At 48.5% G+C, this 286,091-nt stretch overlaps 6 protein-coding genes and 1 pseudogene across 10 annotated transcripts; 3 read left to right on the top strand and 4 right to left on the bottom strand.

Moving 5' to 3' along the window:
• Positions 1-1,165: 1,165 nt before the first annotated feature.
• FIBCD1 (fibrinogen C domain containing 1) lies at positions 1,166-37,884 on the top strand. Of its 3 annotated transcripts, none has more exons than XM_063714097.1 (8): positions 1,166-1,580; positions 2,059-2,273; positions 11,729-12,208; positions 17,405-17,564; positions 17,921-18,057; positions 29,879-29,975; positions 34,921-35,100; positions 36,007-37,884. In XM_063714097.1, the coding sequence occupies exons 2-8, from the start codon at positions 2,202-2,204 to the stop codon at positions 36,264-36,266; spliced, it is 1,386 nt and encodes a 461-aa protein (XP_063570167.1). In that variant the 5' UTR covers positions 1,166-1,580; positions 2,059-2,201; the 3' UTR covers positions 36,267-37,884. The 3 variants fall into 3 exon arrangements, with proteins under 3 accessions (XP_063570167.1, XP_063570166.1, XP_063570168.1); XM_063714096.1 differs by having other exon boundaries at positions 1,166-1,800; positions 2,161-2,273; XM_063714098.1 differs by lacking the exon at positions 1,166-1,580 and adding an exon at positions 1,589-1,800.
• Positions 37,885-45,064: 7,180 nt separating this feature from the next.
• On the top strand, positions 45,065-46,961 carry QRFP (pyroglutamylated RFamide peptide). The gene has a single exon (XM_063714099.1). The coding sequence runs from the start codon at positions 46,300-46,302 to the stop codon at positions 46,708-46,710; it is 411 nt and encodes a 136-aa protein (XP_063570169.1). The 5' UTR covers positions 45,065-46,299; the 3' UTR covers positions 46,711-46,961.
• Positions 46,962-52,478: 5,517 nt separating this feature from the next.
• Positions 52,479-227,362, bottom strand: ABL1 (ABL proto-oncogene 1, non-receptor tyrosine kinase). 2 transcript variants are annotated; one of them, XM_024252104.3, is made up of 11 exons: positions 227,227-227,362; positions 85,910-86,083; positions 85,051-85,346; positions 77,117-77,389; positions 67,987-68,071; positions 67,163-67,340; positions 65,153-65,337; positions 61,627-61,779; positions 60,028-60,117; positions 59,521-59,685; positions 52,479-56,204 (listed from the first exon to the last, which is right to left on the bottom strand). In XM_024252104.3, the coding sequence occupies exons 1-11, from the start codon at positions 227,360-227,362 to the stop codon at positions 54,490-54,492; spliced, it is 3,450 nt and encodes a 1,149-aa protein (XP_024107872.2). In that variant the 3' UTR covers positions 52,479-54,489. The 2 variants fall into 2 exon arrangements, with proteins under 2 accessions (XP_024107872.2, XP_024107873.2); XM_024252105.3 differs by lacking the exon at positions 227,227-227,362 and adding an exon at positions 104,835-105,110.
• On the top strand, positions 216,704-221,047 carry LOC112134951 (large ribosomal subunit protein eL37-like; annotated as a pseudogene).
• Positions 227,363-227,958: 596 nt separating the features above from the next.
• LOC129048029 (uncharacterized) lies at positions 227,959-228,057 on the bottom strand. Its single transcript, XM_055078509.1, has one exon. The coding sequence runs from the start codon at positions 228,055-228,057 to the stop codon at positions 227,959-227,961; it is 99 nt and encodes a 32-aa protein (XP_054934484.1).
• An 8,011-nt stretch (positions 228,058-236,068) lies between these two features.
• EXOSC2 (exosome component 2) lies at positions 236,069-248,057 on the bottom strand. 2 transcript variants are annotated; one of them, XM_009244965.3, is made up of 10 exons: positions 247,674-248,057; positions 246,002-246,103; positions 243,951-243,996; positions 243,317-243,406; positions 242,193-242,258; positions 240,667-240,735; positions 239,860-239,967; positions 239,292-239,468; positions 238,421-238,549; positions 236,069-237,905 (listed from the first exon to the last, which is right to left on the bottom strand). In XM_009244965.3, exons 1-10 carry the CDS (start codon positions 247,793-247,795, stop codon positions 237,825-237,827), a joined length of 990 nt encoding a protein of 329 aa, XP_009243240.3. In that variant the 5' UTR covers positions 247,796-248,057; the 3' UTR covers positions 236,069-237,824. The 2 variants fall into 2 exon arrangements, with proteins under 2 accessions (XP_009243240.3, XP_002820352.3); XM_002820306.5 differs by lacking the exon at positions 239,860-239,967.
• Positions 248,058-257,282: 9,225 nt separating this feature from the next.
• On the bottom strand, positions 257,283-276,129 carry PRDM12 (PR/SET domain 12). Its single transcript, XM_024252622.3, has 5 exons — positions 274,965-276,129; positions 273,026-273,216; positions 271,496-271,651; positions 261,635-261,746; positions 257,283-259,044 (listed from the first exon to the last, which is right to left on the bottom strand). Exons 1-5 carry the CDS (start codon positions 275,185-275,187, stop codon positions 258,629-258,631), a joined length of 1,098 nt encoding a protein of 365 aa, XP_024108390.1. The 5' UTR covers positions 275,188-276,129; the 3' UTR covers positions 257,283-258,628.
• Between the last annotated feature and the right edge of the window lie 9,962 nt (positions 276,130-286,091).

Genomic DNA, 286,091 nt, shown 5'->3' with positions numbered 1-286,091 from the left:
CCAATAGGCAAGTCCTTGTTTATGAGGAAACTGAGGCTTGGGGATGACGTGGAATCTGCCCAAGGTCACAGCAGGAACATCTGAGCCTTGCCCTGCTCAGGTGCTGTGATGCACTGTGACAGAGCCCTTCTGAAGCGTGTGCGGTTAACCCTTCGGCTTACATGGGGAAACTGAGGCTCGGAGAGGTATGTTGCTTGCCCTCAGCCACACAGCCAGGGCCCTGTGCCCTCCACCACATCCTTCTTCCCAAGTCTGAGGGCCCTCTAGATCACCTGCTGACCCTCTTAATTCATAGGAAAGGCCGGCGGGCGAGAAAGAGCCAGAGGCCAGAATTGGAACCTGGATCTCCTGACTCCCAGCCATTGCTGTGGGATCCTCTCCAACTCCCGGGCTGCCTCAGTCCGGGAAGCCGGGATCGGGCCGCAGGTGAGGCCAGCGGTCGTCCTGGAAGGAAAAGGCGGCTGGGGACAAACAGCTGGTGGTTTGTGAACCTAGCGCCTGGCGGGTGGCAGTCTCCTCGGATGGCACCGGGCCACAGGGTCCCCCGCTCCGGGGCCCAGGAAGTGCCCCAGCCCAGGCTGGACGCGGCCCCCACCCCCAGCAGTCTGCCCCGCCAGTGCCGGACGCGTAGAGGGATCGGGAGAGGGACGAAGATGGGGCGACAGACTGGCAGCCAGTGGGGGAGAGACGGAGACGGTGCCAGGGAACAGCGCGGCGGCCAAGGCGCCCCGGGAGCCGGAAAACAGCTTTGGGGAGAAGCGGGGGCGGGAAACGGGGGTGTCTGTCTGGAGCTGGGGGAGCAGAAAAAGATGGGGACGCAGAAAGGGGCGGAGGAGGGGCGGCCGGCGGGCTCGGCGGGGCGGCGGGAGGGGAGCGTGGCGTCGGGCAGGGAGCGTGGCGTCGGGCAGTGTGGGAGCCTCCCGGTCGGAAGCCGTAATAGCAGCTCGTTCGCCGCGCAGATTAAGGACTTTCTCAATTACCTCCGAAGGCCGCTCCCGGCGGATTAAATGCTTTTAAAAGTGCTGCTGGTGGGAAGGGGCAACTAAGAAGCCCCCTCCTGGCACAAATTCCCTCCCGGCGGAGGAGAAGGCGGGGGCTGGGACCGCGCGAGGCGCGCCCGGGAGCGCGGGCGACCGGCCGGGAGCGCGGCCGAGCGCGGAGCAGCTGGTACTCGCGACCACAGCGCCGGCGGCTGTGGCAGTGGTGGGGACCCCCACTTCGCCCACGGGCCGCCCGGGCAGGGGGGCGTCGGGTGGGCTCTCCGACCGCGGGCGCGAGGGCACGGGTCTGCGGATGCGGACTGGGACGCCCCCAAGACCAGGCTCACGCGTCGGGGTCCGAAGCAGGGAGGTCCCCGGGGGCTGGAGACCCCACAGCTGGGCGCACTTGCCCCAGGACCTGGACCCAGACCTCGGGGGCCCGCAGGGGGCGCACCCCCCCGAAACTGCCCCCGGCGCAGCCTGGGTCTTGGGGCAAGCCCTGCGTCCTGAGCCGGGAGGGAGCCGGAAGGAGCGCCACGCCACTCCCCGGAGACGCCGAACCGGCCGGCGGGGGCGCCCTCGGGGCCCGCCCCGCGCATGGTGAGTTGTGCGACTCCGGCCCGGGAGGAAGTTTGTGCAGAGGCGCCGCCGAGGGGCTCTCAGGCCCCTCCGGGAGCCAGCAGGAGCCGGGCCGCCCGCGGCTGTTTGCTGCCCTCCGGCCGGCCGCGGTATCTGGGGGCCAGTTCGGCCTCCTTTCTCTTGGCCTTTTCGGAGGCGGAGTTCAGTATCCAAGTCCGCGGGTGTGAGCGCGCGCGCGTGTGTGAGTGTGTCGGGGGAGGCCGAGGGGAGCAATAAAAAGCAAAGAGAGTCCGAGACCAGAAAAGATGCGGAGATTGAGAAGGAGGGAGGAGGGACGAGGGAGGAGGGAGAGGAGCGCGCCGGGGAGGCGCGGGAGCCGGGAGCGGGGACGGCGCGCAGCGCGAGCGGCGGGCGTTGGGCTGGCGGCTTTCGCGCTCTCGCTCCTGCTCCCGCCCGCACACAGCGGCGCGCTCATCCTCACACGCCCGTCCGCTCCCAGGCCGCCCCGGCGCGGGGCACAGAAGCGGGGACCCGGCGGACAGAGCGCGCCCCGCGCCCGCGCCCACGCCCACGCCCACCCCGCCGCCTTTGCGCTCCGCAGCGGCGCGCCTCGCCCGGCGCCCCCGCCAGTCCTGCCGGAAGATGGTCAACGACCGGTGGAAGACCATGGGCGGCGCTGCCCAACTTGAGGACCGGCCGCGCGACAAGCCGCAGGTACGCTCGGGCGCTGGGACACGGGGCCTGGGCGGCTGGCCAGGCGGTGGCCGCTCGGGCCGGCGGGGCGGGCACCCATTGCGGGGGCTGGAGTTTGGGGCGCACCCCTTCGAGGCTCCGGAGGCCCGGGCCGGGATGGGGACCCTCCGCTCCTCCTCCCCTAGTGGAGGCTTGAACTCGAGGTTCGGTGGGGGCGGCACCCCTGCAGGAGCCACGCGCGCTGCGGGCCAGGTCTCCTGCGTCCCCGCACCCCCAGCGGCCCCCTGGTGCACGCGGGTGCAGAGGGAGGCGGGGACTTACAGTTAGCTGTGTGTCCACAGACAAATCAGCCCCCTTGCTGAGTCTCCGTTTCCTCACCTCTACAATGGGCGTCTTAACTACCCACAAAATCTCCACTCTGGGCGCTACCCTGTGCCAGGCACCTGGTCCTGAACCTGACCGCCTGAATCTCCTCTGCATCCTTCCCTTTAGCCAGGGCCCTGCATACAGTAGGGGATCAATAAAGATTCATCTCCTGCAGGAACGCTGGGTATTGTGATTTTCTGACTTTAAGACAAGGAAAGCAGGGCTCAGAGATGGTTGGCTCCTGCCTGAGGCCACGCAGCTCTGACGGGATTTGAACCCTTGTCTGTGTGCTCCAGGGCTGATTCATGCCTGCCTTCCTGCTGCCTCTTCAGGGGCAGTGGAGGTGGGGCTTGGAGGGTGCCCAGGGCTGTGCGGTGGAAGTGGGTGAGGGCAGAACACCTGGGCTGGCCAGCAAGGGGGCTGGAGTCCCGAAGCCGAGGCGGAGGGGAGCCCCAGGGCTGCCCCGGGCTGGGCTGCCAAGGGACTGGGGCAGGCAGGCGAAAATGAGGAGGCCGCTCGCTCGTCAAGGAGAGGAAAGAATAGGGCTGCCCATTTTAAATTTTAAATTTCTCCCAGACAGATGTCATTGGGGAAGGAACAGTTCGTGCTTGCAGCTGCAGGAGGGGGTGGCACGGGCAGCCCTTGGTGGTCCCTTCCTCTCAGGAGCTGCAAGCTGCTCATTCTTCCTGGTGTGACACTGCCGTGGCACAAGGGCCCAGCCCTCTACGGTTTGCAAAGCCCCTTCCCATTCATCGGCACTACCTCACTTCTCCAAGCAGGCTGGGGGCCAGTGCGTTCCCATGTCACAGACCAGGGATCAGAGAGGTTGGGAACATGTCCAAGTCACACAGCATGTTGGCAAGAGAGTAGGGATTCAAACTCTGATCTAACCACACACCTATCCCACTGCTTCTCAGGGGTGATCGCGCCCCTCTTTTAGGTCAGGTCTGCACCTAAGCCACCGCCAAATAACAAGTCCCCTCCTGCTGAGATCTGACTTCTCCCCCTTAGCAAGAACTGTCTTAACTTCTAGACCTGTCCTCCAAGGCCATCCCTAGCCTGGCATACTGTGCCTTCCCATTGGTCCCTTACAGGCAGTGACTGTTTGTTATTTGCCAACCCTGGGCCCCACACCATGCCGCCCCATTTCCAGATCTTTTCTGTGTCATCTTGTTTGCTTCCCCAGCCTTACACAAACACACACACACACACACACACACACACACACACCCCTTCACTCAGGGACACCCTACATATACTCAAAATCAAGCTCAAATGCTGCCACCTCCTCCAGGAAGCCTTCCCTGATGCCCTGTGGCTGTGTCTCTAAGTTCTAGTAGTGTTTAGCCTGTGCCACTCAGCTGCCTTGTCCTGGGCCCCTCCTGCATCAGGAGATCCCTTTGGACACACCCTCCTCTGGAGCCCATCTCTGCTTCTCTCCCTGGGCCCAAGCCCCATTCCTTCCAGGCAGCTCAGGTCAGGCATTGAGAGTGTTTGCTGAATGGAACTGCGTGATGCTTTGTCAGGAGACGGCCAGCAGGCACTGGTCTGTCTCAAGGGGAGGTGCCTTCTGGGGAATGTGTTTGAAATTTGGCTTCAAGGCCTCCAGGCTGGGCCCCGCCTTCCTCTGCTGCTCCCTGGGGGCACAGCTTTCAGCCCCCACACAGCCCAGCTCTCTGCCCCTTGGCATTGGAGGAAGCTCGAGGGCTGTTGCTCCAAGAGCCTGGGCCAATAGCAAGCACCCGCCTCTCCTCCCCGCCCGTTTGGTGACCCAGCATGTAGACAGGCTGTTCCCTGTGCCAGCTCTGGGCTTGTTTGAAGCTTCAGACAAGAGGCAAGGCCTTTCCTGTGGCCACTGTCAGAAGAAAAAGAGAGCGCTGCTTGCCCTGGTTCCCTTGGGCCTGCCGTCCCCTGGGCCAGCCTTGTCTCCTCCCGTGTGGCCAGGTTCGTCTCACCCACTGACATGCTGTGTGGCCCTGGGTAAGTTACTCTTCCTCTCTGGGCCTGGGCTTCACCATCTGTAAAGTGGGAACAGCAATCTTCGCTTCCTCCTCATTTCGCAAGGGCTGTTATGGGGGCCACGTGAGATACTGGTGTGTTTTGCAAACTGTAAAGCACTGTGTACTCATGAGGAGAATGCCTCTTGCAGCAGCCTGTCCCTTCTACAGGCTGGCTGTGTCCCGGTCTCCTCTCTGTCCACCAGGAAACGCCATCTGAACATCTGGCTCCTACCAGAGGGGCCTGGCCGAGGTTCTTTAACGGGGATTTTCCTCTGGGAGCATAATGCCGACGCCGCACTCCAAGCACCAGTAGGTCACAGGCCACAACTAAGACTCGTTTCTTAGTCACAGCCACCCTAGGAGCTTGGTGGCAGGGATGATGAACCCATATGACAGATGAGGAAACTGAGACTAAGAGCTGGAACTGGGACTCGAACCTGGGTCTTCTTGGACAGCAGACAAGGGCCTCTGTGGGAGAATGGAAGGAAGGGAGGATGGAAGGAAGAGAGGCTGGCCGCCCTTTCTTGGTTCAGCCCACTCAGCCCCAGTTGGGACCCCAGTGTCCAGGCTGTGTGGTTCTCAGGGTACCGAAATCACCTGCTGTGAGTGGGTATAGCCCAGGTCCAGAGGTCCTAAAGGAACTTTGTCAGAGCGCAGCCATTTCTGGGGACCACCTTGGGCCCCATCTGTCCCAGCCCTATCCAGCCTCAGCTACTCTTTGTCGGGCGACCTTGGACAAGTTGCCAACTTGGACTTTGTTAACGCGTCCTCCCTCTCCCTACAGAAGGAGGAGCCTCTCACACCCTTGGGGCAGGGTGAAACGGTATTTGCCAGGAGTTTGGAGTTTGTCAGATGAAAGGATCTAGAAATAGACATGATTCTTCTGGTCTTGGAGCTTGGGGCAGGAAGTCACTCTGCAACCGTTTCCTCTGGTCAGAGGGGCTTGTTTCTGAGCTGTCTCCAAGCCACCCTACAGGGAGGTCAACTTCCAACCCATCCCAGGCAAGATCTCTTGACGCTTTCAAAATTTCTAAGAACATTTCAGAAAGGAAGAAAGAAAATCTCTTCGGGAAGTTCTTCCTGATGTCTAACCTAAATCCCTGCTGCATTAAATTTACTCAGTGACTATTTAGGGAGGCCCTACCTCATGCTAGGAGGTATAGTCTGGTGGATACAGTCTGTGCCTCAGAGAGCTTAGAGTCTCATGGGGGGAACAAACTCACAGGTCAGGGGCGATTACAAACCATCATGGGTGCTAGAAAGAAGATCCATGCCTCTTTCTTCTTGTTCCCTGGGGTTTGGGTTGAGGTCACTGTGCTAGGCTCGGGGTTTCCCGAGCCCGTCCTTCTGAGCTCACTGTTTAGCTGGGGAGTGGTGTGGCTGAGGAGATAGAATGGACAGGAGCAGGTGACTGTCCAGATGTTGGGTGAGGGAGGGAGGCCTGGGGAGGTGACTGTCCAGATGTTGGGTGAGGGAGGGAGGCCTGGGGAGGTGCCAGCTTTGCGGGTGCAGCAGGTGGGGTTGGTGCCATCCCCGAGTGAAAAATAGGAGGGCTCAGGTTTGGGGTGGAGAGACGCTGCTTTGGGCCTCAGTGGGCTTGAGGCCCCGGTGGGCCCTCTGGGAGGCCAGAGCTGTATGTCGGGGGGAGGGTGGGCAAGACCCTTATAGGAAACATCTGGAGAAGCCCCCTCCGTGGTTCAGAGCAAATGCTCCCAGGGAGTGAGACAGCTGGGGGGCTTGGAGCCTCTGGGAGGGGCAGAGGCCGGGAGCTCTGTGGGGCGCTCTTGTCCCCTTGGATACCTTCAGCCCCTCCTGCGCCCCTCCCTGTGTCCTGAGACTCCAGATGGCCCTCGGCAGGGTTCTGCTGAACGGTCCCCAGCGGGATGGCGGTTCCCGCTCAGGTCTCACAGAACAAGCCTGCAGACCCCCTTCCTAAGTCTTTGGGACCCCAGAATGGTGAGCAGAGCCACCAGCTCTTCACCCCCAGGTGAGTCTCTGGGACCCTCCCTCTGCCAGGGCCAGGGCTGAGTTCAGCCCTTCCTGGGAACCATGTGCCCAGCCATGTGCCAGCTGGGAGCATAGTGGGCTCCTGGGAACACAGGAGGTATTCCCCCGAGGCTCTGGCCTGAGGCAGGGCCCAGTCCCCTCAACCCACAGAGCCCGTAAGCCCCCCACCCAGGCTCTGTGCAAGCCTTTGCTGGATCCAGAGCCCACAGGACGCCGCCACCTCCAACTTTCCATTTCCCAGTGCAAAGCCCCAGGATGTGTTTTTGTCATGCAGAACAGCTGCCTGCGTTGGGCTGGGTGCTCTTAGGAGATGGGGGTGGGTGGCAGGAGGGGCGCTCACCTGGGTCTAACCTGGCCTGGTCTCCCCTGGAGGGAAACTTTCTTCTTCCTCCTTTCAACTGTGGAGTGTGGTCCCAGTCTCCCCAGGGGACTCCTGCCAGGCAGCTCTCTCAGGAGGTGAGGAGGAAGGGAGGTGTGCCAGCTTAGCAGAGCGCCTTGGCATCAAATCCCTTCCTCCTGAGCACCCCCCGCCCGCCGCTTCCCCAGAACTCCCAAGGCTGGGGCCTCAGAGAAGGTAGCCTGGACAGAGGTCACCCTGTAACTGAGGCACCCTCGGGGGCTGCCTGCCACCCTCCTGGCATGAGTCTGATCCTCCTTTTGGCCAAGGCTTCTTAGGCAGCCGTGAACCCTGGGTGGGCACTGGGGGTCACTCGAGGAGCCAAGCTGGGTCCCTCCAGCTGGAAGCTCGTGCGAGTGGTCAGTGGCAGAAGTGGGCTTTGAACCCGGGGCTCCCGGCTCAGGCCCCGGTCTCTCTCCTGCCACTTGCCCGGGATGCCCTGTCTTGGGAGCTGGGGGCTCTGTGTGCATCCTCCCCATTCCGCAGCCCCCAGGGAGTGCACCCGGCTCGGCCACACCAGGACGGATGAATCAGCTCCAGCCTCAGGCATACCAGTTGGGCTGCTGAGCGCCCAGAGCCCCCCTTATTATCTCGGGCAGATTTCTTCGCAAGGCACGTAAACGGCAGCCCATAAAAGGGAACAGTACTTCATCTTTAAGGTGATCTCTGAAGACTAATTCTCCTCTGCCGAGTGCCCTGTTTCATCTCCAAGCTCCGCTGTCCCCTGCCTCTAGGGGACCCCCTGCGGCTTCCTCGAGCCCCTCCCCATTTCGGTGCCCTCTGCCTTCCCACCAGGGAGGGGCTTGGGTGGGAGGAGGGTGCAAGATAGGGCAGGGGTGTGGGAGACGCAGAGGGGAGACGGCTGACCTCTCTGCCACGCCAGCCCCAGCCTCTCCCGCCAGGGGACCTTAATGCCACACAGTCTGATGATGCGGTCCTGAGCTGCTCGGGGCAAGGTGTCTCCTGACGGGCTCCAGAAGAGTGCATGACAGGGACTTAGCTGCTGACACAGAGCTGTCTATCAAATCCAGCCATACTTTAGGCAGGGAAGGAAATCATAGAACGGCCCAGTTAGTGGCCCTGGCACAGAGGCAATTCCGGAGTGCCCCAGCCCTGGGTCCAGGTGGCGGCTCCAGTGCGCCTCCCCCATGTGACTTTGGATGAGGGTCTTGTTCTCTGAGCCTCAGTTTTCTAATCTGCATAGTGAATTCAATGATAGCATCAACTGCATGGGGTTACTTGGATAATTCAGTGATGGGAACATGGTCCACGACCAAGGAATGGCAGTGATGGTGCAGTGCCCACCTGACCTGCAGGTGGCTGGGGGCTGGGGATGGCCTGAAGCTTGCCCATTCTGTGCCAGGCTATCAGAGGTGGGCACAGGGTCAGAGGCAGCCCTGCCTTGGGGCCCAGGGCCCAGCCGGGGTCATGAGCCTCTGCCCATGCCAGCTCCTTCCTTCTGTCCATCTGCCCGTCCATCCAGCAGCGGCTGTAGGGGCTGCTCTGTGCCAGGTGGTGAGCAGGTCCCTACCTGTGGAGGGGCTCACAGTCCAGGGCAGGTTTCCTGAACTTGAGATTCACTAGTCCCTGAATCCTCAGAAGCTGTGCCCACAGCTCTCACAAGACACCCCAAAAAAATCAGACAAAGTCAAGAATCACAGTCTGTGGACCGGACATGGTGGCTTGTGCCTGTAATCTCAGCACTTTGGGAGGCCAAGGTGTGAGGACTGCTTGAGCCCAGGTGTTTGAGGTCAGCCTGGGCAAAGTAAGGAGTCCCTATCACTACAAAATTAAAAAAAAAAAAAAATTAGCCGGGCATGGTGGTGCGTGCCTGTAGTCCCAGCTACTCAAGAGGCTGAGACGGGAGGGTTGCTTGAGTCAAGGAGTCTGAGGCTGCATTGAGCTAGGATTGTGCCACTGCGCTCCAGCCTGGGCGACAGAGTGAGTCCTTGTCTCTTAAAAAAAAGTATCCCAGTAATCCAAGTCCATAGTACAGGAACTCCCCAAGAACAGGAGCTGGGGCTGACTGGTGCCCTGATACATCCTCAGGAACTGGCCCAGAGCCTGGTCATGGGGAGATCTAGTGAATGTGGAATAGATGATTGAATGAATGAGTGAGTAAATGAAGTCGAAGGCCGCAACAATCTGTCTTGTAAGCACCCTAACGGGGGGAGCACAGAGGAGGAGCCCCTCCAAGCTGCGGGGAGTGGAGTAGAAACAGTCAAGGAAGGCTTCCTGGAGGAAGTGACAGCTAGTTGAGCCCTGAAAGAAGAGACTACATTAGGTCAGTGGAAAAGGAGGAGGGGAAGCAGATACTCCTGGCCGGCCAAGGGAGCAGTTTGTGCAGAGCTGGTGGAGAGGAACTGTGCATTTGGGTCTGGCTGGAGTAAATTGTCTTGATGCGTGGAGCCCAGAATGGACGTGGCCCCCAAGAGAACCGGGCAGGCATGGAGCACTGAGTCCTGGCAGCCGCATGACAATAGGGACAGGCCAAGGAACTCTCTTCCACATCCTGACAACAAAGCAGATCTCTTTCGCGGGGGTCTGCATGTCCAGGCGCATGTCCCCTCCACCCGGTCCTCTTCGGGTGCCAAGTAGGTCATCCAGCAGGTCCTCGTGGAATTTGAATTTACAAAAACGATTCTTTCCTCTGCCTCATCTTCTAGGTAGTAAGACACAATGATGTAAGAGGCATCTATCTCTGTTCAACGTATCACTAAGAAAGCAAGCAAGCTGTCAATTACAATTGTAAGATGTCCCCCCCATGTTGGAGATGCTAAAACGTGAAAAAAAGAGAACGTGCGTCCCAGCATTGACGACACACAGAAATAACACTTTGGGTGGAAAAAAAATGTCCTCCAGATGCTGTGTGCACACTGATCATGGGATAATAAAAGCCACTAATATTTATTGCACGAGCACAACGTGCCAGGCACGGCTCCAAGCGCTTTAATATACGAAGTCATTTCAAGACAAGTCTCAAATTCGGAAAGTTGAAAATGTGGGGAAAATGTGTCTGAGAGTTGAGGAAATTCAATCATAGGAGGGGCCTGGCCCGGGGACGAAGGCAGGAGGCTCGCGGCCTAATCCCAGTTCTGCTTTTATTTGCTGTGTGACTCTGGAAGAGCCCCTTGCCCTCTCTGGGCCTCAGTTTTCCCTTGTGTGTAATGCTCTGGGGCCATGAGCGAGTCTGCCCAGTGAATCTGGGCCTCCGAGAGCGTATGCGGCCACACTCTGGCACCTCTGTTCACCACAAGCTGTTCCTCGGCCTTGGCTTCTGGCCAACACAGTTTTTTATTGCGCCTGCCCTTTGTTTCCGGTTTTTTTTTTTTTGTTATTTTTTGAGACGGAGTCTAGCTCTGTCTCCAGGCTGGAGTTCAGTGTCATGGTCTCGGCTCACTGTAACCTCCGCCTCCCAAGTTCAAGGGATTCTCGTGCCTCAGCCTCCCAAGTAGCTGGGATTTACAGGCATGTGCCACCATGCCCAGTTAATTTTTGTATTTTTAGTAGAGATGGGGTTTCACCTTGTTGGCCAGGATGGTCTCGATCTCCTGACCTTGTGATCTGCCCACCTTGGCCTCCCAAGTGCTGGGCTTACAGGCATGAGCTACCTCGCCCGGCCCTGTTCCTGGTTTTGAGATATGGCTTGTTCTGGAGTGACAGCCACCTGTTGCCTCGGCCCTGCTCCTCCTTGGAGGGCAGCAGGCCTCTTCTCCAGAGTGGCCTTAGGGCTACCTGGCCCAGCGGGTTGGCGTTTTCTCTGCCAGGGGCCTGCTCTGTGAAGAGGTAGAGGAAGGGGAGAGGACGGGGCGGGGTATGGGGAGGAGGTGCCTAGGAGCCCCCATGTGCCCTGGGGACTGGAGAACAGCGGGACAGAACACGGGATGTGGCTGCTACAGTTGGAAGGGACCTTCCGTGATGGGTGCCCACTACCCCAGGGCACTCGTTTCCAGAGACAGCACGAGACTGTCTCTAGCATCGCTGCTGTTGCATCACAGCTCTCTCTGACCCGTGTATAGAGAGGTGGGTGTCTCTATATTGCTCTGTTTTACAGGCAAGGAAACTGAGGCTCAGAGAGGTGAGGCCCCTGGCCCAGGGTCACACTGTGGGAAATGCAGCTTGGAGGCCTGAGGCCTGAGCCCTGGCCCATCTGGCTGCAGAGGTGGGATCTCCACCTCCAGCCCTTACTGGGTGGTGTGGGCTCCACGGGGGCCACACGGCCGCACACACAGGTGACCATGGGTCCCTGGGCTGTCACCGTGCAGGGCATGGGGGGAGGTGGGCAGCAGGGGCAGCGAGAGGAAAGGCTTGGCATTCTGCTTGTGTCTTTGTGTCTTTCTGCCTCGGTTTTTATTTCCCATCCAATCCGTCTCCATCTCCCTGCAACTCCCCGCGTCTCCCCGCGTCTCCCCGCGTCTCCCTGTGTCTCCGTATGTCTCCACCTCCCCTCTGGGGCTCTGTCTCTCTCCACTTTCTCCCTGAGGCGCTCACTGTGTCCCTCTCACTGCATCTGTGGGTGTCCCTGTCTCTCCGTCTCCCCTTGGACTGTGTCTCAGTACCTGTCTCATCTCAGTCTTTCTGTGCCACGCCTTCGCCCAGCCCCCAAGAAGGGGGTCCTCTGACCCCAGTTATGTCTCTAATGCTGGCCCCTTCTCTCTCCCGTCCGTCTGTCTGTCTGTGTCTGTGCGTCCCGGGCGGGCCTGCAGCGGCCGAGCTGTGGCTACATGCTGTGCACCGTGCTGCTGGCCCTGGCTGTGCTGCTGGCCGTAGCCGTCACCGGTGCCGTGCTCTTCCTGAACCACACCCACGTGCCGGGCACGGCGCCCCCGCCTGTCGTCAGCACTGGGGCTGCAGGCGCCAACGGTGCCCTGGTCACTGTGGAGAGGGCGGACAGCTCGCGCCTCAGCATCCTCATCGACCCGCGCTGCCCCGACCTCACCGATAGCTTCGCACGCCTGGAGAGCGCCCAGGCCTCGGTGCTGCAGGCGCTGACCGAGCACCAGGCCCAGCCACAGCTGGTGGGCGACCAGGAGCAGGAGCTGCTGGACACGCTGGCCGACCAGCTGCCCCGGCTGCTGGCCCGAGCTTCGGAGCTGCAGACGGAGTGCATGGGGCTGCGGAAGGGGCATGGCACGCTGGGCCAGGGCCTCAGCGCCCTGCAGAGTGAGCAGGGCCGCCTCATCCAGGTAGGGCTGGGGTCTGCGTCTTGCTGGAGGCGAGGGGTTGGTGCTGCCATATGCCAGGCGCCTGATGTCCACGGCCTCACTTAATCCCCAAGTGCCCCAGACAAGGGGCTATTGCTGTTCCCATCTACAGACAAGCACATGAAGCTCAGGGAGGCGCAGTCACTCATCCAGGGCCGCACAGCTACTGGGAGCCAGGATTCAAACCCTGTTTCTTTCCCGGTGACCCGGGTAATTGTACAGCACCCCACCGCATTTGGCAGTCAGTCAAATCCAGGGCTTGAGGCTTCCCCAGTGCTCCAAGGTACAGCTGAGGCAGGGCATTGCCCCCCATCAGGAGCAAATCGAGGCTCAGAGAGGGGATGTGACTTGCTAAAGGGCATGTGGCTGATCAGTGCTACCCCATCAGAGAGAGCTGCACCCCATCTCTTCACGCCCCTCCCAGTTCACTACCGTGCAATACCCACAGCTTCCCAGGAACAGAGAGACCAGTCCAGGCAGCCCAGCCAGACCCCTAGCCTGTCCCAAACCACCTCCACCCTCCCCACCCCTGCCCCCAGCCAAGCCAGGCTCCAGCCAGCTCCAGCCAGCTCCAGGTGGGTCTGGGTGAAGGCTTTCCAGCTTCGGCTCTGAGACCATGCTGGAAGCACCACCCACAAGAAGTTCCTCCTTCATAGGATGAGGGATTTGGGATCATCTCATTTGCCTCCACCATTTTCCAGGACAGAAAATGGTGGCCCAGAAATGGGTGGTGATTTTTCCTGGGTGCCGTGGCCAGGTCAGACCTGGAATCCAGCCCCCGCTGGAGCCCTGCCCAGCCCCTGGCCCTGTGCCACGTTCTCCCAGTGACTCAGATCCCTGAAGGCTAGGAGCCAAGCCCCTGCCCCCACGGGCGCCCCAGCCCCATCCGCCCTCCTGCCCCCAGCAGCCACTGAGAGATCCAGGCATTTGGTCACTCAGCCGCTCATGAGCAATGGGCCCTTTCCCTCCCTTTGAAGGCAGCAGCTGGAGAAATTACAGTCCTCATCACCCTGTCTGGGTGACTGATGGGAAGGTGGCTTCCCCCTCCCGGGGTAGAGGGATGTTTAGACCGCCTTCCGGCTGCCCCTCTGTGTGCAACTTCCCCAGGCCTCATCAGCAGGGCTGGGGGCTGGGGGTACCTCCTGACTTTCTGGCTGACCTGGGACCCCCACCTCACTCCAAATCGCTCAGCCCCTGGTCAGCTCAGGCCCAGTTCATGAAGGCCCACCCTTAGAGCTGGGGTGGGGGATTTAGAAGGAGGGACCCAGAGTCCTGCCTTCCCAATAGCCTGCACAGAGGTTCAGAGTGTTCCCGCAAGACTAACAGCCTTTCTGAGCCCAGGAGTGCCGGCTCACCTGACATATTTACTTCCCCAAAAATGTTTGATTTGACTCATTCCCCACAGACTGGATGATTCAAGAGACAGTGTGTCTTTATGTTTCATTCAGAGGCAGCGAGCCATGCTCCTAACTTCTCCCTTCCAAGCTTCCCAGACCCTCAGCTGATCAGCACAGACGTGGGTTTCTCAAAGCTGTGCCTGTAGGCACCCTGAGTTGGAATCGCCAGAGCTGCTTGTTAAAAGGCAGCCTCCCGGCATGGCCAGGTGCAGTGGCTCATGCCGTAATCCCAGCACTTTGGGAAGCCGAGGTGGGCAGATCACTTGAGGTCAGGAGTTCAAAACCAGCCTGGCCAACATGGTGAAACCCCGTCTCGACTAAAAATACAAAAATTAGCCGGGCGGGCACCTGTAATCCCAGCTACTCAGGAGGCTGAGGCAGGAAAATTGCTCGAACCCGGAAGGCAGAGGTTGCAGTGAGCTGAGATCACGCCACTGCACTCCAGCCTGAGCAACAGAGCGAGACTCTGTCTCAAAAAAAGGAAAAGGCAAGTTCCTGGGCCTCATCCCCAACCCCCTGCAGCCCCCAGTTGGGGGTGATTCTCATGTGTAGTCCCTGAAGCCTGCTGGTCATGGCTGAGCTGAGCCATTCTGGCCTGAGGGTTTGAGTCCGCAGAGCTGGGATCCAGTCCAGGCCCCATCTGTGCCAGCTGTGGGATACCGGGCAGGTTGCATCCCCTCTCTGGGCTGGGTCTTCTCACCCATGAAATGTGCATAACACAGTCTATGCTGAGGGGATATTGGAGCGCCTGGCTACAGGGCTTGGCTGGCTCTGTCACATGGGGGATACTCACCATCTGCACCATCAACATCTCCTTATTATTATAGTAGAAATTGTTTGTGAGCTGAAATTTAAATCTATAGGGAGCCACCATGCCACTATTGAAAACTCCCTTTTCTTTTTTCTTTTTTCTTTTTTTTTTTCTCTTTTTTTTGAGACGGTCTTACTCCGTCACCCATGCTAGAGAGCAGTGGCGCGATCAGGGCTTACTGCAACCTCCACCTCCTGGGCTCAGACAATCCTCCCACCTCAGCCTTCTAAGTAGCAGGCACTACAAGTGTGCACCACCATGTCTAGCTAATTTTTTTGATTAAAATTTTTTATAGAGAGGTCTTGCTATGGTGCTCAGGCTGGTCTCAAACTCCTGGCCTCAAGCAGTCCACCCACCTCGGCCTCCCCACGCGCTAAGATTACTGTGTTGGGCCGAAAATCCCTTTTCTGGTAGGAGTGATAGGCCTACACCATGTGCTGGGCTCTGTGTTAATAGGCACTTTGCAGCCTGATAATGCCAGGAGGTTGGTACATTTGTTATCCCATTTTATTTTATTTTAATTCATTTATTTATTTTTTTGAGACATGGTTGTCTCACTCTGTCACCCAGCTGGAGTGCAGTGGTTCGATCTCAGCTCACTGCAACCTCCGCCTCCCGGGTTCAAGCAATTGTCCTGCCTCAGCCTCCTGAGTGGCTGGGACTACAGGCACATACCACCACGCCCAGCTAATTTTTTTGTATTTTTAGTAGAGACAGAGTTTCACCGTGTTGGCCAGGCTGGTCTCAAACTCCTGGCCTTAGGTGATCCACCTGACTTGGCCTCCCAAAGTGCTAGGAATACAGGTGTGAGTCACCGCGCCCGGCCTTGTTATCCCATTTTATGGAGAGGCAGACTGAGGCTCTGAGTGGCAGGTGCCTGTGCAAGCTCGCTCACACAGCTAAGCAGTGCCGGGGACAGCAGCTCTGACGCCGCTACCTCTAAGCGCTGCCCAGCCCTCCCCTGATGCTCCTGTGCAGCTCAGTGAGCAGGGACTCACTTCCCCATTAATTCGGGCATGTTTATATGTACATTTTCAACTTTAATCATCTGCTGGCTTAAACAGAGGTCTTCCCTGCCCGTTAGCAAGAGGGAGGAGGCCATGCCTAAGTTTTTTTTAGTGCGTTGTGGCTGTGTTGACTCAGATAAATGGGCAGCACCAGTGTGACTTAACCAAGTGATCTTTGCCGCACACACATCGCAGGGCGCCCCCCACCTACCGTCTTCCCTCCCGGCCCGGTTGGGGTATGCTGCCTGTGTCCCTCTGTGGGGCGTGCCCAATGGAGCTCGTCTTCAGGACGCTGCCGTGAAACCCAAACGCTCTGCCTGCCCATCTCTGCTCCTCTCTCCCCTGGCCTCAGCCCTCACTGAGTCACCTGCTCAGCAGAGGGGAAACTGACAGGGAAACTAAAAGCTTTGGAGGGCCCCTGCCTCTGGACGAGCTGAGAATCATATTTTGTGAACTGCCGGCACTGTGTATTTCCGTTTTCCTTCCATGAATGGGCTATTATCTGGCAAGTGACATGTTAGGTGTATAAAGACCCGGCCGGCTCCACGCTCGCTGGCTGGCCGGCTGTAGCTTACCCACCACCCCTCACCCTCCACATGGTCCTGCAGCCTCCTGAAGCCCAGGGTGAGGGCAAGAGACCTCAGACCCTTCAGGCACCCAACAGAGGCAGAGGTGCTGGGGGACAGCATTGCGCTTGCCAAGCTCCAACCCCAGGGCTGTGATGGAGGGAGGGGTGGGGGTGAAGGATGGAGAACAACGGCTGAGCTCCCCAGCCCAGGCTCTCCTGAATCCCCCCACTCAGAGAAACAGGGCTCATTATCCTGGGTTACAAGGAAGTGGAGACATGAAGAGATTCGGATACTGTTCCAGGGTCACACAGCTAGTGAATGGGGGAGGGACTGGAGTCAAAACACAGACAGTCAACACCAGAGCCTGGGTCCAAACCACCGCCCTGTCCTCACCCTGATCCTGGTCTCCTACACAAGAACACAGCCCCGGGCCCCTTTCCTGCCAGCCCGCCCTAGGGAAGTGTCCTGAGTCCTGGTCCCTGCCCCCAGTGCCATCCTTCACTCTCAGGGATCTCTCTTTCGGGGCCTCAGTTTCTCCATTTGTCACAAGCGATGACAACCTTAAGTCCCCCCTCTTTGCAGCGCGGTGGGGGACCCAGTGAGGTCATGGACATCGGAGAGCCCCAGAAACTCAGAGTGATGTTTGCATGGGGAGTGGGGGTGGGATGGGGGAGCCTTGTTGGTCCAGAAGCCTGGGGGGCTGTGCAAAGGCTCCTGTAGCCTCCCCAGCCTCAGAGCACCCCTCTGCCAAGTGCAGATCAATCACTCCTTCCTCAGCAGCCTTGCTCGGGATCAGAGGAGGAAGCGGTGGGGATGTCTGGTAGCCTAGAAGGTGCTGTGGGAACTTGGTGTGCTGAGTACCCGGTCGGTCCTTGCCGCTGTGCTGGGCACCTCCCACGTGTTGTCACCGGTCCCCATATCAGTTTGGCCAGGGCAGGGGAGACAAGGCGTGGTGAGGACATTCGCCCCTGGTCATATAACTGGCAAGTGGATGTGCTGGGCTGAAGCTGGATTTGCCCAGCGCCAGGCGCTCTCTCCCCGCCTGGCACGGCCTCCTCCAGTTTACTCTTCCCTGGGCCGAAGAGATGGCCGAAGAACGCAGCCTGGGGCAGCAGGGGTGGCAGGTGCCTGCTGGAGCTTCCTTCCCCTCCGGCCTGCTTCCCGGCCCTCCCAGCCCTTGAGGCCCCAAAGCACAGGCTCCATCATAGCCTGGCTGGCCCCTCAGACCACCTTGGACAGGGACCCAAGGGGCAGGGCAGGGCGGGGCCTGCCATTGAGCCAGGAGCCCACCTCTGCCTCAGGAGAGGGCCCACTCTGGCCAGTGACCTGCTATGTGCGCCACCCCACCCCCAACAGAGCCCCTGCCCCCTCAGCTCCCCCACTGTGTTCCGCAGCTTCTCTCTGAGAGCCAGGGCCACATGGCTCACCTGGTGAACTCTGTTGGCGACATCCTGGATGCCCTGCAGAGGGACCGGGGGCTGGGCCGGCCCCGCAACAAGGCCGACCTTCAGAGAGCGCCTGCCCGGGGAGTCCGGCCCCGGGGCTGTGCCACTGGTGAGTGGGGCAGGGGCTGCCTTCCTCCGGTGACTCGGGTCCCAGCTCTAGGGAGCGGGGAAGTGGGGTGAGGGTTCCCCAGCCGTGAGACTTCCAGGGCCCGACCCTGCTTCCATGTGGCCCGCGCTGAAGCCCTCTCGGTCCGTTCTCCAGATGAGGAAAGTAAGTCCCAGAGAGGGTGATTCTCTCACCCAGCCAGAGAAGGGAGTGGCAGAGCCAAGGTCGGACTCCAAGGCCGGTGCTCTCTGAACCCCATGGGACCCCACATGTGTTATCGATGGGCAGACAGTTTGGCCAGGGGGCTGGGCAGGAATGCGCTGGGGCCGCAGCCACCCTGACGGCCTTGCCTGCCTCAGGCTCCCGGCCCCGAGACTGTCTGGACGTCCTCCTAAGCGGACAGCAGGATGACGGCGTCTACTCTGTCTTTCCCACCCACTACCCGGCGGGCTTCCAGGTGTACTGTGACATGCGCACGGACGGCGGCGGCTGGACGGTGAGTGTCCCAGGCTGGGCGGGTGGCAGGGCAGGCACCAGGGACCATGAGGCTGTGTACCTGAACCCGGGCATTCCGAGCAGCCTCCCACCCAGCCCTCCACCGTGGATCTGTGGACTGGCCCTGCCCCAGTGCCCTTCTGCCTGGCCTGACCCCACCCCTACAGAAGAGGGGAACAGGGGACTCCGTGAGCTGACCCTGGGGTACCTACTCTGGAGCGGACATTAGGCAGGAGCCACCTGAGATCCCCAGCTGTGGCTCTTCCAGCAAGGGGGGATTCTAGGCAAGTCGGGGTTTGGGCCTAGGACAACATGTGGCAGCAGGCACCTGTTACTAACGTGGGTTCCAGGGCTGATGTGTGCGGGCGCCTGGCTTTTTGAACTACCCAATACACGGCGCATGTGCAGAAGAGAAAGGAGGAGTGTGGCTGCTAGGAGCAGAGACCCCCCCACGGCTACGGGCTGACAGGAGCTGTCTGATTCCTGCACCTCCTGGTCCCTACCTGGGTGGGAAACAGGAGCGCGATGTCCCAACTGCCAGTCACAGGGCAGGGGCGGGACCACATGAGGTGCTGGGAGAATGGGGCAGAGGCCCTGGTTTGAAGACCAGGAGGACTGGCTCTTTAAGGCTTCTCAGCCTCACATTTCATTTCAGTTGGACAGACATTTTTGAGCACCTACTGTATACTGCGTTCCGGGGAAGCACAGAGATGGGGAAGCCCCTGTCCCAGTCTTCCCAAGGAATTTACACGCCGGGGGGCACTGGGGGCGGAAGAAGTCACTGTAGCAGAGGGGAGGGTAAAGCTTCCTGGAGAAGGGGGCATTTCTCATCAGCCGTTAAAGCGGGGAGGGTTTCTGAGTGCGGGCCGGAAGGAGAGGGTATTCCAGGAGGAGGGGGCAACCTAATGCGGCTACCAGGGAACATTCGGGGAGAAGGGCCCGAGGGATTTGTGGTACGTGATGAGATGAGGCTGGAATGGTCCAGCCCCAGGCTGCAGGTTGGGACACACACTCGGAAGCTACTGGGGGTGTTGAAGAGAGGAAGACGGGATGGGGACTGTGCTTCAGGAGAGGTGACTTGGCGATGTGCATCCTTGGGCAGTGGGGAGAGGGACGGGGAGGAGGTGTTTCGAGCGTTCAGTCCACAGGTCTATGATGGGACCCCGACAGCAGATGTCAGAGAAGCGGGGAGCCTGGAGGTTCCATGCTCTGGCCCCGTCATCCACAGGCTGCCCCAGGCGTGGCTCTGAGTCCTGCTGTGTGACCTGGGGCAACTTACCTCGGTTCTCTGAGCCCCCGTTTCCTCGGCTGTGAAATGGGGATGCCCGCCTACATCCTTAGAGCTCTTAACTGCAAGCACAAGAAAGTGGGGGGCTCAGCTGAGAAGGAGTGTGCTGGAGAGAGACTGGGAGGCCGGAGATGCCAGTCAGGGCCGCTCAGCCAGGAACAGAGACCCCAGACCAGGCCAGGGGGTGGCCCGGTGAGAACCCCACCGCCCCAGGGCTGCTGCCACTGAGTGCAGGCCGCATCTCGCCCGGGATCTTGGTGTTGACTATTTTTGGTGTATTGATGTCTAGGCCCGCAAACATCTGGGGGAGGGGCTTAACATCAGACGAAACAAGTGACCGAGGAACAGGAGACAGGGAAGCCTCTCGGCGGGGAGCTTTTGGGGGAGGCAGGGGTGCAGGCAGCCTGGGTCAGTTTTGAAAGGGGTCAGCGGTCCCCAGCAGAGGCAGGACGCGGGGAGGCCCACACAGGCGAGCGGTGGAGAGACGAGTCCTCCAGCAAGGCAGAGCCTGCTGTGATAGGAGCCAGTGTGAGAGCAGAGAGAATCCCCACAAGACCCCAAAGACAGACACATCTCTAAACCTGTCTTCAAGCTCCAGAGGAGAGCTTTTAAAAATGTACTGGAGCTGCGTCTGGGGGATAAAAGCTCTTTTGTTTTCCTAACTCCAAGAACGTCTGAGTTATGGCATTTGCTTCTGGGAACCCCTTGGCGGGCGGAACAGTGAGAAGGCACCAGCCGAACCCAGAAATCAGAGTTCAGGGTCAGGACAGGCTTAATGAAAGATCAGGACGCTGGAGCGGGCCATGTGTCTTCCACTCCGGTGGACGTGAAGCCGATCTCCCGGGAAGTCAATCAGGGTTTGGGCTGGGAGGCGGGTCATTCCGACGGCCTCAGCTTCAGGGGCGATTGGAGAGGAGCTGATGAGGAACTTCCCCCAAGCCCTGGCGCTCAGACACCCGGTTCCGGGGGCCCTAGGAGAGAGGCCATTCTCATCTGAGAAGTGCTTGCCTGGCCAGTGAGCGTTAATATCCATTTGGGCCTCCATCAGAAGCAATCTTTTCCCAGGAACCGCTCGACATCTGTCAGGATCACCCCCCTGCCACACGGAATCTCTCAGAAACTCAATTTTTGTTTGGGAAGGAGCTGGCTGCTGCCTCTCCATCCCCAGATACCATCCATCCTCATTAGAGTCCCTGTCCGAACTGCCAGGCCTTGAGTGCCAATGCCACCTGATCCTTCCTGGAGGACAGGGCACCTGGAACTGTGCCCTGAGACCCTGGGGCTGGACACTCACCAGAGCCTGCTTCCTGGAGAGACCTGCGTGGGCGAGGGTGGAACTCAGCAGCCCTGTCCCCAGGGCCACTTTACAGTTCATACACCCCTGTCCCCCACCCCTGGCGTCACGCCAGCGCCTTCAATCCCTGGAAGCAGGCAGGGAAGCCTCAGAGAAGGCCAGGGATGTGCCCAAGGTCACCCAGCAGCCTCCAGGCCACCCACAGTGGCACAGGCTTATTCTCGTGTTCAAACATTGAGTGCCCAAAGCAAGCCAGGGCCAGGGCGGTCAGCAGCGACTAGACAGGTCAGCGAGCTCCCAGCCTGGTGGACAGAAGGACAAGGAAGCCGACTTGTGCCCTGGGGAGCCCCAGGGCTCAGAGGAGAGACCCCTGTTCCAGTGTGGGGGGTGGGAGGAGACGGTGTGGCTTGTTTGGGGGCCACGGTGGCTTGGTGCTACTGGCCTATCTAGTTTAAGGAGGTTTGGGTCCAGGACAAGGCAGGGGAGGTGGCAGGTGATCCTCAGGCCCCATCATCACCCCCATCACAGGTCCTGCCCTTCCGTGGCAGGAGTCCCAGGGGCAGGGACCACACCCTCCTGTGGCAATGTTAGCTCAGGGCGGGCACCGCACCTGCACACCCGCGGCGCTCTCTAAATGCTTGCCGGATGATGGCTGTTCGCACCCTTTGGCTGTGTAGCTTTACCTCTGTAAGTCTCCCTTTGTTTCATCTGTAAAATGGGTACTATATAGAGCTGCTCTGCAGATGTGGACAAAGTCAGAACCCTTCACAGGCTGCTCACCTGTGAGGAGTAAGCAGGGAGCAGGGCTGGGAGGGAGTCAGTGCTGAGCCCTGGGGATTCCCTGTGAACACAGGCTCTGGCTCTGCCTTGTAGCATCTTATAATCAAGGGGAGGCGGAGTGGTAAAAAGAAGGGCCGGATGTCCTTGTTCAGAAGGTGCCGAGTGGGATAAAGCCAGCCATTGCCAGCCCACACCCCCTACCCCCAGCGCCCCTGGCTGTGTGAGATGCGAGGGTCACATCCCTTCTTGGAGGGCCCCTTGCTCATCTGTCCAGTGGGGCGGCCCTCTTGCCTGCCTTGCAGGGCCTGGGGAACGGGGTGGCTGTGCCCAGAACCTGCTGCAGGTGTGCGGAAGGAGGGCCCCTGCTCGGCCTCATCACCTGGGCTCCCCGCCCCCACCCAGCCTCCCTGCCCTGCTGCACAGTCTTGTCCCCACCGCAATCTGCCGGGGGCAATGCTGCCCCCCAGGCCTGACTGCCAAGCCCTCAACATTGCATAGTCACTGGCCGGGGTCACACATGCTGGGTCCAGATCAACATGTCCTTCAGCAGGGACTTGGAGTGGCCATGATAGGACCTTATACCCACCTGCTCAGATCCCAGGCACAGCCAACGTCCCCCAACACCACGGTGCCAAGTGGCCCAAACCCTGTTCTGTGCGGCCCCGTACTCCGCCAGGTGCTTCCTGTGTGCGAGGTGAGCCAGCTCACGTCTGCCTGTAATTGGATCCCCTGGAAAGGAGCCCCTACTTCCCCCCACCTGAGCTCTCCAGGCCGGGAGGAAAATCCTGCCCTCACATGGAGAACATCAGAGGAGCCCGACAGCAGGCTCAGGCTCGGGGAGGGATGAAGAGCTCCCGGGGCCTCCCCAGGTGCCAGCCTGGACCCCTGTGCCGGGGAGGCTGAGCAGCAGGACCTCGGGGTCCAATAGATGAGATGTTAGCTCCTTCCTACTTGGGCCGTAGCTGCGGCCAGCCCTCTTTGTCCCAGAGGCAGTGGTGGCAGGGGATCTGCTGTGACATTGGTGGGCCACAGTGTCCCCACGCTGCTGCCTGGCCCACACCCTGCCTGGGGAATGGTCCTCGGAGCACACACACACATTCATAATGGCGAGGTGACTGGTGACCGGGGACAACACCCTCACATTTCCTTCGTTCATCGCGCAGAGAAAGCATGCTTCCGTGGGGAGCAGTTTGGATTTTTCAGACTTTTAACGGAAACGGGACAATGCACGTGCAGGGCCCAGCCCCGTGCCCGACGTGGCTCAGCACCCGAGAAACAGCAGCTTGGCAGTGCTGTGCCAAGAGCCGGCAGGCGCCGACTGCCAAGCCTGGGAATGACGGCAGGGCGCCAAGCCCGGGGGTACCATTTTCAGTCAAAAACAAGGAGTGGGTCCGATTTCCTTCTGGGCTCAGCAGCTGGCTCTGAAGGGAGGGTGGTGATGTTGGTTAGACCTACTGTGCGCCGTCTGTTTACGCATTGACTTGATTGCGTCTTCCCCACTGGCCCTGCAGGGGCTTACGCAGAGAGAAACAGGCTCAGAAAGGTTCTGCGACCTGTCCGAGGTCACGTGGCCTGTGAGAGGCTGAGTCAGGATTCGAACTCAGCTCTGCCTTGTTCCTGACTGAGCCCAGAGGCCTCCCTGGGGGCACTGCCCAGAGGTGTCCAGAAAGGAGTTAAGGAAAAGCCAGACTCCTGGGAATGCCGCAGAGCCGCCCCAGGGCTGCCTTTGAAGGGCTGCCGTAGCTCACACATCCAAGTTCTTTGTTCTTTAAAAACATGAATCCTCCTCTGCCAGGACCCCTCTGCCCCCCTCCCAGAATCACCTGATCAGAAAGCCCGGGAGGCTGGGGGAGGCTGGGGGAGGCCACAGCTCCACAACCAACACAGTCCTGTCTGTAACTGGTTTCTGCAGCAGTTTCATCACCGTCTAGGAAAAACCGTAGTTGCTGCTTCCAGGGGGCTGTTCTAAGGCATTGGAGACCCTCTCTCCCAATCTCATAGGGTTTGGACCCACCCATCCCCCATTCCTTGGGTTTCAGCTCATCTGACCAGCTGGCAAGGCTCTGCTTAATGTGCCGTTCAGCCAGGCGTGTCCTCCTCCAGGGAGCCCTCCCAGATAACCACCTCCAGCTGCCCCAGCAGAGGGACTCACTCCTCCTCAGGGTTCCCAGCAAGCTCTGTTAAATGCTGTGCACCAGCACATTTAATTCTCGTCAGAACTTTGTGGGTTGAGGCTTTTATAATCCTAGCTTTACAGATGACGAAACTGAAGCCTGGGGTTTGGAGGAATGTGCCAGGGTGGGAGCTGCTCTGCCCTATGGCTGCTGGCTTGTGCGTCTGTCTCTCATGGGGCTGTGAGCTTTGAGGGCCAAGGTCATCCCTGTGAGCCCGAGCATACACGGGGTGCTGTGCAGGAGCCCTTGTTTTGCAGGGGAGAAGCCACGTATCCTGTTGGCTGGAGTCTGGGTAGAACTCAGGTCTTCTGGGTGCCAGCCCAGGGAGCTCCCTGGGACTGAGCGTGCACTCTCATCCCCACTCCTCTGACCATCTCAGCCCTGCGCACCCAGGTTGCCCACTCCTCCAAGCCTCAGTCTTCTCATCTGCCTAATGGGAGCACCAGTCGTCCTTCTAGGGCTGTGGTGGGGAAGGCCGTGGTCATCTTCTAAGGCACTGGCCGGATGCTAGGGTGACCACAGAGCCCAGCTCCGTGCTCAGGACGCTAGCTGCATGTTCTGGGCACAGTGGCAAAGCAGCAGCTGGTTGGTCAGGGTCTGTTTGCAGAAGCAGCCCTGGGCGGGATGCAACCTGCGGAGCGTGAGGCTGCAGCGGCCCAGAGGCATCTCCGCCTCCCTTGGTCCCCAGGCCCCATCTGACAACACAGGGCCGTCCGTGGCTGCTGCTGTCTTCCTTCCTCCGCATCCAGAGCCATCACTCCTTCCTTTGAACCCGCCCAGCACCATCTGCAGGACCATGTGGACCCAGCTCTCCCTTGGCAGAGCCCCTCTAAGCGGCACTTCCAAGATGCGCCGGGCGGCGGGCTTCTGAGAATCCGCACCAAGAAAACACTCTCTGTCTGTCTTCCCACTCGTGGCATCTGCCCGAGGCCGCGGCCGCGGTGAGTGTTTCTACTCACTCGATCGTTTTCCAGCCGGGACCCAAGAGAGACGCCGCCCGGAGCTGGACCAATTCATATTTTGGCCTGAAAATGAATCAGTAATTTTTGTTTCCCTACCTTTTGCTCCCCGCCTCCATTTTGTGTTGTTTTGTTTTGTTTTAAGACGGAGTCTCACTCTGTTGCCCAGGCTGGAGTGCAGTGGTGCGATCTCGGCTCACTGCAACCTCCGCCTCCCGGGTTCAAGCGATTCTCCTGCCTCAGCCTGCCAAGTAGCTGGGATTACAGGCGCATGCCACCACGCCCAGCTAATTTTTGTATTTTTAGTAGAGATGGGGTTTCACCATGTTGGTCAGGCTGGTCTCAAACTCCTGACCTCAAGTGATCCACCCGCCTCAGCCTCCCAAAGTGCTGGGATTACAGGCGTGAGCCACCGTGCCCGGACTCCCCACCCCTTTTTGCCCAGTGGGGATTCACGTTTGGTGGGTGGGGCAGAAAGAAGGGAAGTGGATGCCTGGATCCTTTCCTTACTTCCTCCCTCTGTCCTCCCATCCCGCTGGTCCTCGCTGTGTAATTAAAGCCCTCTGTGCTTGGCCACATCCAGGCATCTGGCGTCACCAAGGTCCAGTGTCGCTGAAGCTGTTTGCCAGAAATACAAAGCCACAGCTGCAGTTTATCCTGGGCTCAGAGTCAGACTAAACATTCCCCCACGCAGGGGAAGCTGGGAGAACCCACCTGACGATCTGGGCTGTGCTCAGCACTTGCACTAGTCAGGCCACGTTGGGCTGTCATTGGCTCGAGGTCGGGGCAGGGTTTCCAAGCCTGAGATCCTAGCACAGGGCCCGGCACAGGCAGTCACTCGGGGTGTGAACCAAGAAATCAGGACAGCCGGCGGCAAAGGCTGTCAGCGGTTCCCAAACTGCGGGCGTACTCCGTGGGCCACTGGCAAAATCAGCTCAATGGGTTTGATCAACATTATTTTTTCAGTCAAATAGAGTGGAGTAGAACATGATAGAAAATATCAGTGCACTCAGGCCGGGCGCGGTGGCTCACGCCTATAATCCCAGCACTTTGGGAGGCCAAGGCGGGTGGATCACGAGGTCAGGAATTCAAGACCATCCTGGCCAAGATGGTGAAACCCCGTCTCTACTAAAAATACAAAAAAAATTAGCCGGGCGTGGTGGTGGGCGCCTGTAATCCCAGCTACTCAGGAGGCTGAGGCAGATAATTGCTTGAACCTGGGAGGCAGAGGTTGCAGTGAGCTGAGATCGTGCCACTGCACTGCCTGGGCAACAGAGCGAGACTCTGTGTCAAAAAAAAAAAGAAAAAAGAAAATATCTATGCACGTCCTTCTGCATTAAGCTAAGGCTGGAGTCTGGATGCGTGGACCTGTGTGGTGACATCAGCTGCATCTCTCTGGGACATGGTCGGTCTGCAGGTCATTTCTCCAAGGCCAGACCACAGATGTGTCTTGGTGCCTCAAGAGCGGGTCCGCAATCCGTCACTGCACACGTTAAAAGTGCCCACGTTGGCCGACAGTTGCTGCAGTTTATTTTTTTATTTTTTTGAGACAGAGTCTCGTTCCTGTCACCCAGGTTGGAGTGCAGTGGCGCGATTTCGGCTCACTGCAATCACGTCTCCCGGGTTCAAGTGATTCTCCTGCCTCAGCCTCCCAAGTAGCTGGGACTACAGGCACCTGCCACCACGCCCAGCTAATTTTTGTATTTTTAGTAGAGACGAGGGTTTCACCATGTTGGCCAGGCTGGTCTCGAACTCCTGACCTCAGGTGATCTGCCTGCCTTGGCCTCCCAAAGTGCTGGGATTACAGGCATGAGCTACCGCTCCTGGCCAATTGCTGCAGTTTCTAAGTGGGCGTTGATTCGGGCTACATGAACAGGAGTGCTGGACATGTGTGATTTCAGTGTCCTTCCTCGGGCAGAGGCAAAGGCAGGGGGCCAGGTGTGCTCACCCCAATTGATCGGCACCAAGGAGGAGCCCCGGGGGGATGGTGGGGTCACTGTAACTGGCACCCAGACTGGGAGGGCAGTGGGAAAGAGGGGACCGAGGACTGTGGGTGCAGGGACCAGCTCTTGGCACCAGAAGCCTGGGTAGAGGGGCATACTCAAGGCTACAGCCATCCTGGTCAGTGGACCTGCCACCAAGCGTGAGTGTGGACATGGTGTCAGGACATTAGCCTTCGGGCGCTGGTGGCAAGGGTAGGTCCAGACTGTCATGGGACTGAGGGCACAAGATGTAGTCGGCCCCCGCTTTTTGCCGCTCACGGCCGCCTGGCCGCTGGCCAGTGTCCGAGCCTCAGCCCTGTAAGGGTGGGGTGCCTGGGCTCGGGGAAAGGGTTTGGGGAGGGACATGGGCACGCAGAGAGCACGCAGCCCCCGCGCTGAGTCTCGACTGCCCGTCATCCCATCAGCCGGGGTGCAGGGGCAGGAACGGCCCCTCCCGCCACATCCTGAGGAGTCAGGGCAGGGCTGGGGTATGGCGAGTTACGTAAATGGCAGCATTGGTTCCAGGCGTCCCAGTGGTGGGAGTGAGTGCTGGAGGCAGAGCCTGGGGGATCCTCTCGGAGGCTGTGGTCTGGGCTACCGGGGCTTCTTGCTCTCATTCTGGATGGTCCCGCTGAGCCTTTTGGAAGATGCACAGCCGGGCATCTGTACATCAGCTCACCCGCCCCTGGTTGGGCACGCCCGCTGGCTGCTGGGGTGTCCCCACTAACCCCACTGTGGCCTAGTTCCCCGCAATTCCTGCCCCTGCAGCAGGCAGACACAGGGCCCAGGACCCTGCCACTCCTCCAGGGCTACCCTGCTGGGCAGACCTGCTCTGTCCCCACCCACCGAGTCTGTCCTGCCTCTCGCCCGGTTGGGGTCCCCTGAGCACGGGTGTCTCCTCTGTTCTTTTGCCCTAAGGTGCCCAAAGGCAGAACCGTGACCTCGTACCCGCTGACTTGGCTTTTGCAGCTGGTGCCTGGCAGGAGATGCTCGGTGGAACATCTGTTGAATGAGAGGCTGGGACAGACCCCTCGGGAGGGCTGGGGGAGAGTGGAGACCAGAGTCCGGGAGAGGAGCAGGGGAGGCAGGAGCCCTTGCCCAGGCCTGGGCCATCCAGCTGGCACTTGCTGAACACCTACTATGTGCCAGGCCTGAGCTTATTCTCGGTGGATGGTCATAGCCTGGGAGGAAGGCGTGGCTATGATCTCTGCTTTACAGACGTGGGTGCTGGGGCCCGGAGAGGTGTGGGGACTCGCCAGGGCTCTTTGAGGCAAAGCTGGGGCCCTGGAACCCAGATCCACAACCCCTGGGCTCCCCTGCCTTCAGGAACTCCTTTATGGAACTCCCTCAGCACTGAGCCATGCCCAGGTCCCCAGTCCCCAGGGCAGAGGCCCAGCCGACGGCCAATGCCAGCCAGGCATCCCAGGGGGCTTTGGGCCTGCCGGTCCCTCTAGCTCCCCTCCTCCTGCGGAAACAGGCTCCTACTGCCCGCTGCCTTCTCAGGGGAGCGCCTGAGCTTCTGCCAGGATTAGGCCTTTGAAAAGGTGCGTGCTCAGGGTCCCAATATGCGGCCATCAATACGGCTCTCCACCGCTCCTCAGATCTCCCTGAGCCTGATCGAATTTCCTTCCGCCCCGAGCCAGTCACTCCTGAGGACTTTCAGATTTCAGAGCTGGGCCAGGTTTGAGGCAGCAAAGCACGAAAAAGGAGGTGTCATCTCCCTCCAGCTCCCTGACGTCAGAGCTGCCCAAACGCCGTGACGGACACGTCCCCGAGGGCTCAAAGCAGGGCTCAGAGCATCAGCAAACGCTCACATGGCAGACGCCTCGGGTCAGACCAGGCACCCGGGCAGTTCCGAGCGACTGAAATCAGGCTGCTTAGTAATGAAACTGGCAGCTCGCCGGTGCCGCAGCCAGATCTCTAACACATCAGACTCTGACACAGATGGAGGCCGGCCGGGCCACTGAGCTGCCTCGGAGAATAAAGCAGGAAAAGGCTTGTTAAACAGAAAGAGGGCTGGGAGGGCTGGGGAGGCCAGCCGGGACGGATTGTCAGCGGATCCTGTAAATACTCCAGGCAGTCTGGCCCGGACCAGCGTGGTACTTATTTCAAAGCAATTTAACCGATGGGATTCCTGACTCCCAAATCAAGAATGTTATTAAAATGAAGAACAGAGGCAGCCCCAGCGCTCGTTGGTACCCAAGTCACACCCCGCCAGCTGTGGGCTCCTCGTCCTCCCCTGAGCCACCACCTGGACTCCGGTTTCCCAGCACCCCGACCCCTGTGCAGGCTTGTTTTGGGGAAGGGGAGCTTATTGAGGGACAGGGCTCTGGAGGCCAAGCCTGGGGTGTGTTGGGGGTGCTCTCGGTTCTTAAAAACTGGAGGATAGACTTTTGTTCAGTTTTGTTTTGACCTGGAAAAAGATATTAAGACCCTGCCCCCGCTTTATTTGACCATTGGGGAAACTGAGGCCCAGAGCAAAGTGCTGGAGATGCCCCCAAAGCCGGCCTTCCTCCACCCCACCGAGATTCCTTTTTTTTGAGACAGAGTTTTGCTCTGTCACCCAGGCTGGAGTGCAGTGGCATGATCTCGGCTCACTGCAACCTCCGCCTCCCGGGATCAAGCAATTCTCCTGCCTCAGCCTCCCCAGTAGCTGGGATGACAGGCGCCCGCCACCAAGCCTGGCTAGTTTTTGTATTTTCAGTAGAGATGGGGTTTCACCATGTTGACCAGGCTGGTCTGGAACTCCTGACCTCAGGTGATCCACCCACCTTGGCCTCCCAAAGTTCTGGGATTACAGGCGTGAGTCACCGTGCCCAGCCCACCTGCCCTTTTTTTTTGAGGTAGAGCCCAGGCTGGAGTACAGTGGCACGATCACAGCTCACTGCAGCCTCAACCTCCCGGGCTCAAGGGATCCTCCTGCCTCAGCCTCTCAAGTAGCTAGGATTACAGGCATCCACCATCACACCTGGCTAATTTTTTAAATTTTTTGTAGAGATAGGGTCTCACTATGTTGTCTCGAACTCCTGGGCTCAGCCTTCCTTGCTGGGATTCCAGGCATGAGCCACCATGCCCAGCCTGGAATTCCTCCCTGAGGAGCCATTTTGGGGGCCTGTGGGCATTTGGTCAATCCCACCTTGAGCCACCACGAGGCTCTGGAGCCCCTGCTGTTTTCCAGGCCCCTGGCCGGGGGCTGTTGCGGGAAGTGGGCAGCCAGGCCCCTGCCCTCCCGAGAGGGCAGGTCGGGAGCAAGGTGAGGGGAGTCTCTGGGCGGGGTGGGTCCGGGTGGGCTGTGAGTCCTGGGATGGTCGGTGCCAATGCCCCTTCCCCATCTTCCCTTTGCAGGTGTTTCAGCGCCGGGAGGACGGCTCCGTGAACTTCTTCCGGGGCTGGGACGCGTACCGAGACGGCTTCGGCAGGCTCACCGGGGAGCACTGGCTAGGTGAGCAGCCCGCCCACCACCCGGCCCAGGTGGGCCTCCTCCCCATGCCTTCCGGACACAGTTGGGTCCCAGCTGCTCCCTGAATGGGTTTGGGCTGGGTTGCCCTGGCCTCGGCACACCTGAGCCAGCTCACAGGTGTCATGCATGAAGGTGACAGGCATTCAGAAGGAATGAGGCCAGACATTGCCAACGGAAGTGTCGGCGTGGGTGGGCTCCCACTGCTCATAAAGGCTGAGGGTCCCACAGGCCCTTGGAGGCTGGTTCCTGCCGGGGTCGCCCTGGGACCTGCTGGCTGTCCTGAATCAAGCAAGCTTGGGCAGGTGGTCAGCAACATCCCAGGCAGCAGGAGGACAGAGGAGGACCCGGCACCACCGTGCCCAAGGGTGCCAGGGACACCAGGCATGGAACTCCCAAGAGTGGCCACTGGTGCTCCCAGCCAGGGCTCCTGTTTGGGCCTGGAGGCAACTGCACGCCTTCCTGCCACTGGGACACAGTCCCTGCCAGGCACAAAGTAGGAGCTCAGAAGGTTCTGTCAATATCATTACTTACGTTTAAATTCACTCAGTATTTTAAAATTTTTGAAAGTCCTTAACATTTCTTTTTTTTTTTTTAACATTTCACTATCTAAACAAAATATTCTAAACAAAACTTCATTTACCTAAACAAAATATTTATCTTAACAAAACATCCTAAAAGAATCACAACTTTGAGGTCCTGTCTACCTATATATATTTGGGAAGTGGCTATGGCTTGAAGTGAGGTGGATTTTTCTGGTTGTTCTTGAGATGTTATTTACAAGCAACAAAATTCCCTGTGTGGAAGTGTATGACCCCATGGTTTTTAGTATATTCAGAATATTGCAACCATCGCCACTGGGTCCAGAACCTTTTCTTCACTCCAGAAGGAAACCCTGTACCCCCGGGAGCAGTCACTCCCTTGCAGATTTTGAATATACATGAAACGCACAGGTGCTGGGGGACGTGTGCCCCGAGTGTCATCTGGGCAGCCTCGAATGCCCCACAGTGTCCTCCTGCACTTAAGCCCCCTGGGTGCGTGTGGACATCCAGGGAGTTCCATGAGCTGTGGGGGCGGGGGCGGGGGGCTGCGGCGGAGGGGGCGCCTTGGGTGGGAGGGAGGGAGAGGGTGAGAAGGGTGAGGACATCCTGGGAGTTCCCCAGTGCGGGGCAGAGCTGGTGGTGGAAGGAGAGGGTGAGACAGGTGTGGACATCTGAGGAACTCCCCTGCGAGCCAGCGGGGTCAGAGCTGGTAGGGGGAGCTTGGGCGGGAAGGAGAGGGTGGGTCGGCGTGGCTGGCGGGAAGCATCACCTGAGAGGCTGAGAGCACAGGTCTGGGCACCAGCCGGGGTCAGGAGGGCTCCAGGCCTGTAAGGATGTTCAGTGACACCCCTGGAAGACGGGGGGTCGGGGGCCCCAAAGGCAGGGTTGGGGTGGCGAGGCAGAGCCGCCCCTCTGTGTGCATGGAGGCCCCTGGGCAAGATCTGCCACCCATGCCCCCTCCTTACCCCGGCCCACGAGGGCAGGGCCCTCTCCGACCTGCCGTGCCCTGGTACCCAGGGGTTGCCAACAACAGGGAAGGTCACACTCTGTGTGGACTTCATGGCCACACCCCATGCTGACCCCCGACCCACTGAGCACCCAGCTACATGCTTGCCATACATTGTCCCCAAAGCCTCACACCCACCTAGTTGGGGGCCCTGCTGTCGTCCCCTCCTTTTAGAGATGAGGAAGTTGAGGCTCAGGAAAGGGAGGTCCCTTGTCCCAAGCCTGCGTGTGTTGGGGTCGGGGGAGCCCCAGCAGGGTCTACACACTGGCGCCCAGCCAAGCTCACCTCATCCCCGAACCTGGTGGGTGCAAGGAGGGGAGATGGGGAGACCCTGCCTCAGGCTCCCCAAGCTGGGGGTAAAGATAAGGACAAGGCGGCAGGGCCGAGGCATGCCCTCACCACCACCCACCCCCTGGAGCAGCGGTGATGCCGGTGCTCATGGTATCTTAATTGAAATCTATCAACAGCTGCAGATGATGCGGGAGGAAGCGTTTAAGCAGGTCCTGATTCCAGCATCCTGCAGACGAGCCCTGACAGGAATGTCAACAGCGCCGGTCCCTCCTCTACCGCACCACCCTCCCCATCCCCTCTCAATGAGTGCTTTGTCTTTTCCTATTGAGTCAGGGAAGCTCTTTATATATTAAGATTATCGATCATTTGTCCAACACATGATAGGTATTAACTTCTGGCCATTTTTCAGCTTTTTCTTTTTCTTTTTTGGGCTCATGTTATTATTCATTTCCTAGAAATTTAAGATGTTTATGCACTCAGTTCTGCCACCCTTTTCTTCGTATTTTTTCTGGGTTTTAGCCCCTGCTTTCCTTTCCTTCCCTTCCTAGTTTTATTTTTTTTTTAAGTCTCCTCTATTTTTTCTTCTATTTTTCTTTCTTTTTTTCTTTTTTTTTTTTTTGAGGCGGAGTCTCGCTCTGTAGTTCAGGCTGGAGTACAGTGGCATGATCTCAGCTCACTGCAACCTCCACCTCCCGGGTTCAAGTGATTCTCCTGCCTCAGCCTCCCAAGTAGCTGGGACTACAGGCGCCCGCCACCACGCCCAGCTAATTTTTGTATTGTTAGTAGAGACAAGGTTTTCACCATATTGGCTAGGCTGGTCTCGAACTCCTGACCTCGTGATCTGCCCATCTTGGCCTCCCAAAGTGCTGGAATTGCAGGCGTGAGCCACCGTGCCTGGCCTTTTCTTCTGTTTTTCTAGTGTCGTTTTAGGTTGACAGCTTTAGTCCAGCCGGAAGTCCACTGGAGTGGACATGTGAAGTTTAGGGTCTTAGTGGTTTCCTGTCTGTTTCAAGCCATCAACCCTCTTTCTTGCTCTCTGCGATTTGAGCTGGGAGCTGGTGAAGGAGTTGGATCAGGGGCCCAGGGAATCTGGGAAGAACAGCTAACGTGGCTGGGGGCGGTCCTGGAAGGCCAGGGAGAGCTGGGAGAGCTGGAGAAAGCCAAAGAGCAAGGGCAGGGAGGCAACGGAGGGAGGAGGTGGCGTGGACTGGAGGAAAGACAGAGCGGAGCCCAGGCCCCCGGTCCCCACCCACCCCTCCCTCGGGCGTCCTGCCTAGCAGCCCCCGGGACACCGCTCATGAATTGTCACTCAACCCAGAGGAGTGGCTAATGGTGGTCTTTGGGCCCCAGTGGCCAATTAGTGGTGGGAAAAGGAATCTTCCAGTATCCCCGGGGTGCCGGTCTCCCTCTCTCCCTATTCCTGCATTGTCTGATTTGTTCTGGGTAAGGTCTGAATAGCAGCGGGGATTCGGGGCCCTTCTGCCTGGGTTCAAATCCCAGCAATGCCACTCAGCAGCCGCGTGACCTGGGCCAGCTCCTTAACCTCCCTGGGCCTCATTTTCCTCCCCTGTAAAATAGGGACTAACAGGCACTCCTTCCCCGGGGCCTTGGGAAGCAGCAGTCAGCACCTGGATAATGTGTGCAGTGGGCCAGCCCTGCCAGAAGAGCTGCCCAGGGATTCTGTAATTAAATCGGACTCACTCTAATTCCACTGGATTCACTCATCTGCACCAAGGGCTGAGAACGGTGCTGGGCCCCTGCGAGTGCCATCCAGGTGGTGGCTGTTGTCATGATTACCTCCCGCCTGCCATTTGTGTATGACGTTCCCCTGGCCCCTCACATCAGCCCTGTGCTAGCCGAGCTGGGGCCCAGAGAGGGAGAGCGGCTGCCCTGAGACTCAGCAGCAGGAGAGTCAGGGAGGTGGGGACCCTGGGTGAGACCCTAGGCTCTCAAAGCCCATGCCCTGGCAGGTCCTTGGGGAAGAACGTGGGTCGTGCGGTCAGCTTTGCTGCAACTCCTCCCACAGCGGCTGCTCCTGGTCCCTGGATCTGGTGACTGGGACCAAACGCTTCTTGTCCAGGCGGGATGGGGGAGGATCTGCACAGCCTCCGGCCGGCACACACTGACCCCGGGAGGTGCGGAACCACGGACAGGCAGGCAGGAGGGAGAAGCAGATGGAATACCACTCGCTGCTACTAACTTGTAAATCATTTCATTAAATGCCCTCTTAATCAAGAGTAACCACACCAGCAGTGAAGCGTCTTGGGTGTCTGAGCACATGTGTGTGTATAGTAGGGGAGGCCTGGCATGAGACCCTGGGATGGGCAGGGCAGAGTTGAGGTGGGGCGGGGACAGCAGGAGGGAGAGAGTGGGATTGGGGGCGCAGAGCCGGCCTAGAGGGGTGAGGGTGCCGCCTGCTGCCTCCCATTCACTAAGCGAGCGCTGGGGGAGCACCATTGTGCTGGGCCCCACCCCAGGCACTGGGGTCCGCAGTGGCTAGGTTGGACACGCCACTCTCACGGGAATTCCACACTGGTGGGGAAACTGACAAGACAGGCAGCCGGGACCCTGAAAGATAAACACCCACAGGGGCACATGTGTTGGCAGAGGAGGTCCTCAACGCCGACGGGAGGTCAGGCAGCCTTCCAGAAATGAACAGAAGGTAACCAAGTGAGGAGGAGTAGGGACAAGCATCCCTGGCAGAGGGAACAGCATGTGCAAAGGCCCAGAGGCCAGGTTTAGGAAAATGCGAACACCGGATCCTGTCTGGCTCTGGCTGGAGTCTGGGTAAGGGTGCTGTCACCCCCACCTCCTCCCGCCTCCTGCAGTCTTCCCGCCAGCTCAGAGCCCCAACGTTTGAAAAGCATCACAGCTCCACTTAAAGGGAACAGAGAAAACCAAACATGAAAACTGTCGGTCCTCAGTGGCTCGCCCAACAAAGAAGGAAGTAGCCCAGGGCTGATTGCACGCACTTGGTGGTTGTCCCTTTCTGTTCCCAACTGCATGAGCTCAGCTGTCATTTATCATTTCTCTCTGGGGAGTCGCTTCCTATGCCCCTCAGCTTCTCCCACCATTTCCCCCCCAACTTTAGGGCTCAAGAGGATCCACGCCCTGACCACACAGGCTGCCTACGAGCTGCACGTGGACCTGGAGGACTTCGAGAATGGCACGGCCTATGCCCGCTACGGGAGTTTCGGTGTGGGCTTGTTCTCCGTGGACCCTGAGGAAGACGGGTACCCGCTCACCGTGGCTGACTATTCCGGCACTGCAGGTGAGGCTCCAGCTGCGGCAGGGATGGGGAAAGGGGGGCGGCCTGGGAGGACGGAGGACGGAGGAGGTCCTGCCCTCCAAAATGATCAAGGCTAATGGATTTTTCCCCCTTTGAAAGTAATCAGGTTTTTGAAAAATAACAAACATTGATAAACTACCAACCCCACATCACAATCAGAGGCCTGAAACCAATCTAAATTTTTTTTAAGTAATAAATTTTTCAAATTGGAAGAGTGAACAAGACAGAAAAGGGAAAATTTTCTTCCTTACCAAGGATTCCTCAATCCTTGTCTTCATCAATTGATTAAGTTGCATGTCATAAAAAATGAGCTTCTGTGAATCTACTGTTCGTTTTTCATAATAGTGTTAATTATGCCCTTCGGCCCTCTGGGATCAGGTCAAGGCTACTTGCCTCCACCTCCAAGTCCTGCTTGGTCCTCACCCCTGCAAGGCGAAACCAGCAGAGCCTGGAGTGTTTTCCCGTTTTGCAGATGAAGAAACTGAGCCCAGAGCCAGGAATCAGGAGACCCAGGGTTCGGGTTCGCTGGGTCTCTAAAGTATAGTGGCTGGACCCCCCTGAGCTGGGTTCCCCCTCTCAGGCCGAGGAGGAGGAGGCAGGAGAGGGAATGTGGAAAAGTCGGGGGAGGGATAGAGACCACCTAGACCCAGGGGCAGCCCCAGGCACGCCTGAGGAAGGACTGCGTGCATGTGAGTGCATGGACACACCCGGGTGTGGAAGGGCGGGTGTGCTTGCACGGGTGCACACCAATGTATGTGTGAGCACGTGCGTACGTGTATGCACTCATGTCCAGGTTCACGTGCAGTGTCTCGGTGTCTGCTCACACATGCAATACCAGTGGGCGTCCCCGTGCCCCCCGTGCCCACACCTCTGTGCACCCCTGCGCAGGCGACTCCCTCCTGAAGCACAGCGGCATGAGGTTCACCACCAAGGACCGTGACAGCGACCACTCAGAGAACAATTGCGCGGCCTTCTACCGCGGCGCCTGGTGGTACCGCAACTGCCACACGTCAAACCTCAATGGGCAGTACCTGCGCGGTGCACACGCCTCCTATGCCGACGGCGTGGAGTGGTCCTCCTGGACCGGCTGGCAGTACTCACTCAAGTTCTCTGAGATGAAGATCCGGCCGGTCCGGGAGGACCGCTAGACCGGTGCACCTTGCCCTTGGCCCTGCTGGTCCTCATCGCCCCATCCCCGACCCCACCTCACTCCTTCGTGAATGTTCTCCACCCACCTGTGCCTGGCGGACCCACTCTCCAATAGGGAGGGGCCGGGCCATCCCTGACACGAAGCTCCCCTGGGCTGGTGAAGTCACACATCACCTTCTGACCGTCCCCACCCCCTCCATTTGGCAGCTAACTGATCTCTTGCCTCTGCTGATGGGGGCTGGCAAACTTGACGACGCCAACTCCTGCCTGCCCCCACTGTAGCTCCTGTGCTGTTTGCCGTCCCCTAGCCAGGATGGTGGAGTCTGCCCCAGGCAGCCCTCTGCTCTGCCCAGCCAAACACCCAGCGTTATGGGGACAGAGAGCAGGGGGCAGACAGCTCCCGGGGAGCCCTCTTAGCAGATTGTGGGGAATGTCAGGTCTCTCTGAGGTCAGGTCTGAGGCCAGTATCCTCCAGCCCTCCCAATGCCAACCCCCACCCCCATTTCCCTGGTGCCCAGAGAACCCACCTCTCCCCCAAGGGCCTCAGCCTGGCTGTGGGCTGGGTGGCCCCATCCTACCATGCCCGGAGGCCAGGACGGGGAGCTGCTGCCTTTGGGGACCCAGGCTCCAAGGCCGAGACCAGTTCCCTGGAGGCCACCACCCTGTGCCCCGGCAGGCCTGGGGTCTGCATTCCCCTTACCTGCTGTGCCCACCTGCTCTGTCTCAAATGAGGCCCAACCCATTCCCCCCCCAGCTCCCAGCCGTCCTCCCACCTGGGGCAGCCGGGGCTGCCATCCCATTTCTCCTGCCTCTGGAAGGTGGGTGGGGCCCTGCACCGTGGGTCTGGGCTGTGCTAATGGGAAGCTCTTGGTTTTCTGGGCTGGGGCCTAGGCAGGGCTGGGATGAGGCTTGTACCACCCCACCACCAATTTCCCAGGTACTCCAGGGTCCTGAGGCCTCCCAGGAGGGCCTTGGGGGTGGTGGCCCCCTCCCTGAGGTGGCTGTCTCCACAAGGAGGCCAACCCCTGCCATTGACTGTGGCCACCTGGACCCAGGCCAGGCCCGGCCCAGCAAGTAGTCAAGGAACAGGGACCACCTCACCGGGCAAATGGGGTCGGGGGGATTGGGGCACCAGACCAGGCACCACCTGGACACTTTCTTGTTGAATCCTCCCAACACCCAGCACGCTGTCATCCCCACTCCTTGTGTGCGCACACGCAGAGGTGAGACCCGCAGGCTCCCAGGACCAGCAGCCACAAGGGCAGGGCTGGAGCCGGGTCCTCAGCTGTCTGCTCAGCAGCCCTGGACCCGCGTGTGTTGCGTCAGGCCCAGACGCAGGGCGGTTTTTCCAAGGCCTCCTGATGGGGGGCCTCCGAGAGGGCTGGAGTCAGCCTTGGGGAGCTGCCTAGCAGCCTCTCCTCAGGCAGGAGGGGAGGTGGCTTCCTCCAAAGGACACCCGACGGCAGGTGCCTGGCGGGGGTGGGGTTCCGTTCTCCCTTCCCCTCCCACCGAAGTTTGTGCTTAAAAAACAATAAATCTGACTTGGCACCACTAGGGGGATGGTGGGACAGGCCGTGTGACCTGGCTGTCTGTCCCAGTGCCACCAGGTCATCCACATGCGCAGATGTCTGCAGCCCTTCCTTCTGCCGTGGGCCCAACCTGCCCTGCGTGCTGGACAGGACCTGGTCCCTGCCCTCTCGGTCCTCAGCTGGACGCAGATACAGCCAAGAATCAGGCAGTGGCAGCCTAGTGTGGCCGGGGTGGTGGATGGAGCAGGCCAGGTGCGGGGCCACGAGGAGCAAGATGTGGGTAAAATGACCACACGAGATTCAAAGGGAAATCCCTCCTCGGCTCCTCTTCCCACCATCTAGAAGCTAAGGGAGCCCACCCAGACCACCTGGGTTCCCAGGGCACTCTGTCACATTGCAGGGGCTGGGTGGGACCCGAGTTCTCATCCCAGGAGCCCCCCACTGACAGGCCCCAGGCAGGAGCTACCAGCCTCCCCATGCCAGTGACTGCGCCGGCGACTGCTTAGAAAGTGCCAGCGCTTTCTGATGTGTCATCAAACAAACTCCTGGTGAGTGTGAAGTTAATGGACTCACAGATGTGTGGGTGCAGCAGGAGGCACCGGGGCCCTCATGCCAGGGCTTGGCTGCGGAACAGTTGCACCATGGCTGGAGCCTGGCAAGGGGCCGGGGACAGGTGGAGGTGGCCTTTGGGAGCCTGTGGTCTAGGTCCAGGCAGCATCTGTCCTCAGTGGCTGGCTGCACTGGAGATGCCTGTCCTTTCTAGAGCCCTGTTACTGCCCTAGAGCACCAGGCCCTGTCCCAGACCAGGAGAGGGCACACGGCCCTACCAAGCACCGGCTGAATGGGCACAGAGCTTGACATGGTGGGGAGGGCCCAGGCCAGTGCACTGGCCCCACCCTCCCCAGGGGCACCTTCAAAGGCTGGCACTGGGGAAAAACGGTCCCTGCGCACCTGCTCCGGCCCACAGCCTCTCACCCTAGCCCTGCAGAGCCTACAGTCTGATACCAGTGCAAATGGCTGTCATCTGAGACAGGAGGATGGGGATGCTGGGAGAGCCCTGGGCGAGGGACAGCTCGAGATCTGTGGGCTGAGTGACCAGGCCAAGGGCTAGCGTGTGCACAGGGTTGCCTGGGACCCACAGGCCCCAAACCCTGTCCCCCGGGGCCCAGTTTGAGGGTGGATGCCTGCGGCCCTCCATCCCACAATGCCGCCTGACTGAGCCTCCTCCTGCTGCTTCACTTGAGGGGAGTAAGCTGAGTGGGAGGGGTCTCTGCATCGCCACACTGGGACCTGGAGGCGGTGCACCTGCGCTGTTGCCTCTCCACGTGCACAGGTAGGTTTTGTGGCTCAGCCAGTGGCCTTCCTCGTTTCCCCTAAACTTCACACACATCTCAGAGAGTTACACCAAAGGCCACCCAGCTAACTGCCTGAGCACCAGGGTCCAGAGGATGGAAGGAACCTTGGTTTCCATGCTGGTGACCTCAGCACATTCAGCTGGAGAACAGCAAAGCAACAGAGCTGTGAGCCGTTCTCAAACGGCTTTCCCCTGCACCTGCGTGTAAATCGGTTTTATAATGTTTGTCTTTGGGACAAAAGCTGTATCGCCAGTGCCCACCTCCTCCTGGTCCCCCTAACCCTTCCTGCCACCTGTCCTCATCCACATAGGCCTCTGGCTGGCTTGGCTGGGGCCAGAGCCCTGGAAGCTGGGAGCCAGGGTCTCTGGAGGCCCTGTCACCCATGGGCGTGTCTGAGCAGGCAGAGATTTGGAGGATTGTTGAACCATCTCAAACCATGAGGACGCTGGCTCCAGGGAGGGGAAGAAAGAGGAGAGGTACCGTTTGTCTGTGTGAGATGGGGGGACCGGGGACATGAAGAATGCCCGTGGCCAGAGATGACCCAGGAGCAATGCACCAGCAGGAGGACCCAGCAGGGGACACACAGAACCCAGAACAAGGAGACAGGAAGTGGCTTTGGCCTCAGTGGACCAGGCTTCCCCAGGGCCTCCATTTCTTCATCTGCTTTCAGAGACAAGGGTGTCCCCAAACTGTGTGGCCCAAGCAGCCGGCAGGACTTGGCAAACCCAGAGGGCTGAGGTCGGGCCTCAGTGGGATTTGTAGGGAGTGTCGGGAGCTCTGGCCCAAGGCTGGCCACGTTGGACCCCCCTTGCGCTGACAGGTGTGTCTGACTTGGGCCACACAGCGCTGGCCAGGGCTGCAGAGGGAGCTCAGAGGGCCAGCACAGCGACTGGTGGAGGAAGCCTGGTATGGGAGTGTCGCTAGGCGAGGCTGTGGGCACTTGGTGTCTGTGCGTTCTGTCTTTAATAAAGTCTCGTGGTGACCCAGCTCCGGTCTCTGCCTCCAGCCTGACTCCACACCTCATGTCAGAGCTTGAGTGGATCAGATACCCACGTGTTCCAGGACTGCCTCTTGCTCTGTCTCCCCTGAACTCCTCTCATCATTATTTTTAGAGGTGGTCTTGTTCTGTCACCCAGGCTGGAGAGCAGTGGCACAATCACTGCCCACTGCGGCGAACTCCTGGGCTCAAGCGATCCTCCCACCTCAGCCTCCTGAGTAGCTGAGACTACAGGTGCGCACTACCACACCCAGCAATTTTTTTTTCTACTTTTTGTAGAGACGGGGTCTTAGCTATGTTGCCCAGGCTGGTTTTGAACTCCTGGGTTCAAGCCACTCTCCCGCCTCGGCCTCCCAAATTGCTGGGATTGCAGGCATGAGCCACTGCACCCAGCCACCATTTTCATTAGAGCAGCCAAAAGGCAGATAGCTCTGGACCCACCGGGGCTGCTCAAGACCCTCTGACTGGGCCAGTCCTGGGCTTTGCAAAGATGGCCTGGGCCTGGTCAGGCGGACGCAGGGCCTGCCTCCTGCACAAGCTGCGCCCAGCGGGGTTGGTCCTCCCGGGGTCTGGGCTCTGGAGGATGAACCCAGGGCCTGCTCCATCGGTGCATCCCTCCCGGGTCCCCGGGGTGATAAACTATCCCGTGGATCCCTCCTGTGGCTGGGGCTAGAGTTCCAAGGAACTGAGACAGTTGATTGAATCAACAGTCCCCAATGGCTATTTATTCATAAAACCAATTTGAGGCTTATGGATAAAACAATCCCCAGAGTTTATTTAATAAAATCCAATATTTATCGAGTGCCTGTGTTGGAGGTGCCGCACAGGGCCAGCAGAAAGAGCGGCAGTGGCCTTGCCCTGTGCTCGGCCTGTCTGGCACCTGTCAGGGGCGGGCAGCCAGGGAGTCTCACACCCGCCTGTGCGGCCGGAGGTTTCCAAGTCCGGGTTCACAGAACACGAATCCCACTCTTCCCTCCACCGTGGACTTTCACTCAGCCAGCACAGTGCCCGCTGCTCTGACAGCTTGAGGGGGCAGAGGTGGGGGTGCCAGAAGAGGGAGGGCGAGGGGGGCAGAGGAGGGACGGGCAGAGGTGGGGGGGCAGAGGAGGGAGGGGCAGAGGTGGGGGGGCAGAGGTGGGAGGCCAGAGTGGGTGGTAGAGGTGGGGGCAGAGGAGGGAGGGGCAGAGGAGGGAAGAGCAGAGGAGGAAGGGGCAGAGGCGAGGGGGCAGAGGAGGGAAGGGCAGAGGTGGGGGGACAGAGGTGGGGAGCAGAGGAGGGAGGGGCAGAGGTGGGGGGCAGAGGCGAGGGGGCAGAGGAGGGAAGGGCAGAGGTGGGGGAACAGAGGTGGGGAGCAGAGGAGGGAGGGGCAGAGGTGGGTGGACAGAGGTGGGGAGCAGAGGAGGGAGGGGCAGAGGTGGGGGGACAGAGGTGGGAAGGGCAGATGTGGGAGGGGGCAGAGGTGAGAGGGGCAGAGGTGGAGACGCCTGGGGAGGGGACTCCTGAGCCAGGCTGAGGAAGTCACAGATGATGGCCACCTGCCTCCTCACGTGCCACACCCACGCCAGGTGCAGGTGTGCCCAACTCAGCCCCTTTCCCGCAACCACCAGACCAGCCTGAGGCAGCTCCTGGAAAGGTTCAAGGACTCAGTCACAGAGGTCCTCAGACAAGGGTTCATGCATTTATGCGAGAAATGGTGCCCAACAGCATGGGAAGCGGCTTCCCAGGGCAGGAGGGGTTCGGCCAGCAGAACCGGAGCGGCAGTTGCCAACGGCCCAGGGGACCCGGGCTTAGATGGGGGCCACCACCCTGCACCCTCCCCAGCAGCAGCAGTGAACACCGCCTGAGCGGGCACCATGCCACCCTGACAACCCCACCCCACCACACGGGCACTGCTGTCATGCCCAGCCAGGCGGAGAATCGGAAGCTCAGTGAGGTGGAGGCTGGCTGTGGCTGAGCCGGGCATGGAACCCAGTTCGGGAGTGCCATGTGGTTAAAGGGGACTGGGAGGGAGGGGTCTGCGAGGCCAGGGCCTGGGCTTAGCACAAGCAGGCATTGCCACTCCAGTCCCAGCCTCCTCACTTTGAGAATCCCAAGCAGGGGCTGCTGGTCAGCTTGGCCATGCAGGGACCTGGCCTGGACCCGTGTCGGGACAGCTTCCGAGGGAACCCCACAGGCTTCGAGGGTGGCCCACTGACTCCACCCCCCAGAGCGGCTTCCTGTACCACCAGCCCCACCACCCTCGCGCCTCACCTCCCTACATTTACCCGACAGCAGGAAAAGCCTCCAGCGCTGGAAGCCTCCCTGATGGGTACTGCCACTCTTGGACTGATCTAGCCCCGGCCACCCTGTGCATCCAGGCAGCCCAGACCCTGCCCATCTTGGCTGGTGGTGGCAGAAACAGTGGCACAGTTGTCACCCCCAATTGCTCAAGAGGTGGGGGAACCCAGATGCTTCCAGGGGCCCAGGAAGGGCATCTGAAAGCAATTTTTCCGTCCAGGAGTTCCAGGGGTGGAGGGGACCCGGCAAGCCCCTGGAGTCGGCAGGTTTGGTGCCAAATCCAATGCCTGACTGGGCTCCAGGCACCCCCAGTCTGAAGGGGGCAGGCGGGGACCTGAGGCTGGGGAACATGTGGGCCATGTGGGGACCCCTATCCTCACCCCAGTATTGCTCCCACCCCAGACCAGCCCCTCACATGTAGGATGTTCTGTGGACACCTCTCAGAGCCACAGACCTCAGTCCTGAAAAAGGACTCGGCCCCAGTGGTTTCAAAGCAGAACCTTTTCTGGGAGCCCAACGTGTCAAACACAGGAAAGTGGGGCTTGGCCTGAGGGGCAGAGGGGTGGCCTGTAGGGGAGAGGGGTGCCTGTGGGACAGAGGGGTGCCTGCGGGGTTGGACCCCATGTTGCCTTCCCCAACTTCCATGGCCATTCCTGAGGAATTCGGCAAAGCACAGCTTGGGAACTTGAACCTCATTTTACACCACAGGAGCACTGAGGCACCCAGAGGGCAGGCATCCGGTCCAGGCTCATAGCACAGTAGGGACCCACCCTGGGCGGCACCCCATGGATAACTGGCACCCGCTGTCAGAATCAACCAGCACTAACCAGGGAGACAGGACACCACACCTCCCGTCTCACGAGCACACACACGTACACACATGTGCACATACTCATGTGGGTGCATACACACACACACACGCACACACAGGACAGGGGCACCTCAGGCCATCGGAGGCAGCCCTGGCCTGGGGGATGGAAGCTGGTTCTGGCCAGCACAACTCAGTCATCGGCTTCAATCCGCAGACCCTCTGCCCGAACCTGGGCACTCAGCCCCAAAGGGGGATCGAGATTCCAGCGCCTTCCTCAGGTCTCTGGGGAAGTGTCCACAGGCTCTCTATTCCCATGACTTCTGACCCCCCAGTACCCCGGATGCAGGGGTAGTCGGCTGGGTGAGGGCCCCTGGACTGGGGGAGCCCCTCTGTGCTCAGTTCCCGACAGTGGTGGGGTGGGGCCACCTCATCACCCCCCCGCCTGCTCTCAGTGGAGGAGAATCTCTGCCCGGCGAGGAGCAGAGGCTGGGTCCTCCCGCTGGCTTCCCAGAGGTGACCCTCGGTGACAGTGGGGGGCCACCCAGGGCATGGGGCCACAGGCAAATGCTCCACTGCTGTCTTGGGCATCTGCTGTGCCCCCTTGGTTGGTTCCTGGGTAACAGGCCGCTGAGGGTTCCACCTGCCAGGGAAGTGCACCTGGCTTAGCCGCGCAGCCCCGTGCCTGTGAAACACGGGCCTCATGGGTTTCTGTGGCTTTCCTGCCCATGAGAGCCATCCTGCTAGCTGGGCAGTAGGTGTGTCGGGTAGATGTCCACCCACCCTATGTCCTCTCTGGAGCGTGAGGTGCCAACCCAACAAAGGCAGGACCCTTAGGGTGAAGGGTGGGCTTGGAACCCCCGCCAAGGGACTCGAGGGTCTGTGCCTGCAATTTGCAGTTAATGATGCTGTCCGCTCTCCTCCAAAGGGCAGCCCGCCTGCCCTCTCATCAGACTACATCCTGTGTTAGATTTTATCAACGCAGTCAGCACTGCCCCCCTTCACCACCGGCGTCCCCAATGGAATCCCAGGGTCAGGAATGCGCAGCAGGCAGTCGGCACAGCAGCAAGCGCACCTCGGGCCATATAAAGCAGGGAGAACCCAGGGGCCATGTCTCCTGGACGAGGACCCAGAGCAGCTCTGCCCAGCCCAGCCCCGGAGCCCAGCGATCCACCAGCCAGCCCTCCTGGGAGCAGTCCCAGCCACACGGTGAGCACAGCCGCCCTGTCCCCAGCAGGAACCCCAGCTCAGACCCTGCCCAGGCAGAAGCTGGGCATGGGCAGTCAGAGGGCACACAGAAGCACAGGGAGGGAGGGCCCAGAGAGGGGACACCAGTGCCTCCCCTGCCAACAGCCCAGGGCAGCACAGATTGGTCACGGCAGCCCTGCCAGGGCTGGGACCCAGCCTCACCCCTGTGCTTTTCCTGCCGCTTCCTGGCTGTGGGGCCTGAAGCCCTGACTCTGCTGGGGCCGCCTGTCCAGTGAAGAGCATCCCCAGTTTCTAGCAGATTCTTGAAGGGGTGCATGAACCCCTAAAAGGGGTGAAGGGCCATTCCAGGGCCTGCTCTGTGTCAGGGTGTCTCCTTTCTAGACACCCAGAGGCCACTCCCGGGTGGATTTATCCACCAGGATGCAACGGTCCCCGGTCCACATTGCAGTCAGCAAAGTGCTTCCTATGGGGAGGAGGGAATGGGGCTGGGCCCCTGCAGAAAGCCACCTCGTGGAAGCCCCCACTCTGCCTGTGCCCTGATGGAAAGGTTTTCCTGGCAGCACGTGAGGGAGGTCACTCCATCCCTGGGGGACGAGAGCTTAGAAGAACTGGATTTGGGTAGAAAGTGGGGTTGCATTTATTATTTTTTTAAAAGCTTCCTGGCTGAGCTCGCTTCTTTGAAATGTGTTCAAGGGAGCCATTTCTGGAAAGGGGTCTGGGGACTCCTGTACTGTCTTCTCCGGGACCGGTGCTCTCTATTCTAGCCTCAGTTTGACTCAGCAGAGGCCAAGCCAGCTCCAGCTCCCCCGTGGTCATTGTCAAAAAGGCTTCCTTTGCCAGACAAGGGAGCAAGTGTTACCAAGGCAGTTTCATTCCAGGAGGCTGGGTTTCAGATCCCCCGAGTGCCATGTGGAGTAGAGTAGGGAGTTAGGGCACGCCTTCCTGAGTCAAGCCCAGTTAGATCTGGGATTGAACTCTAGCTCTGGCACTGATAAGGCCATGAGATCTGGGGCAAGTCACCTCAGCTGTTTGAGCCCGACGCCACCCCTGTGAAACAGGAGGGTTGGGAGGACCTAGCAGATATGTATGCTTCTTGAAGAAGCCGTCCGGCCATTAGAATCAAGAATTCAGAGCCTCCACTTTCTGGCTGTGTGGCCTGTGCACAACCTCAGTTTTTCTGAAAGTTTTGTTGCCTGAAAAAGTGGGACTGGCAGGACCTACCAAGCAGGAGTACTATGAAGATGAAGTACAATCACGTGTGAGCTCTTAGCTCAGAGCCTGGCAGACCTACGGTGCCCAGGCCCCAGCGGCATCCACACGCTTCTTCCCAGGTGGGTGTCCAAATTAGGCCAGGACCATCCAATCTGTTTCTGGCTTTCAGGAGCAACTCGTTCCAAGGTGAAAGAGGCATTAGCAGGATGTCCCAGCTAAACAGCATAGCTAGACCCATTTATTATCAAGTTGAAAACTAAGGGAGATGGATGCTTTTAACTTTCCACTCCATGGCTCTGCAATGATATGGCCATTTTATAATAAGAGAAAAATGAGCATAAATTCGCTGACTGTCCCAGGGCCGCCTGGGCACTGCTCTGCCATCCAGCAGCGGTGGATTTACAGTGCTAAGCTGCCCAGGCAGGCAGATTGTGGGGACTGCAGAAGAATCGGCCTAATTGGTACGATCACCTCCTGATCCTGCTAATAAAACAGTGGCCTAGTCCCAGCACTGCTTGGAAGCCAGGCTCAGCTGAGCCCCCTGCTCACATCTGTGATGGCGGCCTGTCCCAGGGAAACATTTTGGTGAGTTGCACTTGGCCACATGTGCAGCCTGTAACTCTGCCTCTCTTTCCTCTGGGTCAGATGGTACGGCCTTACCCCCTGGTCTACCTCCTCTTCCTGCCGCTGGGCACCTGCTTTCCTCTACTGGACAGAAGAGAGCCCACAGACAACACCGGTGGCCTCGGAGCCGGAGAATGCTGGGCTGACCTGGCCACGGGGCCCCGACCCCACTCTGTATGGGGCTCCTCTCGGTGGCTGAGAGCTTCACAGCCACAGGCCCTGCTTGTCATAGCCAGGGGGCTGCAGACTTCGGGCAGAGAGCATGCTGGCTGCAGATTCCGCTTCGGGAGGCAGGACGAAGGCAGTGAGGCCACCGGCTTCCTCCCTGCTGCGGGGGAGAAGGCCAGCGGCCCGTTACGGAACCTGGCTGAGGAGCTCAATGGTTACAGCAGGAAGAAAGGCGGCTTCAGCTTCCGCTTCGGTCGGCGGTGAAGGGCCAGACGCCTTGGAAGGATTTGCTTCTTGGACTCACCCCCATTGTCTTCACTCCTGCCTTCTCCCCCAGTCTCAAAGACCACGACATCCAGATGATGTAGGCATGGTTACGATCAATGATCCACGGTAGGACAGGTTAGGTGTGTGCTTACTTTTGATTTCCAACTGCTGAAGCAAAAAACTAGGCAGTGTCAAAAAGGAGGCTGTCTTGGAGCCTCGGTCGTCCCAGCCTCTCTCTTCCCCTGGGGCTCTGACTCCGAGCAGCCCCCAGGCCCCAGCAGCACGGAGCTGAGGCTGTGGCTGGGCCATGAGTGTGAATAGCAGAGCGAGGCAGCAGGCTGAGTGCTTATAGTTGGGTAATCAAAGTTGTGACAGTCTCTATAGAGACGACTGCGGGTGACATCAGAGTGCAAATGAGTGCATTCCACTGGGTACAGAGGATAGTTCTGAAAGTTAAAAATGGGAAAAAAGAACCCGATCCCCTTCTCCATGCTATGAGCACAAGATCCCCCTGGCAAGAAGCCCCTGCTGTGGTTTGCCTCTCCCTCTGACCGCAGCCCTTCTCCGCGGCCCAGTGTTAGCCTGGCCAGGAGTCTCCTGGGAGATGCATTGGGAAGGAATCCGTTTTTGCTATAGCAAGGTTGCATTTCACATGTTCAAAATCAGAGTATGTCGTGTGTACCTTTTCAAATAAAAGTTGTGACAACTGCAAAACCATACTGGAATGCTGGCTTCTCCCATAGTCTGAGTTCTGGGTGCCTTGCCTTTAGGGAGATGGAGCTCCTGTTGACTGGACCCAAACACCCCTCCTCTAGATCCCCGTAACTGGCAGTCGGTCAAAGGGGCTGAGGAACACAGTACATGTGCTTTTCACTTCCACTCGGCTGCTCCTTCCCAGGTTTCCTAAGAGCAAGGAACATTCGGAAAACAACTCCTCTGCCCCGGGGAGAGCCCACGCTCAGCCGGGAGTGGCTGCAGGCCTGGGGCCAGGCAAAGCATCCATTTCAAACGTGCCTTTGGTGTCTCCTGCATCCCATCCCGTGTCAGAGGCGGCGGTCGGATGCTGCTCACTACTGGGCTGGCTTCCGCTGCTGAGATGAGAACTTACATTGATGTTACTATGGCAACCCCTCCCCTCCTCCTCTAGAGCTGCAGCTTGCCCCTGTTCACAATTGAATAATTTCCCATTGAGCTGTCACAATTAATTGGTGGATTTTTATTAGCCTTTTAGAACCACACTGGGCTGGGCCCAGCTTGGCACCTTGGAGTATTTCACAGTGTTTTCCATGCTATTAGTGACTTATACTCCTCAGTAGCAGCTCTCAATCCTTGGCAGCCAGAAAGCCACTTCATTAAGGGGTGACAGATCTGAGCCACAAAGAACCAACCTGACTGGGGAGCAGAATGGGTGCTGAGATGGGAGAGAACACTGGAGTCAGAACATCACCCAGTATGAAAGCAGCCGCCTTCTCCAGGAGCTCCTCACCGCTTCCCCACCGCTTCCCACACAGAAACTAGCCCCCCAGGCTTGGTGCATGTGCCCTGAGTCTTAGGGCTGCTGTGATGGGGACAAGACAATGATTCCTGAGGCTGGTGGGGGTCGGGGGGGGCACATTGTTCTCTTGGGCTCTGCCACTGTCTGAGGACGGAGCGGTTCAGGATGCCTCCTGCAAAGGGATGTCATCACCGCTTGCTAACACGACACTGATGGGGACGGACACATCCCCGGGGTCCTTGCTGTAAGGATGGCCCTGGCACAGGGTGAACGGACAGATTCATTCACCGCAGGTGTGCTCACGCACCCCATTCTGCTTGGCTCAAGGGAGGGGGAGCCACTAAGCTAGATCTATCCCTCCCTTGGCTCATTCACGCAAAGCAGCCAGAGATGTGCTCGCCAGAGACCGGGTGAAACACAGCAGGCTGAAGGCAAAGGGACGCCCTGACGCAAGGTCCCCTGGCCACTCGTCACTTGCCAACTTCTGCACCCTGAGCAAGGAGCCACCCACGGCCAGTACTTTATAGAGAACACCAAGGCTGAGCCATCCTGCACTTTCCACAGGCTCTTTGGGGATGCACTGGCTGGTTGTTAATTTAGCAGGATTAGATTAACCTTGATGGAGAAACCTGAGATAAAGAACACGGGGGTGGGGGATGCCTTCAAAGCAGTGGATATGCTGTCATTATGCTTTTATCATTTTAAAAAACCCAACAAAGCTATTCTTTCCAGTTTGCTTGTACACTTGAGCTCAATAGCCCTGAAAATCCGAACAATCAAGCTGCTAAGGGCACTGCTGTCAAATCAACTCCCGCTGGGCTTGGCTAAGCCTCCTCTTTAATCCCGTGCCCCTCTGCCAAGCCCACCGTGTCTGTCAAGGTCTTTGGGCCTCTCATGCCACCCCAGCGCCCCCTCGGCCCTCGGAGGGGCTCTCTCCTCCACAGGTAAGATTACCCCTCTCCAGGAGGGTGAAGGTGAGACTCCAGAAAACATTTATTTTGGAATCAGAGAGATGAAGCTCCCCTGAGCGGTGCTGGCTCACTCCGCCTGGCCCGGCAGTTCCAACTCCTCCAGCCCAGAGCACTTGCAAGCTGCCAGCATCTGCTCGTTACATTTATCCAAGACACAAGGCGGTCTTCATCTTGGTGTGTAGATCTAAAGGTATTTAGCTATCAAGATGAATGGAAAATATTTGTCTTTTCCTGTATGTTTGAAATATTAATAAAAATATTTAAGAAAAAACTCCAAACAAAACAGGCTCCTGGGGATAGTCAGCCATAGACAGCTGCTGTAGTAATCAAGAGGGAAGCCACCTCGTCCTAACTTTGCCCCAGTGCCAAAGATGCTGCTTGACAGATTTCACTGAAGACCCCTAACCTGACACGGTACTTTCCAGCTTCTGGGCAGGGAGCGGGGGCATGCCCTGTGCTGCTGGTGCTCCTCCAATCGGCAGCTCCTTGGCCCCTCGGAAATGCCCTCCCAGAAAAAGAGCTCAGAGATTTCCCTGATCACAGCAGTGATATCAACTGGAGTGTGGGGGCAGGGGAGCAAGACATTAGGTGACCCCCAGGGACGAGGGCAGTGCTGACAGGGACACCGTGGTCAGCCTGGTCTCACCTAATGTCTTCTTGTACGAGGACGTTTAGAGTTTGCTTCCCCAGGGCACTCCGTTTAGGAAGGCCTCCTGAAATGATGTCTGCGGCCCAAGGAGATGGGCTGGCTGTAATACTTGGCTGCTTCTCTTCCACTGTGGAGGGAGGAATCCGGCCCTGGGCACAGTTCTCTCCTGGTCCTGTTGGGGCTGTCTGCACTGTCTACTAATTAGGCTGCCGTGGTAGGCACCAGCTGGTACATGTTGTGTGACCTTGGCCGAGCTGCTTGACATCTCTGAGCCTCTCAAGCTTCCTTACCTGTCAGAGGAGGACAGTAACAAAAACTTTCTCATTAAAAAAAGTGGTGGGCTTGGCCGGGCGCGATGGCTCACACCTGTAATCCCAGCACTTTGGGAGGCTGAGGCGGGTGGATCTCAAGGTCAGGAGATCAAGACCATCCTGGCTAACATGGTGAAACCCCGTCTCTACTAAAAATACAAAAAATTAGCCGGGAGTGGTGTCGGGCGCCTGTAGTCCCAGCTACTTGGGAGGCTGAGGCAGGAGAATGGTATGAACCCGGGAGGCGGAGCTTGCAGTGAGCTGAGATCGCGCCACTGCACTACAGCCTGGGCGACAGTGCGAGACTCTGTCTTAAAAAAAAAAAAAAAAAAGTGGTGGGCTGGGCGCGCTGGCTCACGCCTGTAATCTCAGCACTTTGGGAGGCCAAGGTGGGCGGATCATGAGGTCAAGAGATCGAGACCATCCTGACCAACATGGTGAAACTCCGTCTCTACTAAAAATACAAAAATTAGCCGGGTCTGGTGGTGCACACCTGTAGTCCCAGCTACTCGGGAGGCTGAGGCAGGAGAATCGCTTGAACCCAGGAGGCAAAGGTTGCAGTGAGCAGAGATTGTGCCATTGCACTCCAGCCTGGGAGACAAGAGAGAAACTCTGCAGACAAAAAAAAAAAAAAGAAAAAAGAAAAAAAAATTTTTTCTTGAGACAGGGTCTCACTCTGGAGCTGGAATCCAGTGGCACGATCATAGCTCACTGCAGCCTCCACCTCCTGGGCTCAAGCAATCCTCCCACCTCAGCCTCCTGAGTAGCTGGACTACAGGCACATGCCACCATACCCAGCTTGTTTTTGTATTTTTTGTAGAGATGGGGTCTATGTTGCCCAGGCTGGTCTTGAACTCCCAGCCTCAAGCAATCCACCCACCTCAGACTCCCAAAGTGTTGGGATTACAGGCATGAGCCACCTTGCCTGGCCTTTTAAGAAAATGTCTAATACCTTAGGCTGGTGTTTTGTAAATAATAAAAATGGACCTTGAAGGCAGGACTCGAAATGACCTGGAAACTGCTGGGTGTGTGCACACAGGTGCATTTTTCTGGGGCTGGGATCCAGTTTTCATTAGGTTCTCAGGAGGTTTTGTGACCTAGAAAAGGTTAAGAAACCACTGTCTTAGAATGGCTAGACTAAACTAAGCTCTATAAGCTCGGGTGACACCTATGAAAGATCCCCATTTGGGAGATGAGAGGCGTCTTCCTCCACACTGGCCCAGTGTGACCAACTGGCCTCACGTGCAGGAGCCGACTCGGGACACGCAGCCTCAGCGCTTAGCGCTGGGAGGGCGGGGTGACCGTCCACATCTGACACGAGGAAGCGGCCGCCAGCTGTGGCTGTCACCAGAGTTGCCCTATGTCTTCATTCAGACCTGGGAGAAGTAGCCATTCAAAGGACAGCCCTGAGAAGCCCCAGGCTTGGTGATCTGGTGGCCAGCTATGGTTCAACCGGCAAGGAAATTGGGGGCCCCAGCCTGGTTTTGTCCCTGTGAAATGAGGGGGAGAATCTGGTGCCTGGCACTGCTCGCACTGGGCTCCACCAGCCCCGGCCCGGCTGGAGTTCCACCTGTCACCCGCCGCACAGCAGTCTCACTCCAGGTCTCTCAAGTGGAGCTTCACCAAGCTGTGATTTTCATATGCTCTGCTGAGCACGATCTGCACCCCGGACAAACCTGCTGGCCTGATCAGTATCATTATCAGAGGGTGCTACTCACTTCCCAACCGCCCCTTTCCAAGTTGTCAGCTCGGTGGGGACTGAGCTGGGAAAGGGCAGTGGGGCTCAGTCTGGGATGGCCTTCCCAGGCCCTGAAGGCCAGCACACCTCCGCTCCTCCTCATCCACACAAAGATCTAAGACACCTGGCTCAAGGAACATGCATGAGTAAGGGCACCTGGGGGCTTAGGGCGGAAAGGTGGAGAGAGAACAGGCGCACGTGGGGAGGGATTTGCCCTCAGCCAGCAAGAAGCACAGGACGTGACCTCCTCACTGCACTTCCACGTCGCTGCGACAGCCTGACACCGCCAGTCAGATGTGGCTTGCATGGTGGCACAGCCCACTCCCAGTGATGCCGGTGGGGCCAGGCTGCCGGCAGGTAAGTGCCAAGGGTACAGGAAGGGTCCGAGCATAGCAGGGCAAGTGCCTGAAAGATGGCTGTGGGCACCCAGGCCGCAGAGGCCCTGGGCAGCTGGGGGCAACCTGCCACCGTTCTGCTCTGTAAGACCTGATGCCAGGCCACAACCCCATCGGGAAACCAGAACCCACTACATCCCGGCCCCGCCACCACACAGGCTCAGAACAACAGGGCAGGATCACAGGCCGAGGCAATCTGCCAAGGATTCTAATGTAAACACTGATTTATTTAAAAAATACTACAGACGACAGATTTGGATTCAAAAAAAAAAACACAGAGAATCATATACAGAAACAAAATGCACTGGACCCAGAGAAGCAGAGGAGCAGCCACCACGGGCCCCGAGGGAGCAGGGCAGGACGCTATGCACACGCCACTTATAAAAGAGCGTCTATAAAAGATGCATACCAAGAGATACGTGTAAAATATAGTGGCACGTCACGTTAACAAAAGGAAGGGACCAGTACCTCATGGAGACAGGCAGTCGGGGGACCTGGGTGGGCGCTTTGCTCTGTCTTCAAGGCCGCTGTCGGTGACTAGTGCCTCCCTCAGGCTGCGTCACAGCCGTCGGGGGCAAAGAGGTGATGTGCTGTAAGAACCGCATAAAACGATCCAGAGGAAACCATTTCTAACAGAAAAATAAAGTACAAGTTTAGGTGATGAGCGTAAACCTAGGGCCTGTGTGAGGCTGCTGGCATGAGGCGGTATGAGGGGGCGGGAAGGTGGCTTCTCCCGGCGTGAAGCCTCAGGGGTGGCCACCTGCCCACTGCTCTTGGAGTTAGCTGCTCTGTCAAGGTCCAGGAGACCCCGGGTCCCTGCCCAGAGTCACAGCCCCCCTACCTGGGCTCCAGCCTGGGGCAGCCTCGGGGAGAAGATGGCAGGCGTGCTGTGTGAAATACTCGAGGCTTTCAGGGGCTCCGTTTGTGGTTTTCCGAACACTCCCTGATGACCCCCACAGAACATGAGGCTATGTCACTCATGGTAATTAAATAAGACATTCGCCCAGTTCAAGAGTGCAGCCAGGACCAGGACTGGCCAGGCCCTCTCCTCCCACCTGTGCACAGGTGCCCGGTGGCAGCTCTGTTCTCTCTCAGGGCGGCTACACAGAGGCAGGACTTTGAAATGCTTCAAGAACTCAGAAAAGTGAAGACTGTCTTGTTCCAAAGGAAAGGGCCCTGTAAGAATCTACTTTGTCTTAGAGGAGCAGGGGAGGGGAAGGGCCCTTTCAGGGCACCCAGATGTGTGAAAGGAAGGTTCACTCTGGGCCCTTGCAGACCTGCCTGGGCCCAGTCTGGGGCTATTTGGCACCAGCTGTTCACCCCACTAGCCACTGCCTCCCTTGTCCCCTGCCTCCATTCTGCTGGGGGAAGGATGTCGGCAGTGACAGTGACCTGCCACCCTTGAGACTCAAGCTTTCTTGCCAGGATTCACAGTGCACGTCACAAGAGAGCAAGAGCTGGGTTCTGGGGATGTGGAGAGGACAGATGGAAAGGACATGCCCCGTGCCTCGATCCTTTTCAGCTCCCACCTGCCCAGGACCCAAAGGCTGGTTGGCTTTAGCACCCTGTTTTCCACCCAAATCAAGAGCTGTCCTGCACGTGAGGAGATGGCGAATGCACCCCGCCCCGGGCAGCATCAGAGGGCAGAGTGACCAGCCGTGTGCATGCCTGTGCGTGCCCTTCCCGAAATGCGGTTCTTGAAACATGTCTTCAGCACAGGACGGGCAAGGCCAGGGAGTGCGGGCAGAGGGCCTGATGCACAAGGCCTCAGTTCAGGCTTCCATTCTTGGAGAAGTGGAAGAAGAAGGCCCAGCCAGGGGAGGAGGGGCTCCAGAGAGAAAAAAATGAAAAGGACACTCCACATCAGCCGTTCCCACCTGGCCTGAAGAGCTGAGTCTGGAGCACTAGGTGGGAGTGGGGCTGGCGGGTCCTGGCATGCCGACTGCAGTCCACGGAGCAGGAACTCCACAGATAAAACTCGAGGACAGAGATGGAGCAGGGAGCCCGGGCGGGGAGGAGGAAGGTGTGGGAGGGCAGGTGGTGCAAGCGTAGGTAGTAGAGCTGGACTCCACAGGGCCCTCAGCTCTGCCTGGCGCAGAGCTCCTGAGCCAAGGTGCTGACTCACTAGTCCCTTGTCAGCCACCGTCACGGGTATGGGCGAGCCCGCGTGTGCTGCAGGCAGCTCCGGCGGGCCTGACACCTGACCCCTGACTGCTGCTACCTCTGCACTATGTCACTGATTTCCTTCACCGAACTGAGGAGCTTGCTGAAGTCCTGAGTGGCCGCCGGACCACTGCCTGCTGTCGCCGGGCAGATCTGAAGCTCCCGGAGATGATTCTCCAGTTTGTTGATGGCCTCTCGGAAGGCAAACTTGTTCCTCATTTGCTGGATGGAATCCACGTAGCTCACACAGAATGTGTAGAGGTTTTTGCCTGCCTCGAGCACTGCGCTGTGGCTGGCCATCTGCTCGGAGTTCCTAGAGATGGCGAGGCACAGCGCCTCGGTGCTGTCCAGGACCACGCCCTTAGTGATGGCGCCACTGGCGATCCGCTCTGGAGGCTGGCGGGTTTTCCGAAGAGACACTCGGGTCGATATGAGAGGGATGAAGGCGGTGGAAGATGGCTGGTCCCCTGCCAGGGCCGAGGATGCTGATGGCAACGTGGAGGGAACAGGGGCTGGGCTGATGGGGGTCCCCGATGGCTTGGCGGACTGTGGCTTTGGAGTGGCTGGGAGCACGGGCTTTTTGAGGCTCTCTCCCGGCTGGCTGGGCTTGGCAGCGTCACTGTTCACAGCATCAACCAGACTTGTGGCTTTTGTCTTTGCGCCCAGGACCGCCTCCCCGGCCACCTCCTGGCTCGGGCTCTGCAAGGGCTTTCCTCCAGCCTTCCCTGCAGAGGCTGCTGGTGGGGGCGGCGGGGCAGGTTTGAGCCTGGACAATTTCCCCTTGTCCCTCCCTGGCGACTCAGAGGAGTGCTTGTGCCTCCTCACTCTGGACTCCTCGGCGGGGCCCTTGCTGGTGCCCCCTGGTGCACCTGAGCCTGCTTTGCTGGTGGGGGTCACTGGCTCAGCTGCAGCAGGGGTCCCTAAGGCACTGCCCTTTCCAGCTTCTTCCTTGTAGGGGAGGCCCGAGGCAGAGGCCACGGTGACCTGCCGCCGGAGGGGTTTTGGAGTCAGGTTGGGTGGGCTGGAACCCGGGCTGGACTCCATGATGTCTTTGAAGACCTCATCAGCAGCTTCCTCGTTCTTTTTCACCAGCCTGGGGGGGGGCGTTACTGTGCCTCGGGTCACCTGGTCAGACCTGTTCTCCCCTGCCCTCTTCCGAGGCAGAGCCGGCTTCTCACTTTTGTGCCCTCCAAATGTGGACGAGTCAAACTGTCTTCCCGTGGACTGCAAGTCCCGAGGCAGCGTGACTGACCTCCACTCCGTGTCCTTGGCCCCGTGGGGAACGCAGGAAGCGGAGCAGGAGCGCAGGAAGCGCTTGCTGGAGCTGCCACCACCCTCTTCCTCGCCAGTGGCTAGGCGGCTGCTGGTCAGCGTGCTGGACTTCTTCCACAGGTGGGGAGACCGGAAGCCTGAGCCCCCGGACTCCCGGAGGGCTCCATTGGGGACCCCAGCCCCATTGCTGGGCTTTGGGGACTTGGCTGGGTCAGCTGTGTCCAAGGGGGTGAAAGCCAGAGCCCCGTTGCTGATGTCTCGGCCCTCTTCCTCGCCGGCTCCTCTGCGCTCCGGCTGGCCGTCCATCTCCCGGAAGGAGCTGCTGCGTTTGGGAGGGGTTGGGGCTGTCTTCTTCTTCTTCTTGATCAAGGCGCTGAACAAGTTGGTCTTTTTGTCTTTGGGGAGAAGGCGCTCATCTTCATTCAGGCCACCCTCCGGGGGACCTCGCTCTTTTCGAGGGAGCAATGGAGACACGGCAGGCTCATGGTCCAGAGGATCTGAAACGCAAGGGGAAGAGCTGACAACTCCAGACAACTCTAGAGGCTGAGACAGGAGAATCGCTTGAACCCGAGAGGCAGAGTGCCACTGCTGCACTCCAGTCCGGGAGACAGAGTGAGACTCCATCTCAAATCAAACAAACAAACAAAAAAATTGTCAAAGGTCATCCCTTCTTATCTCCTGTGCATAATGGCCCATTGTCCCTTCCCCACTGTGGGACACAGCCCCTTATTCCCAGAGCTCCTCGTAGGCCTCTCGGCTAGCTGGCTGGCAGGACAGCTACAGGTTTTGACCCTTTGCTTGGCCTTGTCATCGTTTTTATACTCACTAGAGAGTGATGTGGGTGGGTGGCGGGGCTGCTGCCTTAAAGTAAACCAGTGCAGGGATGAAGAGGCCAGGGCCATCCAGCTTTTTGTTCCCATCTTCAGGGAAAGAGATCTAAGTGTTGTTTTTTGTTTTTTGTTTTTTTTGAGTTGGAGTCTTGCTTGTTGCCTAAGCTGGAGTGAAGTGGCGCAATCTCAGCTCACTGCAACCTCCGCCTCCCAGGTTCAAACGGTTCTCCTGCCTCAGCCTCCCAAGTAGCTAGGATTATAGGCACCCGCTACCACGCCTGGCTAATTTTGTATTTTTAGTAGAGATAGGGTTTCACCATGTTGGTCAGGCTGGTCTCAAACTCCTGACCTCAGGTGACCCACCTGCCTTGGCCTCCCAAAGTGCTGGGATTACAGGCATGAGCCACTGAACCCGGCCCAAAGCCTTTCCTAATGACAATCCTAACAGCAATGATGGCTTTATTGAGAGAAGCGTGACACGTGCTTCACCTTTACAACATCGTCTGCATTTTCACAACAGCGCTGTAGCCCAGTTGGGACTTGCCTGGCCTCAGGGATGGTGGCATCAGAGCCAGTTATCAGATCCAGGCTGTCTGAGCCCAGACGTTTGGGTGCTCCTCTGAGGAGCATGGGGTGGGGGCAGCCCCCAGCTTGTGCCACAGGAGCCTGACCTTGTGATTCACCCACCTCAGCCACCTAAAGTGCTGGGATTACAGGTGTGAGCCACCACGCCCGGCCAACAGTTTTTTAATGGACACTCTTTAAATATGAATCATAGCTCTTAAGAAATCTTTCTGGTAGCCAGGCGCGGTGGCTCAAGCCTGTCATCCCAGCACTTTGGGAGGCTGAGGCGGGTGGATCATGAGGTCAAGAAATTGAGACCATCCTGGCCAACATAGTGAAACCCCGTGTCTACTAAAAAATACAAAAATTAGCTGGGTGTGGTGGCACACGCCTGTAGTCCCAGCTACTCAGGAGGATGAGGCAGGAGAATCGCTTGAACCTGGGAGGTGGAGGTTGCAGTGAGCCGGGATCATGCCACTGCACTCCAGCCTGGCAACAGAGTGAGACTCCATCTCAAAAAAAAAAAAAAAAGAGGAAATCTTTTTGGTGTTGCCAAGCTCCTGCCAGTGAGTAACAGAATTCTCCCTCAGAGGTCAGCTTGCAAGAAGAGGTTTTCTGTTGGCACCTGTAACTCAGAACAGAGGTACCAGTGTGCATTTATCAGAACCCAAGGCAGCACGCGGGACATCTGAATCAGGGAACACCAAAGCCCTCCCAAAACTTTAATCTAGTAGAAGGAGGCCAGGAGAGTGAAATTGCAATGAATTATGCACCACTCAGTTTCAGCACTGAGCAGTTAATTGACACCCTCGGCTCACCAAGAGATCACTATCAAAATACCCCTCAGATGAAACTGACGGGCATAAATGAACATGACTGCTGATCACTGGGTTCTTAATAAGCACAGCGTTCCCACAGAGGCCTCTCCTCCTACTGCTCAGCCACCTGAAATCAGGAAAACTGACAGGAGGAGGAAGGGTGGAAGATTCTGGAGAGTCTATACGCCATAACCTCCAAGTGGGTGAGCGAGATGACCCAGCGGAGCGGGAAGTATTGCTAATTTGGACTTATTTAGCATGCAAGCCTTTTAAATGTGCGTTTTGGCACATAACATACACACTATACTCCTACAGTAGTGGACGTACGTACTTTATATACCATATATATGGGCTGCATGTTCAGTTTTTTTTTTTGTTTTTTTTTTACTAATGAGAGTATGTGATAAAGAAAACTCAGGTTTATAGATTCTGCTGTCAGTAAACATCCCACCATAAATCTTGAAGAAGTAGGGATTTGTCCAGTCCCTTCACATGTACCCAGTCTGCGGTCCATTAGAATGGAGTCCACCATTGGCATCCCCAGGATCCTCTACGAACCCAGATGCTTAGCCTACCCCCCACCTCCAATATGGTTTGGCTGAGTCCCCACCCAAATCTCACCTTGAATTGTAATAAGCCCCACGTGTCAAGGGCGGTGTCAGGTGGAGATCAATGAATCATGGGGAGGTTTCTCCCACATTCTCGTGGTAGTGAATAAGTCTCACGAGATCTGATGGTTTTATAAAGCAGACTTCCCCTGCACAAGCTCTCTTGCCTGCCGCCAAGTAAGACGTGACCTTGCTCCTCATTCGCCTTCGGCCATGATTGTGAGGCCTCCCCAGCCATGTGGAACTGTGAGTCGGTGAACCGCTTTCCTTTATAAATTACCCAGTCTTGGGTATACCTTTATTAGCAGCATGAAAACAGACTAATACACCCCTCAATGCTTTTGTTCAGCTGGTCTGCAGCAGAACCTGGACTGCTGGTTCTGGGGGTCAACCACGAACATAGAACAGAGCCTGGCCTGTAGTAGGCACACTACATAAATGTTGGCAATTATTATTTTTGCTAGTGTCTTGAGACCCCTCCTGAGCTGACCCCAACTCCCTTGCTCGCCTAGGCAATGGCACCAGAAAGATGCTCTTCCCAGAGACCACCAGGACACAGGCTCTGTCCACGGGAGTGTCCTGGTTCCACCTGGCTGCAGCGAGCTTGTCACATCAGTGCCTTCACCGTGAGCTGCTCGTCACGCAGCCTGGTGCTTACTATTGTTGAATCTGCTCTGAGACAGCAACCACAGATGCCGCGGGTAACAGGTGGGAGATGGGCTAGCTCCTCGGCAGGCTTCAGAAGCACCTCTGCCTACAGGACTGAACTCACTGCTAGAGCCTATGCTCCTCGGGGACTCTCAGAGGGAGGGGACAGGAGGCAGGTGGGGAGAGGAGAACCTTCCTCCTTCCGAAGCTGAACCATTGACAAAGGCCGTGGCTGCCCTTCTGTGCGGGCTCCATTCACAGCTTCCCGTTGGCCTATGATGGCCTGAATGTAGCCTCTGGCAGGGAGGGGAAGAGCAGCGGGGTTGGGGGAAGCAGGGGACTTACCGCTCTCTCCCTGGCCCTTGGAGTGAGGCATCTCAGGCACGTCAGTAGCATCTCTGTGCTCCACAGCTCTCCTGGAGGTCCTTGTCTTGGTGGGCAGCTCTGGGGCCTGCAGCAAGGCACTCACAGCCCCACGGACGCCTTGTTTCCCCAGCTCCTTTTCCACTTCTAAGAATCATACAGAGACAGAAACAAAAATCCAGCAGCCATCAGTACTGGCATTGGCTTGGTGTGGTGGTTCTCTTTCTTTGTAAGATAACAGTGCTCATCTGCATACAACTAAAGAAAAGGCACGTGGATGCGGGAGAAACAGCCCTTAGCATTTCTTAGAACTCTGCAGGGCTGCAGCAGACAAGAAAGCACAACACTCCACAACTCTGCCCAGCTTTCTGGTCTCAGGACAGGCTGGTCTGTGAACTTTCACCAGGAAGTGAACTGAATGACCCAGGCTGCAGTCCCACACGGCCGCCCTTTCACCCCACTGCAGGTACCCCGGGATGGGTACTTTACCGTCTGAGATACTGGATTCCTGGAACATTGTTTCAAAGGCTTGGTGGATTTCAGCAAAGGAGGGCCGGTCAGAGGGATTCCACTGCCAACCTGGACAGATGAAACCCAAGTCAGATCATCCATGAGATCTGGCTAGCAATACGGGGCTAGCAGTTCTCAAGGAAAAGTCTAGAATGAAAGCAACATTCCAATCCTGCTAACCATCTTTTGCTGCAACAAGTTACAATGATGAATGTCATCATGTCCTGTTATAGACATTAAGAATCTGAAAAGACGTTAGATGCTGGCAGGAATATGGACTGTAAAACCCCAGAGACAGTGACAGCAAGAACTGCATTTACAAATATATTGTTCCCAGCCCCGCTCTAGTAGGTGTAGAAAATTACTAAGCCAAACAGCTCACCTTCTATCTTGTTCTTTCTTCATGGTTATCAAAGTCTGAAGTAAAGAAATTCTCATGAAAATGAGACTCACATGAGGACTAAACAGACTGACAAAGCCTAGTACTGGGGACCATGAACAGTCACTCCCATACGCGTCTGACTGGAGCATACAATGGCACAACCTTTTTTAACAGTTTGGTAAAATGTATCAAAATTTAAAACCCAAGCAGTTCTTTGAACCAACGGTTCAACTTTTAGAAATACCAGCCAAAGTGCCCAGAGATTCGTGTACATGAATATTTGTTTCTGCTTTGTTTATAAGGGCAAAAACCAAACAAATGTGTAAAACAACCATATGCACATCAAAAGAGGACCGGATGAATGAGTGAAATCATTTAATGGAGTACTGGGCAGCTATATATAAATAAGAGGTGGGGAGAGGGAGAGATCTGAATATATGGACATGGAAAGACATGTGTGGGAAAACAGTGTAAGAAATGGCCATATAAATACCTTATAAGATATATGAAAACATCCTGTGTGTGCATAGTATAGATAACATATATGTAATTAGTATAAAACAACCAGATAAAAATCACCTCGCGGCTGGGCGTGGTGGCTCATGCCTGTAATCCCAGCACTTTGGGAGGCCGAGGCGGGCAGATCACCTGAGGTCGGGAGTTGGAGACCAGCCTGACTAACATGGAGAAACCCCATCTCTACTAAAAATACAAAATTAGCCGGGCGTGGTGGCGCATGACTGTAATCCCAGCTACTTGGGAGGCTGAGGCAGGAGAATCGCTTGAACCAGGGAGGTGGAGGTTGAAGTGGGCCAACATTGCACCACTGTACTCCAGCCTGGGCGACAAGAGCGAAACTCCGTCTCAAAAAAAAAAAAAAAAAATCACCTCATGAGCTTAGCTACTATAGCAGAATGTCTGTCTGTGAAGGCAGGGCCCAGGAATCTGTATTTAGGAATACACCCAAGGTTTGGTATCTATCAATACCATTTTTGCTTTAAAAGACAAGTCACGTACATACTATTTATCTGTAAATAAAGGTCAATAGGTATCAAATGGCTACATTAGCTGCTTCTGAAGAACTGGAATGGAGAGAGCTCATGGAAAAACTTTTAACTTTGTGTACACACTCCTGCACAGTTGAATTTCCTGGAATGCCCACATATACTCGTGAGAACAGGTTGAGGAAGGCTTACATGCTCGCATGAGTTCATAGACCTTCTCTGGGCAGCCTTCTGGGCGCTCCATGCGGTAGTCCTTCTCTAGCAGCTCATACACCTGGGACAGGTCAATTCCCGGGTAAGGGGACATGCCATAGGTAGCAATTTCCCAAAGCAAGACTCCAAATGCTGAAAGAAAACCGAAAGAGAAAGGCTGTTCAAGATGTGTAGCATTTCACTACACTAAATTTAAAATCAGTTACCTCTGCAGCAGACCTCAGAAGGGATGGCCCCAGCAGCAGCCCAGGCTGTGACATTTTACCAGGCTCTTTATCATCAGAAGACCAGGACAAGGCCGGGTGCGGTGGCTCACGCCTGTAATCCCAGCACTTTGGGAGGCTGAAGTGGGAGGATCATTTGAGGTGAGGAATTCAAGACCACCCTGGCCAACATGGCGAAACCCCATCTCTACTAAAAATACAAAAATTAAGGGCCAGGTGCGGTGGCTCACATCTGTAATCCCAGCACTTTGAGAGGCCAAGGTGGGAGGATCACGAGGTCAGGAGATCGAGACCATCCTGGCTAACATGGTGAAACCCTGTCTCTACTAAAAATACAAAAAAATTAGCCAGGCGTGGTGGTGGGTGCCTGTAGTCCCAGCTACTCAGGAGGCTGAGGCAGGAGAATGGCGTGAACCTGGGAGGCGGAGCTTGCAGTGAGCCAAGATCGTGCCACTGCACTCCAGGCTGGGCGACAGAGCGAGACTCCATCTCAAAAAAAAAAAAATTTAGCCAGGTGTGGTGGTGTACGCCAGTAGTCCTGGCTACTTTGGAGGCTGAGGCAGGAGAACTGCTTGAACCCAGGAGACAGAGGTTGTAGTGAGCTGATATTGCTCCACTGTACTCCAGCCTGGGCGACAGAGCAAGACCCCGTCTCAAAAATAAAAAAAAAAAAAAAAGGAGACCAGGACAGAACAAGACTCAGTAAACTTACCCCACAAACATGCTGGAGGAGGGCAGATGATGAGTTTCAGACTCTGTGGGGTCTTTTAGGTAATGTGACCATCTTGCTGGGGTATGTGGTAGAAGCAACCTGGCGCCGAAGTCAGCTGGCCATGTTAACTCATAGCTCTGTGACCAACCAGCTCTGTGCCTAACTGGCCACCACTGCTTTCTGGGTGCACAAGACTATCTCCAAAGCCCCTTCTAACTCTAAACATTTCATAAAAATCTTATGACATCTTTGAAAGTTTTGAAATCTCAGATTATTGCCTTAAAATTCCATTTCCCATTAAAGGATAAGATTCCTTAGAGAAACGGGTGATTCAGGCCTGGGGCACAGAATGAACCTGCAATATCTTGTCATTTGAGGGCATGGATGTCGCAGAAAACGACAAAGTTAATGTCAAAATGACTAGGAGCTAATGTGAAGTTCCCACTGGCCAAAGATGAGACAATCTGAATATCAACAGGGAAAATAACTGCAGTGGACTGAAACACATCAAGTATATATAATCTGACAGTTCATAATACCACCAATGACAACAAAAACCTAATTGGCCGCCACTGAAGGATATTAAGAAACTAACTTGTGTACTTTGGGAGGCCGAGGCGGGTGGATCACGAAGTCAGGAGATCGAGACCACCCTGGCTAACGCAGTGAAACCCCGTCTCTACTAAAAATAGAAAAAAAATTGGCCGAGTGTGGTGGCGGGCGCCTGTAGTCTCAGCTACTTGGGAGGCTGAGGCAGGAGAATGGTGTGAACCCAGGAGGCGGAGCTTGCAGTGAGCCGAGATCATGCCACTGCACTCCAGCCTGGGCGACAGAGGGAGACTCCATCTCAAAAAAAAAAAAAAAAAAAAGAAACCAACTTGTGGCAGGGCATGGTGGCTCACGCCTGTAATCCCAGCACGTTGGGAGGCAAGGCAGGCAGACTGCCTGAGCTCAGAAGTTCATGGCCAGCCTGGACAACATGGTGAAACCCCATCTTTACTAAAAATACGAAAACATTGAGCCAGGCGTGGTGGCAGGCACCTGTAATCCCAGCTACTTGGGAGGCTGAGACAGAAGAATTGCTTGAATCTGGGAGGCGGAGGTTGCAGTGAGCCGAGATCATGCTACTGAACTCCAGCCTGTACTTTGCACCCCAGACAAAGCAAGACTCTGTCTCCAAAAAAAAAAAAAAAAAAAAGAAAGAAAAGAAAAGTAATTTGTTATTTTAAAAACTGGTAAATAAAAACAAAGAAGCAGGAATTGATCCTGCTCTTCCTATATGAACTGTACCACTGAGTAACCAAACAGATGAACAGATGAGGAACTGTTTCTCCTCATACAAGTTTCCACTAATAATAGGAATGACAGTATTAGAGAATTCCTATCTGGCAATACCTAGCAAACTACTGGATCTAGGCACTGTATATCAGTAACTGCTAAAAATTACTCAAAAAAAACCCACAAAAAAAACAATAGCAAATCAAGCATTTTGGGGCCGGGCGTGGTGGCTCACGCCTGTAATCCCAGCACTTTGGGAGGCCGAGGTGGGCGGATCACGAAGTCAGGAGTTGGAGACCATCCTCGCCAACATGGTAAAACCCCGCCTCTACTAAAAATACAAAAATTAGCCGGGGGTGGTGGCATGCGCCTATAATCCCAGCTACTCAGGAGGCTAAGGCAGGAGAATCGCTTCAAACCAGAAGGCAGAGGTTGCAGTGAGCCAAGATGGTGCCACTGCACTCCAGCCTGGGCAACAAGAGCGAAACTCCATCGGAAGGAGAAGGAGAAGAGAGGAGGGGAGGGGGAAGGGAGGAAAGGAAGGAAGGAAATAAATGAAGCATTTTGTATCTACTGATGGAAGGGCACACCATCTCCTCTGATCCACTCTTACTAAAAGAGAAACAGTCAAACCTGAATGTGATGAGGCCGTCCAGATCCAGCCACCCATTACTAGGAACACTGAAGTCAGAGGAACATATTAAATCACACCATGGGAGACAATGAGCAAAACCCAGAACATAAGAAACTCTAAGGATGGTTTCTTCAATAAACAGCAAGGGAAATAAAGATACGGAGAGGGGGCTTATAGAGGAGACTTAACAGACAGATCAGCAGATACACTGTGCATCATATTTGGACCTCAGGCCAAATACACAGTTAAAAAAAAAAAAAGAGTGGCTGGGCACGGTGGCTCACACCTGTAATCCCAGCACTTTGGGAGGCCAAGGCAGGCAGATTACCTGAGGTCAGGAGTTCTAGACCAGCCTGGCCAACATGGTGAAACCCCATCTCTACTAAAAATACCAAAAATTAGCCGGGCGTGGTGGCGGGTGCCTATAATCCCAGCTACTCAAGATGCTGAGACAGGAGAATCGCTTGAACCCGGGAGGGAGAGGCTGCAATGAGCCAAGATTGCACCACTGCACTCCAGCCTGGGTGACAGAGTGAGACTCCGTCTCAAAAAAAAACAAAAAGAAAGGAAGAAAAGAAAGGGAAGAGCAAGAAAGAGGCAGGACAAAAACCCTCTTGTAGTCAGGAAGGACCACTTCAGTGCAGCAGCAGCCCTTACCCCAGACGTCAGACTTGATGGAGAACTTGTTGTAGGCCAGGCTCTCGGGTGCAGTCCATTTGATGGGGAACTTGGCTCCAGCATGGGCTGTGTAGGTGTCCCCTGTCATCAACCTGCTCAGGCCAAAATCAGCTACCTTCACCAAGTGGTTCTCCCCTACCAGGCAGTTTCGGGCAGCAAGATCTCTAAGAAAGGAAAATGTTCACCCATGAGAGCTCCTGGCCAACATTCCACTTCACAAATCCACCACTGCCGAGCAAAGGTGCAATGCTGACAATGGGAAGATTGAGTCCAGTGCCCTGGAAGTTTGTATTAATGCCCACGGCAATTAACACAGTGCCAGCCTCTCAGCAAACACACCCTGAGATCCCAACATAGGAAGAGGCTGGTGCTGGGAGCGGGCTCCCTGGCCTCATGACCTGGAGCAAGTTAATTACCCTGGGACTCAGTTACCTCATCCGTAAAATGAAGACGATAATAACGGCAACCCCCTCTTAGGGTTGCTGTGAGTGTAATTAATTAATATGCTAAGTGCTTTGATTGATGTGTCGAGAATAGTAAGTGCAGTTATTGCTACTCTACGCCAGGCACAGAGACAAACACTTAGCCCAGTCCTTGATTGCAAGAAACTTCTATCAGAGTGCATCTCTACTGGTCCTATCCAGACTTGATGAGACAAAATAAAACAAAGCCCATGGCATTCTTTACCCAAACTGTGTTTCCTACTTCCCTCTTTCTTCCTGAGGTGTACCCAAATGTATCCTAAAAAACTCTCTCCTGTATAATCTTCCTCTCACTTCCTGATTCTCCCAGGGAGGTAGGAGTCTAATCTTTGGTTCATGAACATTAACCATGAAATCACAAGGCAAATGGGAAGAGAGGAAGGAGAGGGGGCAGCAGCTTGAGGCGATGGCTGCATGAGATAGCCTGATCGTCAGCAACGAGAGTGAAATTAAATACAGAAGAGTTGTGCCTAAGAGGATTTTGGTAAAGCATTTTAAGTTCGCTTGAATGAAGAAGGAACGGACCCGGCCGTGCCAGGCAAACCAGAAGTCAGGCAATCTCAATTTGCAGCATCAGAGGGTTCACTTTCCTGAAAGCCAGGAGTATCCGGATCAGGCTCTCGTGGAGCATAGAAAATCTGTCTTACAAGGAGCTGCCAGCATTTCACACATGCTACTCTTATTCCTTGCTATGAAATCTCATGTAGAGGTTTCATACTTGAGCTAATTGGGTAGGAAAGGTCACAGTGGTGGTGTGGAGAAATCTTGTATAAAAGACACCAGCAAAGCCCATCAGGCTCTGTCCTGCACAGGCCGTCGCTTTGCTGGGAAGCCATTTCCACCAGCAAAGAATTTGAAGACCAAGATAATTGTGGCACATTTGAAGGTCAAAACACTTCAGGGTTTAAAACAGCAAAGACGCTTAATTTAGACCTCCACATACACAATTCTGACAATTGTGAAAACATCCCTGAACCAGAGGACAGCAAGTTAAATGGAGAATGAAAAGATAATAAAGAGAAAGCAGGAAAAAACCCCCACACACTAAAAAACAAAAGCCATGTACTGGTTGTTCCCATGAGTTTGTGTAAAAGCAATGCCAGCGGCTCCCAGGAAGAGGCCATTACTGCTGGGCGCTGGCCCCGGAGGAACAGTGAGTGCTCTGTTTCAGAGGGGGCTGTGATTATTAGGAAGGATGCCTTTTATGAACTTCATTTAATATTCCACTTAGCCCAAAATGGTTCAAAAATGAAATATTTCTTACTCCGGGGATTAGCTGCTCCACTGGTCCGGAGACTAGGCCTGGCTGAATTGAGCCCTGGACGCATGCCCAAAGCTAGCTTTGCCAGGAGCCTAGTGTTTCCCTTTGTTCCAAGGTCCAATGTGTTGCCAGCACTGAGGTTAGAAGCTGCGCCCTGAGACCTCCTAGGCTGGGGCTTTTTATAAAAGGCTGCCCGGCTCCACGCCCTGTGACTCTGTGGCGCAGGCTGCCTGGCCAGGCCCCTACCTGTGGATGAAGTTTTTCTTCTCCAGGTACTCCATGGCTGACGAGATCTGAGTGGCCATGTACAGCAGCACCACGGCGTTCACCTCCTGCCGGTTGCACTCCCTCAGGTAGTCCAGGAGGTTCCCGTAGGTCATGAACTCAGTGATGATATAGAACGGGGGCTCCCGCGTGCAGACCCCTGCCAACAAGACACTGAGGACTTTAACACGTGGTTCCACTCCCGAGTGAACAAACAACTGTCTAAAGAAAAAGCCTTCTGAGGGATTCTGACTCTGCTCCTCAGTCCTGGGCCCAACTTCCAACATGGTCCCAAGCACCTGCGTCCTGAGACTGTGCTCATGTGGGAGGGACATGGCCAGGCTCTTTTCTTCTTCTCAAGCCAGTGAACTTGAATTTACGCAGGGAGAGGCTGCCACAGAATTCAGAAGCAGACCTGGCCCCACCTCAAATGACCTTCACCACCGTCAGTTTACCCCCGAATGGTTATGTCTGATGGTTATGTGTCTACTTACGGAATCACTTCAGTGAGAAAACTCTGGAAAATGCCCAAGTTTCAGAAACTAATTTCAGATTTGCATTTGACTGCTTTTAGGTATCCACTTAAAATAATCACATTCTCCCTCTCATACATACATGTGCCTATGTGCACACACGCACACACCCATCCCATACAGGCCTCATTTTACCCATGGCTGAACGTCGGCAGAGCACAAATGTTCCAATGAGGTTTTGTGCAGTGAGCCGCCCGTGCTTCTTCCCCAGCGCCTGTGTCACCCTGGAGGCGTGGTGCGAGACCCTCTCTTCAGAGCCCCGGGCTTACTCACCAAGGAGCTGCACCAGGTTAGGGTGTTTGATCTCTTTCATGACTGCAGCTTCTTTCAAGAACTCTTCCACCTCCATGGTGTCCTCCTGCAGAAGGAAAAAACGAGGGTGAAATTATTTCAGGAAGTGCTTTTCAGTGGGTAAGTACTTGAATGGTTAATGCAAAATGGAGCTTCAGCGCACACTCGTCCTGGGCTGCGTTTTGTGACAGCCACATTGTTGCAGACAGGTTCCATGACAGCTGACCAGCAACCTGATGGCAGAAAGAATTTTCCCCTTTGGGGCCAAACTTTTCAATTCTCCCCCAGGGCAACAGGGCAAAGCTGGCTTGCATGTGCCGACAACCTGCTTCTGGTGCCTGCTAGGCAGGCCACATGTGCTTTCCCACCTCTTGGAGCTCATGGGGGTGTGGGAGAGCTATACGGGCAAACACCACAAACGTGGCACACTTTCCCCAGGGAACCTGGTTTCCAAGGGGTGCTAACACACTCAGCCTAAAAAACATCACCTGAAGAATCTGAAATGTACCTGATTTAAGGGAAGAGACCCTGATGACAAGAAAGAGATATTGCATCACAAAGAAGAACATGTCTCAAAATATAGTAGCAACAGAGGATGCTGAACTGTTCTGGCACGTGGTCGTGGGCTCTTAATGAAGCAGTCATCACTGTCTGTCAGGTCAATTACTCAAAGTCTAAAATAATCCTCACCAGCAGCTCCCCTACCAACAAATTCATAAGGATCATCAGTACATGTCACATTTTAACAAGTCCACGGTATCTAAATGCCAAGGGGGAGAAAAAGATAGGAGCATGGGCTCAGCACAGACAGGTCGTGACTTCTACAGGTCTTCTCATCTTTTCATTCTGGGGTCAAGTCTGAAGTGCGTGGCACTGAGCCCTGGGGAGAGCCCCATGACACAGAGCCTTGACCTTGGCCTACATCACTAAGCCTCTTTTTGACTTAAAAAATGCTACTGTCTACTGAACCGACCATCAGAACAAGAAGCAGGTGGGTGTTAAATGATATGGTCTGTTTGCTGCGAAAACCTGGCTACAAAGGCCAAAGGAGGAAGCGAGATGCCTCCAAGTTTCAACAGAGTTTGGAGAGAACGACTGTGCAGGGGAACAGAGAGTGAATGGCTTAAAAATTAGGTTCCCCAAAGAGGAAGGCTTGATCAGCTTTCTGTTAAACGTAGAACCTTGTATGTTCCGGCCCCTTTGGGAGACACAGTGTCCTGATGGTCCTGCTTGCTGTGGCTGCCCCAGTTCCCCACCCTGCTGTGGGGGAGGCTTCCAGAGGACGGGCCAACCTTTACTTAACAGCCTTCTTGCTTTGGCCAATCCTGTTTACATGTGAAGCGTGACCAATGAGGCTATGTGTCAGCCCATTATCTCTTAGCTCAGGACTCCGTGAGGCTGAAACTTGGAAACAATTTATTGCTCTTTAAAAATGGTGAGCTGCTCTTAATGTCAATTAAACCTCGTTGGTAGTCACCGTGCCAAGCTGTCCGAGGGGGAAAGAGCTCACCCCTGTCGCCACATTGGCCGTTTAATTCTTCTGAGCCCTCTTTGCTCCTTAACGTGCTCAGCAGACCATGCTGTTTTTGGCATGGAGTGCTCTGATTTACCAGGGTGACATGCTAATGTCAAAGGCTGGACAGTGAATGCCTGCCAGCATCCGGGGATTCAACGCTGCTCACGTACAGGACTGGGGCTTTAAGAATCTTGTTTGATCAACAATATGGTTAAAAAGTAGCTCTCAAAGGAAGCTTTCGAAGCAAGTGGGGTTTTTCTGTTTTGAAGACCACATAATAAACCACATACAATGAAATCATTTCATAAATATCATTTGCTTTTATAGCTACTGACCCTCTTCTAAAAGACCCATGTAATAATCCTGAGAGGCATGTACATGCAAAAGGAACATGGCTTTCAAAGGCAGCCCTCTTCTCATCTGTCTCTCTTACATACACACAAACACACACGGGAGGAAAGTACAAATAATTCCTTTTCTTACAGAAAAATCAATGTGAATTTGTCTCCCCCTGCAGCAATCAGACCTTGTTCAATTTATAATTTTAACTATTAACTACAGCTGGCCGAGTGCGGTGGCTCACGCCTGTAATCCCAACACTTTGGGAGGCCAAGGTGGATCACCTGAGTTCCAGAACAACCTGGTCAACATGGTGAAACCCCATCTCTACTAAAAATACAAAAAGTAGCTAGGCGTGGTGGCGCATGCCTGTAGTTCCAGCTACTCGGGAGGCTGACGCAGGAGAATCACTTGAATTCGGGAGGAGGAGGTTGCAGTGAGCCGAGATCGCACCACTGCACTTCAGCCTGGGTGACAGAGTGAGACTTCATCTCAAAATAGAAAACCAAAACAACAACAACAAAACAGCCTACGTTTGTAGTTGTGTTAAACTGGAAATATCCCTGATGCAATTCTGTGACATTCCTTTACTTTCATTAAAAAATTTCCTATCATTTTGCTGAAGAAAATCCTCTTTATATAGTAAAATAAAACTAACTCGGATGAATGAGGGTGAAGGAAACACTTTGAGTGAAAGCTATGAATTTTCAGCCTGGTCTCGTCTTGTGCTTGTTAGGGAGGGAGATGGGTCAACTGGCCTCTTTGCACGAACTGACGAGGCTGGCCCAGATGCAGATGAACATTCTGGGCGGTACAGCGGAGCGGTTAAGAGAATGACTTGTGGATTATACTGACCTAGCTCTGCTGCTGTGTGACCATGGTAAGTTACTCACCCTCTCTGAATCTGTTTTCTCATCTGCACAACAGAGAGAATGTCAGTATCTCCCTTGTGCACAGAGTGCCAAGAGCAGTTCCTGGAATGAGGCCAGCACTCACTCAGCAGTGCTTGCTTTTACTACTATTAAGGCAGTTTATCTCTATTCCTGAGTAGACTGAACAGATAGCTCGTAGAAAACAAAGGCTGGTTCTTTAATGAATACTAGGGTTGTTTATCTTCTCATAGATACATTCTCCCAGACTCAACATCTCACAGGTATTTTCTTTTTTTTGAGACAGAGTCTTGCTCTGTCACCCAGGCTAGAGTGCAGTGGCGCGATCTCGGCTCACTGCAAGCTCCGCCTCCCGGGTTCATGCCATTCTCCTGCCTCAGCCTCCAGAGTAGCTGGGACTACAGGCGCCCACCACCATGCACAGCTAATTTTTTGTATTTTTAGTAGAGACGGGGTTTCACCATGTCAACCAGGATGGTCTTGATCTCCTGACCTTGTGATCCGCCCTCCTCGGCCTCCCAGAGTGCTGGGATTACAGGCGTAAGCCACCGCACCCGGCCCTCACAGGTATTTTCTAATCAGTTTCCTCCTTTTTGCTCACCCCCGAGCATAGGTATTCTACAGCATGAAAAAGAGCACTGTTTTTAAAAATGGCTTGGCCTCTCTGGGAGGCCGAGGCAGGCAGGTAACTTGAGGCCAGGAGTTCGAGACCAGCCTGGCCACATGGTGAAACTGCGTCTCTACTAAAAATGCAAAAATTAGCCAGGCATGGTGGCAGGAGCCTGTAATGCCAGCTACTCAGGAGGCCGAGGCAGAAGAATTGCTTGAACCCAGGAGGACGTTGCAGTGAACCGAGATCATGCCACTGCACTCTAGCCTTAGCTACTGGGCAAAACTCTGTCTGAAAAAAAAAAAAGAAAAAAAGAAAAAAGAAATGGCTTGGCCTTCCAGCAGTTTCTGTGTAGCAGGCTTTCAATATCTCGCTCTCAGCAGGGACCCCCTCCCTGAGCAGGGCCATTATCTACAGATAGATCAGTTTCCACATCTGTTTCTGGTTAACCAAATGCTAGGTGAGAGAGGTTACAGGCACAGTGAAACACCACAGGGATTATCCTTACTTCCAATATTCCTTCACCCATCAGATGAATCAGGATCAACACGGCTAAATACATCGAAGAGACTGCCGGGTGTGGTGGCTCATGCCTGTAATCCCAGCACTTTGGGAGGCCAAGGAGGGCGGATCATGAGGTCAGGAGATCGAGACCATCCTGGCTAACACGGTGAAACCCTGTCTCTACTAAAAATACAAAAAAATTAGCCGGCGTGGTGGCGGGCGCCTGTAGTCCCAGCTACTCAGGAGGCTGAGGCAGGAGAATTGCTTGAACCCGGGAGGCGGAGCTTGCAGTGAGCCGAGATCGCGCCACTGTACTCCAGCCTGGGTGACAGAGTGAGACTCTGTCTCAAAAAAAAAAAAAAAAAAAAGAAGAAAAAAAAAAAACCAAAACATTGGAGGGACAGAGTTAGACTGAGGAAGGCGATTCACACTCCAGAGGTGGGACTTGAAGCTCGAGAGGAAAGCCCATGAGAGACCACCTCGCAGAGGAGCCCCCAGACGCATCTCCCTGGTCAGAGGAGAACCCACTGCAAGGAATGCCTGTCTTGCAAGAGCAAGTGCAACCTGGCAACAGTAGGCTCCGAGCCCTCCTTGTGCGGCCAGAGAGCCACTGCGTACAACTGCCAAGGGTACAACTGTCCTTCTTCTCGGCTTCTTTCTGGAGCTCCCCAGGTAACACCCATTTCCTGGGAGAAATAAAACCGAAACACACTGTGCTGGGTAGAGGAAACAGGCACTCTCTCAACACCACTGGGGAGTGCAGATTGATGACACAAACTCCTTGGAAGGTACTTTGGCAGTATGGTCAAGGCCATAAATGCACATGGTCCCTGATCCAGTAGTTTCTGGAAGCTGACCCACCAGGATAGTTTCACATACATGCAAATGAGGGGAATCCCTGTGCTGCTGTTTAGAACAGCAAAATACTGGAAATAAGACAAAGGCCCACTGAACATTGGTACATGTTAAAATATATCCATACAAAAACAAGACAACCTTATGTATATCGATAAGGAACAACTGCCAAGACACATGATGTGGACAACAGAAGACAGAGATCCGTGCCTATGGGATGCTGTCACCTGGTTAAAAAAAGGTTCACATATGAGGACTCAGGAAAGACACAGAACTCGAGGGTGGGACAACCTATTCAAAAAAACATATCCTGTACATTATTTTCCACTGTTTCAGTAGTAAATTTGTCAGTTAGCTCATGAGTCAATCTAAATGCCACAGCTAGATCACCAGCGGTCTTTTCCAAATTCTATTACTTAGAGAACTGATTCATAGAAAAAAAAACACTGATGTACAAACTTTGAATACAGTTCATTTAAAAATTGCAGCCTCTTAGCTGGGCACAGTGGCACAAGCCTGTGATCCCTGCTACTCAGGAGGCTGAGGTGGGAGGACTGCTTGAGCCAGGAGTTTGAGGCCAGCTGGGCAACATAGTGAGACCCCGTTCCCCCACCTCAAAAAAATTAGAGCTTCTTGTACTTGACTGTTGGTTTTCTTAAGCACGTCCTCCCTTTAACACAGATAGCAAGACTATGTCCTGCCCAATACTGTCAAAATTCAAGGGTGCAGTTCCCAATGAGCCTTTGCTGTAATTCCAGTTTCCCATCTGCAGGGGTCAGCCTAGTGTCCTCCTTTTTTCCTGTTCTCTTCTGTCTTCCTTCTGCCTGGAAGGTACACCCAAGGCTGCTTTACTTGTTCACTATGGAGTCATGGTTAAAAGTAGGCCTTTGCTCCCCCTGCTGGCAAAGGAGGACTCTGGCTCTGCCCTTGGAGAAGCCAGCGATAGGAAACAGGCTGGATGGGAGGAAACTGAGGCCCAAAAATCGGCTGAGGGAAGGATGCTTGGGCGAGGCTGCAAGGATTTTTCAAGGGTTTTGAAGAGGAAGGTAGATCGTAGCCACAACCTGTAAAGGAAGTAAATGGGAGAGTGGGGGAAAAGGTGATTTATTTTTTAAAGGCCTAACTGTGGCTTATGTAAATTTTTTATGGTGTTTGAGAAATAAGAACCTGGGTTCAATTTAAAAAAAGAAGAGCTGAGCTTTGGAGCTGAGTGCCCCGGTTCAAATCCTGATGCTGCCACTCCTGGCTGTGTGATGCCAGGTCGGTCACTTAACCTCTCTCTCTTCCATTTTCTCAGTATTCAAATGCTGATACAGGGTGAATGTCCCTTAACTGAACGGCTTGGGACTACAAGTGTTTCAGAGCTCAGATCTCTGCAGATTTGGGAATATCCACACTATATTACCAGATGAGCACTCCAAATATGAAAATCCAAAATCTGAAATGTTCCAGTATGCATTTCCTCTGAGCTGCATGCTGGTGCTCAAAAAGTTTTGGATTTGGGAGCATTTAGGATTTGGGATTTTAGGGTTCGGGATGCTCAACCTGGAAGGATCTTAAGGTTGTGAGGATTCAATGAGATGCGACATGTAGTAAGCACAGAGGTCTCTGCCAGGCACACAGCAAGGGCACAATGAAAGCTGAATGTTAGCCACTGCCATGATTTAGGATCCACTCAAGGATTTCAGCATTTTTTTTTTTTTTTTTGGAGACAGGGTCTCACTCTGCTGCCCAGGCAGGAGTGCAGTGGTGCGATTACAGCTCACTGCAGCCTCAACCTCCCGGGCTCAGGTAATCCTCCCATGTCAGCCTCCCAAATAGCTAGGACTACAGATGCACCACCAAGCCTGGCTAATTTTTTTGGTATTTTTTGTAGAGGCAGAGTTTTGCCATGTTGCCCAGGCTGGTCTTTAACTCCTGGACTCAAGCAATCCACCACCCTTGGCCTTCCAAAGTGCTGGGATTACAGGCGTAAGCCATCGTGCCTGGCAATTTCAGCTTCTATAGCAAAGGTAAATGTCCAATATTTACACTCATCTTATTTGACAAATAGGCAACATACTGCAGGGATGTTTCTGCACACGGCCAGGAGGAAGGAGGGCTAATTTATTTAGCAGTTGCTTAGTACCGTATTTTCAGGTAACACACTTCCAGAAAGGGACATACTGCCTTTTCCCTAATTAGATACCACTCCGGGTGACTGCCCACAGAAATCCACGCAATGACATCCTGTAATTCTTTACCAACTGTGAGATCGTAAGTTAATTAGGCTCTTGGGAAAAATTATTACAAGTATAATTAAAAGCAGAGTAACACATTATTAGTAAAGCACATTCTGAAAGGCATCCACTTTAGATTCAGTGATATAAGAAACCCACCCCACAAACCACACAGGTCTCCAGTAGGTACCCTCCTCTGGAGTCTCCTCCTTCACTTGTTCAGAAAACAATACCACAGCACCATCTACTGAAGTAGCGTTTCCTCAAATGTCAAGTTGTACAACCTGATCTTGGAAGTTTTCAGACAAGCTTTTACTGGTTGAAATCTAGTGTATTTTGCGCTTGGAATCTTCCTTCATTTTACAAATCCTGGTAAAAGTGTGCTGAAATCTAGGCCTTTCTCAGTTTGCTGAGTTGGTCAAGGCCCCATTTCTTGGGTCTAGTCTTCAACCCTGTGCAACCCAAGGAGATGGGGCACCTGCACAGCCCCCCGTCCCTCCTTCGTTCACCCCCTGGTGGTGTCCCGAGGACTGCTGCGCTGCAATCCTTCTTCCTCCTACTACCTGGACCACCCCATGTCTCAGGTGAAGAACTCTGTCCCATTCATCTTCTAATCCCAGGGTTGAGCCCAGGAACCGTCAAATAGAAGTGAAGAACTTGATAAATATTTATCAAGTCCAGGGCCGGCGTGGTGGCTCATGACTATAATTCCAGCACTCTAGGAGGCTGAGGTAGGCAGATCACTTGAGGTCAGGAGTTCGAGACCAGCCTGGCCAACATAGCAAAACCCCATCTCTACTAAAAATACAAACATTAGCTGGGTGTGGTGGCGGATGCCTGTAATCCCAGCTACTCGTGAGGCTGAGGAAGGAGAATCGCCAATTTGGGGAGGTGGAGGTTGCAGTGAGCTGAGATCATGCCACTGCACTCTAGCCTAGGCAACAGAGTAAGACTCCATCTCAAAAAAAGAAAAGAAAAAGTCCTATCTGAGAAATATCCAGGGTCCTTAGGGTAACCCCAAACCATGCCCCCACCCCAGTGCCAGTCCTGCCTCAAAGACAGGCACGTGTTGAATAAGAGCAACCTTTGGTTTCTAGGACTAAAGAATGTGATCTTTTCTCTAAAGCAGCCACTTTATACCAGCCAGAAATCATACTTCCCATTTCACTATGCCTTTGGGTGAAGGCATCAGGTCAGTCAGAGAGTCCCTAAAAGGGAGGCATGTGGCTGCACCAGTCTCAATGTGTGCACCTGACTTCTGAGACACATGCACAAACTAAGCTTTATTTTTCCCAGAGGTGGATGTTTCAGTTCTTTTCTAATAGCTCTAAAAAGGGGCTCCCTCTCTTGATTTCTGTGCACAGGTCAAGGTAATCAAAGTTCATTTAAAACAAGTGGATATAATGTAAGTCAACACTAGGGGACACCCTCGCCACAGGGAATAGCCTGGATCACATTTTGAAGAATGCAAAGGGCTGAAAATGAAAACTTCCTTCCCTTGGCGTCCTAAGGGTTTCAAAGAACTTCAAAAGAAGAAAAAAACCTGCCTGGAAACTACAAACACTATTCATTAGTGGAGAGGGTAAAGTCCCAGTTAACAAGAAAGACCAGACTGTATCTGAGTTGGTCAAAAGCGAGTTTCCTGGACGCCTTTCTAGCGGGGACACTTCCACCTCTGCCTGCAGGAGTCTGGGCAGCTGCAGAATTGGAACCCACTGGGGATGCCCAGGGCACCTGCCTTCCAAATCAGCCCACAAAAATCCACAGAAGAGTCAAATGTATTTTGGTTAAATCTTCTTTCAAAACTCAGAGATCTTTTTTTCCTCCTTAACTCTTAGGTAGGAAGTGATTTCCATGCTGCACGAACAGCATGGAAATCCACGGCTTTAAAAACCTTGCCGTAGAATGAGAAAACCTCTCCAAATGACTAATCTTTTTACACCAAAACCCCTACGCGCTTGTCAGCTCTCACCATATGTGGAAACACACTCGGACGATGAGAATGATTCTACTCCTACAAAGACACAAGGATGATGTAAGACGGAAAAGTCAATTCCGTGGCACCAATGAAGCCCTCGGACAGCAGGCGGGAGGTAGACTTCCGGGCAGATGCATCGCCTAATGCCAGCAGACGCCTTGCCCCACGTACCCTGGGCGGCCCCTGGTGGTCCCAGCCTACCTTCAAGGTCTTCACGGCCACCGTCAGGCTGTATTTCTTCCACACGCCCTCGTACACCTCCCCATACTGGCCCCCGCCCAGCTTGTGCTTCATGGTGATGTCCGTGCGTTCCATCTCCCACTTGTCGTAGTTGGGCGACACACCGTAGACAGTGGGCTTGTTGCGCTTGGGGGCTGGATAATGGAGCGTGGTGATGAGCCCATCGGCCACTGTTGAATGATGATGAACCAGCTCGGCCAGGGTGTTGAAGCGGCTCTCGGAGGAGACGTAGAGCTGAAGGAAACAGGGAACAGCCTTCAGCCCACAGAAACAGGCAAGCTCAAAGAGATCACGTGAGCCAGTTTGGCTGAGCCTTAATTCACTGCACAGCAAAATCTCACATAAGCAGCTCTCCACACAGGACAGAGTGTTTAGAAGACCACTTCTGCTGTCTTTCTCTACGTGTGTTCTAAGTTACTCGCTCAAGCAGAAAGACACAATAAAAGGCCTCAGGGCCTCTACCTGCTGCTGCTCCCTCTGCCTGAAATCTCCTACTCCCTCATCTTCCGTGCCCAGTTCTCGCTTCCCGTTCCAAGGCCAGTTTTAACGTCCATGAAGTCTTCCCCAACCACCCAATCTAAAGTCATCACACGGCATGAGTCATCCTACCACCTGTCTTATTTCTCAGCAATGGACCCACTAGTAGCTCATAATTTCCTGTTTATCTGCTTAATTACTGTCTGTCTCCACCTAAGAGCATGGAAGCTTCATGAAAATAGAACCCTACGCTGTTTCCATTCCAATGTTGAGAACCGGAAATCAACATGTAATAAGTATTCAATAAATAACTGTTGATTAAATTAACACACGGTAGAACTTGGTGGGTAGTTGCTGGTAGGAAAAGCAAAGAATTCATTTAATTTATAATTTAAAGGGGATAAACCTAGAATGAAATAGTGACCAGAAGATGAAAACCACTAAACACATCCAACACGAGGAAGCAAAAGGAAGGATTTACGACACTAGAGCATTCGGTCCCCGTGTGAGAGCTACAGCAGGTGAGGACCTAGGGTCAAACCCTGCATGTAGAGTTTGCATCTGGACACAACAGAGACGGAGAGGAAGAAGGAACAGGCTGGCAGAAAGCAACAATGCAGCAGGTGCCAGCTACCTGTTTTCTTCTCTTTTCATTGGTGTGGCAAGGGAATACTTCCTTACCAAAAACAATTCCACATGAAAATCCACATAAAACATCTGGACTCCAGGCACATAACTGCATCTACTGGCTTGCTCAGGGCAGCCAACCATCACTGAAGGTAGAAAGAAGACTTAAGATCATGACTAGGCGTTCAGAAGACTTGCCCAAACTGCAAAGACGTGGGAAGAAGGAGCAGATTTGGGACAGGGGTGATGCTTGGGACGAGAGGGAGAAAAGAGAACAGGATCAGGCTTCAGCTGTAACTGTAATATCTTATTACTTAAAAAAAAGAAAAGGGAAGAAAAAGCCTGAAATACACACAGCAAGGCCAAGGCCTTTGGCTGTGGGTTATGTCAGGCACCATTACTATATGTCTGTAATAGTAAATAAGAAAAATATTTTTAAAAGAAGGTAGCAAAGAAATATACAAGTTAGTCCCATTGACAACCCTCAAGAAGGTAAAAAGGATTTGTCAACAGGAAGGTTTTTCTTTCTTTTGTTTTGCTCAGGGAGGTAACACAAGTGAATTCCTAAAACACGCAAGCCAAAGGCACACATTTTGGGGTTACACTCTTTTGGTAACAATCTTACTAAAATAAAATTCTGAGAAATGCAAAACTTGTCTAGAAAGATTGCTCCGCTCTGGGGAACTTGCTCCTGGTTTAAGGACTGTGGCCTGGGGACACTGACTTATTCCTCTGCAAGACAGGGCCTCTGAATGGCAAGACTTTCCAGGACGTGGAGGCCCCGCTTTTATTCTTGAGAGCACTGAAGAGAAGCCTCTGAGTGAACTGCTCTAGGGACACACACCATGAGTCATGCTCAGACCCACGAACGTGCACACAGGAATGCGTCGGGGAGCGGAAGTCGGCACTGCTGAGGGCTGCCGTTAGCTTCATAACCACACAGTGACGTCCACTCCTTCAGTGCTAGTCACCAACACAAGTGCTGTACACAAAGAAAACGGAGCAGGACCTGGGGTCAGCTCCCAATCCCCGACCCTCTGGAAAAGTCTGTCAGCTGTCCGATTACTTCAGAGCAGGTGGCAAGTGCTCCAACCCCTGTTCTCAGGTTAGCTCAGCTGATGGTGTGCTCCCTACCAAGGACTCTAGAGACGCGAGAAAAGCCATTCCAAGAGGACATTCCTGGAATCAGAGCACCACTCCCACCTTGGAAATCACTGGCACAGTACAGAGTCAAAGAGCCCGTGTGGCCTGCTGGGCTCCAGGGCAGGGCACCTGGGAGCAAGTCTCACTATCCCTCTCTCCCGTCGGAGCAGGAAGCACACAGGCCTCGAAGGAGTGCTCCCCAACTGGCAGATCGGGTTCCTTCACTCCAGCGTGGAATGCTAATGGCTCCCCTAAGTCCTAGTTTATGCAGAATTTCTTCTTGGGCTCATTTGATTCCCCCATTGGCTACTGTGTTAGAGACTTCAGTTACAGGAGGTTTCACTGAATGGCCCAACTTTATCCTTTTCAATAATTAAATTTATAGACCTTGTGACTTAGTTCATTTTTCAACATAAAACTTACATACTGACACTTACTAAATATTAAAACCATTCTCCCCCAAAGGCACTGCATATTCGGTTCACAGCCATCTTCCCCGTGTCCCACTAACAGTCAAGGCTGGCGCTTCCTTCTGATTAGTTCTAGGTTTTGAGCAGCATTTGTTGGGGAACTGTGTAATCATCAGGAATTCATGGCATGTTCAGGGAAGAAAGTAAAGTTAGTGTCATGAATGGCATGTCATTACGCTATGCACCTGGTTCCATTAACACTCAGGTGCTCAGTCAGGGCTGCTGCCTCTCCCTAATCATGCACGAACCTGAAGGATAGGACTTGTCAAAGAAACTCTTAGAAATAGCATTTTGCCGGGAGCAGTGGCTCACGCCTGTAATCCCAACACTTTGGGAGGCCGAGGCGGGCAGATCACGAGGTCAGGCGTTTGAAACCAGCCTGGCCAACATGGTGAAACCCCATCTCTACTAAAAATACAAAAATTAGCCGAGCGTGCTGGTGGGCACCTGTAGTCTCAGCTACTTGAGAGACTGAGGCAGGAGAATCGCTTGAACCCGGCAGGCGCAGGTTGCAATGAACCGAGATTGTGCCACTGTACTCCAGCCTGGGTGACAAGAGTGAGACTCTGTCTAAAAAAAAAAAAAAAAAAAGAAAAGAAACAGCATTTCTTTTGGCAGCCACACTGACAGGCCTAACGGAGCTTAGACTTGTGCAACCTTTGGCTGCTTTGGGCCCGGGAGTCCCACCTCAGACATACTGTTTACAGGTTGCTCAGCCAGGAAGCAAGTTCCCCTGAGAGCTGCTCACACACCAGCAGGAAGGCAAGTCTCGCAGTACACAAGAACAGTCCAAAGCTCCTCCTCCAGAGCAGGTTAGCCACGTGCTCGGCTTTTCACCAGGAGGCCTACGCCTGCTGAGCCACTGTCAGGGCAGGTAAACCTTAAACATCCAAGAGGCTGTGTAAATGGTCCCTTCCTGCAACTCTGCTGAAGCTTAGGGCCTTGGATCTGTCACTTCAGCACACCATGAAAATAAATGTCAACTGGGCAAATTTCTTTCAAAAAAAGGAAAGACTCTATTAAGGACTAGAAGGAATCGAGGAACTGACAGGGGCATCTCACAGAAGTCAATGAGGTGTGGACACATTCAGAACTAAGAACTTTACACAGGAGGTGGTGAAGAAAAATCAATCTTCAATTCCGCTATGTCAACAGAGGGTTACAACTTTGGGAAAGTATCAGAAAAATGACAATCAAATCCCAGGGTATCCTGAGATTTTTGAGACTGTCAAGGATCCTAGGAAACGGCAATGGCTCAGTTTAGTATTGGCCCCTTCAAGAGTCCAGCTTATAACTCCCAGTCCCCAGCTCTGGGCCCCGAGCTGGTGGTCCTCGGCTGATGACCCACAAGGGCTGCTGAAAAGCTCAGAACACGAGGAGAGAGGCAAATAAGAGCCAAGAGGGGGAGGCAGAAAGAAATCCTTTGGGGCCTTACAGAAGAATCTTCAAAATTCAGTTGTTTTCTAAAGATGAGCTATTTTAAAAATAAGAACCAAACTTATTCAACCCCAGCCTATTCCTCCTATCAGTCTTAAATTTTCCCCTTAGAAATCCAAAAAGGATTGCATCAAAGTTCTGCTATGTGAGCAGCATTTTTCAGCGGCGAGCCACACGGTCACACGCATAGCTGTGGGAGCTCCCTCTAACGATGTTCACTCATTCCAGCGATACGATCCTACCCAACACACCCCCTCGAGTGCGGCCCTCACAGGAAGGAACCTCCACAGACGGTCTGCTGGATGACGCTGTGGGCTCAGAAGTCCCCAGGTGCCCAAACAGCTGATGGGAGAGTCTGTGCCAGGTGGGGAGGGAGGAGGCAAGACGCCAAGGGAAGTGTGATGTGTTGCCCGATGGTGGACACTACCTGGTCACGTGAGCTCCCTGTGCTCTACCTGGAATGAAACAAACCCACCTGGCACATACTAGCTTTTAGACAGAGGCATCTTAGGCAGATTCTCCCTCTTTGGATGAATCTCAAATTCTGCAAATCACGTATCCCATATGCAGGCCTTTCCTTGCCCCTTTGAACAGTATTTTAGACCAACCCCTAGCTAATGAGCTGTCACACTAGATCATGCCTGCCTGCATCTGTTCCAAGGTTGCTGATTAAACAGCTCTAGGGAAAAGAAACCATTATCCTGTTCGGTGCAAACCTCAAGTGATTATCTCGGTGCAGCATGACTTGCCTTGGATAAATAGCACAGATGGGAAGCAAGCTGTCTGCTCCAGAAAATCACCACCCATGGGCGGTGCACCCTGGTGTTCTGATTCACTAGAAAGGTACCTTGTGGTCTGAAGGCTCTTTCAAAGGGCCCAATGCCCTGAAGTACATCCCTCAGAATGGAAGAACGCAGCTCCACCTCTGGGATAAGAACAATAACCCAAAAAGCAAGCTGACAGGCCCATGTCTAGTCACACAGGGATAACAGGCTCTGTTGTCCGTCATGCACACTGCAGTGATGGTACTAAAGAATTCTGCAGTGGTGGAAAGCATCAGATATGGGCAATAGGACTTCAGCCAGAAGACTTTGGGATGTGAAGAAAAATAAGAACATTAAAAAGGAAGTATATGTATGTTCATATGGTACAAGTGAATGTGTGAAGACAGCCAAAAAAAAAAAAAAAAAGTTAAAAAGGTAAGTGGGGACTGGCCTGTAAGATACCACATGGTATAAAGCTATAGCAATTACAAGTTTGGTACTGGCATACAGATAGACAGACCAATGGAAGAGAACAGAGAGGTCAACAGGCCTAGGTACACATATACACTTGGTATATTTCTAACATGTAGAAAAAAGATGAATTTACTAATTGGCATAAAGATGACTCAAAATATGCCACATGCATATTCAACATAATGAGATGCCATTCTTTACCAGTCAGAGTGACAAAGATGTTTTTACACATCTAATAATAAACTGTTGGTGTGGGTTAAGGGGAAACAAGCCCTTTCATGGATTGTTTGTGGGAGAACAAATTTGTATAATTTCTATAGAGGGTGACCTCTATACCTTCAATCAGTTCTACCAACTTATCTGCATCCACTTACACCCACACAAAGAAGCACGTGCAATGCATTTTCAAACCAGGCCATGGGCCACTAGTCAGTCTATGAAATAAATTTAGTGGATTACAACCAGAATTTTTTAAAAAATGAAATAGAACAGAATGAAATACAAACTATCAGAGTGCGTTACATACAGTAACGGTAGGTAAGACTTCATAAAACTTTTGTTATATTGTGAGGGCTGGGTGGTGATGTAAAATGAGTTTTTCTTACAGCAAACCCAGATTTTTAAAAAGGTTTGAAAGCCACCTCATATCAGCATTATTTACAATAACTAAAGATTGGAAACAACCTAAAAGTCAACCAGCAGGGGACTACTAAGTGACAGTTCATCCATGATACACAGTCACTGGTAAGAATGAGGCAGCTCTAAACCTGTTGCCATAAAACAATCTCAAAGGTGTATTATCACACGGGAGACGCATGATGCAGAACAGCCTGGAGCATGTATCATTTGTGTGCCTTTTTGAATATAAACATCCATATAAACATCTATATACCATTTATCTATGTCCAGGTAACTCTAGAAGGAACTAGTACCAGTGCTTGCCTCTGGGCAGGAAAAGTGAATTAGGAGACGATTACTTTTTACTGTAATTCATTTTGTTCTTTTGATTTTTTTTAACCATATGCATGCATTACATAGTATTAAAAAAATATAGGCTGGGCGCAGTGGCTCATGCCTGTAATCCCAGCATTTTGGGAGGCCAAGAAGGGCAGATTGCTTGAGCTCAATAGTTTGAGACTAGCCTGGGCAACATGGCGAGACCCTGTCTCTACTGAAAATACAAAAACGGCCGGGCGTGGTGGCTCACGCCTGTAATCCCAGCACTTTGGGATGCTGACGCAGGTGGATTACCTGAGGTCAGGAGTTCGAGACCAGCCTGACCAACATGGTGAAACCCTGTCTCTACTAAAAACACAAAATTAGCTGGGTGCGGTGGCAGATGCCTGTAATCTCAGCTACCTGGGAGGCTGAGGCAGGAGAAATGCTTGAACCCGGGAGGTGGAGGTTGCAGTAAGCCAAGAACACACCATTGCACTCTAGCTTGGGCAATGAGAGCGAAAACGCCATCTCAAAACAAACAAACAAACAAACAAACAAACAAAAAACAGCTGGGCATGGTGGTGTGCACCTGTGGTCCCAAGTACTCGGGAGGCTAAGGTGGGAGGATCACTTGAGCACGGGAAGCAGAGGTTGCAGTGAGCCAAGATCGCACCACTGTACTCCAGACTGGGTGACAGGGCAAGACTCCATCTCAAAAACAAACAAACAAACATACACCATCGGGACCACCCCAATCCACCTATCTACACTGTACCTCAACTACAGCCTGGTGCACTAGAGTAAACTGTGGGATCCAAGCCTATTCCATCAATGACTCACTAGGTTGACATCGGGCAAGATCTCTTTATGCCTCCCTTTCTTTAATGCAAAGATGCAGGTATTACAGCAATACCTCAGTCAATGCTAACTCCTCCCTTCTCTTTATGGACTCTTAAGGACTATTTATATGAAGACCACAAAATCATATAGGCCACCTCCCCTACAACACCACACTTTGGGTTTGGTAAGCTGTGGGTCTGATCCCGGTTTTCACTGAAAACTGCACGCGTGTATGCACGTATGTCCACACACCTCTCCATGAATGTGTTCATCCGCAGGAAGAAGCCCACATGCCAGGCGTCTGTGGGGGAGGGGATAGTAAAGTGGTCTTTCGCTCTAAGAAAGCTTATCTATTATTTGAATTTTTCTCATTGGGGATGATTTCTATCATTATAAAATATTTTTTTTAAAGGAAGAATCTTATTGTAAAAAATGTGTCCAAAACCCAACAGATATTCCTCCTATTTTAAGTAACTTGCTAACAACAAAACTCTAGCAAGACAATAAGAGAATCATACCAGTCCCAGGAACTTGTAGTATCACAGAACTGATCCTCAGTAAAGGGTCTTCATAAGGCTAACGGAATGACTCCCACTGTTTACTTGAAAGATTCTTTAAACATCTTCTTGGTTGAGCTTTCTTGCAATAATTTATCAATCCGACAGCAGGACCTCTGGTTCCCCTGCCCCAGGCCCATCAGCGCCCCCTGCCAAAGGTCCCCTACCTTGCCATCAGAAGCAGTGTTGATCCTGTAATGGTACACCCTCCCTTCGTATCTCAGCGAGATGGACCTCTGGCCAGGACTGCTCTCACTCTCACGCACCAAGAAGCTGCCATTGATCCCGCTGCTCAGCAGATACTCAGCAGCATTGCGGGACACAGGCCCATGGTACCAGGAGTGTTTCTCCAGACTGTTGACTGGCGTGATGTAGTTGCTTGGGACCCAGCCTTGGCCATTTTTGGTTTGGGCTTCACACCATTCCCCATTGTGATTATAGCCTAAGACCCGGAGCTTTTCACCTGAGAAGAAAGGAACCAAATCAGGTATATCAGCTCTGGAAACCAGCTTCGTTCTTTTTCATTGATTCTTGTGTAACTACTAAAAATCCCCAAATTCCTAAATACCAATTTCATTTTAACAAGTCCACATAAAGATATGCATTTATAAGTGTATGAGAATACACGTTTATATCTGAAGCTTCCTGTTTGTACTGAACAGATAGGTAAGTATATAGCCTCAGTTTTTATAAATCAATTATGTTTATTCAAGTGCTCTGTTCCTAATATAAGACATTTTAGGGAAATAATGCTTTTTCTTAGGGGAAAAATTGCGTTCAGTATTTTGTCCAGCTGTCCTTTTCAGTATAAAAAATAGGGCAAGTTCTGCTTTTGCCCAGGGCTATTGTACAAGAACTCCTCTAAGCAGAGGCGACTCCCTTAGAAACATGCGGTTGTTGTTTTGGATATCCCTGCAGTCCAGATTTCAAAACTGCTCCTTTAACGAGCAAAGGGTGGCAGGTCAAACCGCAATTCCCAGATTTCTGTCTCCTGTAACCACCACTAGCTGCCCACAACCCTTTTACCTTTAGTTATGCTTAGAGTGTTATCTCCACTGGCCACAAAATCATACAGTGCAACGAAAAGGTTGGGGTCATTTTCACTGGGTCCAGCGAGAAGGTTTTCCTTGGAGTTCCAACGAGCGGCTTCACTCAGACCCTGAGGCTCAAAGTCAGATGCTACTGGCCGCTGAAGGGCTTCTGGAAGAGAAAGGGGGGAACAGAAAAAAAGAAAAAGGAAGAGAAAATTGGGAGAAAAAATTAGTTTTATTCTGAGAAGCAAAAATATTTGTGTTTCCAACTTTGCACATTCCTATTTCGTTCCTTAACATTTATACATACTATTATTATTAAGGTGGTTTTTCAAAAAACTCTTCCTTTACTAAATCTTGTGGAAATTAAGTATTTTCACTCCAAGGTGGTAATTATTGTTCCCCAATAGTTTGAGCTTCTAAAATTCATTGATTCAATATGAGTTTAGTCAAATTAAAACAGTCTATCCACATATGCGTTTGCCTTTGCTTAAAATATGCAGTGGAAGTTTCTTGCTTTAGCCGGGCATGGTGGCTCATGCCCATAATCCCAGCACTTTGTGAGGCCAAGGTGGGTGGATTACCTGAGTTCAGGAGTTTGAGACCAACTTGACCAACGTGGTGAAACCCTGTCTCCATTAGACGTACAAAAATTAGCCAGGCGTGGTGACACACGCCTGTAGTCCCAGCTACTCAGGAGGCTGAGGCAGGAGAATCGCTTGAACCCAGGAGGTGGAGGTTTCAGTGAGCAGAGATTGCGCCACTGCACTCCAGCCTGGGTAACGAGAAACTCCGTCTCAAAAAAAAAAAAAACAAAAAAAAACAAAGAGGCCGGGGGTGGAGGCTCATGCCTGTAATCCCAACACTTTGGGAGGCTGAAGCAGGTAGATCATGAGGTCAGGAGTTCAAGACCAACCTGACCAACACAGTGAAACCCTGTCTTTACTAAAAATACAAAAATCAGCCGGGCACGGTGGCAGATGCCTGTAGTCCCAGCTACTTGGGAGGCTGAGGCAGGAGAATTGCTTGAACCTGGGAGTCGGAGGTTGCAGTGAGCCGAGATCGTGCCACTGTACTCCAGCCTGGGTGACAGAGCGAGACTCCATCTCAAAAAGAGAAAAAAAAAAAAAGAAAAAAAGAAAAATCAAATCGTACAGAAGGGCTTAAAATGAAAGACAAATACTTTCTATCCCAGTCCTCTCCGCTTCCAGAGGCAGAGCTGTTTTTTTGGTGATCACTCCCACCTCTCTAAGTACCAGCTAGATCACTGGAGCCCTATTCTCCGTAACAGACACACACCTTCACTGCTTGTTCTTCCAGCTAGGACAGCGTCTCTGAGGACTTACTTCACAAGACAAGGCTATTAACATCCCACCCGTCCTTCCAGCTTTCTTGCCCCTACGACCACCCTCAAATATGTTCTTCTGTACATTTTTTTTTTGACCTTGTGGAAATTATTATTACAGAATAGAAAAAACTGTTACTAAACTTCCATGGTTTGTCTGAAACAGATTCTAAAAGTCGGAAATCAATCAACAGCTCTTAAATTAGAAAATGTGTGAATATTATTCATTACAGGGTCAAATAGGTTATTTCTTCCTGAAGTTTCTTCTTGTCTTTTTTTTTTTTTTTTTTTTTTAACAGGGCTCAAACTCTCCAGAATTTCTCTGTGATAAAGACAATGTGTAGACGGGTTCTTGCAAACCAGCAAATCAAATCACCTCAAGTAGATCTTACAGTTGAAGAACATTGTGCCAGTGATATCCAAAATACTCATTTAAGGAACTACAATTTAAAAACCACTAACTGGGCCAGGCACAGTGGCTCATGCCTGTAACCCTAGAACATCGGGAAGCTGAGGTGGGTAGATTGTCTGAGCTCAGGAGTTCGAAACCAACCTGGGCAACATGGTGAAACCCCGTCGCTACTAAAATAGAAAAAACTAGCCGGGCATGGTGGCGGGCGCCTGTAGTTCCAGCTACTAGTCCCAGCTACTCAGGAGGCTGAGGCAGGAGAATCGCTTGAGCCCGGGAGGCGGAGGTTGCAATGAGCTGAGATCTCGTCTCTGCACTCTAGCCTGACAGACAGAGTGAGACTCCATCTCAAAAAATAAATAAATAATAAAAATAAAAATCACTAACTGAAGTAAACCTTCAGGAACTGTTTCTCTGAAAGAGTAAATCCCAAACCATGTGATTATGATGTTTAGTAATTTTTATTATCTTAAAAAGAGAGGCCCGGCACGGTGGCTCATGCCTGTAATCCCAGCATTTTGGGAAGCTGAGGTGGGCAGATCACCTGAGGTCAGGAGTTCGAGACCAGCATGGCCAACATGGCGAAACCCCATCTCTACTAAAAATACAAAAATTAGCCAGGCAAAAATACAAAAATTAGTGGCAGGCGCCTATAATCCCAGCTACTCAGGAGACTGAGGCAGGAGAATTGCTTGAACCCGGGAGGTGAGGCTGCAGTGAGCCGAGATTGCGCCACTGCACTCCAGCCTGGGAAATGGAGTCAGACTCCGTCTCAAAAAAAAAAAAAAGGAAGAAAAAAAAAGAAAAAGAGAGAGGAAAATTCTAATTTGAAAAGAACTGAAGGATCTACCAGATGCTTGAGCCAAACAAACACAAATGGTAACAAAATTGTCTTAGTTTTCCTTCTCTATGGATTGAGAGGATCCTCACGCATTCTATCCTGGGTAATAATACCATCTCAGGGGCGGGCCTGATTCTGAATTATCTTTAAAAAAAAAAAAGATCCCCTCTGAGAGACTAGACTAAACTTCCGGAAACATGACCAGAGAACTTTCAGAAATGGATGTGCTCTAAAATATCTCTTTGGGATAAACCAACAGAACATAAATCATAAAGGTCTTCAAGTCTAGCTTCTGTACTGCTAACTGAAGTCAACCTTCAGGAACTGTTTCTCTGAAAGGGTAAGTCCTAAATTACATTATTACAATATTCGGTAATTTTTCTGAATGGTGGGGGGCAAAGATAATTTCAAGGAACAGGGTCTTGCAATACTGACATCTCCTAGAGTGTAGAAGAAGCTTAGTCATATGTTTGGCCCCCTTTCTCGAGTATTTACATTGGCTCTAAAAGTACACCCTAGCGCCATCACTATTAGGGATTATCAATTTTATTAAAATATGTGATCCTCGAGGTCAGGAGATCGAGACCATCCTGACTAACACGGTGAAACCCCGTCTCTACTAAAAATACAAAAAAATTAGCTGGGCGTAGCGTGGTGGCGGGCGCCTGTAGTCCCAGCTACTCAGGAGGTTGAGGCAGGAGAATGGCGTGAACCTGGGAGGCGGAGCTTGCAGTGAGCCGAGATCGCGCCACTATATTCCAGCCTGGGTGACAGAGCGAGACTGTCTCAAAAAAAAAAAAAAAAAAAACAACAAACAACAATGTGATCTCCGCCCCCATCTAGTGTACATTGGTTTGGTAGTCTTGACTGTAGGGCCAAAGACTGTCCTTTGAAATGTAGGTATGTGGGGCTGGGTGCGGTGGCTCATGCCTGTTATCCCAGCACTTTGGGAGGCCGAGGCAGGCAGATCACCTGAGGTCAGGAGTTTAAGACCAGGCTGGCCAACATAGCGAAACCCCGTCTCTACTAAAAATATAAAAATTAGTTGGGCGTGGTGGTGCACACCTGTAGCCCCAACTACTCAGGATGCTGAGGCACGAGAATCGCTTGAACACAGGAGGCAGAGGTTGTAGTAAGCTGAGATCATGCCACTGCACTCCAGCCTGGGCAACAGAGTGAGACTCCATTTCAAAAAATAAATAAACAAAATGAAATGTGGACATGTGATTAGAGCTTGATGTTTTCTTCTGTAAGTCCTCCCTATAATGAATGTATCATCTCACTTCCAGCTTCAATTTCCTACAGATGGAGGGAGAACTTAGAGCCATTCACTATGCATTCCCACTGTCGAAGCTTTCTAGATTTCTGTAACTCATTCCAATCATTTACAGTTGTCTTACACCTAATTCTGTAGTAATTTTTTAAAGTCATCTTCCGTTACTGAGTCTTTCTAAAGCATTCATCTTAATTTTCCTAGACACAATTCTCTTTTCACGCTTGCATTTCATTGGTTTCATATTAACCAAGTAATTACAACAACAGATATATCTGAAAGAACCAGGCTTGGAAACAAACAGGCTCTTGTGGACAGGAACATATGCAGCAGCAGACAGTGGTGGTGTGGCTACCCTATCCGGTGTGCCATGGGGCATGGGGACTATGGAGGCATGTTTTATAAGGAAGTGAAGAGTGCTGGTCAATTTAGCAAGTCAGTCAAGTGGAAGCCAGTTAAGACCTTCCACTGTCATTATATTAGAAAAATTGTCAGGCAGAGCATTCTTGACACACGAGGACTTCACATACCAACAAGAAAAAGAAAAATCCCTCCACTATGGAAAAAATGGGGCAAAGCCATGAATAAGCAATTCATAAAAAATTTACATTATCATTAAAGGCCAGGTGCGGTGGCTCACACCTGTAATCCCAGCACTTTGGGAGGCCAAGGCCGGCGATCACTTGAGGTCAGGAGTTCGAGACTAACCTGGCCAATATGGTGAAACCCCGTCTCTAATAAAAATACAAAAATTAGCTGGGCATGGTGGCGCATGCCTGTAATCCAAGCTGCTAAGGAGCTGAGGCAGGAGAATCACCTGAACCTGGGAGGCAGAGGTTGCAGTGAGCGAAGGTCACGGCACTGCACTCTGCCTGGGCAACAGAGTGAGACACCGTCTCAAAAAAAAAAAAAAAAAAAAAATTACCATTAAACATGGAAAGTGTGTGAACGCTTGATAATAATCAAAGAAATGCAAATTCCTTGCCAAATCTGCAGATACATCTTTTTCACGCTGACAGCCAGTGGTGGGTAAGATTTCAGAGAAACGGGCACTCTCATACAATGCTAATAGTAGGTGTATAAATTGAGGGCAACTGGAATATGAACCAGAAGTCTATGAAGAATTTAATATCTGATTTACCTCTAGGAATTTATCCTAAGTGATCAACACAATGATTTCTATACACTAATTTTAAATAACAGCACAGAAAAGGGCAAGTATAAAATATCTATCAACACAGGATAAGTTAGTTTATGCTGCATGCATAAAATAGGATATATTTTAAAAGCCACTCAAAATATTTTTGGAAAAAATATTTAAGTTTGAGAATATACTCACAATAATATATTAAGTGTTTATATTACATTCCAGTATATAGGCATGGTCCCAATTGTGAAAAAATTGAAAGAAGACTAGGAGGAATTTCACCAAACTGTGAACAGTAGTTAACTCAGGGTGGTGGGATTTTAAGTGCTTTAAATTTACTTTTCTTTTTCTTTTCTTTTTTTTTTTTTTCTTGAGACGGAGTCTTGTTCTTGACACTCAGGCTGGAGTGCAATGGCGTGATCTCTGCTCACTGCAACCTTCACCTTCTGGGTTCAAGCAATTCTCCTGCCTCAGCCTCCCGAGTAGCTGGGATTACAGGTGCCCGCCACCACACTCGGCTACTTTTTTTGTATTTTTAGTAGAGACAGGGTTTCACCATGTTGGCCAGGCTGGTTTCGAACTCCTGACCTCAGGGGATAAGCCCGCCTCAGACTCCCAAAGTGCTCGGATTATAGGCGTGAGCCACCGTGCCTGGCCTTAAATTTTCTTTATACTTCTCTATATTATGGTATATTTCTCACAATAAATGTGGATTGTTTTTATTACCAGAAAACAATGACAAACATATAAAAACTTTAATAGAAGCCAACCAAATTTTTTTTTTTTTTTTGAGTTGGAGTCTCACTCCATCGCCCAGTCTGGAGTGCAGTGGTGCGATCTCGGCTCACCGCAACCTCCAGCTCCCAGGTTCACGCGATTCTCCTGCCTCAGCCTCCTGAGTAGCTGGGATTACAGACGTGAGCCACTGCGCCTGGCTAAGTTTTTTTTGTTTGTTTGTTTGTTTTGCATTTTTAGTAGAGACGGGGTTTTGCCATGTTGGCCAGGCTGGTCTGGAACTCCTGGTCTCAAGTGATCTACTCACCTCAGCCTCCCAAAGTGCTGGGATTACAGGCATGAGCCACCGCGCCTGGCCCTAAACTTATATAATTGATAGTTTAACATGAAAAAGCATGCTGGGGAGGGAGGCTTCCCTCAGGCTGTCCTGAAAAGGCACTTAAGTGCCTCCCTCTGGTGTGTCAACCTCGTGGCCATGAGCATACAACTTTGGCAGACCAGGCCCACACAGGAAATTAAACCAAAGTCATGAATACAGAAATGCTTTTCTTCTCAAATGCCATTTGACCTCTTCTATCAAACATTCTGCCGCATCTGGATTTGATCAAAGTTACATAATCGGGGACGTGGCCTGGAAAACACCTGGAATAAGCAGAATGCAGATCCCCGCCCAGAGGTGGCCATCCACTTGAAGTGTGGGTTAAAGTGGGACCGTCCCGAACATGTCGACAGATGCTGGGAATGTTATGCAAGAGGATGAGGCCTTTGTTAGGAAGGAAAGGGCCTCCCACTGCTTTTTGATTCAACAGGACGTCAGGCGATCCAAGGCAGTCTCTCGACTTTCCTCTCCAGTTCTTGCTCTATTCCACAAATTAATGGCTAAAGCCCAAAGGGAAGTATTGCTCATGCATGCCTCTGGATCCAGACACTGAAGGGTAGCCACAGTCCAACACCAAAACCTTCCAGTCAATTCCCAATCCAGGCTGATGTCAAAATTGACTCACAATGTATAAATGCCAAGTTACTTGCTTCATTTCATAGTGAACTATGCTCGTCAACTTTAAAATAGATCACAGCTTACAAGGCCAAAGTTGCAGAATGTACTTAAATCTTTCTTGCTTAAGACACAAACTTTCCACCGATCCCTCTGTCAGGAAGTGAGATTCCCCTAAAGAAGCCTGAAGGCTTCATTCAAAAAAAAAGATGCCCCAAATAGTTCCCTTCTTCTGTTCTTCCAGCAGATCTTTTGGCTATTGTCTTGGGAAATAAATTTTAGCATCTGCTATTATTCTTAAATTTTTTTAGTGAACATTTTCTGCAGCCTCCTTTCTGAGTCATACTTTAAATAGATTTAAGATCTGGATCTTCAAAAGTGCCTCTCACTCCACTTAAAACCATATTGTTATTTTGTCATAATGTTAACAAAAAGGTTTCCACTCACCAACTAAACTCAGAAAAAGTCACTAATTAGCTAGTTGAGCATGAAGAACAGTGATACATCTAAAAAATGCCTCAAACCTCTAAAAAGCTCTGACTCTGGCTATGACAGTATAAAATTATTTGGAAATTTTATAAGAACAAGGCCACAGAATTCACTGGATCTGGGCATGATTAACTTGTTTAGACAGTATTCTAAGAAAATGGTTTGGGTCTTTAAAGTAAAACTGAAAGATCGTTTTATATAAAAATAATCCTTTCTCAAAGCTGTGAGTCACTGATGAAAAATGTTTACAAAAGATTCTCGGACATGGCATACCTGGCCTAGACTTCCAGGGGCTGCTGGTGCTGTGCTGGACGCTGGCAAACAGTCAGGCAAGGGAAATGCCCATGAACCCCAGCACCGGCTACTTCACAGCCCAAGGGGTTACTTGACCTCCAGGAAAAACATCCCTGGGAAGCTTCCCACCTTCCTGCTGGCACTTGTGCCCAACATCATAGTTCCCACTAGAGTGCAAGGTGGCCAGCTATAGAGCATTCATTACTGTTCACACTGCAGGCTCTCCGGAAGGTTCTTGGAGATGGTTCAGTGTGGGGGGGACAGGAGGATGGAGCATGTCAGACGTGACAAACGTTCCCTTTAATTTTGCTCACATTCAATTATTTAAACTTGTGCTGCTGTATTCATATTTCCTTTGTGGGTCCTTCACTATTATCCTCCAGTTCAAGGAATCTCTGTAATTCAAAAATCTATAAAACAGATCCTTCTAAAAAGAGGCTTCGTGTTTTATTTCATACTCCGTTCCAACGGATGAGATCATGCTCAGACTATTCTCAAGTTATTTTATAACAGTCTCACACAACTTTTCAAAATATGAGCTTAGAGGAAAAGTATTATTTCCCACATTTTGAGCTTGATGAAAGTCATTTTATCTATTTCTACATGGTCCTTTATTTGGTAATTTACACCTTCACCCAGAGAAATTAAAATTATTAAAACACACACACACACACACACACACACACACACACACAGACAGACATATGTTTAACTGAACACAGCCTTTGTGTTATCTTCAGACCCCAAAACACTGTGTCAGCTGCTAGGGTGCAGGGAAGGGCAGGGCAGTGGGGGAAAGACGTAAAGAACCAGCAGTAGCCCCTGCTCCTTGGAGAAACACAGCTCCTGAAAACTTACAGACTCAACAGCAAAAGTCTAACGGAGGGCCAGTGCTGTCCTGTGGATGAATTTTTTTTTTTAGACAGAGTTTCGCTTTTGTTGCCCAGGTTGGAATGCAATGGTGCATTTACAGAGGATTGCAAAGGAAAACAGCCCTCAAAAGATTTTTTGAAACAGTCCTCAAAATACTTTTAAAAACTTGTAATATAGCTCTTATTAATGCATTAAATAGCTGTCTCTTTATTCACACATTAAATAACAAGATCCAGTGGCAACTACGTCATTTCAAAGTAGTGGTGTGAATAATAATCACAACTGTTACCTGATATGAAATACCTGGTTTCTGGCCAGGTGTGGTGGCTCACTCCTGTAATCCCAGCACTTTGGGAGGCCAAGGTGGGCAGATCACCTGAGGTCAGGAGTTCAAGACCAGCCTGGCCAACATGGTGAAACCCCGTCTCTACTAAAGATATAAAAATTAGCTGGGCATGGTGGCAGGCGCCTGTAATCCTAGCTACTCAGGAGGTTGAGGCAGGAGACTTGCTTGAACCCGGGAGGCGGAGGTTGAAGTGAGCCAAGATCACGCCACTGCACTCCAGCCTGAATGACAAGAGTGAAACTCGGTTCCCCCACCAAAAAAAAAAAAAAAAAAAAAGAAATACCTAGTTTCTACCAGAGACAGTCACAAGCACTGTACCTACTACTGTGGTTTGTTACCTATGTTCTTAAAAAAATGAAATGCTAAATTTTAGTAAGAGGTTAGTGAAATAGAGTTTTAATTTTTCCCATCAGAGGACATGGAGCCCTTGAATTCTATCCCAGACTCCCAGGGTCTTCCAGGTTAACAACTCCTGCACTAAAGAATTGGCTCAGTAAAACCTCAGCTTTCTCACAGGAAGAGCCTAAAAAGGAGACTGGGATAAATTAGTGAGAAGTCCAAATTATACAATTTTCTTTTAAAATAAATGCAGTTTTATTACTTTCCACTTATAGCCGTTATAGGCAGTAGATTAAATGAGCTTCTAGAGAAATCTTTAAAAATAAAGTTATTTAAATTAGTCCAAGGTTTAAATATTTCCCCTGGAATCTTTTACAATGACAATGTCTTAGCTAGACAATTTTTAAGAAACAAAATTCTCCATCCTAACTCCTATCCCCATCAACAGTCCAAATCTTAACCTTTCTTTTTTCTTTCTTAGACAGAGTGGAGCTCTGTTGCCCAGGCTGGAGTGTGGTGACGCAATCTTGGCTCACTGCAACCTCCACCTCCCGGGTTCAAGCAAATCTCCTGCCTCAGCCTCCCGAGTAGCTGGGACTACAGATGCACACCACCACGCCCAGCTAATTTTTGTATTTTTAGTAGAGACGTGGTTTCACCATGTTGGCCAGGCTGGTCTTGAACTCCTGACCTCAAGTGCTCTGCCTGCCTTGGCCTCAAATATTAACCTTTCTGAAGATACACAGTCCCTGTCCCCCTCCCTCAACCAAAAAGGAAAAAAAGAAAAAAAAAATTGTGTCACCTTCTAAGAATCTATGGTGAAAAAGTCTCCAATGACTGGAAATGGAGTACAGAGACACTCATAAATAGAGACGCCACTATCTTCAAGGCCATTCCGAACACCTGCCATTCACGCCCATGTCAGGACCGAGGCTGGAAGTCATCCTCTGTCAGTTCCCACCCTGCATCTTGGCACTTTTCCTCCTTAATCTCTCATCACTTCTGTCCTTTCCATGTTCCACCACACCCTTGGCTGGGTCCCCCTTTGGCCATTCCACCTCCACTCCCTACTATCAGGGCCATCTTTCTCAAATGCAGACCTGACCAGGTTACTTTCTTGCTTCAAATCCCCTAGAGATGGCTGCCAGCCGAGAGGCAGAAGAGAGCATGGGCTTGGGAGGTGGCCCTGTCTGCCAATGGTCAGCTACCACTTACTGGCAGTGTCATCAGGGGCAATGCTGGGATCATGATGTGCTTTGCAGGGTAGCTGGCAGTCTGCAGCTAACATGGGACATGTTTTTGAGGGCCTAGGCATGCCCAGGCCCTCAAAAAATGGCTGGGGTTGTTATTCCTTCTACCACTATAGTAAAAGTCTGAGCTCCTGAAGCAGGCATGCCAGGCCCTTCAGGGTTGAGTCTGGGAGCATCTGGCCCTCTACTCCTGCTTTCCATTCCAGCCTCCCCAAACTCCTTTCAGATCCCCCAGGCCTCCTGTTGCTGGCCTCTCCTGACTGCACTGTGACAAGTACCATTTACTCTCCCTAGAGTTCCCTCCCCAGCCTCTTCTGCTCTTCCTGGCCTCCCTATCTCCCATGAACCTTCTCTAACTGGTCCTTCCTCCTCCCCATCACCTCGCCCACAACAGGTTGCTTCTCCTTTAACCCATTTGGGTACCTGGCGTCTGTCTCTATCACCACCCTGCATCTATCACCCAGTAAGCAATCTGTTCACATGTCCCCTGCAGTACAAAAAGCATGGGCTCTGGGTGGACAGGCCTTGTTCAAATCTCAGCACCAGCATGTCTTGAAGACATTTGTTTCTGAGCCTCAGTTTCTCAACTGCACAACAGGGCAACAACGGCATGGCATCAACCTAGGTGGGCTGTCGGGAGGGCTCAATGAATCCTGCATGCAGAGAATTTCTGCATGGATGCCAACTGTGGCACCCGACACTGGGATGCTCACTACGGAACAACCGCGCCTTCTCTTATACCACGCCTTCTCTTCTGCCACCACAACAACGTAAACTCCTGTGGGGTAGAGACCAAGTCTCTCGTATCTCAGAGCCTTCTGTGCCTGCTCAGTGCAACGCAACAACACGGCACTGCTGGGTGAACTCAGATGTGGAACACCCTGCACTTGTCTATCTTTAGCAACAAGGTACTGAAAAGTGCAGTTTAATAATCTGTTAACCTGTAATAAGAATAGCAATAATGACAGATAGTAAAGTTGAAAAACAAATGCAACCTGACCAGGAAAACCTATATAAAAGCCTAGGGAACGCAATGATTGTTTTGACTGAAATATAAACCATGGCCAAAATCCTAAAGGTATAACGTAAAAACACAGTTCTCTGTGCTTTCAAAAGAAATAGGATTTGCTCCAGATTCCTAACAGACACCACAGTGAGCTTGCCGGACACCTTCCCAAAAGGTTCCAGGAATCCCTGCAGTGGCCGCAGATCCAAACTGTCCACAGTCAGCCTGCTAATACCCACAAAGGCATTTTTATTGTCACAGCCCATTTGCAACAGACTGAAAGGCCTCCCCTTCTGCTGCCAGCCATGGCTGGTTTGAAAGCATTCACATTTCCTCTTCTTTTAACATGTCTTCATGGACTCCTGGGTCAGCGGACACCAGAGGCACTGGGCTACCCAATGACAGGCAATTTCCCCAGAAAGCCTTGTTAGCCATTAGTATTTTTATTGCTGATCTGGGTAAATGAACATGACCCTCCCCACCCTCATGGTATTTTGGCTTCAAAAAGCAATGCCTAATTCTATTCATGGCCTGTCTTTAAATACAATTTTAAGGTATTCAATGAACAACACTATTAGCTAAATTTGAGGGCTTGTAAGACAGATAAAGACTAGGTTTCTATAGAGAACTTAAGAGTAATGAGGTTAAAGTTTATGCAACTTAATGTGATAGAATAATAGCTAATACTGATCCCGTACCGAGTGCCAGCACTTCATCTGCACTGAATCCCTATAACCTTATTAGGTAGACTCTATTATGAAGGCATTTGAGGGCAGGAAATGGAAACAGAGAGACATGAAGTTACTGATGGCCTCTCTCTCCAGCTACCCATCCATACGTCAGCTGCCTGTCCATCATCTAACTGTCTCCTGCGCTTCTCTTGCTCTCACTTATTCTCTGTACCCACCCACCCCAGCCCCACTGTCCATCCTCTTCCTCTTTGTCTCCCTTCTCTGTCTTCCTTCCCTCCCAGCTTGTTTTTTTTTCCCCTTTCCTGTCTCAACCTTTTTGTATTTGTCTCTCAGTCTCTGTCTCTATAGATCTCCCCCTTCTGTCTCCCCTTCTTCCCTCTTTCTCTCTCTCTCTCTCTTTCTCTCTCTCTCCTTCCCTCCTATTTCTCTCTGTCTTCCCTATCACCAGTACTCAACACAAGCAATGTAACAAAAATATTTATGGTGTAACATGGTAAAGAAAGAAGGATTTGAAAACCAACTTTTTTTTTTGAGCTGGAGTTTTTGCTCTTGTTGCCCAGGCTGGAGTACAATGGTGAGATCTCGGCTCACTGCAACCTCTGCCTCCCAGGTTCAAGTGATTCTCCTGCCTCAGCCTCCTGAGTAGCTGGGATTACAAACACTCGCCACCATGCCCGGCTAATTTTTTGTATTTTTAGTAGAGACAGGGTTTCAGCATGTTGGCCAGGCTGGTCTCGAACTCCTGACCTCAGGTGATCCACCTGCCTCGGCCTCCCAAAGTGCTGGGATTAACGGCGTGAGCCACCGCGCCTGGCCTGAAAACCAATTTCTAGAGCAAGCTTGTTCTACCCATGGCCCACGGGCTGCATGTGGCCCAGGACGGCTTTGAATGTGGCCTAACAAATTTGCAAACTTTCTTAAAAACATTATGAGATTTTTGGCCAGGTGCGGTGGCTCACGCCTGTAATCCCAGCACTTTGGGAGGCCGAGGTGGGCGATCACGAGGTCAGGAGACCGAGACCATCCTGGCTAACACGGTGAAACCCCGTCTCTCCTAAAAAATACAAAAAAATTAGCCGGGCTTGGTGGCGGGCGCCTGTAGTCCCAGCTACTCGGGAGGCTGAAGCAGGAGAATGGCATGAACCCCAGAGGTGGAGCTTGCAGTGAGCTGAGATCGCGTGACTGCACTCCAGTCTGGGCGACAGAGAGAGACTGTCTCAAAAAAAAAAAAAAAAATGAGATTTTTGTGGAATTTTTTGTTTGTTTAGCTCATCAGCTATCATTAGTGTATTTTACATGTGGCCCAAGATAATTTTTCTTCCAATGTGGCCCAGGGAAGCCAAGATTGGACACCCCTGTTCCAGAGTAACAATTCTACTCATCTGAGGACAAAGTTACACTATCAAACCTAAGTAATTATAATTAGCAAGCTATTCTTCCTAATGGCTTTGAAACTATAACTTCACTATGTAAGAAAACAAGACTGACTATAAGCTGATAATTGTTAAAGCCACATCATAAGTACATGGGAGTTCATTATGCTGTCTACTTTTGAGACAGTTTTAGGCTGGGTGCAGTGGCTCATGGCTGTAATCCCAGCACTCTGGGAGGCTGAGGTGGGAGGACTGCTTGAACCCAGGAGTTTGAGACCAGCCTGGGCAACATAGTGAGACCCATCTCTATTTTTTTAAATTAAATAAAAAGAGATAGTTTTAAAAACTGACACTAAAAAAGAACAAACAAACCTATGAATTTATTTTATAAACTGTTCTTCTATGTGTTTAATTAAGATCCACCATTACAGAGGAAAAGTTAAAGTCTTCCAATGTCCCACTTAATCTTTAGTTCTTATATATTTAAGAAAGCTACCCATTGATTTTTTTTCTGCTTTTATTTCAGATCAATGATTATACTGGCACAATTACAATGACTCGATTTTACAAGGTGGTAAGTGGCACCAGATTTTCAGTTTTCACGTTTGAGGCTGTGGAAATATTGTCTCTGGACAGGAGAAATAAAATGCCAACCATGAGCCAATGGGAATTTCTCTTCCACAATTAAAATATTCACTATGGGAATAACAGAGGGTGCGAGGAAGAGAAGACATTTTTCAGCCAAAAATCAAGGACAGGAAGTATTAATTATACGCATCAAAACAAACTTAGAAACAAACTGCTTTATTAACAAGAAAAACTATGGGTGGGATCGGCTGAATTCTATCAACACTTCAACCATTAGAGAAACTGGTAAAGCCACCATTTTAGGCTGCTAAATATTTGCTTAAAATAACAACAGCTTACTTTCCTGCTAGGCTCTTGTTCTGTGCCAGGCTCCCTGCTAAACAATTTACATGAAGTCTCTCAACAACTCAGTGAGGTAGGGATTACTACAGACCTTATTTTAGAAATGGGAACACCAAGGTACAGTGAGCCTCAGTGAATGCGTAAGACCAGCCAAGAGCACAGATGGCATTTGGGTCCAGGCTGGCTGGCTCGGGAGCTGCCTGCCTGTGCAGAAGAATGCGACCCTAGGAACGCTGTGGGAGCCATAAACCTGCCTGGACTAAAGAGCATCTCAGAGGAATCTCGTATCAACATAATACAAACATACATTTAACTCTTATCAGTTTCAGAGCTTTCCTTCAATCATCTTATAGACCCTCAAAACAATTCTCAGAGAACGGTCTCTCTGTCTTAGAGGTAAAAACACGGAATCTCAGAGAGGTCAGAGGAAAACTGGGATCTCCTGCCTCCAAATTGAAAAGTACTGCCACCTAAACGGGGGCCCTTCCTCTTCTCTAGAAACCTCAGGGCACTGGTGTCAAAATTAAGTGAGGCTGCACATGATGTGCTCAGTGCCAGGGCCTGTGACATTGTAAATGGTCAACAATGTTAATAGCACCCAAAATGAAATGGAAGGACTGGCCTTTTATTAGGTAACAGAAAGAGTCTCACTTTCTTTGTTACTGAACAAGGGAAGTATCTGATGACCTAAGGAGAGAGCAGAAAGCAAGCATAAGCTTCTCCAAAGCTCAAGTTCTAAAAGCGAATCTGTATGGCTGGCACCACATGAAGCATCTGCTGGAAAGTTAGCTGCTGAAAAGAAGCATTTAAAAGTGGGCCCTTAAAATAAATTTCGAAAGTTCAGGCTGAGTGCAGTGGCTCACGCCTGCAGGGATGCACTTTGGGGAGGGCAAGTGGGAGGATCACTTGAGGCCAGTAGTTCAACACTGGCCTGGCCTGGGCAAACTAGTAAAAATAGTGAGACCCTGTCTCTACAAAAAAAAAAAAAAAAAAAAAAAAAATTTAATTAGCCAGGTAGCATGTGCCTGCAGCCCCAGCTACTTGGGGAGGCTGAGGTGGGAGGGTTGCTTGAGACCAGGAGCTCAAGGCTGCAGTGAGCTGTGATTGTGCCACTGCAGTCCAGCCTGGGTGACAGAGCAAGACCCTATCTCCAAAAACAATAACAACAACAACAAAAAGTTCAAGAAGAGTTCAGTTCACAGACATTAGTTTTTGATTCTACAGTACACAACTGTCACATACATGTACAATATTCATGCACAATGTATGTAAATACAAACACATGAACAAATGAAAATAAAATGAAAAGAAAACCCTGAATTCAAAAGGCTAGTGTTCATGTTTTCTTTGACGTCTCCAGGGGAAAGAAATAATCAGAAAATTCAGTGTTCAAAGTAGACCGAAGATTGCAAAGCTAAATGCGGTCCTGGTGAATAGATACTGCTATAAACACGCATATTCACAAAAAGCTGGAGAGCAAAATTCACGTGTTATAAATGCTTATATGTGCACACAGTATTTCTAGAAGGACACACATAAAACTCTAGGGTGATTGCCTCTAGGTGGGGAAAATGAATACGAGAGGGAATTACTTTTCAGTAAATACCCTTTTAGGATTTCTTACATACAGGTATTTTTATATACATTTAAAAAAATTTAATCCTACTGTTAAAGCTAATCATTTTGCCAGGATCAGGTTTCTAGAAGAGAAAAAGAGACTACCCTTATATTTCAGGGATTAATTGGAGGAGTTTCTGGAGATACCATTTTAAAAACCACAGTGAATTCCAAAAGTGACAAATTGTCACAATCAGTAGAGCATCCACTGACCAAAAGTGGGCTCTCCCAAGCCAGATAGGATGAGTTCAAATTCCAGTACCCCCACTCACTGGCTCTGTGACCCTAGACAAGTTACCTAACCTTTTGGTGACTCAGTTTCCTCATCTATAAAATGGAAATAATCATAGTGCTATCATGAAAGATAACTATATTAGATCACATAGAGTAATAAAACAGTATTTGGCACATAGTAAACATTTAATAATTGCTAGCCATCTTTATGTTTACCAATGTTGCTTTGACAGCTAGGCTGAGTAGCAGGTAGCACGCACCATCAAACCACATTTATGGTGGAAGCTTCTTTGATAGAACAATGAAAAACTTGATCTCATTCAATTCTCTCCCTGACAGGGAATGCCTGGGACCCTGAGTGGGCGTCAATAAACACTGACTGACTGATTGACACTGTTTGACTGATTTAGGCTGTCAGTGAAAGTGGAAAGCCTGGATTACTTATCCAGATGTTAGGAACTATTTTTCCCAAAAGACGAATAGCACTTCCAGTCTTTAAGAGACGATCGCTGAGGCTTGTTAAAGTCTATCAGCTACAAAATGATAATTCCATTTACTTTCTCTAATTAACTATAACAACGAAAAGAAGAAAACTCAGTAAGAAAGAATTCCTAGAGTGACACCTTCCTAGAAGAAGGCTTAACCCAAGGCAGTCTGCTGTACTAGAACTTTTTTTTTTTTTTTTGAGACTTGAGAGTCAACATTATAATTCAAGACATGTTGGAATAAGAGTTTTAGATTTTTTTTCCCAAAACAATAATTAAACCAGCCAGGTCCATACTAAATCTCCGGTTTACTCCCAGGAAAACAAAACAATGCCTTGGCAAAGCTGTGACCTAAACTTTGCTTCAGCTCTGCACTTACAAAAGTCCATTCATCCCCACCTTAGGCACTCATCTGCAAAGTGGAGATGATGATGCCTAACACTAACTCGATACAGATGTAAATGAGAATGTGCTCAGAATTTTGAGCAACTTGGAAAAAATAAGCGATGTATTAACTGAAGATGATTTGGACTGCTCAGATGTCAACTTTTAGGGACAAATAAACCATCTCCACCCTCCAAATGCTAGGCTCTGTGAGCCCACTCCACCTAGATGAGCCTTCTCTGGGCCATTCAGCCCCTTGGAATCCCAGAGACAGAAGAGGAGTGAGGTACACAAACTGTGGCAAGAAGGGCAAACAGGTTTCACCCACACCGCTAGTGTGAGCTGCATTTGTGACTCCAAGCAGGTCTTCAGGGTAGAGTCAGAGGTTAAGGAAAGAAAAATAGGTTAGAAAATTAATGAGGCCTGTTTATTTCTCCTGCTTTTTTAAAAAGAAAAACATGGCATTCTAGCAGAAATCCTACTTGATCTAAAGTGAGCTTCACATTTCTACTCTTCTTTTTTTTTTTTTTTGAGACCGAGTCTTGCTCTGTCGCCCAGGCTGGAGTGCAGGGGCGCGATCTTGGCTCACTGCAACCTCCGCCTGCCGGGTTCAAGCAATTCTCCTGCCTCAGCCTCCCGAGTAGCTGGGATTACAGGCGTGTACCACCACGCCCGGCTAATTTTTTGTATTTTTAGTAGAAATAGGGTTTCACCATGTTGGCCAGGCTGGTCTCGAAATCCTGACCTCAAATGATCCACCCATCTCGGCCTCCCAAAGTGTTGGGATTACAGGCGTGAGCCACCGCGCGCGGCCACATTTTTACTCTTATATTAAGTCTTAATTGAAAACAACAGAGAAGTCCAAGTGCCACTCCATCTCTGAAGCACAGATAGCCTTTCTGCTGAAGGCAATGGTCTGGGAGCACCAGTCTCAAATCAGATCAATTTCATACCCACCCAGAAGCTACGAAAGTGAAGACCCATAACCCTTAATTTACTTTTTTTTCCATTTATAAAACTAAAGACTACAACAGGAAATAAAAATAAAGCAGATGTAATTAGAGAAGGAGAGTAGGTAGAAAGAACGCAAAAGTGAAGACCTCTTGGCCCTGAGCTTCACTTAAGGAACCGAACTTGACACCCCAGTACTCTGGGGGACTCCTTGGAAACGCCTTCTTAAATGGGCTCTCCTCCCCTGAAAAGACAGTGAATTCCTAAGACCTCTTCGTGGTCTGTAGATAAGATGGGGGTGGGGGAGATGGAAAGATCACTTGAAATTCTGTATCCATAAATGGTAGAGTGGTGCTCCTTGTGTACATGATGCTTAATGGAAATCGCATGTTTTCACAAACACGGGTCGATCTTTTTAACACACAGTCCCAATTAACGGTGGAAATTCCACAACGTGGGATCCCAGGGATGTTAAGGCCTGTCGAGTTCGCTTTCTCAAACTTTTTCGGGGGAGGCCGCAGTGTGGGGCCCCGGACGCCGCCGTCACCATCCGGCGCGGCTCTCCCAGGGCTGGCGCCGGGGCTGGGGGCCACGCTCCGCCGGGGGCGCCTAGGGGCCATCGCGAGAAAGAGAAAGAGAAAGAGAGAGAGAAAGAGAAAAAGAGAGCGAGACAAGAGAAGAGAGACAGAGAGAGACAGAGAGAAAGAAAGAGACAGAAGAGAGAAGAAGAGAAGAGAAGAGAAGAGAAGAGAAGACAAGAGAAGAGAAGAGAAGAGAAAAGAGGGAAGGAAGAAAAAGAAAAGACCCGGGGAGGGCGCAGGCGGGAGCGCGCGGGCGGCGAGGCCTAGGAAGGGCCCAGCAGCAGCGGGAGGGCGCGCGGCTACTCAGCCCAACCCGTGCGGCCCGGGCTTACCTTCCAGATAACAGCTGGAGGACGAGGACAGCCCCTTCTTGGATTTGCAGCCCACCAGCTTCAGGCAGATCTCCAACATTTTCCCGCGCCAGCGACGTCGGAGGCCGAAGCCCCTCTCCCAGCTCGGTCCGCGGGCCCGGCTCAGGCCCGGCTCGGCCCGCGCGCCCCCCCGGGCGCCCCCGGCCCCGCCAGGCCGCCCTCACCGCCGCTCCGCGCGCCCGCGCCCGCCCATGGCCGCGGCCGCGTCTCCGCCTGGCCGGGACGCGCCTGTTAACAAAGGGCCCGGAGAGGGCGCCCGCCAGGCCCGCCCCCGCCCCGCCGCCGCCTGCGCCTTAACCCCCTCCTGGCCGCGCCCGTCCGCACCCAGGGGCCCCCGGCGTTCCCGAGGCCGAGCCCGGCCAAAGGCCAAAGCCAACCCGCTTTCCAAAGCCAACCCGGGCCAATGGCGATCCTCGCAGGGGGAAGGCCGCGCGCGGCCTGCGGAGGTCTTTCTCCGCCTGGAAGCGCCGTCCCAGCCCCGGCGGGGAGGGTGCAGGCCTGCTCCACTCCACTTTAGAAGCCGCGCGCAACTCCACCGCGGCCTGGGGCGTCTCCAACCTGCACCGCTTTTGGCGAGTTTCCCAGTGCACGGTGCCAGGCAAACCCTCTGACCCGAGAACGCTGGTGAAAATGCAAATTCCTCTGTAGTTACCAATACTAACTGGTCTCATTTCTACTCAACGCGCGTCCTGTGATTAAGGCTGAGGCAGTGGGTGTCTGGGGAGGAAGTCAGAGCTGGCACCCACAGGACAACCACACGGGCGCACGACACCCCGGTCAGGCCGCACATCCAGACCAGGATGTGAGGTCAGGCTGCGAACAGACGGGTGTGAGTTCAGAGTGAGAGGACTTAGTCCCCACAATGAGAATTTTTGGAGGCAGGGTCTGAGCCTCTTCTCTGATTCATTTTCTTTAACAGAACTTTTCCCCTTCCTTTGGCCGAGTGCCATGGGGTGAGGGTGGGGTGACCGTTGTTTAAAATCCATTTCATTCAATTATTTTAAACTCTTGTTTGGACTGACCACAGACAATGTTATAAAGTAGCAACAATCACAATCATGTTACTGGCGAACACCCAGAAATCGAGGTCAGAGGGAAACAATAAGGAACTCAATGGCACCAAATAATTCAATAAAATCAGGTAAGTTCCCCTCATGACAGGAAAAGGAATTTATTTCATTTATTTCTTTCATAAATGGTGTTAATCACAAAACTGTAAAGGGGGAAGTTTAGTCCACGTCTTCTAGCCATGAAGAGTAAGAGCTGACATGTATTGAGCTCTTCCTATGTGCCATGTTACCTTCATTACTGTACTGCATCTGCGCAGTGATCCTGTGAGGAAACAGATTATCTCAATTCTTCAGATTTAAAAAACAAACAAACAAAAAACCCACAGATGCTCAGAGAAGTCAAACACCTTGCCCACAGCTGGAAACAGGCGGAGATGGACTCAACCCAGGTCTGCCTGGCTCCAAGGATCAGGCTCCTGACCAGTGGATGATGTTGACCCTTCACATCAAAAATAAATTCCAAGTGGATTAAAGCATTGGATATCTTTGGTCAAATAACTAGCATTGTCATTATATGTTTCAGAGAAAGCCTTGATTATGAGACCCTGGCTACTTTCTAGCCTATCCTGTAATGACAAAAACCCGGGGTATCTTCAGTACATCAGGAATGGCTAAGTAACAAGATCTACACTTGGCTCTGCCAAAAACAGCACATAAAAACTGCAGGTGGACTGGATGTAACCAGTGTATATCACAGGGGTTCTCGGCCAGGATGTCATTAACTTTCCACATGTGTCCTGACAAATTCTGATCAACATTCAACATGTATTTTTACTGTCATTGAATGGACCTACTGCTAGAGTCATGGTACCAGATCAGGCCTCATGAGCATCCAAGAGGGCACCATCAGGGAAGTTTGCAGCGCCCATCATCTGGAGATGCAGGACTACAGGGCCCCCATGGGGTGGGTGCAGTGACTCTGGATGCGTTCTAAGATCTGGGAGGCACTGTCATTCTGCTGGACAGCCTGCATGTGGTGACTGCTAACATGTTTAGTGTTGTCTTGAATCTTTCAACCTCTATACGTAATGCCAAAAATAACACTCAGAAGGGTGCCACCAGTACCAACAAGTGAAAAAATACAGTATCTGTCTGTTTTGTTGCCCTTTTGGAAAGTTCAGGGGCCTTGGATCAGACTATAATAAAGTCTGTCATTATACAGCATTTCATATTAAAGGGCCATATTCAAATTGGCGGCTTAATGCCAAGAATTACACATTATTAGGCATTTTGGAAATTCTAGCCATATCCTTGAATACCGTCTGTTAATATAGTCCCAGATATTTGCTTGCCTTGTGCTTGCTGTACTTTATATTGGTATATGTTTATTTTTTTAAGCTAATTATTATTACTAATATTCTGATCTTGAGTCTAAAATGATCTTATCCTCTTAAATCCTCTTAAAATGAATAATGCTTATAAACTGTACCCAGATCTTTTTAATTTTAGTTATAAAACCATACATCAACAGATCTAACAAAATACTGAATTAGTGGCAATGGATACTGAAAAAACTGCCAAACTACACTTCCGTATCAAACCTGGCCTATACTTTCCATATCCAGCTTTTGACGCTTTTGAAACTCACTTGCAAGATATGAACAGCATTCTGTTACAAGCAAATAAAGGAGAGCTTCAGTCTTCTTATCAGAAGAACACCCCAAGAAGGATTCCTTCTAATCAGCCTAAGACCTAAAAGCTATTAGCTAAAAAGAAAGGGAAAAGGAAAGAAATTAAAGACTGTGAACTAACTTGTTTGCTATGTTGCATTAGTTTGGGAAGAAATACACTTTTAATGTGCATGTAATATGTGCCAGGCACTCTTAAGCCTCACAGTAACCTAGTGATTTTGTATAGTTTAATTCCATTTCACAAGTAAGGAAACTGACTGGAGGGAGAGGGGGAGGTATTCTGTCCAAGTTCACACAGCCAGGAGGTAGGAAGGTAGGAAAGTCTTGAACTTTGTAAAATGGCAGAAAATTTCCAATTTAAGTGAAAGGTGGATAATATGAGTAAGATCAGAAGATGAAATAAGTAACATTACCTGTTGGGAAAACATGTCTTAGGAGAAAATAATTCAGGGAACTAGAGCTATTTAAGTTTTTTTTTTTTTTTTGAGACGGTGAAACCCCATCTCTACTAAAAGTACAAAAAAATTAGCTGGGCGTGGTGGCGGGCATCTATAATCCCAGCTACTCGGGAGGCTGAGGCAGAGAATTGCTTGAACCTGGGAGGCGGAGGTTGCAGTGAGCAGTGATCGCACCACCACACTCCAGCCTAGGCGACAGAGCGAGACTCCATCTCAAAAAAAAAAAAAATATATATATATATATATATATATATATATATATATTTAGAAGGAAAGGATAAAATCCCCAATTACATTAAAGCGTGGGATCTGAACAATGTTTCTAAAAGCATAATCCATGGACAATCTATTTTGAATAATGTGGGGCTTGCTTAAAATGCAGAGTCTTGGTTTCTAGTCTAGAATCAGAATATGTGCAATGGGCTGGATCTGAAGCTCCCAGATGATCTGTATGCATATGTAAGATGGAAATCCACTGTTTGGGGGCCAGGCACAGTAGCTCACGCCTGTAATCCCAGCACTTTGGGAGGCCAAGGTGGGCAGATCACCTGAGGTCAGGAGTTCAAGACCAGCCTGGCCAACATGGGGAAATCCTGTCTCTACTAAAAATACAAAAATTAGCCAGGCATGGTGGTGCATACCTGTAATCCCAGCTACTTGAGAGGCTGAGGCAAGAGAATCGCTTGAACCTGGGAGGTGGAGGTTGCAGTGTGCCAAGATTGCACCACTGCACTCCAGCCTGGGCAGCAGAGCAAGACTACATTTCAAAAAAAGAAAAAAAGAAAAGAAATCCACTGTTTTGGAAGAGGGAAGAGCTGCTTATTTTCACTGGGAATAGGACGAACAGGAATGGATATTTCTAAAATTTAATTCATTTGAAAGCAATTTCTGAATTTAAGATATGCATAGCTCTAGAACAAGTTACCAAAAGAGGACTCTTCTTGGATGATTAGAGGAGAGAGACTGATTTTTTTTTTTTTTTAATTTGGAATTTAGTCCTATTAAGAAAAAGGTGGGCAGGCACCCACCATAGAAGTGCGTCAAGGGAAGGAGGCAAGATTCAGGGTGTGGATGCTCCATCTCTCAGCAGCAAAACTGGGTGTGAGTGCAGGTGGAACAGAGACAGATGAACCTGACAGGAGGCCTGGCTTGGGACCCCAGGACCAGATGACCCCAGGTCTGGCTGACCCCTTCACTGTTTCCAGCATAGCTAGTAGCTTTGGCGGGGGTGCGGGGAACAGCAAAGATCTTGAGGTATGTGCACACTATTTCACATGCAAATGCCAACAAAGCCCACTTTCTCTGATTCAGCAAACATTGTCCAGCGAGAGCCTGCCAGGTCCTCTAGCTCTGTGCGTCCAGTGTATGTCCAACTAAAGGATAACATAGCTTAAAAAATCATTGCCGTCATACCAGTTTTTGCCACTGTATAGGGACACGTGCATCCCTTTAAGTCTCACATTTTTTCAATCGGGTAGCACTACCTGCTGGTCACGAGTTATGTGTCACAAAGGCTAGCACTGAGTCTCAGATCTGCCACTCACTGTGGGGCCATGGACAACGACTTCACCTCTCAGAGCCTCAATTTTCTCATCTGAAAAATGGGAGGTAGTCATAAGAGCAGTTATCTCACAGGGTTATTATGAAGATTAGGAATCATGTAGGGAGAGTGCCCAAAGCACAGAAGGTGCTCAATAAACAGTAGCTATTGTTATTTCCAAAAGAGGACTATTCCTGTATCAGGTCTGTGTTCCTGCCTACATCTCACTGGGACTCAGTCAAGAGCTCAAATTAACAAACATGCTATATGAAAATGATTCCAGAAAGCAGTCTGGAGGTTTTCCAAGGGACCAGGAAATCAATTTATTTTATGAAGAGAAAGAAACACTAGCTATGAGGTAGGAGTAGCAACTAAGGTTCAAATGTAACAAAGAGCCCCACCTTTCATCCTAAAGCAAAGGTTTGCAACCACAGCTTCAGCAAAACACAAACCCCACACCCCCACATCTTGAATGGGGGCCTAATTCAGACCCATGATTTCATGCACAGGCTGCACAGATGACTGTCCTTCAAATGACACTGATTTTTCTGTTAGTCTTCTTGGTATTTCCAGACTATAATTCTCAGCTGGGGACCAAATCTGAACTGCCTTAGAGTAAATCCGCTTTCTAGAAAATCTCATTACACTAAGACTTTACTATATTTTTATAATTAACAAGTCTAAACCTAACTGTTAAACATTTTTCACTAGGAGAAAATTAATAGTATTAGTATGCTCATTTTTTAAAATTAATTTTTCTTTTTAATCAAAGTAATATACATAACATGGTTAAAACTCAAACAGTACTAAAAGTCTTGTAAAAAAGGCTAAAAATAGTCTTGTAAAAATCTGGTAATAAAAAACAGCAATCCCTTTCCCCTGTATGTTTCCCAAGAGACAGCCTCCTTCAGATTTTTAGCTAGTAACATCATCTTGCTCTTTCTGAATTCATTAGATTTATCCATTATCTATTAACTTATGACAGCAGTATTATACTATCACCATCCATAACCCCCCAAAACAATAAAATCACAATTTGGGGGATAAATCAATAGTTAGTGTTTACATTACTAGGATGATATAAATATTGTTCACTGCTTAGCCAATAATATACTATGAATGTTTCCTTTATTATACAACTTTGTTTATCCTAGAGATATTGCCTTGTTTTCATTTAATTAGTCTTCTATATACCTATCACCATTTTCCCTCAAATACTTCAAAGATCTGTCAAACATCTGGTGATATTTTTTCCAATCACTAAAACATTTCAAATATTCTCAGTTGTACTTTTTTTTTTTTTTTTTTTTGAGAGGTAGTCTCGCTCCGTTGCCCAGGCTGGAGTGCAGTGGCGCGATCTCCGCTCACTGCAAGCTCTGCCTCCCAGGTTCACCACGTCCTTCTCCTGCCTCAGCCTCCTGAGTAGCTGGGACTACAGGCGCCCGCCACCACGCCCTGCTAATTTTTTTGTATTTTTAGTAGAGACGGGGTTTCACTGTGTTACACCAGGGTGGTCTCGATCTCCTGACCTCGTGATCTGCCCACCTCAGCCTCCCAAAGTGCTAGGATTACAGGCGTGAGCCACTGCGCCCGGGCTCAGTTCTACTTATTGACTGACTTCTTCATTTTGCTGGAATTCATCATCCAGTAGCTTCACAGAGGTGGGGAGGGAGGGTGCATGTCTAAAAAAATACCTTTCTTCTATCTTGACAGTTTGTCTGGGTATAGAATTCTAGGTTAAAAATAATTTTCCCAAATGAATTTTGAAGGCATTTATCTACTACTATCTAGTTTCCAGTAAGTATTGTTTAGAGATGCAATCCCATTCTGGTTTCTGACCCCTTAAAATGACTTGCTTTTATTCTCTTTGGAAACTTTTAGGATCTTCTAATATTCTTGGTGTTCTGAACTTTCACAATGATATGGCCTTTCATATATTATTCTGGGCACTCATAAATCCAGAGATTTATGTCATTCTGTTTTGGAAAATACTCACTTCACTAAACTCTGAAATTTTTCCTTACATTTAACGTCTCCTAACTTCTCCTCCATTTGTTTCTTCGTTATTATCATTATTTTTTTGTTTTCTTTCTGGAATTCCTACAAAAAGGATATTAAAACCCTGGGATTGAGTTTCTAATTTTCTCTTCTTTTCTTTTCTTTTGAGACACAGTTTCACTCTTGTTGCTCGCCCAGGCTGGAGTGCAATGGCACAGTCTCGGCTCACTACAACTTCTGCCTCCTGGGTTCAAGCAATTCTCCTGTCTCAGCCTCCCGAGAGTTTCTAATTTTCTTACCTGTTCTCTCTTATAATTCTCTCAACAGTCCATGTCTTTGTCTTTATGTTCTATTAGGTTGGTGCAAAAGTAATCAAGGTTTTTGTCAATAAAATGGCAAAAGCCCCAATTACTTTTGTACCAACCCAATACATTCTGAGACAATTTTCCACATCTTCTGTTGGATTTTAAATTTGGGCTATAATGTTTTTAATATTAAACAATTCATTCTTGCTGGGCGTGGTGGCTCATGCCTATAATCCCAGCCCTTTGGGAGGCTGAGGCAGGAGGATCACTTGAGCCCAGGAGTTCAAGACCAGCCTGGGCAACATAGTGAGACCCCATCTCTCTACAAAAAATTTAAAAATTAGCCAGGTATGGTGGTGCATACCTGTAGTCCCAGTTGCTTGGGGGGCTGAGGCAGGTTGGGGCTGCAATGAACTGTGATCTTGCCACTGCACTCCAGCCTGGGTGATAAAGAGAGACCATATATCAAAAAAAAAAAAAAAAAGAAAAGAAAAGAAAAATAAATAAATAAAAGAAAAATAATTCATTTTTATTCTTATTCTGATTGTTATTGTTTTTAAAAGCATCCTGTTTTCTGACATTTGCAATCTCTCTCTCCAAGGATGGCAAAGAATAGTTTTTTTTTTAAAGCAGTATTTGTGGGAAATGCATAGCTTTATTTATTTATTTATTTATTTATTTATTATTTTTGAGACAGAGTCTCACTCTGTCACCCAGGCTGGAATGCAGTGGTGCAATCTTGGCTCACTGCAACCTACGCCTTCAAGCAATTCTCCTGCCTCAGCCTCCCAAGAGCTGGGATTACAGGTGCCTGCCACCATGTTCTGTTAATTTTTGTATTTTTAATGGAGATGGGGTTTCACTATGTTGGCCAGGCCACTCACTATGAATGAGCAACTAAAAGATGACTGTTAGTTTTGTATGCGTGGAAGGGGCACAGCCACTGGTAAGCTTCAGTGAAAGGAGATGGTAAACTCACTTTTTCAAGGAATCCCTAAATGTTGGTATCTGTAGGGCTCTTCTCTAGGGTCATTCAACTTTTTCCCCCTAGAAAAGAATATTTCAATCTCTTCCTTATTAGGCCCCTGGCTAGCAGGTATTAGAAGAGGGCTGGGAATCTTACTATTCAGTATGCAGACTTTTAAAAAATCTGCTCTTTGCCCACTCCACTATTTTCGGCCAATGGCCTACCCAGACCCATGCTGGGGGTCAGGCTCCTGAGTCCAGAGCCTCTACAGGGCATTTTTTTTTTTTTTTTTTTTTTTTTCTGAGGCAGAGTCTTGCTCTGTCACCCAGGCTGGAGTGCAGTGGCGCCATCTCGGCTCACTGCAAGCTCCGCCTTCAGGGTTCACGCCATTCTCCTGCCTCAGCCTCCTGAGTAGCTGGGACTACAGGCGCCCGCCACCACGCCCGGCTAATGTTTTGTATTTTTAGTAGAGATGGGGTTTCACTGCATTAGCCAGGATGGTCTCGATCTCCTGACCTCGTGATCTGCCCGCCTCGGCCTCCCGAAGTGTTGGGATTACAGGTGTGAGCCACCGCGCCCGGCCGGGCATTTCTCAATATGATGCCTCTGGTCTCCTGTAGGTGGTTAGGAGGGGTGGTCATCTGACTATATGGGGTTGGGAGGGGTTTGAAGAATCTAAACCCTCCTTTTACAGGCTTTCAATTGATCCCCTTGATTTCAGCTTCAGGCCTCATCCCCTGCTTTCTGTGGTATTAATGTCTCTAATTTCTGAGCTTTCCGCAGATTCTTACAGGCAAACCAGCTGACTCTTAATCAAAGTCTCTCTCAGAAGAGGTTTTGGCATTCTTGGTTCTGCTAAATCTATTACCACTCTCTTTGCCTTTCTTATCCCCTACTGTCTCCTTTGGGCTCCTTTAGTCCTTACACATCTTCACTTCAAATATATATATATATTTTGGCCAGGGCGTGGCACTTTGGGAGTCCAAGGCAGGTAGATCGTTTGAGCTCAAGAGTTTGAGACCAGGCTGGCCAACATGGCGAAACCCCATCTCTACAAAATATACAAAAATTTGCTGGGCATGGTGGTGTGTGCCTATAATCCCAGCTACTCAGGAGGCTCAGACAGGAGAATCGCCTGAACCTAGGAGGTGGAGGTTGCAGTGAGCCAAGATTGCACTGACTCTGTCTCAAAAAAATAAATAAATAAAAATAAATCTTTTGATTGTCATTTTAAGAATTTATTTTCCCCATATTGCATTTCAGACAAGTGTGACACAGATAGGTTATATAACTTGCACTAGGTCACATAACAAGTTAGTGGCAGAGCAAGGAAAACCCCTATCTTCAAACTCCCTTGTTAGATCCCTTTCCCGTTACATGACACCTACTAGGTACCCATAACAGACAAGTTTTAGGACACTAGGCTGAAATACTAAAATTTTTTGCAAACTATAGGTTTTAAATCTTAATTTCGCTGATGGTGAAGAAACAACAAAACTCTAAATTCTTTAATCCAGTTACAACACTGTACCTTAAGGTTTAATTACAAACAGAAATAGTATTAAGCAAAAATGGTTTGGGATATTCTTATTAAACTCTAAGTGCTTGAATTCAACTTAAAGAGATTTTGCCATGTTTTCATGAGATGTCTCTGTCCCTTTACCTTTTTACCAAATAATTTTAAATCACTAAGTCTTGTTTGTTTTTAATCTGAATATTGAATATTAAGATATCTATAAAACAAATACATCAAAAATAGCAATGTTACAGCTTTGTTGCAATAGAAAATAGCAATGCTGTAAAAACCCTAAAGCTGTCAAATTATTATCTGTGTGATAAGATTTATGATGAGGTAAACTCAGCCAAGTAGGAGGAACTGATAAAAGAAAAGCCCAAGCCCTGGTTATTGACAAGCTCCTTTTGTTTAAAATGTTGTTAACTTTGAATTGGTAAACCAATGGTTAATATTTTCCTCTCTTTCTCTAAGACTAAAAGAATCTGCGAAAGCAGCAGAGCAGGCCTAGGAGATCACGTTACATTTGGGGGTGGGGGAAGAAGGCAGCTGGAGGGGAGTGTAGAGAGAAGGGCTAAAAGGGAAAGAAAACAAGTTGTCTAAACCTCCCCACAGTGTAAAACCCAGCAGGGATTAGGAGGTAGTGGAGGAGCCAGTGTTTATCCAAGTTATCTCTGGGGCAGTTGGAATTGGCTATAAAAGTATAGTCTCCTCCGGTATGAAGATCCTGTCAGCAGCCTAGAGCTGTACCCCACGAAAGCAAACTTCTTGGTAATTGTTACCAAGGCTTGAAACCCTAGAAATGAAATACTAAAGGGGAGTTAATGTTTATTTCTTCAAACCATTCAGTACCAATTTGTTTTGTTGTCAAGGTTTTCAACACACACAAAGGACAAATGCAACCAGAAGATTTCTTCCCTCTGCTTGTTAGAAATGACTGCTGTCCTTAGAAGAGCAATGGGATCTCTAAACGGAACTGCTCTTTTTCTTCCTTAAAGTGACAGATGTGGCATATTAATCCAGAACTACATATTAACTGAACAAGAGCAGCTACAGTTAACCTTGGAGAAACTGTTCACGAAGTGGCACTGTGGTGATGGCAGGAAAGGGCTCGCTCAGTGGCCACGCAGCCACTTGAAAACAAAACAGCAAAGCAGTTTTGCTTCCAAAGGCAACCTGGTAAAAGCTGTCCTCCTCATTTACCACCCCCCTCCTATGAGCTGGTGCATAAGATCTATATTCTTTACAGCAACACCAAAATCAAATTTAATGTCTAAGTTATTTTCATATTCCCTAAGTGTGGTGGTTAACTGTATGTATCAGCTTGACTAGGTCCCCAGGATGCCCAGATATTAAACATTATTTCCAGGTGTGTCTGTGAGGGTGTTTCTAGAAGAGATTAGCATTTGAATTGGTGAACTGCCTAAGCAGATGGCCCTCCCCACTTTGGCTGGGCATCCTCCAGTCCGTTGAGGGCCTGATTAGAACAAAAAGACAGAAAAAGGAAGGTTGGATTTACCCTCCCTCTGCCTGACTGCTTGAGCTGGAACATGGATCTTCTCCTGTCCTCAGCCCTCTGGGTTCTCAGACCTTCAGACTGTAATCCACATCACTGGCCCTCAGCTCTCAGGCCTTCAAACTACACCAGCAGCTTTCCTGGGTCTCCTTCTGGCAGAGAGCAGACTGTGGGACTTCTTAGGCTCCATCATCTCATGAGCCAATACCTTATAATCAATCTCTTCAAAAGATACACTTTTAGGATATCTATTCCAATAGACAGACCCTATTGTTTCCTATGTCTCTGGTAAGAACTGTAATACACTAGGCGATAATCAGTTGTATTTATAGTTATTTCATATGACAAATGTTCTGGTGTAATTCAACAGTAAAATTAGCTCCTCAATAACACTTAGGCCAACAATTGCATATCAACTAGACTTTCTTTGATGAAAATGAACAGGAATCCCACACAGGACCCTGCAATCCCAACACTGGCTCTCGACATCTGTTTTTTCTCCTGCCTTCAACCCCTAAGTTTTAGGCCTTCACCCCTCAGTTGCAGATGGGACACATCACCCCAGAATAAAGACTCCATTTCCCAGTCTCTCTTGTGGCCAGGCACTGCCACATGACTAAGTGATGGTATGTGGGCAAAAGTGCTGTGTAAGACTTCTGGGTCAGGTTCTTCAAAGCAACAGGCACGCACCCCCCTCCTCTTTCTGGTGTCCACTTTCCTCTTTCTGGTGTCCACTGCCTGCGAGGGGCCATGGCAGCTGGCGTGGGCATTTTGGATCCTGAGGTAGAAGCTGTGCCTTACAGAGTAAGGGACAGGAGGTATCTGACCCTGAGGAGCCATTGTGCCCCTCCAGGACTGCGACTGTCAGCCTGTTACAGAGAGAAGCATCTCGCTTGTTTGAATCGCTCCTATTTTGGGTCTGTAACAGCCATTTAGTCCTTATGGTAACAATGTTAAAAGGTCAGTTCTAACTCGCATTAACCTAAGAATTCCCCAAATCAATCTTTTGTTTTCTTTCTCCACTGAAAACCGTTAATAGAAGGAGAGGTGTTTGAAACAGTCCTATGACCTTTAGAAAATTGAAGAGTGACCCAAATCATCCCCATGAAACATGCAGCCCAGTGTCCAGCTCCTAAAAAACATTCAAATATTAAACATTATTATGATTACTATTAACTGTCCCTTTTCCTTTCTATAAACTCACACTGGTGTAAGGAAGATAAAAAGCTACATGTACTATCATATACCTGATAAAGAACTTGGAAGGCCGGGCACGGTGGCTCACGCCTGGGAGGCCGAGGTGGGAGAATCACAAGGTCAGTAGCTCGAGACTAGTCTGGCCAAGATGGTGAAATCCCGTCTCTACTAAAAATTCAAAAATTAGCCGGGCGTGGTGGTGCACGCCTGTAGTCCCAGCTACTTGGGATGCTGAGGCAGAAGAATCGCTTGAACCCAGGAGGCAGAGGTTGTCGTGAGCTGAGATCATGCCACTGTACTCCATCCTGGGCGACAGAGCAAGACTCCGTCTCAAAAAAAAAAGAACTTGTACCCACAATACAGAGAACTCTTACCACTCAATAATAAGACAGTGCACAAACTTAATAAAAAAAATAGGCAAAAGATTTGAATTGACAGGTCACCAAAGATGAAATACAAATGGCTAATAAGCACACAAAAAGATGTTCAGTATCATTAGTCATTCAAGAAATGGAAACTAAAATCACGAAATGCTGCTTCACACCCATTCCAATAGCTATAATCAAAAGACAGACAACCCCTAGTACACTGGTGTGTGCCTATAGTCCCAGCTACTAGGGAGGATCACTTGAGCCCAGGAGTTTGAGGCCAGCCTCAACAACACAGCAAAACCCTGTCTCTTAAAAAAAAAAAAAAAAAAAAAAAAAAAAAAAAAGCAGGGGCGGGGATAGGTGGGCAGACAAAACCAACTATTGGCAAGGACGTGGAAAAACTGGAACACTCACACATCGCTGGTGGGAATGTAAATGGTACAGTCACTTTAGGAAATAGTTTGGCAGTTTCTTAAAAAGTTAAACATAAACTTACTATAAGATAGCAATTCGGCCGGTTGCAGTGGCTCATGCCTGTAATCCCAACACTGGGAGGCCAAGGTGGGTGGATCACCTGAGGTCAGGAGTTTGAGACCAGCCTGACCAACATGGTGAAACCTTGTCTCTACTAAAAATACAAAATTTGCTGGGCGTGGTGGCTCACGCCTGTAATGCCAGCACTTTGGGAGGCCGAGGCAGGCAGATCACGAGGTCAGGAGAGCGAGACCAACCCAGCTAACACAGTGAAACCTTGTCTCTACTAAAAATACAAAAACAAAATTAGCCAGGGGTGGTGGCGGGTGCCTGTAGTCCCAGTACTTGGGAGGCTGAGGCAGGAGAATGGTGTGAACCCGGGAGGCAGAGCTTGCAGTGAGCTGAGATCGCGCACTGCACTCCAGCCTGGGTGACAGAGCGAGACTCCGTCTCAAAAAACAAACAAACAAACAAACAAAATAGCCAGGCGTGGTGGCGCATGCCTGTAATCCCAGCTACTCGGGAGGCTGAGGCAGGAGAATCACTTGAATCAGGGAGGTGGAAGTTGCAGTGAGCCGAGATGGCACCACTGCACTCCAGCCCAGGCAACAAGAGCAAAACTCCGTCTCAAAAAAAAAAAAAAAAAAAAAAGACTCAGCAATTTTACTTCTAGAAATCTACCCTAGAGAAATGAAAATGTATATCCACACAAAGACTTATACATGGATATATATAGTAGCATTGTTAATGACGACCAAAATTGGAAACAATCCAAATGTCCACCAACTAGTGAATGGAGAAAAACGTATGTCCGTACAATGGAATAATACTCAGTGATAAAAAGGAACAAAGTACTGAGACGTGCTATAATACAGATAAACCTCAAAAACATGCTGAGAAAAAAAACAGTCACAAAAGGTCATATATTGTATAAAACTTCATTTACATGAAACATACGGAAAAGACAAATCTATAGAAAAAGCAAATGAATGGTCGCCTGGGGCTGGAAGTGGGGGCAGGACTACTGCAAAGAGACAAAAGGGATCTTTTCGGAATGCTGGAAATGTTCTAAAACTGGATTGTGGGGCCAGGTGCGGTGGCTCACGCCTGTAATCCCAGCACTTTGTGAGGCTGAGGCTGGCGGATCATGAGGTCAGGAGATCGAGACCATCCTGGCTAACATGGTGAAACCGTATCTCTACTAAGAATATAAAAAAATTAGCTGGGCATGGTGGCACGTGCCTGTAGTCCCAGATACTCAGGAGGCTGAGGCAGGAGAATCACTTGAACCCGGGAGGTAGAGGCTGCAGTGAGCCGAGATTGCACCACTGCACTCCAGCCTGAGTGACAGAGTGAGACTCTGTCTCGAAAAAAAAATAAAAAATAAAACTGGATTGTGGTTATGGTGCACACTCTATAAATTTAGTAGAAATCATTGAATTGAACATTAAAATGGTAAATTTTATGGCATATAAATTACACCTCAGTAAAACTGCTAATAAAAAAGGGGAAAAAGCAATATGTTATATGATTTTAACAACTTTTTCTAAGTGGATGTCATACAAATGACGAGACAAAGGATTAGAAATGCACCCAGTGAGGGCTGCTCAGTTCCAAGCTGCAAACACAGAAAGACTGTGCTGTACGTGTTGCTGGTTTTCAGCTTATTTACTGATGCTTCTAATGAGAGCCATGTCTAGAGAGTCAGCCTGAAATGATTCCACCCAACTCTGATGCCTCTCCTCCCAACGCCCAGTGCAACGAAACTTCTGCAAAGAGGTGTGTGTGAGGGGAAGGTTGTATATACACAAATGAGATGATCAAGACTGGGTGGGAGTGGGGAGATGGAATACAGGTTGACTCAAATAAAGACATCTGAGAAAGCCAGCAATCCAGCACAGTGAAGACAGTGAGGCACAGAAACACATCTTCCATTCACAGGAAGCATTTGGACGCCCTCACAAGCAATGGCAGCTTTCCAACCTGCAGCCTTTGTAAAGGCACGAAGGGCTGCCATTTGTAGAGTTCCCAACTACGTACCATGACCCTACCTGCATCTTATGGGCAGTACAATTCCAACTGTTAAATCTCTCATGGAAACCAAGTATCATGGTAAATTGTTTAAGATCAAAATGTTAAGAATTAAAAATCTACTGTAGGAAAACTTCTAGGTAGTAAACATGTTTCCAAAGTGCTGAGAAAGAGAAGCAATCAATTAAATATTGGAATTAATTAACAATAAATATTTCATGAGTCTGAAACTTGGGAACTGCAGTGACTGAAGTCCAACAAGCAGAAGTCACCAAAGATAGGGTATAGAGAAGCCAGGTGTCCTCTGAAGCTGAGAGCCCACCAATGACCAAAACACCTGGTATAACATGTCCATACCAGGAATGCAAAGTAGAATCACAAACAGCTCCTGCTGTAAAAAAAAAAAAAAAAAAAAAAAAAAAAAAAAAAAAAAAAAAGTAGGTATTTTTCAGCTAGGTGCGGTGGCTCATGCCTGTAATCCCAGCACTTTGGAAGGCTGACGCGGGCGGATCACGAGGTCGGGAGTTCGACACCAGCCTGGCCAGCATGGTGAAACTCCATCTCTACTAAAAATACAAAAAAAAAGTAGCCCGGCACAGTGGTGAGTGCCTGTAGTCCCAGCTACTGGGGAGGCTGAGGCAATAGAATTGCTTGAACCTAGGAGGCGGAGGTTGCAGTGAGCTCAGATCGTGCCACTGCACTCCAGCCTGGGTGACAGAGTGAGGCTCCATCTCAAAAAAAAAAAAAAAAAAAAAAAAAAAAAGGTATTTTTCTTCACTTCTTGGTCTCATTTGGCTGGTTTAGCTCTTCTAAAAATGCTTGACATATCAGAGATTTGGGAATGGCCCTTTCATTCAACGAACATTAGAGAGCCAGCTGTGATGAAGATGACAAAAAAGGATGAGAAAATTTATTTTGTCTTTTTTTTTTTTTTTTGAGATGGAGTTTCGCTCTGTCGCCCAGGCTGGAGTGCAGGGGCGCAGCGATCTCAGCTCACTACAACCTCCCCGCCTCCTGGGTTCAAGCGATTCTCCTGCCTCAGCCTCCCGAGTAACTGGGACTACAGGCACGCGCCACCATCCTCAGCTAATTTTTGTATTTTTAATAGAGACAGGGTTTCACTATGTTGGCCAGGCTGGTCTCGAACTCCTGACCTTGTGATCCGACTGCCTCGGCCTCCCAAAGTGCTGGGATTAGAGGCATGAGCCATCGCGCCTGACAGGATGAGACAATTTGTGACCTCTAAGGATGCACAGTCTTGAGAAAGAAGCTGAGAGAGAGGGAGAATCAGACACTGAAAGAACTGCAAAGGCCAGAAAAACTCAATAATAAACATATGCACAATAGCTACAGGGGCCTAGAGTGGTTAATTCTGCCTGCAGGTGTTAGGAAAGCGTTCTCGGGGGAGAAATTGGAAATGCAGATATAGTGAAAGAATCTTCCTTTTTATCATTTTCCTTTCAGAATTTAGAAATCAATTAAAAACATGTAAGTGACCCATACATACATGCTGAATTGATCTTCCACAAAGGTGAAAGGGCAATTTAATGAAAAGAGGCTATCTGTTGAATAAATGGTGCTAGAACATCCGAAATCCCTATGCAAAATGATGACTCTTGAGCAATACCTGGCACCACATACAACATTTAATGTGAAATGAATTATAAGCCTAAAAGTTAAATTAAAACTTATAAATCTTCTAGAAAAAAACAGAAGAATCTTTGTAAACTTGAGTTAGGCGAAGATTTCTTAGCTACAATACCCCATGCATGAACCTTAAGAGAAATCACTGATAAACTGACATTTTTTTTTTTTTTTTTTTGAAATGGAGTTTTGCTCTGTTGCCCAGGCTGGAGTGCAGCAGTATGATCTCGGCTCACTGCAACCTCTTCCTCCAGGGTTCAAGTGATTCTCCTTCCTCAGACTCCTGAGTAGCTGGAACTACAGGCATGCACCACGACGCATGGCTAATTTTTATATTTTTAGTAGAGACAGGGTTTTGCCATGTTGGCCAAGCTGGTCTCAAACTCCTGGCCTCAAGTGATCCACCCTCCTCAGTCTCTCAAAGTGCTGGGATTATAGGCGTGAGCCACCCAGCTTGGCCCGATAAACTGAATTTCATCAAAATCAAAAACTTCTGCTGTTCTAAAGATACTGTTAAGATAATGGAGACAAGTCACAGAACGAAGACCAAATGGAGCAACTGGTGTGAATACATATGGTGTGAACTGCTGGTAGTAATGCAAAATAGCACCCTTACTTTGTAAAATAGTGTGGCAGGGTCTCCTAAGTTAAGCATATACTTATCCTACGACCTAGCAATTCTACTCCTAATTATTTACCAAAGAGAAATGAAAACTTATGTCTACACCAAAGCCTGTATGTGAATGTTTACAGTGGCTTTATTCATAATCACAAAAAAACTGGAAACAACTCAAATGTCCTTCAGTGGCTGGATGGATGGATACACAGGGTACATCGTACAATGGAACACTACTCAGCAATAGAAGGGAATGAACCACTGATTACATGCAGCGACACATATGGATCTGTTAGAAATGCTTGTTCCCTGCTGCCCTAAAGAAATAGCACTTGAACGTAAATTTAATTTCCTCAGCAAGGCCATTTTTTACTTTCTGCAGAAAGGGTACACTCACCGGCAGTTTGCCACGGGAGTACACTGAATGAAGGAGACAGGGTCATTTATAACCTGACGCGTCCACACTACTGCTGTGTCCAGTTTCCATTGGCTGGAACAGGACCTCACATTCTGTATTTGTCCTGATTGGCTAGTAACTTAGAACTTTTTAAAAGAGGCAAAGGCAGAGGAGAACAAAGGAAGGAGGAAGTAACTTGTGGAGTGCTGAGAAAGGTAAAAACACCTTCAAATAAGGAAGAGGAACAGGCTATGACCTAATGCTTGCTTGGACCAGTAAAAGCATGCCAGGGCAAATATTTAGGCTAAATTGTGAGAGCTAAGAATATAAAGTACATTGATTTCTTTATTATGGCTAGCAGATATTTAAGAATGTTAGCACAGGTCTTTGAATAAATTTTGCTTCTAAGAGAAGTTACTATTTATTCCTAATTAGATGGGGAGGAAAGTCTTTGAAGAGGAACATCTACTTTACTTTTTACAGATCTTAAATGCATTAGGACTTAAAAGCTTAGATACTTTATAATTCTACTTATATGACATTCTGTAATAAGCAAAATTCTAAGGTCAGGGAAGTGAGCAGCAGTTCCCAGGGCTGGGGGGGATGACTGATAACAAAAGGAATGAGAGAGACCAGGCGGTGCCTCACGCCTGTAATCCCAGCACTTTGGGTGGCCAAGGCGGGGGGAATCACCTAAGGTCAGGAGTTCAAGACCAGCCTGGCCAAGATGGTGAAACCCCGTCTCTACTAAAACTACAAAAATTAGCCAGGTGTGGTGGTGCGTGCCTCTAATCCCAGCTACTTGGGAGGCTGAGGCAGGAGAATCACTTGAACCCCGGAGGCAGAGGTTGTAGTGAGCTGAGATCGCACCACTCTGCACTCCAGCCTGGGCAATAGAGCAAGACTCTGTCTCAGGTTTTGGACTTACTTGGGACCAGTTACCCCTTTCTTCTTGCCTATTTCTCCCTTTTGGAATGGGAATGTCTATCCTATGCCTGTCCCACTGTTGTGTTTTGGAAATAGATAACTTGTTTCATTTCAGGGCTCATGGCTGGAGGGAATTTGAGATAGAGCAAGATTCTGTCTCAAAAAAAAAAAAAAAAAAAAAAAAAGAGGAATGGGTATGCTGGGGTTGAGGGCTGGGAGCCGCAATTTTAAATAAGGTGATCGGGGCTGGGTGCGGTAGCTCACACCTGTAATCCCAGCACTTTGGGAAGCTGAGGTAGGAGGATCGTTTGAGTCCAGGAGTTTGAGATAAGCCTGGGCAACATAGCAAGACATCTCTACAAAAAAAAATTTTTTTAATTAAAAAATAAAAATTAAATAAGGTGATCAGAAGAGCCATCACTGAAAATGACAACTGAGCAAAGACCCAAAGGAGGTGAAGAGTGAACTATGGAGGAAGCACCTTCCTGGCAGAGAGAACAGCAAGTGCAAAGGCCCTGGGCAGGGAGGATGACTGGGGATCATTCAAGCAAGAGCAAAGAGGCCAATGTGGAAGGAACAGAGTCAGCAAGAAGGAGTGTAAAAGGAGGTAAGTCAGAGATTATAGTGGGTGGGGAGACGGGGTGAAGTCTCACAGGTGACTGCCAGGGCTCTGGTGCATGTTTGTTTATTTATTTATATTTTTTGAGACGGAGTCTCACTCTTGTTGCCCAGGCTGGAGTGCAGTGGTACAGTCTTGGCTCACTGCAACCTCCGCCTCCTGGGTTCAGGCAATTCTCTTGCCTCAGCCTCCCAAGTAGCTGGGATTACAGGCGCCCTCCACCATGCCCAGCTAATTTTTGTATTTTTAGTAGAGAGGGGGTTTCACCATGTTGGCCAGGCTGGTCTTGAACTCCTGACCTCAGGTGATCTGCCCACCTTGGCCTCCCAAAGTGCTGGGGTTACAGGCATGAGCCACTGCGCCCGGCCTCTGGTGTTTATTTAGAAGGAGCTGGGAAGGCACTGGAAGGTTTGCAGCTGAGGTGAGACAGAAATATGACATTTAAAATGATTAACTCTGGCTGCTGTAGAGAGAAGAAACTAAGGAAATACCAGCAGAAGCAGGGACCCTGGCCAAGAGGCTAATGAAATCATCCAAGTGAGAGATGACAGGGGCTTGGACAAGCACAGGTGACCTGGATAGATTCTGAAGTTACAGTTACCTGAAAGATTGGTACAGGGTTTGACAGAAAAAGAAGAGTCAAGGAAGATCCCAAAGTTATTGGCCTGGGCAAGCAGAAACATGAAGCTGGGTTTAACTGAACAAAGGAAGAAGTGACTATATCAGACTTGGGGACAAAATATGAAGTTCAGTTTTTTATTTTTATTATTTTGAGAGAGTCTTACTCTGTCTCCCAGGCTGGAGTGCAGTGGCATGATCTCAGCTCACTGCAACCTCCGCCTCCCAGGTTCAAGCGATTCTCCTGCCTCAGCCTCCTGAGTAGCTGGGATTACAGGCGTGTGCTATCATGCTTGGCTAATTTTTGTACTTTTAGTAGAGATGGGGTTTCACCATGTTGGCCAGGCTGGTTTGGAACTCCTGACCTCAGGTGATCCACCTGCCTCAGCCTCCCAAAGTGCTGAGATTACAGGCGTGAGCCACTAGGCCCAGCCTGTCTGATTATTTTAATTTACAGTAAGACTTTAAGTCAGACAGAGGAGCTTATTTTGGCTACTCTAGATCCTTTGTTGCACACGCATTTTAGAATCAGCTTTATTTTTACTCAATTTTATTTTTATTTTACTAAATTTTTTTTATTTTACTAAAATTTTTATTTTACTCAACTTTATTTTTACTAAATCAGATTTATTTTTACTAAAAACCTGCTGGGATTTTTATTGGAGCAGGTTGCTTCTATAAATTATGTGGGATAGAAGTGACATTTAGAGTTGTCCAATCCATAAATTTAGTGATCTTTTCATTAATTTAGGCCTTCTAATTCCTCCCCATGATATTCTGTAGTCTTCATTATGATGGTTTTGCACACCTGTTGCCAGATTTATCCTTAAGTGTTTTTTATGCTACTGTAAATGGTACTTTTATGTCATTTCAATGTCCAATTTGTTGCTGGTATATACATATACAACTGCTTTTAAATTCAATTTACATCTTACAACTTGCTAAATTCACTTATCAGTTGTAGTAGCTTTTTTGTAGATTTCATCATATTTTTTTACACAGGCAATCATGTCATCCGAGCATAAAGACAACTTCGCTTTTCCCTTTTCAATCTTGGTATCTTTTATTCCTTTGCCTAGCCATACTGGACACACTGGAGCCTCTAGTACAATGCCGTGTAGAAGCAGTGATGGCTGACGTCCCTTCCTCGTTTCTGATATTAGGGGTGGAAAGCATTTAGTCTTTCATCATGAAGTATGATGTAAGCTGAAGGTTTTTCATAGATGCCCTTCATCAGGTTGAGAAAATTCCCTTCCATTCCTAATTTGCCTATCAGAAATGGACATCAGATTTTGCCAAATGCATCTTCTGCATCTATTGAGATGATCACAGGGATTTGTTGTTGATTTGCTAAACTGGGTTTGCTAAAATTTTAAGAATCATGAGGGATGTTGGTCTAGTTTTCTGTTCCTGTAATGTCCTTGTCTGGTTTTTGGTATTAGACTGACTTCATGGAATGAGATAGGAAGTGTTCATTGCCTCCTTTTCTATTTTCTGAAAAGGTTGTATAGAATTAATACTATTTCTTCCTTATATCTTTGGTAGAATTCACCCGTGAAGCAACCCAGGCCTAGAGTTTTTCTTGTGGGAAGGTTTTTAACTACAAGCTCAATATCTTTAACAGATTTGGGGCTATTTAGATGGTTACTTTTTTTTTTTTTTTTTTTTTTTTTTTTTGAGACAGAGTCTTACTCTGTCGCCCAGGCTGGAGTGCAGTGGCACGATCTCAGCTCACTGCAAGCTCCGCCTCCTGGGTTCACGCCATTCTCCCGCCTCAGCCTTCTGAGTAGCTGGGACTACAGGCACCCGCCACCACGCCCGGATAATTTTTTGTATTTTTAGTAGAGACGGGGTTTCACCATGTTAGCCAGGATGGTCTCGATCTCCTGACCTCATGATCCGCCCACCTCGGCTTCCCAAAGTGCTGGGATTGCAGGCGTGAGCCACTGCGCCCAGCCGATGGTTACTTCTTGTATGAACTTTGGTAGTTTGTGTCATTCAAGGAATCTGTTTCTTCTAGATTGCTGATCAATATTCACTTATTACGCTTTCAATATCTTTAGAATCTGTGTGATGCCATCTCTTTCATTGCTGATATTACAGTTATTGTCTTCCCTTTTATCCCCTGATCAGTCTGGGTAGAGGTTTATGAGTTTCATTGTTCTCTCAGATAACTAGCTTTTGGTTTCATGATTTCTGTACTGGTTTTCTGTTTCATTGATTTCCACACTGGATTTTTCTTTTCTTCTTCTTCTTTTTTTTTTTTTTTTTTGAGACGGAGTCTTGTTCTGTCGCTAGGGTGGAGTGCAATGGTGCGATCTCGGTTCACTGCAACCTCCGACTCCCTGGTTAAAGCAATTCTCCTGCCTCAGCCTCCTGAGTAGCTGGGATTACACAGGCAAGCGTCACCACGCCCAGCTAATTTTTGTATGGTTAGTAGAGACGGGGTTTAACCATTTGGCCAGGATGATCTTGATCTCCTGACCTTGTGATCCGCCCGCCTTAGCCTCCCAAAGTGCTGGGATTACAGGCGTGGGCCTCCCCGCCTGGCCACACTGGCTTTTTCTTCTGCTTAAATGGGGTTTCACTAGTCTTCATTTTTTCTAATTTCTAAAAGTGGGACCCCAAGGTCATTGATTTGGGACCTTTGTTCTTTTCTAATACAGATGCTTAACTTAAAATTGGGTTACATCCTGAAAAACCCATCATAAAATTGAAAAATGTAAGTTGAGACGTCATAAGTCAGGGACCATCTGTACTATATAAATTTCCCTTTAGCTTCATCCCACACATTTTATATGGCACTTTCACCTTCATTCAGTTCCAGATGCTTACAACTTCGCTGTTTTTTTCTTTGACCCATGATTTATTTAAAATTATGTTATTTTCCAAATATTTGAAAGATCTTCCAGATACCTTTCTGTTATTAATTCCTCATTTAATTCCATGTGACCAGAGATCATACTTTCTTTTTTGTTGTTGTTGGAGATGGAGTCTCGCTCTCTCAGCCAGGCTGGAGTGCAGTGGCGCCATCTCGGCTCACCGCAACCTCTTCCTCCCGGGTTCAAACAATTCTCCTGCCTCAGCCTCCTGAGTAGCTGAGACTACTAGCGAGCGCCACCATGCCCAGCTGATTTTTTTGTATTTTTAGTAGAGAAGGGGTTTCACCATGTTAGCCAGGATGGTCTCGATCTCCTGACCTCGTGATCCGCCCGCCTCAGCCTCCCAAAGTGCTGGGATTACAGGTGTGAGCCACCGCGCTTGGTCAGAGATCATACTTTCTACAAATTGAATCAGCTTACATTCACTGAGGCTTTTTTTTTTTTTTTTTTTTTTTTCCCCGAGACAGAGTCTTGCTGTTGCCCAGGCTGGAGTGCAGTGGCGCAATCTCGGCTCACTGCAACCTCTGCCTCCTGGGTTCAAGCGATTCTCCTGCCTCAGCCTCCTGAGTAGCTGGGATTACAGGCATCCACCACTACACCCAGCTAATTTTTGGTATTTTTAGTAGAGACAGGGTTTCACCATGTTGGCCAGGCTTGTCTCGAACTCCTGACATCAGGTGATCCGCCCACCTTGGCCTCCCAAAGTGCTGGGATTACAGGCGTGAGCCACCGTGCCGGGCCTACTGAGGCTTTTTAAACGGCCCAGAAAATGATTTGTCTTGGAAACAGTTCCATATGCACTTGAAAAGAACGTGTATTCTGCTGTTTAAGGGCAGAATGTTCTACTGAACATCAATTAAGTCAAGTCAGTTGATTATACTGTCCAAATCTTCTATATCCTCATTGATTTTTGTCTACTTGTTCTATCAGTTTTTGTGAGAGTTGTTAAAAACCTTCAACTATAATTATAGATTTGTTTATTTCTCCTTGAAAAGTTTGTATTTTGAATCTCTGTTAATACATGCATAAACATTCAGAATTATGTCTTGATGAATGTATCTCTTTATTATTATGAAATAATTCTCCTTCATCCTTGGTGACATTCATTTTAAAATATAGTTTGTTTAATATGCCACTAAGGTTTTCTTTTCATTAATGTTAGCATATTAACATCTTTTTCCACTCTTTTGCTTTTAACATATTTGTATTTTTATATTCAAAGTGGGATAACTGTAGACAGCATATAAATATAAATAGGTCTTGCTTTTTTATCCAATCTCACAATGTCTGCTTTTAATGAGGATTTTTTTTTTTAAGGTGGAATCTTGCTGTCACCCAGGCTGGAGTGCAGTGGTGTGATCAGAGCTCACTGTAGCCTCAAACTCCTGGGCTCAAGTCATCCTCCCACCACAGCCTCCTGAGTGGAACTACACCACCACACCTGGCTAATTTTTTTTTTTTTTTGTAGAGATGGGGTCTCACTTGGCTTCCAAGGCTGGTCTCAAACTCCTGACTTCAAGTGATCCTCCTAACCCACCTCTCAAAATGCTGGGATTACAGGCATGAGCCACTCTCCCTGGCCCTTAATGACGAATTAGTTATTGATATGAATTTTAACCTACCATCTTGCTCTTTGTTTCATATTTGTCCCATCTGCTCTGTTTGCTTTTCCTGTTTATTTTTTTTCTGCCATCTTTTGGACTATTTAAAGATATTTATCCCAACTTTTTTTTTTTTTTTTGAGATGGAGTCTTGCTCTGTCGCTCAGACTACAGTGCAGTAGCACTACCTCGGCTCACTGCAACCTCTGCCTCCTGGGTTCAAGCGATTCTCCTGCCTCAGCCTCCTGAGTAGCTGAGATTACAGGCACGTGCCACCACCATGCCCAGCTAATTTTTGTATTTTTAGTAGAGACGAAGTTTCACCCTGTTGATCAGGCTGGTCTCAAACTCCTGACCTCGTGATCCACCCACCTCGGCCTCCCAAAGTGCTGGGATTATATACCAACATTTTATTGTTGTTGGCTTATTAGCTATAACTCTGCTACTATAGATTTTATCATATGCATCTTTAACTTATCACAGTCTACCTTCAATTGATATTATACAACTTCACATGTAGTGTAAAAAGCTTAGAAGAGTATATTTGTTCTCCCACTCCCAGTCTTTGTGCTGCTATTGTCATAAACTTTACTTCTATGTAAGTTACAAATGCTACAATGTGTAATTACCTCTAAGACATATCTTTTAATGAGACTGAAACAAAAAGAAAAAATATCTTATGTATTTATCCACTTAGTTACCCTTTGCATTGCCTTCCTTTCTTTTTATAGCTCCAGTTTTCTTTTATTTGTTTGTTTATTTAGACAGAGGGTCTCACTCTGTCACCCAGGCTGGAATGCAGTGGTGCGATCATAGCTCACTGCAGACTGGGACTCCTGTTGGCTCCAGTTTTCTACCAGGTATCATTCTCTTTCTGCTTTAATTACATCCTTTGATATTTCTTGTACTGTATATCTACTGGTAATAAATTCTTCCTTTTTTTTTAATGTCTGAAAGAGACCTTATTTTGCCTTCATTTTTGAAAGGTATTTTCACTGAGAAAAGAATTCTAGGTAGACAACTGTTGTCTTTCTTTGCTTTAAATATATTGTTCCACTGTTACCTGGCTTACATTGTTTCCAATGAGAAATCTGGTGTCACCCTGATCTTAGGTATACAATGTATGTTTTTCTTTGGCCATTTTAAACCATGGTTTTAAGCAATTTGCTTAGGATATGCCTTAGTATATAGTTTTTCTTCATGTTTCCTGTGCTTGGAGTTCCTTGAAATTCTTGGATCTGTGTGTTTACTGCTTTCATTACACTTGGAAATTCTTCAACCATTTTTTTTCTCTTTTTTTTTTTTTTGGTCCCTCATGCCCTCTCTTCCTTCAGGGACTCCAATTCCACACACATTTGGCTACTTGATGTTGTCCTTCGCTTTACTGATGTTGTGTTCATGTATTTTTTTCAGGGTTTCTTTTTTTTTTTTTTTCTGCTTCATTTTGGATAGTTTCTATGATTAAGTCTTCAAAATCACAAATCTTTACTTGTGCAATGTTTATTCTGAGAGTCTTCATTCAGTGTATTTTTCATCTCTGTATCTTTCTTTTTTGTGGAGATGGAATCTTGCTCTGTCGCCCAGGTTGGAGTGCAGTGGTACGATCTTGGCTTACTGCAACCTCCGCCTCCCAGGTTCAAGTGATTCTCCTGCCTCAGCCTCCCATGTAGTTGGAATTACAGGTGCACGCTACCACACCCAGCTAATGTTTGTATTTTTAGTAGAGATGGGGGTCTCACCATGTTGGCTAGGCTGGTCTTGAACTCCTGACCTCAGGTGATCCACCCACCTTGGCCTCCCAAAGTGCTGGCATTACAGGCGTGAGCCACCATGCCCAGCCATCATCTTTCATATGTTTACTTAACATATTAAATATTTTCTTTAGCTTATTGAACACATGGAATACAATTATAATGACTAATGTCTGTAATGTACTACTTATATAATCTGTCTCATTTCTGGTCAGTTATTGGTTGTATTTTACTACTTCTGCTCATACCTAGTAATTCTGGAATGGCTGGTAAACATTGTGCATTTTACTATACTCGGTCCTAGATAGTTTTGTATCCCTAAAAATATTCTTCAGCTTTTGTTTGGAAAAGGTTTGATCTTTTTGGTCTTGCACTTAACCTTTGCTAAGCAAGACCAGAATAGCATTTATTCTAGGATTAATTTTTCCCAACTATTGAGGAAAGACTTTTGTGATGATTAACATTATCTGTCAACTTGACTGGGCCATACGTGCTCAGATCTTTGGTCAAACGTTAGTCTGGCAGACTGCATAAAGCAGCTTGGCCTCCCTAATGTGGGTGAGCCCCATTCAATCTGTTAAAGGCCTGAATTGAACAAAAAATCTGACCCTTTCCTGAGTAGAAGACAATTCTTCAGGCCTAACTGCCTTCGAACTGGGACATCAACTTTTTCCTGCCTTTGGACTTGAACTGAAACATTAGCTTTGCCTGGGTCTTGAGCCTGTCAGCCTTTGGACTATAGCCACACCATTGGCTCTCCTGAGTCTCCATCTTGCTGACTCACCCTGCAGATTTTGGGACTTATCAGCCTCCATAATCACATGAGACAATTCCTTACAATAAATCTCTTCACATGCGTGCGCGCGCGCACACACACACACACACACACACACACACACATATGCTCTCTCTCTTTCTCTCTCCAGAACCTTCACTAATACAACTCTTCTTAGTACTCCAATCAATACCCCTGAATCATGAAATTTTCTACTCTTGCTACTGGGAACAGGAACTATTTCTGGCCCTGTGTGAACTCCATAAATGGTTCTCTCTAATCCTTTTGAGTGGCTCCTTCCCTGGACATAAGGGGTTTCCTCACATGCATGCACTGATCAGTACTCAACTGAATACTCGAGTGGGCTCCCTGGGCATCTGCAGGCCAGTGTTCTCTTCTCTGTGCATCTCTTGCCTCTTTGTTTCTCTGCCTGTGAACTCTAGCTGCCCTGGCTGCCCTGGATTTTCAGTTTTACCTCTTCAATGGGGAGATTGCTGGGGCCTGCTGATGTTCCTTCTCCCTGCACCACAGTCTGGAAACTTTCTCTGAGCATTAAATCAGAGCAGTCATAGGGCTCTATTTCTCAGGTCTCAGGATTCGCTGTCCTTAATCACATTAGATCTAATAACTTCAGAGTTATTGTTTGACATATTTTCTGCAGTTTTACAGTTGTTTCAGGTGACAGGGTAAATCTGAGCCCCATTAGCTTAGCCAATCATGTGTGGACACAAATGTAAGAATTTTAAGAGTTCATTTTTGACCTGTTAGATAAGTAGTTGAGTATACAAATCTGGGATTTATAAATGTGGGAGTCATCAGAGTACGGCTGGAGTTCAGAGCTACAAGACTAAACGATCTCACCACAGAAGTGTTCAAGGTGAAACTGTCTTATGTAAAAGATGAATGCGAGGCAAGTCTGAAGGCCATATTCATCTACCCATCTGCGTACCTACCTACCCTACCCACTCATCTTGAAATTGGGATAAAAAAGCTGGGTGCAATGGCTCATGCCTCTAATCCCAGCACTTTGGGAGGCCAAGGTGGGCGAATCACCTGAGGTCAGGAGTTCAAGACCAGCCTGGCCAACACGGTGAAACCCCATCTCTACTAAAAATACAAAAATTAGCCAGGCGTGGTGGTGCACGCCTGTAGTCCCAGTTACTTCGGAGGCTGAGGCAGAAGAATTGCTTGAACCTGGGAGGTGGAGGTTGCAGTGAGCCGAGATCATGCCACTGCACTCCAGCCTGGGTGACAGAGCGAGACTCCATCTCAAAAAAAAAGAAGAAAAGAAATTAGGATAAAGGTTGTCATAGCAATACCAGGTTAACATGCTTATTTGATTTAAAAAAATGAAGTCAAAATTGTACTGACAGAAAGTAAATCTATGTTTGACCAGTTAATCTGTTTTTTTTTTTTTTTGATCAGTTAATTTAATAAAGAGAACTGGCTTGCCAATTTATATAAATCTACAGCTGCAAAAATTTTAAAAACTATAATTAAGGGAGGGCAGGCACAGTGGCTCACGCCTGTAATCCCAACACTTTGAAAAGCTGAGGTCGGGGGGGATCACCTGAGGTCAGGAGTTTGAGACCAGCCTGACCATATGGTGAAACCCCATCTCTACTAAAAATACAAAAATTAGCCAGGCATGGTGGCAGGCACCTGTAATCTCAGCTACTCAGGAGGCTGAGGCAGGAGAATCTCTTGAACCCTAGAGGCAGTGACTCCGGTGAGCTGAGATCATACCATCACACTCCAGCCTGGGTGACAGAGTAAGACTCCATCTCAAAAAAAAAAAAAAAAATATATATATATATATATATATATAAAATATATAAAATTAAGGAATGTATAAAATATAATGGAAAATACATCCTTTACAACTATTTAAACTTATAATAAAAATCTTAGATGCCAATTTAAATGTGCAAGGGGGTAAATACAGTTTTTAAAAATTCTGTTAAAAGACCAGGCGCGGTAGCTTAAGCCTGTAATTCCAGCACTTTGGGAGGCCACGGCGGGCAGATCACTTGAAGTCAGGAGTTCAAGACCGGCCTGGCCAACACGGTGAAATCCCGTCTCTACTAAAAATACAAAAATTAGCCAAGCATGGTGGCATGCACCAGCTACTCAAGAGGCTGAGGCATGAGAATCTCTTGAACCCAGGAGGTGGAGGCTGCAGTGAGCTGAGATCGTGGCACTGCACTCTAGCCTGGTCAACAGAGCGAGACTGCATCTCAAAACAAAACAAATTCTGTGACAGAGTACACAGAAAAGTTTGAAGACCACTGGATGATGGCCTACTCACACAACAGAATACCATGCAGGTATGAAAAATAAAAGCAAATTTTTTTTTTTTTAAGATGGAGTCTCACTCTGTCACCCTGCTGGAGTGCCGTGGCACGATCTCGGTTCACTGCAACCTCTGCCTCCTGGGTTCAAGCAATTCTCCTGCCTCAGCCTCTCGAGTAGCTGGGATTACAGGCGCCTGCCACTATGCCCAGCTAATTTTTTGTATTTTTAGTAGAGATGGGGTTTTACCATGTTGGCCAGGCTAGTCTCGGACTCCTGACCTTGTGATTCGCCTGCCTCGGCCTCCCAAAGTGCTGGAATTACAGGCGTGAGCCACTATGCCCAGCCAAAAACAAATGTTTTAAAATAATGATGAAACTTTCTATAGACAAATAGGAAAATATATCCAAGACATATTGTTATGTTAAAAAAAAAAAGGTGTATAGGTCCAGAATACTTTACACAGTATGCTAGATTTTGTAAGAATGGGATTTAAAAGTATATACTTATATTTGCATAAATTAAGATATATAACATTTTATGTCATAATTAATTTTTTTTGAGACAGGTTCTTCACTTTGTTGTCCAGGCTGGTCTTAAACTTCTGGGGCTCAAGTGATCCTCCCACCTCTGCCTACCAAGTAGCTGGGACTACAGGCTTGCATCACTGCACCCTGCTTATGCTAATTTTTAAACGTGTGAATGCAATTTTTTTTAAAGTCCTCACAGGAAATAGAGCTGGCCTGGCTTACTAACAAGCTTGAATGCAATATGGGGTTCTCTGGGATACAAGCCTTATTGGTACAACCACCTACAGTAATTAAATCACCTTGGATTGACTCCAAGGCAGATTTATCTTACCATAAAGGCAACAACTATAGTAATATTTGCCACAAAAGAAGAGTCAGACTGTGAGCTCCTTGTGGGTTGAAATTATATCTGATCCATCTTTGTATACCTGTTAAGCAAATGGTATCATAGTGAGCTTCCATAGACCTATTTCCTAAGGATGGTGACAGATATCTACTGTTGAAGAGTTTGCTGGGATTCTACCTGGTGGTGTCTGGTCTTTGACCAGCTTCTGTAGACATGAGGTTTGCAGAAGCACCATTTTCACTCACTATTGTAACTCTCATGGGGTCTTCTTAATCTGGTCCTCCGGGCCAAACACCTGCTTTCTTCCTATTTTAAATCATTTGCATCTCTCTCTGACTGGTATAATTCCAGCATTCTGAAACTGCAGTTGCCACTCTGAAAATGTTGTTATAAATAAGATTATTCATTTAAAACACACATTAACTTCAGAAGAAAAAGGTTAAAAAAACCTCATGAGGAGATACTCTGTCCTGCCTGTCTAAAAGACAGGTCAGTAACTTTGTTTAACTGAAGGTCTGCCCCCTTCATCCCCCTACTTAATAAGAGCTGGCTTTTAAAGGACATGGCTTAACAGAATTGTCAAGGTCCTGAGTTACTACTGAAACCAGCTGAACTGATTCTGGCTTCTGTGGTTTGAGTTGGCATGTCAAAATGAGTTTCCCTGCATCTAAGTCTTCTCCCCTCCTTAAAGAGAGAAGGGAACTGGCCCTTCCTATCTCGCTGAAGCCAACTTCTGCTCACTTCTTTCTTCCTTCCCCTCCTACTTTTTCTCTTTTCTTGGGAAACTTTGGAGATCAATCAATCATAAACAATTGTTCTGTCATTATGAATATACTGAAGAAATATCTAGTACAAATAAACAGTCAAGAAATTCCATAAGAAAAAGAAAAAAAAACTTTCTAGACATGTGATTGTAGAAGGTTTATTCATATTAAAATATGCCACTTTGAAAATGTTGTTATAGCTGGGTGCAGTGGCTCACGCCTGTAATCCCAGCACTTTGGGAGGCCGAGGTGGGTGAATCACGAGGTCAGGAGTTTGAGACCAGCCTGACCAATACTGTGAAACCCCGTCTCTACTAAAAACACAAAAGAACTTAGATGGGAGTGGTGGCATGTGCCTGTAGTCCCAGCTACTCGGGAGGCTGAGGCAGGAGAATCACTGGAACCCAGGAGGCAGAGGTTGCAGTGAGCCGAGACTGTGCCACTGCACTCCAGCCTGGGCGACAGTGCGAGACTCTGTCTCAAATAAACAAACAAAACAGAAAAGAAAATGTTGTTATAAACAAGATTATTCACTTAAAAGACATATTAACTTCAGAATAAAAAGGTTAAAAGAAAACCTCCTGAGGAGATACTCTGTCTTGCCTGTCTAAAGACAAGTCAATAACTTTGTTTAACTGAGAGACCTCCCTCTTGGTCCCCCTACTTAATACGAGCTGGCTTTTGAAAGACGACTCTTTGGACTAGAAATAGAAGTTAATATTAGCTTAAAAACAAGTCTATGCATCCTTCTGATTTTATTATGATATAAAAACAATGTTAACACAACAATTAAATCAACCCAAGATTTGGGCTTAATTTCTCATGATTTAAATCTTCTAAATTAACTACATTAGTTTTATAGGTCCAGTAGGATCTCGTCTGCACAAATTGTTTAAAATTTCAAAAATATAAAACTGTTTAATTGAAAGAAATTATAATAAAAGAGATCTTTTTTAAATGATTTAGTCTCATGAATTTTTTTTTTTTTTTTTTTTTTTGAGACAGAGTTTGGCTCTTGTTGCCCAGGCTGGAGTGCAATGGCGCGATCCTGGCTCACTGCAACCTCCACCTCCCGGGTTCAAGCGATTCTCCTGCCTCAGCCTCCTAAGTAGCTGGGATTACAGGCATGCGCCACACGCCCGCTAATTTTGTATTTTTAGTAGAGACGGGGTTTCTCCATGTTGGTCAGGCTTGTCTTGAACTCCTGACCCCAGGTGATCTGCCTGCCTCAGCCTCCCAAAGTGCTGGGATTACAAGTGTGAGCCACTGGTGTGATCTCGGCTCACTGCAAGCTCCGCCTCCTGGGTTCACACCATTCTTCTGTCTCAGCTTCCCAAGTAGCTGGTACTACAGGCGCCCGCCACCACGCCCTGCTAATTTTTTTGTATTTTTTTAGTAGAGACAGGGTTTCACCGTGTTAGCCAGGATTGTCTCGATCTCCTACTCTTGTGATCCACTCGCCTCAGCCTCCCAAAGTGCTGAGATTACAGGAGTGAGCAACTGTGCCCGGCCTTTTTTTTTTTTTTTTTTTTTAAAGAGGTCTCACTGAGTCTCTTGGGCTGAAGAACAGTGGCATGATCATAGCTCACTGCAGCTTCAAACTTCTGGGCTCAAACAGTCCTCCTGCCTCAGTCTCCTGGGTAGCTGGGACCACAGGTGTGTGCCTTGCCTCATTAATTCTTAAAACACTTCAAGTCATAAAGACTTTGATGTGTTGGCCTAACTTTTAATTTCTAGGTGTTTAGTCAACTTTAAGATCTCTTTAGCTCATAATAAACTGAGTTAATAAATAATCTTTGGATACATGGACAATTTCTAATTAGGAAAAAGGTCCAAACACCGGCCTTATGTATTCCGTTTTCAATAAACCTTTTATTGTCAAATGGATGATATACAAAAAGTGAAATCAGAATTTGTTTCCTTTCTGTAAAATGGCCAAGTTATTCTGACTCCAGATAACAGATTCCTTTCCTTTTTATCATCAAAATATTTTGTTAACTATCTGAATTTTCCAGATACATATAGTTTTAAGTTACCCTCCCTCTTTATTTTTATAAATAAAATACTTACAGATTATTAGAAGTAAAAATTTCTTGAATGATGTTATATCCAGCTTATTTTGCCACCCTGAAATTTGTTAAAGTGATATAAAATGTATGTTCATAAAAAAAAAAACTAGACACTTCTTGGTTTTCCTTTATGCCTATAAACTTGAACTCTATACAACTGGTAAATATAAATGGTTACAGTGAAATTGAAATATGTATATAAAATGATAAATGTAGTTTGTCTGCTTTTTTCCTTAAGGAAACCGTTAATTTATTAAGATGGTAAATCAATATAATAGATATCATTTTCTTTAATGTGTTGATATAATTAATGATATTTTAAAATTAGTTAAAAGCTTTAATCCTATCACCTACTCACAGAATTACATATTTTTATACACTAAACACACACCTAAAAAGGTATATTAAGATTGATTCAAAGGTTTATAAATGATAATAGGTAACAAAAGATCAATGTGAATGTAAACTATTAATGGCAAATGTATTAATAACAGGTCTGAGGAAAGTTAACTCTGCATGTCTGGATTTATAAGGCCTACAGATGATGAATCTGAAGAAATAAGGAGTTGTGTTTAAAAAGTCTTGCAATCAGCCAGGTAGGGTGGCTTACGCCTGTAATCCCAGCACTTTGGGAGGCTGAGGCGGGTGGATCACCTGAGGTCAAGAGTTCGAGACTGGGCCAGGCGTGGTGGCTTACATCAGTAATCCCAGCACTTTGGGAGGCCGAGGCGGGCAAATCACAAGGTCAGGAGATCGAGACCATCCTGGCTAACACAATGAAACCCTGTCTCTACTAAAAATACAAAAAATTAGCCGGGCCTGGTGGTGGGTGCCCGTAGTCCCAGCTACTCAGGAGGCTGAGGCAGGAGAATGGCGTTAACCCGGGAGGTGGAGCTTGCAGTGAGCCAAGATCGTGCCACTGCACTCCAGCCTGGGCGACAGAGCGAGACTCTGTCTCAAAAAAAAAAAAAAAAAAAAAGAGCTTGAGACCAGCCTGACCAACATGTTGAAACCCTGTCTCTACTAAAAATACAAAAATTGGCCAGGTGTGGTGGCATGCACCTATAATCCCAGCTACTTGGGAGGCTGAGGCAGGAGAATTGCTTGATCCCAGGAGGTGGAGGTTGCAGTGAGCTGACATTGTGCCACTGCACTCCAGCCTGGGCGACAGCAAGACTCCAACACACACACACACACACACACACACACACACACACACAATATTCTTGCAATCTTAGCTCATGCTAATAAATTTATTCAATTTTCAATAAACCTTTTATTGAAAATTGTCAAATGGATGATATACAAAAAGTGAAATCAGAATTTGTTTCCTTTCTGTAAAATGGCCAAGTTATTCTACCTCCAGATAACAGATTCCTTTCCTTTTTATCATCAAAATATTTTGTTAACTATCTGAATTTTCCAGCATATTCAGGAATCATTTTAACAAAATGTTCAACTTTTTAAATTTACATCTCTATAACCATTTTATTTATTGTTGTATGTTTCCAAATTATTGCCTTTAACAATTTTGTGTCTTAGGATATTATGATTTATGTCATGCACAGACATGACAGAAACATGCATAGAAAAAGTCATAGCATTTCTGGCTGGGTGAATCAGAAAAGAGAAGCCAGGAAACTATGAATAATAGAGAGAGTGGGCTGGGCGCAGTGGCTCTCGCTTGTAATCCCAGCACTTGGGGAGGCTGAAGCGGGTGGAGCATGAGTTCACGAGTTCATGACCAGCCTGGCCAACATGGCGAAACCCCGTCTCTACTAAGAATACAAAAATGAGCCGGGCGTGGTAGTGCGGGCCTGTAATCCCAGCTACTCGGGAGGCTGAGGCAGGAGAATCGCTTGAACCCAGGAGGTAGCGGTTGCAGTGAGCTGAGTTCGCGCCATTGCACTCCAGCCTGGGTGACAGAGGAAGACTCTGTCTCTAAATAAATAAACAAATAAATAAATAGACTGAAGTAATCCTAGAAGGGAAAAAGACAGGGGAAGATCTCCAATCCCCATACAATCACATCCCTGACTGACCCTTGAGCCACTCATGCATGGGACAGACACAAAGCAGCTCAGCTACAGACTAAAGATCTCAGAAAGAACACATTTGTGTTCTAACCCAGCCAAGAAAACTACCTGATAAAACCAAACAAGTATTAGAGAAAAGTAACAGAATCCAGAATTTCCAGAATTTGACATTCATACAGTCCAGTAAACAATCCAGAACTACCCACCATACAAAGAATCAAGACAGTGGGACAAATTAGTTCGACCTCCAGTCTAACCTGTAGATCAACAAAATGCTGGAATAGACAAAGATTTTAAGCAGCTATTATAACCATCTCAATGAAGCAGAACAAGGCATGTTTCCAATGAATGAAAATCTCAGCTAAGAAGTAGGAAATCTCAGTGGGGGAAATAGGAACAACAAAAAATAATTAAATGGCAACTCTAGAACTGAAGAAAATTAACTTTTTGAAATAAAAAATTCACTGGATATGTTCAGCTGAATGGATAAAGAAAAGGACAGTATGTGCATTTCAAAAAAGATGAGTAGAAATTAACCAAGATGAAGAAGTGAGATAAAAAATTGAAAAGGCTGGCATAGTGGCTGACACCTGTAATCCCAGCATTTTGGGAGACCATGGCAGGCGGACTGCTTGAGCTCAGGAGTTCAAGACTAGCCTGGGCAACATGGCAAGACTCTGTTTCTAGTAAAAATCAAAAAATTAGCCAGGCATGGTGGCGTGTGCCTGCGGTCCCAGCTACTCAAAGAGGCTGAGGCAGGAGGATGGCTTAAACCCAGGAGGCCAAAGCTACGGTGAGCCGTGATCACACCACTGTACCATCCAGCTTGGGCAACAGAGAGAGACCATCTCAAAAAAAAAAAAAAAGACTGAAAGAAAAAAATGAACAGACTCAGACTCAGAGACTTGTTACATAATGTCAAGTGTTCCAGTGGGTAACTACAATACCAAAAGGAGAGGGACAGGGAGAATGGGGTAGAAAAAATTTAGAAGAAACAAGAGCCAAAAACTGCCCAAACTTAATGACATGCAGATATTTGAAGATGCAAGATGCTGAACGTACACCAAGAAGAAACAAAGCAGCTTGCACTTCATAGTCAAATACTCCAAAACCAAAGATAAAGAGCAAATCTTAAAAGCAGCAAGAGAGAAAGGGCAGGTATGGGAACAGGTATTAAATAGATGAGCACAAGGACCCAACGAAGGGCTGACTTCTCATCGGAACACATGAGCCAAAAGACAGTGAAACGTCTATAAGGGGCAAAAACAAAACAAAAGCCAACAACAAAAAGGACACAACCCAAAACTAAAACCAATACCAAAAAACTTGTCAACCTCTATACTCTCGGGTTATAATTCTATACCCAGAGAAAATATCCTTTAAAAATGAAGGCAAAGGGAAGACATCTTCAGATGAAGCAGAAAACAAAGAAAATCCATTGTCAGCTGGGCGCAGTGGCTCACGCCTGTCATCCCAGCACTTTGGGAGGCTGAAGTGGGCGGATCACGAGGTCAAGAGATCGAGACCACCCTGGCCAACATGATGAAACCCCGTCTCTACTAAAAACACAGAAATTAACTGGGCGTGGTGGCACGTACCTGTAGTCCCAGCTGCTCGGGAGGCTGAGGCTGGAGCATCGCTTGAACCCAGGAGGCGGAGGCTGCAGTGAGCCGAGATCGTGCCACTGCACTCCAGCCTGCATGATTGACAAGACCCTATCTTAAAAAAAGAAAGGAAAAAGGGCCGGGCACTGTGGCTTAGGCCTATAATCCCAGCACTTTGGGAGGCTGTGGTAGGTGGGTCACTGAGGCCAGGCATTCAAGACCAGCCTGGTCAACAGGGTGAAACCCCGTCTCTACTAAAAATACAAAAATTAGCTGGGTGTGGTGGCGGGCCCCTGTAATCCCAGCTACTTGGGAGGCTGAGGCTGAGAATTGCTTGAACCCAGGAGGCAGAGGTTGCAGTGAGCCGAGATCGTGCCTCTGCACTCCAGCCTGGGCAACACAGAGAGACTGTCTCAAAAAAAAAAAAAAAAAAAAAAAAAAAAAAGAAAAGAAAAAGGAAAAGAAAGTGAAAAAGAAAAGAAGGAAGGGAGGGAAAATCATATGCTTACACAATGGTGAGTACACAAATGTTCATAGCAGCAGTACTATAATAGCCTCAAGTTGGAAGCAATCTAATGTTATCCACTAGTAAATGGATAAATTGTGAGATATTCATATAGTGCAAAATTACTCACCAAGAAAAAAAGGAAATGTAAGTACATACAACAGGAGTATCTCAAAAAAATGATGCTAAGAGTAAAAGAAATCAAATATAAAAGTCTATGATTTTTATATAACTTTTGTATGGTTCCACTCATAGGAATTTCTTGAAAAGACAAAACTACAGACACAGAAAGCGGATAAGTGTTTGTCTGGGGCCAGAGGCTGAGGGAAGGAATCCACTGGAAAAAGGCACAGGAAAACTTTTAATGTTGAGAGAACTGTTTTTTGGTTTTGGGTTTTTTTTCCCCCCCCAATAGGTTTTTGGGGAACACATGGTGTTTGGTTACATGAATAAGTTCTGTAGTGGTGGTTTCTGAGATTTTGGTGTATCCATCACCGAAGCAGTGTAGAGAACTGTTTTATAATCTTGGCTGTGTTTGAGGTTACATGATTGACACACAAAAATTCACCAAAATGTATACTTAAAAATGGATGGATATTATATGTAAATAATACCTTAACTTTTAAAAAAGTACTTTAAAAAATAATCACCCAGCCGACATCCTAAAATTCAATAAGTATCTATAAAAATACATTTTATAGTTGGGTGCGGTGGCTCACGTCTATAATCCCAGCACTTTGGGAGGCTGAGGCGGGTAGATCACGAGGTCAGGAGTTCAAGACCAGCCTGACCAAGATGGTGAAAACCCGTCTCTCCTAAAAAATACAAAAATTAGCCGGGCGCAGTGACAGGTGCCTGTAATCCTAGCTACTTGGAAGGCTGAGGCAGGAGAATCACTTGAACTGGGGACGCGGAGGTTGCAGTGAGCCGAGATTGCGCCACTGCACTCTAGCCTTGGCAACAGAGCAAGACTCCATCTCTTAAAAAAAAAAAAAAAAAATTTATAAATATCCCAAAATTTATAAATAAATATCTTCTCTTGACTCAGACTCTGTCAAGGTAGCGTCCATTATTACACAAAGCTTTTTTTGATTGACAGAGTTCCCTGGAAGTCTCCGAGGAGTTACTATTGGCAAATTTCAATTATATTGTACTTATAAAATAAGTTACACACTTTATCATCATGATATTAATAATGGTCAACATTTCACTTACTGTGTACTTACAATGCCTCAAGCACTTTCTATGCAATATTCCACTGAAATCCCATCAAACCTTTTAAGGAAGTGCCATTATCTAATCCGCATTTTTTTGGAAGATGAAATTGAGGCCATGGAGTAAAGTTACTTGTCCAGGGTCACAGCTAACACATGATAGAACCTAGATTAGCACCTAGACTAGGGTATGTCTGCCCCTTAGAAGTTTGTGAAGACTTTCCATGGGTTATTGGACATGGATTACTTTAAAGGAGTAAACTGTCAAACCTCTACCTGCTCTGTGCTCTTTCCTAGTGTCAATCTGCCTGAAATGATGCACCTGTAACCCATCAATAATTCTTTCCTATGGCCCTTTTGTGGTCACACTTCATGCATTTTACAAAAGCAAAGCTCACCTTGCGCTTATCCTAAATCTCACTATGGAGCATCTCCTATGGGCGCAAACACCTCCAAGAGGCCAAACGCTGCTCCAAATACTGGCATAAGTGAAGCCTCCTCTCCTCATGGCACCTTACTTAGCCCACAGCTTTATGACTCCCCTGGCTTTACAGATATTTCTATTAAGGGTAAAGCAAAGTGCTCTTCTGAACTCATATACATCATAGAGTGGGTGGTGTGTGTAAAGATGATTTTTGTTTAACCACCTTGCTTCTTCCATTCCCTTCTAATTCTTTCCTTTTTTTTTTTTTTTTTTTGAGACGGAGTCTCTGTCACCCAGGCTGGAGTGCAGTGGCATGATCTTGGCTCACTGCAACCTCTGCCTCCTGGGTTCAAGCAATTCTTCCGCCTCAGCCTTCCGAGTAGCTGGGACTACAGGCATGCCCCACCACACCCGGCTAATTTCTTTTTTGTATTTTTAGTAGTGACGGGGTTTCACCATATTGGCCAGGCTGGTCTCAAACTCCTGACCTCGTGATCCGCCCGCCTCGGCCTCCCAAAGTCCTGGGATTACAGGCGTGAGCCACCATGCCCGGCCCCCCTTCCAATTCTTAAATAATCCATTGTTACTGTGGGAAGAGGCCTGGAGAACAAAGCCAAGTATGCCATACAAAGGCATGGCAGAACATACTAAGGCACAGGTGCTTTATTTCATCCAGATAAGAAACCATGGCAAAGTGCTGTAGGGCTTTCAAGAAACAGTAAAGCCATGCTGGAAAATACCACTCCATCTCACAGCATGCCTCCTCTGCACTTCCACTATCTCAGTAGTTAGATTAACTTCATAGGAATATGTTACAGACTCCACTGCAAGCAATACTTAATAACAATCAGTAATATAGCTTTTCTAAGTCCCACAATTAGTATGGTCCAATGTCTTTCTCTGCCTTTTGTTAATGATGTCCACAAAGTATATTAAACTGTACTCTGAGAAGCAGAGCCTTCACTTTCATGTATGGGTGTGAGGTAGAATGTTTCAAAACTGCAATGTGGAAAGAAATGTCTCAAACACTCAAAAAGCCAGGAGAAAAAGCTATGAGAGAATATTCAACAAACTTAATAGTGAAGCGATTAAAAAGATTTTTCTTATTTTGTTTTTCAATAAGCAAATGCTACCTTTGTAATAAAAACAATTTCAATCAAAAAGTGTTTGACAGAAAAAGAATTAAAAACTAATCTTTTGCCTACTACTACTATTTCTTCTGGAAGCTGTATCAATTCTGACCTGCTGAAGAAATTAAATCAAGGAGGGGAAGGGGAGAGAAAGAGAGAGGGAAAAAAACGAAAAGGCATGGGGTGCAGTCTCTTGATGCAGTGTTTGAACTTGAGAACAGGTCCATGTTCTTGGAAACAGAAATATGCAGCTAGAATCACAACACATCAGCCACGGGAGAAGAATATCCCGTGTTCTTCTATTTGGCAAACTGTTCCTATATGGAACATGTTTGGAATAACTGTCAAACACAGAAAAGGTCTTAGCAACAAAGATTTAAATGTTAACCAGCAAGCTGTTAAATATTTTGTGCGGAGTCACCACCTAATACTTAAATACAGAAGCCAGGCGTGGTGGCTCATACTTGTAATCTCAGCACTTTGGGAGGCTGAGGAGGGTGGATCACTTGAGGCTAGGAGTTCGAGACAAGCCTGGTCAACATGGCGAAACCCTGTCTCTACTAAAAATATGAAAATTAGCTGAGTGTGGTGGCACGCGTCTGTAGTACCAGCTACTGGGGAGGCTGAGGCACGAGAATCAGTTGAACCTGGGAGGCAGAAGTTGCAGTGAGCTAAGACCATGCTACTGCACTCTAGCCTGGGCAACAGAGCGAGTACTTGTCTCAAAACAAAAACAAAACAAACAAACAAAAAGTATCCTATTCATTAAAGTATAATTGATTATAAGCTAAGTTCTCCAAAGACAAGAATAAATCTTACGACAGAATATGACACAACGAAGTTTATTCAAAGTTCTTTTTTTTTTTTTTTTCGAGATGGAGTCTCACTCTGTCGCCCAGGCTGGAATGCAGTGGCATGATCTCGGCTCACTGCAACCTTTGCCGCCCGGGTTCAAGCGATTCTCCTGTCTCACCCTCCCAGGTAGCTGGGATTACAGGCGCCTGCCATCACGCCTGGCTAATTTTTGTAGTTTTAGTACAGACAGGGTTTCACCATCTTGGCCAGCCTGGTCTTGAACTCCTGATCTCGTGATCCACCCGCCTCAGCCTCCCAAAGTGCTGGGATTACAGGTGTGAGCCACTGTGCCTGGCCAAAAAAAAGTTCTTTTTTTTTTTTTTGAGATGAAGTTTCGCTCTTGTTGCCCAGGCTGGAGTGCAATGGCGTGATGTCAGCTCACCGCAACCTCTGCCTCCCGGGTTCCAGTGATTCTCCTGCCTCAGCCTCCCGAGTAGCTGGGATTACAGGCAAAAAAAGTTATTATTTTTTTTTAAGACAGTCTTAATCTGTCACCCAGGCTAGCGTGCAGTGGTGTGATCTCGGCCCACTGCAACCTCCACCTCTCAGATTTAAGTGATTTTTGTGCCTCAGCCTTCCAAGTAGCTGGGATAACAGGAATGTACCACCACGCCCAGCTTTTTGTAGAGATGAGGTTTCACTATGTTGCCCAGGCTAGTCTTGAACTCCTGGGCTCAAGCAATCCACTTGCCTCGGCCTCCCAAAATGCTGGGATTATAGGCATGAGTTATGGTGGCCAGCCAAAAAGTTCTTAATGAGTTGCAAACATGTTTTATAAATCTCTATTTTTTATTTTATCTTATTATTATTTTTTTGAGACGGAGTCTCACTCTGTCACCCAGGCTGGAGTGCAGTGGCACTATCTTGGCTCAGTGCAACCTCCACCTCCCAGGTTCAAGCAACTCTCCTGCCTCAGCCTCCCGAGTAGCTGGGATTACAGGCATGTGCCACCATGCCCAGCTAACTTTGTATTTTTGGTAGAGACAGGGTTTTAGCCTCGAACTCCTGACCTCAGGTGATCCGCCAGCCTCGGCCTCCCAAAATGCTGGGATTAGAGGCATGAGCCACCGCGCCCAGCCTATAAATCCCTATTTTTAAAAGGTACTCTCATAAACATTTTTAAATAAAGTAATATAAACTTGTTTTAGAAAAGTCAGAGCAGGACTACTAGTATCTTATTTTATATTTCTATCCAGTCTTTCCTAAAATTTAAATATTGTGGTATCATACCTAAAATAGAAATGTCTATCCCACTTTAAAACATGTTGATTATTTAATTAGTCCAGCTCTGGCTTTTTTGTTAAGAATTGTTTATGTTTACAAAGTGAAAAATACTCATTCTCTCTTTTATCTGTTTTGTCCATTGAGACTGCTAGACATCAGAATCCCTTAAAGGGGAGATAGGTACCTAAGCAACAAAAGAATGTGGTCAGTTTTGCAAAATAAAGTTATCACTTAAACCTTCAAGCTACTGAATACAATCATCAATATATCATATCTGGATACAACGTCATTCTTAAGTGTGATGACTTCTAGCAGAAGTTCCTAATCTGTCGTGAGAGCACATATGATACTGTCAGGAAAACACTTTTAAAATTAAGAGCAAAGGAACAGCTACAAGGAACAGACTATTCTGGAACCACTTCCAGGAACAGACTTTGTTTAAACAAAATGTATTAAGTGAAACCAGCTGTATTAAGGAAAGGTCAGTGCCATCTGAAGTGGAATTCTAAAACCACCCACTTCATAATATCAGGGTATCCTTCCTGTTTTTTAAAGGAAATACTCAGTGGCAAACTAGCTACAGGACCTCAAGGCAAGGAGCAGTTCACCAATGGACAAAAGGCCCAATTGCAGTGCAAGTGGATGCTCACAAGAAAGCACTGGGGTCATACTAACTAGGCCAGCCAGCTTTAGGCCTCCATACCAGTCATATCAAGCAGTGCTGAAGAAACGGGAAGGGACTCACGGACAGCAAAAGGGAGATTAATCTACTATTTACGGTGTACTTTTGAGGGTACCAGAAAGAAGAAACCTGCAGTCAGAAATACTTAGTATATTCTGCCCTTTTGAAAGCCAAGAGAGTCCATTGTTCCTGGGGTAAGAGGAACTCTAAAATGCACACATTTGTCATGTCTGAAAAGTAACACAAATCTCAAGAAGAGTGGAACCTACATTATAACTAAGGTTCCATTATTTAAAGTCATTTTCCCTAACTTAATAACAAAAGCATAAGAAAGAGCTTGCTCCTTCAAAGACTTTCTCGGGGCAACATAATCTGGGCCTTTATGAAGTCATATAACCCCGTCAACAGTGATCACCAGTTACGAAAGCATTTCCCAATGTCTCACCCAATACAGCCAGTAAGACTGTAATCAAAACAATGCAGTTGAGAAATGCAGCCACTAATCATTTTATTTTGGAAACCAATTAGGGAATGATGAAGGAAGGAAAAACAGTGATTCATTTGTTTTGATAAAATCTGGCCTTCAAATGATCGAATGGCCAGGAAATACACATATTTCTATGGTCTAAGGTGTCTTAAACTTAGCCTTTAAAAAAAGATTCTTTCAAAGCTTGTGAGCAAACTAAATCAGCTACTTCATAAAGCAAAGTCTCTTGTCTATGACATACTCTGCTAACTTTATGGATGTGGGCTCACAGGTAAAATAAATAAATAAAAAATGACATACTGGCAGTTACAAACATTGCAGTTTGCAATGTTTAATTCAACAAGACAGTAATGTGTCATGATCCAATGGCAACAGTCCCCAACCTTTTTGGCACCAGGAACTGCTTTTGTGGAAGACAATTTTTCCACAGACTGGGGGGGGGGCCACTGGGGGGTGGTTCTGGGATGATTCAAGTGCATTACATTTATTGTGTAATGCACTTTATTTCTATTATTATTACATTGTAATATATAATAATTATACAACTCACCATAATGTAGAATCAGTGGGAGCCCTAAGCTTGTTTTCCTGCAACTAGACAGTCCTATCTGGGAGTGATAAGAGACAATGAGAGATCATCAGGCATTAGATTCTGACTAGGAGCACGCAACCTGGATCCGTCACATGCGCTGTTCACAATAGATTTCGTGCTCCTATGAGAAACTAATGCCGCCACTGATCTGACAGGAGGCGGAGCTCAGACAGTAATGAGTACTATGGGGGAGCGGTGACCCAGTCTGTGGCCTGGGAGTTGGGGACCCCTGATCTATGGGACAGTGGTGACTTGGGTTTGAAACTGCACTCAATAACTTGGTTTACCTGCCTCTTTTCAAGCAAGCAACACTCAGTACTAAAACTGCAGTCAAAATGTGCAACACAGCTTGCACAGACTCTAGTTATTTCTCAGAAGAAATGGTCTGAAACTTCTAAAATGCATAGAGAGGACAATCTCAGCAAATATCAAAAGTGTGAAGAATGTTCCAATTACAGGAAATCCTGATTAGTATGGATACCACCAATTTAAAATTCACGATAATTGAGGCCCAGTTAGACATCACAATATGTATAGGGAAGAAAGGGGGCAGATGCTGGAGGAGTTGGAGAGGTGATGGGCAAATAGATTTACGGAAAAAACTTTTAAAGAAATCCATCAATATTGAAAGGAATACTAAAAATAAGCAAATTCCATGTGAATCTTATTGGCTGATTAAAAAGTATTACCTTTGGCCAGGCGCGGTGGCTCATGCCTATAATCCCAGCACTTTGGGAGACTGAGGCGGGCAGATCACCTGAGGTCAGGAGTTCGTGACCAGCCTGGCCAACATGATGAAACCCTGTCTCTACTAAAAATACAAAAATTAGCTGGGCGTGGTGGCGGGCGCCTGTAATCCCAGCTACTCAGGAGGCTGAGGCAGGAGAATTGCTGGAACCTCAGAGGCGGAGGTTGCAGTGAGCCGCGATCGTGCCATTGCACTCCAGCCTGGGCGACAAGAGCGAAAATCTGTCTCAAAAATAAAAAGTATGACCCTTTAGTAGGATTTTGTAAGTCGTCAGTTTGTAGAGGCAAGATGGTGTTAGTGAAAAAGCACCTGATTAGAAACTAGAAAGCAGCTGCAAGGGGTAGTTCTGGGGCTCTGCCACTTTCTAACTTAGTGATTACCGGCAAGTCATTTAACCTCTCTGAGGATCTTAGCTCTAGAGTAGGGACAATATCTGTCATCTCAAAGACATCAAATGAGATGTCATATGATCAAATTTGTCAAATGTGGTGACGTAAACAAAAGGTACCATATTATTTCAACTATCTCTTGAAATATCCTACTCAACATTTTTCAGGCGTCTTAAACCCTCTTATACCCTCCCCCAATTCAGTACTTCTCCTTGTGCCATTCAGGATCCCAGGTCAGAAATCACATCTGACATGGCTCCTGGTGTGTCATGCAGAAAGGGGGAGAACTGAAGGACTCATAGGACCACTAGGGGTAGGGAAGCAGCTGATGGGAACTGGAAAGGGAAAAAAAGCATCAAGATGAGGAGGAATGAAATTAAAGTCATCCTGCCCCTGGCAACACTGCCAAGACTTACTTATGTTACCATGTGAGCTACCATGTGACCACTTGAAGGACAGAAAGTAAAATCCTCTAGTTGAGCAAACAACTCAGTGGCAAGAGAAAGGAAAAATGACACATTAGCAATGGGAAGCTTAAAGTCCTGGAGGCTGTAAGACTCGACGTGTAAATGGTTGGTGTGTCCTGGGAAAAATGTAGGCCTTCTCCCAAAATGAGCCCCAAGGGACCCTGTGTCTACTTCCTGGGTGAAAATGAAATTCTGTTGTTAACTTGATTTCTTTCTTGCATCCTGTCTGGGTTCAAGTCTAGGCTTCGTTCTGAACCAAGTGTGATCTCTTTAGGCAAGTTAATGCATCTCTCTGGATCAACTTAATGTTGTCTTAAATTTTAAACCTTCCTTCTTGGTGTCATTTCCCTTCTTCTTGAGGATGTTTTTTAGTGATGGTATTAGTCAGGGTTCTCCAAAGGGACAGAACTAATAGGATATATGTATATATGAAAGGGAGTTTATTCGGGAGAACTGGCTCACATGATTACAAGGCAAAGTCCCACGACAGGAGGTCTGCAAGCCGGGAAAGAGAGCTCGTAGTGGCTCAGTCCGAGTCTGAAAGGCTCAAAACCAGGGAAGCCAACAATGCAGCCATTAGTCTGTGGCCAAAGGCCCAAGAGCCCCTGGCAAGCCACTGGTACAAGTCCAAGAGTCCAAAGGCCTTAGAACCTGAAGTCTTATGTGGAAGGGCAGGAGGCATGGGGGGAAGCATCCAGGATGGGGGAAGGAAGGAAGCCAAGAGACTCAGCAAGCTTATCCCACCTTCTTCTGCCTGCTTTGTTCTAGCTGCACTGGCAACCAATTGGATGGTGCCCACCCACATTGAGGGTGGGTCTTCCTCTCCTAGTCCACCAGCTCACATGTCAGTTTCCTCTGGCAACACCCTCACAGACACACCCAGAAACAATCCTTCAACCCAATCAAGTTGACACCTAATATTAACTATCATAGTGATGAATTCTCAGTGGTAAATTCTTTTTGTTTTTATTTATCTAATGTCTTTATTTCACTTCATTCTCATTATTTAAAGGCTGTTTCATGGCTACACAATTCTAGATCAAGTTATTTTCACTGCCTACTTTGAAAACACTGTTTCAGTAGTTCCACTCTTGGTATAGAAAAGCCAGCTGGCATATGAATTGTTGTTCCCTTGTAGGTAATCTGTCTTTTCTCTCTGGCTATTTTTAAGAATCGTTTCTGGTTTTGATGTTCTATAGGTTCACAGGTTTACTGATATGTTTAGACATGAATTTCTTTCCTTTCCTTCTTTGCTGCTTTGGAATTTGATGGGCTTCCTGAACCAGAGAATTTTTGTCTCTCATTACCACCCTTAGGACCTGTTCCAAGAGAGGCCCCTACCCTAGATTCTATAATTTAAAAGACTCCACCTCTCCCCACAGGGCAAGGGGTCTGAAGGCCCAAGGAGATGCACCCACCCTGAGTCTGATCACCATATTCTAGGTATCCAGGATCCTGGAATTCCCTACTTAATTGAATCCATGCCCACATTCAGGGCTTGCATAGGCCTTTTCCACAGGTCTATTATCAAAGTGGAATGCTGGCCCGGCACAGTGGCTCATGCTTGTAATCCCAGCACTTTGGGAGGCTGAGGCAGAAAAAGTGTTTGAGGCCATGAGTTCAAACCCAGCCTGGGCAACACAGCGAGACCCTGTTGCTACAAAAAATAAAAATAAAAATAAAAATAAAAATACTAGGTGTAGTAATTAATGTAGTCCCAGCTACTCAGGAGGACTGCACGAGTCCAGAAGTTCAAGGCTGTAATAAGCTATGATCAGACCACTGCACTCCAGCCTGGCCAACAGAATGAAACCCTGTCTCTAAATAAATAAATAAATAAATAAATAAATAAATAAAATAAAAATGAAAGAAAGTAGAATTCACCAGCATATGGGCATAGGCCAGAGTTGCCACCTAGAAGCATGCTTCTGAGGAGCGTGAACACAGCTTAGATATGCAGGCTGAAGTATGTACACATGTGTGCATGAGGCCCCTCACAGCATGGATAAAGCTGGGGGAAGAAAGACAAAAGGGTGGGGGCCACAGGTGAAGGTCTGGCTCACTCTGTGCTGCTATGTGCCAGTGTAGAGCTCTGTGGAGTTCAAGAACTCTACATTTAAACCTCATCTTCTAGATTATCAGAGAGACATATTTGTCAAGGTAGGAGTATAGACATATTTTATTTCACAGTCTGTCACATTTGTAACTTTTAAATATTTAGACATGGCCTATGGGCCTCCATTTAAACTGTTGTGCTAGCTTCCACAAACGACAGACAAAGGCCTGTTATTCATCAATTGTGAAGATTCTCACTCATTATCTGTTTTAATATTATCTCTTTGCCATTCCCTGTAGTATCTTCTTCTGGGACTCCAATTAGACATAAGTTGGACCTTCTCACTGTATCTCTGAGCCTCTCGTGGTTTACATCCCTTTGTTTCTATTAGCTTCAGTCTGTGTTATTTCTTCAGACTTATCTTCTAGTTCACTAATTCTGGTTTCTGCTGTTTCTATTCTAAGATTTAACCAATCCATAAATTTTTTATCTCAATGATTATGCTTTTTACTTCTGAACATTATATTTGATTTTTAAAAATAAAACTGCCTGGTTGTTTTTGATGTATCTCTTTCTTTCCTCATATTTTCAATTCCTTCTTTTGCTTCTGCAAAGGTACTAAATTAACTTATAGTCTATATTCAATATTTCCAATATCTGAAATTTTCAGAAACAACTATTGTTTCTACTGACTCTTGCGCATGATATCTTGTTTCAGGGTGTGTGTGTGTGTGTATGTCCTTTTTTGGTGTGTTCATATTGGCTGCAATGATCTATGGAAACTCTGAGTTAGGGAAGACTTAAACTTGTTTTTGTCAAGCACCCAGGGACGGTAAAAACCTAGGTCCACTCTAAATCAAGATTTCCAACTTGCAGCTATTGGAGGTCACACAGATAGGATAAAACCAGTTTCTAAACCCATGTGGGAGCAGCTGGTCAGCAGCCACATGTTCTTATGTGATTGTTTTTCTTTGCCCTCCACTCAAAGTGAAAGCTCAGACAGAAATATTCCTTTCTGGTTGATACTGTGTAAGGTGCTTCTCCCCAGTACATTTTCTCTCTGATGGTGTAGCCTCTCTGAGGTATTAGCTTTATGAGAAACTGTCTTGGATCACTGATCCCTTTCTCCACTCTAAGAGAACCCAAGGCTTGTATGTTATGTTTTATGAGGAGCAGGTTACTTATATGGTCACAAAATGTCTCCCCACAGATTGCTTTTTAGATACAAGAAGTTTCAGGAAATCACAGGGAGAAAAAGTTAAGGGAAAAAACAAAAACCAAAAAACAAATAGATGCAAGAGGAAAACTAGCAACTATCCAATGAAGGAACCAGACAGTACCTTGACTAAATAATCAAAATTAATATCATTAACGACAGGCAGAAAGACAAGGTATGCAAATGGATGTAATACCATGAGAAAGACACAGCATTACTTCTGTAATATTCTAAAACAGAAATGTGTAACTTGAATCTAATAGTAAGGAAACATCAAACAAACTGAAACTGAAATGTTCAAGCCAAAATTGAAAAACATTCTATACAATAACTGCTCCATGTTCTTGAAAAATACCAATGTCATGCAAGGCAGAGAGACTGAGGAACTGTTCCAGCTTACAGGATATTAAAGATCATGATAAATTAATGCAATCCACGATCCTGGACTGGATCCTACACTCAAGGGGGTAATTGCTAGAAAGGGCGTTACTGGGAGAATTGAGGAAATTGGAATACGGATTTTAGGTTAAATAAAAATATTCTATCAAATTTCCTAAAGTTAATAATTATACTGTAGTTACATAAGAGAAGATCCTTGTTCTTACAAAATACACTTGAAATATTAAGGGATGAAAGGACAAAATGTTGTAACCTACTCCCAAATGATTCAGAAAAACAAATTTTATACCCATACACATATAGAAATGGGGGAAATGATAAAGCAAATGTAATGTAGCAATACGTTAAAAATTGATGACTCGAACTAAGTAAAGAACATGTAGGAATTCTCTGTACTATTCTTGTAAATTTTCTGTAAGTTTGAAATTATTTCAAAATACAAAGTAAAACAGGGGTGCTCAAACTTAAACCAATGGTGGATGTGGAAAACAGAATAACTATATATACAGTATTTGTATTAGCAACTGCAGTGATCTGTGAGGAACCTAAATTTTATTTTACTTACATAATTCTGCTGAGGGACAGGTGAAGAAATAGAGTTCTACTCCCCTTGCTTGAAGAAATAGAGTTCTACTCCCCTTGCTTGAAGAAATAGGGTTCTACTCCCCTTGCTTGAAGAAATAGAGTTCTACTCCCCTTGCTTGAAGAAATAGAGTTCTACTCCCCTTGCTTGAAGAAATAGAGTTCTACTCCCCTTGCTTGAAGAAATAGAGTTCTACTCCCCTTGCTTGAAGAAATAGAGTTCTACTCCCCTTGCTTAAGATGCAGAAAGCCATGAGAGAACATCACTTTCAACCCAACAAAAAGAAAAAGCCAGATAATCAACAAAATCGTAACTTTTCTTGAGCTAATCAGAGAGCTGAGGCCACAAGGCAATCAGGTGAACTGAATTCTAATCAGTGACAAATCCCTCCAAGGAGAAATGGGACATGCAAACCCTGTGACCCTTCACAGAGCACAGGAGGAAGATGTGGCTGCCATGTCAACAGGTGACGGGAAAACAGCTCAATTTGTAATGAATTCTTATGCAGCTGAGCATGGGCTGGTGTAACACTAGAATTCCTGTCTGAACTCACTTGCAAACCCTTTTCCACGGGCCACTACCAGGTGCTCATGAGGACGACTGGGAGCAAAGCACAAGGCTGGAGAGAGCACCCCTCAATACGGGACTCGGGTAAAATCTTGCCTCCTTCCTAAGCTCCTCTCTCAGACCTAATGCAAAAGCTGTAATCCACTGGGGGGAGGGCAAGAAACCTTCCCTGTCCCCGGGACCCAGGCAAAGATCCGCTGCTCCTGGGGGTGAGGTACCAGCAAACATCATCATCTGCTGGATTCTGCATTGATACAATGCAAAAGTCAGCTTCGGGTGGGGTTGGGGGGAAACATGGGAAATTCTCTCTCACACAAGAGCTCATACCACACACACACACACACACAAACACACACATAGAAGGCAGAGTCCAGGTGGCATGGAGGGTGGAAGCACACAATGCTAAGAAAGCCCTATCCTGAAGTCCAGGCACACAGTACCTGCCTAAGATGGAGTCAGACTTAGAGAACCAAGAAAGTCCCCATCCTCTTACCATAAGCCTCTGGCTCCAAGTAAAGAGCAACAGCAGTTCCCCACTGGAGCAATGACACGGGCAGGCTACAACTGAAAGGATGGGAAAAGGTGTATTATGCAAGTGTGATCAAAAGAAAGCTGAAGTGCCTATCAGACAAAGTAGACTCAGAGCAAGGAATATTGCAGAGCATAAGGAGAAACAGCATATAATGATAAAGAGATCAATTCAACAAAAAGCCATGGTGGCCCTGACCTAAGAAAAGAGCTTCAAAAATACAAAAAGAAATCACAGAAATAAAAGTCGTGATTTAGTCCTTCTTTTAATTCTGACTAGTTTTCCGATACTCTTCTTCCATCCTTATTGGTCCAAGATGTTTTTTTCACTTATTAAGTTACTATATCATAACAGGACTTTAAAGCTAATAACTAATTGCAAAGTGTGGCATATTTTCATTGCAGTACTGTTTGTGTTGGCAAAGTCACTTAAATGCCCTTCTATGACAAGTTGACAGAGCTGCTTGCCGCACTAGGGAAGAAGGAGGAAATGACAGCAGAGGAGCTTCATCCAGACAGAAAGATGTAGAAGTGTCCAGCCCTTCCCTCACATCAGAGTGCAAAGAGGATGAGGCAGTCAAACATGTATCATCACTTCCCTGCCCGCGAATTCCAAGGGAGAGGTGATGTACCAGTCAGGAGACAGAAACCACACCAGTCATTTCAATAGGGAAAATTTAATAAAAGAATTATTAACAAAAAGTAGATACTGCTAAGAGAGTGTCCTGTGTTTTCTGAGATTCTGTATTCATCTATTCGGCATCCATTAGTCTAATCACAGGGTCAAACTCACACACAGCCAAAGCTGTTTTCCATCTCCCCTGCCACCCAGAGCCCATTCTCTGAACCACCTCCTTATCTAACTCTCACACACAGAGCCAATATTTCTCCTACCCTAAATCACCCAGAGCTAGGAACCAGACAACTAGGGACAGCCCTCTGCCCCAGGGCCCCCCAGAATTATCCAAAATAGCCAATCATCAGATGTTTCCCTGGCCGTCTGGCCTTTCTCACAGAAGCCCAACAAAGGCCCTGGCCTGTGCGTTCCCCCAGCTCCTTTCTGCCCTGTGGATGGTGCTTCCCCATGTGCCTGTGTGGTGTGGCGTGGCATGCTCCCCTCTTGGAAATGGAAATAATAAACATTTTCCATTTTCTTTTATTGGGATTGGCCTTTCTGTGCCATCACTCAATAAACTCCACAGACTGAAGTCCCACAGGAGATTTTTTTTTTTTTTTTTTTTTTTTTTTGAGACAGAGTTCCAGTCTGTCGCCCAGACTGGAGTGCAGTGGCACGATCTCAGCTCACTGCATCCACCACCTCCCGGGTTCAAGCGATTCTCGTGCCTCAGCCTCCCGAGTAGGTGGGATTACAGGCATGCACCACCATGCCCAGCTAATTTTTGTATTTTTAGTAGAGATGGGGTGTTACCATGTTGGCCAGGTTGCTCTCGAACTCCTGACCTCAAGTGATCTGCCCATCTTGGCCTCCTGAAGTGCTGGGATTACAGGTGTGAGCCACCACGCCTGGCCAAGATTTTTAACAGATGACAGAAGAGTAAAAGAGGACTCAGGGGTACAGAAGTAGCAAATGAACAAAGTATCTACTACTTAGAGCCCACTATATTACTAAATGTCTTAAAAAGGGCAGGTAAAGTGAAGAGGGAGGAACTAAGAACTTAGGAGAGCCTCCCCCAACCCCAAAGCTGAGATTCAGACTCTTCAGAAAGGGCACAGCTCCACAGGAACACACAGCATGCCGGTGGCAAACATGCTTGTCAGAGGGCGTGATCCAGAGCTGGCCCAGGGCAGCAGCCCACCACGTGGTGGAGAAACTCCCTGCAGCGTGTGTGTGGTTGGAGCTGGTGCACGGTACCACCCACTGGGCTGTCTATGATGGCTGCTATGTGCTTCCGGGCATCTTGCACGCCAGTCCACTGGTACTCACTCACCTGTGAGAATCAGCACACTGGGAAAGGACGCCCTCCTCCTACTGTGGCCTTGCAGCGTCCCTCCAGCACTCTGTTGACAAAGCCTAACACCTCGCCAGCAGGCAAAGGAAAACCGCTGATAGAGTCCAGTTCCCATGTCACGAAACATGGCAAAGAAGAATGGATTTGGAGATAACAAGCAAGAAATTGATAACTAGCACAGGTGGAGAGAGGGCAGACTGGTCGTCAGGTTGAAGGGAAGGTACTGGGGCTTTTGCCTCACTTCCTAATTGAAACTCTAGGAGAAGACCACCTCGCAGATGCAACCTTCCACCCATCCCAACACGGATGGCTGCAGAATAAAATGGCCGTGTTGCATGGCCTGATAAGGCAGGGGAAAGATCTCGGTTTTAGCACTCTAAGCCTCCTGTAGCTTAACTAGTAAGAAAGAGAGTGAAGTTCAACTTGAAAGCCATGACATCTGCTGCAGGGTGAATGTACCAAAAGGAAGCAAGGACAGTTCCCTGGCCCTGATGGAGACAAAAGAAAAAAATTCAAGATCACCAACCACACTTCAGGGGATACCTGCAAAAGGCCCAGGGACCAGACCAGACCAGACTAGATGAGCAAAGGCAGCAAGCATAGGCAAGGGCCTCCCTCACCTCCACAAAATCTCACAATCCCCCAAGACCAGATGCTGGTTTTTAATGGGGGATGGCAGGATATATGAAAAAATCCAGAATTTACCCAAAAGATACTGTTTAAGCCAAAAGAATATAAGACCTTATTAACTGGCCAAAATACCACTCTTTGCTTCTCCCCATTTCTAGATGATGACTTATGAGGAAGACAGATTGGTGATTTTTTAAAAATGCTGTAATTTCTCTGCGCAGCTAAGTAGTATATAAACCTATAACCCCACTATATTACTATATGTCTTTAAAAGGGCAGGGGTTGGGGGGACCAAAAAACACACAGAAATTTGTATATTCATAGAATATTATACTTCTTCAAATCGAAGATGCCACTGCAAGAGCTGCCTTTATTTTATGTATCACTAAATCATGTGCCAATTAAACCATGGCATTATATTGCTTTTAAGATATACCCTGATTTTAGAGATTTTTTTAAAAATGAGAAATAATGTACATTTTAGAATCAATTGAAGTAGCCCTGAAGAAATACAGAAGAAACTAGCAAGATGGGACTTATTGTTTATTGAATGTCTTTTTTTGGTTGCTTGAATTTCCTTACCTTGTGTATGTTTTCTTGAAAACACACATGCACAAGCTGGGTGCTGTGGCTCACCCCTGTAATCCCAGCACTTTGGGAGGCTGAGGTGGGCAGATCACCTGAGGTCAGGAGTTTGAGACCAGCCTGGCCAACATGGTGAAACCCCATCTCTACTAAAAATACAAAAATTAGCTGGGCGTGGTGGTGCCCGCCTGTCATCCCAGCTACTCAGGAGGCTCAGGCAGAAGAATCGCTTGAACCCAGGAGGCAGAGGTTGCAGTGAGCGGAGACTGTGCCACTGCACTCCAGCCTGGGTGACACAGCGAGACTCCGTCACAAAAAAAAAAAAAAAAAAAAAACAACCCAAAAAACACGTACACAAACTTCCACAGCTTTCACCTTAAATTCTGCCCCTAGAAGACAGCCTTGTCATTCTCAATTTGAGGGGAGACCTTACATTCCTACCTAGACACTTTCTAATTCCAACAAATATTTCTAATTCACAGCTACTTACATTCAAATCCAAATGTAATCTACTGCTCGACTTTGCATTTCAGGATATATCCTTTTGGTCCCCCGTTATCAGAATACATCTTTATGAACTAGCAAAGGATGCACTCCCTAAAGCTCTTATGATTACTGCCAAGCTAAGTGTCCAAGCTAACACAGAGTAAACAATCACAGCCTCCATCTCATCAGCTCTCCAGAGTTCACATCAAGGATGCCAAAAAAACACACAATTGATTTAATATTCCACACAAGAGTTACACTTAACACTGCGTGGTTATTTTTTACTTCACAGAAGTCTTCAACTCCATGAATAAATCCATAGGCCATCTAATCCATCTTAAATTCATTGAATGGGTCATATTTAAAACATTACTGACACCTGGAGGATTCTGAATATGGACTGTAGATTGAATAATGTTCCTGGATCAGTGTGGATTTCCTTAAGTGTGGCAATGATGTGATGGTGTAAGAGAGTGTTCTTGTTCTTGGCTATCGTGAGTATATAGCCAACTTCCAGGTGGATTGGTAAAATGGAAATGTTTCTATGTAAGAGAGATAGCAAGTGTTAAGAGTTGATGAATCTAGGTGCATTGTTCTTTCAACTTTATAGGTTTGATTATTTTCATTGGAAATGTTTAAGAAAATAAAAACAACAATAAATGCTCTTGGTAAGTACAATCTGTCCTTCCCAACATCCTCAGGGAACAGAATTCCACAACTTCCCAAGAAGCCAATCCAGCTGCAGCATCTTAGTAAGGACAGTCACCACCACGGCGGCAGCAGCAGCTAACAGTTGCTGGGGCTCTGTGCAGGCATGCTAAGACCTTCAGCGCATTATATCTTGGCATGTTCTCATTAATCCTATGAGGTGGGTGTGTGTTATCAACATTCACATCTCACAGGTGTGGGAGCCAAAGCTTCAGAGGGGTAACATGGTTAATGGTGCGATCCCACCCAAGTCAAGGGGAAAGCCAGGATTTAAAACTGGGTAGACAAACTTTGGAGCCCCATGCTCTAAATTTACCCCTACCAGTCTCTTCAAACTTGGGTCGGGATCCATTCTTAGTCATGAGATCCACTACTAATGAGTCACAGCTTATCTTTTTCAAAATGAAATAAAATAGAAAATATCGGCCAGGTACGGTGGCTCACGCCTGTAATCCCAGCACTTTGGGAGGCCAAGGCAGGCGGATCACTTGAGGTCAGGAGTTTGAGACCAGCCTGACCAACATAGTAAAACCCCATCTCTACTAAAAATACAAAAAAATTGGCCAGGCATGGTGGCGCACGCCTGTAGTCTCAGCTACTTGGGAGACAGGAGAACTGCTTGAACCTGGAAGGCAGAGGTTGTAGTAAGCCGAGATCGCACCACTGCACTCCAGCCTGGGTGACAGAGTAAGACTGTCTCAAAAAAAAAAAAAAAAAAAAAAAAGAAAAAAAGAAAAAGAAAATATTACTCACTGTGCTCCACAATAAGGAAAAGCACCAATCCATAGACCTTCTTCAGCTGTATATGTACATATATGCATATGTGTGAATGTGCTGTATATACGTTTATGTATGTGTGCATATGTGAATGCTAAGTCATAACTGAATATGTATTCCTCATACAGGTCACAATGCTTGAAAGCTACTGCATTATTCTATATTACCTCCTCCTCTTCTCTCATTTCCTGCCCAGAAGCCTCACTGTTTAGGAGACTAAATGGGAAAAAAACAATACAGATTTAGATGGTTAAGGGGAGAATTCCATTGGGAATTATCTAATCTCAAAATAAGCCAAAATAATATACTTTTAGTACACACTAATAGATAATAATGCAGCTGGCAAATCTGGTAATATAAAAGACATATTTTCAAATAGGAATTTGGATAATCCCCTTGGTGTTTGTTACAGTAAGATGTTATCTGGAATTCTATTAAAAGATTATCAATTTAAAAGTCAAGCTGAAACTGCATATATAAATATGGTCAATGGTTAAAATTAGAGGAAGATTCTTCTCTGGCAATTCTTCTCCACTGAAAATCCAAACGCATGTCAACATGACTGAGGGTCAAGAATGTTCAAAGAAAACTATTGTGACATTGCGGGAGGAGTCCAAAAGCAGCTAAGAGTGCGTGCGTGCCTGAGGGTGGGGATGGGGCACCCACGCGGGCAAGTGAGAGGTGGAGAGTTACTGTACCAGTGCCCTCCCAAACCAATCACCCTACTGTGCATCCTGTTTCAAAAGGCTAAATGGGAAAAGCAAAGAAAAAAATCATTCTACATGTGTTTAAGGTATGCCACTCAAGAAGGGTTTTCTGTGAATTAATCTTACCATTACCAAATGAAGTCATAGGAAGAACGTGCTATGTCTTTAAATCCATGGCTATTTTTCATTCCAAGTTTCTGTTTGGGGCCATTACTGCTCTCTTGGGACTGCGTTGACTCACTGCATCTTCAGAATGACGCAAGTGAGGTTCTCTGCACAACTTCAAAACAGGCTGAATATATCCAGCAAAGGCTGGCTTCGGAGCCAACAGACCAATCAGGCACCCATTTGCAGAGTCGCTAGGACCAGGCAGGAGATGGGAACACTTTCCTCATTTTCAGTTTCATTAGGGTCTGTTCACCTTCTTCAACAGGCAAAACAATTTGACCATCTTAAAACAATCTTTTCTTAATTTGCCAGTTCTCTTTAGGACCACATTTCCACCTTCACTGCCCACTCAGAGTCCAATCTACTTTCTTGGACTTACTTGGTCATATGGTAAGAAAAGAATGGAAACAAGAATTCCAGCCCAAATGTCTCCAGTGCTGAGTATCCCACATTTCTGGAGCTCCCTCCTCTCAACTTTTTTTTATCTAAATAAAAGAAAACTCCTCCTTCCTGGTGTCAGCCAGGCAGAAGAGAGAGGGAGATGAGGGAAGAGGGAGGAGAAAAGGGACAATTCGCCTAGAAATAGCAGGTACGAGTACAGATACGAGGTGAGCACTATCCAAAAATGAAAGTTGCAAGAGTTTTCATCTGGAGACTGGTCAGATCCAGACAGCTCCAAGATCAGCTCCAATATCACAAAGGTAAACATGGCTACATCTGCATGGCCTGGATCCAGATAACTTCAGCATCACCTGGTTCACCGTATGGCTTCCTTCCTAAAACAGCCGAAAGCCAGAGGAAAATGTGTTTGCTTTTTTTTGAAGTGGTTCACAAAATGGGCTGTTCAATTTCTTTTTTGAGACTGAGTCTCACTCTGTCGCCCAGGCTGGAGTGCAGTGGTGTGATCTTGGCTCACTGCAACCTCTGCTGCCTGGGTTCAAGCGATTCTCCTGCCTCAGCCTCCAGAGTAGCTGGGATTACGGGTGCCTGCCACCGCGCCCGGAGTATTTTTTTGTAGTTTTTAGTAGAGAGGGGGTTTCACCATCTTGGCCAGGCTGGTCTTGAACTCCTGACCTCGTGATCCACCCACCTCGGCCTCCCAAAGTGCGGGATTACAGGCATGAGCCACCACGCCCGGCCCAGGGCTGCTCACTTTCACACAGTGCTCTTTTTAAGAACATCCAAATTATAAAAGGCAGCCATGGTGCCTGAAAGCAGAGTGGCTCTATTAATACAATGGCAGAGCAGCTGTAACTAATTAAACCTCTAGTAACCAAGCTAGCTGTCAGGTTTGCCCGCAGTATCCCTTAAAATCAGATGCAACTTCACCATATTTCTGTCTTATCCTTATCAAGATAATAGCTACCTAAAAGCATCAAGAGTATGACATTTGTTTTAAACCTAAAGTAACTCCCTACATAACATGTTACTTATATGGCATATAGGTTTGCTGTGTGTGCGTTTCTGGAGCAGCCTTGTTTGTTTAGTCAAGGCATTTCACCATCAAACATACCATTGCCAATCCATTTCCCTCTAGAAATTTATAACCTCCCCCTCCCCAAGCATAAAGGGCTAAATGTATAGAGGACTAAACAGTATGAGGTCTTTAGCGTTGGGGAATAAAGACTTTAATATATCTCAAGACTTTACAGACTTTGTTTCAGAGGTGAAATGTACTGCGCTATGCCATAAATCAGCAAGCTCTAATGTCAAATAAAAAAATGGTGGGGGGCAGCACAGAGGCAAGAAGGATGGAATTTTTATAGTAAACAACCTTGCCATCGTGAACGATGACTGTTATTAAACTGTGCTGCTGCTTTTCCAGTATCTCTTTCTTTCTCCCTCTGTGGATCTTCGTTGCCATAACTACCATTTGAATCATCTTAACAAATGGCACACACATCTCCGGTGCAGTCACTGCCACTCTGTGACTCCAGATTGGCTTTCACTCACCTGGCAGCGGCTTAGGCCAAAAGCTGTGATCACCTCACAGCTGCAAGACTCTTCTGCACACAAGTAATTAGAAACTGATTCTAAGACAACATTCTTTAAAAGCCATAGCTCTTATCAGTATCTGATAATATTTAAATCTCACTTATCCTAATTCTCAATTAACTGGAAAGTTTTTCTTCCCTATTTGCCACAAACGTTTTTACTTTCAAGGAGAAAATGAAAAAACTGCAAAATACAAGGGACTTTCAAACAATTCTAAACAAGTTAAAGCTAAATCTCTAGGGGTTAAAGTATATTTGGTTGAATGGGCTGTGTTTTTCCTACCTGTAGGAATCCATAATATCACAGGAATTGAAATGATGCCTCTGGGGCTCCCGGTCAAGATGGTGGACTGAGCACATGCACTCATCCCCCTCCTGCCTGTGACCCCTTTACATTACAGCCAAGGAGTAAAAAAGGTATAAACCACAACAATGGTGAGAACAGAGAGAAGCTGTCATCATACTAGATATTTCAACAAATTGGGGGATCTGAAAGTGGATGGACAAGCATTGCTTGGCAAAGCAGAGCAGAGGAATTCACAGGTGAGGATCAAGCCCATCTGCCCAGAAGAGCCCTAAACATGAAGACGGCAAGTGCAGTGGAGGAAGGGAGTGAGACACAGAAGGCGGGGGAAAACCAGGGATCATACATCTGTATATGAAGCGGCAGCCAGCCAAGGCACACGCCTGACCCACTTCTCCACCTCCTTACCCCCAGCAAGGAGGGGTCTTCTCTGAAGAACATAAAGTTTGGAAAGTACTAATGCAGTGTGTCAGTGTCCCAACACAAAGCCCTGAGAGGTTCCTCGATTCCCCTGCTCATAGTCTAGAAAGTACTAATGCAGTGTGTCAGTGTCCTAACACAAAGCCCTGAGAGGTTCCTCGATTCCCCTGCTCATAGTCTAGAAACTACTAATGCAGTGAGTCAGTGTCCCAACAGAAAGCCCTGAGAGGTTCCTTGATTCCTCTACTCATTAGTCCAATATTGAAACCAGCCAATGGACAACCCCATCCACATATATAGGACTCCCAACAACCCTTCCATTCCCATGTTCTTAACTATGAACGGAAAACCAGGATTACCAGACTGCTGAGGAAAGCCTAGAGCATCACAGAAAAAGACCAAGATGAACAGATTATCCTGAAGGAAACAGATAATTCAGGAAACTGGAGATAATCCAATACAAAAAACTGTAACTCATATCCTCAGAGAGACCCATAAAGACTATATGCCCAGAAATCAAGAATATGATACTAGGAGAAGGATTTTTTAAATAAGTAAGAGCTGTGGTAGTTAAAAAGTATGACTGCCAAAATAAAAAATTAATAGAAAATAAATGAAAAATACTCAAGGAAAGAAATCTCCCAAAATCCAGAAAAAAAGACAAAGATCTAGGAAAACCAGCATTAAATTAATAAGAGTAAAGAAGCCAGGCACGGTGGCTCACACCTGTATCCCCAGCGCTCTGGGAGGCTGCAACAGAAGGAACGCTTGAGCCCAGGGGTTTGAGACCAGGCTGGGCAACATAGCAAGAACCCGTCTCAAATTAAAACCAAACAAAGAATAAAGAGCCCCTTCTAAGGAGCACCTCCCTTGTGGCTTCTGTAGCTTGTCTACACTAGCCCTGCAACTCCCCCCAGCTCCTCCAGGGCTACCAACTTCACGCCAGCCTGTCCACCAACAGGCAGCCTCCAAAGACCTCAAGAAAAGAGTCACCGCAGCTACTTTTTTTTTTTTTTTTCAGACGGAGTCTCACTTTGTCGCCCAGGCTGGAGTACAGTAGCACAATCTCTGGTCACTGCAACCTCCGCCTCCCAGGTTCAGGTGATTCTCCTGCCTCAGCCTCCCGAGTAGCCACCACACCCAGATAATTTTTGTAACTTTAGTAGAGACGGGGTTTTGCCATGTTGGCCAGGCTGGTCTCGAACACCTGACCTCAGGTGATCCGCCTGCCTCGGCCTCCCAAAGTGCTGGGATTACAGGCATGAGCCACCGTGCCCAGCCTCACCACAGCTTTTTAGGTTAACTTGAAGGTCACTTAATTGAATTTCACAGAGGGTTGAGTATTAACAGGACTCAGGACTCTAAAGTTTAGCTCTGTTATCCCAGGACCAGCTTTATGATTCCTGAGTGAGCTGCCATGTGATACCACATGACTAATTCTCTATTCATTCCACTTTTTCTTTTCCCTCACTATTCTTTCTTGAATTGCAGACATTCTTCCTTTTTGGATCATTTTCTCTTTTTTAAAAGTATAAAAGTTCCTTTGTGAGAGCGTGCTGGAGGCATCAGTTTTTGTTTATCTGAAAATGTCATTATCATGCTCTCATTACTAAATTATATTTTAGCTAAGTTTCAAATTCTAGGTTGACAATAATTTTTCTCTCAGAGCTTTTAAGATAGTATTCCACTGTCTTCTTTCTGGTTTCCATCGTTGCTGTAGAGAAGTCTCCTTTGAGTTTAATAGGGTTCCTTGGGAGGTAATCAGTTTCTCTCTGATTGCTTTTAAGATCTTTTTGTCTTCGGTGTTCTATTGGCCTTATATTTGGATAAAGCTTTTTTTTTTTTTTTTTTAAATTCCACGTGGGATTTGCTCTGATTCCTGAATCTAAAGATTCTTGTTTTTCACTATTCTGGGAAATTATTTAGCAGTAACTCCTCAAATACTGCCTCTCATCTGTTATCTCTATTGTCTTTTCTCTCTCTCCTTATAGGCTTACCTTTTAGACTTCTGTCTCCCTATGCTGCGTTTTGTATAATTTCTTCAGCTTTATCCCTCAGTTTATTAAATCTCTCTTCAGTTGTGTCTAACTTGTTAAACCCATCCACTGAAGTTTTAATTTCACTGATTGTAATTTTCATTTCTTTTTTAGTTCTTTTTCAATTATTTGATTTTTCTTCATAGGATTTTAGTCCTTACTTGTTTTCTATTTCACATTTTATTTCTTTAAATGTTTTTAAACCAGTATTTTATATTCTGAATCTGATAGTTTTTATATCTAAAGCTATAAAGTACTATAGTTGTACTGTTCATTTTCCTGCTCTGTGATGCAAGGTTGTTTGTTTTCTCATGTTCTTAGTTTTGGATTGTGAGATCATGTTTGGAGAAGCTTTATCTTTGGGAATCTGGTGCTAAGACTGAGAAAAAGATAGATATAGTCCAAGAGGATATTTATTGACTTCTGCCAGCTAACTAGGAACTCTAGTAACCTAGGAACTCTAGCAACCTAGTATCTCTCTAAAATAATGTCTCTTCTTGGAATTTCACAAACTACAGAGGCCAGGTAAATTCAAACAAAGTTTAAAAGAAGGCATGCTTAGAATAAAAGTTATCTGGGGAGGTTTTTGTTTCCTCTCACTCAAAGTGCAGACCAAATCAGACAAGTTTCTTTCTCTTTGTTTTCTTTCCTTTCTTTCCTTCCTCACTTCCTCCTTCCCTCCTTCCCTCCCTTCCTAACTTCCTTTCTTTCTTTCTTTTTTGAGACAAGGTCTCCCTTTGTCACCCAGGATGGAGTGCAGTGGTGCAATCTCAGCTTTGGCTTCAACCTCCTGGGTTCAAGCAATACTTCAGCCTCAGCCCCCCAGGTAGCTGGGACTATAGATGCATGCCACCATGCCCGGCTAATTTTGTTTGTTTGTTTTTTGTTTGTTTTTTAACAGATGAGGTTTCTCCATGTTGCCCAGTCTGGTCACGAACTCCTGAGCTCAGGCAATCCGCCCACCTCAGCCTCCCAAAGTGCTAGAATTACAGGCATGAGCCACTGTGCCTGGCAAGTTTCTTTTTTAAATATTCTGCCAACAGCTTATTTTTCTAGTCTATCATTTTGCTAAAAGTGTAGCCAATCAATGATCTTAGCTTTATAGGGTGGTCTAAATTCCAAGTCCCTGTTTACTCAGAGGCCCAAGATTGTGTCTCCTGTTCCCCAAACAGCCTTTAAGACTCAAGTGTCATCGACGTCTACCATATGACCAGCCATCCTGCTCCAATTTACCCAAGGGAAAAGAAAGCAAATGTCCACACAAAGCTTTGTTCATACTGCAGGAAAAAGGCAAAAAATAAAATTAAAAAAGATATGTTCATATGTGTTCTAGCAGGTTTATTTGTAATAGCCCAAAAAGGGAAACAAATGCCCATCAGCAGATGAATAAATAAATTATGGTCCATCCACACAATGGAATAGTACTCAGCGATAAAAAGGAACAAATTATTGATCCAAAAACATGGATGAATCTCAAGATAATTATGTCAGGCAAAGAAGAGTACATAGTATATGACTGTATTTTCTAAAATTTTATATAAATGAAAACTAATTTATGGTAACAGAAAACAGGTAAGTATTGGACCGGGAAGGAGGTAAATCAGGGAAGATTACAAAGAATCATAAGGAAACTTCTGAGGATGATGGGCATTTTCACTATCTTAATTGTGGTGATTGTTTTGTGGGCATATACATATAATTTATAATTTATCAAATTGTACACTTTATATGTGTGCAGTTTATTTTATGTCAGTTATACCTCAATAAAACTATTGGGGAGCCAGGCACAATGGCCCATGTCTGTAATCCCAGCATTTTGGGAGGCTGAAACAGGAGGACACTTGAGCCCATGAGTTTAAGACCAGCCTAGGCAACATGGCAAAACCCCAAAACCCCAAAACCCCATCTCTACAAAAAGTAAAAAAAAAAAAAAAAAAAAAGAGTTAGCCAGGCATGATGGCCCACACCTATAGTCCCAGTTACTCAGGAGGCTGAGGTGGGAGGATCACTTGAGCCCAGGAGGTCAAGGCTTTAGTGAGCCATGATTGCACCACTGCACTTCAGCCTGGACGATAGAGCAAGACCCTATTTCAAAACAATAGCAACAAAAACAAAACATTGGAGGAAAAAAGCATCTTGGTTACTGAAATTAGCAAACAATGCCAAGACATTTATAGTTTTGGCTTATCTCTCTTATTTTCAGCTCATCTTTTTTTATTCATTATTTTAATTTTTTTTTTAATTTGAGATGGGGTTTCACTCTTGTTGCCCAGGCTGGAGTGCAATGGCACGATCTCGGCTCACTGCAACCTCCACCTCCCAGGTTCAAGTGATTCTCCTGCTTCAGCCTCCTGAGTAGCGGGATTACAGGCCTGTGCCACCATGCCCGGCTAATTTTGTATTTTTAGTAGAGATGGGGTTTCTCCATGTTGGTCAGGCTGGTCTTGAACTCCCGACCTCAGGTGATCCACCCACCTTGGCCTCCCAAAGTGCTGGGAGTGAGCCGCTGCACCCGGCCAGCTCATCTTTTATTTTATAGGCCTTGGGGATTTACCTTTTTTCTTGCAAGTTCAACTATTCATTAAAAAGATGTTTATTATATTTTAGGGATCAAGTCTAAGTATTTTTGTCAGGTCAATTTTCAGGATAATCTGTCCTATCACCAGCAAAAGTCTCCCTCATACCTGTGTTTGAAGACAATGCTAAATTGTCCCTAAAGTTTGTCTATCACGTTTGCCCCCATCTCAGTCAAAATCCTCGACAGTGCAGCCCCTTGGGCAAGCATTCCATTGGATCCTCACCTAATCCCTGTGCCCCAGTGTTTTCCTCTTCCCATGCCCTTGCTCAGGACATTCACTCCAGCCAGATTCTGTGTCTCCTGCCTATACCCTTTCCTCTTTTCAACAGATTTGGGGTGTGGTGAAATTCCACCTCAGTACCCCAGGCCTCTTCATATGCCCAGATCCTGTCTCCTCTTCTCCCACCAAAAACCACTCCCATCTTTTTCCCTGACCAATCACCCTAGTGAGGAGATGTCTCTTTCCTCTCAACCGCTATAATTCTTCACGTGTCTATGACTAACGTAAACCCAGTAAGGTCTAGCATTTGAATCCAGTGTCTCAGTGTTTCATCTTCTCTATTCAATTCCTGAAAATCATGACCATCTGTGAGTCTACAATAGCACAAGCTCAATGTCTTGTACTCATGTGGACAAACAGTAAATACTTGGCAAATGAATTGATAAGCATATGAAGGATGAAAATCCTTCAGGGAGACTGTATGTTTGGGAGATATCTCTCTACCAAAGATGCAGGTGGGCTGACCAGACCAGTGTTCCAACGTAAATGACTGAAATCCAGCCAGTCACAACTGCTTAGAAGTATCCATTTCAAATCTAAAAGGCAAGGATACTGTGCTTCAAGAGAATCACAACTGAAATGTTAACATTGTTCTCCCTAAGGCAGTTACCAGCAAGCATTTTTTAAAAACACCAACTTTTGGCTGGGCTCAGTGGCTCATGCCTGTAATCCCAGCACTTCGGGAGGCCAAGGCTGGCGGTTCTCCTGAGGCCAGGAGTTTGAGACCAGCCTGGTCAACATGGCAAAACCCCATCTCTACCGAAAATACAAAAATTAGCTCAGCGTGGTGGCTCGTGCCTGTAGTCCCAGCTACTCAGGAGGCTGAGGGGGAAGGATTGCTTGAGCCCAGGAGGAGGAGGTTTCAGTGAGCCAAGATTGTGCCACTGCACTCCAGCCTAGGCAACAGAGTAAGACTCTGTCTCAAAAAAAAAAAAAAAAAAAAAAAAAGAAAGAAAGAAAAAGTCATTTGACCAAGGAAAATATACTGCAGCTTCTCCTAGGCTGTGTACTGCTGCTATCCCAGTATGACTTAAGAACACATTAGGTTAAAAATAAATAAATAAATAAATAAATAAATAAATAAATAAATAAAAACATCAGCTTTTGAAGGAGAAATACCTATGATATTTTCCTTACAGATGTATTTTTTCTTTTCCTGTCAAGCACATAAACTTCTGAGTGAAGATATTTGGAACATTTAAAAAGTATAACATCAATTAATGTCCATGAATATGTCACAGTGCCTAAGAAAGAACAAAAGTTCCTATATTTTGGCATCTGTATAAGTTATCAAGCTAATAAAATGACAGGACCCTACTTCCCTAAAAAAAATTTAAAGCACAAATTTAGAATGTAAACTGGCACTCTACTTAGAAGGCTGAGGTGGGAAGGTCACTTGAGGCCAAGAGTTCAAGACCAGCCTGGGCAACATAGTGAGGCCCCCGTCTCTAAATACATACATACATACATACATACGTACATACATTCATACACACTGGCATTCTAGCTGTCCCTATCAACTCCATGCCTAATACTCAATGCTGGCCTATAATTTTTAGTTTGGCTTTTTAAGGGAGCACCACCATGTGGTGAATGTTTTTAGTACACTTTTAACACAGATGCCAATAGGATGTTATATACTTGTAAAAAGGAAGAAACCAATTATCCAGGCCCAATACGATGTAAAATAAACAGATACAGCCACATTTTATAGCATTACTTTTATACTGAACAAACTTTAGAGTTCAACTATTAGAATTGAGATATTACCTGTTCCTTCAGGAGGATTCAGATTATGAACCTCCTTTCATATGTTAGTAAGTGAGACCCAGAGTCGATAATTCACCCAAGGGACTAGGTTAATGGGTAGGCTGGGAATGTGATAGTACTCGGGTCTACAACCTGGTCTCCTGCCTGTTTATATTATCCCACACCTCTTCTCTTTTATGTGAAATACAAATTATTTGGAAACTTAAATTTTTATTTATTTAACAAGCAGATATATAGCATTTACTATGTGCTGTAACTATTCTAAGCACTTTTAAATATTTGAAAGCAATATTTAGAACAGTGCCTGCACACAGTAAGCACTATATGTGCCAAATAATTAAAAGTTTGAAACCTCCAAAACCTCCAAATAATTTGCATTTTCATGACACTCCTTTCCTATGGAGACTCTGAAAAAGACTATATTGTAAATCTTTTAAACATTTTTTGAGACAAGTGCTTATGCTGTGGCCCAGGCTGGAGTGCAGTGGTGCAGTCATAGCTCACTATCACCTCAAACTCTTGGGCTCAGGCGATCCTCCTGCCTCAGCCTCTTGAGTAGCTGGGACTACAGGTGTGCACCACCACACCCGGCTAAATTTTTAAATTTTTTGTAGAGATCGGTTCTTGCTACATTGCCCAAGCTGGTCTTGAACTCCCGGCTTCAAGTGATCCTCCCACCTTGGCCTCTCAAAGCATTGGGATTACTGGCATGAGCCACCATACCCAGTCTTATAAATCTTAATAATCTTCTAGGGTTTAAAAAAAAAAAAGACAGAGACACACACACAACTGGTAGAAATAAAGATAACAAAGCCAGATTTCTGTGCTCTAGGACCCTGGAGCACTGTCCTTCAGCTGGTGAATGGATAAACAAACTGTGGTACATCTATACAAGAGACTACTACTCAGAGACACAAAAGGAGGAAATGTGGATAACATGCGACAAGGTGGTTGACTCCTCACCCATTATGTTGAATGAAAGAAGCCAGATTCAAAGGCTTCGGACTGTACTATTCCATTGATATGACATTCCGGAAAAGGAAAAACTACAGGGACAAAAAAACAGATCGGGGTTGCCAGCAGCTGGGAGAAGAAAGAAAGGATGACTACACAAGGGCCGCACAAGGGAATTCTAGGGGGTGATAGAACTGTTCCGTATCTCAAAAGTGGTGGCAATTTCACAAGTGTATGTATTTGTCAAAGTCCATAGAACTGTATAATAAAGAAGGGGAATATTATGATATGTAAATTATACCTCAATAAACCTGACTAAAAAATAATACAATACAATACAATAAAAGACTAGGGGCTGAGGATGGTGGCTCACACCTCTAATCCCAGCACCTTGGGAGGCCGAGGTGGGTAGATCACCTGAGGTCAGGAGTTTGAGACCAGCCTGGCCAACATGGTGAAACCCCATTTCTACTTAAAATATATATATATATATATATATATATATACAAAATTAGCCAGTCATGGTGGCGCACGCCTGTAATCCTAGCTACTTGGCAGGCTGAGGCATTAGAATTGCTTGAACCTGGGAGGTGGAGGTTGCAGTGAGCCAAGATAGCACCACTGCACTCCAGCCTGGACAAGAGCGAAACTCCAACTCAAAAAAAGAGAAAAGACTAGGGCCATAGTTTGGCTCTCCAAATTAAAGCTAAGGAAGTTGCATTCCATAAAAGTTAAACAACAACTGATTAAACTGTTTTTCTCTGTAACCGACCTAGTTAGACCTTTGGCTCTTACTAACTTTATAACTACCTTTTATAATAGTTACAATTTATTGATCTAACTATACAACAAGCACTATTCTGTTTCTTTAGGTTTACTGCTTAATTTTCTGTGCCAATGACAGATGTATGTGAAATAAAGAGTGAAAAATTCCCCCTCATGTCTCCAGGCCATACCCACCCTGATCCATTCCATTCTCAAAAGATAACCACTATCGACAGACCTTTCTCAACATATTTACAGACCCAATTTTTCTCTGTAGTATAAATGGGATTATATTACCCTTGCTTTTCCATTGAACACATTGAACACATCAATCCACATAAAACTACCTCTAGCTCTTTAACAGCCACAGAGTGTTGTACAGAATGACAGCCACAATTATTTAGCTGTTCCCAATGAACAAATATTTAAGTTATTTCCAATTGTCTTTAGTTAGGTTTCTCATGGAGGTTTTAATTTAATTCTCACAAAGACCCTATAGAGTGGGCCTATTGTAGACAGGTCCTCCAAGGCTTGGAAAGAGGCACTAATTCGTTCCTTCAACAAAGACTATTCTGTGCCAGGAACACGACAGCAGACAGGGTCAGGCAGAGCCTTGGCCGTCATGTAACTTACTACCTTTCTTCTTCACTGGCTCTAACAAGCAACATCCCCCAGACCAGTGCAAAGCCAGGCTGATGCAAGGGCTCTCGGGAGGCCTTTCAGCCTAGCTGGGGGCAGGGTGGTCATCAGTGGAAGCTTCCTGTTTCTGCTCCTTGGTGCTGCCTCACTTCCACTGCCATCAGATTGAGGATACACACCTAGTTGTCACTGGCTCTGTCCTGGGGGGACTTTGCTCTTGCCAGTGACAGTCTTCCATACGCTCTGAGTTGCTGCTAAATGCCAGTGCACACCAAGCCTCCGAAGAAGTTACAGACCTAGCAAAGCATGAATTATTTTACAAATTCACAAATGTAGCAACCAAGTAAATCCTGCTGCCAGTCTTCCCATCAAGAAGGAAACAGAAAAAGCGGAGGCTGCAAGCTCTAATGCTTACAGGGTTCAGGAAGTTGTACACATAGGAGTGTATGGGGGGTGGGGGGGAAGGGGGCTCTCCCATCTGGGTGATGCTGCTCAAGAGGGCAGCGGTCACTCAGCTCCAGCAGATAGCTACCATGTGAAAACACAGGGTTTTGGAAGTAAAATATATTGTTTTAAAAAAATTACTATGGAAATCTTAAAATTTCCTAATTTTTAAATCCATAGGTTCCACTTCTTTTTTCCTCGCAATTTCCATGTTAATTAAACCAAGTCATTTGTTGTGTAGAATTCCCATCAGTCTAAATCTTGATGATTTAATTTAACATGTCATTTTCTTCTGCATGAAACTTTATTTTCTCAAATGCAGGTGGCCATTTCTGTTTAAAAGAGATGCCCTATTTGTGAATGTGTGTGTACGTGTGTGTGAGTGTGCACACACATGCACACATGCACTTTACTTCAGAGAGCTGGCCTGTGGCTGCTCTGAGGAATCAAATGTGTTCCCTTTTCATAAAACCTGCAGCTCCTCCAGAACTAAAACTCGGTATTCAAATATGAGGTCAGGCCGGGCGCGGTGGCTCCTGCCTGTAATCCCAGCACTTTGGAGGGCCCAGGCGAGTGGATCACCTGAGATCAGGAGTTCCAGACCAGCCTGGCTAACATGGTGAAACCTCATCTCTACTAAAAATACAAAAATTAGCCAGACGTGGTGGCAGGCACCTGTAATTCCAGCTACTCGGGAGGCTGAGGCACAAGAATCGCTTGAACCCGGGAGGCGGAGGTTATAGTGAGCAGAGATTGTGTCATTGCACTCCAGCCTGGACAACAGAGTGAGACTCCGTCTCAAAAAAAAAAGAAGTCAGACTCTCTCCACTGTAACATGGCATTCTGAGGCCATGTGAGTCTTTAGAAGAATGGGATCACTAAGGGACTCCTGGCATTCCAAACAGATCTATCAATAATTGAATGAGGTGGTTTCAGATGGCATGAGCTGCAAAGAAATGAAAAGGGGAAGAGGACAAAGAGCTGATGCTGGTGTGGGTACTGTGGCCTGGGCCATCAGGGAAGGTCTTTCCGAAAAGATGCCATGTGAGCTGGGGCCTGCATGAAAAGCCAGGCACCAGAAGCTGAGTAAAGGGCAGGGCCCAGGGAACCCTAAGAGGAAAAAGCACTAGCAGTAAACAAAGGGAGTGACAGAAGGGAAATTTGAGAGGGAAACCAGGCCCAGACCACGCAGGCTGTGGAGAGAAGCTGAACATTACCCTAACTGAGATGGGTACCCACCGAGGGACAGGAAACTGGTAAGTGAAAAGATCTAAGTTTCTAAGGGAGGGTCTCTCTGCTAGCAGAAGGAGGGCAGACCCAGATGGCAACAGGAGGCTGGGAAGTCTTTGAGATCAGAGCCGGGGCAAGGCAGGGTGGGGCCGGGGTGGTGGCCCTGACAGCAGAGCAGTGGGTGGTGTGAGATTTATTCTAGGCACTTGTTGCTGTATCGGACGAGAAAGAGAGGGCAAAGGAGGAGGCAAGGATGAAAGCTAGAGGGTGGCAAGACCCCAGGGGAAGATGATGCTGGGGTCACAGGCTGTGGCCTTGTCCCCAAGTCCTAAGGCATCAAAAACAGACAAGGCCAGGTTTGGTGGGAACTCACTAACTCAAAAGAAAAGGCCCCTGAAAGTGCCTACACTTCCTCATCTTCCTAACCACGAGGCACACTCATTTGTATCCCAATGAGACACATCCAGCACCTGTACCCTCCAGCTCCATGTAAGAAGCCACCCTTGGTGGGGCCGCCCTTCACTGCATGTTTACCACTCTTTCCTCAGGGCCCTACTCAAGAAGTCTGTCTGCGGTCATGGATCTCTTCCTGGGCCGACAGTAAGGCATCTGTCCTGACAGTAAGGCATCTGTCCTGCCCAGTAAGACCCGCCTTCCAGGCTCCAGTCATCCGCATGCCCCTGAGCAGGCTGGCGGGGGCACTGGGGGCCGAGGCTGCTTGGTATGTGTCTGTGAGTGCCATGGCCGCATTCTTGAGAGCGCACCAACGCATGCCACGGCCTGGGGCCCTCACAGTCACAAGCTCCTGAGCAGCAGTTTCTCTGCAAGCCTGGGAAACAGGTCGTGGGCGATGACCTGCACCCACTTCATCTCCATCTGCCAAATACAGTCTGATGAATTCACCCAATTCTTCCCTTTATCTTTTCTTTCCTCAGGGAAGCACTCAAATATGAGACCAACACCCTGTCCTTGTGACTGTTTCTTTACCAAATTCTGCTGACAAACTGTTTTTCCACCAAGCCACCAAAGACAGGTGATTAGTTTGGTCATTGCCAGGATTAAGAAAACCTGCCTATTACGCCCCATTAGATTCACAGTAACTTTCAAAAATTTCACTATGTGTTCAAGCATTAAATCTGTGGCATAAAGAAGAAAGCAATAAAGGGAATTGCTTTACAGAACAGAACAGAAGAGAACAGAAGAGAAACACAAAGGCTACAGAACAGAAGAGAAACACAAAGGCTGTCAGGTCTAATTGTGCCTCTACGTTACCAAATGACTTCCATTTCCTTCCTTATAAGATAAATGAATACTGATCCATCACTGTTAACACTCAGGTACACTGACGTATCCAGTAGACCTTCCAGAAGGGCAACTGGCAATATGTATCAAAAACCTTTAAAAGTTTCTATTCTTTTGATGTAGAAATTCCACTTCTAGGAATTTATCATAAGGCCATAAGAATGTACAAAAATGGATCATGAAGATTCTGGGAGAAAAACTACAAACAATAGAAGCATTTGAGGCTTAGGGAAATGAATCATGGCCTATCCAACCCCACATGGATTTCCATGTAGACAGGATTTCCATCCTGCTAGCTACACGTTTTGAAGTGGGGAGCAGCACCCAGCTGGCCCCCGGATTGCTGGCTGTAGCACTGTCATAACTAAACCAAATCCTCCCCTTGTACCTCTAAGAAAACCCCTTGAGAAGCTGATGAAGGATATGGACCTCCCCGCCCAAAAATAGCAAACCCAAAAACCAATAACCAAAAATGAGACTGCACAAATGTTTGCATGTAATTTCAGGAAGCTTTGAAAGTCCAGAGGAAAGCACATTATTCACATTTGACAACAAAAAATCATCTTGACAAAATGATGAATTCTGAAAATGATCAACTCTGGCCAAAAAGAAAAGGGTGGAGGAACTTGTCTTTGGAGTGACTTTGGTTAATCCGCACACTACAAATTCTACTTGTATCTTTTTTTTTTTTTTTTTTTTTTTTTTGAGACAGTCTTGCTCTGTCACCCAGGCTGGAGTACAGTGGCACGATCTTGGCTCACTGCAACCTCCACCTCCCAGGTTCAAGTGATTCTCCCACCTCAGCCTCCCAATTAGCTGGGATTACAGGCATGTGCCACCACGCCCAGCTAATTTTTGTATTTTTAGTAGAGACAGGGTTTCACCATGTTAGCCAGGCTGATCTCGAACTCCGGACCTCACGATCCACCTGCCCTGGCCTCCCAAAGTGCTGGGATTACAGGCATGAGCCACTGTGCCGGGCCTTTTACTTGCCTCCTCTTAAGTGACATTATTCATCCAAACCCAAGGTGTCAGGGACCCAAAATACAACATATCTGACCTTACGCATAACAAGCAAAAGAAAACACAGTGCCACCACGAAAAAGAAATCTGTACAGGTGTCCAGGTTTATTGAATGCATACATCAGAAGGAGAATCTGATGCTGCTAAGTAAGTTAAACACATTGTTACAAGAAGAAGCACAAAGCATAGTCCTCCTAATAGAAGGGGGAACTTTGAACATGGGAAAGGGTCAGCAATACAGTTCAGTCCCAACCAACAGGACCAGAGTTAGTTCCCTCCAGCAATAATGAAATAAAACTTGAAAAGCTCTGGACAGATGCCTCCTACACACAAACCTCACTTTGCAGAAGAAACGCACTCCAGAATACTAGGCTCCTATTTTCTCCCCTGGTTTCTGGGGTAAGCTCAGCTATATTCCTAGAGAAGAAAGATCTCCCTCAAGGACACAGTGATGAGTGTGTCCTGGCCTCCCAGACCCTGGCCCGCCTTGCTGTCCCCTCCAGGCCACGCGCTACTGCAGGCAGTGCCTTCCCACTCAGGACCTTCCCACACACCTCCCCTCAGCCTGGAACATCCTCACCTCCCAAACGTCCGCTCAGCAGCCCAGTCTCTGCCTAAGTGTCTCCTCCTCTGGGAAGCCTCTTCTGCCCAGTCCCTGCCCCCATTATGTTAGGTTCATGTTCCCCTTGTGCTGGCAGGGGGTGGTAGCGGTACAGGTGTCATTATGATGTTCATTTTACAGGCAGTGAGTGGCGAGCCTCCAAAATGCCCCCACTGATTCCCGGCGCATTTGCTGAGTGAGTGCCCTCCCTCACTGAATAGGGTAGACTGGGGAACCAACAGGATACTGCAGGACAGCAGGGTAGCATCTGTGATTATAAAGACATGTCACTTCTGCCTTGTGATCTCTTGGATTGCTTGCTCTGGGGAAAGCTGCTGACATGTCGTGAGGACACGCAAGAAGCATGTGGAGAGGTCCGTGTGGCAAGGAACTGTGGCCTCCTGTCAACCGCCAGCACTGCTCGCCAGCCCTGTGAGTGAGCCATCTTGGAGGCAGGCCTGCCAGCCCCCGTTGAGCCTTCAGATGACTCTGCAGTCCCAGCTGAAATCTTGTCTACAATCTCATGAGAGACCACAAGCTAGAACCACTCAGCTAAGCCGCTTCTGAATTCCTGATCTAACAGACCTCAAGGGCAAGAACCACGACTGTCCTTTTTAATATTATAGCCCAACCTAACACCAATATAATATACCTGACATATTGTAGGCATTGTGTTAAGAGAATGAATAAATGGAATTAGTTAAATGAAAAAAAAAATCACAAAAATGTTGAGTGGATGGTAAAGTCATGAGTGACATGCCCTATTCTTTACTTTGATAAATTTAAATTTTTTCCACAATTAACATGTATTATGGGGTCACTTCACTTGGATTCAATTTGAACTAGAACCTGAAACGAAAAAAAAAAAAAAAAAGCAATTATCCAAATATCCCAGGGCAGGGGAACCAGAAAGAAGTGCAAAGGCCCTGAGGCTGAAACAAATGTCATACTGAAGAAACGGAAAGATGGGCCAACGATACATGAAGCAATGCTGGGACCTAGGCCAGATCTTGGTTATATGTTTGGCTTTTTTTTTGATGTGGAAGGAGAAGCTATTAGAAGGTTTTAAGCAGAGGAGCAACATGATCTCATTTGCATTCCTGAAAGATTATTCAGGTTTCCTTTTCTTTTTTTCTTTTTGAGACGGAGTCTCGCTCTGTCACCAGGCTGGAGTGCAGTGGCGCCATCTTTTCTCACTGAAAGCTGCGCCTCCCGGGTTCATGCCACTCTCCTTCCTCAGCCTCCCGAGTAGCTGGGACTACAGGTGCCCGCCACCACAACCGGCCAATTTTTTGTATTTTTAGTAGAGAAGGGGTTTCACCGTGTTAGCCAGGACGGTCTCGATCTCCTGACTCTGTGATCCGCCTGCCTCAGCCTCCCAAAGTGCTGGGATTACAGGCGTGAGTCACCGCGCCCAGCCAGATTATTCAGGTTTTCATATGAAAAATAAGTTGCAGAGGAGGAAGACTGAAAGCAAGAGTATCAGTAAGGAGGCTATTGCACAAGCCCACAAGAAGTGATGGACTGGATGAGACACCCCTGTAATGTGCTCAGCAAAACCCTGCACATTCAACACACCCAACAACTGTTAATTTCTTTGTAAATGCTCAGTTTGAAAGTCACTATAAACAAGTTTCCCAAAAGTGCACATACATGCACACCACACAAAATTAAAAATTACCATGTTTTATATTCAGTGGCACAGAAGAATATTTACAATATATATATTTTTAAAGGCAAATGAACAAAAACAGCATATCTACTATGAACCCTCCTTCATCAGACAAGAGTGGCTATGGCAGAGAAATAAACGTTACCACAAGGTGGTTATCTCTGGGGGTGGGGTTCCAGGTGACTGTTACCTTCTTCAGCATCTCTTTCTGTACTTGTGAATTTTTTTTTTTTTTTTTTTTTTGAGCTGGGAGTTTCGCTCTTGTTGCCCAGGCTGAAGTGCAATGGCGTGATGTTGGCTCCCCGCAACCTTCACCTCCCGGGTTCAAGTGATTCTCCTGCCTCAGCCTCCCGAGTAGCTGGGATTACAGGCACGTGCCACCACGCCCAGCTAATTTTGTATTTTTAGTAGAGACGGGGTTTCTCCACGTTGGTCAGGCTGGTCTCGAACTCCTGACCTCAGGTGATCCACCCGCCTCGGCCTCCCAAAGTGCTGGGATTACAGGCATGAGCCACTGAGCCGACGTGAATTTTCTTATTAAATGATGAGCATTTATTTATTTTGTAATGTGATGAATATAAAATCACTTTCATTTGTCAAATAAAAGAGAAAAAAACCCTGTAACTTTCCTGTATACTAAAAAACAAAATTTGAAGAAATGGTTAGTTTACTAAATGAAGACTCAAATTACTTCAGAGAAGTAATGTTCCTATTAATGTGGGTGTTCTGATCACACCATAGCAGTGGAGTGGCACCATGCATGATGCGGAAAAGAAATACCGCGCTCATTGTTTGATGAAGGTCAATGGCTTCTGATGCCTAATAATGACTTTTGAAAAAATTAAAAGGGGAGTTGATTAAAACAGGGGTTTTTCAGCATGTCTTGATTTTGTCCTCCTTCCAGTCTGAGTAATGCTTTAAAAGAGGGACCTTTCCTTCACAAGGGAGAGAGAAAAGACCACGGGAGGCTTCAGGGTAGGGAGGGACTGGCAGGTTTACAGACTAAGTCCTTAACATGAGGAGAAAAGAGAGATGCCACTCTCCCACCCAGAAGTCAATGATCAGATTTTAATGGTATGCCAAAGGCTGTGAATGGCCATAAAAAGGGGAGGAAATAGGCCGGGCGCAGTGGCTCACGCCTGTAATCCCAGCACTTTGGGAGGCCAAGGCGGGTGGATCACGAGGTCAGGAGATCAAGACCATCCTGGCTAACATGGTGAAACCCCATCTCTACTAAAAATGCAAAAACATACCAAAAACAAAAAATTAGTAGCCGGGCGTGGTGGTGGGCGCCTGTAGTCCCAGCTACTGGGGAGGCTGAGGCAGGAGAATGGCGTGAACCTGGGAGGCAGAGCTTGCAGTGAGCTGAGATTGCACCACTGCACTCCAGCCTGGGCGAAAGAGTGAGACTCCGTCTCAAAAAAAAAAAAAAAAAAGACGGGGGCTGGGGAGGAAATAGCACTTTGGGGGGCTGATCACGAGGTCAAGAGATTGAGACCATCCTGGCCAACATGGTGAAACCCCATCTCTACTAAAAAATAATACAAAAATTAGCTGGGTGTTGTGGCACGTGCCTGTAGTCCCAGCTACTCGGGAGGCTGAAGCAGGAGAATCTCTTGAACCTGGGAGGCAGAGGTTGCAGTAAGCCGAGATCGCGCCACTGTACTCCAGCCTGGCGACAGAGCGAGACTCCATTTCAAAAAAAAAAAAAAAAAGTGGGGGAGGAAATAAATCTAGTCCCCCAAAAAGTTTACAAGAGAAATTTTCTTCCTTAACAACTAGAGAAGCAGTATACTAAGAATTTAGTTTCCCAACATTTAAGCAGAAAAGTCACCTCCCAATATTTTCAGTTATTTTATGAGGGTCAGTGATGCAGCCACTTGAAAAAGATAAGAATACATCCTACTTTCAAAAACCCTTGACATCTGTAAGACTTGGAAGGGTCTATGTTAAGACAACTGAAAGAAATCCAGGAACAACAGATTTCTTGTTTCAATCAGTAATGATCAGGGGGACAGTAGCTTCTATTACAAACCCAAAAGGAACAGGAATCCTAATGGCCAACAGTGTTCCAGTTCTTAATAATGAAGTCCTACACTAAAGGACCGATGTTAAGGAGGGAGCTACTGTTTACCCTTGGTACAGCAAAATGACATCCCAACAGCACCATGATCTGCAGGCAAGGCAATGGCAACGTTAACCCAAATTGGTCTGTGACCCAAGCATAAGGGGACTAGCCACATTTCAACCAGGTTAAATCTTTAAAACTGGCTGGGCGCGGTGGCTCACGCCTGTAATCCCAGCACTTTGGGAGGCCGAGACTGGAGAATCACGAGGTCAGGAGATTGAGACCATCCTGGCTTACAGAGTGAAACCCCGTCTCTACTAAAAATACAAAAAAATTAGCCGGGCGTGGTGGTGGGTGCCTGTAGTCCCAGCTACTCGGGAGGCTGAGGCCGGAGAATGGCGTGAACCCGGAAGGCAGAGCTTGCAGTGAGCCGAGATGGCGCCACTGCACTCCAGCCTCGGCGACAGAGCAAGACTCCATCTCAAAAAAAAAAAAAATCTTTAAACAACTGGCTGGGTGTGGTGGCCACGCCTGTAATCCCAGCAGTTTAGGAGGCTGAAGTGGGAGGACTGCCTAAGCCCAGGAGTTAGAGACCAGCCTGGACAACATAGTGGGACCCTGTCTCCACAGAAAAAAAAAAAAAAACAAACTAAATTACCTAAATGTGTGGCACAAGCATGTAGTCCCAGCTAGTTGGGAGGCTAAGGTGGGACAATCACTTGAGCCTAAGAGGCTAGAGCTACACTGGGCTATAACTGTGCCACTGCACTCCAGCCTGAGCAACAGAGAGAGACCTTGTTTCAGGAAAAAACAAAAAAAACAAAACAAAAAAAAAACAAGAAACCTAAACAATGACAGCGTGTCCTAGGGGAAGAAATGTGAGGCCTCCTATACTGGCTCCACCACTGAGACATGGTCTCCAGCCAGTTTCAGTAGACAGATGCCTGGCTAGTATGAGGTTGGTACAAAAGGAATCACAGTTTTTGCACTGTTGGAATTTGCCATTTAATATTCGAGTACATTCTTAAATAAATGTGGTTATGTTATACATTATTTTAATGGGCATTTCTCGCTTTACATTTTTTTGCTAATGACTTATTCCTTGCTGTTTATGTTTACTTCAGACTGTGAAAATGATGTTAGACAAAAAGCAAATTCGAGCAATTTTCTTATTCAAGGTCAAAATGGATTGTAACGCACCGGAGACAACTCGCAACATCAACAACGCATTTGGCCAAGGAGCTGCTGATGAAACATATAGTGCAGTGGCGGTTCAAGAAGTTTTACAAAGGAGACGAGAGCCCTGAAGATGAGGAGTGCAATGACTGGCCATTAGAAGTTGACAACAACCAATTGGGAGATCAATCACAGAAGCTGATCCTCTTACAACTATAAAAGAAGTTGCCGAAAAACTCAATGTTGACCATTCTATGATCATTCGGTATTTGAAGCAAATTGGGAAGTTGAAAAAGCTCAGTAAGCAGGTCCCTCATCAGCTGAGCAAAAATAAAAAAAAAAAAATCATGTTTAAGTGTCGTCTTCTCTTCCTCTGTGCAACAACAAACCATTTCTTGATCAGATTGTGATGTGCGACGAAAAGTGGATTTTATATGACAAGCAGCAATGACCAGCTCAGTGTTCGGACCGAAAGAGGTTCCAAAGCACTTCCCAAAGCCAAACTAGCACCAAAAAAAGGTCACGGTCACGGCTTGGTGGTCTGCTGCCTATGTGATCCACTACAACTTTCTGAATCCTGGCGAAACCATCACATCTGAGAAGTATGCTCAGCAAATCGATGAGATGCACCGAAAACTGCAATGCCTGCAGCCGGCACTGGTCAACAGGAAGGGCCCAATTCTTCTCCATGACAACACCCAACCGCACATCTCACAACCAACGCTTCCAAAGTTGAATAAATTGGGGCCCGATGCGGTGGCTCATACCTGTAATCCCAGCACTTTGGGAGGCCGAGGTGGATGGATCACTTGAGGTCATGAGTTCAAGACCAGCCTGGCCAACATGGCGAAACTGCGTCTCTATTAAAAATATGAAAATTAGCTGGGCATGGTGGTGCACGCCTGTAATCTTAGCTACTTGGGAGGCTGAGGCAGGAGAATTGCTTGAACCCAGGAGGCGGAGGTTGCAGTGAGCCAAGATCGCACCACTGCACTCCAGCTTGGGTGACAGAGCGAGACTCTATCTCAAAAAAGAAAAAAAAAATCTTAGCCACTCTGCAAAACACAATAGAGATGATATATGTCAAGCACCTAGTCCGATACCTGGGTCAGAGTAAGTGCTTGATATAAGTTAGCAAATCATCTAAGTACTATTAACAACATCTCTTCAAGGAAGGGATTATTATAAGCCCCATTTTATAGCTAAGAGAACTGAGGAGAAAAGAAGGGACAGCACCTGGGTGTGCCCTGGAGGGGCCATTGCTTCTTCACTTTCTCAAAATCTTCATCAACTTTCTCCAGTCTTTCAGGTAAAATTTTGGTTTTCTTTCTTTTTATTTGAGACACACACACAAAAAAAACGCCTGGCCGGGCGCAGTGGCTCACGCCTGTAATCCCAGCACTTTGGGAGGCCAAGGCGGGTGGATCACAAGGTCAGGAGATCAAGACTAGCCTGGCTAACACAGTGAAACCCCATCTCTACAACAAAACACAAAAAAAAATTAGCCAGGCGTGGTGGCGGGTGCCTGTAGTCCCAGCTACTCGGGAGGCTGAGGCAGAAGAATCACTTGAACCCAGGAGGCGGAGGTTGCAGTGAGCCGAGATCGCACCACTATACTCCAGCCTGGGTGACAGAGCAAGACACTGTCTCAAAAAAAAAAAAAAAAAAAAAAAAAAAAAAAAAAAAAAAGGCCCTGGAGTGCAGTGGTTCAACCTTAGTTCACTGCAACCTCTGCTTCCCAGGCCCAAGTGGTCCTCCCACCTCAGCCTCCCTAGTAGCTGGGACTACAAGCATGCGCTACCATGCCTCAGCTAATTTTTGTATTTTTTATAGGGACCGGGTTTCATCATGTTGCACAGGCTGGTCTTGAACTCCTGGGCTCAAACAATCCTCCCTCCTTGGCCTCCCAAAGGGCTAGGATTACAGACATGAGCCACTGCGCCTGGCCCATTTTGGTTTTCAATAGGAAAATAGGGCTTAATGCTTCCCCCATCTGGCTTTCTCCTCCAGGAGTCAGAGGAGCTCTTCCCGAGTGGGCTGATGCTGCTGGTCTTAGAGCCTATCTTAAAGTACCTCATTCTCACCAAGTTGTGAGAATGAGAACACAGCCGGCCTCAGGTTCTTCACTTATAAAGCAAACTTCTAAAAGGGTCCCAAACTGCCTTCTCACAGAGGGCCGGAAGGGAATTCTGCGGAATGGAATGTTCTAGGTCCCCCTTTCCATCGGCTCCCTGCTCTGGAGCACAGCTGTGTAGTGAAGATGACAGGCAGTGCCCTAAGGGGACTCCAGCTCTGCCCAGGAGGAGGGCTTGAAGGATTCCAAATGCCCAAATTCCAAACCATGAGCTCAAAGCAAAAAGGAGCTTTGTTTCTATTTTCTTTTAAAACACCCTCAGACATACATTCTCCAAAACCTTCTTATAGCCAAGTTAAAGAGGATGCAGATCAGGCATCCCTATTAGAACACAGTCAACCAAGGCTGATGCTGCAAAGGCCAGTGTCAGGCTGACGCTGTGTTACAAGTTTCTTTTAGATATCTGAAGATACTCAGCAAGAGCAACAATAGAAACAATGCAACTCACACTAGCCCTAACTTCTCTTTTTTGGCAAAATGCTATCGAGCTGCCTTAAACACAGTGAGCAGAATCCCAAAAGTGAAGAGAAAATGTCAGAGTAAAACAGAGCTCAATGGCTTGGAATATAGCAACGCCGAAAAATAGCTGAAAAAGGCACCAATTTTGCTGTATTTAAAGACTCAAAATGTTGTAAAAGTTGTTAAGAATTAAGTGACCCACTGAATTAGCCAATTTGAAATCTAAAGATTGCTGCAACAGTGTGTGGGAAATCTGAACAAATGAAATGGCAACCTTTCATTTGACAAAAAAAAAAAAATTAAAACTTCCATACAAATGCAGGAAGCCCAAGAGGCAGCTCTCTCCAGGAAAACCGAATGGGAAAGCTCTCTGCTAACCAGGTCTGTCAAATGTCAAGGAGAAAAGGGAAATGAGAAGACAAAGCCTCCCAAAGTCAACTGCCTTTCTAAATCAGTATAAATACCACAGCATTTGGATTTGTTGATCTTTTCATTTAAAAACCTGTTCTTCTCTATGAGAAAAGTGGTTGCCCCTTTTCTCACAGACTTGCTTCCTTTGAAATAATACTAAGTGGCTTATATAAGGGGCCATCTACTATGCTATCAAGTCATTTTTTTTAATAAATGAGAAGTGTAATCAACTTTTCTCTGTGTTTTGACAAAAATTCATCTATGATACTACAGAGTGCTGCTGCTGCACACAGAAGCCCTCGAAGGACAGGCCCTGAGCTGTGTCCTCGTCCTCCTCAGCCACCAACCTCGCAGCTAGAACTGCCGTCTGCAGATGGAAGGTCACAGCCCTGATCTCTGGAGGCCAGGAAGAGCGGCAGACTGCCAGGATTCCACCAACCCCCACAAACCCAGGAAAAGGAGCTTCAGGGCCGGCGGCAAGGTCATTTGCTCAAGAAAACAGAGTTCTGGTTTTTCCAAGATGGAAAACAGAGGGGAATTGGTCCAAAGGGTCTCCTAACTCATACACTATTACAGCCTTATGAATGAACAGGAACACCATGTGAGGGGGCACGTCTTGCTGAACTCAAAGGAAATACGTCCTACCAGGCAATTATTCTGATCATTATAGTTGATTCTTTCCAGAGACCATGAACATGCAGATAGTGATGAGTGAGCAACACATATGCAGAAAGCACTGAGGGGACAGAGTACACAGAGACTGTTCTGTCAATGCTACTACTGAAGCAGGTCGACGAGCAAAGCCTCACCTTCTGCACAAGGAGGAACTACAGGGAACCACCCTACTCTGTGAATGTCACCCCCATTTCTAGTCGCCAGACTCACAGTCATGGAATCATTTTTACCTCTCTCCCCTCTGACCAATCCCACATCCAAGATGCCTACTGGTGTCCTCTGCCTTTCTTCAGGCTCTTCTTACGTCCTACTTAAGGGTACTCCTTTCCACTGCCAACCTAAATTCAGATTACAGAATAATTTTCTTAAATCATAGCTCTGATATTTTAACAAGTTCCTTCAACAACTATTTATTGAAGATCTACCATGTGCCAAGTACTGTTCTAGGTGCTCAGGACACTTTTGTGGGGCTTTCATGGTGCTGATATCTTACTGGGTATCTATAATGCCCAGTGCCCACCAAATATCTCCAAAATCTTTGGCTTGGTACTCAAGGTCATCTTTGAGGAAGCCCAAACATGCTCTCCTGCCTTACTCCACATACTCCTCTGAATATCCTAGCCAAGCCATTCCTAACACCCTTTGCCCTTTCCCACCTGAATATACCTTCTCTCCCTGAGCAGACGATAATCTCCCTGAGAGCAGAGGCCCTATCTATTGCCTAGTCCGCTTGTTAAAAGCACTCAGAAAAGGAAGAGTGCTGAGAAACCCCGCACAGTATTCAAACCCCATCTATATCTTCCTATCTTGCCTCTCCTTTAATACCTCCAATGACCAATAATCACTGGCTTCCAAGACCCCCCCCAATTACTTGATTGCTCTCATTATCTGAAAGCTCTTTTCATACTGAGTCCAAATGTGCCTTATTTTGTGACTTCCATCCACAGCTCCTAACTGTGCCTGCCAAAGTAGTGTAGGGTGAAACCAACTCCCCTTTACATGATAGCAAATATTTTTTTTTTCTTTCTTTTTTTTTTTTTTTTGAGACGGAGTCTCAGTCTGTCGCCTAGGCTGGAGTGCAGTGGCACGATCTCGGCTCACTGCAAGCTCTGCCTCCCGGGTTCACGCCATTCTCCTGCCTCAGCCTCCCGAGTAGCTGGGACTACGGGCGCCTGCCACCACGCCCACCTAATTTTTTGTATTTTTTGTATTTTTAGTAGAGACGGGGTTTCACCTTGTTAGCCAGGATGGTCTCAATCTCCTGACCTCGTAATCCATCCGCCTTGGCCTCCCAAAGTGCTGGGATTACAGGCGTGAGCCACCGTGCCCGGTCTCTTTTTTTTTTTCTGAGACGGAGTCCCACTCTTGTTGCCCAGACTGGAGTGCAGTGGTGCAATCTTGGCGCACTGCAACCTCTGCCTCCTGGGTTCAAGCGATTCTCCTGCCTCAGCCTCCCAAGTAGCTGAGACTATAGGCACCGCCACTATCCCTGGCTAATTTTTTTTATATTTTAGTAGAGACGGGGTTTCACCATGTTGGCCAGACTGGTCTCGAACTCCTGACCTCAGGTGATCCACCCGCCTCAGACTCCCAAAGTGCTGGGATTACAGGCGTGAGCCACCGCGCCCAGCGATAGTAAATATTTTCAAAACAGCGAACACATCTTCCCTTAGCCTTCTCTCCTCCAAGCTAAAAACATTACCCAGTTTCTTCATTCATTATTCATTCATGCATTTAACAAACATTTATTGAAAATCTACTATGTAATAGGCACTATACTAGGTGCTGGAGTTATGACATAATCTTTGTTCTAAAGACATTTAAGAGGAGATGAGGCCGGGCGTGGTGGCTCACGCCTGTAATCTCAGCACTTTGGGAGGCTGAGGTGGGTGGATAACTTGAGGTCAGGAGTTCAAGAGCAGCCCGGCCAACATGGTAAAAACCCGTCTCTACTAAAAATACAAAAATTGGCTGGGTGTGGTGGCACATGCCTGTAATCCCAGCTACTCGGGAGGCTGAGGCAGGAGAATTGCTTGAACCTGGGAGACGGAGGTTGCAGTGAGCCAAGATCGCACCACTGCACTCCAGCCTGAGCGACTCCATCTCAAAAAAAAAAAAAAAAAAGAGGAGATGAGAGAGAGGCAAGTATAAGACAGTAAACACCACTGTGATAAACAGCACAGCAATAGCACAGCATGCAGTGGGAACAGAGGAAGTGATAGCCAAGTTCACTTCTGCAGCACAAGTAGGAGTTACCAACGGTATTCTTTTTTTTTTTTTTTTTTTGAGACGGAGTCCGCTCTGTCGCCCAGGCTGGAGTGCAGTGGCGCGATCTCGGCTCACTGCAAGCTCCGCCTCCCGGGTTCACGCCATTCTCCTGCCTCAGCCTCCCGAGTAGCTGGGACTACAGGTGCCAGCCACCACACCTGGCTATTTTTTTGTATTTTTGGTAGAGACGGGGTTTCACTGTGTTAGCCAGGATGGTCTTGATCTCCTGACCTCATGATCCGCCCGCCTCAGCCTCCCAAAGTGCTGGGACTACAGGCGTGAGCCACTGTGCCCAGCCTTTTTTTTTTTTTTTGAGACGAAGTCTCGCTTTGTAACACAGGCTGGAGTGCAATGGCGCGATCTTGGCTCACTGCAACCTCCGCCTTGCGGGTTCAAGTGATTCTTCAGTCTCAGCCTCCCTAGTAACTGGGATTACAGGTGTTCGCCACCACGTTCAGCTATTTTTTGTATTTTTAGTAGAGATGGGGTTTCGTATGTTGGCCATGGCTGGTCTCGAACTCCTGGCCTCCAGTGATCTGTCTGCCTCAGCCCCCCAAAGTGCTGGGATTACAGGAATGAGCCACTGCACCCAGCCACCAAGGGGTATTCTTAACAGAGATGGCAGCAGCACACCCGAATTTTCACGTTGGCCATGTTCTTCTGAGGAATGAATGAATACATACATACATGCAGTGACTAGCTTTGGGAAGAGAAGACTACTTGTTGGTTGTTTTTTGGGGCCAGGCACTATACCAGGTATTTACCATACAGGCTTTTTATACTTCACCCTCATAGCAACCCTGCAGTAGGGCAAGAAAGCATGTTTGGGCTACTTCAGAGACGACCTTGAGTGCCAAGCCAAAGATATTATAGGTATTTGGTAGGCAGCAGGAGTTACAGTTCCCAGTAGGATGCTGGTACCATGAAACCTCCATAAAAGTATCCTCAGAACCCTATTTTAAAGATGAGAAAGTTAAGGGTTACAGAAGTGAAATAACATGCCCAAGATCTCACAACAGCTACGAAGCAGAGACAGGATTCACATTTAGGCCTGCCTGCCTTCAGAATCTGGGCACTTCATCACTTAACTTATCTGGTTAATGGTGCTTAGCCTCTGTCAGGTCATCGTCCCCTTTGAGAATCTAATGAAAGAAAAATGTTCTTGTGCACATTCCCGAGTGTGCATAAAATTACAGGGTTCAAAGCCTCCCTACATTATACCCATACATCTTCCTACATTATACCCATACATCTTCATATCAGGTTAAGAACTTGGAGTGAATATGGTAGATGGATACTCCGTAGCCATTCCATCCTCCTTCTAGGGTCCCTTCTTTTCTTACAGGGCGGAGGCTGAAAATCTAAAAGCCACATCACCAACACCCCTGCACCTACAGTTTAAATGTGATTCAGCGTCTGCAAGTTGGATACAATCACATGAGATTTGGAAAGCAGATGGGAGGCCCAGCACACATCTGTTGCTTCTGCCGTTGCTGTGGGCAAGCCCAGCTGGGAAGCATTTGGTTTTCTGAGGCAGGACGAGCAGTCCTGTGTCCAGGCACTGGCTTCATGGGTGTTGAGGAGCAGAGTGCAGGATATCAATTTTGCTGGCTGACCACACCTGGCTCTGGAGCCAGGAGCAGTAAGGCTTTGATTGTGGCAGAGATTCTACAGCTGACACCTTCCCAATTCCTGAAGAGGCTGCAGCTTCCTCAGTGGCCCAGGTCTATGAGGCCATTCCATCTGGGAATCACTCACGAAGCCCAACCAAGAACCTGCTTTTTCAGCCCTCCCCATAACTGTTAGCTATATAATACTCTACAATAAACCCTTTCCATTAAAAATAGTAGGTTTGGCCAGGCGCAGTGGCTCATGCCTGTAATCCCAGCACTTTGGGAGGCCAAGGCAGGTGGATCACCTGAGGTCAGGAGTTCAAGACCAGCCTGGCCAGCTTGGTGAGACGCTGTCTCTACTAAAAATACAAAAATTTAGCCGGATATCGTGGCACATGCCTGTAGTCCCAGCTACTTGGGAGATTGAGGCAGGAGAATCACTTGAACCCGGGAGGCAGAGGTTGCAGTGAGCCGAGATCGCACCACTGTACTCCAGCCTGGGCAACAGAGTGAGACTCCATCTCAAAAAAAAAAAAAAAAAAAAGAAAAGCTGAATAAAAAAAGCAAGTTTCAAAAGGACATGTACAAAATGATAACATTTATGTATTCTTAAACATTATGACACTGTCTTGCATGTTTTCAACAAAGGTTAAAATTTCTTCACTATCCTATCAACACTCCTCTACAACTACCTCAATCCTACCAAAAAAGCTGAATAGAAAAAGAACCATGTAGGTCGGGTGCGGTGGCTCACACCTGTAATCCCAGCACTTTGGGAGGCTGAGGGGCAGATCATCTGAGGTCAGAAGTTCAAGACCAGCCTGACTAACATGGTGAAACCCCGTCTCTAATAAAAATATAAAAATTAGCCAGGCATGGTGGCAAGCGCCTGTAATCCCAGCTACTCGGGAGGCTGAGGCAGAAGAATCGCTTGAACCCAGGAGGCAGAGGTTGCAGTGAGCCGAGATTGCGCCATTGTACTCCAGCCTGGGCGACAGAGTGAGACTCTGTCTCAAAAAAAAAAAAAGAAAAGAAAAGAAAAGAAAAAGAACCATGTTAGGTCGGGTGCTCATGTCTGTAATCCCAGCTATTCAGGAGGCTGAGGCCTGAGAATCATTTGAACCCAGGATGGGGAGGTTGCAGTAAGCCAAGATCGCGCCACTGCACTCTAGCCTGGGCAACACAGTGAGACTCTGTCAAAAAAGAAAGGGAGTGAGGAAAGGAGGGAGGAAGGGAGGGAGGAAGGGAGGGAGGAAGGGAGGAAGGGAAGGAGGGAAGGAAGGACGATGGGTTTTTTTTTTTTTCCTCCTCTTTAATTTATCCCTACTGTTCAAGTGACAAAACTTAGAAGAAATAAACTGAAAAATCCGTAATGAAAAAGGCTTTACCAGCCTGCCTCTAAGTATATACCTATACTTGGATATATACATATACTTGGATATATACATATATATATATATATTTTTTTTTTTTTTTCTTGAGTCAGGGTCTCACTCTGTTGTCCAGGCTGGAGTGCTGTGGCACAATCATGGCTCACTGCAGCCTCAACCTCCTGGGCTGAAGTGATCTTTCCTCTTTAACCTCCCAAGTAGCTGGGAACACAGGCGTGCACCACCACACCTGGATAATTTTTTCTTTTTCAATTTTTGTACAGATGAAGTCTTGCCATGTTGCCCAGGCTGGTCTCAAACTCCTGGGCTCAAGTGATCCTCCCGCCTCAGCCTCCCAAAGTGCTGGGACTATAGGTGTGAGCCACTGTGTCCGGCCTTGGCAATATTTTTTAAGAAAGTGAGAAAATCTTCCATAAGCATTAGCAATGGAATAGAGATCTTGTATCTCAAATTATGAAGATGAATCAACAATTTCATAAAATAATAACCCCATACATTCCTAAAACACTTTATAGTATCCAAAGCTCTTTCACAGACATCAGCTCATCCGGATCTCCTACCCACCTGGGAGAGAGCAAAGAAAGAGTCTATCACCATCCTCATTCAACAGATGGAGAAACAGACTCAGTTTTACCTCATCAGCTAAGTGACTTCTACAAGATCACGTGGCTTTAAGTGTCAGGATATGAGCTAGAAGCAAATATTTGTAAACAGTAAATGTTTGATCAAGTCAACATACTCTAAAGCCTGTGCGACTGACAACAACTTAGTGGACCAGGCTTTAGCCCTATCATCTTTGGAGGGGATAGGCTCTGGGAGATTAGCAAGGAAATGCCATGTAATTCTGTTTTGTGAGCCATGAAAGTTTTTAGGTTAAATAACGGGCTTTACAATTTCCAGAGATTGAAATACTGTTTATTTATACTAAACTCCCCGTGTCAAGATATGTCATTTACAGTATCCGTTCATGATTCTACTCTGCATTGCCTTTCTGAACAGAGGTTTTTAATTCTCAAATACTGGTCACCAGCATTAATTTCCCCTCATAACTACAAGAACTCAATCAACAGAAGCTACTGTGTTGAACTTGATAAAGAACCAAAAAAGAACTGAGCACAATGTATTACTATAAACCACTGTTTCAAGAGAAAATAAATAGCTAGTGCTCAAGATCTAGTATAAAAAATCATTAAATGTCCCTAAAAGTGATCGACAGCAATACTAAACCAGTATGAACTACAGCCTAATAGCAGCAAAAAGATATGCCTGTTTCATACTTTGGGTCATGGCAGAGGGCTGGGAGGGATAACAAATTGTTCATTTAAAAAGATTATTTGGTAGTAAATAAGCATAATTTAGAGTCTTTATTATTCATTAAAAGCTTATATAGAGGCCAAGCGCAGTGGCTCACGCCTGTAATCCCAACACTTTGGGAAGCCAAGGCAGGTGGATCACGTGAGGTCAGGAATTCGAGACCAGCCCGGCCAACATGGTGAAACCCCATCGCCACTAAAAATACAAAAATTAGCTGGGCGGCAGTGGCGCATGCCTGTAATCCCAGCTACATGGGAGGCTGAGGCAGAAGAACTGCTTGAACCCGGGAGGCGAAGGTTGCAGTGAGCCAAGATCACGCCACTGCACTCCAGTGTGGGCGACAGAGCGAGACTCCGTCTCAAAAAAAAAAAAAAAAAAAATTAGCCAGGCATGGTGGCTCACGCCTGTAGTCCCAGCTATTGAGGAGGATGAGGTGGGAGGATCACTTGAGCCCAGGAGGTGGAGACTGCAGTGAGCCAAGATCGAACCACTGCACTCCAGCTTGGGTGACAGAGGGAGACTCTGTCTCAGAAAAAGGAAAAAAAAAAAGTGATACAACAGTCACCTCTTATATTAGAGTCAGGCGTGTCATCAACTAAACAAATTTTATAAAGATTTTAACAGACAAGATGAATCAAAGAGATGTGTAATGGATTATTGTACCATACTGTATAACGACAAAGGCGTGATCTGCTTAAGACAGCAATGTTCTTCTTTCCTTTAGTTATGATTCAGTTCACACTTTTCTTCCTCAAACTTATGCAGGTAAGAGGAGAAAAATTAAAAGATATGAGGTTTCCACACAAAAAGATGCTCAATCCACCTCATTAGCTGTCAGGCAAAAGCAAAACCATGATGAGATACTCGCTAGAATGGCTAAAATTAAAAATACCGACAATAGCCAGTTCAGCCGAGGATACCAGGAATTCTGGCGTTCAAGGGTGCTGGTAGGAACGTGAAATGACTGCCACTCTGTAAAACGGTTTGGCAATTTCTCAGGAAATTAAAAGACATACTGACCACATGACCTAGTGACCCATTCCTAGGTCTTTAGCCAAGTGTAGTAGGCTAAAAAATGGGCCTCCAAAAGATATGCCCGCCCTAATTACTGGAACCTAGGAATGTACCCTATACAGGAGAAGAGGGTCTTTGGAGATGTGATTAACAATCTTGAGATGGGGGCATTATCCTCCGTTATCCTAGTTGGCATAAGTGTAATCACAAGTGTCCCTATAAGAGGAAGACTGGGGCTGGGTACAGTGGCTCAAGCCTGTAATCCCAGCATTTTGGGAGGCCGAAGTGGCGGATTACCTGAGGTCAGGAGTTCGAGACCAGCCTGGCTAACATGGTGAAACCATATCTCTACAAAAATACAAAAATTAGCAGGGTGTCGTGGCGCATGCTTGTAATCTCAGCTACTCGGGAGACTGAGGCAGGAGAATCGCTTGAACCCAGGAGGCGGAGGTTACAGTGAGCCGAGATTGTGCCATTGCACTCCAGCCTGGGCGACAGAGCAACACTCTGTCCCCACCCCCCCCCAAAAAAAAAAGAGGAAGACTGAGGGAGACTTGATTTTGTTTTGGTTTTTTGAGACAGGGTCTTACTCTTGCTCAGGATGGAGCACAGTGGTGTGATCTTGGCTCACTGCAACCTCTACCTCCCAGGCTTAAGTGATCCTCCCACCTCAACCTCCCATGTAGCTGGGACTACAGGTGCATGCCACCATGCCCAGCTAATTTTAAAAATATTTTTTGTAGAGACAAGGTTTCACCATGTTGCCCAGGCTGGTCTCAAACTCCTGAGCTCAAGCAATCTGCCCTCCTCGGCCTCCCAAAGTGCTGCAATTACAGGCGTGAGCCATGCTCCCTCAGGGGTGCCCAGCCTGAGGGAGACTTGATTACAAAACAGGAAATAAAACAATGGAACAAGGGGTCAGAGTGATGCAAGAAGGGGTCACAAACCAAGCAATGCAGGTGGCCTCCAGAAGCCAGAGAGGCCAGGAAGTGTTTCTCTCCTGGAGTCTCTGGAGGAAGCAAGGCCCTGCTGTCCCCCTGATTTTGGCCCAGTGATACTAATTTCAGATTTCTGGCCTCCAGAACAGTGGAAGAATAATTTTCTGTTGTTTTAAGCCACCCAGTTTTGTGGTACCTTATTACAGCAGACAGAGGAAGAGTATATGCTAAGTGAATTAAAAAATTATGTTCATATAAAAACAGCACAGAAATGCTTAAAACTCTATTCATAATCACCAATGCCCCACCAAGCAACAACCCAAACACATCCTCAACAGATGAATGAATAAACAAACGGTGCCATATTCATACAATGGAATACTACTCAGCAATGAAAAGGAACAAACTATTGTCACATGCAACATTTAGATGGATCTCAAGGGCATTACATTCAGTGAAAGAAACCAATCTCAAAAGGTTACATACTAGATGGTTGCATTTCTGTGACATTCTCAAAAGGACGAAACAATAGTGATGAGAACAGATCAGTGGTTGCCAGGGGGCAGGAGAGTAGAATAGCACGAAGAAAGTTATTAGGATTATGGAAATATTTTATGTCCTGTGGTGGCGATGGTAGTTATACAAATCTATAAATGTATCAAAATTCATAAAACCATACATTGAAAAAGTCGATTTTACTGTTCACTAATTTAAAAATAAAATTTAAAAAAATAAAGTTAAATTAGGAAAACCTACCCCCCAAGAGGCATTAAATTCATTTTAAAAAAACGCATTAAATTCTTGAAACTTTAAATTTAGGAACAAGAAAGAAGAATCTGCCCTGACCAGAAGACCTTGGAAAGGCTTGGAAATAAGCAGTAGTGGGACGTTTTGCTGGTGTCTGCAGTCACACTGCTAGTAAGTGATCAGCTGAGATTTGAATTCAGATAAACCCCTGATCTTAATGTCACCCTTGTCTCTCTATTTGGCCAGGAGATGGACAGTGAAGCATGAAACTGGCAAGGGATAACAGCTCCTCCATGTTCCAGAGTCTGTACTTCCATTCACGTTCTGAGTCCGTAACTACAAAGCCCACAGCTGGGAAGGTCTGGTTTGACACACAATGGCAAGCCTTACTTCTCCAGGTCCACTTTATTTATTTGATCTTCAATTTGGTAGGGGTACATTCTACTCTTCTGAAAGTAGAATTTTAGTCACAGTCAAGTAAGCAGGAATTTAATAATCAGACAATTGTGGAGTTCATGAAATAAAAAAAAGTCAGATTTCAACACTGATAAACATTTTCCCACATGCATTTCAAAGAACTAGAGCTGAGGTCTGTTATTAAAAGAACTCAGGCTAAAATCTTTAAGAAATAACTTTAGAATGAGAAACCTAAATGTGAAGGTCATTTTCCCCCACACTCCAGGAGGTTCCATTTCCTGTTGTAGACCAGAATATGCAAGCAGAGGAGAGGAAGAGAGAGACCAGAAGGTATCATGAGTTTTGCTATTGTTGGTTTGATTTTTTTTTCCTTCTACAGAAAACTGAGAATCAAACAGCAGGCGCTCTATTATGCAGGCCAGCATGAACACCTACACAGTTGACAATTAAAAGGTTCCCAGGGCTGGGCACAGTGGCTCACGCCTGTAATCCCAGCACTTTGGGAGGCTGAGGCAGGCAGATCACCTGAGGTCGAGAGTTCAAGACCAGCCTGACCAACATGGAGAAATCCCACCTCTACTAAAAATACAAAATTAGCCAGGTGTGGTGGCGCGTGCCTGTAATCCCAGCTGCTAGGGAGGCTGAAGCAGGAGAATCGCTTGAACCCAGGAGGTGGAGGTTGCAGTAAGCCAAGATCACACCATTGCACTCCAGCCTGGGCAACAAGAGCGAAACTCTGCCTCAAAAAAAGAAAAGGTTCCCAGGAAGGGATGACACCCTTCTCACCACTCTACCTTTATTCCTTGCCTACTTTGTCGCAGATGAAAGCAAACAGGTGAAAAACATTCTACCCCAAAACCTCGAATGAAACTTTGGTAATTACATCACTAGGCCACCAATCCTACTGTAATTTCTCTCCTGAAAAGGAGTAGCAAAGAAACCAGAGAGAAAAGACAGTTGTTTTTTTGAGATGAAGTCTTGCTCTGTCGCCCAGGCTGGAGTGCAATGGCGCGATCTCGGCTCACTGCAAGCTCCGCCTCCTGGTTCACGCCATTCTCCTGCCTCAGCTTCCCGCCTGGCTAATTTTTTTTTTTTGTATTTTTAGTAGAGATGGCGTTTCACCACGTTAGCCAGGATGGTCTCGATCTCCTGACCTCGTGATCCGCCTGCCTTGGCCTCCCAAAGTGCTGGGATTACAGGCGTGAGCCACCACGTGCGGCCAGAAAAGACAGTTTTATCCTTCCATGTGTAGAACAAATTCTGGTTTATAAAAGCAAACTATTACTCAAAGTCTTGGTCTCCCCCAGGGTAAAAAGCATTCATCATGTGACAAGCTACAAAAACAGGAAGGGGCCAGGCATGGTGGCTCACCCCTGTAATCCCAGCACTTTGGGAGGCCGAGGCGGGTGGATCACGAGGTCAAGAGATCGAGACCATCCTGACCAACATGGTGAAACCCCATCTCTACTAAAAATACAAAAATTAGCTGGGCATGGTGGCATGCGCCTGTAGTCCCAGTTACTCAGGAGGCTGAGGCAGAAGAATCTCTTGAACCCGGGAGGCGGAGGTTGCAGTGAGCCGAGATTGTGGCCACTGCACTCCAGCCTAGCAAAAGAGAGCGAATCCGTCTCAGGGAAAAAAAGAAAAAAACAAGAAGGGTTGTGACAGCAGCTTTGATGTAAAAGCTGGGTAGCAAATTAGGGAACAGAAAAAAAAAAGTTAATAAATGTTACCAGTACTAAAATTTGTTTTAAAGATAAAATGTTTGAATATTTGTATGCAGCAAGCATGTTGTTTCCAAAAATATCCTTAAGGGAGCATAGAAACACACCCCCTCCCAATCCCTCAATGTGGCCATTCCAGATATCTGCCTAACACCACGCCTCTTGATGGCCACCTCCCCCACCTCTTTACAGGACAGCTACATACGGCGTATGTGGCTCACCCCTCTTGTTCCCCGACCCCACGAGTACTAGATGAATATGCTACAGTGACCATGTCTCAATCACAGCGTGACCCCCACAGAGCTTGTGCCTGCTCCCTTTAAACTCATCAATTAGAACTACCGGCTTGGGTAACATAATAGCCCTAGGAAACCCACTTGGGAAACTCCCTGGACTCCCAGTAAAGGTTTTGGCCCAGGGTTCTCTCTCTCTCCTCTCTGGGATCAGTAAGTAACAAAAATACTTCTGCTATTTCGTGTGTCTTGCTGTGCTGCTCTGTGTCTCACCTGACCAACACATTCGAACCTAACTTATTTTCCTGGGCAGGGCTAGAATCTATAGCCACTCTCAAGAGAGAGACCTTATGCCCAAATTAGAATTGACATTTGCAAAAGAGCCAGGAATACCAGGAGGTGGGGAATCACTGGGGATCATCTTAGAGGCTACCTCCCCCAAGCACCATTAAAAGAATAAACTAGGCTGGGCGTGGTGGCTCACACCTGTAATCCCAGCACTTTGGGAAGCCAAGACGGGTGGATCACCTGAGGTCACAAGTTCAAGACCAGCCTGGCTAACATGGTGAAACGCCATCTCTACTAACAATACAAAAATTAGCCGGGCATGGTGGCGCATGCCTGTAATCCTGGCTACTGGGGAGGCTAAGGCAGGAGAATCACTTGAACCCAGGAGATGGAGGCTGCAGTGAGCCGATATCACGCCACTGCACTCCAGCCTGGGCGACAAGAGCGAAACTCCATCTCCAAAAAAAAAGATTAAACTTTAGTGTAAGATGTTAAAATAGCTGTATGACAAATGTTAAATCAAGATTTAAAAAAAACGGTGAAGCAAATTCAGTCCTATTGCTCATTAATAATTTTTTAGAAACAAAAAAATTTTGTACCAGTAACACATTTTTTAAAGTTTTAAATATTTACAATGCAATTTATTTCATCATTTTCATTTTATGAATGCTTTATAATATACAGTATTATAATATACAGTATATATTATATAATATAAAGTATCTTAATAGCACATACTAATGTACATACATCTGATATACATATAAACATATATATGATACACACATATTTGTTTGCTCACAAAATTCTAATAAGGGTACATGACCTTTTTTAAAATGAAGACTGTTACTCTATATAATGGGAACCACCAGAGAGTTTTGAGCTACTGAAGCCCAAACTTAGATTTGCACTTTAGAATAAAGGCTCTTTATTACCGAATTTACCAAATTACCAAGTTTACCAAATTACCAAAGTTACCAAAAGCATTATTTGGTAGTGCCTAGCACAGAGAAAGCCCTCAATGGCAGCAACAACAGGTAGGGAATATGTGACGAAACCTGGAGTCTGGCTAAGATGGGTTATTTAAGCATGGCCCATCATCTGTAAATCTAGTAATGGCCTCCAGTTTTCCCAATGCACTTCAGGAGAGATGGAAGTGCTTTTGTTGAAATGGGTCTCAACTTCTAGCCAATGGAGAAAAAGCTGAAAATGTAGTCATCATCAGTCCATCTCAGAAGCATGTCGGTAAGGGCATTGTCCTGGATTAATCACCGAAAAGCTACGTGTGCATCTCATGTGACTCACTGCTGAACATAATCCCCAAAATGGCATCCACCACAGTTAGGGCACACAAGTGGCAAAAAGTACCAATACTCCTCACAAATAGCCATCCTTTGAGTTCAGCCAAAACCAGGGGCAACCAGAGAACATTCATGACTCGGTGGGCTGACGACTGAGCCTCGCACCACAACAAAGGACTATGTCTGTGGAGCAAAAGGTCACAGGGCTAGATTCCTTTCTCTTCCCAACTGCTCTGTAAACGGCACCCAGGCCCTGTCTGAGAAGGTCTGGGCCAGGGACACCACAGCCACCACGGCACTGATCTGTTAAAGGGCAGGAAGCTGTGGCACTCACCAATCCCAACCAGCTCACTTCACCCCTTTTCCCAGGCCCTCATCCAATTTCCTTTTCAGTACATTGTTCTTATCTTGCTCCTGTTTTTCTCTATACTAGATTGGAAATGCCTGAGGACAGGTATGGTCTCGCCCCTTCCGTACAACCCAAAGGTCTTGGTCAAAACCAGTCACTCTGGCATGGTAACTGGTATACCAGTGTGGTAACTGTTACTCCGGCATGGTAACTGGTATACCAGTGCTGTAACTGTTACTCTGGCATGGTAACTGGTGTATCAGTGCAGTAACTGTTACTCCGGCAGGGTAACTGGTGTATCCGTGCAGTAACTGTTACTCTGGCATCGTTAACTGGTATATTGGTGCAGTAACTGTTACTCTGGCATGGTAACTAGTGTATCAGTGCGGTAACTGTTACTCCGGCATGGTAACTGGTATTCCTGCTCCTCTCCCTCCACCATGGGTCTGCTGTGGCATTTGTGGGTGCCAGGTAGCACCATGACTAGCACTCACACATAACAATGCAGCCAGTCCCTTAGTCTAGGAACTCTGTACCTCAACACGGAGAAGTGGCAAACCCCCAGGACCCTTCTAGCCCTCTGACTAAAGGATATCCCAGAAGCAGGGATGTTGCTCCTTAGCCTATGTACCTGTGGCCATTCATCGCTATATAATAATCATTTGTGATCCTACTGTCTCAACATGGAGTCACTCGTGTTAGGTGGCATTAAGCCCACCATGCAGCTATTTACTCCTCACAGTGATAAGCAAAGGCCAGCTGCAGTGACTCACACCTGTAATTCCAATACTTTGTGAGGCCGAGGTAGGAGGATCCCTTGAGGCCACCAGGAGTTCAACATAGTGAGACCCTTTTCTACAAAAAAAAAAATATCTGGGTGTGGTGGTGCACACCCGTAGTCCTATATACTCAAGAGACTGAGGTGGGAGGATCCTTTGAGCCTAGGAATTAGAGGCTGAAGTGAGCCATGATCGTGCCACTGCAATTCAACCTGGGTGACAGAGCAAGACCTTGACTCAAAAGAAAAGCAAACAAAGAATGATAAGCACATGTGTACTAGACTGACAACTGAGATCATAGTAAAATTGTTTTTCTTCGAAGTGATAAACATATGTCTAATAGAATAACGTAGTGAGATAATAACACCTGCTGTGGCATAGTACCACCACCGATGGAAAATGGAGCCAAGAACTGGCTGAGACCATGATCCTGGGCAGACCTTTGGAGAATCATACACACAACAAGGAGCTGATGATGTCTGGGGCGCCTTTGGAATCTTTGCCCATGAGAACTCTGAGGCCTCCTCCTAGCATGACAATTGCTGCCCAGGGGCTCTCCGGGAGAGGAACAGCCACTCCTCACTTACCAGCATCCAAGGGACTTCCAACCCACTTGAGGGTCCATCAGTGCTCCAATCTGCTGAGCCATCCCTGTGGTTCATTGTCCCCCTAATTACGGCCTTTAATAACCACATTGTGAATGTTTAATTGATTGATTGTGTGTGTGTGAATCTCTCAATAAGTGGCGAATCTGAGCATTGCTAATTGACCACTGAGTCGCTGTGAAACATTCCCACTTCAGTGGAAATTGGCATGCAAGGCAGTGACCTGATTGAAATAACAATTAATATTAACATAATATTAATTACATAATTCATTATTAATTTACTGGAAACTCCTCAGCAAGCCAATTTAAACAAAAAACTTCGATTCAATTAAAGAATCATAATTTAGCAACTCTTCTGATTCACTTTAACATTGTCATTACACATTTTTTTATTGTTATTTTTTATTTTCTGTAGAGATGTGGTCTCCCTATGTTGGGGTCTCCCTATGTTAGAGGCTGGTCTCAAACTCCCGAGCTCAAGCAATCTTCTCACCTCAGCCTCCCAAAGTGCTGAAATTGCAGTGGGAGCCACTGCATCCAGCCATGATTATACATTATTACAAAGCAATGATGTGGACTTTACCAGTACCCACAGAAGTCATACCATGGTTGGATCAACTTATAAAATCCATACAGTAATTACGAGTTCCTGATGTGGAAGCAATATAACCCAAATGCACCCTGAAAAATGGCCTTAGGGCACCTACTTTTAATTAGGATAATTTTCATTTGAATAGGGGTTAAAGTATCATTGATCATGCTGATTGAATTTCAAATGGCTTTCTGAATCAATTTTCCTTTATTGAATAATTTACAAAAATGTATGTTGTTTTTATAATAAATAATAAAGCTTAAAAATTTTTTTTTACATTTGTATTTCCTGAAGGCTTTTCTCCATTGTAACCATACATATCTCAATTAAACTTTTTTAAAAAGCCTTCAAAAAAAAATCAGGAAGGAGACTATGCATTTAGATTGACAATGATTGTGAGTAAGACAGTGCTGAGGATACTACGAACTAAACATCACATCATGTCTCACTCAAGGTAACACAGAGCTACGAAGGTAGCTTACCACTAACAAACAACACAAGCGCTGCTTGCCTAAAAAGACACGTATCGGGCCAGGCACAGTGTTTCACGCCTGTAATCCCAGCACTTTGGGAAGCTGAGGCAGGTGGATCACTTGAGGTCAGGAGTGCAAGACCAGCCTGGCCAACATAGTGAAACCACATATCTACTAAAAAGAATACAAAAATTAGCCGGGCATAGTGGAGCGCGCCTGTAGTCCCCGCTACTCTGGAGGCTGAGACAGGAGAATTGTTTGAACGAGGGAGGTGGGGGTTGCAGTGAATCGAGATCGCACCACTGCACTCCAGCCTGGGCGACAGAGCAAGACCCTGTCTCAAAAGAAAAAAACACATATCACACAAAAGTTTACATCTAAGGGAAAAAATGTTTTCTCCTTATATCCACTAAACAATAAATTTGTTTTGAATGGGGAGGGAATAACTACAGTAAGTTCTCACTTAATGTCATTGATAGGTTCTTGGAAACTGGGGCTTTGAGCAAAATGACATATAACAAAACCAATTTTCCATGATTGGTCCATCAGTCAGCAAGGTAATTGATATAAACAAGAGTTAAGTTCCACAAGGACACTGGAGAATGTGTAAATTCCAAATAGACAGTAGCTCCAGCAGGGAATTGATTATTTTTTCTCATCAACATAATGAAACAATACTGAACGAAAGGCTATTATCTGGGAACCTGCTGTATTACCATCACTCATGTCATGTTTTAATATTTTTGTGTGTTCTTGTTCATGCACACAAACTATCTCATTCCAGCAACCACCTCTAATGAGCTTTTCAAGAAATATAAACACTCCGGATGTGCTAGTAAGTTCTTAGTTTTCATTTCTTCCTTATTGTTCTGAATATTAAATATTAAAAGTTATTCGACTACTGCCTGGAACTTAGTAAGCATTCAACCCAAGTTACCTGTTATTACTATTGGTCTAAATAAGGAAAGACAATTAAAATACAAACACTAGCACAACATTTCTTTCCCCCTTGTGCAATGTTCTGATTGTATCTTTGCATTGAGACTACGATTTCCTTGGTCTTGGGTCTTATCTTTTGGTTTTTCTCCTAATAGACCACCATTCCTCAAGAAAGGACACTGCAGTGGCTCATGCCTGTAATCCCAGCACTTTGGGAGGTGGAGGTGGGCGGATCACGAGGTCAGGAGTTTGAGACCAGCCTGACCAATAGTGAAACCCCATCTCTACTAAAAATGCAAAAAATTAGCAGGGTGTGGTGGTGCACATCTGTAATCCCAGCTACTTGGTAGGCTGAGGCAGGAGAATCTCTTGAACCTGGGAGGTGGAGGTTGCAGTGAGCTGAGATTGTGCCACTGCACTCTGGCCTAGACAACAGAGTGAGACAGTCTCAAAAAAAAAAAAAAAGAAAAGAAAAGACACTGTTCTGAGACAGAGGCTGTTTTAACACACAGGCAAAGGGGGCAAACAGTAGGCACAAGCAGATGTCAAGGAAGACACTGGAACTGAGCAGATGCCTCAACATGACTTTTTCACTAGTCTCAGCCCTGTTAGCACCAAGAACCAGCTCGGTGCTCAGCAGGCTTTAAACTCTGCTTTGTGGCTTCCTTGAAACATAGTCTGGACCAAACACAAAAGCTCCTTAAACCTGAGGTACTGGGTTCTTTAAACATGTCCAGGTGGCTGGGTGCAGTGGCTCACACCTGTAATCCTAGCACTTTGGGAGGCCAAGGCGGGTGGATCATCTGAGGTCAGCAGTTCGAGACGAGCCTGGCCAACATGGTGAAACCCTCATCTCTACAAAAGATACAAAAATTAGCCGGGTGTGGTAGTGCACACCTGTAGTCCCAGCTACTTGGGAGGCTGAGGCAGGAGAATCACTTAAACTCGGGAGGTGGAGGTTGCACTGAGTTGAGATGACGCCACTGCACTCCAGCCTGGGAGAGAGAGTGAGACTTCATCTCAAAATAAATAAATAAATAAAATAAATTTTTTAATTTTAAAATTGAAAACATTTTTTTGAAAAAGAAGATGCTTGCACACCTCCTTATGGTCAGAGTGTCCTCCCTATTTCAACAGTCCTTTTCCCCTCCTTGCAAAAATCCTTTTCAATAAAGTCTCTCCTTACTAAAACACTAAAATGAAACAAAAAAAACTGATACTCAGGCCTCTCCCCAGACCAATTAAATTAACCCCTGGGGGTAGACCTGGAAACAGTCTTTTCAAGCTCCTGAGGAGATTCTAATATACAAGCAGGGCTGAAAAGCACCTACTCAGCAGGCCCTCTGGAGCTTGGAATAGGGCAGTTCCTTTTGACATGCTTGGGCAGTTAAGGGGCATAGACAGGGTACCGGATTCTATACAGGCAACCAACTAGGCCCTACATAGTTTCCTATTTAAATATCTGCCACACAAAGAACCTGATGAGATGGTTCACAGAAAGATAAGTATATACCTCCCCTAAACATGTTAAAAACGTTCAACTGGCCGGGCACAGTGGCTCCTGCCTGTAATCCCAGCACTTTGGGAGGCCGAGGTGGGCAGATCACCTGAGGTCGGGAATTTGACACCAGCCTGACCAACAAGGAGAAACCCCGTCTCTACTAAAAATACAAAATTATCCGGGTGTGGTGGCACATGCCTGTAATCCCAGCTACTTGGGAGGCTGAGGCAGAAGAATTGCTTGAACCCAGGAGGCGGAGATTGTGGTGGGGCCGAGATCACACTACTGCACTCCAGCCTTGACAACAAGAGCGAAACTCCATCTCAAAAAACAAAACAAAAAAAACAATGTTCAACCTCACTCACAGGAGAGCTACCATTTAAAACCATACTAAAATACTATTTCTTACATATCAGATTGGAAAAAGTCCCAAAGCTTGACAATACACTCTCTTAGCTAGGCTTTGGGGATGAAGGCAACCTCTGTATTACCAGCGGTGGTACTGTAAACTAGAATGATGTCTATGGAAGAAAATGTGGAAATATCTACCAATATAGATCTCTATTACTCTATATTAATACAGGCCAGGTGTGGTGGCTCATGCCTATAATCCCAGCACTCTGGAAGGCCGAGGAGGCACTTGAGCCCAGGAGTTTAAGACCAGCCTGGGCAACATGGCAAAACCCCATCTCTACAAAAAATACAAAAAACAGCCAGGCATAGTGGCATACATTTATAGTTTCAGCTACTAGAGAGGCTGAGGCGGGAGTATCACTTGAGCCCTGAGGACTGAAGCTGCAGTGAGCCGAGGTCATGCCACTTGCACTCCAGCCTGTATAACAGAGCCAGACCCTGTCTTAAAAAAAAAAAAAAATTATATATATTATATATATATATATATGCACACACATGCATACACACACATATACACATACACATATATATACACACAGACATACACGAAATGGTAGCTATCTACTAAGTAGAATCCATCTACTAACAGAAATGACAAATGCATGTACCCTTAAACCCAGTGCCCTGACTTTTAGGAATCTCTCCCACAGCTATAAGGTTATTCCTGAAGCACTGTTTATCATAGCTAAAGACTGGAAACACTCCAAAAGTCCAGAAAGGGAACTCGTTGGAAAACCAATGATACTTCCAAGATAGTAGAATTCAATGCAGCCATAAAAAGAAGGAAGATATACATATTCCAATATGGGGAGATCCTGAGGATCTATTAAGGGAAAAACAAAAAAGAAGGTACAGAACGGTATATACTGTATGCTATCTTTTGTGTAATAAATATATATTTGCTTGTATTCGCAAAAAAGAACACTGGAAGGATTAAAAAAAAAACAAAACAAAAAACACACACACACACACACAAAATGCTTTCCAGAGGAGTAGGAGAAGGAAAAGGACAGAGTGGCAGAGGTGCAAGCAAGCTTCTGAAAATACACGTTTGTACTGTAGCTTTGTAGTTTAAATTAGAAAATGTATTATCTATTCAAAAGTGTTCAATTTAGGCTGAGCACAGTGGCTCATACCTGTATTCCCAGCACTTTGGGAGGCTGAGGCAGGCTGATCACCTGAGGTCAGGAGTTCAAGACCAGCCTGGCCAACATGGTGAAACCCCATCTCTACTAAAAATACAAAAATTAGCCAGATGTGGTGGCAGGTGCCTGTAATCCTAGCTACTCGAAAGGTTGAGGCAGGAAAATTGCTTGAACCCAGGTGGTGGAGGTTGCAGTAAGCCGAGATCACGCCACTGCACTCCAGCCTAGGCAACAGAGCAAGGTCGTATCTCAAAAAAACACAACAAAAGAAGTTCAATTTAATTTTAAAATAAACCTTAAAACTGCCACAAAGCTTGTAGGACAATGTATAAATTTTTTTAATTATAAATAATTTTATAATTATAAAATTTCATAACAGCATAAAATTATAAATCATAAAAGCATACATAAGGTATGTTTGTTACACACCGCCATTCCAAAACACTCAACTACCAAAGGGTAAGAACATTCAATAGAGGCTGGGCGCAGTGGCTCACACTTGTAATCGCACCGCTTTGGGAGGCTGAGGCGGGTAGATCACTTGAGGCCAGGAATTCAAGACCAACCTAGCCAATATGGCTAAACTCTGTCTCTACTAAAAATACAAAAATTAGCCAGGCTTGGTGGCACACGCCTGTGATCCCAGCTACTCGGGAGGCTGCGGCAGAATTGCTTGAACCTGGGAGGCAGAGATTGTAGTGAGCCAAGATCGTGCCAGTGCACTCCAGCCTGGGTGATGGCGTGAGACCCTGTCTCAAAAAAAAAAAAAAAAGAAGATTCAGATTCAGGCCGGGCACGGTGGCTCACGCCTGTAATCCCAGCACTTTGGGAGGCCCAGGCAGGCGGATCATGAGGTCAGGAGATCGAGACCATCCTGGCTAACACGGTGAAACCCTGTCTCTACTAAACATACAAAAAAAAATTAGCCAGGCATGGTGGCGGGTGCCTGTAGTCCCAGCTACTGGGGAGGCTGAGGCAGGAGAATGGCGTGAACCCAGGAGGCAGAGCTGGCAGTGAGCTGGGATCGCACCACTGCACTCCAGCCTGGGTGACAGAGAATATTCAATAGAGTATTAAAAACATACCATGAAATTGTGAAAAAATTAAAAATTTGATTAAATTCTAAAACTAGACCCCACTATTTCAATGATGCAAATGTTTTCAAAATGCATTAGTCTATCTTCAAAAAGTAATGTTTCCAACTGAAAAACACTCAAGCTATCAAGAGACACTTGATTTCAACCACAGCTCTAAAACTAATCAGCAATGTAACCCTAAAAACACTACTACCCGAAGCACGAGTTTTCCTACTGAAAGAAAGGAATAATGCCTATCCTACCTATACCATAGACCTCACAAAAAAGTAGAAGAAAGTGCTTTACAGGCCGGGCGCGGTGGCTCACACCTGTAATCCCAGCACTTTGGGAGGCTGAGGCGGGCGGATCATGAGGTCAGGAGATCGAGACCATCCTGGCTAACATGGTGAAACCCCATCTCTACTAAAAATACAAAAAGTTAGCCGGGCGTGGTGACAGGCGCCTGTAGTGCCAGCTACTCGGGAGGCTGAGGCAGGAGAATGGTGTGAACCCGGGTGGCGGAGCTTACAGTGAGCTGAGATTGCGCCACTGCACTCCAGCCTGGGTGACAAGCGAGACTGTCTCCAAAAAAAAAAAAAAAAAAAAAAGTGCTTTACAGCCAGGCGCAGTGGTGCACGCCTGTACTCACAGCTACCTGGGAGGCGGAGGCAGGAGAATCACCTGAGCCCAGGAATTCAAGACCATCCTGAGCAGCACTGAGACCCCGCTACAAGAAAAAAAATTTTTTTTTAACTTTACACATCCACAAGAGATACTCTTTGCAAACTAGGATGCTGCAAAATCACCAATAAAACAATAAATTACTATATGATACTGAAGAAGTAGAAAGTACAAACATTTATACTAAATCTATTCACTACCAAGGCAAATCTGGGAGTTGTTTGTTTTGACTAAACTCTTGATACTGGGTTGGCTGCCTTTCTTTCTTTCTCTTAAAAGTGAACATGCCAAAACTAAATTCTGTTCAAGTGAAGGTTCCAATCAGTTTAGATATTACTGTAAATTCAGTCCCTAGTAACTCACAATTTGTACAGGAAGTAAACCAACCCGAGATCCAACTAAGCCAAAGAGCAACCAAGACAGGCATCCTCAGATTACGGCCCCATCCTCTTATTCTCACACAAATATCTCTATTAAAAACATTCCCCTTCTCTGTTTAGCAATTCTATTTCCTGTTTTCTACCTCTCAAGAATGAAATCTGAAGGAATTCTCTACTTTTTAAGATTTCGCAATTTCATCTCTCATCACTAATAACAATTAACCTAGCGACACTTGAGGAACAAGCCACGCTCCTGGCAGAAATTCAGTACTCTTAAAGGAGGATTTAAAGGTCATGCTAGCCTTTGCTCCTCTGAAGAACAGATGGACACAGTGAAAAAAAAAAAAACACTGTGCCTGTAATGTTAGCTTCCCATACACATCCTAAAATGAGTGGGATCCACCAGACCCCTGGGATTTTACCACAAGCTGGGGAAAAGGTCTGTAACCTGAAGATGGTAACAGGGACAATATTCCCACTACAGCAGTATCCCAAGTGGATAGAACAAATTATGGCAGCACCAGAAACCTGGAGAAAGGAATGAGGACTTCAGAAGCAGTTGTTAGTCATTTCCAGGAGAAAAATTAAATACACAGAGAAAATTAGTCCACCAGATTTGGTGAGAGGCCACAAGCAGCCACTGATATAAAAAAGATGAAAAGCAAGCTATTATAGATAAAGGGTACTGCTGGCTCAACCAGGGGGTCTCTCAATTGCTTAACAAAGAAGATCAGGTTGAGTAAATGTCCCCTTTCCTCAGCAGTTTCCCTGGACCCACTCCACACTGTTTATTCAAGCCATAACCATTCTCCCAAGCAGATGGCAGTGGTGGTCCTCAGGAATATAAATTAGACACAAAGAGCCTTTTGTTGGCTATGTTGTTCCTGGCTCTCTTACCCCAGACTGACACAGTACCTGACACAGAACAGGCACTGAGTACTTGTTCAATGCCTGAACCTGCCAAACAAGTAGATTCAACTGCGTATTCACTAAGTAGCTAGTCTGTTAAAAAAAAAATACTGTTCGATCCATGAAAATGTGTAAACATGGTCTCCACTATCAAGGGACAAGTACTGAGTGTCAAAGAAAAATACAGCTGGAAAAAAAAAAAAAAAGAATAGAGAAAGGTGAATTGGAAAGAAGTAGCAGGTAGTTTGAAAGTTGAAAATTTGAAACAATTGACAGGAATCATTTAGCCTTTATCATTAACAGAAAAAAAAAAGTTTCCTGAAATAGCTTTCTTTCATCAATAAGAATTCTTTATATTCTATTATTCATTTCTAGGATCAAAGAAACCTATAGATTTAGTGCAATCAAAGAAGAAAATCCTTAAGGGTATTTCTGTTTGGGTATGGAAGCTGATAAAACCCACTCTAAAATGTATATGGAAATACAAAGGAGCAAGCCAAGACAATATTGAAGAACAAAACAGGAGGCCTTATTCTACCAGGCATTAAGATTTATTTTAAAGCTACAGTAATACAGTGTAATACTGGTGCAAGGACAGACAAACAAATTAACGGTAAGGAGTTCCCCGGCAGATCCACATGTACGTGTATACCTGATTTACACAGCAGCAGATGTTCTTTTCAATTAAACAGCTAGGTCAATATGAGGGAAAAAATGAACCTTCACCCCTACACAGAAAAAACAATTCCAGGCCAACTATAAACATGAGATGTAAGGGAGTGAAACTTCTTTGTGACCTTAGGGTAGACACAAAGATTTCTTACACAGACCACAAAAAAAGTACTAACCATAAAAGATTAAATTAGACTAAGTCAAAATTAAGGTTTATCAAAGACACCATTAAGAGAGTGAAAAAGCAGCCAGGTGCAGTGGCTCACGTCTGTAATCCCAGCACTTTGGGAGGCCAAGGTGGGCGGATCACCTGAGGTTAGGAGTTCAAAACCAGCCTGGCCAACATGGTGAAACCCCTTCTCTATTAAAAATACAAAAACTAGCTGGGCGTGGTGGTGGGCGCTTGTAATCCCAGCTACTCGGGGGACTGAGGCAGGAAAATCTCTTGAACCCGGGAGGCGGAGGTTGCAGTGAGCCGAGATCACACCACTGTAATCCAGCCTAAGTGACAGAGCAAGACTCTGTCTCAAAAAAAAAAAAAGAGAGAGAGTGAAAAAGCACAATGGCTATAATTATGTAAATAAATAGAGTGAAAAGGTGAACCACAAAGTGTAAGAAGATAGTCATAATAAATACACTCAACGAAGGACCTGTATTGAGAGTACACAGGCTAGGTACAGTAGCTCACACCTGTAATCCCAGCACTTTGGAAGGCCGAGGTGGGTGGATGGTTTGAGCTCAGGAGTTTGAGACCAGCCTGGGCCACATGGTAAAACCCCAACTCTACAAAAATTCCACAATTAACCAGAAGTGGTGGCATACACCTATAGTCCCAGCTACTCAGGAGGATGAAGTTGGAAGATTGCTTGAGCCCAGGAGGTGAAGGTTGGAGTGAGCCGAGACTGTGCCACTGGACTCCAGCCTGGGCAAAAGAATGAGACTCTGCCTCAAACAAAGAAAAAAAAAGGGAAAAATATATAAATAACTCCTAAAAATCAATGAGGAATAAACATAAATAGAAAAATGGACAAAAGAGGTGAACTGGCAAGAGATACATAGGTACACATATATTCCAAATGGCCAGTAAACATGAAAAGGTGCTTAACCTCATGAGTCATCAAAGAAGGGCAAATTAAGGCTGGGAGATACTACTGCACAACTACCTGCAAGGCTAGTATTTAAAAGTCTGGCCGGAGGCTAGGCGCGGTGGCTCACGCCTGTAATCCCAGCACTTTGGGAGGCCGAGGTGGGTGGATCCTCTAAGGTTGGGAGTTCAAGACCAGCTGATCAACATGGAGAAACCCCGCCTCTACTAAAAACACAAAATTAGCTGGGTGTGGTGGCACATGTCCGTAATCCCAGCTACTCGGGAGGCTGAGGCAGGGGAATCACTTGAACCCAGGAGGCGGAGGTTGTGGTCAGCCAAGATTGCGCCATTGTACTCCAGCCTGGGCAACAAGAGCAAAATTCCATCTCAAAAAAAAAAAAAAAAAAGTCTGGCCGGGCACAGTGGCTCACGCCTGTAATCCCAGCACTTTGGGGGCCAAGGCAGGTGGATCACTTGAGGTCAGGAGTTCGAGACCAGTCTGGCCAACATGATGAAACCCTGTCTACTAAAAATACAAAAAAAAAAATAGCCCGGTGTGATGGTGCATGCCTGTAGTCCCAGCTACACAGGAGGCTGAAACAGGAGAATCGCTTGAACCCAGGAGGTGGAGGTTGCAGTGAGCCAAGATTACGCCACTGCACTCCAGCCTGGGCGACAGAGTGAGACTCCATCTTAAAAAAAAAAAAAAAGAATATGCAGAATTGAACTTCTGCTTCTGTCCATAATGCAGTAAAAGTGGTATTAGATATCCTTTTGTCCTAAACAACTGTACGGCTGAATAAAATATTTGAGATGACTGTTTTCAGGCATTAGACGACAGGCAAGGCAAGGCTGTGACCCTTGAGGAAAGAGAAAAACATAAGGTAAGTTGCATGTTGCTTCCAACTTCCTGCCTGGGGCACCTTCCCAAACACAGTGCAGGGAGATGAAACCTAAACTGACAGCAGCCGTCTCGGTGAACTGAGGAAGCAAAGACTTGGATTTGAGGATGCTGAGGCAGGTAGAATTTGTAGGGCAAGAAATCTGAGAGAAGATGAGGGCACAGGTGGGGTAACAGAACACAGAGGTAGGCAGAAGATGGTGGGAGGCATCCTGTGGGTCCATGGCTTCCAGATTCTATGAAGTTTAGCAGACAGCAGTGGCTGTGAGGCTGAGAACTGCACAGACACAGAGGTTTCACAGTGCTGGAAGACATTCAAATACCAGTTCATCCAGGGTGGAGAGACTTTGCTGAGCATCTCTGTTATTTTGTTTTGACCCCAAAAATGCCAAGCATTAAGTCTAAAGAGTACCCTCCATTGTAAGGGCCGGGTGTCTGGACCAAGGATAAAGCCATACTAACAAAGCATAAAACCAAACCTGGCAGGGTCAAACTAACTTAACGACCAGTCACTTACAGTAATTTAAGTAACTACAGTAACCTAACTACTTGTCAAAACAAAATGAAAACTTCTTTAAAGAAAGATAACAAGATTGAGAATCCCTACAATATAACACCCACATGTCTGGCATACAATCAAAATTATTTAACATGCAAAAATGCAGGAAAATCTGACTCATAATGTACAGAAAAAGCAATCAATAAAAACAGACCCCAAGATGACTCAGATATTTAAATGAGCAGGCACGGTCTTTATTACAAATACCTTCTAGGATTTAGAGGAAAAGATAGGCCTAATGAATGAAAACATGGTGAATCTCAGCAGAAAAACACAAACTATAAAAAAAAAAACCAGGCCGGGTGCAGTGGCTCATGCCTGTAATCCCAGAACTTTGGGAGGCTGAGGCGGGTGGATCGCAAGGTCAGGAGATCGAGACCATCCTGGCTAACACGGTGAAACTCCATCTCTTCTAAAAAAAAAATACAAAAAAATTAGCTGGGCGTGGTGGCAGTCGCCTGTAGTCCCAGCTACTCGGGAAGCTGAGGCAGGAGAATGGCATGAACCCAGGAGGTGGAGCTTGTAGTGAGCTGAGATCACTCCACTGCACTCCAGCCTGGGCGACACAGCAAAACTCTGCCTCAAAAGAAAAGAAAAGAGAAAAAAAAAACCAGCCAGGCACAGTGGCTCACACCTGTAATCCCAGCACTTTGGGAGGCCTAGGAGGGCAGATTGCTTGAGCTCAGGAGTTCAAGACCAGCCTGGGTAACATGATGAAACCCCGTCTCTACAAAAAAAAAAAAAAAAAAATCAATTGGACATGGTGGTGGCATGCCCATAGTCCCAGCTACTCAGGAGGCTGAGGTGGGAGAACAGCTTGAGCCTGGGAGACGGAGGTTGCAGTGCGCTATGATTGCCACTGCACTCCAGCCTGAGTGACAGAGTGAGATCTTGTCTCCAAAAAACAAACAAACAAAAAAAGAAGCAAAAACTGAGAGAGTATTTATAGTTATATTTTCATTCTAAATATTGTTCCTTCTCTAAATATTCTACCTTTTCTTTTTCTTCATTAGTCTTACCAGAAGTGTGCCTAGATCAATAATATTTTTCAAAGTTAGCTTTTGATTTTATTGATTACTTCCATTCTTAATTTGTTTTTATTTTTATTATTCTCTTCTGTGTACTGTGGGATTACTTTGGTTCTCTGGCTTCTTGAGTTACATGCTTAGTTCTCTTGTTCTTGTTCAGTCTTTCCTGTTTCCTAATACATGCTTTTTTTTTTTTTTTGAGACAGTGTCTCACTCTGTCGCCCAGGATGGAGTGCTATGGCGCGATCTCGGCTCACTGCAACCTCCGTACCCCGGGTTCAAGTGATTATCCTGCCTCAGCCTCCCGAGTAGCTATAGGCAGCTGCCACCAATCCCAGCTAATTTTTGTATTTTTAGTAAGAGACAGGGTTTCACCATCTTGGCCAGGCTGATCTTGAACTCCTGAACTTGTGATCCACCCACCTCAGCCTCCCAAATTGCTGGGATTACAGGCATGTGCCACCGTGCCCGGAGGAATAAATGCTTTTTAGACTAAAAGAAGTGATAGAATTAAAGGAAAAAAATAAACGAATATATCATTATAGCTGCTGATCTTCAGCATCACTCTCTCAGTAAAAAAGAGAGATACCGCCAGGCACAGTGGCTCACACCTGTAATCCCAGCACTTTGGGAGGCCCAAGAGGGCAGATTGCTTGAGCTCAGGAGTTCAAGACCAGCCTGGGTAACATGGTGAAACCCTATCTCTACAAACAAACAAACAAACAAAAAACCTCAGCAAAGCTATAGATGAAATAAGTACAAAATAAAAAGTAAGAATATAGAAGATGTTTAAGCAAAAGCATGAAACAACTTGATTTATAGAAAACTACATGCAACAACACATACTTTTTTCAAGTACAAATGGAACATTCACTAAGACAGATTATATGCTGGGCCATAAAATTAGTCTCAGTAAATGTCAGAAGACTGAAATTCTACAGAAGATGTTCTCTGACCACAATGAAATTAAATTAGAAACCAAGATATCTAGAGTTCCCAAATATTTGGAAATCAAACACTTTGATAATAACACATGAAAACTTATGTGATAAACTTATGTGATAGAGCTAACACAGTGTTTAGAAGGAAATACACAGCTTTAAATGCCTATGTTGGACAAGAAAGGTTTGGAATCAATCTAAATTTCTACTTTAGGAAGCTAGAAAAAAAGAACAAATTAAACCCAAAGTAGGCTGGGTGCAGTGGCTCATGCCTATAATCCCAGCATTTTGGGAGGCCAAGGCAGGAGGATCGCTTGAAGCCAGGAGTTTGAGACCATCCTGGGCAACACAGCGAGACCCCATCTCTACAAAAAAAAAAAATTTTAAGTAAAAGAAAGAAAATAAAGAGCAGAAATCAATAAAATGGAAAACAATTGAGAAAGTTAACAAATTTTTTTTGAAAAGATTAATAAAATTGGTAAACCCTCAGCAAAACTAACTGAAAAGGTGTGTGAGAGAGAGAAGCAGAGAGAAAAAACACAAATTACCAATGTGAGGAATGGAAAAAGCGTATCACCACAGACCCTATAGACATTAAAAGGATAACAAGGGAATATTACAAACAAAAACGGGAAACTAATCGATGGTGCTAAAATGTAAGACAGTAGTTATCTCTGAGGAGGAGGAAGGCAGGAGTGAAACTGGAAGGGGGCACAAGGCTTTCTGGGGTGTGCTCATAATTTTCTATTTCTTGAGCAAGATAGTGGAACACGGAGGTATTCATTTGTGATCATCAAGCTGTACATTTACAATTTGTGCCCGTTTCTGTATGCATATTACACTTTTTAAAAAAAATATTAAAATATCAGGTCACGCAAGGGAGTTCAATCCTGTAATCTTAACACTTAGGGAAGTTGATGCAGGAGTATCACCTGAGCCCAGGAGTTCAAGACCAGCTTAGACACCATAGCAAGACTCTGTCTCCATAAATTTTTTTTTTTTTAATTAGCCAGGTGTGGTAGTGCACATCTGTGGTCCCAGCTACTTGAGAGGCTGAGGTGGGAGGACTGCCTGAGCCCGGGAGGTCAAGGTTCTAGCAAGTTTGAACTCCTGGGCTCAGGCAATCACACCACTGCACTCCAGTCTGGGAGACAGAGTGAGACTGTTTCAAAAAAAAAAAAAAAACCACCACCATACACAAGTTCCACCAACAGACGGACAAAATTTGGTGTGTGTATATATATATATATATATACACACACACACACACAATGGGATATTATTCAGCCTTAAAAAAAGAAGGAAATTCTAATACACGTAACAACAGATGCACCTTTAAAACATGCTAAGTGAGGCCAGGCACGGTGGCTCATGCCTGTTATCCTCGCACTTTGGGAGGCCTAGGCAGGTGGATCACCTGAAGTCAGGAGTTCAAGACCAGCCTGACCAATGTGGAGAAACCCCATCTCTACTAAAAATACAAAATTAGCCAGGCGTGGTGGCACATGCCTGTAATCCCAGCTACTTGGGAGGGTGAGGCAGAAGAATTGCTTGAACCTGGGAGGCAGAGGTTGCAGTGAGCCGAGATCGCGCCATTGCACTCCAGCTTGGGCAACAAGAGCGAAACTGTCTCAAAAACAAACAAACAAACAAAAATACTAAGTGAAATAAGCCAGACACAAAAGGGCAAATACTGTATTATTATAGTTATATGAAGTCCTAGAATGAGCAAATTCATAGAGAGAAAAAGCATAAAAGTGGTTACCAAGAGGTGGGGAAAGAGGGAAATGGGATATTATTTTTTAATGGCTACAGAGTTTCTACTTAGGATGATGAAAAAGTTCTGAAAATGGATAGTGGTGATGACTGCATCACTGTGAATATACTTAATGCCACTGAATCATACACCTAAACAGGTTAAAATGGTAACTTTTATGTATATTTTACCACAATAAAAAAAAAACACAGAAGGCAGATGACAAAGGGAATATTATCGTTTGAAAAGCGTCGCAATACGATGCACGTGTTGTGCGGTCACTGTGGCTCTAAGGCCTGTCACCTTCCAAAGTCTACCTGTGGCAAATGTGGCTACCCCGCCAAGCCCAAGAGGAAGTATGACTGGTGTGCCAAGGCTAAAAGACTAAAGGCCACAGGGACGGGCCGAATGAAGCGGCGTGGATTTCCATAAAGGAACAACAACTAAACCCAAGAGGACAGCTGTTGCAGCATCCAGTTCATCTCAAGAATTTATTTGTTTTTTTTTTTTTTAAAGACAGGGTTTCGCTCTGTCACCCAGGCTGGAGTGCAGTGGCACAATCCCAGGTAGCTGGGATTACAGGTGTGTGTCACCACGCCTGGCTAATTTTTAAGTAGAGATGGGTTTTCACCACGTTGGCCAGGCTGGTCTCAAACTCCTGAGCTCAAGTGATCCGCCCATCTTGGCCTCCTAAAGTGCTGGGATTACAGGCATAAGCCACCGGGCCCAGCCAAGAATTTCAAAGATTAGTCACACAATAAATGTTCTAGTTTTTAAAAATACAAAAATAAATAAATAAAATAAACACATATAAGTATATTCATTGGGAAAGAAACCCCAGAACCAGATAAAAAGTCCTAGGATACACAAGAAAATAAGTTAGCTATTTGAGAACTTTCTCTCATTCCTTGTAAATGAATAAAAAGTTTAATTTCTCATTTAGTCCATTTAATATCATTCTTATCAAGAATTTTTTTTTATGGAGAGCCTATGTATTCAGCATTATGCTGGGGAAATAGAAAATGAGATGAAACCTGCATTCACAACCTTACAGTTTACTTGAGGAGTTCCAGGCTGCAGTGAACAGTGATCATATCATTGTACTCCAGCCTGGGCGACAAAGCAAGACCTTATCTCTTAAAAATTTTTTAAAAGGCCAGGCGTGGTGGCTCATGCCTGTAATCCCAGCACTTTCGGAGGCCGAGGCAGGCGGATCACAAGGTCAGGAGATCGAGACCATACTGGCTAACACGGTGAAACCTGGTCTCTACTAAAAATACAAAAATTAGCCGGGTGTGGTGGCGGGTGCCTGTAGTCTCAGCTACTTGGGAGGCTGAGGCAGGAGAATGGCGTGAACCCAGGAGGCGGAACTGGCAGTGAGCCGAGATCATGCCACTGCACTCCAGCCTGGGTGACAGAGCGAGACTCCATCTCAAAAAAAAAAAAAAAGTTAAAAAAAAAGTTGAAAAATAAAAAACAAACCTACCTACATTTCAACACTCTCTTCCATGAAACTCACATAAAACAATTAGGAAATACTACTAGGCGGTATATGATTATGTATTCATTTGTGTTGCAGAAGAGTTACAAGGGCAGAAGTTACAGAAAATTTAATGAGGACCAGAGATGTAAAACATGGTTTCAGAAGGGAGGGGGGACTGCAAGAGAGTGTTGAAAGGTTAAGTAGGTTTTTTGTTTGTTTGTTTGTTTTTTACTTTTAAGGGATAGGGTCTTGCTTTATCACACAGGCTGGAGTACAATGATATGATCACAGTTTGCTGCAGCCTCAAACTCCTGGACTCAAGTGATCCTTCTGCCTCAGCCTCTCAAGTAGCTAGACAAGTGCATGACATTATTATGCCTAGCTAACTTTTTTATTTCTAGTACTAATAGGGTGTTGCTATGTTGCCCAGGCCGCTCTCTCAAACTCCTGGTCTCAGAGGATTGTCCTACCTTGGGTTCCCAAAGTGCTGGGATTACAGGTGTGAGCCACTGCACCTGGCCAGCAGGTAGGATCTGAACACACAGGGGAGTGACATCAGGGGCACAACCACCAAAAAGGCAGGGACGAACACAGCAAGGAGTCAGGGAACTGCAGAGGCACAGGGCAGAGAAGGCCTTCGGGAGACCTCCTCTTACTGAAGCCCATCATAAGTAGTCATTTTAATCTTTACCCCCTAGTCACAGAAAATATGCCTGACACATTCCTATGGGTTTAATTCCCAGCTAAATCATGTTAACACATCCCTCTCCCTCCTACTCAAAAAATGCATCTATTTGCAACACACTTCACACCACATCAGTGTGTTCACACTTGGAGATCTGAAGCACAAGCACGGTTATGTCCTTAACTGATACAAAATGATTTCACATTTTTTCCCACTTCTATTTTCTTTGACAACATGCTTTGTTTAAATGAAGTAAAACTCTTTTGGTCAAATCATCTTTGATCATCTTTCTTTACTTACCCCGCAACTGAAACTTCTGTTTTCTTGTATATTACAAATTTCTTAAAATGGGTAGTAAGGTTTCATGAAAAATAAGAAGGCCATACAAAATGTATTAGACTATTGGAAACAACCGAGTGCCTATTAAAAATGTACACACATGGCCAGGCGCAGTGGCTCACATGTGTGATCCCATTGCTTTGGGAGGCCAAGGCAGGAGGATCACTGGAGCCCAGGAGTTCAAGGCTGCAGTGAGCTATGACTGTGCCACTACACTCCAGCCTGGGTGACAAACCAAGACCCCGTCTCTAAAATAAAACAAAGTACATACCTCCAATTTTGCATTTTCACAGTCCATGTACCACAATCCAATCCCTAGCATTAAGTAGACGAATATAATCTTTCCAAATAATCTTTTTTTTTTTTTTTTGGAGGTGGAGTCTCGCTCTGTTGCCCAGGTTGGAGTGCAGTGGTGTGATCTTGGCCCACTGCAACCTCCACCTCCCAGGTTCAAGTGATTCTCCTGCCTCAGCCTCCTGAGTAGCTGGGATTACAGGCACATGCCACCACGCCCTGCTAATTTTTGTATTTTTAGTAGAGATGGGGTTTCACCATGTTGGTCAGGCTGGTCTCGAACTCCTGACCTCAGGTGATCTGCCTGCCTCAGCTTCCCAAAGTGCTGGGATTACAGGCATGAGCCACCACGCCTGGCCTGTCCAAATAACCTCTTTGAGAATCTGATGGCTGCGCGTGGTGGCTCACGCCTGAAATCCCAGCACTTTGGGAGTTCGAGCCAGGTGGATCACGAGGTCATGAGATCAAAACCATCCTGGCTAGCAGGGTGAAACCCCATCTCTACTAAAAATACAAAATATTAGGCTGAGGCAGGAAGGAGAATCGCTTGAACTTGGGAGGTGGAGGTTGTAATGAGTTGAGATCGTGCCACTGCACTCCAGTCTAGGCAACAGAGCAAGACTCTGTCTCAAAAAAAAAAAAAAAAACAAAAACTGACAAATTTAACTTTAATGCCTATAGGATCTAATAATTGCACTTCCTCCCACCTTCTAATGTATACAGATACTTAGTATAATTTTTTTTTTTTTTTTTTTTTTTTTGAGACAGGGTCTCACTCTGTCACCCAGACTGGAGTGCAGTGGCGCCATCATGGCTCACTGCAGCCTTGGCCTCTCAGGCTCAGGTGATTCTGCTACTTTAGCCTCTTGAGTAGCTGGGATTACAGGCGCGTACCACCACGCCCAGCTAATTTTTTGTACTGTTAGTAGAGATGGGGTTTCACCATGTTGCCCGGGCTGGTCTTGAATTCCTGGGCTCAAGTGATCCATTTGCTTTGGCCTCCCAAAGCGCTGGGATTACAGGCATGAGCCACCACACCTGGCCTTAGTATAATTTTAAGACTAATGAGAATTACAGTGTTTTGTTTTGTTGAGACAGAGTCTCGCTCTGTCGCCCAGGCTGGAGTGCGGTGGCATGATCTTGGCTCACTGCAACCTCCGCTTCCCAGGTTCACATGATCCCTTTGCCTCAGCCTCCCATGTAGGTGGGACTATAGGTATTATTAGTAGAGATGAGGTTTCACCATGTTGGCCAGGGTGGTCTCAAACTCCTGACCTCAAGTGATCCGCCCACCTTGGCCTCCTAAAGTGCTGGGATTACAGGCATGAGCCACAGCACCCAGCCTACAGTGTTGATTTATCAAGTTTCTATTATTTTAAATAAAGTTTTGAGAACCATAAAGTAGTTTTAACTGATAGTAAATAATTTTTTTTTTGAGACGGTCTTGCTCTGTTGCCCAGGCTGGAGTGCAGTGGCACAATCACAGCTTACCACTGCAGCCTCCACCTCCATTTCAATAAAAGGCAACTCTATTCTTCCAGTTATTCAGTTCAAAAACCTGAGTCACACTTGGCCCCTCTCACACACCCATATCCCACATCTATTCTGAGAGCAAATCTTGTCGGTTCTGACCCTCCACCCAGTGCCACCACTTTGGTCCAAGCATCATCACTCTTATCTGGCTCCGTGCAATCAATGCCCCCATGGAATCCCTGCTCCTTGTCCTCCTTCAGATCTCAGCAGCCGGAGAGATTCTATTTAATACTAAAACATACATCAGATAGCATAGTCCCCTTGGAAAATTCTCCAAAGCCTTCCCACATCATATGAACCAAAGTCAAAATCCTTGAAATGGCCAATGAGGCCACCCTCTCCTTCAGCCATTCTCTTCCCACCCTCCATTTTACCTCCTGCATCTCTCCTTTTGCTCTCTGCTCCGGCGCAGTGGCCTCTAGGCTGCTCCTTGAAACTAGCAAGCTCTGCCTCAGGTCTCTCCATCCTGGTTCCCTCGGCCTGAAATGCTTTCACATATTTCAACAGGGCCTGCTGCTCGTCTTCCTCCTTCAGGTCTTTAATCAAATGCCGCCCTCTCAGTCAGGCCTCTCTAGCCACCTTAACTAAAATCACACCTCCTACCCCATTCCCTGTCCCCTTCTCTATGTTATTCTTCTCCTCAGCACATATCACTAACATATCTGTATTTTATTTACTTAGCTTATTTATGTTGTGTCTCCTCCCACTAGAATGTAAGTTCTAGGAGGGCAGGGATTGTTTTGTTTACAAATATATCATCAGTGACTAGAACACTACCTGTCATAGTCTGTGTTCAATAAAATAAATGTTTGTTGAAGAAAGAAGGAAACACTAAGGAAAAAATTGACTACTAAATGCTTTCAATTGTTGTACCAACTCTCCCAAAAGTGAATTTTCTTAGTCAAGCCACTGAAATTTGAAAGGAACATATGGTGCATGAAATATTTAATAACACAGTTTCCTTTTTTCCCTTGTAAATATGACTAGCCCTTTGACCCTGAATGATTCTGGCAAAAAGTTGCCATCTGCCCACTCTTTCAGATTCACCATCAACAACAACAACCAGTACTACTCTTGGCTTCCAGATCCATGTCTGATCTAACACCGTACATTTCTGAATTCAAGTTTTTCAATCTAACCTACATGGATATTAACCAACTCTAGCAAGATCAGCCTATGAAAGATCGCAAACAATCTCTAACACAAAATAACATGGTATTCCCTCAGAAAAAGAATACCCAGGGTCCAAAGAAATTGGTTTGTCTTCAGACACAACTTAAGCAAATTCTTTCATAAAAAGGGATTTGAAAAAAGTGACAGGTTTGGCTGTCATCAATTCAGTTTTTATTTTTATTTATTTATTTATTTTGAGATGGAGTCTCACTCCGTCGCCCAGGCTGGGAGTGCAGTGGCGTGATCTCAGCTCATTGCAACCTCCACCTCCCAGGTTTAAGCAATTCTCCTGTCTCAGCCTCCCAAGTAGCTGGGACTACAGGCACCTGCCACCACGCCCAGCTAATTTTTATATTTTTAGTAGAGACGGGGTTTCACCTTGTTGGTCAAGCTGGTCTCAAACTCCTGACCTAAGGTGATCCACACGTGTCAGCCTCCCAAAGTGCTGGGATTACATGCATGAGCTACCATGCCTGGCCTCAGTTTTTTAAATCTTCGTATTTTTTGTATTACAAGATAACCCAAGTTTGTTGTAAAAAGACACTTGGAACATCACACAAACCAAAAAGAGAAAGTTTTTTCCTATTCCACCTAAAGCTCAAGTCCCTAAAGATAAAAATTTCGGTCTAAAATCCTTCCATACTTTTTTTCCTGGACATACACAAATAAACAGATATTTTTGTTTTACAAAAATGGGGCCATACCATAATGATTTTCAAATTGCTTTTTTTCTACTCACCACAACACAGACATCATTCAGTGTTAGTACTTCAGCAACAAACATCCCTATGTGCCTTCTTGATAGACCTTCCATAGCAACAGTTCTCAAACTTTGTTTTGAGATGGGGTCTTGCTCTGTTACCCAGGCTGGAGTGCAGTGGCGTGATCCTGGCTCACTGCAGCATTGGCCTCCCGAGCTCAAGTGACCCTCCCACCTCACCCACTCAAGTAGCTGGGAACACAGGTGTGATAACACGCCTGGCTAATTTTTTTTGTTCTTGTTGTGGAGACAGGGTCTTCTTATGTTGCCCAGGCTGATCTTGAACTCCTGGGCTCAAGCAATCCACCTGCCTTCGGCCTCCCAAAGTGTGAAATTACAGGCATAAGCCACAGTGCCTGGCCTCAAAACTTTTTAATCTCAGGCCCTTGTCACACTCTTGAAAAATAACTGGAGGCCCCTAAGAGGCTTAGTTTGTGTAGGTTATCTCATCAATAGTTACCATATTAGAAATGAATACTGAAATTTAAAAAAATAATTATTCATTTAAAAACAAATTTTTATTACTGGAAAATAACTGTTTTCTCCCCCCAAAACAGACTTTTTAGATAACCGTAGATATTGTTCTTTGATGCTACATCAAAACTGGTAAATGGTAGTTTCTTTTTTTTTTTGAGACAGTCTCGTTCTGTCATCCAGGCTGAAGTGCAGTGGTGCGATCTCAGGTCACTGCAACCTCTGCCCCCTGGGCTCAAGATATTCTCCTGCCTCAGCCTCCTGAGTAGCTGAGATTACAGGTGCATGCCACCATGCCCGTCTAATTTTTGTATTTTTAGTAGAGACGGGGTTTCACCACGTTGGCCAGGCCAGTTTCGAACTACTGACCTCAAGTGATCCGCCTGCCTCATCCTCCCAAAGTGCTGGGATTATAGGCGTGAGCCACCACGCCCAGCCAAGAATTCCTACTTTTTTTTTTTTTTTTTTTGAGACAGAGTTTCACTCTTGTTGCCCAGGCTGGAGTGCAATGGTGCGATCTCAGCTCAATGCAACCGCCGCCTCCAGGGTTCAAGCAATTCTCCTGCCTCAGCCTCCTGAGTAGCTGGGATTAGAGGCATGTGCCACCACGCCCAGCTAATTTTGTTATTTTTAGTAGAGACGGGATTTCTCCATGTTAGTCAGGCTGGTCCTGAACTCCCGACCTCAGGTGATCTGCCCACTTCGGCCTCCCAAAGTGCTGGGATTACAGGCGTGGGCCGCTGTGCCCGGCCTAGCCAGGAATTTCTTAAAGGCTGGCTGCCTTTAAGAAACCCTACCAATGAACTGTATTCTTTTTTTTCCCCCCCAGAGACAGGGTCTCCCTCTATTGCCCAAATTGGAATGTAGTGCTGTGTTTATGGCTCACCACAGCCTCGACTCTTTGGCTCCAGTGGGAGCTTGGCTAATTTTTTAAATTTCTGTAGAGGTAAGATCTCACTAAATTGCACAGCTGGTTTCGAACTCCTGACCTCAGGTGACCCACCTGCCTTGGCTTCCCAAAGTGCTGGGATTACAGGCATGAGCCACAGCACCTGGCCTCCATTTTGCACTTTGAATGGATCTTTAACCTGTGCATGATTTTATATCATGCATTGATCATTTAGAAAACAATGGTTTGGCTGGGCACGGTGGCTCACACCTGTAATCCCAGCATTTTCGGAGGCTGAGGTGGCCAGATCATTTGAAGTCAGGAGTTCAAGACCAACCTGGCTAACATGGTGAACCTCCATCTCTACTAAAAATACAAAAATTACTCACTTGTGGTGGTGCATGCCTGTAATCCCAGCTACTCAGGAGGCTGAGGCACGAGAATTGCTTAAACCTGGGAGGCGGAGGTTGTAGTGAGCCAAGATCACACCACTACACTCCAGCCTAGACAACATAGCAAGACTCTGTCTCTAAAACAAACAAAACAGAAAATATTGATTTACTGATTTACGTAGATCTTCCAAATAATACATTTCATTATAAGACATTAAAATATGGCATCTGTAAATATTACCACCAATCTCTATATCACAGAGGCAGATAAAAATTCTCCATTAGCCAGGCGTGGTGGTGCACACCTGTAATCCCAGCTACTTGAGAGGCTGAGACAGGAGAATCGCTTGAACTCGGGAGGCAGAGGTTGAGTGAGCCGAGATTGCACCACTGCACTCCAGCCCGGGCAACAAGAGCGAAACTCTATCCCGAAGAAGAAAAAAAAAAAAAAATTTCTCCAAAATCCTAATTTTCACTGGAAAGCTAAAATTTCATCATTGGCAACAAATGCTACTTGTTGTTTTCTTTGAAAGATTCCTTCATACACTTTTTAGTTTGAATAACCATAGTTTGTCATAGTTTCAAGTAAAAATGGCAGTCCATGAAAAAAGTGGCTAGTTCAGTTTGCAACCCAATCACCAAAGTGCTTTTCCTGGAGATAATCATTATACTTTACTGTACAGAAGTGCTTGATGCATACCCCTCTTTTTAACCCACAGAATATTAAGAAAACACACACAAGGGTCAAAATGTAATAAAATTAATAATTTTTGCTGCTTCATCAAGGTATTTTCCAGTGAAAACTAGCCAGGCGCGGTGGCTCACTCCTGTAATCCCAGCACTTTGGGAGGCCAACGTGGGTGGATCACCTGAGGTCAAGAGTTCAGGACCAGCCTGGCCAACACGGCGAAAAACACCATCTCTACTAAAAAATACAAAAATTAGCCGGGCATCAGTGATGCGTGCCTGTAGTCCCAGCTACTTGGGAGGCTGAGGCAGGAGAATCACTTGAACCCAGGAGGCAGAGGTTACAGTGAGCCGAGATCGCGACACTGCACCCCAGCCTGGGTGACACAGAGAGACTCTGACTCAAAAAAAAAAAAGACATTTTTCAGTGAAAAGTGGATATGTGTGTGTGTGTGTATATATACATATTTTTTTAACTGTGAGTGCACGTCATGAAGAATGCAATGACTACAAGTATAGCTAGGTGCCACAACCCTGATTCATGCTAAGACACCTGCTTTACTTTTACTTTTGTACCATTACTGCAAATGTCAACACAGCAAAAGAGACAAGATCTTGGTACTCTATTAACATGAAAATAGTTTTAGCCTCTCAACCCCTGAAGGGGTATCAGGGACACGCAGGGAACTACACTGCTTTCTCTACTAGCTTCCCAGAATGGGATTACTGGGTCATTGGCACGTACATTTCAAATTCTGATAAGTTCTGCCAAAGCTCTCCAAAAAGTCTGTACCAATTTTCACTATGTAAGGTGCATGATCATCACTAGTTAAAATGTAAATAATTCACTTTTTAAATCCCGAATTTGGGAAACATCATAACAAGACATTACCATATTTGCCTGCCTAAAAACAAAGCTAAAATAGAACTGTTTCAAGGCAAAGTAAAATCCAAGCACCCGGATTTATTTAGATGAAGTGAATATTTTCCTGTAAGAAAGTAAAACTTCAACTGTCAAATGCAAGTTCATCCAACAGAAGCCTTTGTTGATTGCAGTCACCCAATGTTGAGGTATTTCTGAATGAATTTCAAAGTATAAGCCACTGGCACACTTCATACGTTTGCTTATAGGATAGGCGGGCTCAATTGATTTTTTAATGTAAAGGACACAATCCGAAAAATGTCAGGCTGCAACAATACAAACAGTAACCCTAATTAATTGGTTATAGCCATCAGTGTAAGCCGACCCTTAGCTTTAACTTCGCACGGAATTACTGGACATGAACAACATAAAATGTACTGGCAGCACTCAAATGCCAAATGTGTTCATAAAAATGTCACAGCCAACCTTTATTGGCCCAAATATCATTCTAAACAGGGAGAAGAGAGGATGAAAGCTTCATCAACGAGGAAGAGATTACTCCTTATGGAAGGTAAGACAGAAGTTGTGTATCTAAAATTCACAAGGAATGCTGCTTCCCCACTTGATTTTTCCCACATGGCTCCAAAGTGGGTATTTTCAAGTCCTACTTATGATGGAAAAGGTCAAGGATATTAGCGTCAACCAGTATCTATGATTCTTAACTTTCTCAGGAACACAAACCACTTTGAGAATATGATAAAAGCTCTCTGCAGACAAAGCAGTAAAGAATCCATGCTTGTCAGAAGAGCCCATGACTTCGGTTAGAGCAGAATCATAGAACCAGGGATCCTAAGAAACCACTGAAGTCCAGCCCCTCAGGAAACTGAAGCCCTGGAACAGTAAAATGGCTTGTCCAAGGTCAACAGTGAATTAGCAGAGGAATCAGGCAAGAAATAAGCAACTCAAATAGATTTTGAATAAAGCCGAAGTCACGAAGTAACTTTTTCTTATACAAAGAAAGTTCCACCAGAAACTAAGAGATAACTATAGTAACAAATTTATTAAGTGGAATTGGAAGGAACTGTCGCAAGTACTGTTGTTCAAAGTTCCTTGAAGGCCTAAGATGAATGCATGAGGAAAACCATGAGCAGAAATTTTGAAAAGCACTCACCATGTTCCACAAAAACATTGCAGTGTGGACCCCCATGCCTCGATGATTCCTTCCTCCCTGCTCCTTTGATAAAATGCAGGGCAGGCAAGCTTGGCCTTCTTTGGTCCCCAAGAACTTTTCCAGGCTGCTGCCCCATAAAGTAATAATAGGTACCCCTTTCCAGAAGAGGGTTCAAGATCTTCCAGAACGGTCAGCGAGCGCAGAGGGAAATGGCATATACGTGGGATTTCACATTCGCTGCATCTCCACAAGTCAGCAATTGAAGTCAATCACAGAAAGACATCTTCCATAACAAAAGGAAGCACTTTCTTTAGGTTGACACTTGGAAGCAGGAGTTCCAATTATTTTCGCAGTTATCAATTTTATGTAATTGCAATGTTACCCAAAAGTTTCTTGATTTTTTTTTAAACGGGCTGAATAACAATTTCTTTTCAAGAAGAAAAACCTAAACAGAAATATTCACAGGGGATGCCGAAAAGGGTCAATAATGCTAGTCATTTCAATTCTCACACATAAAGGAAACGCTGATGGTCTTTGGCTACTCCTCCAGAACTTTTCCTGTGGAAGTCACCAACCCCCTATCTTAGCTTCTTCATCTTCCAACAAATTTCCTGCCGAACTAGTGGCCGCTCTCGCTTCTCTGCTCTGCTCTCCGGAAAAGGACACGGGTCACCCAGATTTCGGCGAGTTTGCCCTCGACTCTGACGAAAAGGAATGCATTGCCAGCAACTTTTAAGTCCGCTTTTTAAAAGGCCTGTGGAACCAATCCAGACTTTTCCTTTGCATTAAAGTTTTTGGCTGAGCTGAGACTAAGGGGGCCGGAGGTGACATTGGAAGAAGTCAGGGCATTAGAGGCTCGCGGGAGCCACCTTGGGGGAAGGGGAGACCCCTTGACAGCAGGGCAGGGATTTGAATGGGAGGCTCCGTGGCCAAAGTTGGGGCCGGGATCCGGAATAAGGGGCGGCTCGGGGCTGAGGGAAGCTGCCGGGGCGCGGCACGGTCAGCTTACTCTGGGGCGACGCTCTTCCACGCCTCAGAAAACGGGGTGTCCCAAGCTGGGGGAAAAAGACCACCCCCAGTGTCCCAAAGCCGGGGCGGGGCTGTAAGGGACGAAGGACTCTCGCGGCCCAGACAGCGGAAGGCGGGCCCCGTGTAGAGGAGGCCCGGCCGCCTCAGCTGCCCCAAGCCCGGGGGTCTCTGCCCGAGACACCCCCTCCCCCGGCCTCGGACGCTGACACCACCACCGCCCTCAGGCAGTCACATCTCCCGAACTCCGCCGAGGGACCCAGCCGCCCCCCGCCGGTAGGGGCCGTGGACAGCGGAGGGGCTCCTCAGCCGCAGGACCCGGGAACCGGCTCCGGCTCCAGCGCTGCTCAGGCACAGACACCAAATCCCGCGGCCGCCATGATGGATTACGAGCCGCTCCACAACGAGGCCAGGCCCCGCCCTCGGCCCCGCCCACGGCGACGTCCGGAGCCCGCCTCGAGGGGACCCGGATGCCCCCAAAGCCGCTTTCCTGGGACACCACCGCGCCTCCAGGCTCTGGTCCCACTGCCTGCGAAAGCCCGGCCCGGCACGACCTTTTAAATGTGGCTTCTCTGAGCGCAAGGTGAGTGGTAAGGAAGCACCCGCCTCCTCTGTATTGCCATTGGCCTCCGAGAATCCGGGTCAGACCTCTTTCCTCCGTCCCATTGGCCGGTGGGGACAGTAGGGCTGGATCTCCTAGCCAACCGTGTTCGGCGCAGTCCGCGGTGCGTGCCGGGAGTTGTGGTCCCACGGCACGCGCCGAGTCCGCCCGCACCAAGACTCCTGGCCCGGGCCCCGACGGCTGGGGCTCGGCCCCGCCCTCCTGGGACCTCGTAGACTCTTGCCGGCCTAGCGTAGGCCGGACCGCGTCTCCCCGGCGCGAGTAGTGAGACCTGGAAGAGCCAAAGCGAGGGAAAAACTGCGGATTGGATTTTCCTGGAACCGGAGTCGGATAACTTCCTTCAGTCTCTTAAGGGAGAAAATTTAGCTCGCTCCTAGAAACCAAGGTTTTTGATGCCTCTCAACCCCTTCACCCTCCAAAAAGCATAAATATTAGAACTAGCGGGCCGGGCGCGGTGGCCCAAGCCTGTAATCCCAGCACTTCTGGAGGCCGAGACGGGCGGATCACCTAAGGTCCAGCCTGACCAACGTGGAGAAACCCCGTCTCTACTAACAATACAAAATTAGCCGGGCGTGGTGGCACATGCCTGTAATCCCAGCTACTCAGGAGGCTGAGGCAGGAGACTCGCTTGAACCCGGGAGGCAGAGGTTGCGTTGAGCCGAGATCGCACCATTGCACTCTAGCCTGGGCAACAAGAGCGAAACTCCGTCTCAAAAAGAAAAAAAAAAAAAAAAAAAAAAAAAACTAGCGAAGAAATATACAGACATAGGGAAAACATCCGACATGTTGCTAACGAATTCAACTGTTTCTTTGGGCATTAGGAGGCTTACTCATTACAGAAAAGGCATTTCTTGGGTTTGCCAGGCGCTATCAGATGTTCGCCCCAGAAGGAACCTTTAACATTATAAACATTTCACAGGTGAACACGTGTTCACATGAAAACATCCTCTATATTAGCCGAGAAAATGCCCAGATGGTTGGGTTTAGCAAGTCTACAGAACCAATGACCTAGATGTGCCAAAGCCACACCTAACAAATAATCCATGTTCTGCGACTAAAAAGCACCTTGGTCCCTATTATAGGCTCTCCACATCTCCCCAGAGCGATGCACCTGACAGGCATCCCATTTCTCCCTTTCTTTCCTTCCCTGTCTTTCTTTTTCCTTTTCCTTTCTTTTTTCTTTTCTTTCTTTCTCTTTCCTTCCTTCCTTTCTCTTTCCTTCTTTCTTTCCTTTTTTTTTTTTCAGATGGAGTTTCGCTCTTGTCGCCCAGGCTGCGTTGCAGTAACAGGATGTCAGCTCACTGCAACCTTCACCTCCCAGATTCAAGCGATTCTCCTGCCTCAGCCTCCCGAGTAGCTGGGATTACAGGCATACACCATCATGCATGGCTAGTTTTTGTATTTTTAGTAGAGACGGGGTTTCCCCATGTTGGCCAGGCTGGTCTCAAACTCCTGACCTCAAGCGATCCACCCACCTTGGCCTCCCAAAGTGGTGGGATTACAGGTGTGAGCCACTGCGCCCGGCCCGCGATCCCGCTTCTAAGGAGGGATCCACTAATCACAGCGCCTACTTTACACCCAGCAGTTTACACTTTCCATAAACTGCATTATCTCATGTAATCCTCACTATAGCCCAGTGAGGCATAATACAGATGGGGAAACAGAAATGTGACTTACCTACCCAAGGTCACTTGGCCAATATGTGACAGAGTCACAATTTCATCCCAGACTGACCTTGCTCCAAAACCCATGGTTCCCACTGTACCATTCAGTATCAAAAACCTGTTGATCTGAGACCACTGATTTTTCACAAGTTGCTACTGATATCAGAGGAACAGCTGCATGATGAGTGTTGTACATTCAGCTATTATACTAAGTATTTTAGAAATATTTCTGCTGCATTGAAAGATGACACTTTTGATACTGGTTTCAAGAGGAATTAGTTACTTGGAAGGTACTGAATGGAAAACATGAAAAATTGTGCCTAGATTTAAAACTGGAATTTATAAATTCAGATGTGATTTGGTTTAGCTTTGTTCTCTCACAAAATTATCTGGCTGACAATCTTAGTTCTGATCTGTAGTGTCATTCTTCAACTGTCAATGCCCCTGTTCTCCTTTATTTACCCATTATCTTTATTATTTACTTATTTATTTTGAGGCAGAGTCTTGCTCTGTTGCCCAGGCTGGAGTGCAGTGACACGATCTCTGCTCATTGCAACCTCTACCACCCAGGCTGAAGCGACTCTCCTGCCTCCCAAGTAGCTGGGATTACAGGCACATGCCACACACCTGGCTAATTTCTGTATTTTTGTAGAGATGGGGTTTCGCCACGTTGGCCAGGCTGGTCTCAAACTCCCGACCTCAGGTGATCCGCCCTCTTGGCCTCCCAAAGTGTTGGTATTACAGGCATGAGCCATTGCACTTGGCCTATTTACTCGTTATCTTATTCTGATTATATCCTAATTATTCCTTCTGGAGATTGTGCTTTCTTTTTATTCCCATTCATACTTTAGTCATCTTAGTCATTTTCTCCACATTCTTTTTTTTTTGAGACGGAGTCTCGCTGGGTTGCCCAGGCTGGAGTGCAGTGGCGCAATCTCAGCTCACTGCAAGCTCCGCCTCCCGGGTTCATGCCATTCTCCTGCCTCAGCCTCTGGAGTAGCTGGGACTACAGGAACCCGCCACCATACCCAGCTAAATTTTTTTTGTATGTTTAGTAGAGACAGGGTTTCACCGTGTTAGCCAGGATGGTCTCAATCTCCTGACCTCGTGATCCACCCACCTCAGCCTCCCAAAGTGCTGGGATTACAGGCGTAAGCCACCGTGCATTCTTTATTCTCTAGTTTAGCTTAAAATTGAGCAGTCAAATCAGAACCCCTAATACACATTTTTTTAAACTAACAATTCAGAGCCACGTGCAGTGGCTCACACTTGTAATCCCAGCACTTTGGGAGGCCAAGGCAGGCGGATCACTTGAGGTCAGGAGTTTTGAGACCAGCCTGGCCAACATGGTGAAACCCCTCACTACTAAAAATACAGAAATTAGCCGGGCGTGGTGGCATATGCCTGTAATCCAAGCGACTCGGGAGGATGAGGCAGAATTGCTTGAGTCTGGGAGGCGGAGGATGCAGTGAGCTGAGATCATGCCACTGCCCTCCAGTCTGGGAGACAGAGTGAGACCATGTCTCAAAAAAATAAATAAATAAATAAAAATTCACTTCAGAAGCATTTATTGAACATCTGTACGTGAAGCACTGCTTTAGGTGCTGAGACACAGTGGTGGGGGAAGAAACCCACCCTTGACCTCATGGAACCTACATGGAGGGATGGGCAATAAGCAAAGTAACAATCCAAACAAAATATCAGCCTCAATGCTGGAATTAAATTTCTGGGTCCATAAACTTTCAGTCAGCCCAGTCCATCCTCTAAAGGACTGCATTATGACACCTCCCTAGAGCTTAAATCTACATTGATTCACAATTGCAAAGGGGCTTCATCAAGTCCCTTTAATTCTGAGTTCATTCCTTCACCCGTAAATGGAGGTCATAGCTTACTTTACAAAGGTTTTGGGTTTTTTGTTTAATTTGGTTTGTTTGTTTGAAGACAGGGCCTTACTCTGTTGGCCAGGCTGGAGTGCACTGGCACAATCTCAGCTCACTGCAGCATCGACTTTCTGGGTTCTGGTGATCCTCTGGCCTCAGCCTCCCAAGTAGCTGGGACTACAGGGACATGCCACTACACCTATGTTTTTTGTTGTTGTTGTTTTGTAGAGACAGGGTTCATGAGGATCAAACTAGATCTCGTTTGGTTTTCCACAAAGATTGGGACTGTGCCTCCTGGGAGTCACAGCAGAGGTCAACTGCACCTGATCTAAAGCCTTATCCCTAGTTTTCCACTTTGCCATTTTCTCGTTTTAGGTGAGCCCCATGCCCAATGCCCAGACTCTAATATTTTTTTCTAGAGATGCACTGTATTATTATTATTATTTTTTTGGAGACAGAGTCTCACTCTGTCACCCAGGCTGGAGTGCAGTGGCATAATCCCGGATCATTGCAACCTCCACCTCCCAGGTTCAAGTGATTCACCTGCCTCAGCCTCCTGAGGGATTACAGGCACCCACCACCACGCCCAGCTCATTTTGTATCTTTAGTAGAGCTGGGGTTTCACCACGTTAGCCAGGCTGATCTCGAACTTCCGACCTCAGGTGATCCGCCCACCTCAGCCTCCCACAGTGCTGAGATTACAGGTGTGAGCCACCGCACTCGGCCGATGCACAATACAATACTGTAGAATGATACTTTTTTAAAAACCCAAGGCACAGTCTCAAGAGGTCCTGAGAACATAGGCCCTGAATACTTTTAAGGGCTTAAAAGCTAGAATCCAAAGCCTGGCAAATGCCTGACAATCAGAAATAAATATTGCTTGGCTGGCTGCGGTGGCTCACACCTGTAATCCCAACACTTTAGGAGGCCAAGGCAGGCAGATCACCTGAGTTCAAGAGTTCAAGAGCAGGCTGACCAACATGGCGAAACCCCATCTCTACTAAAAATATAAAAATTCGGCTGGGCGCGGTGGCTCATTCCTGTAATCCCAGTACTTTGGGAGGCTGAGGCGGGCAGATCACGAGGTCAAAAGATAGAGACCATCCTGGTTAACACAGTGAAACCTCGTCTCTACTAAACATACAAAAAATTAGCTGGGCATGGTGGCATGTGCCTATAGTTCCAGTACTCGAGAGGCTGAGGCAGGAGAATCGCTTGAACCCGGGAGGTGGAGGTTGCAGTGAGCCAAGATTACACCACTGCACTCCAGCCTGGGCGACAGAGTGAGACTCCGTCTCAGAAAAACAAACAAAATTAGCTGGGTGTGGTGGTGGGTGCCTGTAGTCCCAGCTATGCAGGAAGCTGAGGCAAGAGTATCACGTGAACCCGGGAGGCGGAGGTTGCAGTGAGCTGACATCCCATCACTGCACTCCAGCCTGGGGAATAGGGCGAGAATTTGTCTCAAAAAAAAAAGTAATATTGAGTAATATTGTCAAATATTGAATAAATCCCTTCAACTTCATATATTTTAATTAAAAGTGATTCAGTTAAAGCAACCCCCCACGTTGCTAAAGGGATTCAGTACCATGTAAAGATTTCAGTGTATTCCATTTTTTGAAAAAAAAACAAAAAACAAAAAAAACACCTACTGGAATTACACTTAACAACGGCGCCCTCTAGTGGGCCACTGCAAGGAAATAATCACCAAAAATTGCTTTTAGATAGACTTTTCTATTAGTTCCACTTAGCAGGTAATCACCATTCAGCAGATACTGGATGAACAGCATAGGCTGGCAGGCTGGGAGACACCAAGTGAGAAGGGTAAATAAGCTGACATATGGCCCTGGGGAAAACCAAACCCAGCTACTCAGGAGGCTGAGGCGGGAAGATTGTTTGAGCCCAAGTCTGTAGTGAGCCATGATCATGCCAGTGTACTGCAGCCTGGATTACAGAGACCTTGTCTCTTAAAAAAACAAAACCAAACTTGACTCAGACTCCCACTCTTTGCCATTCCCTTCTCTCCAGAGGTATACAGCCTGGATAACCTCAAAAACGTGACAGGTCGACCCACCTAAAGCTGCAACACAGCCTATAGAATATTCAATTGTCTGCAAACTCCCCAAAACTAGTAATACAACTTGGGATAGGAAAAAAAAAAAAAGGAGGCCAGGAGCTGTGGCTCACACACATAATCCCAGCACTTTGGGAGGCAAAGGTGGGTGGATCGCTTGAGCCTGGGCAACAACAAAAAAATTTGTAAAAATAAAAAAAAATAGGCAGGGTGTGGTGGCTCATGCCTGTAATCTCAACACTCTGGGAGGCTAAGGTGGGAAGATGGCTTCAGCAGGAGGGTTGCTTGAGGTCAGGAGTTCAAGACCAGCCTGGGCAACATAGTGAGACTTCATCTCTACCGAAAAACAAAAAACAAAAACAATTAGCTGGATGTGGTGGCTCAACACCTGTAGTCCCAGTTACTCAGGAGGCTGAAGTTGGAGACTGCTTGAGACCAGGAGGCTGAGACGTGATTGTGCCACTGCAGTCCAGCCTAGGTGACAGGGCAAGACCCTATCAAAAAAAAAAAAAAAAGCCCAGGCATGGTGGTACGTCACATGCCTGTGGACCCAGCTACTCGGGAGGCTAAGATAGGTTCGTTCACTTGAGCCTGGGAGGTAGAGGCTCCAGTGAGCCATGATCCATGCCACCCCACTCCAGCCTGGGTGACAGAGTGAGACCCTGTCTCAAAAAAAGAAAGTGAGGTAAGAAGTTGTTTATTGTGTTGTTATAGAGAAGCATACCATTTAATGAAAAAGAGCCAAGTTGTATTTCAAAGTTATCAAATGCAGCGTTCAAAGTTATTACCATTGAGACTGTCCTAGGTTTACGTGGAGTAGTTAGGGCTCTGTCGGAAGGCATTTTGTCTGCCAAGCCCTTCCTCAGCTGTCCTCAGCTCATTATTACCCAGAACAAAACAACAGAAAACAATGATATTAAGACATCTATAGCTGGGCGCAGTGGCTCACACCTGTAATCCCAGCACTTTGGCAGGCTGAGGCGGGGGGATCACAAGGTCAGGAGATCGAAACCATCCTGGCCAACATGGTAAAATGCCACCTCTACTAAAAATACAAAAATTAATTGGGCGTGGTGGCACGTGCCTGTAATCCCAGCTGCTCAGGAGGCAGGAGAATCGCTTAAACCCAGGAGGCGGAGGTTGCAGTGAGCCGAGATCATGCCACTGCACTCCAACCTGGTGACAGAGCAAGACTCTGTCTCAAAAAAACAAACAAAAAAGACATCTATAAATATCAAAAAATATGGCTGGGTGCAGTGGTTCATACCTGTAATCCCAACACTTTCGGAGGCCGAGGCAGGTGGATCACGAGGTCAAGAGATCGAGACCAGCCTGGTCAACATGATGAAACCATCTCTACTAAAAACACAAAAAGTAGCTGGGCGTGGTGGTGGCGCATGCCTGTAGTCCCAGCTACTTGGGAGGCTGAGGCAGAATTGCTTGAACCCAGGAGGTGGAGGTTGCAGTGAGCCGAGATCGAGCCACTGCACTCCAGCCTAGCAACACAGCGACAGTCTCAAAAACAAACAAACAAACAAAAAATAGTTTGCCACATATGTGAAGATAGCACTTGCATATAGTCCCCCCCTTTTTTTTTTTTGAGACAGTCTCACTCTGTCACCCAGGCTGGAATGCAGTGGCACGATCTCAGCTCACTGCAAGCTCCGCCTCCTGGGTTCACGCCATTCTCCTGCCTCAGCCTCCCAAGTAGCAGAGACTACAGATGCCAGCCACCATGCCCAGCTATGGTTTGGTTTTTTTGTATTTTTAGTAGAGATGGGGTTTCACCATGTTAGCCAGGATGGTCTCAATCTCCTGACCTTGTGATCCACCCACCTCAGCCTCCCAAAGTGCTGGGATTACAGGCATGAGCCACTACGTCCGGCCACCTTTTTTTTTTTTTTTTTGAGACAGTCTCACTGTGTCACCTAGGCTGAAGTGCAATGGTGCGATCTCAGCTTACTGCAACCTCCGCCTCCCGAATTCAAGTGATTCTCATGCCTCAGCCTCCTGAGTAGCTGACTACATACAGGCTTGTGCCACCACACCCGGCTAATTTTTGTATTTTTGGTAGAGACGAGGTTTCACTATATTGGCCGGGCTGGTCTTGAACTCCTGACCTCAGGTGATCTGCCCACTCAGCTTCCCAAAGTGCTGAGATTACAGGCACATAGCACCCTTTTTAAGAATGTTCCCCCAAACCTACATCAGGGCACCATTTTTAGATAGTCATCAGAAAAAACAATGCACAGGAATTCTCACACTCTTCAGCGAGAACTCTGGCATCTTTTTATCTTTTAACTCTGAATTATCCACAAGTTAATGCACCACTACTTCAATTATAGGAGGAAAACAGCTTTGCTTTTCCAGTGTCCATTTTTCTTAGCTTATTTTCTTCATGTTTATCTGAGTACATGGACCCAGAACATTCACTCTAGTATCATGAATAATTCAGCATCTTACAAGTCACTCTCCAAGCAGGACAGATTAAGGCAGCCTGGTGTGGACATAATCGCGTCTATGGCTACAAGGAATATGCAACAGAAAATCAGATTCCAACCAAGCAAAAGGCTGCTTTTTTTGAAACAGTCTCGCTCTGTCACCCAGGCTGGAGTGCGGTACGCGATTTCAGCTCACTGCAACCTCCACCTCCCACGTTCAAGCAATTCTCCCACCTCAGCCTCCCAAATAGCTGGGACTACAGGTGCACACCACCACACCTGGCTAATTTTTTGTATTTTTAGTAGAGATGGGGTTTCACCATGTCGGCCAGGCTGGTCTCGAACTATTGACCTCAGGTGATCTGCCCGCCTTGGCCTCCCAAAGTGCTGGGATTACAGCTGTGAGCCACTGCACCTGGCCTGCTTGGTTAACTTTATTCTTCCAGCTTTACCAGCTGCATTCTCAGTCACTTAAAGGATATAGGAATGGAGGCCAAAACAGACCATTTGGAGGTCAGGGATGCCATGTTTTCTACTGGGGCAATTTCATGGGGCACTGTGCCTTGTGAATGACAGTGAGTGGAAGACAAAGGATTCTCCATATTATTCCAGGATGGGAGTCCATTCGACTGGAACACTGTGCACTTTCAAATAGCTGAAACTATTCCCTAATGCTGGGACTCAGCCGGCAACCCAAGGAAGCACTGTTCATCTGCCACCCAGGCTTGGTGTTAGGACAGGAGAAAGCAGGCCTGTAGGCTGGAGGCAGTCACAGGGCCATCAATGCAGACAAAGGGATGATCTCTCGAGTCTTCGCTGAGCCACATATGGGGACCACACATCACAGTCTTCACTCCTGCAAGGTCCACAGTCCTGTGCTTCTGGAGCACCTCCTTATCCCTCCTGTTCTAAAAGCCTCTGGCGTGTTTCCATCACAATCTCCTCCATTATTTCTGGCTTTAAGATGTCTTTGATCTGAAAAAGGGAAAAGGCATTTGTTCAGAAAAGAAACCAACCATAAACAGACCACCAAGCCAATCCAAACATAAATCAAGCCGTTAACATAAACTTTCTGTATTCCTTTCATGTCTCAGAGACTAAGCGTTACAAGATATGATCTGCTAGAAGCAGCCTAATAAATCAGCAAGATTCTCTGGGATATAGACGACAAGAACAAAGATATTATTCTGACATTCATCCAAAAGCTGGCTGAAATTTGGGATAGGTAAGATGCAGTCCAGAGGTTGCTCTCATAAACTAGTCCCACCTGACACCTCCAGCCCCAAAATCCTTAGACTGACACTAAGCATTGAGTAAGTATCTTAGGCAAGTATCTTAGGGAAAGATCTACCAGACACTCATTAAGGCTGTTTCAGGCCGGTTCATACTGACAGATGTTGGGAAAGTATTGGGGAGACATGCATATTGTCTCTGAACAAACAACAGAGCAGCTCACAGATCAGTGAAGGGAGAGGCCCTGGGGAGAGTACCTGATGTGGAAGGGATGCTTCATAGCAGTACAGGATGCTGGTATCATACAGCATCATCCTCTGAGTTACCAGCGAGATGATGCAGTTCCGAAGCCGGGATATCACCTCTCGATCAGCAAGAGAGACAGGCTATAAGGAGACACAGAGAAGGGAAGGGAAATATAAACAGGACCAAAATACGTGACCAGCCACAGAAATTCACAAATAAATCATTTATGACTCAGACAGTATCACCCTGGAACTCCAAATCAACCAAACAGCTAACTCCAAGGGAGATTGAAAGGAATGGAGCAGGGTGCAGTGTCTCATGCCTGTAATCCCAGCACTTTGGGAGGCCGAGGCAGGTGGATCACAAGGTCAGGAATTCGAGACCAGCCTGACCAACATGGTGAAACCCCATCTCTACTAAAAATACAAAAATTAGCAGAGCATGGTGGGGCACACCTGTAATCCCAGCTACTCGGGAGGCTGAGGCAGGAGAATCACTTGAACCCAGGAGGCGGAGCTTGCAGTGAGCCGAGATGGCAGCACTGCACTCCAGCCTGGGCGACAGAGCAAGACTCTGTCTCAAAACAAAACAAAACAAACAAACAAACAAAAAACAGAAAAAGAATGGCTTCTTCACTGGCTCTTCGGCTATTACCCTGCAACTTTGCCATCTCCACCAACAAACATCAAACCATTCACTGAGTTCATCTCCTTAGAAGAGAGAAGATCATATGAGGTTCATGAACACACCTTGATGGAAAGTCAAACTGACTCAGCCTACAGCAGTAATATAGCTAAAAACAACCAACTTCATTGGCCACAAAAACACAGCAAAGACTGAGCCCCCTCCATCCCACTGACAATGGCCACAGTGTTTGCTCACCTCCAGGTTTGCAATGAAGCCCCCTGCTTCCTCTTCTTTGTGCTCAGGTGTTGGGTAAATCCAGATGAAGCCGTTGTTACCGAGAATCACTGAGGCACCACATGGCAAATCATGAAAGTGGGTCTTCTGCCGTTTCACCAGGGAGGGGGAAACCTGGACCAAAACCCCCTGACCTAGCTAAAGAAATATATCACAAAGCTAGGTCACTGCAGCATCAGTGGGATGAATGAAAAGGAGACTACAGAATACACATCCTAAGTATATTCAAATTGGTGTCCTTTCTGTTTATAATTGCTGTTGCCTACATGCATATACATAGTACACATTTTTGCAGAGAACACTTTGGGACTCAGAGGCTATTCATACATCCCAGCAGAAGGTGACTTTCAATACTCTTCTCTGTCATTTCCCTTTGCAGTCTTCCTTGCACTCTAAGCCAGAACTCATGTGCCAGACATTAGAGAAGCTGAAGCCAATGAGGAAGCGAGCTGGAGCTTCCTGCTGGCCCAGAAGCACTGCATTGTTCCATGACCCTAGCTCATACCTGAACCCCAAACACTCATCTTGCCTGTGAGATGTGTGCCTCCGGGTAGGTAAGGAGATGGGTGGAGCTGGGTGCAAATCCATGTCTGGTCCTGGCAGGACAGCTCAAGTCCACGTCCTGCCAAGGGCGAGTCTGCAGGACCCAGGGTTGTGAAAGTCAGCATATTGCAGCAGTCCTCTGCCTACTCCACGTACATCAGTGTGGCTGGCTGCAGCCACTCCATTAAGGGAAGAGGTTTTGGTTCCACTCAGAAAATAAAAACGTTCACCCAGATAAAGCTAAGAGACTAGTATATCCTAATTTGTTTTAGGAAGTATGCTCTCCTTAAAACAATAAATAGCTTCAATAATGCAACCTCGTACAAGAAAAGCAGTGAAATTCCATTTAGAGGCTCAGATGACAGAGCAAGCTTTGCCAGCAATAACATCCACTGGACTGACTGGACGTTTGTCTAAGGGCTGTTTAACCAGGCCCAGCCTGCCTTTGTTCCCTGGACAGCCTCAGCCCCAGTGCTGAGCTGCAGCGCCCCCTGGAGGAAGAGAGACAGCTGTGCCTCCCAGCCCACAGTTGGAGAGGCTCTTCTGGTGAAAGTCAGTCTCCTTAGAGAAAAAGGATAAAACTTGTTCTTTACAAGGCTACTGACCCATGACCCTGTGAACCCTGACCTTCCTGATGTTACGTTTAAGGAACACGATCAGTTTGTGGGATGCCAGCCTCTATTAATGCTCAGCTACTGGGGTTCTTTAGGCCAGAATTCCAGAGAGCTATGGGGATTCAAAAATAGCCTTGTAGTCTCAGTCAGCAAACAGGAATATCAAGAGCCCGACTTACTTTTCCATATTTCAGACTCCTCGTGTGCAGAGAGACAGCTCCATCAGAGAACACTGCCTGGACCTCAGCCTGGCCATGGTGATGAAGGAACAAACAGCAGCCTCAGCTACACACTGTCCTGTCCTCTGCAGCCTCTGCCCCTTGACCCCACACCTCCATCTTTTCCTCCCCTCTCCAATGGTCCAGGCTCAACAATCTTAGACCCAGAGGACATCACTGTGACCTCACCTCTCCCCTTGGTTGTCATGAATATCTTTTTTTAAAAAATAGAGACAGAAGGCCAGGTGCGGTGGCTCACACCTGTAATCCCAGCACTTTGGGAGGCTGAGGTGGGTGGATCACCTGAGGTCAGGAGTTCTAGACCAGCCTGACCAACATGGAGAAACCCCGTCTCTACTAAAAATACAAAATTAGTTGGGCGTAGTGGCGCATGCCTGTAATCCCAGCTACTCGGGAGGCTGAGGCAGAAGAATCGCTTGAACCTGGGAGGCAGAGGTTGCGGTGAGCCAAGATAGCACCATTGCACTCCAGCCTGGGCAACAAGAGTGAAACTCCATCTCAAAAAAATAAATAAATAAATAAGTAAAGACAGAGGCGAGGCATGGTGGCTCATGCCTGTAATCCCAGCACTTTCGGAGGCTGAGGTGGGCAGATCACCTGAGGTCAGGAGTTCGAGACCAGCCTGGCCAATATGGTGAAACCTGTCTCTCCTAAAAATACAAAAATTAGCCAGGCATGACGCACGCCTGTAATCCTAGCTATTTGGGAGGCTAAGGCAGAATTGCTTGAATCCGGGAGGCGGAGGTTGCAGTGAGCCAAGATCATGCCACTGCACTCCAGTCTGGGCAACAGAGCAAGGCTCCGTCATTTAAAAAAAAAAAAAGAAAAGAAAAATTAAAAAAAAACAAAATAGAGACAGAGTCTTGCTCTGTCACCCAAGCTGGAACGCAGTGGTGTGATCATAGCTTACTGTAGCCTTGAGCTCCTGGGCTCAAGCAACCCTCTGGCCCCAGCCTCCTGAGTAGCTAGGACTACAGGCATGTGCTACCATGCCTGGCTAATTTTTTTTTTTAACTTTTTTGTAGAGAGGGGGGTCTTGCTATGTTGCCCAGGCTGGTCTTGAACTCTTAGGCTCAAGCAATCCTCCCTCCTTGGCCTTCCAAAGCGCTGGGATTACAGGCATGAGCCACCACACTCGGCCTCTCATTAATATCTTGACGTGAACAACACCTTTTCCACTCCCTGCGCTAAAAGTTAACATCATTAACAAAAGCCTAGTCTAAAGCACAGGCCACCATAAGTTAGAAGATCCAAAGAAATGACTTAGCAGCAGGTTCGAACAAGAGCTGGGGAGTCCACCTGAATTAAGGAGACTGAGAAAGGATGCAGCAGAGCCCGACACTTGGTCTAAGACTCGGATCCCTGCAAGGATGACACGGTTCTTCCATCAGAGACATACAATGGAAGGCCCATTTCCCAGTCCCATAGAAAAGCATCAAGAGGCTGGAGTGCAAAGCGCAGGATACACTGATAAGGTCCCCTTCCTGTAAGAAATCTCTCATTGCAAGCTCATCTTCTGCAGATCTTCTCCTCTGAAATACACAAAGAAATGACATTACTTAAGCCAGATCCTCAGAAAGGTCTCCATCACCTCTTTCTCTTTCACTTCCTTTTGAGATTTTTGAGGCCAACCACAATATTCAAGCACTGAGAACTATGGCAAGAGTAGGTAACCCAAGCCACTTGAGGGGAATCAGTGATAATCACGACTTTCCATCTCAAAAGACTTTTCCACAGCTCCTCCTCTCTTCCTCTTTCCCTCCCTTCTCTGAGGAACATTCACACCCCTCCCAATCTCACCTAGCCAACATTTCCACACTCACCTTCCATGACAGCCCTCTGTGGTCCAGCAGGACCAGACTAACTCCTGCTTGGATATATCTCTGCTCACACATTTCTCTTTATCTCAGATTCCCTGAACTAGTCATTTAAAGTCTCTCCATCCTTCCAGGATCAACTCCAATGCCTGTCTTTCCTACAAGCTTCTCTCACTGAAATCTCCTTTTGTATAACCACAGCTTATTTATTCTTCTACTGCCAGGGACTAGGTCAGTTATCTTATATCCCCTGCTGGGGAACTCAATCGTGCTTGGCACTCGGCACAGAGCTTGGCACAGTAAGCCTCTCTGTAAATACATGCTGGACTGAAGATCAAGGTGAACCATGGCATTTTACAAAAGGCTGTGGCTTAGTTACTGTGGTTGTCTGGAATAACCAAATGTTTTTCAATTCACAAACAACTAATGTAAAGACAACTTTTCAAGGAACATCTTCACTGTGCAAGGCTGCTATGTCCAAAAAGGAAAACTATTAACAACCAGCATCTAAGGGCTTCTCTCCCCAACTCTCTGTTGGGATCCCACCCCATGGATGTTTCTGATCCTACCATATGCCAACTGCTCCCTCTTTCGGGAGACCTGGACAGGGTGAAAAGTCTACATACACATCTAGGCAGCAAACTTGACAGCAGACAAACAGGAGTCAAAGGGGCAACCTCGGTGTAAATCAAAGTCCTCTGGTGGAACAAAGGGTCCCACGGCTCCCCCCAGCCCACTGGGCCCTAGTCCATGGCCCCAGCTGTAGCCCTTACCAGCTCTCCTCCAGGAAGGTTCATGGACGAGAGCAGCAAGACCGAATCCAGCCTGGAGTTGGTCTCCACCTTCCACCTCTTCTGTTGAACCTATAAGCCAAGTTCCACACCTGGACACATGCTCCATGTTCATGTGTCGTATCATAAATAACCAGTAAGGCCAGACGCAGTGGCTCACGCCTGTAATCTCAGCACTTTGGGAGGCCGAAGCTGGTGGATCACTTGAGGTCAGGAGTTTGAGACCAGCCTGACCAATATGATGAGACCCCATCTCTACTAAAAATACAAAAATTAGCTGGGCGTGGTGGCGGGTGCCTGTAATCCCAGCTACTTGGGAGGCTGAGACAGGAGAATCGCTTGAACCCGGGAGGTGGAGGTTGCAGTGAGCCAAGATCACGCCACTGCACTCCAGCCTGGGCAACAGAGCGAGACTCCATCTCAAAAAAAAAAAAAAAAAAAGAAAAATTAACCAGTAATCTGAAGTCGAACAAGCCACATATTTACATCAGAGGCCAAACAATAGCCAAATGCAATGAATGCCTTTTTCATGTAACTACAAGTGGAATGACTGTCCCATGAATGAAATCGCCAGCCTGCCTCGACTTTGTAAACACCAATCTGATATCGACGTTACCTCTGTGATTCGTCCCACTACAATGTCTCCTACTTCACCAATGTATCTGAAAGATAAAACACAAGGGATTCATCCATCTGTGAGCAGACTTTCCGACAAGACCACACACCATTTGAGACGTCGGTTCAACAGGGTGAAAGCCTGGAATAGGCGCCACATTCAGCAAATTCATGTTAACTATATTGTCTGGACTTATTTTCAGAAATTGCAAACTTCAAACATTCCTCCACGTATAAAGTCTCCATTAACTATCCTTAGACATATCACTATTCCAAGTAGTTCATTTAGCCAAAAAACCCTATTTTGTTCGATTACACGACAATGAAAAACATGGACTATTTTCCTGTGGCACATGGATGAGTTATGCACCAGCCAAAGGAAGAGAAAGGAAATCTGAGCCAGGACGCCAAACACACAAGTCTGCTCATGTCTTCTCCACTCACTCACTGCCTGCTCCTCTCAAGCCCCTTTGCTAGTTCCCTATCCGCGATTCTAATGAGACGTACTCAGTGCTAAGGCTAAGTGCTTAGACCTCTTCACTTTTCGGCCACTCAATCTAATACCTTTAAAACACCACTCTGTGCTGTGACTGTGCCACTCTCCTGAATTCCAAATCCTACTCAACTGCTAGCTACCCAACTCTGCCATTTAGATGACTAACAGGCATTTTCAAATGTATCAAGCCAAAAACTAAGCTTTCCCACAGCCCCCTCCAGTCCTCCATAGCAAACCAAGATAGGGGATGAGTTATCCCCATCTCAGTCAACGGTGACTCCATCCCCTCAGTTGCTCAGGCCAAAAACCTTGGAGAGTTCCTTGATTCCTCTCTCTCTCTCACGCTCCAGGACAAGTCCAGTAGCAAATCCTGTTGGCTCTACCCTTAAAACATATGCAGGAAATAAAAGGCACCCAAATTGGAAAGGAAGAAGTAAAATTATTTCTATTCACAGCTGATGGGGTCCTATGCACAGTAAAGCCCAAAGAATACAAAACCAACACCTTTTCATGATTTTAAAACAACACTCGGAAAATAAAATCTGTGTAGATTCCAATCACTCCTCCACCTTCTACTGCTCCCACCTTAGCTGAAGCCACCATCACTTCAGATCGTGAGTATGGTCCCTAATCCACCTCCCTAAGCTTGCCCTATCCCCCTTCAATCTCCCATCAGCAGCCAGAGTGAGCTTAAGTCCAGATCAAGTCCCTCCTCTGCTCCACCCCTTCCAGTGCTTCCCAGATTACACAAAGTAGAAGCCAAAATGCTTACTCTGGCTACAAGGCAGGCCCACGCCCGCCCAACTCAGCTCTCTGCTTATATCTGCCCCTTCTCTCCCCCTCACTCACTCTGTTCCAACCCCACTGGCTTGCTTTCTGGGGCTAACCTTCATTGAATGCTTCTAGGTATCAGGCTCTGTGCTAAATACTTTACAGGCGCCATCTCACTGAATTCTAAAGAAAATCCTAAGACAGGTGCAGTGGCTCACGCCTGTAATCCCAGCACTTTGGGAGGCCAAGTCGGGGGAAATCATCAGAGGTCAGCAGTTCAAGACCAGCCTGGCCAACATGCTGAAACCCTGTCTCTACTAAAAATCAAAAAAAATTAGCCAGGCATGGTGGAGGGCGCCTGTAATCCCAGCTACTTGGGAGGCTGAAGCAGGAGAATTGTTTGAACCCGGGAGGCAAAGGTTGCAGTGAGCCGAGATCACGCCACTGCACTCCAGCCTCAGCAACAGAGCGAGGCTCTGTCTCAAAAAAAAAAGAAAAAAAAAGAAAATCCTATGAAGTAGGCCATGCTATTATACTCACTTTGCAGAGGAGGTAACCAAGGCTTGGAGTGGTGACATAACCTGGGGAAACCTCTGAAGCCTGCACTGATCTGCAGGTGCAGATCAGACTGTAGGTACACCCCACCTACAGTCATGGTCAAAACCTCAGACTTACAGCATGACAGGGCAGGCAGGGGTGGGGTGGGGGATAAGGAGGGGGCAGGAGAAGCCTGGTTGTACAACCTGGATGCCACAAGAAAGGGAATACACACCTTTTGTTCTCACCTGGTTTTCAAAGCTTTCACACAGATCAACTTGTTCACTCTCTCCACAGAGCCAGCAACAGATGCAATGAGCTTCTCTTCTCCCATATACGTTCCATGGCCCCTGATGCAAGGCGAAGATACAAAGAAAGGATACGCGGGTAACTCGAGGTGACCTCTCTCCCTTCAAGAACAATGTGTTCCTCAAAGCTAACAGGCTCCCCCTGCAAAGCGTGGCTTCTGTGCTGGCTGCTCCCTCTGCCTTCAGTGCTCCTTCTCCAGACAGCTACTTGGACATCACTCCTCTCACTCAGGTCTGCTCAGGTGTCACTTTCTGCAGCAGGCCTACCTTGACTGTGCCATTGAAAACACAGCCCACCCCGTTGCCACCACTCCCCCCACATACCACTGACCCTGCTCCACTTTTTTCCCTATTGCATTATAGCCTAACATTCTGAATAACTTATTCATTGCGCTTATTACCTATCTCTCCCTGTTAGAACTCCACCAGGACAGAGATTTTCCACTCTGCCATAATAACCCAACTGCACAAAATATAGGTTGAAAGCATTAATGAAAGAATGAATCTTAAGATTTCTTAGGTGCCGGGCATGGTGGCTCATGCCTGTAATCCCAGCACTTTGGGAGGCCGAGGCAGGCAGATCACACTTGAGGTCAGGGGATCCAGACCAGCCTGGCCAACATGGTGAAACCCTGTCTCTACTAAAAACAAAAAAACAAAAATTAGCTGGGCATGGTGGCGTGCGCCTGTAATCCCAGCTACTCAGGAGGCTGAGGCAGGAGAATCACTTGAACCCAGGAGGCAGAGGTTGCAGTGAGCTGAGATCGCACGACTGATCTAAGAGAGACTCCGTCTCAAAAAAGAAAAAAATTTCCTAGTATCCACTAACCTTAAACTAACAGGTTAAAGGGCAATGATATGAATGCTGTGCCCCTTGTACATATACATGTACAAAAAAAAAAAAGGTTGAAACACTAGTGTTATCTATGATGATATAATGGCTGGTTTTACTTCTTTCCTTACATAATTGTCTCATTTAATCCTCATTACCGTATCATACTGTTATTATCACTGTCTTACAGATGAGGAGACTGACCGTGGAGAGGCAATGCCGCTAATAAGATGTGATGGTAGCAGGACTGGAACCCCAACTGTCTGATTCAAAAGCCTTCCCTCTTAACCACAATACACTGTACTACACCCCTTAGATTCAAAATGTGTATAAATGGGTGCATGCAGCACGATGTAACTGTTTGCCCTAAGCTCGAACAATTACGGATTCTAAACTGAAGAGGAGGCGGCCAAGGACGCCCACCGTCCCCTCACAGAGCTGAAAACTGGAAAAGAGCCTGCGCCTTTTCCCCTCCCCAGCTTTCCAGGTCTCCCACAAGGAAGGCTCAAAGATTTGGACTTCGGGCAGAAGACCCAAAAGTCACAGCCACCGGAGGTCAGGAGTGGAGGGTTTCAGGGAGCTGAGACAAATGCAGACGGGGACACACAAGATGCAGGGGGCAAGAAGCACGAGGCTCGGAAGCGAGGCGAGGAGGATGCTCAGACGAAGTGCCTTGGGTCCCGCGGGGAGTTACACACACAGGGATACGAGGCCTGGACCACGTGCAGAGAGCCCTGAAGCCGCTCTCTGAAGCCTCGACTCCCCCAAGTCCCCACGTACCGCATGAATCCCGTGTCCGTAGTGATTGTATCCCCCGGCACCACTAGATGTTTCTTGGTGTCGCGGCCCAGTCTCTCGCTAAGAGGCTTGCGAGCCACTGGAAGCCTCATCTCCATCGCCATCTTGGCGCCAATGAGTTGCGCAGGCGCAGCTCAGCCGGGAGCCGCGATATCCGACTCCACAACTCCAGGCCGCGTTCGGAGGGGCGGGGAAGGGCGGGGACTCAGAGCAGCTGCCAATGAGAACTCACGGCCTAGAGGCCATGTTGACAATTGGCAACAATAAGGCGAACCCGAAGAGAAGGGAGCCGAGCTGCCATGTCTATTACTGGCAAGGGAGCACCCGTGGAATAATAAAATCTCACGTTGTGTGGCGTGTGACTTTTTACCAAAACTGTCTTGTACTCATCATCCCATTTATTGTTTACCAGGGTTAGAGATAATTGAGAAACGGACCTCTTGAGTTTCTGTCCAATTCTAAGCTGCTGAAATCCGATATTTTGTAAGAGAGAGCTCAGGAGGATGGAGAGATGGGATCTACAGAGAACACTATTTGAACAGAAAGAAGAGCCCCTTTCCACACGGTTCCCAGTAGCCCCAGGATTCTACATTGCGGCCGCCCCGGGGTGCTGGCTCAACATCATCATCTATACCCCCAAACCGGGCTCCAGATACTTCTCACTTGGTTCTGTCCTTTCATAAAGACTCCTTTGAACAAGCTAATTTACTCCAATATTTCTTTTGGAAACAAGTTAAAAATCGTCTAAGAAAACAGGTCAAACCTTGCAAGCCAGGTATATTTGGTAGGGAAGGGAAGAGCACACATAATGCGAAGATCTTGGCTTGCATTTAGTTACACAGCGAGTTAAGCGCTCTCTGTGTGCCAGGCGCTGTTCTAAGGATTCAGCGGGGAACAGACAGATGTCTCTGCGGGTTTTTCTGCGGCTCCGTTTTAATAGGAGCGTACCCCTCGCCCCTTCTCCCCGTCCCCCACTACCCTCTCCCTCTCCTTGCCCTGCATTCACAAGAAACTAATTGGGGATGGTAACTCCCCATGCACAGGGACTCTAAAGACGATTAAATGAAATCATTGGCATCAGCTGTGGGCAGTAAAGCCGGTAAACCAAGTCCGCCTCCTGAAGAAAGAATCATCGAGCCAATTGTTTTATGAATCTCCAAAGCGACAGCATTTCTTCCACTTAAGCAAGGCTCACGACCACACTTAAGAAAGCCAGCCCTGCCAGACAGTCGATGACATGAATGCTAGTGCCCCGAGGCCCTGGGTAAGTGGGCTGCCAGACCCTCGCCCTCCGCCGTGCCTGGAGGAAGGCGCTAGAGCCCAGCCCCTCGGTCCAGTCCTGCCGCGGCCATAAGAGGGCGATGGTGTCCTTTGAGCCCCCGTAGCCCGGCAGCCAGGGAGCCAGGCCCAGCGAGCGGCCCTAGGCGGAGCGAGAGTGTAGGCCTGACACCATCCAAGTTCTTCCCGGGAGGGAGAGACGTCGCCTTTCCCCCGCGCATTCTCACAGCGTTCACATTCACGGAGCCTGTGACAAGCTTGGCATTGTGGATACCAGTTTATGGAGGAGGAAATCGAGGCCCCAAAAGGAATGGAATTCACATTAGCAGATGGCAGCAAAGCCGATGTGTGTTCCAACTGCACGCGATTTACCCCAGAGCCTGCACCCTTTACCAAACATAACCCGAGTGCTTCGGCTGGTCCTTTGCTGAGTGCTTTACAAATACTATGTTATGTATTCCTCACTTTCAGCCCATCCTCGAGGTAGGCATTGCTATCCCTGATGATCACTTGGGGCCACCGAGCCCCCAAACAGACCCGTAACTGGGACTAGAATCCAAAACGACAGACTCCTCCTCTCCCATCCCCAGTGCTCCTCTTTCTGCATCATCATACGCACCCTTTTTTATTTTTTATTTTTTTTGAGACAGAGTCTGTCACCCAGGCTGGAGTACAATGACATGATTATGGCTTACTGCAGCCTCGACCTCCTGGGCTCAGGTAACCCTACCACCTCAGCCTCTTGAATAGCTTGGACTACAGGCACATGCCACCAGGCTTGGCTAATTTTTTGTATTTGTTTTGTGAAGACAGGGTTTCACCGTGTTGCCCAACCTGATCTCGAACTCCTAAACTGAAGTGATCCGCCCACCTTGGCCTCCCAAAGTGCTGGGATTACAGGCATGAGCCACCGAGCCTGGCCACACTTACCCCTTTACCACCAGTAGACAAGTGGGTACCCGGAGACGGAGCAGCACATCCCAGGGGGCTTGTAAAAAGTATAGATTCCTTAGGCATTGAGGCTGTAAACCTCGAATATCTGAGACAGGTCTCAGTTAATTTAGAAAGTTTATTTCACCAAGATTGAGGACGAGTGCCTGTGGCACAAGCTCAGGAGGTCCTGACAACCTGTGCCCAAGGTGGTCGGAGCGCAGTTTGGTTTTATACATTTTGGGGAGACATGAGGCATCAATCAACATATATGAGATGAATATTGGTTCGGTCCGGAAAGGCGGGACAACTCAAAGCTGGGAAGGGGCTTCCCGGTCATAGGTAGATAAGAAACAAATGGTTGAGGCCGGGCGTGGTGGCTCACGCCTGTAATCTCAGCACTTTGGGAGGCCGAGGTGGGCGGATCACGAGGTCAGGAGATCGAGACCATCCTGGCTAACACGGTGAAACCCCGTCTCTACTAAAAATACAAGAAAAAAAATTAGCCGGGCATGGTGGCTGGCGCCTGTAGTCCCAGCTACTTGGGAGGCTGAGGCAGGAGAATGGCTTGAACCCGGGACGTGGAGTTTGCAGTGAGCCGCGATCGCGCCACTGCAATCCAGCCTGGGCGACAGAGTGAGATTCCGTCTCAAAAAAAAAAAAAGAAAGAAACAAACAAATGGTTGCTTTTTTTTTTTTTAAGTTTCTGATTAGCATCTCCAAAGAAGGCAATCAGGTATGCATTTATCTCAGTGAGCAGAGGGGCGACTTTGAATAGAACGGAAGGCAGGTTTGCCCCAAGCAGTTCCCAGCTTGACTTACTTTTCCCTTTAGCTTGGTGATTTGGGGGCCCCAAGATTTATTTTTCTTTCACAAGGCTCTGCAAAGGTAAGGTCCAGAAGTCTGTGCGTGTTTTAACTCCTTATGTAATTTCAGTGGCGGAAAAGGTCTAAGATTCACTGATGCCACACATCTGTGCATCTCCGCAGCCACTGCTCCAAGCTGATCAACGGCATCTCTTACCAGGGAGATAACCTCCTAGCTTGTCTTCCTAATTCTACTTTTGTCCTTACTATCATCCAATCTCCGCACAGCAGCCAGAGGGAGCTTTAATAACAGATTAAATCACTTCCCTGCTTCCAGCACTTCTTGACTCCTGCCTGTCTCTGACCTCACGCTCGTCCTAACCCACTGCGTTACTCACTATGCTACAGCCAGACTGTTAACGGTGGAGGGTGCCCAGCTTCTCAGCCTCTTGGACAAAACACACAGACAAAGCAAGGAAAGAATAAAGCAACAAAAGCAGATTTACTGAAAACGAAAGTACACTCCACAGGACGACAACAGCCCAAGCAAGGAAACTCAACAGGCTCCTTACAGAAGTTTCTGGGGTTTAAATACCCTCTAAAGGTTTCCCATTGGTTATTTGGTGTACACCCTGTGCCCGTGATCAGTCTGATTGGTTGTGGAAAGTGGCCAATCAGAGGCTGAAGTGAAGTTACAAAGTTATACTCCCATGCAAATGAAGACTTGGGCCCTTACCAGCCTGACTGGTAGTGGGAAGGGACCAATCAGAGATACTTTCAGTTTTTCATCTGCCACACAGAAAAGCCGGGATTGCAAAGGGAGTAGCCTCTGGTCCTTTTGTTACTTGGACGTGGAAAGTTGGGGTTTTCCTTTTGATTTAGTTCTAGAAAGTTAGTGTGAATCAGCCTTATGTTCCCTGCCTCCAGACCCTATTCTCCTGCCTCAAGACTAGCTGGCTTCCCCTCGGTTCCACAGCACCAAGCTCCTCATCACTCCAGCGCCCTTCACTCTGGTCTTTTTCTGCATGAATTCTCTTCTCCCAGGCTTTTGTGTGGCTGGCTCCTTCTCCTCACTCATGGCTTGCTCAAACATCACCTCCTCAGAGAAGACTTCCCTGATCACCTTATCTGGAATAACTTTCCAGTCCTTTTTTCAGTCCCTTGATCCTGTTTTACTTCTTGTCACTGATTTTTCTTTTCTTTTTTTTTTTTTTTTTTTTTTGAGACAGAGTCTTCTCTTGTCGCCCAGGCTGGAGTGCAATGGCGCGATCTTGGCTCACTGCAACCTCTGCCTCCTGGGTTAAAGTGATTCTCCTGCCTCAGCCTCCCAAGTAGCTGGGATTACAGGCACCCATCACCACGCCCAGCTAATTTTTGTATTTTTAGGAAAGACGGGGTTTCACCATGTTGGCCAGGCTTGTTTCAAACTCCTGACCTGAAGTGATCTGCCCACCTTGGCCTCCCACAGTGCTGGGATTACAGGTGTGAGCCACCATGCCTGGGCTTCAATTTTCTTTTTTTTTTTTTTGTTCATTGATTGCAGTCTCCCCCCACTAGAACATGCATGTGCTGAAAACAGGGACTTTATCTGTTCTGTTCATCATATATCAATGCTTACATCCAGGCCTGGCACACAGGGCAGCCATAAAATATTTGTTGAAAAAAATACAATATATTTACAAAATACAGATTTGCTTGTCTGCTCATTGCCTGTCTTCCCACAGGATATGAGCCCCACAAATACCCAGACTGTCCATTTTGTTCACTGCTCATTTCCTATATATGCTTGATATATAGTAGACCCTTGTATTAAGCATGCGTTTGCTTTTTTTTTTTTTTTTTTTGAGATGGAATCCCGCTCTGTTGCCCAGGCTAGAGTGCAATGGTGTGGCCTCTGCTCACTGCAATCTCTGCCTCCTGGGTTCAAGCGATTCTCCTCTTGAACCTACTACAGCCTCCCGAGTAGCTGGGATTATAGGCACCTGCCACCACGCCTGGCTAATTTTTGTATTTTTAGTAGAGACGGGGTTTCACCATGTTGGCCAGGCTGTTCTCGAACTCCTGACCTGGTGATCCACCCGCCTTGGCCTCCCAAAGTGCTGGGATTACAAGTGTGAGCCACCGCGCCCAGCGCCTTTGCTTTTCTGTACTCAGGTGCTTTGAGGTCTTGGGGACTTGCTCTTCCCGGAGGGACTTCCCCACCCAGGGTTAACCGGTTCCTGGAGATAGTGAACAACTCACCCAGGAGGTCCCTGGCAAATACATGCCACCCAATCCAGAGCCCACACCCACAGACACCTCCTTTCTTAGGCTTTCTTACTCAGGGCCAGTATCCAACTGCCCTGATCATCCCAAGGCCGGACACCAGACAGCTAGGGAAAGCCCTTATATAAACCCCAGCACCTATTGCAGTTATTCAAACCAACCAATCCTAAGCCTACTTACCTTGCCTCACCCATTCCTTCCCATGGAAACCACAATAAAGGCTCTTGCTCATGTTTACCCCTCCTTCCCTCTGCCTCCTGACCAACCTGGTGCTTTCCTGTGCGGCTCTGCATGGCACACCCTGCCTCTTGTTTCTAGAACAAAGATTTCCATGTTGGCATACCATGTCAGATTTCAGCACCCTTAAAACAGCTCTCTGCTGGGCGTAGTGGCTCACGTCTGTAATCCCAGCTCTGTAGGAGGCTGGGTGGGTGGATCACTTGAGGTCAGGAGTTCAAGACCAGCCTGGCCAACATGGTGAAACCCTATCTCTACTAAAAATACAAAAATTAGCCGGGCATGGTGGCAGGCGCCTGTAATCTCAGCTACTCAAGGGGCTGAGACAGGAGAATTGCTTGAACCTGGGAGGTGGAGGTTGCCGTGAGCCGAGATTGTGCCACTCCACTCAAGCCTGGTTGACAGAGCGAGACTCTGTTAAAACAAACAAAACAACAACAACAACAACAACAACAACAACAACAAATCTCTCAGTAAATCTCTGTTGAATTGATGAATAAACTTTTTCAGCAGGCATTTGCTGGGCACCAGCTATGTGCCGTGGGACCACAGAGTTGGATCATTTGAAGCCCCAGTCATCAAGGTGCTAAGATGTTCAAAGATGGGGAAGAGACAGGGAGGACAGACAGAAAAGCTTGCCTGACAGAGGAAGCATTTGAATAAGCCTTGAAATGAGGGAACCATGGACCCTGAGGAGTTGGGGTGGGGAACAGGTGAACTCCAGGTGAAAGTAACTGGCAAGGAAATCCTGAAAAACATGAAAACAGAGGCAGCAGGGACTCTCTAGCCCAAAACTCTTGGCTCAATCCTCATCTACCTACTGAGTTCACCTTGTGTTCCATTGAAATGGTAAAATGGTAAAAATAACTGCATAAACCTTTTTTTTTTTTTTTTTTTTTTTGAGACAGAGTCTCGCTGGAGTACAATGGTGCGATCTTGGCTCACTGCAACCTCCACCTCCCAGGCTCAAGTGATTCTCTTGCCTCAGCTCCCAAGTAGGTGGGATTACAGGCGCCTGCCACCATACCTGGCTAATTTTTATATTTTTAGTAGAGCTGGGGTTTCCCCATGTTGGCCAGGCTGGTGTCAAACTCCCAGCCTCAAGTGATCTGTCCACCTGTGCCTCCCAAAGTGCTGGGACTATAGGCGTGAACCACTGCGCCTGGCGAACTGCATAAACTTTCTAAGCAGAGACGTGCACGCAGATTTCAGCCTAAGGATGCTCATCAAAGTGTCACTTGTTGTGAAAGTATTAGAAACAGTGTCAATGTCTATGGTCATATTAAGCATGTCCCTGAATATTTTCATACTTCTTCAATCAAGAAGTGGAGTCTGGCCAGGAGTGGTGGCTCAGGCCTGTAATCCCAGCACTTTGGGAGGCAGAGGCTGGTGGATCACTTGAGGTCAGGAGCTCGAGACCAGCCTCACTGGGAGTGCAAACAGCTGCCTCAGATGTCCTCTGGGGGCTGCCCAGTGGGGTGAGTGGTAGGAGCATCTGCCACCCTTCTCACCCGCCAAAGGCATGCTTGTATTAACAAAGGTTCCAATTTATTGAGCACATACTATGTGCCAAGCACTGAGTCATGTATGTATTCATGTATAGACATTATCCCATTTGATCCTCATGTCAACCTTAGGAGGTAAATATCACTCCACTTTACATGTGAGGAACCTGAGGCACAGAGATATTAATTGACTTGCCCAAGATCACACAGCTAGTGAATGGCAGAGTGGAGTTTCAGACCCAGATCATTGGCCTCTATCTAGAATCTTCTATTACTGGAGGTCTTAGACCATGCAATAAGGCAAGAAAAAGAAACAAAAGACATCCCAATTAGGATGGAACAGGTAAAAGTGTTTTTATTCACTGGTAACATGATCGTGTGCTTAGAAAGTCCTAAGAAACGTACAAAAAAGTACAGGAATGAATAAGTGAGTTTTGCTAGGTTGAAAAATACAAGGTCAGTATACAGTGCCGGGCTACACTGCATCCCTATGGGAGATGCAGAAAGCCCTTTGGACTGAATCTGCAGGCTGACCAGGAGGTGATGTGGCCTAATAGTCACAGGCATGGCTTCTGGGGTCAGACATTTGAAGGGAACCCTACTCTGCCACTCACTGAATGAGTGATGTGGCAAATTATTTACTCTCTCTATGCCTCTGTTTTCTTGTACTTCAAATGGACATTGATTAAAAGAGCATTGGGGGAAAAGACTGGGGGGGTAGTATCCACTTGTGGGTTTGTGAGGAGGATTTCTGGAACTCATGTGTTTAAAGCCCTAAGCCCGGCTGGACTCATGCCTATAATCCCAGCACTTTGGGAGGCCAAGGCGTGTGGATCACCTGAGGTCAGGAGTTCAAGACAAGCCTGACCAACATGGTGAAACCCCATCTCTACTAAAAATACAAAAAATTAGCCAGGTGTGCTGGCGGGTGCTTGTAATCCCAGCTACTCGGGAGGCTGAGGCAGGAGAATCGCTTGAACCCAGAGGCAGAGGTTGCAGTGAGCCACTGCACTCCAGCCTATGCAACAAAAGCGAAGCTCCATCTCAAAAATTAAAAAATAAATCCCCAAGCCCAGCGCTGGCCCACAGAAACTGCCATGGCTGTGTTTGCATGTCTTTGATTAGGGGGGCTGCAATCTCAGGAAAGGGGCCTTAGGCCTCTGCTGGAAATGCAAGCAAAGAGGTTAGGCTTTTCAGCATCATGCCTCCCTCCAGCGTGCAAACCACAAGTCACATCCTTCCACCCTGGTATCCCAGGCCCTGGCACCTGGGGCAGCAAACTTCTGTGGAAACAGATCTGTGGGCAAACCAGAGGCACCTTGGTCTGCAGTTACAACCAGCTACCACCAAGTGGGTTCTGGAGCCTGGGATGGGGATCCTGGGATCTGTTAGCTGAGACTTCACAGGACAGAATGACCCACAGAGAACAATTTCGGTTTTTGTTCAAGGGCCTCACTGACCTCTCTGAGGTCTGACTCTGGGAGGCCCTACTTCAGGAAGCCAGAATTATTTCCTGGGAGTCTCAACATGTGGGCAGGAAAAGCACCGGCCATTTCACCCCTTGGCATCCAAGGGAGGGGGACTCAGGACAGATAGGCTTTGGTCAAGGGGACAAAAGGCCTGGATGGGGGCTGCATGGGAGGGGGGAATGCAGGGGCCACCGGAGGCATTGGGAGCCTAATGGTGGGGTGTCAAAGGAGAAGCGAGGTTTCAGTGGGAGGAGAACCAAAGGTGACTTCCCCCACTGGCCTGAGGGAGTGAACCCCAGATGGGGCCTGCAAGTGAACTCATCAGGTGTCCAACCCTGCCTGTGCCCCCATTTCCAGGGTCCAGGACAAATCCCTCAAAGTGTGGGGGTCTTTAGGAGTACACCCTTGAAGTTCCAAGTGGGGCTCGGCTGTGTGTCCAAGTGTGAATTCCCAAGTGTCTGCAGGTGCACATGTGTGCACACGTGTGCTGGATGAAGATGCAGAGTTGTACTTGTGGGATGCCAGGAAACCACACACCCAGTGGGTTGGACAATGACACCCTCATGGCTGGTGTATGCTGGAGCACAGGTGTGAATTCACACTTCCCTGCACGCACCTCCTTCCTGGAGAGGAGAGGCGAGCCTGGCCCTATAGGAACCATGAAGCCCTCTGGCTTTAACTTGAGGTCTTCCTGCTCCCTGGTCTTCTTCAAGAGGGTCTGGAAATGGGTGCCCAGAACATTTGGAGAGTCTAGGCATTGGGAGGGCACTTGGTGGCCATCTTGGCCCATTCCCACTGGCTGGTTGAACTCCTTCGAGTTGGCCATTAAAATGAAAAAAAAAAAAAAAGTAAATATTTGGGAGAAGTTACAAAGTAAGGCACTGATGTTTGAGCCAGCTGGAAACCGGGAGAAATCTGCCCAGCCCCTTTCAAGATTTCCAGTTGCTTTGCACTGTGGCCCATCTCACTGAGATCTGACACCCCAGTTGTGACAGAGAGAATTTTCCTGTACACACCAGTAAGTGGAACAACTCTTACCCACCCCTTTCCAGCTTCTAGACACTTTCTATATTTCCTTCATACAGACAAAAGTGTCCATCCATTCAGATGCTAAATGATAAATGTTCCAAGTAATTTTTATTTTAGAATACAAGAGAGGTACAAATGTATTTACAGTTGTACATATACAATCAAATAATAATATATCACAGTTTTGTAAATATCATTTTAGATAAATATTTACAAGGTTAAAGTGACCATTTTCTGGAAGTAGAACACGGTTTCTTGAAAACTCTATACATTTTATACTTTTCATTAATATTATAGTTTCTTTATTTTACAAAACGCCCTGCGGGAATCCTGGTAAATGACTGCAAGGTATGAGAGGCGACACCAGAGGGCGCGCATGGCCCGAATTTGAGGAAACTTGGGCCGGGACCGAGGGAAGTGTGGGCAGAAGGGGCGGAACTCCCGGGACTGGGCACAGCTCGGAAGCGCTTCCTGGCCACAGAAGCCACCTTCACCTCTCGGGCAGCGGTTCCAGTCTTGCCCTCCTCTCGCTGGAGTGCGTGTGTTGGAAGGGGTTGGGGGAACTTTCGCCTTCTCAGGCACGATGTCACAGCTGAAGGGGAGGGGTCATTGGTCCAACTCCCTCATTTTACAGATGGGGAAACTGAGGCCCAAAGAGATGCAGGGTCTTGCTCGGGGTCCTACAGAGGATGTCCGTTGTGCCTCCACTCTCAACGTGCCTGGTGCACTGCAAAGAGCTCCTTCCTCATCCATCCCCAGGAGCCAGGTTTGGGGATAAGTTGGCCTAAAGAAGAGAAGGGCCCAGAAGAGGCAGGTCTCTCCGGGTCTCTTCCGGCTGCCGATGGACCCCAGTGGCCCGCACCTGTCAAGGTTGCGTAAGGACTCCCGACACTTCAGGACACCAGTCCCAGGGGCCGGAAGAGGAGATGGCGCCCCCACAACCCCCGCGCCCGGCCGCACCCGGACAAAGAGGTCGGCCTCCCTTCATTCCGAAGCACGGGACTCTCGGTGGCGGAGGAGGGGACTCCCCTTCCTCTGCTGAGGGGCCCTCGGGGGCTCTAAGTCCGCTCTCCTGCCACTCACGAGGGGGATGCCGGCCTGGGCGCCCGGCTCTACAGCAGCAGGGAGACTCGGGGGCGAGGCCAGGCAGGGGGACCCCTTCCCAGAGGGGGCGGCCGAGCAGCCGCACCAGCTGCGTGGCCTGGGTGAGGGACGCCGCCCTCAGTGTCCTCATCTGCGACACAGGCCAAGGCGGGGGTGCCTGAGGTCCGCCTCCGGGGCGCAACCCCAGGGCGCGGGGCTCCGCGGCGGCGCCGGGCCGGGGTTTGGGGCGGGAGGGCGAGTCGCGCTGCGGGGCCGGGGTGCCGGGGTGCCGGGGGCCCAGGAGCGCGCGGGGCCCGGCGGGGGCGCGGGCGCGCTCACAGCACCATGGCCGGCAGGTGGTGCGCGGCGGCGGCGGCGGCGGCGGCGGCGGCGAGCGCGGGCGCGTGTGCGTGCGGGGCGGGCAGCGCGGGCGAGTGCGCCTGCAGCGCGGTGCTGGGCGGCCGGTGCCGCGCGCTCTTCTGGTGGGCGCGCAGGCCGGCCAGCTGCGAGTAGGCGCTCTGGCACACCTGGCACTTGTAGGGGCGCTCGCCCGTGTGCAGGCGCACGTGGTTGCGCAGCGTGGACGACTGGCTGAAGCGGCGGTTGCAAAAGCGGCACACGAAGGGCTTGTCCAGCGTGTGGATGCGCATGTGCGAGCGCAGGTTGCTGCGCGAGTTGAAGCCGCGGTGGCAGATGACGCATCGCATGCGGCCCGCGGGGCCCGCCGCCGAGTCCGCCGGGTGGAAGTCCTCTGGCCGCGGGGCGGGGCGGGGGAAGGGAGACGGAGAAGGGGAGAGAGCAGCCCCGTTAGAACCGGCGCCCCGCGACCCGGGCCCTCAGCGCCCCCCGCCCGGGGCCCGTCCGTCCTTGAGGGTGGGTGCTGCTTGGACGGTGGCAGACGGACGGGAGGGACAGCGAAGGGTACCCCGGCTGGGGGGTCCAATAGGAGTTGGACTCCCGATCGCGATGCGAGACCTCGGGGACTTAGCGACTCAGCCTAGCTAAACCTCACCTTTCTCATCTGTAAAATGGAAACCTAGCACTGCCTCTTCGGGCGTACGATTGCCCGAGAGGATGAGAAAAGACGTCTATGGAAGGTCTCCGACCTGCCTTAGCCAGTGCCTGAGAGGTGCCTGGATTGGAGCAGGCCTTCCGTAAAGGGGAGCAACTGTGATGACCCCCGCCCCCAAACCATTCATTAACTCATCCCACAAACATTTACTGAATGCCTACTCTGTACCATGGAACTGCGCCTCGGTTTTCTCCTTCCTGAAATGGAGATAATACTAGAGTCGCCCTCATAAGCCTAGTAAGGATCAGCGAAAAAATATTTTTTTTTTTTTTTTTTTTTTTTAGACAGAGTCTCCCTCTGTCGCCAGGCTGGAGTGCAGTGGCGCGATCTCGGCTCACTGCAGCCTCCGCGTCCTGGGTTCAAGTGATTCTCCTGCCTCAGCTTCCCTAGTAGCTGGGACTACAGGTTTGCACCACCACGCCCAGCTAATTTTTGTATTTTTAGTAGAGACGGGGTTTCACCATGTTGGCCAGGATGGTCTCGATCTCTTGACCTCGTGATCTGCCCACCTCAGCCTCCTAAAGTACTGGGATTACAGCCACAGCGCCCGGCCAAAAAGATTTTATTTTATTTTTTTGAAACAGGGTCTGGATCTGTCACACAGGCTGGAGTGCAGTGGTGCCGTCTCAGCTCACTGTAGCCTTGACCTCCCGGGTTCAAGCTATCCTCCCACCTCAGCCTCCCAGGCAGCTGGGACCACAGGCTTGTGCCAGCACACCTGGCTAACTTTTAAATTTTTTTGTAGAGATGGGGTCTTGCTGTGTTGGCCAGGCTGGTCTGGAATTCCTGGGCTCAAGCGATCCTCCTGCCTCTGCCTCCCAAAGTGCTGGGATTACAGGCATGAGCCACCATGCCCGGCCTAGAGAAATGAATGTCTGTAAAACATCAGCTGCAGAGCAAGGACTTAATAAACAGTAGCTCACCAGCTCAGGTTCATCCTCCAAAAATAAGGACCACTGACCACGATGCTTCATGCCTATAATCCCAGCACTTTGGGAGGCAGAGGCAGGAGGATCGCTTGAGCCCAGGAGTTCCAGACCATCTGGGCAACATGGCGAGACCCCATCTCTACAATAAATTTAAAAAATTAGCCAGGTGTGGTGGTGCACGACTGTGGTCCCAGCTACCTGGGAGGCTGAGATGGGAGGATAGCTTGAGCCCGGGTGGTTGAGGCTGTAGTGAACCAAGATAGTGCCACTGCACTCCAGCCTGGGTGACAGAGAGAGACTCTGTCTCAAAAATAAATTAAATAAAATAAAAATATGGATAATCAAATTTCACAGGCCAGGTGCCTTGGCTTATGCCTGTAATCTCAGCACTTTGGGAGGCCGAAGTGGGCAGATCGCTTGAGGTCAGGAGTTCGAGACTAGCTTGGCCAACATAACAAAACCCCATCTCTACTACAAATGCAAAGATTAGCTGGGCATGGTGGCACAGGCCTGTAATCCCAACTACTTGGGAGGCTAAGGCAGAAGAATTGCTTGAACCTGGGAGGCAGAGGTTGCAATGAGCCAAGATCGCACCACTGCATTCCAGCCTGGGTGACAGAGTGAAACTCAGTATCAAAAAAAAAAAAAAAAAAGCAAGAAAGAAAAAGAAAAAAAAATACACAGAGGTTTTATGAAGACCCAGTGGGATGATATCTGCCAAAGGTTTAGCCCAATTCTTGGCAAGAAACAGTTGTCGAGCAAATGGTCTCTGCTGTGATGGGCAGCGGCCCCCCCCACACACACACAGGCACAGTCTGTCCTGCCTTCCTTCAACAGGCTTATACGGAGCATCTACTCTGTGCCAGGCCCTGCACCAGACATCATCGACAGGGCAAGGAAATATACAGGTTGTCAGAACCAGAAGGGAACTTAGAGATTATCTTGCCTAGGACCTTCCCTTTCCAGATGAGGAAACTGAGGCACAGGGCATTTCCAAGATTGCACAGCAGAACTAGAACTCAATCCAGGCTCCTGCTGCCCAGCTCCTTCCTCCTCCTGTCACACCTCATTGCCTCTCTGGTCTCCACCACATACCCCCCAGACAGTCTATTCTGGCCAGGAAGCAGGAGGCCCATCTCCCACCCATGCCCGGCCCACGCGGCAGCTCCAGGGGCATCAGCCTCCTTGGACCTGTATGTTTTATCTGCTCAATGCTGCCAGACATTGAACCAAGGTCCCTAGAGGCCAAGAGCTTCTCTGCCTCTCTCATTCTCTCTCCTCTCCCTGGGCTCCCCTCTCCATTGTGTCTGTGTCTCAGTGGCCCCATGGGGAACACCTACCATGCTTGTTCTTTTTCTGGTCCTCCTCTAGCCCGGGCACACCAGGGATCCCCAGGAAGGTGTTGTGTGAGTTTCCGTACCACACCAGCAGTTCCTGGTCAGGCGGGATCATCTGCAGGGAAGAAGGCAAGAGGAAGTCAGGGAGGCCGCAGCTGGGAGGTGAGAGTTGGGGGTCTCTGAGCACCCCTTCACAGCCAGGAGACCTGGACCCAGTCTCAGCCCTGAGAAAGCCACACAGGCCCATTTCCACTGAGCTGTCCCGGCAAGCTGCACAAACACGGAAGGCCCTGGGGTGTCGAGCCCCTCTGTCCCCCTCTCCCTGCCCAGGCCATCTCTGTCCAAGCTCCAGCCACAGGAGCGCTTCCAAGCTGACAGCACCAGAGTGGACGCCTCACAGCAAGCAGAAGTAACGAAAGATGGAAAACTAGAAACCTTTTCAATTCTTACCCAGGGGAAATAGAGTCAGCTAGCCCCTGGGGCTGCAGGGCTGAGCCAGATGTTTCCAAGAAGTGTGGGCTGTGGTGCACCCTAGGGTACTTGGCTACACCCTGAGGGGATAATGTTCTGGAAACATCTCTTATCCAAAGCTCCCATAGGCACCCCACATCACAGGTACTTCCCGACCAAGCACAGGGCTCTGAGTGTCTCTGTGCACACGGCAGATGCTAAAAAAGAAGCATTCGGATGGATGAACACCTCCACCTCAGGAAACATTGGGGTACACTGTCTTACACAGGGTCCAGTTCACCGCGTCCTAGGTCAATGACAGAGAACCCCACAAATGACGCTGGGGCTCTACTGCTCTCGGGGAGGACCTGCCCCAGGCTCATGGCAAAGGATGTTGGTCAGAGGGTTTTGCAGTGATGATCCAGGGAGGTGTACTGGGCCTGCTCCTGGGATGGCACTGATCATAAATGCCACACACTCCAGGATATCCCAAGGAGCCTGCCAGACGTCTCATGGAAGCCAGTTACCCTTCCCAAGTGGGGAAGCTCCAGGCCCTAGCCAGGCAGGGCGTATGATAGAAGGGACATCCTATCACTCTCCCGAGGCCTGGACCCCAGAAGTGCTGGCCTTGGCACCTGCCCCTGGGGGCCACTATCTGATGTGCCCAGAGAAACCCAGACACCCCCAGGCAACAGCTGGTTTGTTTTCCTGGCGGGTCCTTTTTTAGTTGAAGCACAAAAAATCACATGGGATTCCATCTAGAGGTGACTGAAACTGGCCGGGACCCCGCGTTGGCTTCTGTGGTCAGAGACAAGGCCCCCTCTGTGTCTGTTTGGTTCAGCCTGCAGAGCCCACACTCAGAACTCTGGTGTTCACTACATCTTCCTTCCTCTGGTCAGAGCCTGGAAGACCCTCAGACAATTGCAGCAAGCTCTGCTCACCCCTGAAAAGAAGGGAAAGTGGAGGTCGGGCGTGGTGGCTCATGCCTGTAATCCTAGCACTTTGGGAGGCTGAGGCGAGTGGATTACTTCAGGCCTGGAGTTTGAGACTAGCCTGGGCAACATAGCAAAACCCTGTCTCTACAAAAAAATAGAAAAATTAGCCAGGCGTGGTGGCGCACGCCTGTAGTCCCAGCTACTTGGGAGGCTGAGGCAGAACTGCTTGAACCCAGGAGGCAGAGGTTGCAGTAAGCCGAGATTGCACCACTACACTCCAGCCTGGGTGACCACTCCAGTCTGGGTGACAGAGCAAGACCCTGTCTCAAGGGGAAAAAAAAAGAAGAAGGGGAGGTCGAAGGAGAAGGGGTGGGAAGAGGAGGGTGTGAGGGGGCTTAGGTGACAGCCATCCTCCTGAGACTCAGCCTGGAGTCACCACATCCATTTCCACATGCCTGCATGGTTCACGGGGCATCATGGCGAGCCTTAGGGTCAGTAAATGATGAGAAGCCAATGTGGAAACATGAAGTGCAGTCCCAGAAGCCACAGAAAGTTAGACGGTGCCTCCGAGAAAGTGGACAGATTAGAATGTGGCACCACAGCAAGATCCCTGGTGACCTCTCTGCTCATTCACAATAATGGCCATTGTCCAGGAGGCCAGCAGCTCAGAGGTGGAGGCCCCTGCTGGAAAGGGGCAGAGAAGAAAGAGGTTCTGATTTGGGTTTTTTTTTTTTGTATTTTACATTTTTAAAAATTCTACTTTTTTTCCAGACCTCACCAGGATGGAAGAGGTTTTGTGAACCTCCCAGAAAAGCAGATGATGGAATTGAAATATTTAACATGAATTAATTGTGAAGGAAGTCTGTCTATGAGATGGTGCAGATGAGCCCTCTGTCACCAGGTCCATGTGTGACCTTAGGCAAGTCACTTTGCCTTTCTGTGTTCCTCAAATGAGGGGGTCAGGGAACACGGTCCCTGAGTTTCCCCCAACTCTAAGACTCTGGTTGTAAGTCACCTCCAACATTGTCCTGACCCTTGGTTTCCAGTCTTGGATGAAACCGGACACGTTGATGTCATGGTTCTTCCAAAGCAATCAGCACCCTCCCCCAGACCACTGAACATGCCCCACAGGGGGTTCCTGCTCAGTCTGGAGTCAGACATGTTGGGATCCACTAGGGCTCCCCATCTGCGGAGCAAGTGACCTTGGGCAAGTTGCCTCACGTCTTGGGGCCTGTTTCCTCACATTGCCTTGGCCTCACTGAGTGGTTTTTGGGGTGCAATGGAGCATATGCATAAAGCTCTTTGCATAATCGAGACATGGAAGCGCCAGTGATTGTTTTTCCTGGAGCTCGCCAACCTCTCAGAGAAGCTGGCAGCGGTTTCTGGTGCATCCAAGTCCCTGCAGGAGTGCTCGCTGAGCCAGCAGAGTTGTAGAGGCCGCTGGTTCAGTGGAAGCCCAGAGTGACCAGGGTTCTGCCTTCAGTGTCCAGCAAGAGCACAGGCTGGGCCCGAATGCTCCAAGGACACCAGCCCCATGCAGGTACCCCCACTTCCCAGCCCCATCTCTCCCAGAAGGGAAACCAACTCCTCCAGCACAGATGTGGGATGAGATGGGAGGCTCAGCAAGCCCCCAGCTGAACTCCACCTCCAGGCTCCAGGCCTGGGGGTCATCAAATACTAAGTCAACACCAATCTTTTAATTTTAATTGAAAACAACTATTATTAAATATAAATACAGTGACAGTAGGCCGGGTGCAGTGGCTCATGCCTGTAATCCCAGCACTTTGGGAGGCTGAGGCAGGCAGATCACTTGAGGTCAGGAGTTTGAGACCAGCCTGGCCAACATGGTGAAACCCCGTCTCTACCAAAAATACAAAAATTAGCCGGGCGTGGTGGTGGGCGCCTGTAATCCCACCTGCTCAGGAGGCTGAGGCAGGGGAATCGCCTGAACTTGGGAGGTGGAGGTTGCAGTGAGCTGAGATCATGCCACTGCCCTCCTGTCTGGCCAACAAAGTGAAACTCCATCTCAAAAAATAAATAAATAAAATAAGAACTCTGATGGCGACTATTGCAGTATAAGGGTGAGTCATTTATTTACTAAGAATGCTTTTAATGTACTAAAATTAATTTTGCTAATGAATTTAAAAATTAAAACAGCGATGCAGACATATGGACCAAATTGTATAAACATATAACATGGTATGAAATGAGAAGTCACTCTTTGCCACTCTGGATGCCAGCCACTGTCGCTGGTTTGCTGTTTATCTTTCCTCAGAAGGGTTTGCCTTTTCGAGACTATTTTAAAATGCTGACTTAAAGTTCATGGAGAGTAGCATGATGCCATCTACATCATGCCTCTGACTTTTTAAAAAATAATGGCACATATTACTTCTATACACACACACACATACACACACACACACAAATTATTTTTTAAAAGCAAGAAAATCAGTTAAGAAGAGCCTACAGGTTGGGTGCAGTGGCTCTCACCTGTAATCCCAGCATTTTGAGAGGCCGAGGTGGGTAGATCACTTGAGGCCAGGGGTTCAAGACCAGCCTGGCCAACATGGTGAAACCCTGTTTCTACTAAAAATACAAAAATTGGGCCGGGCACAGTGGCTCACGCCTGTAATCCCAGCACTTTGGGAGGCCGAGGCGAGCAGATAACGAGGTCAGGAGTTCGAGATCAGCCTGGCTAACACAGTGAAACCCTGTCTCTACTAAAAATACAAAAATTAGCTGGGTATGGTGGCATGTACCTGTAGTCCCAGCTACTTGGGAGGCTGAGGCAGGAGAATCTCTTGAACCTGGGAGGCAGAGGTTGCAGTAGGCTGAGATGGCTCCATTGCACTCCAGCCTGGGATGCAGAGCAAGACTCTGTCTCAAAAAAAAAAAAAAAAAAAAAAAAAAAAAAAAAAAAAAAAAAGAAAGAAAAGAAAAAGAAAAAATAATGGCCAGGCTCGGTGGCTCAGGCCTGTAATCTCAGCTCTTTTGGGAGGCCAAGGAGGGCGAATCACCTGAGGTTGGGAGTTCAAAACCAGCCTGACCAACATGGAGAAACCCTGTGTCTACTTAAAATACAAAATTAGCCGGGAGTGGTGGCGCATGCCTGTAATCTCAGCTACTCAGGAGGCTGAGGCAGGAGAATCACTTGAATTCAGGAGGCAGAGGTTGCGGTGAGCCAAGATGGCATCATTGCACTCCAGCCTGGGCAACAAGAGCGAAACTCTGTCTCAAAAAAAAAAAAAAAAAAAATTAGCCGGGAGTGGTGGCACGTCCCTGTACTCCCATCTAGTCAGGTGGCTGAGGCACGAGAATTGTTTAATCACCTGAACCCAGGAGGTGGAGGTTGCAGTGAGCTGAGCACTCCAGCCTCAGAGACAGAGCGAGATTGTCTCCAAAAGAAAAAAAAAAGAGGCTGCTGGAATTGAGAATGACACACATTTCCAGACAGCTAGAAGCCAGCAGCCCCACCTGCCCAGAGACTGGGAACTGGGAGTCTTTCTCAGCCCTTTTGTGCCCCGTGCCCAGGCCTCTGGTGTCTGCCTGCTCCCAGGCACCCGCCATCAACAAACTTCTACTATCAAACCCAGGAAACCCAGGAACCTGCAGCTTCTTCCTTGGAACCCTGGGATCACTGTGCAGAGGCTCCCGGGGTCCCGCCAGCTGACCACCTGGATGCAAAGAACAGCCACCGTGCCCTCTAGGCCCCCTCGGCGGCACTCTTTACTGCTGAGACTCAGGCCTGGCCTGGCTGGCTGGGGCTCTCTGCTGGGGCTCGGAGAAGCAGGATCAGCTGGTCGTTCACTTTTCTGGGGAGCAGGGATAGGCTCAGGACACAAAACAAACAAAGCAATTCCCAAAGGAACTGAGTCCTGTACCACAAAAACAACATCAGCAAAACTCTGGAATACCAGCGCCTGAGTCTCTTTTGACAAATGGACATGCCCTGTCAACGTGCTTCTCTGGGCCCCATCAGCCCAGAAGGTCTGTCCTGCCCCACTTCCTGAATTTTTATTATAAATTGGAAATGACAGAATTTTTGGTTTGTTTCCCTGCTGTAAATTCACGTCCTGCCACTGAACATGCTCCCAGGAGACTGCAAATACCCTCCCATTCTCCACAGGGTCTGAAGCCCCAATGTAAAAGGATCTCAATGTCATCTGAACAAACATCAATTTCCATTGTACCACAGATGTCCCGACACACCAATTAATAGAGTTCCAGCAAATAGATATTGGCCAGGGAGGCCACATGGCATGGTGACTCAGCACTCCAGCTCAGGGCTCGGACGGGCCTAGGTTCCCATCACAGCTCAGCAACTTCCTGTAATCTCCGTAACATTTCAGTTTCACCATCATAAAAATGAGGATAGTAACAGAGAGCAGCACCCCGAGGGCTGAGCAGATTCTATTTTTTAATAGTTGCTGGCCAGGTGCAGTGGCTCATGCCTGTAATCCCAGCACTTTGGGAGGCTGAGGCGGGCAGATCGCTTGAGGTCAGGAGTCCGAGACCAGCCTGGCCAACATGGGGAAATCTACTAAAAATACAAAAATTAGCCAGGTGTGGTGGCACACGCCTGTAATCTCAGCTGCTTGGGAGGCAGGAGAATTGCTTGAATCCGGGAGGCAGGGGTTACAGTGAGCCAAGATTGCACCATTGCACTCCAGCCTAGACGACAGAGTAAGACTCCATCTCAAAAAAATAATAATAAAAAAGTTGCTAAGACCCTTTTATTCCTTCAACATTTAGTGGCCACTTGCTATGTGCTAGGCACTTTCTGGAACTATCATTTTAGGCACCTGAAGTTATAGTAAATTCTGTGACTGGAATAAGCCAGGAGGTTCCCCAGGGGTCACATCAGTGGATCCAGCCAGATGCATGCCCTGCTGGGGAGCCTCCACTGACCGCCTGGGCTCTAAAGCCCCTTTGCCTTTGTCTCTGTTGAGAAGGCTGCTATTCTGTATTTATGGAAAGTTTTAGAGCAGCAATAGTATATTCTGCTTATTGAATAAAGATGTTCCTTCCTATTTTTGGCAAGTAGTGGGTTACCGTTATGAACTATGAGTGGCAGTTCTAAGTGGCAGAAAGTTTAAGAAAACATCACAGCAGAGGTCCTTCTCCTTGGCTAACTCACCCACACGCACAGAATAAACAGCCGATTGGTTCCCGAGTCGTCCAGGGATTGGCCTGGGGAACAGCAGTATCTTCCGGTCTAGCCCAGAAGGGCTGCTTGAGCTCTGGGCCTCGGCCTCATCTTGAGGGTGGCCACATACACCCAGACACACAATTTATCTGGTAAGTGGAATCTGACATTGTGACAAAATGGTTTGAGAAATCTGCCACCACAAAAAATGTATCCACTTTAAAAGTAAAATGGGTGGCATTTTGTTTCCTTGTCATTCACGCAGACAGCCCCTTCTTAGAAGTCTTGCTAACTCTGTAAAAGCACTGATAGCCAAATTGGTGGATCTGTCAATATCACATATGTGATATAGTGTGTGTGTGTGTGTGTGTTTCCTGATCCTCTTTTTTTGTTGTTGTTGTTGTTGAGACAGAGTCTCACTTTGTCACCCAGGCTGGAGTGCAATGCTACTGATAGTTCACTACAACCTCCGCCTCCTGGGTTCAAGCAATGCTGCCTCAGCCTCTGGAGTAGCTGGGATTACAGGCACCCGCCACCATGCCTGGCTAATTTTTGTATTTTTAGTAAAGACGGGGTTTCACCATGTTGGCCAGGCTGGTCTTGAACTCCTGACCTCAGGTGATTTGTCCACTTCATCCTCTGAAAATGCTGGGATTACAGGCGTGAGCCACCATGCCCTGCCTGATCCTCTTTTTTCAACTTAAATTCATGATCAAATGTAGATGACCATTTTTCCTAATCCTATAAACTCAGATGCTTCCCTGAAGATATTCTTCAGCCTCCTTGCCTTCAGACTGAATTTCTATCTAAATGTCTATTCATGTTTCCTGACTTTGTTTGGCTTCTAGCTGGTATGACCTGCACAGCGAGATGAGACTCAGGCCCCCACATCTGCCTCAGCCTGGAGCCCTCTTGCCAAAATGATGTAGGCGTTTCTGGTCTGTCTCTTGTGTTCACACGTGTGGGTATGTGTGTGCATGTGGGGTTGGTGAGGGGATGGGTTGGAGCCCTCCATCACATCTGTATCAGGATGGCTGGGAAAGAGGGTATGAAGGTGAAGATGTGTGTGACAGAGGGTGGTGGTGTGAGGATCTGGGAGGGTGCCTTCTGTTATATGTGGGGTTCAGCTACACTGGAAGCCAATTTTAGGATGTGGTGGCCCAGCCAGATGGTCAAGGAGCCACCTCTGTCCTGGGCCTGGGCTACCTTCAGTCCTCTCTGCACCCTGCCCCACGGCCGTCTTACCTCACTTGAAACCCAATTCAGGAACCGCTCAGCTTTTTCTTATCCTCCACCTCCTGCTCCTCCAAGCACCACCCCTCAGCTGGGACCCAGGCTAGGCCGCCTGCTGTCACCTCTGGGATAGTCTCTGGGGCCTTGTTATTCAGGGACAACCAACGAACCCATCCCAGAAGCTACTAGGCCCTGGCACCCCCAGGGGTCTTAGAAAGAGCTTCAGGGTCTGAGTCCTGGGGAGAAAATGGAACATGGACTAAAGGTCGGTCACTCTCTGCTCCTCCAGAACACCCAAAAATCTCCATCAAGCCCTAGCCCCAAGGGGAGCAGAGAAGTGTGGTGGGAAGCACCTGACCGCCTCTGCACAGCACTTGCTACCAGCCTACCCCCAGCAGCCTGTGGGTAGCTTCCCTCTACTCCTGGGCCAGATTTCCCGCCAAAGGACACTATCCAGGGAGGGTCCCAGTGTGGACCTGCCCGGGCGACCATGTCTCTGCTTGGTTTGCACCCTCAGCCACTGACCAGATACCTGGATCTTTTCTGCCTCTGCCCAAGCACTGCCCTACCAGGAAGCCCTCCTCTTCCCACCCTCCTCTGAACCTTCCTGGCTCAGCCTCACCCCTGCCACACCACAGGAAGTGTTATTTACCTGTTATCTTTTTGGTTTTTTTTTTTGAGATGGAGTGTCGCTCTGTTGCCCAGGCTGGAGTGCAGTGGCGCCATCTCGGCTCACTGCAAGCTCCGCCTCCCGGGTTCATGCCATTCTCCTGCCTCAGCCTCCCGAATAGCTGGGACTACAGAGGCCCGCCACCACACCCGGCTAATTTTTTGTATTTTTTAGTAGAGATGGGGTTTCACCGTGTTAGCCAGGATGGTCTTGATCTCCTGGCCTCGTGATCTGCCCACCTCGGCCTCCCAAAGTACTGGGATTACAGGCGTGAGCCACCGTGCCGAGCCTTTTTTTTTGAGATGGAGTCTCACTGTGTCACCCAGGCTGGAGTGCAGTGGCACCATCTCGGCTCACTGCAAGCTCTGCCTCCTGGGTTCACGTCATTCTCCTGCCTCAGCTTCCGGAGTAGCTGGGACTACAGGCGCCCACTACCATACCCGGCTAATTTTTTGTATTTTTAGTAGAGATGGGGTTTCACCATGTTAGCCAGGATGATCTCGATCTCCTGACCTCACGATCCGCCTGCCTCAGCCTCCCAAATTGCTGGCATTACAGGCATGAGCCACGGCGCCCAGCCCCTAATTTTTGTATTTTTATTAGACATGAGGTCTCATCATGTTGGCCAGGCTGGTCTCGAACTCCTGACCTCAGGCAATTCACTCACCTCAGCCTCCCAAAGTGCTGGGATTACAGGCATAAGCCACCGTGTTCAGCCTGTTACCTGGCCCTGTCTGTCTCCTCTGAGAAGGCTCAGGAAGCGCAGCTATTAGTGCTAACACTCCCCCCAGATGGCCTGCAAAACCCCCAAGTCTGCTGCCACCAAGGGAGACCTGGTTTTCTGGTCTGTAAACTGTAAATAATCACAGAATCCTCCTCCTGGGGCCGTGTGGGGATTAAATACCATACTGCATATCCAGCATCTGGGAGAAGCCTGACACATGGGGAGCCATCGCTGAGTCTGGAGTCATGAGCCGTAAGCCACTGGTGCCCATGCATGCAGAATGAGGGCCATCAGACAGCTAAACGGCTGCAGACACACACCCTCTCTCCCACCCCAACGCATTCCCTGGGCTGCCTCTCCCTATCTTGCTTCTCTGTGTCTCTGTGACCCCTGAACCTCAGGAAACTGTCAGCCAACATCCAGGGACCTCACTATTGAGATGCTCGTGACATTCCCAATGGCATCAAGTTGAGAGCTCCATCATTTCTGATCTGCAGCAGAAAGCTTCGCATGGAGGTCACACACCTGGAGAGCAGGATATGTGGAGACCACCTGTCTGCCACAGCCCCATGGCCTGCGCAGAGCCATCGAGGCCAGTGTCAGCTCCCCTCTGTCCACTGTGGTTCCTGGACACCGCTGCCCTGCACACCTCCCCCCGCCGGGTTCACGGGCTGGTCCCTAGACAACAGTGCACACACACACACACCTCAATGGCCTTGTAGAAGATGCTGGTGCCGATCTGGACCACCTCCAGGTTCTGCTCCTGTTCGTTACGTGCACACTTGATGTAGGTCATCCAGCTCCGGTGGTCCTCCTGGCTGGCATCGATGAAGTAGCGCACCGTGCCATCCTCATTGAACACCTGGGCACAGATGGATCAAGGACCAGGTAAGGCAGGGCTATGCCATGTGTACCATCTTCCAGGCACATCCACACACACACTCTCCATCCTCACAACAGCCCCAGGAAGTGGATAAAGCTTCATTTTCCCACTGAGGAAAGGAAGGCTGGAGAGGTGCAGGGACTTGCCTGAAGCTAGCCGGCTGGAAGTGGCCCACAGGGGATCAGTCTCCAGGGCCCTATGGGCTGACCATGATACACGCTCCTGTTGCCGTGTCCTCCCTACCCCCAGAAGAAAAGGGTCTCCAAGGGATCACTGCCCAGACAAAGTGGCTCTGAGCTCTCTCAAGGGATGCAGAGGTGCTCCCCATGGCACTGGGAACATCAGCCAGGGCCTCAGAGAGGGAGGATCCTGGAGTCCAGGGAGGGAGGGCTGGGTCACTATGGCACTCCAGCTTAGCCTAAACCCCTTCACGGGAGCTGCCAAGGTCACTCGGAGGTCAAACTGGACCCCAACTTCCTGACCCAGCAACTGGAGAAGGTGGTTAGTGGCCTAGCCCTCCAGAGGAGGGAGAAGATGAGGTCAAGAGAGGCCTCTAGGCCATCCCCCAGTTCTATCAAGTTGGGCTTCTCCAGGGTCCGCCAGGAGGCGGCTGGAGTGGGGGAGCGGGCAAAGGAATGGGATTAGGAAGGGTGTGCACCAGTCTGGCCTCAGTGGGTTTCTCGTTCTGCAAGGTTAGGAGGAAGCACAGGGGTGGCCCTCCCTGGCACTGGCACTGTGATGGGTGGAAAGGCCTAGAATGGAAGCCTCTTGGAGCTTCCTTTTCCCTCTGTGAAAAGGGAACAGTAAGGCATGGGCTACTGAGGTCATCCGTGACTGCAGGCTGGGGACACAGAAGCTGACTCAACGCCAGCTCAGCCACGGTCATCGTGAATGTCATTCTGCTTTCACCAGGCATTCTCCTTTCCAGCCCCACCTCACCCCCAGCCCAGGACTGGCCTTGAGGGGCTTCCCAGGCTGCTTCCGGGGCCAGGGAAAGAATGTAAGTGGCTGGGAGGAGGCCTGGAGGGATGGCGCGTGGGGACCCTGGGCAAGCGACCTGACTGCTTTGGGTCTCAGTGCCCTCATCTGCGAAGTGGAGCCAACCACAGTCCTGCTCTGCCGGGGTGTCCGGAGGAAGGGGGGTCGGATTTTCGGCACGGGTTGGGAGAAGCCTAGAGGCGGGGTGAGCTCCAGGCTCGGGCGGCTTAGAGTCCCGACTCAGGGGGCGTCCAGGCCGGGAGTGTCCGCTGCTCTCAGCCTGGGTGGAAGCGGCGACGGCCGGACGCCCGAGTCCCACCCGGGGCCAGCGCCCCTCGCCGGCCCCTGCGCCCCTCTGCCCCAGCCCGCGCGTACCTCCCACATCAGGTTGTTGTTCTTGCAGATGTCCACGTGCTCCGGTGCGATCACGCGGCCGGTGAAGGGGCCCATCTCGGTTCCCGCCTTGATCCACGTCTTGGAGAAGATGCCGAGGCCCTCGCCAGGGATGGAGCTCTGAGCGATGATCACCTCCGCTGGCAGCACCAGGCTGGACAGCTTCTGCACTTCTGCGGCGGCGGGGCCAGGAAAACCGGTCAGAGCCCGAGGCAGCCGAGGCCCGGCCCTTCCTTCCCCGCCGGGACCCCGGCTTCGGTCCTGACCAGACCGGCCAAACCCAAGTCGGCCCCAAATCCAGAGAAGCCACCCGGGTGTTGGGGGCAGTCGGATGTGCGGAGGCTCAACGACCTCTCCTCTGTTTGCAACCTGGGGACCCTCCGTGCCCTGGAAAGCGAGTGGTGCGTTGGGGATCATTTTTAGAAGCGGGTTTTTAGTCTCTCCGCGAATTCTCAAAGCATTCACAACTTCTTCCATCCTCTGCCCCGGATAAGTTTAAGAATTAATGAGCCAACAGCAGCTAGCGGTTTTATGCACGGGGAAACTGAGGCCAGATCCTGCAAGGAGGTGAAGGCCAACCGGAGACTCTTTCGCCTAGTCGGGTTCCGGGAGCCCACTGTGCGTCCAGGCTCTGGGCACTGGCAGAGGAGCCGAGCCGTGATCAGCGCTGGGGACAGACCTCTGGCTGGCAGGTGTTGGAGGTGCCAAAGAAGCACCGGCAGCAGCTGGCCAGGCTCTGCGCTCGCTGTGTGACCCCGGGCGCGCCCCAGTCCCTCTCTGCTCCCAGGCCCTGGGGTGCCAGGGAGGGCGGCGCCCGGGCTCAGACAAACCCCGATGTCGTCTCTCTGGGCGGGGAGGAGCCGCGGCGGCCCCCAGCTCCTCGAAGGTTCCCCTGTCGGGCCTCTGCGGCCGGGCTGGGAGCGGCGAGGCGCACAGGGGCGGCCTCCGTGTCTTACAAGGTTCCCCTCTAAGCTACCTGGGAAAATACCCGGCGAGCGGGCCGGCTGAAAGGGGGGGTTAAACGGTGTCCATTGCGGCGCGGCCGGCAATTTGTCACGCTGTTAAAGTGATCGCATTCATTCGGCTCCATTCGAAAGAAATTGCTAATTCTAAATTCATTAGCCCTGGAAGAATGCTGTAGCAGTAAATTGTAGCTCAATGCGGAGGGGACTTGTTTAAAAGGGGCCGAGGAATTCCCCTTACAAAAAGGGGGGATTAGATGGTTGACATAGCGTGAATGGAAGTGGAATTAGTCTTCACGGTAAATTAAGAGAGGAACAGAAATCGTAAACGGGGAAAAGAGGGCGACGCGCAGAGATGCCAGAGCCAGGGAAAGATATTGTTTGCGGGTTGATGAATGAGGAATAAGAACTTGAGACATCTTAAAGAAAAGAAACTTTTCTCGCTCTCTCTTTCTCTCCCTCGCTCTCCCCGCGGTTTTTCTCCCCGCCCGCCCTCCCTCCACCCCCTCCCCAGCCCCGGCTGCCTTTTAAAGTTCTTGGTTTAAGTGGGAACTTTCGCAGGTCCAGCCCAAGTTAACTAAATGAATTTAAAACCCCTTCTTTTTGAGTCAACTGCTATTACACGCCTAGTAAGGCTGTAAATGCCGGGAACCCGCCAGCTCAAGCGATGGAGGGGAAGGGAGGGGCCTGCGTGGGCGACGGGGCCGAGCGACGGGGTCGCCGGGGTCGGTCCTTGAGCCGTCTGGGCTGCGGAGCTGCCCCGCGCCCCACCTCGGCTTGGTGGCTCGCGTCCTGGTTTGGCCCATGGGGAAACTGAGGTGCACCGAGCGCCGGGAGAGCCCAGGTTGGCGCAAGCAGCAGCGAGGCCGGGTATCCCAGCCGCGCCTTGCGCATCGCCAGGACGGGAATGGAGGTCGCCGGGAGGAGGGATTGCGCCGGGTCTCGACGGCTGGACTCACCGCCGGAGAAGGACTGCGCCAGCACCTCGGCGGTGAAGGCCGTCTTGGGGCTGGCGTGGTGGCTCTTGTCCTCGAAGAGCTGCTCCCCGAGCACGTTGCGCCAGCGGCCGTACAGGAAGCTGTGCAGGATGTCGGAGGTGATAACCTCAGCCAGCGCCAATCCCGGCGCCTTCAGCCCGGTCTTGAGCACCAGGGCCTCAGCCGGGAGCACGGAGCCCATCATGGGCGGCCCGGAGCTCCCCGGCGCCGGGGGACGGCCGGGCCGACGGGGGAGGTGGGCGGGCGAGAGGGGAGCCCAAGGGGCCAGAGGAGAGGGCTGCGATGGAGAAGGAACCAGAGCAGGGGGAGGACGGAGAGGAGGAGGACGTAGGAGGGAGCGGGAGGTGAGGGGGCGACTGGGAGGAAAGTGAACGAGGAGGAGAGAGGAAGAGAGATGGTGAAATCTGTAGAGATGGCAAAGGCGGCGCGAGGGTGGAGAGACGCGGGTGGAGGCGGAGGCGGGTGCGGGGGGTGCGGGGTGGGTGAGAGGCGGGTGGTTGCAGGGAAGCGGCAGCAAGGGGCTCTCAGACGCGCGCTAGCCTCTCGCACACTCGGCCGGGGCCGTCTTCCCCTTGGCAAAATCTCAGCGCCTTTATAGGAGCCGCAGTGACCCTCCTAATTGGTTATTAATGACCCCCTGACGTCGGAGGACAGACTTGTTGTACCCGGCCGGGCTCCAGGAACCTTCGTCGCGAGAGCGCGAGGGGCGGGGGCGCGCGAACCGCTCCAAATAGCCCCCCTCCACTCCTCCCTCCCCTTCCTGGTCCTTCCTTCCCCCTCCTGTTTTTTCTTCTCTCCCCGTGGGAAGCGCCGGGCAGGGAGGGGGGCTCAGCCGGCTCTGAGGAGAGGAGGGGACGGAGAAGGGGAGGGGGTGCGGCGAGGCTCGCTAGGACTCCAGGGACCAGGCTAGACAAGAGGGGACGCCTGGCTTCGGGCCCCGCGCTCCCCTCAGGCCTGATGCATGCTCACCGGCCTGGCCCAGCCCGGCGTTCACCTTTCCTCTGCTGCCCGGGCTGGCCGGCCCAGCCCTGCACCGCTCTCCCTCCCTGGCCAGGGCCCGCGTCCTCTTCCCTCCCCGGGCCGCCACAGTCGCCCCGAGCTCGCGCGCAGCCCCAGTTGCCACGCGGATCCCCAGCTCAGACTGCGCTGCTGAAGCCGGCGCTTCGCTTCAAACGGGCCGCACCAAGTCGCTCGCTGTGCGCAGTCGGGTGCGAAACTCCTCCGCGGGCTCACGGGGCTGCCGAGGCGGGGTCGCAGCCGCCGTCGGGGCTGGGGCTGGTGCCTGCCTGAGACGGCTTCATGGGCGGCCAGGCTCCCGGCCCTTGCGGGGCCGGGTCGGGTGTCGAGACGGGCGCACTGGAAGCCTGTCTCTGGGAAAAGAATTTCCTACGGGATATAGGGGGATTGAAAGGGGTCCCGAGACCGTTCCTAGGTGGGAGCAGGCGTGCCTGAGAGCGAAGTCCCTCAGAAACTGCAGGCAGCTCCACGACAGGCCTCAGTGCGGGTTCAGCTTGCGGCTCGGCTTTCGGGCTCCTTGCTGAGCTGCAACCTCGGGAAGCCGGTGGCGTTGCGGCGCCCCTTCCTTCTTGCCTCCTAGTTCTTTCTTTCTCCTCTGCCTCTGTCTTCTTTCCCTTCCTCCCCTCTATTCCTCCTGCTCATCATCCCAGGAGTAGACTTGCTTTGCGGCGGTTTCGAGGCACCTCGGAGCCCAGCGATCCCCTCTTCCGAAGCAGGTAGCTGCTGAGCCCGGCGGAAGGCCCCCGCTTCCTGCAGGCTTCGCAGCTCCCCAGTGTCAGCCTCAAGCCTCGGACCCCAGGCCCTGACATGTTGGGTGAGGGAGCTCACCCCACCTGCCGCACTTCTGGCTCCCATCACGAGGCTACAATTTCAGATGCCGCTAACAGAGGTGCCTGGACCCTCTCGGCGTAGGTCAGGCTCACGGATTAGTCTCCGCTGGACTGTGTGCGCTCCCTAGACCTTCTCCGCAGCGCGGAGGACTTGGGTGGAAGAACAGCGAGCTGACTGCCCATAAGCAGACCCATAAGGACCCTGTCCAAACGACTGTTGGCATAGACGCCCCTCCACCACCCGGACGCGCCTTGGCTAAGAGGGTCTCACACCTGGCGTCCAGACTCCAGACCCCTGGTCCCCAGTCCTTGCCAGTAGTCTCCGGCATCCCCCGTCCCCGTTGGGACGCAAAGGGAGGAAGGCGGCGGTAGCTGGCCTTCAGACCCTGCGCCCGGGTCCGCCCGAGGCTGGAGCCCAAGGAAGGGCACACCTGGCAGAAGGCAGGACGGTTGGGCAGGGCGCCAGCAGAGGGCAGCGATGCTGAGGAGGGAGGTGGGTTAGGGTCTCCGAACCCTCCAGTCATTTTCCGACGCAGCCGGCGGGTCACATTGGCTCCCTGGCCAGAGCTCGAGTCTGAGGGGGCGTATGGAGTCCGATGGCTCCTGCAGGGGAGCCTCACCGGCGCCTACTTCTTGGCTTCTAGGAAGACCTAGGTGGAGAGGACAAAGTGCTAGCAGCGAGGGAGACGACGTCGGGGAGCGCTGCCAGGAGCCAAGCGCTGCGGCAGCTCCCAAGCCCCGAAAGCGACCTCAGTTCCTCCAGGAAACCAAAGGGGGATAAGGACTGCTGTGTGTCCTGTGGACTGCCCCTTTCCTCTCTGGGCCTCAGTGTCCCTGTCTGTGCAATGGTTTGAGCTGGACTTTGTGAACTGAGGTTTCTTTGCTTGGTCTCACTTTGGGTAAGATCACTTTCCCCCACGACAACCCCGAGGATTTTACCCTCTCCAGGGCCACGTCCCACTGCGGGAAGCCCTCAGGTCTGTGCATCCTCCGTGCTGGGGTGCAGCGTTTGGGTCCTGAACCCCGGCTTAGAGTCAGAGGCTTGGATTCCGCTGGCGCAGTGACCACGGGCTCGGACTGCGGCCAGGGAGTCCCATTCCTGTTCTCCGGACCCGCAAGCCCGGGGAGCAGTGCTGGGAGCCGGGCAGAAGCGGAGCCCAGAACGGCCTCCCAGCTGGTGCGCCCAGATCTCCACCGCGCTCACATTTTGTGCTTCTGGTCTAGCCGCAAACCCACCTGGACCCCCGCCCGGGGAAAAAGGAGCCTGTAGGTAGCGCCCAGTCTCAAGGTGCATTGAAATAGGGAGCAAGACCCTGTGCTCGCATCTCCCCGGGAGGAGATTTCGAGGGGAAACATTCCGGGTTTTCCCAGCGGATGACTCGTGTTATTTTGTCATTTTCCGCGGGGCCCAGGCGCGGAATGTGCTCGCGCAAAAGCCCCCTCCCCTCGGCCGGGCCTGAGCTCGCAGGCGCGGTCGCCCCCCTCGCCCGCTGGCCGCCACTTGGCGATCTCTTTAATATTCATGGGCGTTAATAGAGAGGCCCCCAGTATATCGGTCCATTGTGGGCGGCTCGTAGGATTTGAATAGGCCTCGGCCCCCTTTCTTCGGCGCGGCTTCCCGAGGGGCCGGGCCAGGAGTGAATGGCCCCGCTTCCCGCTCCGCGCCCCCTCCCCTTTTCAGGGAGAACATCTTTATCCTCATCGCCGCTGCCGCCGCCGCCCGGGCCCCCATTCACGCGGCCCCGGCTCCGGGCGGAACGAATCAATTTGCCGCGGCTCTTCGGAGGTCATCCTCGCCGCCCGGGTGCCCCCTTCCCCTGAGCCCACGGGAGTGGAGAGAGGGCCGCTGAGGCAGGCCGACGGCCCCACGGAGGGACATTGAAGGGAAAGTGGAGGAGAAGAGCAGGGGCGACTCGGAGGGGTGGCTGGGCCGGGGCGGGCAAGACAGGCTCAGGGCCTGGCAGCGGCCCGGGGTTGGCTAATTTCTACTTGTTGCCCCGCGCAGGGCGGAGCGCCGAGGGGAAGGAGGCCGCGGCCCAAGCCCGGAGGTCCGTCCGGCCTCCCCTCGAGGCACCAGCGCGCGTCCCTTCGGCCCGGCTGAGGCACCTATGAGACCGGGGGCGTGTGGAACAGCCCAGGGTCCCGCACGACGCTTTCGTTCTCGCCGGTGCGCCGGGGCTCAGCTCCGGGACAGCCAGGTCCCGACAGTGCGCTTCAGGCGGACGCTCGGAGGGGCGGCCGGCTTCGCGGCTCCTGCGCCCTTGCTCTGGGGCCCCGGCCTGGGTGCGGGGGAGGGGGGTGCGAGTCGGTCAGGCGGGGCCAAAGCGCACGGGTGCCCGCCCCGCCCGCCCCGCCGGCCCTCAGAGGCGCAGAAAGAAGCCCATTGTCCGCCGAGAAATACATTTTTGGGGGCCGAGTGAAAGCCCGTCTTTCTTTTGAACTTTAGAAGAAAGTCTCCTGTTCTCGCTCCTCGGAGGGAGAGATTTGTCCCCCCTCCTGGGAGCTCCGCGCGCCTCCTCCTCCCGAAACATCTGCCGGGGGAAAATCCACCCTGGAGGGCAGATCGCGCTCGCTTTAAGCCTGGCGAACTCATTAAAAAGATATTAGCGGCGGGGGCAGGTCCCGCGCAGGTATCGATCGGCCAGAATGAGCCCGAGGAAGAAAAGGCGAAGAATGCGCCCGCGCCGCGCCCAGACGCCCACCCGCCCCGCCCAGCCCCCGCGCCCCAGCCCCGCACAGGGAGAGGGGCCCCCGCGCCGCCTCGCACTGTCTGTGAGTCCCGCGGCCCGCAGTCCAGCCGCCCCCACCCGGGGTCCTCGGCACAGCCCCTCGGCAACCCTCCCCTGCCGGTGCTGAGCTCCGGCCTGGCTTCCCCCCCGCGCAGGTCCCGTCCGCTCCGCTCCTCCGCCCGCTGCCATCGCGCGCCCAGCATCCGCGTCTCTCTTCTCCCCCTCTCCTTCTCTTCCTCCTTCCCCAGCGCTCCCCTCTTTCGCTGGAGCTCCGACCCCCTCTCCAGCTTCTCACACCCTCTCCGCTTCCTCCTCGCAAGTCTCTCTCTGGCTTTCTGAGCCTCAATCTTTCTTGTTCCCATTATCTCAGTGGCCCAGGAAATTCCTTCCTCGCTTGGGGCCCGCGCCGCTCCCCGCCCCCCACCCCCTGTTCCCCGTAGGACGGTTCAGGGCTCCAGGGCGCCCCCGCCGGCGCGTACAAAGGCGCGGCGGGCTGCCGAGGCGGGTGGGGGCGAGGCCGAAAAACACGGTTTCAACAGACGTGACTCGGGGCCGGGCCTGCGCGGGGCTGCCGGCGGAGTGGCGGCCTCGGCGCAGTGAATGGGGACAGCCGCCCCCTCTCCCACCCCACCCCTGTCCCCGCCCAATCTAATTAGCTTTCGAGGCTCGGGAGAGACAAAAGCGCGCCCCGGGGCGCCCACGTGGAGTGCGTAGGCGCGAAGCCTGGGCCCCGACCGGCAGGTGACTGACACGCGAGTCTCCCCAGGCGCCCAGGGGCGGAGGGGGGGATGCCCCTCCCCTGCGTCTCTCGAACCCCCCTCCATCGCCCACACCCCGGTCCCCAGGCCAGGGATGCCAGCGCCGATCAAGGCGGCGGGACCGATGGGAGAGGCGCCGGGGACACCAGGGGACGGGGCGGTGGGAGAGAAAGGGAGAGGCGCCGGGGACACCAGGAGACGGGGCGGTGGGAGAGACAGAGGCGCAGGCTTCTGGAAGCAGAGGGGGCGAGACGGGGGTGGGGGGAGACTGAGGCAAGGCGATGCCGAGGTGAAGGGCGTAGATGAAAGGCCGAGTCGGAGACGCAGGGGTACAAAGACACGGAGATGAAGGAAGCAGCGAGGGAGAGGCACGGCTTCCGAAAGAGCCCGAGGCCTGGAGAGGCTTTCAAGAGCTGGATCACCAAGAGGGAGCGACAGGGTGCTACAGAGAGACTGGAGTGTGAGGGCAAAAGGAGTCCTGGGGAAAACAGGAGGGAAAGGATGAAGAGGGCAGGCTGGTTGGGGTCTGCGGGAGGCAGGCGCCCTCCCTGTCCGTCTTCCCTGGCCCCTCCGGCCTCCAGCTCACCTTCGTTTGTTGCCTGCCCCTCTGGTGGGTCTAGGGGCAGCCAGAAGGAGCCCTCCCCGACCCATTCACAACCTCCTCTTCCGCCGGAGTCCCTTCCCACCCCACACCCAGCCCTTCCTCCACAACCTTCCCTGCGCGTCCTCCTGCCTTCCAGAACCTTGCCCACAATTCCACCTGAAATGTCCTCCCTGCATTGCCCCGGAGCAGACAGGGGGTTGGGGTCAGGGGGCTTTGCCCTGACTGCTGCTCCCTGAGGCCACCTGCTGCCATCCACACCATCTCCTGCCTCACGGGGAATGATCGCATTGTTCAACAGACATTTATTAAGCACCTACTGTGTACCAGGTCCCATACAAAGGCCTGGGGGCACCGAGTGACCAGGACAGACCCAGTTCTTGCCTTCTCAGACCACCTTCCAAGCAGTGCACCCTGGTAGGCCAGAGCTTCTCCTAGGTCGCCCTGGTGGCTCTGAGGTCTCTCTGGACAGCTTTCTCTGAGGGCTCCTGCTGAAATGGCTGTGACCTCATTTGTAGAGTGGGAACAATAACCAGGCCTGTTTGTGATACCTGATGTATCAGGTGAATGATGAGCTCACACTCAAGTTGCAGAGTGAATGGTGAAAAGGTGCTTGTGGCTGGCACTCCTATTACTATCCCCTCCCCGGAGACCACTCCCCAGGTGAATAGGTCCTCTGGGGCCATCAAGAAATGCCCAGGGCCCCAGAGACCTGCAGATGTGGGTCCAAGTCTGGTTCCAGCAGCTACTGGTCAGGAGCCAAGGCACCCACTTGTCCTCTGTGAGCCTCAGTTTGTTCGTCTGTGAAATGGAGATAAAAATAGACCCTCCACTGGGAAGGCTTTTGTAAAGGATAAAAGGCAGTGCATGAAAAGCTCATAGGAGACAGGATGCACTTGATTTATGAAAAATGTTGGCACCTTCATTACATTTAAAGGACAACATATGGCCGGGCAAGGTGGCTCACACCTGTAATCCCAGCACTTTGGGAGGCCAAGGCAGGTGGATCACTGGAGGTCAGGAGTTGGAGACAAGCCTGGCCAACGTGGAGAAACCCTTGTCTCTACTAAAAATACAAAACTTAGCCGGGCGTGGTGATGGGTGCCTGTAATCACAGCTACTCAGGAAGCTGAGGCAGGAGAATCGCTTGAACCAGGGAGGCGGAGGTCGCAGTGAGCCAAGATCACGCCACTGCACTCCATCCTGGTGACAGAGCGAGACTCTGTCTCAAAAAAATATAAATAAATAAATAAATAAATAAATAAAAGATAACATATGGTAGGTCGGGTGTGGTGGCTCATGCCTATAATCCCAGCACTTTGGAAAGCTGAGGTGGGTTCAGGATTGCCTGAGCACAGGAGTTTGAGACGAGCCTGGGCAACACGGCAAAACCCTGTCTCTACTAAAAATACAAAAAATCGGCCGGGTGTGGTGGCACACACCTGTAGTCCCAGCTACTTGGGAGGCTGAGGCAGGAAAATCACTTGAATCCATGAGGCGGAGGCTGCAGTGAGCTGAGATCACGCCACTGCACTCCAGCCTTGGTGACAGCAAAATTCTGTCTCCAAAACAAAACAAAAACAACAACAGCAACAAACACCACATGGCTACATGGTTTTGGGAAATATGGAAAGAACAAAGGTAGGTACCAAATATCACCTATAAAGAGATACTGAAAGCAAAACCATATGCTAAGAAAGTTGACCAGGACGCCAAGGAGTCTGTGAGCCATATCTTACAAAGAGTGGCTGGAATGAAGAACAACAGTCATCATATAATGAACATTTGCTAGGCACCCCGGGTATCTCAATCCATCCTCAGCCCTGCACCCTGAGGTAGCTGCTGTCATTATCTGTAACTCACAGAAAGGTAAACTGAGCCACAGGGAAGTTAAGTGTCTCAGCCAGGAACACCTCTGTCCCCAAGCAAAAGTGGACCTGACCCCAATGGCTGCTGTCACAAGAGATTTATTTTTTCACATAACAGAGTACAGAGGTGGGTGTGTGTCTATGACCTTGGCCAGCAGTTCAAGGATGTGAGGCCTGAGGTACCTTCTGTTCTCGTGTTGACACAATGGCTGCTGCAGCCCTGCCACCACATTAGAGGCTGGGAGGAGGAAGGGGCAGAGTTTCACTGACATGCCCCTGGTCACACACAGTGAGCAAAGAGGAGAGGTGAAACTGAAATCCGGGCAGCCTGAGTCCAGGCTGGGACCTTAACTACAACCTCCCGGCTAGGGCTGTCCAAGCCAGAGGAACAATGACTCGGGGGATCCATGCGCTGTCTGCCAACCTCGAGAGCCTGTTCAAGCGGGCAGGGAGCAGCTTTTGCTTACTGCACAGAAACTAGGCATCAGGTGTGCAGAGATGAACTCCGTGGTCCCTCCTGATCCATCTCAGGACTGGGGCTTCTGGAGGACAGGCATCTGGTCTGAATCTTCCTTGGTCTCCAGGGCCAGCACCAGGCGCCAGCACCAGGGCCTGGCACACAGCGAGTGCCAGCCCATGAGTGAATGACAGGGTAGATGGAGCCACAATGGCATGGACAGGTTAGGGAAGGACAGTGAGGACTCTGGCCTTGCCTACCTCCTCTGGGTGGCACGAGGGAGCCTCTGAATCCCAGCAAAGCGGATGGCAGCTCCAGAAACTGCCAACAGGCCAGGGCAGCCCAGATCCTCAGAACCCAGGAGCCCAGTTAGGATGTGGAAAGAGATGGTGAAGCCCAGTCATAAATGCTCCCCCCTAAGTAGACACAAACAGCAAGACGTGTCCTCAGACCACAGATCAGAGCTGGAGGGACCCGCTGCAGTGGGTTGGACCCGCTGAAGATACTCCATTCCCTCCGCTTCCCTGCAGCCAGGGCCTCAGCCGTCCCCGGCCTCTGCTTCCAGCCTCTGGCCTGTCCACCCTGTGATGTGCGTCCCCAGCACCTCCCATATCATCCTCACCACCCCAGCTCCCAAACCGTCAACAGCATGGAGGACAATGCACCAATGGCCCTGCTCCTCAAGAGATCCTTTCTGTTCCCAGGTGAAGCATTGGGTCCAGCACATTCACATGTAGGCAGTTCCTAGCAACTCTGTGAGATGTGTCCCCGCATTTGCCCACTTTTACAGAGGAGGAAACTGAGGCTTGGCAAGAATCTCGAATGCTCTCTAAGCCTGTGCCCTTCCCCTCTCCATAGCTCAGAGAATAAAACCCTCAGGGGTCCTATCTGCTTATCCCTCTGCCCCCATGGGAGTCCAATGCTCACAACTGTTGAGATGACAGAAAACGTGTGTTACACTGGCCTGGAAGGAGATGTTTAATTCTATTGTTTGTTTGTTTGTTTAATATGGAGTCTTACTCTGTCACCCAGGCTGGAGTGCAGTGGCGCAATCTCGGCTGACTGCAACCTCCGCCACCCAGGTTCAAGCGATTCTCCTGCCTCAGCCTCTGGAGTAGCTGGGATTACAGGTGCACACCACTATGCCTGGCTAATTTTTGTATTTTTAGTAGAGACGGGGTTTCACCATGTTGGCCATGCTGGTCTGGAACTCCTGACCTCAGGTGATCCACCCACCTCAGCCTCCCAAAGTGCTGGGATTACAGGCGTTAGGCACCGCGCCTGGCCGGAGATGTTTAATTCTAGATTCCCTTCCCCACCCTCTTCACTTCTTCCCACCTGTCCCCTCCTCTGTGTCTGGGGTCAGACCTTGGATAATTAAGGAAGAAACTTATTTGAAGACCAGTTCAATTAGTTGTAGTTACAACGAAGGGGAATTTTGCTACTCCAAATGTTCAAGAAGACACAAGTATTCCAGAGCCGTCTGGACACACCAGACTCTCAGATCATCATGTATTTATTTTAATTATGCAAATATTTAATGCACACCTACAATGCATCAAGCTGGACCTGGAGCTGGGGGCATGGAGCAAGGACGAGTCAGGTGGTGCTTGGCCAGCCCAGCCCTGGCAGCCCCTGGTCACTGGAGACTTTAGTTAAAGGTGAGTCAGTTCCACTGGCAGCTACTGGGAACTTGCCCCTTGCTGGTGCTGTCCACACACTGAGCGGCCAAAGAAGAATCAGCTGGGTTCTGGCCATGAGGTGTTGCTTCCTGTGGACAGTGCCCACACCATGCTGAGGGATGCTTGCCAGAATTTTAGACTCCTTCCCATGGGATTTCTTTTTTTTTTTTTTCTTTTTTGAGACGGAGTTTCACCTTTGTTGCCTGAGCTGGAGTGCAGTGGTGTGATCTCGGCTCACTGGAACCTCCGCCTTCCGGGTTCAAGTGATTCTCCTGCCTCAGCCTCCGAAGTAGCTGGGATTACTGGCATGAGCTACCATGCCCGTCTAATTTTGTATTTTTAGTAGAGATGGGGTTTCACCATGTTAGCCAGGTTGGTCTCGAACTCCTGACCTCGGGTCACCCTCCCGCCTCGACCTCCCAAAATGCTGGGATTACAGGCATGAGCCACTGCACCTGGCCGAGATTTCTTTTTGCTTTTTTTCTTTTTCTTTTTTTTTTAATAATTTTTTTTCTTCTCCTTTTTTTTTTTTTTTTTTTTTTTTTGAGACAGAGTCTTGCTCTGTCACCTAGGCTGGAGTGCAGTGGCGCTATCTCGGCTTATTGCAACCCCCACCTCCTGGGTTCAAGCAATTCTCCTGCCTCAGACTCGTGAGTAGCTGGAATTACAGGCACCTGCCACCCCGCCTGGCTAATTTTTGTATTTTTAGTAGAGATGGGGTTTCACCATATTGGCCAGGCTGGTCTCGAACTCTTGACCTCAAGTGATCCACCCACCTTGGCCTCCCAAAGTGCTGGGATTATAGGTGTGAGCCACCACGCCTGGCCCAATTTTTATTTTTATTTTATGTTTATGTTTATTTTTATTTTATGTTTATGTTTATTTTTATTTATTTATTTATTTTTTGAGATGGAGTCTCGCTCTGTCACCCAGGCTGAAGTGCAGTGGCACCATCTCGGCTCACTGCAAGCTCCGCCTCCCGGTTTCACGCCATTCTCCTGCCTCAGCCTCCCGAGTAGCTGGGACTGTAGGCGCCCGCCACCACACCCAGCTAATTTTTTGCATTTTTAGTGGAGACGGGGTTTCACCGTGTTAGCCAGGGTGGTCTCGATCTCCTGACTGCGTGATCCGCGCACCTCGGCCTCC

The sequence above is a fragment of the Pongo abelii genome, chromosome 13, assembly GCF_028885655.2.
Source record: "Pongo abelii isolate AG06213 chromosome 13, NHGRI_mPonAbe1-v2.0_pri, whole genome shotgun sequence".
Taxonomy (NCBI): Eukaryota; Metazoa; Chordata; class Mammalia; order Primates; family Hominidae; genus Pongo; species Pongo abelii.
The sequence above is the reverse complement of the archived record's forward strand: the minus strand, read 5'-3'. Positions and strand labels throughout refer to the sequence as shown.

Bases quoted from the DNA above. Each gene is read 5' to 3' on its own strand.
- PRDM12 (XM_024252622.3), bottom strand. From the start codon at position 275,187: ATGATGGGCTCCGTGCTCCCGGCTGAGGCCCTGGTGCTCAAGACCGGG. The intron at 273,217-274,964 runs GTGAGTCCAGCC...CCGCCGCCGCAG, and splicing joins GGCGCAGTCCTTCTCCGGCG to AAGTGCAGAAGCTGTCCAGC. The intron at 259,045-261,634 runs GTAGGTGTTCCC...CCCCGCGGCCAG, and splicing joins CCAGAAAAAGAACAAGCATG to AGGACTTCCACCCGGCGGAC.
- LOC129048029 (XM_055078509.1), bottom strand. From the start codon at position 228,057: ATGTCACCTCCGGCCCCCTTAGTCTCAGCTCAGCCAAAAACTTTAATG.
- FIBCD1 (XM_063714096.1), top strand. From the start codon at position 1,578: ATGGTGAGTTGTGCGACTCCGGCCCGGGAGGAAGTTTGTGCAGAGGCG. The intron at 2,274-11,728 runs GTACGCTCGGGC...GCGGGCCTGCAG, and splicing joins GGCCGCGCGACAAGCCGCAG to CGGCCGAGCTGTGGCTACAT. The intron at 17,565-17,920 runs GTGAGTGGGGCA...TGCCTGCCTCAG, and splicing joins GCCCCGGGGCTGTGCCACTG to GCTCCCGGCCCCGAGACTGT.
- QRFP (XM_063714099.1), top strand. From the start codon at position 46,300: ATGGTACGGCCTTACCCCCTGGTCTACCTCCTCTTCCTGCCGCTGGGC.
- ABL1 (XM_024252104.3), bottom strand. From the start codon at position 227,362: ATGGGGCAGCAGCCTGGAAAAGTTCTTGGGGACCAAAGAAGGCCAAGC. The intron at 77,390-85,050 runs GTAGGGGACCTT...TGTTTCCTTCAG, and splicing joins ACACTGCTTCTGATGGCAAG to CTCTACGTCTCCTCCGAGAG. The intron at 65,338-67,162 runs GTAGGGGCCTGG...TTCCTTTCTTAG, and splicing joins AAGAAAAACTTCATCCACAG to AGATCTTGCTGCCCGAAACT.
- EXOSC2 (XM_009244965.3), bottom strand. From the start codon at position 247,795: ATGGCGATGGAGATGAGGCTTCCAGTGGCTCGCAAGCCTCTTAGCGAG. The intron at 246,104-247,673 runs GTACGTGGGGAC...GCCTTGCATCAG, and splicing joins ACGGACACGGGATTCATGCG to GGGCCATGGAACGTATATGG. The intron at 239,968-240,666 runs GTAAGTCGGGCT...TGGGTCCTGCAG, and splicing joins GGAGTCTGAAATATGGAAAA to ACTCGCCCTTGGCAGGACGT.